The following is a 288,358-nucleotide window of genomic DNA, read 5'->3' as shown; positions in this document are numbered from 1 at the left end:
TCATCGAAGAACTATCTGTTTATTTAAATTAAGTCTTAAAATTGAAAGAAAAAATAATAATAATCGTATTCTTATTTGGTTTTCTTTCAATTTTAAGACTCACAAAATTTTTCCTCTCCATAGATGGCTGTGTGCGCAAAAATCAGGGGAGGCGCACTACCTTGTCGGGTCTATGAAAATGATATCAGGACCAACATAGAAATACACTTAATGTGCTATCCGCGATGTCTTCACTGAACTCATCAATCATATTGTCATATTCTTCGGAGACATTCTTTGTGCGTATCGTAATTAACGAACGGCAGCCATTTTCTTGTGTTGCGGGAAATAAAAAAGCAATAGAAACGAAATCATTTTTGTATACGGACATGTGTGATTAATTGCTTTAATGGTGTTGTGATTACAATTCAATATAGCTAACCTTCACCTACAACTAAGAAATAAAATTGTTTGGTAGTATGATGTTCTCTTGTTTGTTTTCAGTATGAAGAGATGCTGATTAAATTTTAGTAATTATCTCTTTAAGAAATTAATTTTGTGACGAATGTTCTTGTGAGAGAATGTTCACTCTACTTAAGTAGATCCGAAGAGATATAAGATCCGAATCTGTCAAAATATGGATCTAGAAAATTGCTAGATTATTCTACGAGATACTAAGACATCTAGTATGAAAATTACAATACAAATAGTTCTGCGAAACCACTTTTAAGTCTTTCTTTTCACTGAAAATTGACACCTACAAGCCTACAGCGATTAACTTCAGGTGCTGTCATTGTCTAGAGCTTACGTCACATAAACACAAGTAAACTTAGCATTTGAACCCACACCTGTTAAAAGCAAAGTCGATCATCGATCAATAACGAAACATGGAAGCGAGCTAGTCGCAGTGAGTAACGACCTGCCAATCAGGCCCTCACTTAATTGGAAATCCGTGTTTGCAACCGCTCCCCGTTTCTAAGGCTTTGTCAGTAAAAATTAAATTATTTCGGTTTAGGTGCTGGAATCTTGCTAGGCTGGTGGTATGAGATTATTTTTCAACCAGTAAGTATTTTTATCCGCGACAATTTTCCCTTACCCCTTTTCTATAGGCATAAACATTATGTTTCCTGCACCATCAACGCAATGATTGATATTATATTTCTAGTACTATTTCAGACAGTAAGTAGATTGCATCAAAATTTTGAAGTTCTGAAGTAGCGTTTAAGCATGAATCTTCAAATATAACTTCAAGTATTTTAATTCAATAAATTACACACTTTTACATTTAGAAGGATATTCTTAATTCGTAAGGTTAAATCTAATTTGGATAATCGTTTTGTAATATGAGTCTGGTTGCTTCTAAATATTCAAGTTTCAAAACAACTTTTTCAATGAAGTGCTTTAAATTTTGTCTGAATAGTCTTAACACCTCAGCTACGAGTATTTCCTATCTACAGTTTAAAAGCTTGTCCCCAACAATTAAACTCCATTCCCACTAAGGCCGCGTTCAGACAGAAACATGTTGTTATTGGCCGCAAGTGCGGCGTCAAGTGTATGCTAATTCCAGCCGACACATTGCCGCTGCCAAACTCCGCACTGTTAATGTCCTTTCTACAACGTTTTTGTGTGGACATACCCTAACTAGCTTCGTATTGAAAATAAAGAGCAAGTGAATAATTTTGTAATAGAAAGAAAAAGTTTTCAAGACTCATGATAGAGTCAATTATGTATGTAGAATTGTAGAGCAAACTCTTTGCACAAAAATATTGTGAGCACGCTAAAGGCTTCCTCCTCAACAAAGTTCACAATCATAAATTACTTATGGCTTAAATTTTACTAGCACTGTGCGTAAAAAGTTTCACTTTCAGTAGATAAAATCCGGAGACAACCATATTTTTTTATTAAAATTAAATTTTCTTTATTTCTTACTACATATTAAATGCACATTTATTAAAATTTACCACACAAGTGGGATTTTCTTAGGCACAAAATATCCACACTCTTCAAACGGCCGATCGTCTCGCCTTCCTTGTATGGGGATATTAAAAAATTGTTCCGGCTAGCGTGTCTAATCTCTGGCAGCCGGTGCTCACGCGGCAAACGAACGACGAATTTTGAATTAAGAACACGAAAGGAAAGAGGTGTTTAAATTCTTTTTTGTTTGAATGCTGGCTGAATAGAAATTTTAAATTTTATTGCGAATCACGATTGTTACTGGCCTATTTTCTTAATTAAAAAAATGCATGGTATTTAAATGTTTAAATTAGCCTTGAATATCAAGGGGCAAATAAAATAAAATGAAATTTTAATATCGCCATATAAAAGTAAGGACTATTCGCAATTTTTGTTAAGTTTGAGGGAAATAATTAACTCTTATACTGAGGTATTTTATTTGCATTTCTAAACAATACAATCTAGCACAAAAAAGCAAAAGTAAATACCACTACTAAAATTCATGTTTGTAGCCCAAGATCGAGTAACAAATGGCGGTATTTATCACTCAGCCTAGTAGCGCCATCTGTAGTTTACCCACCGAAACAAACTTTATGCGTGCTTCGAAAAACACGGACGTCAGCGTCATCTATCCGAGGAATGCGAACACAAATGCAACCCCTATTTGCTAAGGGTTGCAAAAGAAAATCTGCGAATTGGCGCCACTGTGTAGTCGTGCACCGGGAAATTGGCGCGAAATTAAAAAGAGATTCAGTACCACAGTTTTTTTTTTCGAATCACAATTTTTCATGTATGTAGATTGAAGATTACTTACAATTAATACATTTCTACACAGACTAAAAGTTCATAATAATTATTAGTAGGTAATAAAAAAAAATTGCATTAAATTGCGTAATTTTTAGTTTTCCCATAAAAATAGTAAACAAGTTTTCAAGAAACGCTTTGCTGACGAGAGTTACTTAGGCTTGGTTGCACCATCTTAATATTTTTTCTTCTCGGATTCAATTAATAAAATCGCATACATAATAGAGACAATGTAGGTATGTAAATCTTTGCTTCTATGAATGAAATCGTACATCTGACCATGAAAATAGCTCATAGATTATTACATTTACAGATGTCACAGTGCGTAGCTTGATGTACCTGCCTAATTACCAATCCGATTTCATAAATAGTGATTCCAGAGTCTAGACTCAAGAACGTATCATAAATAAATTTCCACCACAGACGTAAAAGTGTTCACACAAAGCCCGTTTTTCAGTCGGCCTTCGCCAGAACTCTTACACCACACTCCGAGACTTGAATTTAAATCTTGTGATGTAAGAAAACTTTCTGTTGAACCAAATGGCAAACGGAGTTAAGTTTTTGAGTTTTAATACGCCGTAATGTCTGAGATTTGTGGCGGTAACGAGCCATCATTAAGTGAAGACATAGCGCACGAACAAAGTCGGATTGTTTAAGAAAAAACACCAAACGTAATGGACCGATTTACCAAAGTTTTGAAGGTATTGTTAGGAAACAAAAGCCTGTGTATTGGCGTAGAGAGAATATGTTTTGGTAAAAGAAACATGTGCCAAGGTAACTTAAAGGTGACATGTGATTCAGATGGTGTTTTTAATAGGCACTCGTTAAGATAAGCTAATGTTTGAGTTGTGTTTATAGGCGAGGCGTTTTCTTTATGGGGGTTTTCGTTATTATAACCAAAGAGTAATAAACACATTCGAGCTGATCATATATCTTTGATCAGCTCGAATGTGTTTATTACTCTTTGGTTATAATAACCATGGTCCAATTTAGCTTTCCGTAAATAACCTAATCGCATTCTTATAAGACAAATAGTTTGACAGCTCTACAATCAATTAGAAAATGTGTATTAATGTCATATTTTATTTTGATTAAAAATGTAAAATCTGGAATGTATCCAAGCCCTTTGACTCACAGAAAATGCATTGGTAGAAATGTATACTGAATATGAATTATTATTGGTTAGTATGCGATTTTAGTGTTTCTAAAGTTCTTCTACATAATTATGTACTTCCTTAATGTAAAGGTTCTAGAGTGCCTAAGCAGCAATACCTAAGGTTCCTTAAAACCCTTTGCGGGTACACCAGATCCTTTCCTTCTCATCTGGCATCCATTATTCATGGACAGTTTCCACGTTTCTGATAGTCCTCATATTGCAAACTTGACCTTTTATGAGCTGGAGATTTTATTTGAATTATTATTAGGTATTGATTGTTATACTTGGTAGTGAGAAAGAAACCAGTAATTTGCTATGGGAAATTATAAGTTTTTGAAAGTTAAAACCCATTAGGATGTATTCATCAGATGATCAGATTCACCTCACGAAATAATAAATATTTAGAGTAAAAATAGTTTAGGCAAGGAATACTTGAAGAGCCTTTAAACAAAACAAGTTTGCTAGTCTTAAGTAGATTGCCATACGATAAAAAATCTGTATCAAAGCGTACAGACATCAACAGAGTGATCATGCCAAGATAATACCGATATCATACCTCTCAAAGATGCGTCAGCAAAACTTCTGCCAGCCACCATTAATCAGGGATCATAAAGTAACCCGTACCCAAGGTGTTTGAGGAATTAAAACCCTCGGAGAGCACGGTACACCACAAATCGTTTAGTGTTCCCGTCCGTCCTAATGGCACGCCAATTAAAACTTTGTGCGCGCTCCCTTGGCGCGGATTGTTACGCTGTAAAACTGAACTGAGCTGAGCAGCTGAACATCCGAGCGTAATGTAGTTTATTCTAGCACTTCGGTGATTAGCATTTTGATGCGACGATTGGTAGCGGTATTAGTTGTACGTGACCTGGGTTGATTTGCGAGTTGATTAACGGGTTAAGAAGGGATGATAAGAATTGACGTTGAATTCCATGTAAGAACTGTAGGAATTTCATATGAAAACAAACAGTCCCTAAGCAACAGCTGATTTATTTTCAAGATTTACCTAAATGAAATTAATTATGTAAACAGTGGACTGACGTAGGAAACTGTGTTAAAATATAATTTACTAGTCCTCGGCTCGATTTGACTCCTTTTTATTTGAAAATCTCATTGATTTCCTCTAAAAAGTCTAGTTTTCAGAGGGATGCTTACTTCAGGAATCTTTCTGTATACATTAAACTGGTCTACTACTGGGTAATTGGATGGTCTCATCATTTGAAAAAATTACCAGAATTGTTACCTTTGGGTCACACTAACTCTTGATTTTTGTAATTTGGTAAGTAATTAGTTAGAGACATAAATTCGTGACGAAATTTATGTTTTTAAAAGCAACTATTCCGACTCAAAAATATACGTTTTGATAACTTTATTTTTTCTTTTTTACATTAATTAACAAAACCCTGCCTAATTAAATAAACCCGTCTTCATATTACATGCAGCTCGTACCCCGCAGCAGGCTAAGTGGATTTTCGGGTCGTCCCGCATTTGGCTAACGGGCGCTCACTGTCGACTCGTTAGTGACAACCCTTGCTTTCTTGTTAGGGTTGCTACATAAAATAATAATGAAATTGTATTAACTCTATGTTTTATGGTTATATGTATAAGTTCCATTTCTGCTAAGCACGTTGATTGAAATACTATGCTTTATAACAGTCATTCAGTCTCAGTAGAGTCTCTCTCATCAAATGGATCTCAAAATTAACATGGACAAAATAAAAAATATTGTTTCCACGTGCACCAACTCCTTTGAAGGTTGGAGACTCTAGACTCGAAATGGTTGTATACCTACCTGGGACTAAGCAGTTCATTTAGGAAGGTCAAACTTTAAAACAAAGAGGTCAACTGTCGAATCCAAGTCAACTGGGAAGCGTCCGGAAATACTGCAGTGTCTGATTTTAGTTTCACGGTAAATAAATAAATACCCTGCTGATCAGACAACCTATGAAAAACTATCTTGGCGCCCTAGAACGAGGAAAGCCAACCTCAAATAAAATGCGAAAAAGTACAGAAGATGAAAGAAAAAGAAAACCCCCAAAAAAACTCAATAGAACTGAAAAGCAAAAATTAGGAACACTAAATGAAAAATTTCCTACATCCCAGCTTGACAACCCTAGCTTAAAAGTAAGTTCGCCGCAACTCTTTCGCACAATAATTATTACATGTCTTGTTGTCAGCCCTGAGATGAGGAACTCTCATCGCTGGCAGGCGGATCTCATTTTTCAGAGCATCAATCACTGGCAGACTGAGAGACAAAGCACACGATGCGATGCGGCGGCGGTGCGATGCCGAAATGGTGTCGCTCCGTCGTCTTACGTAGAAATATCTGCGACGAAATCTTTGCGGTGCGGCTCCGCAACGCATCGTGTACTTTGGCTCTGAGTCATACTTCGAGCTAGCATTCCTTTCTTGCCAAATGTGTCAGGATTGATATTGGACAGTTGGCATTTAACTGGCTGTACTCATTGCCGTGGCTCCGAAATAAGATCCTTGTGCAAGTACGAACCAACATTTTGAAATAAGCTTGAAATAATAATCGGCAGTAAACTAACTGCCGTTGTGGATATGCTTGGGGGAAACCTTTGTGAGCGCGATTTGACTGAAACGAAAAGCAAACTGCCCAACTCTACAACTGCCGGATAGGCCCGTTAGATCTCACTCCTATCTAGCATACATACTCAAAAACTGAACCAATAATATACTTAAACTGGAAACAAATGATTCAGAATGTGGAATGAACCTAATTAACTTACGTAATCAAATATAGTTAAGATTAGCAATAACGGTATTGATAGAAATCAACAATTGTTTTCGAAATAAAAGTATCTCGATTAATATTGTCTTGTCGGCCGTTTGGTGTAGTGGTTCAGAACGGACTACTATGCCGAGAGGTCCCGGGTTCGATTCCCGGCCGGGCAGAAATTGAAATGATGAATTTTAATTTCTGTGACGGGTCTGGGTGTGACTATGTATAATATGTATGTATTTAAATAAAAAAAAAGTATATAAGTAGTATATCCGTTAAGCTAGCACCCATAACACAAGCATTAAGTTGCTTACTTTGGGGCTGCTGGCGCTGTGTGAAATTGTCCAAAAGATTTATTATTTATTTATTATTAATATCTCTCAATATCCTGTTCTATCATACTTTGGTTGACACAAAAAAGGTGATCATTTCGAATGACTGCGCAACAGTAAAAAATTCGTGGAACATTTAACTAGAACTAATCACCGTAGTTCAGTTACAGGAAACGTATTAGTTAAATGAGCATTGCATCGATTTCTAAACCGCACGCGGCTACTGACCGTCAGCGGTGTCGACAATATAACAATAATGCACTTTTCACGAGTGGTACAAGTCATGAGAGAAAAAAGCAGTCGGCATCGTATTCTGAAGTACTAACGCTTAATCCCTTGATCACACGTACCGATCAAACGGGCGAGACAGTGCTCTCGGCCGAGGACTCGGTGTGTATGAACATTACGCCGAGTGCTCGGCCGAGCGCTCGAGTATGTGACTCGCTCACCCAACTGTCTCGACCGAGTAAACATTTTACTGTCTCGCCCGTTTACTCGGTACGTGTGATCAAGGCTTTATTTCGGTTATGTGCTATTAGCTCAGTATTTAGTCCAGTTACAGTTCGTTTGTTGTTGCAGCCAAATGACGTCTACTGCTGGACAAAGGCCTTCCTTAAGGATTTCCGCAACGACTGGTCCTGCGCTGCTCGAACCCAGTTACAGGCTTGGCTAAATGGTTGACTCTACATTTGTTAAATATTCGAGTCTCGTTTTAGGATTTATCAGCATTTTCATTTTTATGAATAATAGCAGAATAATTTGCCGTCACCTTTCAGTCTGCGCTGCTTTTCCATCATTCATTCATATTGCTAACGATTTTCAATATTCTTCTGATCCATTTCTGGATTAAATGAAAATAATAAATGTTCTATGGTAAGTAAGTAAGTAAGTTCATTAATAAAAAGTCGATAGAAAAATACATAGGTAATATTGAACAAAAATGTACATTATCAATTTATATTGCAAATGAACGCCTTTTGATACCATCCCCGTTCTCGCTACCGCCTCTGCCTCAGCCCACATTTTCTTGCTTTCAGCGCACACCACAAAACGGTGCATTTCCACACCTCATTGAGAGCCGACACGGCTGTTACAAATCGCCCTATGATTATAAGGCATTACGGTAATGGAACCGCGTAATTAGAACAATTGAACGCAATATCGCCGCAAAAAGTCGTCCGGAGGCGCTCAATAAATGCTAGAAACTGGGAACAAAGATACGAATGCACGTTAAGTTAATAATCGAGAACAGATTTAATTAACGCGTTGGGGGTCTGTACTGAAAAGCTAGAATGAAGAGTCAGGGCTTAGCTTATGCTTGATAAACAAGGGATGATTTTTTACTATTTACATGTTGAACTCAAAATCAGTATTGTTAAATTATTTCGTTGAATATTTCATTTATTCAGTCATCACCAGCTAATCTTAACCCAAATGGCATTGTGGAATTACATTTGATTATGTTGTGAAAATGAGTGAGATATACATTCTATGTTGTAAAACTTAGCTGATTCTGATAGAGGTGATGTTCTCGAATGTTCGAAAAACTAGACTGAAAATGGCGCCATTAAACTTAAACATTACTTCATAGAACCTCTTTTATCTTCCTTCCACTATTAATCTACCTCAGTTAGATTGTCATTTGTTGTCATTTTATCGTTTCAAAACTCATTGAAATTCATAACTTTCCCAACTCATTAAGTTTTTGCGGAACGCATCAAATTGCTACACATCAAAGCTGGCATTAAATACTGTAATGCATATAAATTGTGATTAAAACACGCCCCTCTTAGACCTTATGAAAATGCGGATAAATTATGTTTTTAAAGCGTTATCAAAAGGAGCTCAATTTCGCAATCAGCCGCCGAGCGATCATCTGGAGTCGTACTAATAACAGAAAATTGGTTCTTTTACATAAATTATTATAATGGGAATGCTCGTCTCGTGGATGTTTATGTACATACAGAACCTCAAATTACGGTAAAAGTTGACGCTAATGACTTTTAGGTAACGACCATTGGTTGCTACTAATGACCTGCTGGGCCGGCCCACTTTTTCACCGTCAATCTTTTTTGTAATTTACGTTTTTCTACGCAACTACCGCACCGCGTAAAAACTAGACATTAGGTTTGGGCGGATTCAGGGATCGACGTATAAATTCTGCTTTTTATATAAGACACAAAGTGGTTAATTCACCGAAAAATTAAAGCTTGCTAAAATATGGGCTAATCAAGGGTTTTTAGATGACAGGAAATAAAAACCTTGGGTCATCAACGATTTCATGGTTTAAAACAGTTCATTATTATTATTATTTTTTAAATATCCTTGGACATTTTACTCTGCACCGCTAGTCCCAAACTAAGCAAAGCTTGTATTATGGGTACCTACTAGACAACGGATATAAACATAGTTAAATACTTTTGAATAACTTTTAATTAATATCACTTTAAATAAAATTATTTTATGATTTTACTCCTTAGCTAATCTTTTTCTGTGTGCTGCAATAAACCTGGAATCAGCTGTAACAATGACTGTGCGTCATTCATTTTTAACTTCAACAAAAACAAATGAATTACTAGAATTTCATTGACAATATAATACGGTTTTCAGACGACTGAAAAGACTGGAGAGGGTTATTCAGTCACCACTGCAGGACCACAACCTTTCTTATTTACCAGAGGCAAATGGAGAATTCGGCCTACACTCCCTGCACTATAGCTAAATTTTCTTCATTATATCTACGGAACCCACCCCAGAATCTACCTCTCATCAAGCCTACCTTCCTACCCGCGATTGTTTCACGTCATTTCAATTTGACGCGCATGCGCAGCAATTGGTCACAGTCACCCATCACCCGCTACCGCCAACTAATATCTGTTAAACTTCAAATGTAAATCGGTACATTTGTCTGTATCACGCTACTTTACGAGTATATGACGGTTAAAAAACCGTTATATCGAATCGGTGTGCACGTTTCTTTAAATCACTGCTACTTCACCTACATCACTACTATAGGGTCTGCATTGGAAAGATAGTCAACAATGCTTTACTTTGGATTGAAATGATTTAGTTTTGTTTTATCTACACACGATTGGATAGTTGACATCAACAACCAGTAATTCCAAGACAAATATAATTTCAAAAAACACTTCACTACAGCCCTGAAAGACCTGAAAACTAACTTATGATTTTCGTTAAAATTTGATTTTTACTGGCTTTGAAGTCAATAAATATCAGTCAATCAACTTTACTGCCTGATGACGTCACAGTTTTGACACAAAAATCCTTAGAGAGCTTCAGATTTACTTCGACCACTTTTTAATCAATAATTTTTGATCACTTTTGAAAGTACTTATAGTAAAAAGTGTCAAGATACCTACTTCTTTCTGGAAGATAATTGTAAAATAATTACAAGTAGGTACCGCAAGCTGCCGTAAACTCTTTTATAACACCACACATGATGTAACCCTCTCTGTAATCTGTAATGCACGTTACAGCAGATTCCATTTCCCTGTAATTTGTTTCTTGCGTGGCTTGAACTTTAGTGGGGCTTAAAACCTAACACTGAACGCCCATTTACGATTTAGCCAACTCTTTCTGACACAGAGGTGCTCATATTTACGCCATAGAATAAGTAAAATTTAACGACATTGCAGAAGTTTCAGTTCGTTGACTTGATATTAAAGTAATTGAGCTTCAATGTGTGAAGCCATGCATCACCAACCATAGGCGGGTTCATAAAGTTTAACCACTAGAGTTTGCTTCATTGCAATGGCAACCCTTAATAACTTTGAATTTCACGACGTCAAGGTAAATTCAGTTTATCATAAGAGTAAGTTGCACCACCTTACTTTAACCGTAACTATAACCATACTTCCGAAGTTTGTTAAAGTTAAACAATGCCCAACCTAAATGGGTTTATAAAAGTTGTAAGCATTATGATTGAACATGGCGGAACATAGCAAAAAATAAAGCTAGTCATCCTTTTCTAGTTACAGTTGAAAATTGGTAAGATCTTAAACCATTGCTTTAGCTAGGTGCCATAAACGCCCGTATTCACAAATGATGCTTGCTTAAGTGAAGCAGCAAATAGAACGCACAGCGTTGAATAGTGCTCTATGATTGGTTCATGTGTCACCCTGTGCGTCCACGCACACTGTGAGACCTCATAGTAATGTAATATTCTACACCATGTAGAGCAAAACTAAAACTTTTCCCATGCACTGGGCAGTCACCCAGCGTCTTGCCTCTCATAGGCACAAAACCCTACTTCAAATCTCAAACTTCTTTGCCCCCGTACCCTCCAGCTCGACTCCTATACATCAACGCGTACCCACGCTCTGATGAGAAGATGATGACGGTAATTTACGTCGCACCAAGACGTCTATGTCTGGTGTTTTTTCACTGAGCTCAGGTATCACCCGAGTACAAAATTACAAGTAATTTATCCCTCGTACACAGGATAACATAGCGGTCTCGGTGTAAATATTTTAAAAAATATAGCACGGCTATTACTCTTTGTTTGGGTAAGTACCACCAGCTGAAAATTATTTTAAAAAATATTTACGCCTCTTAAGAAATTAAATGTAAAATTTTTAGAAAATTAGATACGTAGAGCTTTTTTTTCATAGCAATCGAATCGTGAAACTTTAGATATAAGTCTTACTGGTGTAAGCAGTATATTTACTTTTATTGATTGGCATAACTATAACGTGTCATCGAGTCATGTTCATTATACAATTCCCGAAAAAATCCAAAAAGATTTCCCAAAATTCGTGTTAATGTAAAATAAGCCGTGAGAAAAATATTTTCACACAGGTGGGCCGACGCATAAAAAGGTCGATAAATATCCGCCATACATATAGTCTAAGATCCCGCTATACAACGACCTTCACCGAGATGCTTATTTGATGAAACATATTTTATATTCAATTTAACATGTCAATAATTATATTGCTTAAGGGTTGCCTAATAAATTTCAGTCCAGGATATGATTAATTAATCATTAAAAAAAGTTTTATTTTTAAATATTTCATCGGTTTGATTATTAAACAAACTCCATACCAATCGAAAGTATGAAGCCCATAGAATATGCAAACGTTAGGTTGCCTATTCTTTTCCAGTCATAACTCTCGTGTTGCCAGGTATAAACAGGTAAATTGATAGAGCATTTTGCATCGGTCTGATAATTTAATCAAATATAAATGAAAATAAAGATTATTTCATTATGAACACGGTGGTATAGGGTTGCCTGCGAAAAATCAGTCCTGAATGACGGTTGTCGAATTTTGTAAAGTGAAATTAAAACTGAAAGGTGACATTTTTCGAGTAGTTGGCAACATTTGGGAAAGACGAGTTGTATGAGGCGTTTGTGTGTCTTGTCAAGAGGTGTCGCTTGGGTGAAGAAAGGACAGTGCCAATCCATGTATGGAAGTTGGACCAAGTGCTGCCCAGAATGAAACGATAGTGCATTTTGTTCCTCAGACCAATACTAATTTGTAAACCGAAGCGCACTGAAATCTATCCCTGGAGTTAAGAGAAAAAAAGAGTTTTGTTTTGAATTATTTACATACAAAATATCATCGATGTATACGTACTACGCATAAGATTTCGCGATTGTGGCATTAAATAACACTTGCTACGTTGAACTTAACCATACTGCATCCGTACACCTTACTTTAGTACGACTTCGACATTCTTTATAAGCGACTAGCGGCCACCCGCGACTTCGTACGCGTGGATCCTGTTTTACCCCCTTCATCAATCTTACGCGGTTTAGATTTTTTCATACAAATGTTTTTTCCCGCTAACTCCCGTTCCCGTGGGAATTTTGCAATATCCTGTTGTAACTAAGCTTTAAGTTTACTAAGGTACCTGCATGCCATATTTCAAGCGTCTATCTTACGTGGTTTAGATTTTTTCATACAAATGTTTTTTCCCGCTAATTCCCGTTTCCGTAGGAATTTCGGGAATTCCTTTCTTAGTGCACCTCTACGGTACCTAAGCTACGTCCCTTCCAAATTTCAAGTGCCTACGTTTAGCCGTTTAGGCTGTGCGTTGATCTGTCAGTCAGTCAGTCAGTTTCTCCTTTTATATATCGACGGCAGAAAGCGGAAATGTCGTATCTCAAAAATTGGCTAAAATGACTTTTAATTGTATTGTATTAAGAAAAAAAAGCCGCGTCGAATGGTGTATGTATCGTCTTTCTACGATGAAAAAAAATATAGATACGTCATAGAATTTTTTCCAGTTTTTTTACAATTTACTTGACCAATTGCTGTAACTGGTCAAAAAAACGCAACTTTCGAAAATAAAATAGATACGACCACACTACTAGTATGTTAAACAGTTACAGCACTCTTTTTCTGAGTCGAACATTGATTTTTAAGGAGATACAGCATTTCAGCCGCCCTAAAATCTTACGATGTCGAACATACAGCAAATGAGCCGAACTGACGTGAGTACTTATAAAATAGTTACTGCATTTCAAACGTATCATCTAATAGCGAAAATCTTACTAACATCATTAGAATAGAGTCTTGTTTTGTGTACAGCAAGTAATACGTCACTCTAGCAAAACAAACCCCCTCCACCCGCTGCGTCATACGCCATTCTGATCGCGCGGCAGTTGTGCGTTAGCGCCGATAGTGAGAACGCAGAATTGTAAATTCTTAAAATAAATATTATTTTACACTAGCTTTCCGCCCGCGGCTTCGCCCGCGTGGAATTTTGTCTGTCACAGAAAAACTTTATCGCGCGCGTCCCTGTTTCAAAAACCGGGATAAAAACTATCCTATGTTCTTTCCCGGGACTCAAACTATCTCTATGCCAAATTTCATCAAAATCGGTTGCGAGGTTTAAGCGGGAAAGCGTAACAGACAGACAGACAGACAGACAGACAGACAGAGTTACTTTCGCATTTATAATATTATATTAGTTGGGATTTTTATTTGTTGTTTCGTTTCAGCCGAAAGACGTCCACTGCTGGACAAAGGCCTCCCCCAAGGATTTCCACAAAGACCGGTCCTGCGCCGCTCGCATCCAGGCCACGCATTTTGTCTTGTCCATGTTCATTTTAAGACCCACTTGTTGAGAGGCTCTACTGAGGCCATCGAGCATTGTGTTTAGGTCCTCCACGGTCTCAGCTATGACTACGATATCGTCCGCGAAACGAAGGTGGGTGATATACTCGCCGTTGATATTTATGCCGAATCCGCTCCAGTCCAGAAGCTTGAAAACATCTTCCAGGGCGGTGGTGAACAGTTTCGGAGATATGACATCTCCCTGTCTCACTCCTCGCTGCAACTGGATAAGTTTCGAGTTCTGATCCTGGAGGCGGACCGACATTGTAGCGTTTTCGTACAAGCCCTTCAGCACTTCGATGTATCTATAGTCAATTTGGCACCGTTGGAGAGACTGTAGCACTGCCCAGGTCAGTCGAAGGCTTTTTCATAATCCACAAACGCCTAAGTGGCTGATTATAATCTGCCGTAGCGTATGTATGTGGTATATGGTACTAAAGCCTTTTCGGAAACCGGCTTGTTCGGGAGGCTGGAAGTCGTCGAGCCTGCGTGCGAGACGATTCGTGATGACTCTCGAAAACAGCTTGTAGACATGGCTCAGAAGTGAGATAGGTCTATAAATTTTTCAACAAGGTTTTGTCGCCTTTTTTGAAGAAAAGTTTCACCACACTTCTGTGCCATGCCGTAGGCGTTTTTCCCTCAAGTATGACGGAATCGAACAGCCTCTGAAGAGCCTTTAGTACCGGCGTTCCACCTGCTTTCAGAAGCTCAGCCGTGATTACATCATCACCCGGTGCCTTGTTGTTTTTCAGCAGTTTGAGAGCCATTCTAATCTCGTACAGACTGACGTCCGGGATATCTTCGGTGTAGTGTCGGGTGAATCTAGCTTTTGGGTCTTCAGCTAGATTTGGGAAGTACACTCGTGTATAATTGTCCGTAGAACTTCTCAACTTCTTCCAATAACTCAGGCCCCGACGAGATGTCTCTGCCATCCTCGGTCTTCAGCTTGGTCAGTTGACTTTGGCCAACAGACAGATCCCTTGCGAACACTTTAGAGCCTTTGTTACGCTCAATCGCCTCTTTAATACGATCTGTATTAAATTGGCGTAGGTCGCGAGTCAAAGACTTGGAGATCTGTCTGTTAAGACGCCGATACTGAGCAGCATCTTTAGAGGACTGCAGAACCAAGTTTCGTCTCTCTTCTATAAGTTTATTGGTGAGGTTAGAGATCTTTTTGGTTTCTTTTGAACGACGGGTTTTAAAGAACTTAGACCCAGTCGTTTGGACAATTTCCACGAACCTGTCATTGTATTCGTCCACAATTTCGCAGTCTCCCAAGAATCCCAGGCATTCGAAACGATTTTGCAACTCGAGCTGAAAGCTTTCGGGGTTTTGGAGTTGGATGGGCGCTGGGCGGAGCGTAGACTTCATCAGTCGACGCCTCTCGAGCTTCACAACGGTAAAATGGGACCGGGAGCTATGTATGTATGGCTCTGGAAATATCCTCATATACATATAGTCTCCACTTCGTCGTCGGGGTGTTCCGTGGTCGGTGCGTATACCTGTATGACCTTCAGCGAATACCGTTTGGTGATTCTGAGTATAAGGTATGCTACCCTCGCCGAAATACTCTCGATCTGGACCACGTTGTTGACAAGGGACTTGTGGATGATAAACCCGACACCACCCTGGGACTGTTGGTCGCCCTCCCGGAAATAGAGCAGGTTGCCGGATTTCAGGATTATGGTGTCCTCCCCCTCTCTTCGGACTTCGCATAATCCTACGATATCCCACCGCAACCTGCTCAGTTCTTCCTCGAATTCGGCGAGCCTCACGTCAGGCCGCAGCGTGCGAGTGTTAAATGTTGCCAGGGCCAGAGGTCGTCGGGGTTGGTAGCCTGTCGGTACCCGGTGATTCTTAGCACCTCTCGCCCCAACGTTACCGTGACCGCTACCGTGGCCCGGGATAGTAGGGCCGCCGGGGACTAGGGGCCGTGTTTTTTTGTGTCTCTTCATGAGGGGATTTTGCCTTAATCGCCACGCTTGGCAGGCGGGTTAGCGATCACAGTTTTTTTTTGTGAGGTTTCGCACGCAGACGCTGCTGCCCGTCCGGTGGTGCAGGGATTTTGTCGCCTATTACGACACGCCTCCTGTTGGCGGTGGGGAAGAGTATTCTTTATGGCCGTCCCCCCCACACGGCACTTGTTGTTTACGTGTTTAAAAATAATAAGTGGCAAACCTCAGGACAAAGTATAAGTAAGTGATTGTTGCAAGCAATAAAGAGAAAGTATAGCAGACTGATTTATGTAACTAATGAACAAAGAAGGAAAAGTAACATGATGATTATTTTTATTTAGTTTAAAAACTAATACTGAATTTAGCAGATCGATTGTTGAAACTAATGAAGAAGAAAAACTATGGCAGGCTGATTGTTAAACTTTTAAAGAGAAAGTGTATGCTTCTTAAAATTAATGAAGAAGAGAGATAAACTAATAAAGAAGAATATTTTTGTCGGACTGATTATTATAATTAAAAAACAGACTGATTTTTTTGTGCCATTACATTCTTAAAATTTAAATAAAACAGTTAAGAAAAAGATACAGTATTTTATTGTTTTCACATCTCTGACTCTTATTGTAGATAAAACATTTCAAATGTAGAAAGTTATTTCATTATAAGGTCCATACAGCTAAATAGCCCTGTACAGTTTATCGTTTCTTTGAGATACAGCAGATCCGCTGCCTGGGAATTGAAGTCAACTTAAATAAGCCATACATTTTACCTTCCTGATACAACATTTCTGCAGCTCGACATTAAAAAATCAATTGCTGTAACTAGTCAAAAGTCAATGAAGTAGTAACTCTAGATTATTCCAATCACCTTTATTAAATAAAGTTTAATTAGTAGACAAAACATGTAAAATTTCAGCTTTCTAACTTTCTTAATTTAAGATTTATGAATTTTTGAAATAGTTTTTTTGCTCTGGTGTAAAATCGGACTTTTTGAGATACGACAAAATCGCTTTCTGCCGTCGATATTTAGATCAAGCGCTGTTGCAGTAGTTTGGTTACTTGACAAAAATTAATTATTTCCAAAATGGAGCAAGAAGTTTTAGCTTACACTAACTTCAATAATCGATTGTAATACACCAATAAATTGATTTTTTGCAAGTATAGAAAACTAAAACTTCTTGGTCCATTTTGGAAATAAATGAATTTTTTCAACTTACCAAACAATTAAAACAGCGCTAGATCGTTTATAAAGAATGTCTAAATCGCACTAAAGTAACGTGTACGGATGCATTATGGTTAAGTTAACATAGCGAGTGTTATTTAATGCCACAATCGCGAAATCTAATGCGTAGTACGTATACATCGATGATATTTTGTATGTAAATAATTCAAAACAAAACTCTTTTTTTCTCTTAACTCCAGGGATAGATTTCAGTGCGCTTCGGTTTACACATTAGTATAGGCCTGAGGAATAAAATGCACTATGGGTTGATTCTGGGCAACACTTGGTCCAGACCCTGGCACTATCCTTTCTCCAGTGTTGCCATGCTTTCGGAGATTTGGTCCAAAAATGTCGAAAGTGGAAATAACGACTTCCGGTAAAAAATTTGGATGACGCCTCCTGCAAAAGGGTCGTACAAATGACATTTGACCATTTTCATCTCGATCACCTGGCAACACTTGCAGCTATGGGGAAAAGTATTTTTTTTCGACATGGGTGTCTTTAAAGTTAAGGACGGACAGAAGGAGATATGGCAGAAAAAATCCAAAAATGGGGTTTGGTCGGTTATACGACCCAGATTATGGGAAAAATCCGAAAATTCAGAAAATCAAGATGGCGACCGAGTGAGCGGTCATTTTGTAAAAAGTTTCAGATTTCTGATTTTTCAAATGCATTTTTTGGTCAGTTGGCAACATTTGGGAAACTCGAGTTGTATAGAGCGATTACGTAGTTTGTTAAGGAGTATCGTTTGGAAAAACAACATTTTCCAGTGTTGCCATACTTTGAAAGATTTGGTCAAAACATGTAAAAAATGGAAATAACGACTTTTGGTCCAAAATTTGGATGACGCCTCCTGCAAATAGGTCAAACTAATGACATTTGACTATTTTTATCTCGATTACCTGGCAACACTGGCAGTTACGGGGCCACAAAATTTTGGGACTTGGGTGGTTTTAAGGAATTGTTTCACGGGATTGGTTTAAGTTAGAAAAAAAGTAAAAATGGGTTTCGGCGCGGAAAATGGTCTAGATTAAGCGAAAAGTGCAATAAGTATGGCAACACTGGAAAATGTTGTTTTTCCAAACGATACTCCTTAGCAAACTACGTAATCGCTCTATACAACTCGAGTTTCCCAAATGTTGCCAACTGCCCAAAAAATGCATTTGAAAAATCAGAAATTTGAAACTTTTCACAAAATGGCCGCTCACTCGGTCGCCATCTTGATTTTCTGAATTTTCGGATTTTTCCCATAATCTGGGTCGTATAACCGACCAAACCCCATTTTTGGATTTTTTCTGCCATATCTCCTTCTGTCCGTCCTTAACTTTAAAGACACCCATGTCGAAAAAAAATACTTTTCCCCATAGCTGCAAGTGTTGCCAGGTGATCGAGATGAAAATGGTCAAATGTCATTTGTACGACCCTTTTGCAGGAGGCGTCATCCAAATTTTTGACCGGAAGTCGTTATTTCCACTTTCGACATTTTTGGACCAAATCTCCGAAAGCATGGCAACACTGGAGAAATTTCTTCACCCAAGCGACACCTCTTGACAAGACACACAAACGCCTCATACAACTCGTCTTTCCCAAATGTTGCCAACTACTCGAAAAATGTCACCTTTCAGTTTTAATTTCACTTTACAAAATTCGACAACCGTCATTCAGGACTGATTTTTCGCAGGCAACCCTATACCACCGTGTTCATAATGAAATAATCTTTATTTTCATTTATATTTGATTAAATTATCAGACCGATGCAAAATGCTCTATCAATTTACCTGTTTATATCTGGCAACCCGAGAGTTATGACTGGAAAAGAATAGGCAACCTAACGTTTGCATATTCTATGGGCTTCATACTTTCGATTGGTATGGAGTTTGTTTAATAATCAAACCGATGAAATATTTAAAAATAAAACTTTTTTTAATGATTAATTAATCATATCCTGGACTGAAATTTATTAGGCAACCCTTAAGCAATATAATTATTGACATGTTAAATTGAATATAAAATATGTTTCATCAAATAAGCATCTCGGTGAAGGTCGTTGTATAGCGGGATCTTATACTAATAGCGCCGAATAAGGTAGTTGTACATTTAAGGCTTTAGTAGGCTCGCGGTCCACAGGGCCTGATATTTTTATAATGACCGTTTTATTTTATTTAAACGTCAGGCGCGGTTTTACGAACTGTTTATTTTACCTTTATGCCGATTCCGACACGGCGATTTCGTGGTTTTATACTATACTACATTTACCATAATGACCATTGCAAGGTAAAAAGTGTAAAACGTAAAAATGCACCATAAGGTTGATCAAAATAAGGTTGTTTTTCGAATAGTTTTGAAACATTAACGATATTTTAATTGAGTCGATCCTGACATAGAGTAATGATTGGATGTAACACCGATTTATTTCGAGTTCTCGTTTCTGATTGGCGGTCGCGATAAGTTTGTATCTATCAGGTAATGCTGTTATAATCGTGCTCCGACGGATTTCGTTTTGTACTAGATTGCGATATGATTACAGCTGAAGTTTCCATGAAATGATCATCAAGGAATGTCAGTAAAAAATGCAGAGAATGAAGAAAAGAAAAAATCTCGATAATGATGAATGAATGATGCTTGTGTTACTGAAACAGTTCTATTTTTGTATGAGAAAGTTTTGACTTAACCAACCAGTCTACTAGACTATTTAGAAATTTCAGATGAATAGGTACGAGTAGCTATTAATTTTCAGAGAGAGCGTTTGACTCTTAGCAGTTTTCATTATTACTGTACTTCCTAGGTTAAATGAAAGAGATGAACCTGATGAGGTGGCCCTTCGACCTAAATTGTGCAGTTACAATTTGTATAGTATCTTGTAAATTGACAGTTTTATGTGGTGTACCATTATAAGATCTATCAATTCAACCTATTAATAACAAAAATTAACTACAATTTTAAAAACTTGACAACGCTGCATCCAGATCTAGACTGCCGGCCAATCCCCCGGAGTCCAAAGCCGTAGCCTGACAAACGAGCGCCCCGCCCTCTATCGGCGATCGGCGAACTATCGCGCGGTTGATAGTCTTCGTGACTCTGGACGAAAGATAAACAAACCGTTTTTGTATCTGTGCTCTGATCTAAATAGCGGGGTAAGGTTAGGGCATGTTTTTTTTAAGTGCAAAATTGCATCTTTGGCGTAGAGTTTAGATGTTTTGAGTCGTTTGCGAAATCTTTATGCACCTATTTAATTCATCATCATCATCATCATCATCATTTCAGCCATAGGACGTCTACTGCTGAACATAGGCCTACCCTGATGCTTTCCACGTTGATCGATGGTAGCGGTTTTTATTTAAATAAAGACTACGAGCTAATGATTTAATTACAGAAAGAAATGAATATTTAGAAAAAAGATAAGTTTTGCCAATAAATAGATAATTAGACAATTGACCGTAGGAAGAACAAACAAAGAGCTATTCGGCTTTTTTGTTTAGATACTGAAAGATTTCACTGAAAAACTTTCTGGGTAGTTTTTAATGAGCGATACATCCCATCATGTCCCATCACTAAGTAAGTTTATTAAGATCAAAATCGCCGATTTAAATTTTTAACAAACACGTCTCTGTCGCCTCAAAAATTCCTCGACAGTTGATACCGCGACTCGTCACTTAACTCAAACTCAAGTTAAATTGCCGGCATCCGTTTCCACGTGAGAGCTGCGAAAATCTTAATTAACAGATAGGCGCGAGTCGTTTGTCTTGTCTCTGGGTGATAAGGTGTAAGGGGCAGGTAACGATACGGTGATGACGGATGGGAGTGATTGATCGGGATTTAATGATGGTGATGGATTCATTTCCAGATGATCATTTTTACTAATTAAAAAAATAACTTAGGTCTAGAAAGTTGGACAGTTTAGGAAAAGATCTGGAAAAACCTTAATTAACAGATAGGCGCGAGTCCTTTGTCTTGTCTCTGGGTGATAAGGTGTAAGGGGCAGGTAACGGTGACGACGGATGGGAGTGATTGATCGGGATTTAATTATGGTGATAGATTCATTTTCATCATCATCATCATCATGTCAGCCATAGAACGTCCACTGCTGAACATAGGCCTCCCCTAATGCTTTCCACATTGATCGATTGGTAGCGGCCTGCATCCAGCGCTTCCCTGCTACCTTCACGATGTCGTCGGTCCACCTTGTAGGTGGACGTCCCACGCTGCGCCTTCCGGTACGCGGCCTCCATTCCAGAACCTTGCTGCCCCATCGGCCGTCAGTTCTGCGCACTATGTGCCCTGCCCATTGCCACTTCAGCTTGCTAATCCGTCGGGCTATGTCAGCGACTTTAGTTCGTTTACGGATTTCCTCATTTCTGATTCGATCTCGCAAAGAAACACCAAGCATAGCCCTCTCCATAGCACGCTGTGCAACTTTGAGCTTCTGTATAAGGCCTATAGTGAGAGGCCACGTTTCCGAGCCATTTCCAGATGCCGCCGATTCATTTTCAGATGATCATTTTCTGAATGAAACTGGGTTAGATCAAGAAAATTGGAGAGTTTAGGATTTAGTGACAGATCTGGAAAAGTCTTAATCAACAGATAGGCGCGAGTCGTTTGTCTTGTCTCTGGGTGATAAGGTGTAAATGGCAGGTAACGATACGGTGATGACGGATGGGAGTGATTGATCGGGATTTAATGATGGTGATGGTAATTCATTTTCAGATGATCATTTTCTGAATGAAACTGGGTTAGATCAAGAAAATTGGAGAGTTTAGGATTCAGTGATAGATCTGGAAAAGTCTTAATCAACAGATGGGCGCGAGTCGTTTGTCTTGTCTCTGGGTGATAAGGTGTAAGGGGCAGGTACCGATACGGTGATGACGGACGGGAGTGAGTGATCAGGATTTAATGAAGGTGATGGATTAATTTTCAGATAATCATTTTCTGAATGAAACTGGGTTAGGTCAAGAAAGTTGGACAATTTAGGAAAAGATCGGAGAAATCTTAATTAACACATAGGCGCGAGTCGTTTGTTTTGTCTCTGGGTGATAAGGTGTAAGGGGCAGGTAACGATACGATGATGATAGATGGGAGTGATTGATCGGGATTTAATTATGGTGATGGATTAATTTTAAGATGATCATTTTTATTGAATGAAACTGGGTTAGGTGAAATAAGTTGGGCGGTTTAGGATTTAGTGGGAGAGTTAGAAATTATTGAGGAAATTTTAAATTTAATTCGGAATGAGCATTTAATTTTGTTTTGATGAAGATTTTAGTTTTAAGATAGTGGCTCTAAGAAAAAAGTGGGAGATCTTGCTTTGTAGTGCTTCTTGTTCTTTGAAGGCTTACTTACGTCAAGCAGTAAAAATAACGACGACCATCAATGGTAAAGAGTAAGACAAATCAGCCAGGGTGCGGCATCGTTTCCAAAACTCTATAATAAACCCAACAAAAATAAGCATCACACAAATAGCTTACTTGAAATAGTTTCCACATCAAAGCGCAATGAAAAATTACAACGAAAACATTACGCGCCAAAATTAGGAGATTTTACATTAGGGGCTCTATAATTAAACATCAATACCGCTACAAAAAGTAAATAAACAGGGTATATAGGAGGTCGGGAGAGCGGGGGAGTCCCGACTATGACTAATGTGCCGCGATCCGTCAGTGTCACTCGCGGGCAGGGGGCGCCACTCGCACAGGGCCGGGCTAGGTCGGTATCCTTTCAGAATAACATTTTCCCTATTCGGTTTTAGATACGTATCTATATGTAAATCGGCGTTTTGAAGCTAGTGGGGAATGTTTGATTTTATACGTGCCAGATAAAGTCATCGGAGAGTGGATTTTTAATTTGTCACATGATGAATTTCGGGTTGTAATCAGATTTTAGATACACGATTTTTTGGTTGTTAAGTAAGGAACACAACGAATAATTGGGAAGGAGTTTCGTTGATTTCAGCAGTAACAAAACAAAGACACGAGTACACTAGATGACATAATGACTGACTGAATCTATTTGATGATGCAACGCTGTCCATTACTCTGCCCCATATACCTACGTAGAAGATACAGGCGGCCTTTTCTTAAATCAAAAGTAATCGCTGCTTAGCTATGCCATAATTACTCAAATGATGATTATTAATTTCAGTTCTAGTTACAAGATATTAATATTAAACTCTCTATTTCTTTCTGCTACATTAGAGATGAAGTGCTCATACAGTGGAGACCATGATGATGACAAAATAAAGTTTTATCCATCAAAGCTACTAACCGATTAAAAAAAGAATAAGAACATATCTATTCGAAGCGTATGTTTATCCACACAGCCACATTTCCACCGTCAATTGTTTTTCTTAACCTCAAAAAACCGTCATCAACCCGTCTCTGTCCCTTTTCTGGGTCTTTTGAAATTGGTTTCCGCGTGGGCCAGCCAGCCTCGCGACACATCACCCCATCTCTGGGGCATCGCGGGCACAATTAGGTGAAATAAAAAAGAAACAGCTAATCCCCGGGCCCGACTAGATTGCTTTGGCGAACGGGGCAGCGGCGAAAAGTTTTTTAATCGTCGAACGCCGCAAAGGATTTTGGCTATTAAGTCAAAAGTTGGGGTTATTTGAGATTTGATTTTTTAATTTTACAATTTTATATTTTTTAAGATTCTGACTACACTACACAGCAGTACACTGATTAGTACTTTAAACAATCTTTAAATAAACAAAATTAATTCTATTTATTTTTGTGAAAAATAATACATATAAGCTAGTTAACTACCTTTTTCTATAGATCGCTATTCGTAGTTTAGTTTGTTCTAATACTGCACCATGCTTTAATGCTATTTGGCCATATTTTCAATCACTTTTAGTCGGCCGTTTGGTGTAGTGGTTCAGAACGGACTACTATGCCGAGAGGTCCCGGGTTCGATTCCCGGCCGGACAGAAATTGAAATGATGAATTTTAATTTCTGTGACGGGTCTGGGTGTTTTCTATGTATATTATGTATGTATTTACAAAAAAAAAAAACAAGTATTTAAGTATGTTTATATCCGTTGTCTAGTACCCATAGTACAAGCTTTGCTTAGTTTGGGACTAGAAGCGCAGTGTAAAATATCCAAGGGTATTTATTATTTATTATTTACTTTTCCATCACTTATTACGCCCCTTCTACGAAAATGCCTTCAAATTCAATTATCATTAGGTGTGAATTGACGTAGCGCTACGTGTTCTTGACCGTAGTCGTACACTCATACGTAGCAAAATTCGTAGCATTGGTAGCAAAAATCGAATGTTTTAACTTTGATTGCATTTGAGTCGAACGGAAAATCGATAGATTTGAACATAATCGATGAAGAAGTGAAGAACTATTAAGATCGTGTTTTGTTTTATGAATTCGTAGCAAAATTAAAAACACATTGAATATTCACAATAAACGTATTTTGAATTTGAATTTGAATTTGAATTTGAATTTGAATTGATGCATCATTATTTTTATGAATATTAGGTACTTTTAGAAGGATAATAAGTTATATAACTCGTCAATATTTTAAATATTCTCGCGTACATTATATACGTTAATATCCTTACACACAACGAACAGCGAGGTTGCGCGAGCATCATTATTCATACTGTTTTTTCGCTTTAATTTCATCAAATTTATTTCACTTGAACAAATGGGCGATCATTAATACAGCATTTTACTCCGGAATCCTATTATTTTAACCTGCGCTGGCCTGCGTGTAACTTCCATGTATGGCACTTTTATTCATCAAAGAAAAATTACATATTTTTCATAGGTTAATAATATTTCATGATTTGTTTGTCTACCATGACTTGATGAACAGCTTAGGTATTAAGATGTTCACGTACCAGCCTATACTGAAATGTATTGTATTACCTAATAATGGTAGGTATATCTCCAGTTCGTTCGAATGTTTGTCTCGAAGAAAGATGCGCATGCGATCTGCTAGAATACTCTTTCTTTAAAAGGTTAAAATATTACTTATAATGTTCAAGATATTGGCTTGTTATTGACAATAATGTTTATAATTATCAGGATATGAATATGTTTTAGGCCAGTAGAATTTAACACAAAAATTGATTAAATCGGAAATAATTCCTACAAAAGATTTTTTTGCTTTAATGGCTTCATTGGTTGCCCATTAAGATTCTCCTAAGTTTTCGACTTCGACGGAGTTGTGCTTAAGTGGTGGGGGCCCCCGAAAGGGGCGTTTTTTCGGTTTTCCGGTTATACCGCGTAAAGGACTTACCCTATCGAAAAGTGGTCTTCATGACGGTTAAAGGGCACTTAATCCTGCATTGAATAAGACCAAATTCATATGTTTTGGACAAACCGTTCTCGCGCTAAAGTTCGGCAAAGTAGAAAATATACGTATAATTAATGACCCTCTCCACGTCCAATGGCTTGTTACCCACATGCTTCCAAGCCTTGTAAAGGGTCGCCTTAACCAGTGTAACCCTAACAAGGCTCACGAGTTTAATTCGCTTATCCTTGTTCGTCCCAGCCGTTACTTAACTGCGGTTGCTGCACCTCTTCCTGGCACTCTCCTGAACGACTCTGTGTTACCTAATGTAGCTTCCCCTCTTCCTTGTACCCTCCTGTACGATTTCATTGCTTAGCCATATGCCTGGTCCAAGGTTCGACGCCACAAAATCAACTTCGTACGAGTGAAAATAGTTTAAATACTATTTCCCGTGCTTGCAACATTTTTCTTTACTGCTTCGCCTCTATTAGTCGTAGAGTGATTGTATATATCCTATAGCCTTCCTCAATATATGAGCTATTCAACACAAAAATAATGATTTCAATCAAACTAGTGATTCTTAAGATTAGCGCGTTCAAACAAACAAACAAAAAACTCTTCAGCGTTTTAATATGAACTTGTTGTTGTTGATTTTTGGCGTCGAACCTTAGACCAGGCATACGGCTAGGCAACGTAGTCATGCAGGAGGATACAAGGAAGAGGGGCAGCCACAGTAGGTAACACAGAGTCGTTCAGGAGAGTGCCAGGAAGAGGTGCAGCAACCGCAGTTAAGGAACGGCTGGGACGAGCAAGGATAAGCGAATCAAACTCGTGAGCCTTGTTAGGGTTACACTGGTTTAGGCGACCCTTTACAAGGCTTGGAAGCCTGTGGGTAACAAACCATTGGACGTGGAGAGGGTCATTAATTATACGTATATTTTCTACTTTGCCGAACTTTAGCGCGAGAACGGTTTGTCCAAAACATATGAATTTGGTCTTATTCAATGCAGGATTAAGTGCCCTTCAACCGTCATGAAGACCACTTTTTGATAGGGTAAGTCCTTTACGCGGTATAACCGGAAAACCGAAAAAATGCCCCTTTCGGGGGCCCCCACCACTTAAGCACAACTCCGTCGAAGTCGAAAACTTAGGAGAGTCTTAATGGGCAACCAATGAAGCCATTAAAACAATAAAATCTTTTGTAGGAATTATTTCCGATTTAAAAGCTAATTCTACTGGACTATTTCATATTTTTCAGAAAGATAATAATAAAATAATATAAATTGTGAGACGTACCTACAACAAAAACTATTAATGTTTATTTTGTTTTCGCTGTGTATTGAATAAACGTGCTCACAATGAGATAAATAATTAAATTAATTAGTAACGTAGCACAAATACGGTAAGTTTTAATTCAATAGTCATTGAAAGGGAAGTTTGACGATCAAAAACCGACCGAGGCACATACTTTTTAAGTATCATTTTTCATTGTGAAAATGTTTTCGGAAGCTCACAAAATGAGATTCCGCGGATGCAAGCCCAAATAAACTTTTTCTCCTGAAGATAGAGACTCATGTTGCGTGCCGTGACGACAACAGAAGTTTTTGGAATCTGATCTGAGAGGTTTGAAGTGAATTGTATCTTATTATTTTGTGGATAAAAGCTACTTTTGGTGTTGTGTTGTGGAGGTTTACCCTCCCCGCGCCGCGTTTCATTCCCTTAGACAAATGACGTAGCATTTGTCCAAATGATGGCGCGGGCGGCGGAGAGAATGAATTTAAATTATCATTCAGTGGTTCCAACATACTGCAACAGTGCCCAAAATTGGGATTGTGTGGGTGCTCGTCACAGGACTGCCACGTTAGACACTCAAAGATTATGCAAGTGCACAATTTAATGGACGTTCATTAATCGTCTTATCCATTACACGAAGAAATAAATCTTAAAATTAAACTTTTAATATGCAATGCTTTTTATTTTCATTATTTTTATATTTATTAGATTTGAATTTTACTAAAATTAATAAACTGAATTCCCAATTACTATTTTCATTTTTGACGGTACCTACCTATGAATGATACATAATTATATCTGACTCTACATGGAGTCGGACACACATAATTCATCCCAAAAGTCATTAATTGCAGTAGTTTACTAATCTAATTACATTGCCAATGGAAAAAAAAGTTGAATTAGAAATTGAAAAGAAGATTTTTCTTTTTCTTTTTTTAGGCAAAGGAATAAAACAGAACCGCCTCATCCAGCCAATTAAAATTATAATCGAATCCGAAGCGTTCGAATTTCAAAAATAACATCGTAAAACGTCACAGAGCATCTTTATTTGGAGTTGTTCAATCCTGAACGCTTGTTTGAATTTGTTCCTCGAATTCTTTTTAGCCGCTCTTTTGGCGGGAAAGGAAATTGAGTAATGGCGGCGTCACAGATGGCATCATGGTAGATTGATAACGGGAATGGAGAGCGCCATTCTATTGTGACGCTTTTTGTGTGGGTATAATGTACGCTCGCAGGTGGATTAGGTGGAAATGTATGAGTTTGTTTATCTACCCTTTAAAGATTGAACTTAGATCCGTACCTATTTCAGGTGTATCTTAGATTTACACTTTTTATTCTGAAAACAAGATACAATAATTTCTATAGAATCTGTATCTAAGTAACATAATGTTTTAACAGTTTAGAAAGATGTACTTATTCGATCGTTTTTGTGAACAATCAAAGACAATTCTCAAGAAGTAGAATATTTCAAACGAAGCTTGATTGATAGCGAAAGTACCTACTCATATACTTATAGGAAAGGTTATTAACCACACTAGTTAAACCCAACACAAACTATCGAATAATCCAATAACGGATGTAGCAAAGGCAAAGATTAAGAGTACTCTTACCTCCACACCATCGAAGCGCCTGACAAATGGGCACAGAGACAAAGACACGTTTCCCAACTCTCGCGCAAGAAAACAATCCCGCGTGTGGTGCTTAAGAAAAAAAACAATAGGCCCATGATGAAGACGTAGTCATTGTGAGCGAGGAACGAGCCATATTTCACGGCTTTGTGCGCGCTGGAGCCGATTAATTCTAGATATCTCCATTTGCCTATGCGTGATGAAACCTTTTTGATGGCGGCAACAACGGGCGTGGGTTGCCGTTGTTCAATTGAGTTCGCGCACTTAGATGTTAATGACCCTTTGACGAGCGGGCTCGTCCTTCCCGCGTTCTTAATTCGAAAATAAAGTTTTTTTTTCATATTTTATAGTCAAAGGCATAAAATTGCATTAGGCAAATGGGTAGAGCCTAATTGGCCAACAAATATTCCGAAATGAACGCCATGAACGGTTAAGATTTCTGAGTACCTACTCTTGATTTCTAATCAAGCTAATGCCCGTAACTGTTCTTGGCATACCATTTGTTAGTTGATTGAAAACAAAAGATTTCTCAAATCCGTTAATATGTTGGAATATAATATTTGATAGAATAAGAGAGAATAAATCTCTCTTTTATTTGCATTACCTAAAAAGCAAATGTTACCTAGAATGACATAAATTATCTTGAAAATAATAAACCCTGCAGCCTAAAAAGAATCGTGGGCAAAACAAAAACACCGCTCTATCATTCGTAGAGCAAAAAAACAGCATCGACGTAGCCCAAAAAATTACCGTACTCACCTACATCAGAAAGCAAGACATTATGCAAATAAAGTAAATTGAATTACGGAGTTAAATGTCGTATAAGATAAAAACGAGGACGCAATCTACAACCCAATGAGGAGACGTTGTATTAACATATTCAAACGCCATTGAATATTTATATATTTATATTATGTAGGATACTCCCCGACAACTGGTGTCGGCTCCTTAGTCACTCTTGTATCACTAATGGCCTCCACTATCGCCGTTGGTATCTATCAAAATAAAGGCAAAAAACAGAATTGGACCCGTGGTCTGATTACGGGGTATATAGGGATACTTGTTCCAACTAGTGGATAAGAAATATCAACAGCATCGTGAGTTTGGACACCTCGCTTCCCGTGCAGTCTTCATTAAGTGAAGAATCGGCCCCCTCGATTTTATTATGAGATGCATTTGACACCGCGCTGGTCGACTTATTAGAATGTTGTTACAGTGAAGTTGAACTTATTTGAATTGCCCTAATTCAAAAAAACTGCCTATGATAAATCCATTTAAAAATGATACCTTAATTTTCCTTTATGTTTCAAATAAGTTTGAAATAAGAAAGGAGTCTTATTAGAAACGATTAAGAATACTCTTTGTCAAAAATAAAATGCTCTTCCACATCTCGCACGTGAAATTAATAAAACATTGGTAAATTCGACCTCTACGTAGGTATAACGGGATCTATCCGAATGGAGTCATTTATTTTATAAAAAAAAACTTACTACATAAATGCTGCTTCTCGAACACAGTCAAAGAAAATAAATCTTGCTCTAGACTCCATCATTCCATTTTCGAGGGTTGATCGTGACAAATCTGTAAATAAAACAAAATATGAGTCTTGCACGACCCCTCTTAAATTGATAACCCTTCAACTACCGATGGGTGATTCACGAGCGTTCCATTTTTAAAAATCATAATAACATCATTCGTGTTACAAAATTTGAATTTCGAATACGTATTCATAATACCCAGAAGTATTCGCTGCAAACTGGCTGGCAAGTTATAACGCCCGAGGTGAAATGCAATCGTTCAGTATTCATGCTCTTGTTTTTGCTCTCCGATATCGTATTTATTAAATTTGATTTTAATTAAAATTGTGCCGCGCGTACATTTTTTCCATCTTTATATTCCGCAAAAAATAGCTATCACTTATCTATAGAATTAAGTAACTTTACATGATTAGTATAATTTGCGACGTCCATTTTATGTGCTTTTTTTGTTATTTAACCATCACATTACGGATGGATTTATTCAACAATAAAAAGTTTTTTCTAAGAATCGCTCTGGTGTTTCGGTAAAAAATAAACTCATAAATTGAGTAATTTATCATTGAATAATTATGTCAGATAGTATCGACATAATTGGCAGCAATTATTTTTCTTTGCTCCTACACACTAACTAAAATAGTAGACACGGTAGCGTATGGGCCAAGTTTGTAGAGTCAATAAGGACAGCGATTAGTAAGTTTTTGTTACGTTTTTGTCAAGTAAAGTAAAAATTATTTTAGAAGTATAAATTTTTGCGTCGCATAAATTTCTAATAACTACACCTCTGGACTCATTATTTTTCATCTGTTATTAAAAACAGCAATGGCACTTGATGTCCATCAGATCTAACTCTTTTATTGATACGCAAATTTTAACCAAACTTGGCGCTTTTTCACGTGTATGTTTTATTGCGATTGAGTTAACATAAAACATTTTACTAGTTACGTGACGCGTGACTCTATAATAAATATACTAACCGGTTACTTGCACCTAGTCGTAACTCAAAACGCTTCGAAGCAATTAAAATCAGAACTCCCTACCGAATCCGAACAAAGCTCACATAGGCTCATGAATAAATAAGCAAGTGTTTATGTAATGCGCAGGATTAAAATTCAAATATTCCGACAAGTCAATCTACCGGGTCCCGGGCGGTCCTGCCCCCGCGTGGACCATCCTGGCTGCAGTATATGGGAAAGACTAAGATGCTTGTTTAGAGACATATTTTACTGCGTGTTTTTTGCTATAGTAGTAGGTGAAAGAGAATTTTTAACTTTTAATTTTGTTTTGGACTCTACAATAAGAGTTGTAATTTTCTCTTTAGTTCTTCTGAACTGTAGATACAACAGTGTCTACTACTGTTTTAAAACTTGAAAATTAAGAAATGTAAGAGTTCGAACGCTAACCAGTACTCTCGTAATAATTGAAAATAGAGCAAGGATTTTTTTAAGAAAAAATGTGTAAAAGAGTTTTCATTTTGTTTATTTATACTTATTGCAGTAATTATCTAGCAAGCCGTTTAGAAAACGCAAATTAAACATTAACTTCTAAATTAAGCGTCTGGCAAATAATATTGTACTTAATACATAAAAATGTAACTATAGAACATTCGTAGTGATCGAAACGTAAACGGACGGAGCGAACAAGAGAGCAATTTTCATTGTCTTTTTCAGTGATTTATTTAACTGTCAGTAAAATGGGTAAACGAGTATAAAAAGAGACAAAATACAGAACAAGTTTTACAATCAAAATAAAAAATATTAAGTAAACCTTAGTCAGATTATCATAAAATGTAGTCTTCATTCGCTATGTCAAAACTTTGCATATTCTACAGACGTTAAGCACATTCAATGCATTTGCATACGTTCCTGAACTGGGTACCTATGAGAGTAGATTAATGTGGTGTGATCCGTCCTTTAATATTACGCCTTGATAGAAATCGTAATGATTTACGCCCTACATCGTACTAACTTAATTCTCTTATTGACAACACCGCTTAATATCGTATTGGAAAACGATCTCTGTGACTCAGACAATTTTATACGTACCTAAACATTTGCTCAAAATCACGCAATGGACAACGTATGTAAATTACAAATGCCTCGCAACTAAAAGGCCGAACACTTTATTAACAAAATTAAAACGTCAAAATCAAATACAAAAGACGCCATATTTGGTCGGCAGGCACGTAGTGGAGCACGCACCGCTAACAGAAAATAAGGGACACACAGAAAGACAGGAAGGGCCGGTGCGAACGGGACGGCGACAAAACAGGCCCTTGACGAAAAGGGAGGGCGATAGTGACGCGATGATTGAGAGCGCCACAAGAAAAATGATCACCCGTCAAGCGGCGACTGAGAGAAACTACCCCTAGCGGGTGCGAGCGGGAGAGCGATACCCCCGCTCGGTACGCGCGCGTGAGACGGCCTATGCCAAAATAGGGGTGACGTACGGTGATGGATTATGCTTTTCTCTCTAAAGAAGGGAGGGGCTCACAGGTCGTTATGGAAAAAGCTGAGGGAAGTGGGGCCGACATGTGTCAGAGACGTAACCAAACCGATGGTGGCCCTAATTGATTTCTGTATAAAACAAGAAATTAAGTTCTCACTTTAATTACATTTCGTAGTCGAGCCGTGGGAGACTGACAGAAATTAATTGTGTCAAGTATGGAATAGGGTCAAATATTTTTTACTTATTTGAATAATGATAACAAAACAACATAAAATACATTAAAAATGTAGGTATCATTGACTGACATAAAAAACCCTTTAGCTGCAAAAACGGCCGTTAATTTGTTTTATTTAAAAAAACGCCTTTACTCAACGACATAACAACCGTAATTTTAAACACTACATTACAAATCTGAGCGTTTACTCACGCCGAGTATCGCGGCAAATCAGGACATATCACAATCACTACAGGCGGCGCAAACATAAACCTTGCACCAAACAAGCTATAAATATCCACGCACTGACTGGCAATGTCAAGAATGCCGTAAGTATTAAGCTAAGCACGTGTTAATGCGTGTAGTTGGGAGAAGCGGCCGGAGTCGGACCCTCGAATTAAAAACACCAAGGGAACCAAAACGCCGCCCGCAGATATTCCTTTGTCCACTTTGAAGAGTATTGTTTTATGCCTTTGTTGTATGAAAATTTAAATCCTTAATTATTCACAGGATTGTTTTGCCCGACAATATTTTCACAATAGGCCGGGTTTGCAGGGGTGGTAATCGGTTTGATTAATAAATTGTCAAGTTGAATCCAGTGTTAGAATATAAATTGTTACCACAGATATTTCATCCCATTATTAAGGGAGATCCCGTTCATTGTTTTACGAAACGTCATATCTCATGCTGTCACCTGATTGTTTGGGCCAGGTTTCAATGGCGGTGTCCTCAGAGCTGGAATTGTGCGGATTATGTGAGATGGAAAATCTTGTTTACGGCAAAACTGTTTACGCTAGTGTTTGTGACAAGACATTTGTTTGTTGGGATTCGTTCAGACTAGTTCTAGCTGGGATAGCTTAAAAACGTCAGGCGTATTTACAAAGTCTATACTACTTACATAGATACTTAAGTTTACATCATTATAACAACATAACTAAATGTAATCAAACTCGATAGTTTGTAAGAATAGATGATGTTGTGACTCTTTCATTCAAAAACTAATTGATGGATTTTGATAAAGCTTTTAATATAGAGCGTCTCTAGAATTTTACAGTTTTTTCAGGTAATGGTTATTCATAAGGTTTTGTCATGATCATGAGATCTAAACAAGTAGATTGAAATATATGTGAGTATGAAGCTATCATTCACTTTAAAGTTAGATTTAATGAAGTCTTAATTACTGTTGCACAATCAATCAACATTAACAATTTTCCCACCGAAACACCGATCGCAATCCGCGTGGGCATCGCTTACAATCCGTTCCCGAACAAATTAGTTTAGACAAGAAGAAGATGTAAAAAGTTCAAAACAACGATTACGTTTTATTGCCTGCCATTATATTAATCATCGGCGAAATTAATTTTTCATTTGGACAAATCGCTCGGAGGTTGCAACAAATGTCTTTGAGCTTGATTGATAACTTGATTTTGATACGGATGGGTCCAACATCTGGTTGTTTGCCTATCTAATGTAGGGCATGAGTGACGTATGTCATATGGATTCTTATATCTTAGAATTTATTTTCAATAAGGAGCTGTTTTAAATATTACTGATATGAGAAAATATTTGCATTATTGGAAAAAACTGAAAGAATAGAAGAAGAGCGTGTAGTTACGTTAGAGCTTAGCTTTATTGAAATACTTTTAAAACCTTAGGTAATACTTAGGTATTAAACGTATTTCAATTCATCAATCTCTCTTGTTTGTCTCAGAAAATTGCGCCTAGCATGGACACCAGAACTTTTTATTACTCAAATTAATTCATCAATGTGTTATGTGTAATTGTGTGTCAAATAAGAGTAAACAAATTTAAGTTTTTAACATGCGGCTAACGTACAACTCATACAAAAGCTATCAAATAAACTACGGATAGTAAAACAGTGCAACTCATTTTTACATTCACACATCGTCCTGCACGGTGCTCAAACCGTAAAATCGCTGAACATATTGTAAAATTGATTTACCACATTATTGTTTCAGCCCACAACCGTCTCATTAACGATTCACGAGAGCAAATTGTGCTACCTAATTATAACTGAATGAGCAAAGACAATGCTGTATTTATGTTCTCCAATTTATCAAACAAAGCCACGATGTTTCGGACGACCGGAGTACAAAACTAACAAAAGCACACTTTTAAAATCAAGCACAGAAAAACTATTTGTGAATCGTGACAAATGACGGCGCGACAAAACTATGACATAGCCTCGCAGGCCACACAGTAAAACAAAAGAAGCACTTAAAATATAAAGAAACAATTGCCTTTTATGTGTGTGGTAATGTAACGCGTGAATATTCATGGAGCATCTAGTATTGAAGTAGAAATTCAATATCTATGTACTCGTAGATCCAAGTGCAGGAATATTTCTTGAAATAAGAAGGATGTTTTCTCGGGTTTGTGGATTTCATTTTGTAAATCACATAATTAAGGTTTTGCGCTCTACATTTTGCTTAAGTTTTTTACTGACTCTACAATAAGGCATTTTAATCAAACTATATGCCTAAGTATATTATTTACGTAGATCCGGCAAATATTTTCAGAATTAATTAGCTAATTGACTACGTTTTCACAAATGTATACTTACATCACTCGCGACGTAGAACGACAAGATTGATCTGTTTACCTGTTTAGGTATTATAAGTGGAAACAGATATTTCATGCCGTTTTGATTCAGACGGTAGTTTATCACACGAAACTTTGTTGACACCAGAATCCATTATACATGAGCATGCGATTATTTTGATGGATTCCCTGAGAATCCTGCCATCAGTACTCCCCTAAAATCTCCAAATCGAACAAAGGGAACACGTGAGTCTCCCTACGCACCCGGGCCTAATGCTCACCCCACGGAGAAAGGAGATGTAGAGAAAAATGCGTATTTATAGCAAATACTCGTACTCAAACAGTCCTACATTGTGTACGAGTCAAATAAATGAGTCTCATTTTTCGTGCTGTCAAAAAAATCTGAATCGAAAAGAAAACGCTCCGGCGAAAAAACGCAGGCTGCGGGGTTTTTATTTGGTTTTTAATGTAAAACTGATTCGGGATGTTACAGATTAATTGCGTCTTACCTGTGAGTGGCAAGGGTGTCTGAAAGAGTTCGCGGACGCTGATCGATCGCCCCGAGCAGATTGAAAGGAGAAACGTGAAAGGTAATTATTCATTTGGCGACTAGAATAGAACACTTTTGTACCTTTATCTTGGGTTCTTTTTTCTCGAGTTTTGCGCGAAATTTGCAAGTAAATGGATGGAGTGACACGGTGATTTGTCCGGACGGACGCGTTCGACTTCCCACGAATTCGGTTTAGTGTTGTGATGCAATTTAAGGATATGGTAATGAGATTTTCATAATCAAATTGTATTATAATTATGATAAAACTTAATGATTTTACTGCATAATTATGTAAATAAACAATTTTGAATAGGAGTCACGTAATGTATGAGGTGTAGAGATTTTGTTTTTAAAGTTATATACGCAGAACAATGATACGTAAGTTTTGGGTGTACTAATATGACAAATGAAATTCAAATCACATTAAGGTTAATTTGAAAAGTTAACATTTGAAGCTGATATTAATGAACATAAAATAATTATTATTTTATACTCAGACAAAAGACCTAGCTTTAAAGCAAGTTACGTAGGCGTAACAAAAACGCTCAAGGGCCTGACGACAAAAACAGAACAATGTCGTCGTCTTTTCGAAAACAACGGGCCAAAAAAATTTGCATAGCTAATAACACAATAGCGCCGCGAAACCCGGAAGATTGCACAATAAGGCGCAGGAGCACATGTGATCCTGACCTTATTATGTCTTCGGACTACTGCAGGAGCTTTTGTCTATACGCCTTTATGATTTATATGACATTTCTTTGACGTTTATGAGTCATGCCTCATTTGGATGCCACGACTTATGCTTTGCACATTTCGACCGCTCGCCCATAGTGATTTTTTAAAGCCATCGCAATAGTTTTGCATTTGAATAAACATTTGGTTACCAGATTAGGTTTGAATGTAGAATAAACAGCCCAAACATTGTCTTATTTACATGTGAATGTGTGGTTACGTAAGCGAAGGCCGATGATTGCGGGTTGAAAAGGGCAAAAAGTTTAAATCATAATGAAGTCTTCAAGCGAGGTTGTGAAATTGCAGCTAGGCGGCGAAAACTGGCAAATTACAGTGTTGGCCGCGGTCGGCGGTTACGAGCGATCGGCGATTGTACGACTATTGTAAAAAACCAGCCATTACACGACGGACCTTAAGTTTCAGAATTAAATTGGCCGGGATGAGGAAGTAACTATTTATAATAACTACCTTATCAATATTTTATGTACTTTAGTTTTATAAGAGCTCAATTAATTGATTTGTCTGGCAGACAGACTATGGAACAGTGGGCTAACTCCGGAAAATCTACAAAAATTATCACAGTTTTTAATTTTGTTTGAATTTTAAATAGTCTACTGTATCTATTTAAAGACTCTAATTTGATTAAAAAGACACTGATTTAAGAAATTAAGTATAGTGAGAGAAACCTAGGTGAATTAGCTTATATCCAACAGCTTATATAAATAAATAATAAATTAATAAATAAATAAAACTTTTATTGCCAGTAAAACCAAATACATAAAGTCCTTATATCTAGCGGATACCGCACTAAGCGAAGCTTGTGTCGCGGTAACCTTTAAAACTTGTTACACAAAAGAATCTTTACAAATGGTCTGGGAACATTCAGATCAGACTATTACTAACAGTTTCAGAGTGTTATTAATCAGGTAAATGAAATTACTTACAATATTTTAATGTTACTACTTAGTCTCTATAAGTATAATAGTCATCTTAATAAACTATTGTAGGAAACTACATATGTTTAAGAATTAAACAAAATATATAAAAGAAAACAGAGTGTAGGTATAATATGTGAGTGATGTATGTGTGATGTGTGTGTGAAGTGTGATGTGTGTGAAGTGTGATATGAGTGTGAAGTGTTTGTGTGCATGATGTAGTGTGCGTGGTAGAGGTTTCCTTATAAAACTGATATGTTATGGATAATAGAGATGCGCAAACATTAAAACAAAGAAAGAGTTGGAACCTTTGTATATCCAATAAGGCACCCTGTCTCTTATTAAAAGTCAGTATATTGGTCGTAAGGCCGGGGATACCAACACGTCTTACCAGTTAAACGTGTTTGTGGCCGGTGCGTGATTGGCCGACTTGGGCCAAATAATGGTCTAGCGGGACAAAGTAAAAGACTAGTAAGGTAATTTTAAAACGTGAAAAATCCAAAGGTGATATTATCTGTGATATGCGGCCAATTGGCCTTGACTCGTGGCTGTAATTTAAAGAATGACAGATGTCAATCTTGGATTATATCAGTCAGTCACAAGTGCGCCAGTTTGCGTTGTCGCATGAAGTTTAAATGATGTAGATGATGATATTATCCTAAAATAAATAATAATCAGGAATACTTTCTTATTTATAAGCTTACTGAAACACCATTGTTACACAATAAATTATTATTTTTAACATTTAAAATATCGAATGCATTGTAAGTTGATCAACGAATCATAAATAAAGTTTTTTTAACATTAAAATTTTAAAATGCTACCTCCCAGAATTTTTTAACTAAAAAATATGAGAAGATTTTTCAGAAAATTAAGACCTCATCGAAAAAGTGCTGTTCCCGACATGAAAAATATTAGCCCAAAATGTTTTACCGGACCAAAACTCCGTTACTGATGAGCCGATTTGGCTCAAAATTCAGCTACCAATATTACCTTTGGCGAAACATGGCGTGTTTATTTTCAAAAGTTCGATGACTCCCAATCATCGGGTCCAAACGTCTCAATACCCAAGTAACGAGTTGGCCATTAATTCGGGGATGTATCGAGAGATAACTTTATTCTGGTAGCCGGCTGCTTTGTATGCGGCCGTCCAGGCGTCCGTCATTACCCGATACCCAACTTATTCCTTCGCCGTCATCTTCTAAAACGACCCGTAAAGCAGTATCCTTAGAGTTGACTACAACTGCAAGCTAAGATTGGCACGCGTAGCCCTCTCGCTTTTATCTTATTGGTCAACCATTACGCCTAAATTTAAACTCTTCATTATAATGCCACAGTGAGAAAACTCGCGATAACAGATGAGCGCGTGAATAAAATATAGGTAATGAATTTTGATAAAGGTGAGCGAAGTGCTCGACTAGATAAATTAAATACACCGCAAAGTGGGAAACGAGTTCTGATAGCAGTTGATAATGGACACGTTGACAAAGACATAGTTCATGACACTTATGGTAATCGTGGTATTTATTATTTTCTAGCTAACGAAGATACGGGCGGTGATATTGAATGTGCTAAATGTAGCATGCCATCGATGTAAAGCTACTGGTGAGTAATAGTGAAGTTATATGAGCTCGTCTAAGTGTTTTGCTTTTAATTATAACAATTACAATACTGTTAAAGCTTTCAATCAATTTTCATTCGTTAGATAACTTCTAACCTTGTCACTTTGACATAATAATATTTTCCATACTGAAACTGTCAATATGCCAAACTTATTCTTCAGTTAAAATTTATCTGACGATTTAAAAATCAGTCCTAAGTCTGACATTTGTATTATCGGCATTTTTAAAGTTGTATTTGGTTTATTTAAAATTATATTTCTCTCTGGTTTTTCCATAGATACTATCGTAAGATCAAACGCTTGTACCACTGTATTTAACTTAATTCGCTTTAGATACTAGAATATAAAATCTGTTTGCCCGTACCTGGCGCACTGCAATCATCTACGTCACCATATTGTAACGTCTTTATAGCGTCTAAGGTTTAGCCCTCAACCACAGTAATTTTCTGCTGTCCATGCTGAGGCTATTATGGCGACTGTCCGATAATGCTGTACCTCAGCCGTGCTTTTAGCTTGATCGTTGGTTGTGACCTCGTGGTATAGCGACGTGGCGGGCAATTGCTTTAAAAACTTATACCTATGTAAAACGAACGAACGAACGAACCTACGTTCAAAAACCTGGCACAAAACTCTTTCAATTTTACGGATAATATTGAAAGAAGTAAAAAACAATTGAATAAAGTTTTTGCCAAAGCGACAATATTTAGAATCTTTCGATCATGTTCCAAATATGAATTTGAATCTGGTGGTTTTCTTTTTTCAGAGGATGTAACTAAGTTTCTGGCTGGTTAGAAATAGTAGCCAAGGAATGGACTCGAGTGTGTTTTGTGTTGATTGAAGTCATGTTTAGAGGTAGACAGTTGTTCTAGCACATTTTCACGGGAGTCTTCGCGGAAGAACTCGCGGGGAAAATCTACTAAATGAAAGATGATATTACTAGGTATGATTTAATACCGATCCACGGATTGCCTTGACCTAATTTCTCATAACTACTTAACAAAAGGACACTAACAATAGCTAGCGAGAAGTTGCGTGCATTAGCTCTATAAGATAGAGACATGAATGTTCATCAGATATTTCTGGAAAAAAATTCCTCAATATTATTTGCTATCAAAAAGTTAATTCCTAACCCCAAAACAGTGCTAATCTACCTCCACAATTACAACAATCGATACTTTTCACCGAGCAACCATAATCGATACGGGAGGAGGCAGGGGAACGGTGTCTCTGCAGAAGGCGTTGACTAATCGAGGCGCGTCCACGCGGAGGAAGACTGATTGCAGCGAACTCGCCTATGCCTGCCTGCTATGTGCTGAGGTGCCCAGCGGTTCGGGAATGGGAGGATAAACCGGGATTCGGGGTTGGATGAACATGGACAAGACAAAAATCATGTCTAATGTTCGTGTTGCACCCACTCCTCTGAAGGTTGGAGACTCTACACTCGAAGTTGTTGACAATTATTTATACCTGGGACAAACAGTCCAGTTAGGTAGATCCAACTTCGAAAAAGAGGTCAATCGTCGAATCCAACTCGGGGTTGGAGTTTGTCCAAAATTTTAGCCTCTACTGAATGACAAGTACAATATACAATATACAATCAATAAAATTAATAATCAAACAAATACTGAAAATGCTCAATGATCTTGAATCTATTCTCAAATTCCAGGGGATTGTATTTTTTATCGGTCATACCTAGCAGTCGGAACAATTTTTAGGGGATCAGTTTACAAAAAATGTAACGTTACAACAAGTAATTTGAAGGATCACGTAGAGTTCCTGCATTTAGCAACCTAAAGGTATCTGAGTACAAGATTAGTATTAAATTACTTGCATTTATTTTAATAAATCTAAAGATTATTTTATTGTTTTTGACTATGTTATTTTCAAAACAAAGTCAAAGTATAAAAATAAATCTGTTAAAACTAGCTTTTAAAATTACATCACCTCATCGCATCGTCTTCGTGAAACTTATTCTGAGTATTTTTCAAGCTAGTTTTGTCCAACTTATCCGAAATATGAGTGACTCAATGGTGTCCCTATATGTGGCCGGAACCCTCCTACCTACACAAACCAACATTATTTAAGAAATCAGCTCGCCCGAGCGGCAACAAAGGGAGTTTTTGCCGACGCTACGTGCGTTTGAAAGCCGCACTGAACTAGGCTTTGTACTGAAAAAAATACTAGTGTTCGTACCTACGTACCTACACACTTACATAGGCAGCTGAAGTGTTTGTACGGACTAAGCGAGTAGCGACAGCAAAACCTTGTTTTATTATTCAGTCTCTTTCATTCCACGTTATAAAAAGTATTAATAAGTCTGTATTTCAGTCAATACTTCTACTTCTTCATTAATTTTGTTAGCCGCGTGTAGACTAAACTCTAATTAAGATGGCGGGTTTGTCTCCCATGGAAGTCAAATGTTAGTGTGAGGAACTAGTTCATAATTGTAGTAGGTAAAATGACCTATTTGTTTATTAGTTCTCCACGTATTGTTAAGACATTATTATGTAAACTGTTTCACCTTAAAAACTCCGCTTTCGAGTTTACTGAAACTCAAATTATAGACGCAATATTTCCTCACTTCATGAAGTTATTATACGCAATTAACTTATTATCCGCAAAAACACTTAATGAGTTGATTAAAAGCGTTTAATTTGTATCGATCACGCAATCAGAAGTATGGTGTAGTACGAGTAAGTATAGTTGATGGAAATGATTGACGCTGTAAATGTATAATTTCCACTCAATGAGTGTTCAGTTACGCCCATTCTCCTTAATCACGTGAAAGAATGTAGTTTTTGTGGGCATAATTATTGTTTGTGAAAAATACATTTTCATAATATTTCATAGGTAATTCATTTATTCATTGCATCATGTATTACATAGCGGATGAAAAGGATGAATGAAAGATAAAATTCGGAAAAATAATAAAACATCATAATAGAACGACTGAAAACTCCATTCATATTCGCAGCCTGTGATTGGTTAAATTTCATTATTGATAGATAATACACAATTTTCAGTAACAGTCAGTTGAAGCATCTTTTCTTAATCAGGGTCTTAGAATTAGGTACTTTCTTATATTAGTTAAATAAAGATGTTAAAATTGCAAGCAATACATACGAGTAGGTTATGTAATTTTTCCTGTTTCTTTCAGCTTTCTACCAAATTTTATGAAATTTCAGCTCACCGACGGTCGTAGAGCTCTCAAGACTGCACCCATAAAGTACTACTAGCAACCGGATATTGCACCATGTTCCAATTTAATAATACAATATTACAGTGCCTACCAATAAAAGCTACCCAGTATTTAAATATCGATAAGTCGATTTAATCACAATTCTCCGACAATCATATTGGGCAAAAGTAATTTACGCTCACACGAGTAAAACAGTAATTTGGCGTTATCACCTCACCATCGAATTTCATGTTATTTGCAACACCAATAAGTAGTGGTATCGGCGTTTAATTTCAGATATTTTGCGAATTTAAGCTTGATTTAAAAGGAAAACTGATAAACGTTCGAGAGCTGTAATTCTATAGTCGCCCCTCCCGTAATTTGCAACTTTTACCCGTAAGTGTAAGTGTACTGAGACTATGACAGACTTACAAATTCAAAGATTAATACACCCATCATTCATACACCGCATGCTCGTCTAAATTAGTTCATATCAGTCGCTCTAATTGGTCGGATGTTATTTTTGTGCGCATCTATCAAACTTTCGCCTTGCGCGAGCAAAACAAGTGCGCATCGCGTCTGGCCGGCTCGACGGACTGATGGCAAATGGGACCGATGGTGACAAATCGTTGTCAACACATGCACGGATTGTACAAGCAGTCGGTATTCCAACGGGCGTACGTTGCGTGCCGTAGTACATGGTTCGGATGCCCGCATGCCTGAGGGTGGAGCCCCCTATTATTGGACGGTATTATGCAGTCCTCCAGTTGATGATAATATCTGACTTCCAGTGGCCGACGTTGTACGCGTGTTAAGATTAGCATTCTGTCACTATTGTAGTATTAATCTTATACAAACGATGCATTGTGATAGAAACATTCCAGTGTGTTCATACGCGTTCATATTAAATAATCTTCAAATTATGATAAAAAACAACGAATTGAGAACCTCCTTCTCTTTGTTAAAGTCGTTTAAAAAGCCTGAATTTATTGGTAAAATTATTGTCTTTATCAATTGACAAGAAAAATACTGGGCCTAAATCTGTATTAAGTAACCTTACGTTTACTACAGTGGTATGAATCACATAATATGATACACACAAAACTAATATACAAGAAATCAATATTCAAGCAGAGCTAGAAACCAGATCACAACCTAAAAATACCCACTTATGTAAGGTCAAGCGTCTATCCAACACTTATTTGTTAACTATAAAACGCTTAAAGCACATCAAAGCAGCTTGAAGCATTCTTTTTGCCCCATCCGCCAAGACGTTGCTCGAATCACCAGCAGATTGATGATGCGACCGAATGTATCGGATACCTATCAGTTTTATGTACTGGCACTTACTTCTAATGCCTTCGGAAATGCACTGCATTAGTTTGTAAGGGCGTTTACACAAGAAAACGGTAGCGTGGTTTTGGAAAATACTTTTTTCCGTACTTTACCTAAAAACATCTTTTTCGGTAAGTGTGAATTACTTTAGACTATATAATTTTCAAAGTATTTTTGATGTAAAATCTCAATATTTTTAGGCATTAGTAGAGTTTTGAATGAAATAAATATAAAAGAATAGAGGTAAGATAGCCAGTTCCTCAGTGGTTGAGGATTCCGGGTATCTCACTTACCATCAAGTGAGATACAGGTTAAGATCTTCCTCGTTGTGGATAAAAAAGAAATTGTCTATAGTATACTTCACTACATCTTTCATAGTTTTCTACCAAATAACAACTATAACTAAAATATTACCTTCTTTATAATAATTTGTTTCACAAATCTAGGAAATTTAGTGTGAACGCTCCGTTACAAATAAATACTCAACAGACTTTACTCAAGAGCTGCCAACGTGTTCACGTCGAAAAGTAGCTGTTGAATAATGTGTTTAAATATCGTATACCTTATTTTGTACATTAATATCATAAATCAATTTATTTAAGGATTTAGTAAACCGTTAACTGTATGCAAAAGTTAAGGAAGTTATCTTGTGTATTTTTATGGTTATATCCTGATCCTTATTCAAGCTAATCTAATACTGGACGATGGTCTTCTGGATGAGGCACAAAGCAATTTAACCGACTCTACTTTACTAGAGACAACAAGATGGCTTCCAATCATATTCAGTTTCCAGCACAACTAATAAGTACTATAGAATAATTTTTAGTACCTACCTACATATACAAATAATATTTCAAGCTCTCTGTGATACTGAGTTGTAAAAATAGTACTATTGGATCATCTCTAGTATTTACCTATCTAAATAATACTTCAAGCTTCTAGCGTGGTACTTAGCTTTAGAACTAAAATGAACTAACCTTAAGCTACCAGTCAGTTGCAGCTGCCGACAGGCAAATTGTTTTTGGATTAGTTACTTAAACGATCATTCGAATGATTAATACATCGATCGCGCTAATATATCGAGATATCGGCAAATTCATAACGGCCATCCGTTATGTATTGTGCGCGATTCTCTCTAAACCTTTCCTTTTCTATGCGAGCAAATCGTACAGTGGTGAACGAAATTGCCTTTTGTAGACATTGTACGAGAAGGTTAGGCAAAACAATCAAAATGTAACTCTATATAAATAAGTATAAAACAATATTGCTTAGTGACATCGTAAAGTTCTATTTAAATCAACTATAGCTAGGACTTTATATTGATTTTAAAAATTATGAGACATTATTTCTAACATTTATTTGTGTTACATTTTATAAATTACCAACAGAGGGTTTTCCTAAAACTTCACATAGCATTGCTTAAAGTCTGATCCCCGTCTGAACTTTATCAGTCATCTTTTGAGAACAGAATACATTTATGGAGTAAAAAGTAGCTAAATCAGATGGAAGCTAAATTGCTCTATCAGCTACTCACTTTTAAGCAAGATTTAGACATTATTTACTAAATAACTTGAAATACATGATAAGTTATACTTAAAATAAATGCTGCATTAACATCTAAACTTGATTTTTTCAGAAAAAGAATTTCACACCTTGTATAAGTATCCAAAAACGTAAACTCGTACCAGCAACAAAAAACCCACAATATCGCCGTAATATTTATAGATTCTGATTAATGACATGGAAGTGGGGACGAGGTCCGTTCGACTGTGTGATGGATGGTGCATCCAGTTATTAGATAATGGTGTTTCAATAGAATTAGGAGCTTTGTTCTTGGTGCCCTTCGGGTCAGAGGCGGCGTGTGCGCCGGTGAAAATAAAAAAACGGTTCACGCTACGGTTATTACTTGAGCGTGGCGAGTTTGTGGTGCGGTTTTTAGTCAAATGGTTTTCAGTCAAGCAGTTTTAAATTTTAAGGAGTGATCGTCAACATACAAGACAAGTATATTGCAGTCCCCAACACTTCAATCTTCATAACTTCATATTATGGCTCTACATAATAAAACTTTCATGGCATTGATGTGATGAGATATCGGAAACCCAATAGTGAAAAGATAATTTCTTGATATCATTGTTTGTAACAATCTTACAAAACGTTGAACTTACAATGCAAAATACCTACATCTCATGATGTAACATCTATATTTGTGGTAAGATATTTTGTTGATCCATTTTAGTGATTCGCGCACTGAATTCCTAAATTCCTAAGCAATGCGGGTTAGAATTAAAAAAAGAATTTGAGCATTTAGTAGTTATACCATCTATCACTATTAATAGGTGTCTGTAAGTGTCACATTTCTCTAAAACCATCTTTTAAGCCTACTGCTAGTAAGTTATTGAGGATCGTACATCATTTTAATTCACACCAAAAACATGTTTTGACATAATTAAACGTTACAGAATTCTTACACAATGTTTCAAAAAAAGTCTACAAGTAGCCGAACGCTATTCCGTAATATCGACTAATGTCCGACATGGTTTACTATAAATAGCTAATTATCGTATTAATAACTGCATGAACATCTGTTATTGCAGGCGTGGCGTGATAATGAGTTGCAGAAATGCCTGTGCACACGTTGAGATATGCTATGAAATACTAAATACGATACTTTTCATCACTGGAAAGTTTAGACAATGAATTTGTGCATAATGTACACTCTAAACCTATCCTATGGCTGAAATGATGATGATGATGATGACACTAAACATTCTCGTTGTGAGTTTAACTTCAAGGTATGTACAAGTACTTCACATATTATAAAAGTAAAGTTTTTTTTTTATAGTGGGCTCTACTTTATGCTCTACGACTCCCATAGTCGTGCGGTCTTTTAATGTTGAAGTAAAATGATCAAATATTGTAAATAAATCATTTAATTTTGTCTACTTCGCTGGCTCTACATAAATGTAAAAAAGCAGAAATTCTTAAAGTCACACTTTGGTTTGCTGTCAGTGGTGTTTTTAATATTTCTCTTTGGGACTGCGTTTTTAAAGCATATAGCTTCGCTTTTACTACACTTAAGCTTTCGTAGCAGATGCGAGCAATATTAAAGAGGTATTATCACAAATGAAAACAAAAACAGAGAAAATTTCAAATTATCTTCTTCTATTCATAGTCAACAGTCTAAACATAGAAAAAAAGTTCATACATTGCCAAAATATTAATGGTCGGTTAGAGATAAAGTTTATTCAGCATTCCTGTTAATTTATGTTAAATAATATTAGTAGGATTATTGGTAATAAAAATTATACTGAAGTTGATACTGAAAAAATAAATATTATGTAAGTTTGATTTTATAAATTCTACAAATATAGAACTAACAATCAAGAGACAAAATAATTTGGATATAAACACTTCAAGACGGTCTTTGATATTTCAAAAACATGACCAAAAACAATAACAAACCCTTTGCTTTGTGCTAATCAAAACCATTTTTAAATAACCATCCAAATACTATAAAGAGCGAAAACGCCATAAATTACTTCTACAGCCTCGTACAAATTCCTAAAAACTCTATTCAAGCTCAAACTGTGCTAAATGGCAACAGGTACTTTCATTTATTAGTCCAAAGAAAGTGCACACTGATTTATTACCGCGTTACGGCCGCAGACATCAAAACACTTTGAAAGCTTTTAAAATTAAAAGTAAAGGTGTACTAAATTCGCACGAAGAGCGAAAGTGACCACCGGAGAACAAAGCATGAATAGAATTTTGCGTGTGTCAAGAAACAATGTATTGGTTCCTTTATGACAATGACCACCTGCCGATTTTGCAGTCCATTTGAATATTCGCAAGTTTCGATTTCGTTTCGTTCAGTTCTCTTGTATGTGTTGCAATGCCAAGTTTGGTCATGCGATATGCGCAGTGACAGAGTAAAGGTAGCTTTATAGATTGGTCTGTTGAAAGTCTGTGTTTTATCAAGTTTGAAAATGAGAAATGTGTGTACTAAGTGGTTGTCATGTTTGGTTGTGAAGAGAATAAGTTTATTTTAAGGTAAGCAGTAAGATACTTTTATGTTTTAAGCGAAATTTATTTTATACTAAAACACTATTACACTGCCTAATTGTTTACTTGCTCCACGCCCCCACAGGCCTATGTTTTGAGCAAATATACATCTTTAAAACTGTTAAAACATCAAACTTTAAACGATAAAAATTAAAGCTAAAATATAATAAATAACCATTAACATACACTTGTGCTATAAATGAATTCAAAATATAATAGTTTATCAAACTGTCAATTAAAATAAAACTAAATTCGGAACACAAAAACAAAATGTCGCCTTTTAAGCATAAAAAGTGTAGAAAAAAACTAATAAAAAGAGAAAGGGTATAAAACCTGTGGTATAAACTTAAAAAATACATTATCTACGTATCGACAGTTTGACATATGGCTCGGAGAAAGATGTCAACAAGGTATGCCTACTTTTAAATCCCAGGTAACAGATAGCCCACATAAGATTTTATTTATAAGGTGTTTGTAATAATAAAGAATGCGTCTGGGCTGTGGTTGGCCGAATGGCGGGAGGGGTACCTTATTATATAGGGTGTTGGGCAGAGAGAGTTCTTCGCTAGCTGATGTGTTGAAGTAAAGCACAAAGATGGTCACTCTTTTAAAGTGTGATACTTAGACTCTTTTAAAGAAGGCAGTTTTCTAAACAAACTTGATCAGGTTTTCATGAAATTAAAGCTGTTAAACAAAGATAAAATGAGTTTTCTTTCGGTATTTAAAGCTTTGAAACAGAAGGAAAAATGCGCCAACTAAGTACTTCGGGCAGCTTCGATCTAAACGTTAGCGTTTTGTCTGCTTACTCACCACGGATGAGTATTTGAAAGATCATTTTTTAATACGATATTAATATTAATATCCAATGACTAATCTAGCGGAATGTTAATAAAATAAAAATTTCACTCACCTGACTCGCTGACGATAAATTACAACAATCGAGACAGCACCCCGTAGCCGAGTATGATATCAAGGTTAGGCTTAGCGCACTCCACATGTGGTCAACCTTAATAAAGCGAACGGCACTATAAAGCCCCTACGTGCGACAGAGACGAACACACAGCTTAGCGGCCATGTTGTTATGGATACCTATCATATTTTGGACCCGCTCTCGACCGGATTATTCTTTTTTCTTTTGCGCCTTCGTCTCAAACCGGTCTCTCACTGAGGACCATTTATTGTAGATTAAGAGGCTTGTTGTCTTAATTTTAAGCCACACTCAAATTTATTGCCACGTATTAATGTGGAGTCTCCGCCATTTTTTCCGAGATAGATACGTCATTCGTTTCTTTATTTGTACACGTTTATTAATTCCGACGCTAGTGTCGACTAATAATTTTGTACTTAACTTAATGATTTGGCAGTTAAATTAAATGGTCGTTTTGGTAGCTAAATTAAAATTTACAGCGATGATTTGAGCGGTATAGTGCGGCGGCGCGGTGCATTTGTTATTTTAACGGCCACGAAATTTGCTTAGGCTACGTTCAGACTGCGAATGAATTTTTTTTAAATAGAAAATACAAACTGGAATAAAGCTCTATAAAGTATGTCTGTCTAGATAGATTTTTTACTTCAGCTTTGATTCTAAATTAAAAACACTTATAATGCTTGTAAGTTATTTGAAAAATACTTTTATGTATTTTGTTGTCCTTTTTTGGACTATGATGCGAAAGTTATAAAAGTTTACGACTACTAAAAATGATAGGTATTTCTAATTGATAGATACCGTTATGCGTTATAATCATTTCCTATTTTCAGTAGAAAAAGCCTTAAAATCTGAAATGATGATAACGACGCGATAAATTCTGCAAATAAAATATTTCATGAAACAACTTAATGAAGTATTATGTATACACACAGCACAGTAACGCTCATTATTCATAATGTACCTAATTACTTAATGAAATAAGCGTACTGTGATCGCATCTTAATCGGCGTTCGTAATTAAAATAATTGCGCTTTTCACACTGAATTATTTACACGCAATTACTAAAATAGTTCCTTGAATTCAAAAGGTAATGGTTTCAATGAGATACAGGTATTTTGCCCTAATGATATTTTAAACAAATAATATAATGTTGTTACAAAAATACTTTCACAATGCTGTAAATACTTGCAATGCTTTCTACGAAGTTATTATGTTTCGTTTAGTTATTGAATTGAGGCCATGTCACTTATCTCTAAACAGCTTAGAGACCCAAATTAGTTGATTTTAAAGTCCCGTTCTTTTAGGCTGGGTTGCACCATCTTACTTTAAGCTATGCTTTAACTTTAACAAACGTCGAAAGTCTATTTTTTTATTATTATCTATCAAACTTCGTACAAAAACACTGGTTAAAGTTATAGTTACCGTTAAAGTTAAGGTGGTGCAACTGAGACTTAGGCTGAGTCGCACCACCTTATTTTAATCGTGGCTATGACCATAACCCGTGATTTGTATGGAGTTTAACAGATTTTTGATGTTTGTTGAGATAAGATGGTGTAACTCAGTCTTAAAAGTATTTAATACTTCTTTACTAAATGGCTATAAGGAAAACATCAGCACAGTGGTTGGTCAACCATCACCCGCGGGTGATTAATCTCGAATATTCTGTACAAAACAAAAGAGAATCAAGCGCAAACTCCCCGTGTCCGAGTGAAAAAATGACAGTACGCCTGGGTTCACCGAAGGACGCACAGTGCGCTGTGTCATGAAATGTAGAGAAAAAGTTTTTAAATAAGCTATAATGTAATATTACACTTAGCTATTTTCTAGATTATATAATTTGCCTCTTAGCTCCAAGTTAAACAATAGAAAGTTAAAAATTACCAATTAATCTTTACTATGTGAATATAAGTTAACAGCAAAATATTTTTAAATATGTAGACCTGTCTAAAGTAAGTACATTTTCCTTTGAAAAATAAATAAGTGGAAAATTTAATACAATAATTCGATTTTGAAGTTGATTTCTGTCATTGCCAAAATCACCTGAAATGATAATATAAATGTTCAGGCAGCTCATAGTAACAATTATGTCCCGAGTAATTTGTTGTGTATCAAAGATCGTGATAAATCAAAACAAATAGAAATGGCTTTCTGGCAAAAATACTTAAAAGGAGTGATTACAATTAAAACTGAAAAACATAAATACTCCACAAACTAATATTACTTCTGATTTTTTCCACACAGCAATGCGAAGGCCGCACAGTGGGCAAACCGGCAAAAAGCGCTGCCGGTGAAAAAATATGATTTATCGCCTGAAAAATGTGGAAACACGCGCAAAAAGGGAGAAACGGTGAAAGCGTGGCGTTTCCACTAGACAAATTTATTAATCCTATCGGCCGAAGCTTTTATTTGTGCATTGTATCGTTCCACTTTTTGTATTGCGAAATAGAATATCTGTGAAAGGCGACGTATATTGTTGTCACCTGAAAATGTAGCGTGATAGTTTTTGCAATATTTATTGTAACTATTTTCATAGTTCGTATTAGTAACTAAGTAGGCAGATGTTAATAAAACTTCATAGAACTCAAGTTTAATCAGTGTCACGGTGGCAAACTTAATTATTTAGCACCTTTCTGTACCTACTTAAAAATGTAAGTACTACAATTGTAATTACAGCCTGTTGGTGCTATTTTGACCACTAGGCTAATTATAATACCTACCAACTAGTTTTAATAAGTTAAGATTTACAAACAATTTTCACCGCTAGACTAGTTTTTATAGGGCCAGCATTCTATCTCTATTTCACTGTCATAGCTAAACACACTGAAAATTCACGCAAAGCAACTTCACCATCTATAAACATTATCTATTTAATTGAAGAGCGCAAACTCGATGCAGCATAGAAAAGGAATACTTCACTCTTATCCCACAATCTCTGCAGCCGCATATTAACACATACTCATTATTCCCCGTATCAGCGATCGTCTGCAAGTTGCAGTCTGGGACTGCTAAACCAACAGGCTCGCCCGGTGGCGATGGGCAGTATGTTATTACGCCTCCATTCAGTAATAAGCGGTGCTGTCTTAATAGAGTGCTAAGAATGCAAGCACAATGGCCAAGTATTGTGTTTGTGATCGATTTGCGAGTTAATGCTGAGTTACGATGTATAGTCGATTTGCACGGCGTGCCCCTTCCGTGTCAGACGTATGGCAGACAAACCTTACATTGTTTTACCAATTTAAAACCTCGTTATTTATAATATTAGTAGATATCACTGTATATCTTAACACCTACGAGTATATTTACTACGTATTTATTTATACATAGTAAAGCAGTCTTGAAGTAAGTTTTTAAATATTCCTATGAATAAAACTATTTGTTTAATAATTAACTGCTGAAAAGTACGGCTATGTGTTAAGGGAACGAAAATTTGATCTTAAGTATAGTATAGACTATAGAGTATAGAGGTAGATGATTAAATATAACACTGTAAGTTGTTCCACTATGTAACTTTAAAATGCACGGAAATAACACTGGTAACGCTTTAAACCTCAATAATAGAACTGTGGTAGAGTGAAGCTCACCAGTTCAAATCTTGAATAAGTATAACAGTACTATGGCTGGGTTGCACCATCTTACTTTAACTTTAATAAACATCAAAAATCTGTCAAACTCCATACAATAAACAAAGTTAGGCGGTGCAACTCAGCCTATGTGTATTGAATTTAAAATCTGAAATAGGCTGAACAATCAACCTTATTTATTTAATAATGTGTTCAGCGCTGGTTTCTATTATCTCACATTAATTAACACTCAATTCCAAACTGATTAGGATTCCATACTCCGAAGTTATCCACCATAGGAAGCAGTCTCAAGACTGGTTGCTCCATAAATCGGCGTCGAGCGGTCGCGCGGAAACTTTTTGAATTATTAGTTTTAATTTCCGCCTAAGATCCGCCGTCCTCGTATCTGTCAGCGGACATGTGCGGATGCGAGCGGAGCGGAGAGGTGGTGGGTGCGAGGATTTAATTTTGAGCAGAAATTAGTAGAGATGTTATGTGAGGGTTACTATGTTTGCTCTCAGATAAGAGTTTATTTATACTGTTGTTATGATATTAATAACAATCACAATAGCGAGCTAATAGTACCTAAAATATGTAACGTTATTGTAAATATCGTGAATCACTATCGTGATTCCCTGTGAAGCTGAATTTTTTTAAAGTTTAAACCTTTATTTTCCTCGTATTTGCATAAAATATGACATCGCTGAAGTGATCGTTAACCTCGTATATTAAATAATAATTTCAATACTACATCTTTATTTCATTGATATCATTGTGTGTAGGGAAGTAGGAAAAAGTAATCTCTACATTCAGTCAAATAAAAAATGCTTTTTAAATATTTTTAGAAACTAAATTGGGTCAAAAAAAATCAACTAATTCCCAAAACAAACCCCTCCGCAATCCGTCTCCATGTGCGATTCTAACAAATAAAACTACGGACATAGACGGACGGCACCGAACCGGATCGCAATGACATTAGATGCATAACGATTGCAATACGTCGCTCGTCGCGGAGGCATCAATCGAGGCCCCTGGCGCAGCGCGAATGCATCAATGCACTGCTCCCATCACTAGCCACCCTCGACTCACCCAAAAATGTTTAACACTACACATACATTGCTGCTTTCCCTTGAAACTGAAAAACGAACTGAAGATATAAACCAGCAGTGGACAGGGTAAAGGAAAGAGAATCGCGTGGAAGTTCAAGGGGATGTTAGAATAGCATTTGTCGTAAGGTCAACAGAAGAAAATTCAGTTCGTAGCGCTTGACCATTTATTGTAGGAAGTTCGGCGACTTTTGTTAAGGGAGCTAATGTTTAAATATGTTTGTACGTTAAACAAATGGCTAAAATGTATAATTTATACCTAAGTACCAATTTAGACCTGGAAAACTTATGCCAACGGAAGCTGAAATTTTCTCGCGCAGCAAGATTAACGCAAGAAAAGACGCTTGTCGCGCTGCCATCTTGCGTTTCTTACTAATTTGTGTGTCCACTGTGAATGTGAGTATGTTCGCCCCAAGTTTATTTGCACGACCTTTACCTAACAATCGTAATGTTGTACCTACATTAGTATTTGCCAACGAAACATCAAAGTCCACCCAAAAATCTTCAAATCTCAACCCAAAAGACATCTGAGATCACCTCAGACGTGTCAGTAATGGCTGAGGCGCAGACCAGAGGCGGGCAGATATTGAAATTCAAATGGCCGCCCATGATTTTGTATTCATTTGACGTGATAGAAGATTTTCTACTTTTAGAGATTATAAAGCTGTACCTATAGGTCACGCTACAATCCATCATGTGTTAGCCTCAACTTCAGTTGCGCGACCTATACCTAACTAGTGTTGTACCTACATTACTATTTGCCAACGAAACATCAAATTCCACCCAAAAATCTTCAAATCTCAACCCAAAAACATCTGAGATCACCTCAGACGTGTCAGTAATGGCTGAGGCGCAGACCAGAGGCGGGCAGATATTGAAATTCAAATGGCCGCCCATGATTTGGTATTCATTTGACGTGATAGAATATTTTCTACTTTTAGAGGTTATTAAGCTGTATAGGTCGCGCAACAAGAGTTAAGGCGATTAACGCAACCAATATTTGTATGTGTATACGCTTATCACTTAACGTTGTGCGTTTTCTTACTAATTTGTATGTCCACTGTGAGTGTGAGTTGTGTTCGCCTAAACCTCAGTTGAGTGACCTTTACCTAACAATCGTAGTGTTATACCTACATTACGTTTTGTCAACCGAACATCAAAGTCCACCCAAAAATCTTCAAATCTCAACCCAAAGACATCTGAGATCACCTCAGACGTGTCAGTAATGGCTGAGGCGCAGACCAGAGGCGGGCAGATATTGAAATTCAAATGGCCGCCCATGATTTAGTATTCATTTGACGTGATAGAGGCTTTACTTCGGTTTAGGTTTCACCGGGCGTCGTCTTCTCGTACATCATAGCGCGCCTCGCTTGAGGTGGTAAGGGTCGGGTGTACTGAGAGGAAGGCATTAGATATTATTTATTAATGTTTATTTAATTTTAACATAAAAACCTTTATCTTAGCAACACTTAAGTACGTATGGCTTACATTATTTACTTCTTACACCAATTTACCAATCAGTGAATTAAGCTGAGTTCATAATTTATGGTTAGTTACCGTAACGTGTAGATAGTTCTCATTTTTCTTCTACATAAATCCAATTTTCCCTTTTCTACTTACACCATTTAATTTTTGTCTATTTTTTGTTTAGCCGATTGAGTCCCAGACGGCATTAATTAATGTCATAACAATTGATTATCTATTGTGTCTAGATTCGCGGAGCTTGAAGGATTAATTATTACTGATTGAAATTACCTTAAAAATAGATGGCTTAACTATTCTAACTACACACTTGAGAATTTTAATAACTCTACATTTACGTATCAATTTGTCGACCCAGTACAGTACGTCTAATTGTACAGCCCATTCAAGTTCCGCTTATACATACTATTCTAGTTTTTTGTTGATTTTTGCTTGATATTTTCTATCTACTTACCATTATCTGACAAATAAAATAAATAAATCTTATTATCCTGCTCCCACTGCATCCCCAGCCGGATCCAGTTGACGGCGGCGTAATCCCAAAAGATTTCCACTTGGAGCGCGCATCAACTCGCGTCTCCGCTACACATTCTAAATAATAAACAGGGGCCGCTACCTACAGCCAGTGCGAAAATAGCCCCTCGGACTTAGGTGCTTCACTTTAGTAGAACAGATTACAAGATGAGAAAAATATAAATACCAGGGGTATTTTTCTTTGCGTTTTCTCACTAGGAACCTTCTGTCTAAGTAAAAAGTATTTTTCCAAATATCAATATGTGGTATCGAAATAAATGTTAATTCTTTTAGGTAAGTGTAAGTTTTTATAAGCGGCACCGGTTGTTTCGTGCAAATATTTCTAAAAGAATGAGATTAAAAGAGATGTCTTTTTTATTTCCATGGTGTTACTTGTAAAATGTTTCAATTTTGAGAACCTTTACTTCCTCGTAAAGATATTCTTAAGATCTGGATCTAGTAGTCTAAAAAGTATGTAAAAATGACAACACATTTTGTCCAGGTGTATCCACATTTTAATCCTGAAAATATTCAGCATCCAAGGTAAAATGAATGACCCTTTTATCGCTTACAGAAATGTAACCAAAACCCAAGTGAAAAAGGTTCATCATAAATAAACCGAGGAAAACTGTTTCATCAAGCGACAGAATATACATGAATAGAACCTTTACTCATCTCATTAGTCCTTATCCATCTCACCTGCCTGTTCACAGACACTGAAAAAATTGTCGGAGGCACTTAATGAAACAAAGGATCCGAACTACTCCAAATTGCTGGATACATATTCCGAGAACATTTATCAGTGGAAAAACGCGGAGCAGAATCGGCAAATATTTTTTCTGGACGATTAACGGAAACTCTCTCAAAATACCTATAGCTTCACCACTTGATACTTACACTCCGGAAAATGAAACAGGATTTATCAGCACTCCTAAGTGTACCACCTTAGGGGTGGAATTTGATTATGTTAAAGTTTTCGTAGCAGCAAATGAAAGTTTGTTCATCTTAGAAGATTCGGCGTGGGAACCGCCGAGTCGCATTGACCCTCCAATGCTTAGACAAATGATTTCTAAGAGGAGTATTTTCTTCAAAATGTTTTTGCGTTTCTTGAGAAGTTGCTACCTAAGAAATGGATTAGGGAAGTTTCTGGATCTAGGTTACGAGACATGCCTACTTCCAATCAAGTTGATTAGGTACTTCGGTAATGTAAGCTTTCAGAACAAATGGGTTGCTTCGAAAATATTTTATTTTGCATTGTTTTGTTCATCTTCTAATTTCTATGTCATCTTCAAGCTGATTGTTATTAATGTTCCAAACTACATTAACAAATCAACATTTAAGTATTTTAAACAACATTGATTTCCTACTGTATAAGTCAACAAAATATCTCTGAAACTATTACTGACTACACTATTTTTCTCATCTTTTTCAAGCCTACATTTTTCATCCTCAAACTATAATTGGATGCATTACTTACATATTAATATTCCGATAGTCTTTCCATTAAACGCAAGTGTTTGTCGAGGGGAGGCAGGGCTCATCCCGGTGATTTTTCTGGAACTACTATTGACTACACTATATTTCTCATCCTTTTCAAGCCAAAATTTCTTATTCTCTAAATGACTATAATCGGATGCATTACTTATTAATATTCCGATACTCTTTCCATTAAACGCAAGTGTTTGCCGAGGTGAGGCTGGGCTCATCTCGATGATTTTTCTGAAACTACTATTGACTACACCATATAATTCTCATCCTTTTCAAGCCTAAATTTCTCATCCTCAAAATAACTATCATCGGATGCATTACTTATTAATATTCCGATACTCTTTCCATTAAACGCAAGTGTTTGCCGAGGGGAGGCTGGGCTCATCCCGACGATTTTTCTCATAAACCGAACATGACAGGCCAGAGCATTGATTGATCGGGCGCGGTGATCTAGGGTGCCGAATTATAATGCGGGGGTTGGGTGTACTATGTATGCTTTGGATACGGTTAGGCAACTGTTGGTATTGATGTTTGGGTTCTTTTTAGTTTTTGCGGTAAGATGTTCAGTATTCAGTTGCTTGGTAGTAAGATTTTGTTTTGTTTTATTTCGTTAAGCCGTCAGGTACGGTCTACTTGAAAAATATTGTGGTATGGCGGCTCATAACAGTGTAAAGAACTTTTATAATGGACAATTAATTTGACTACTGGTGAATGATTTTCTAGTTGCTTACCTTCTTGAACATTTCATAGTAGCAAGCTCTAGGTGTCTTATAACATCATATTTTTATACAGAGCAAAATTTCAAGAAGAGTGACGTTATATAAAAAGTTTAGACTTAAGTCCTTTACTATTTACTCACATCACACTTACTCATGGGTGTGTGTGTTTCAAATCGTTAAAAATAGAGCATTGAACTTCATAATTGAGCTAGTTAAGAGTAAGCAGATAATGAGAGTTCCTGTTTAAGGTTGACCCTGGAATCAGTATAAAAGGAAATTATTCATTGACTATTACGTATTTTGGAAAAATATTTACATACATAAACTAAACTAACATTTTTGAATGAAGGTAAAGTATAAATATTAACATGTAGGATATTCAATTTGATTGATGGGTAGATGGGTACCTACTAAAATACAACAAACAACAATAGAAATTGGTGTTGATATCAGATCTCGGAGTATTGCTACTGAAATAGGGTTGTGTTGTTAAAAATAAAACCATCTTATATTCCAAAGACGGCGCATTTTTTAAATCTGTCCCATTTTCTAATTGGGTGCGCATTAAAGAGTTTAGTCAAACAAATTGCATTTTAAGCTTCTTCCAATTTTTCCCCCGCATTCAGATGAAAATCTTCATTCGTCGGGGGCGAACTACCCTTGAAAAAAAAATAAAAAGTATTATTAAAGAAGAAGACAGTTCGGGCCACATTTGTAACTGTCGCGGACCCTATGATGAAAAATTAGTTCAGTCCTCTTGACAATTGCGAGCTAAGCCTGCTAATGTATAGTTGTCCCTGTCTGTCATACGAGCCATGAGATTTTAGAGGGAGAAGACGCGCTCCTGCGTTACCAATGGCAAATGACACAGATAGCTTAGGGATGACCGTAGGAGCGAACAGCAAGTTTTTGACAGCGCCCATTTATTGTGTATTGAATATCAATATAATTTCCGTGAGAGTCGATTTTTGTCGCATAGTGTGTGTCCCTCAAGGGCGAAGTTGGGGTCCACAGATTACACCAATAGCAAATATTGTCTGTGATTGATGAGGGCGCGACGCGGCCCTATTCGACGTGTCTTGTGATTCATTCTTTTGTTTTTCTTACTTATTGTACTTACATACATTGTTGCACAATATTATTTTTGAACGAATAGGGTTGAGTAGTGTAATGTTTCTCACGTGTAATGTATGTTTAGATTAATTAAATTGTATTATTACTTACCTTCCTCTGTAAAGACTTACAGGTATTGGGTGAGAGCATCGTCAGATTCGACTTCCAATTCTTAATTTCTATTCTGTGTACCCCTAGCTTGTTTAAGAACTTTTCTGGTCACTTATATTGTTTAATTATTATCTTATAGCCATACATTTTATTCCAAGAAACTTTTTACTCAGTTCTATATATTCTAGGGATGCCCTAGGTATGCTCTACAAGAACAATTTCTGTTAATTTTAAGAAAAATATAGCGAACATTGAGCTAAGCTAAACTGTCTATAAAAGCATCTACCAATGATTTCTTGTTTCGTAATCATTCGATTACTATTCTATCTAGTGTAAACTTTATACTATGTTTATACATTCCAAAACCTATACGACAGGAGCCACAGTCAAATGGGCAGGATTATACGGTAATGGTCTCGCCATTTGACTAACTGCGCGTCCGATACGTGGCCTACCGTGTATAATCGATTATGGCCGCCATCGTCTTATAGTGTCGTGTACAGTTATATTCCGAAATATAAAGCGTTTACTGAGATATAGAACTTAGTACGGTACTATTAATTCAGACGAAAAGTGAATCAACAGAATCAATCAAGTTTTTCAGCTGTGGGCAATAATATTTCCCTTAAACCACTTTCAATACGACTCGTGCATTTAAAGGCATCTAATCTCTAGCATGCACTATTTGTACACTAATACTGAAGAAGAAGAAGAAGAAGAACTCGCTGATTTTGTTATGTACATCATCATCATCATTCTGAAATTGTCGTCCTGTGGTCAATGATGAACATAGGCCTCAATGATTCGATATTGACCGGTTGGTAGCGACCTGCATCCTATCTTTTGATACATGATTTAACTTAATAAGCTGGTAAAAACATGCACAAAACCCTTTTGTGCCTAAAGGGAAACTTATGATAATGCCATTAAATGCCACACATAACTAACTGCAAGTTTGTATGCTTCTCTCAACGTGGTTTATTAAGATTGAATTCGATTCCCTCCTGAAACGAGTTTATGTCTAGTCGATGTAGGATACTCTACAAGACCTACCTATTGTACAGTCGACAGCCCATCATACTACACATTTTTATTGCAAAATAGTCTGTATTACAACGAGAGAAGACTCCACCATGCTCAACTTGATCTCCGTACTTATTATATTTCAGGATTAATACGTCACAATATTTCCACCGTGACTGTACTAGTGTGAAAGGAATGTAACTACGGGGACTCAATTTGAATGTGGTTTTTGTCTTGTCCAGATTACGTTGGCTTAATGTATATTTACGTATGCTTGGATTAAGTTTTTGTAAGGTCATCAAAGGTCAAAGGTTATTTCACTCACGAAGAGTATGGCAGTTGACCTGACCTTTAAGAGAATGTTTACATTCCAAAACAAAAGTAACTTTTTCTTCTTGTGAATAAACTTTTGCGTTGATGAAATTATATCGTGAAGAATGGGTGCTAACATAAGAAGGTAGACAAAACATCGATAGTGACAAAAGACAGCAATTGATGTCGTATTCTTAGCAGAATATTTTCTTTAAGCTCTTCTTACTAACTCTATTTACAAACATTACTATGTGATCTCACAGTGCGCGTAGATGCACAGGGTCACACACGAACCAATCACAGAGGTCTACCTATTCAATGCTGTACGTTCGATTTACTGCTTCACTTAAGCAAGTATCGTTTGTGAATACGAGTGTTATTCTTGATAAAAAAGATTGTATAACGGGAAAGAAAAGAATAATTTTGTGCTATTTATTTATCTAATAACAAAGTCTTCTTCATTCAAAAGCTCCCGGAACTGATATACACAAGGAAATGTACAGTCGAACAAATGTCTTCGCTCAAGCACCTGCATGTAATGACTATAACAACATTTCAACTGCTAGTCCAACTCAAGTTACGTCTCTAGGTACTGATCTGAGTTTACATAGACGGTATAGTACCTAACGGTCAGGGGTGGTGAACATTTCAACTCGACAACTTAGAGAAATATGTCAGGAAATAAAATAATTGTCCTTAAATCGACTGAAATATTGATGGTATTCGTCGACTGAAATATCTACGTGAAAATTCATGTTGCTGAAGATACAGTGAAGGAGACATGAGATCCTAAATCTTCTATTTGCTCTTTGCAAGGCAAAGCCAGACTGAAATTCAGTAATAGGTAGATGACAATACATTAGATATTCAGTAATCTGAAAAGTACAGGCACAGCTGCCTGATGTAACAATCAATTTCAATCTAGCTATTTCAAAAAGTCGTTTTCTATTTTGTCTCTTCAATCTGTTAAAGCCAAAATTTAGTAAAAATAGTACAAACCTCTAGCCACTGGAACAAATAGAGGGGAAAGGAGAACTACTCGTATGTAGTAAATCCCGTGAAGTGATAATTTTATAGTAAAAAAAAAAATGCAACATAATAGTTTAAAATATTATGTAGTAAGTTAGTTTTGGAATATAAACACCAAAGGTTTTTCTCCCCTGACCAGTCTCCGAATCTCAGTACATAGCGAGTACACAATCGGTTGACCGTCGCACAGTGGCCGCAGGCAAATGACAAGGAATTAGTCGGTAATGGCGAGACCATTCCACTAACAGCCTGGTGGCCTCACCTAGCCATACATAATTGATTATCCCGCTCAACCCTTCTGCGTCTTGCTTTATTTTGGAATTTAGAGCGATCTTCAGGCTTTCGAGATTAAAAGGGTTATGTTCAATCAAGTCTACTCGTTCAATGTCTAGAGGTTCAGCGTTTTTGCGAAATACTACATCGATGTTGAAAGATCTAAGGAGAGATCTTCTTCCATACATTTTGTCCTCATTGGTGTAACGTATTTACACTTAACAAAAAAAGAAACAATACCCTAACATTAAATATCTTATAACGTCTCATTTTCCTTTTTATTTGAACTAAGCAAACCATTGTAACAGGACGGATAATTTATTTTGTGTTCAATTCAGATGCAATTTTTCTATAAGTCAAGTCTAGCAAATCTAGGCTAAATCTATCACAACTAATGACTATCTCAAATTCCATCTCGAACTCGTAGGCACTAACGCCTTGTGTTTATAATGATACTGGGTTTCTTCCGCTAATTCTCAGCGCCAGCCCATAATGTTGTCCCGAAGTGTTGGAGCTAGAGTGTAGAGCAAGCTAGAATATTTGGGACGTGTATAAGTAGGGCCTGCCTACATACAAATAAATATTTTGATTCTCACTTTGATATGCCAACTCACACAGTCTTAAACAAGAACCTGTAGATAATTCATTAGGCTCTTAAAACAACAGAAATCAAACTAGATAAACATCGATGCACATTGTGAGAATTCAGGTAATTAAACCGACAAAACTTCAAGGTTGAAAAATGTCTGAATGATATTATTTATCTGTACGGCCGCGGCTTTTTTGTAAGACGGATCTGTCACAGATTATCTCCACGCATTATTCATTCCTTTGCTGGAGGACCAATCTGACAGCTGAGTTAACCCTTTTTAACCAATGACTATGTCATAGGCTCACGATACACGGAGTTTTTAACCTACCTTTTTTAGTCTGCATTGTATTTTACTTTTTATTGCATTTTGATATCTGCTTCGAATATTAAACAGTTTTGTCATTGATGGTAGGCAAAGAATAATGTACTCCATATTTTGCAAAGGTATTCTATGAAGATAAAGTTTCGTAATTGCATAATAATAGATACAATGTACAAAGAGTTTAAACTGCCGAAGAGTTCCGAAGCCGTATCAATAGATTCCTAATTCAATTCAACCTCTTAATCACCATAATAAAATTTAATTCCAAACAAACATCCGTTGAAACGAACGAAGAAAATAAACGAGCTCAATAATAAATCATTTGTGTAGCTATCAATAAAGCGGCGAAATCTTTACATCTCCCAACATCTCAATTTCTTGTATTGGAAACAACAATAATATTTCCTGAAACAGGATATTTATTTAAAACAAGGCGTTGATAAAGTAATTTTCTTTTAACCTTAACCATGTCTTTATGGAGTGGTCATTACTTAGCAATGGTACACAGCCCGCTCTGAGCAATGGCTACGTATTAATCAAAATGCCATATTTTTGTCTCGCTCCTTTATGCGGCCGTCCCGCTCTCACTAGTCACGGATATACCGTTTTTCAATGTCTGAATTACACATCACTACTCTTTGTCGGTAGCGACGAAGATCGAGTCGTATTTGTAATGGAATAGAAGCGATAATGCTTTGAGTTTAGTTTTATTTTATCACGTTTCGTTATAGGGGAGTACACTCAGGTTCTGCAGTCTTACTCTCCTGAGACGAAATTCGGTCTTTTTTCTCGTCTTCCTTCACGGAGGGTTTTTTCGCTTTTTCAGAATAGACGTAGGCAAGCATTTCTCCTTCGTCCATTTCTTACGCATTATCTCGTAATCATTAGTTCCACCATTTCCTTGATGGAGCGGAAGGCTTTGGAACGGCTCAATTAAGTAAATAAATTAAGTGTTTTTTGGACACGTATCGGGATTAGGTGTTGGCGTAATGGATAATGCTTAATTTGGGTAATTTTATTTGATTAATTGATTTTATAAATGTATCAATTATTATTTAAATGTCTCAGATATTAATTAAGAAGGAATTCGCTTAACTTCTTGTTTCAGGAATATTGTTATCAAAATGTGAATAAAAATAAAAATTTTGTACAATGATAATCAAAGTCGATTTATGCCTTTCTTGTGATCGTTGTCACTTTCAGTTGCAACCCTCATTACGCGAGACAGACTGTCACAAAATGTCTGCCATTACAAAGTTCCAACTTTCCAAAACATAACGCACCCAACTGTACATTGTTAAAAATGTGCATGCTTCGGTATGTGCCATACACGTGAGATAGCGCGGCGCTTCCCGTCGCCGGCTGATACTAAACACGCCGGGTGATGTGACACCCACACCACGGTATTGGTTTTGTGTGTATGGCATGTATAAGCCTATGTAGTAGAAAGAGCATTCACGTAGGTACCTACATAGAAAGTCGTTGGAGGTGCACAAATAGTTGATATTCAAAATAGAAAGGAGTTTTGTGGCATGATTCCCAGAAGTTAAGTTGCTTCGTAGCACTCTTCATGTAACTTGCCCGCCAATGTAAATAAACCAGTGAAGGTTGAGTTAGTGTGTAAAAAATATTTTTCGACCTTATCCATCCGGATGAAAACTCGTTTATACTCTTTGTTTTCTAAAATAGTTTTTTTTTTAAATAGGTACTTACTAGTGGGTTGTATCGGGCAGTACTACCTCTGCTGCTTCAATAAAATTAATATTGTAAAATACAATTAAAAAGAGTTTCATCACTGTTCTTTTTGATCTCCTCAATTTATGCTACAAATACTTACTTAAACTTTGTTTGTCCTCAGGATCCACTCTCGCCTCAGCTGTTTCGGTTGTGTCAAATCCTTCAGCACGTTCTGGTTACAAACCACTACTTGAGTTATCAGATGTGGATGTTAATGGTAAAAATATGATTTAAACTCCTTCACAAAGTTTTAGATGATATTATTCATTAATAGTTAAAGATTTCATGGCAATCAAGTTGCGTAGACTTATTTCATTACCAAGTTGAGGTCATGTAGGAAAAGCTCGCAGGCATTATTCTGATTTGACTCTAGTTTTTCTTCTTTAAGTAAAGCATCATAATGTGCACACGTGGAGCTTAAATCAGGGCAAGAAGCTTATTTTGTCGCTTATTTTGAACAATCGCTCAAAACATTATGGATTCAGCGACGTTTGTGCTAATACATACCTACTCTTTTAAAAATGGTATGGAAAACAGGTTATATTCAGACTTTTCCATACCTTTGACCCGCAGCATTACCTAGGCTCTAATATCAAAATGCAATACCAAATCATTATTTTATCATGAAAGAATATGCCTCAAATGCCTCACTATATCAGACACTATCTGCACCTATAGACAATGAAACGCTTGTCATAGATTCCATATCATGATCACCTGGCTATGTCCCTAATTTGATTACAAAATCGTAGATAGATTCTTATACATTGTGCACAGGCATGATAATGATTTATTAAACCACAATTATTATAATTACCAGTATATACCATATTATAATTATCATAAATTTAAGCTCTTCGCCTGCATCTCACTTGATGAAGAGTAATAATGAAACTTCCACCTTCAGGAAGAGAAGATATTATTAGCTAATGTAACTTTGTTTCTCTTCAGGCTACAACTGTCAACCCCATGTGTGTCGTGTCAACTCACCGCCATGAGTGGAGGTGTCGTCGAGTCATACGATGTCGACGAGTAGAACTGTCATCGCAAGTTGGAGCTTACAATGAATTCCAAGTACAACAAAGTAGCGGATTTGCCAGCCGACTGGAGCCTAGGGCGGCAGATTTCAGGGGCGGCAAAACAGATTATTTCAGATTCATCAAAGTTATTAACTATTCAGTAATAATTTAGAGTTACGCTAATCCTAGCTTAATGAGTTGTTGGCGTTGTTGCTCAAGAGATTCAGGGAGATAAAAATGTTAATACAGAGATGTTCCAATGCGTGTAACTATCACTACCTCACAACTTCATCATAGCTAGTTATCGTTCCAATTACGATCGTCAATCGATACCTCAGAACTGTCGTAGTAACCAACCGGATGATGAAGTGATAGTATTGATTGTCGTTAGGAATGTCACTGTTAGGAGCTCGTAACACTGTTGATTGTCGTTTGCTGTCGTTGTTGGGAACTCGTAGCACTGACGGTCGTCCGTCTCCGTAGATCAACAGGAGCGACGCGAGAGCCCGATGATTTGCATAGAATGGGACGATGCTATCGTTTGTCAAAACTGTTTGGGGATACAGGAGGATTGCTGTTGGGTGGTCATAGATTTATTGTGACTCAATGCCAAGGGCCACAAAACATATCTGAAGACTCATTTGAAGGTAAATACTATTAAAACTATTACTAAAAAGATCACAACCACTAATAAGAGCTCCTTTCAATAATTTTTAGAGTCTTCCTCTATAGAGTTTTCTTCTTTCTGTCATTTTTAAATAAAAGTCTAATAAATATATCCCAAATATCATCGCTACCTGTGGCCTATTCCAGTTACAGATTCTAGAAAATTTGGAGGTTTTATTCTGCAGAACGGTAAATGAGATGGGTGATGTGATTGGTCGGGCATGTTTTCAATATCGCGATTCATCTAGCATTGTTGTAAGAAAAGATTAAAACACCATTTGATATTTTTATCATTGAAATTCACGATGATGCTCCACCATCATTGTCAGAGAACCCCACACAGCACCTGTAAATGAAAAATGAGAAAGTTAATTACATCTATTGTCATTCATCCGGGGGTAAATAAAGAGCACCATGTGAATAAAATTGAAGGAAGGGTAAATAAAACCCATGGGCATAACGCATTAAGGCATTCGGGTAAAGACGCCATTGTTGTCATATCGGTAGATAAACTACAACATTAATCAATGGAGGATGACAATAGACCCGCTCACCTCAAGCCGAACTGTCTTCACCATTCTAAAGAGACCCTTGTGCATACCACATTCCCCCTTTTAAGTTCCGATTTAGAGCCAGCGGGAGAGGTGAGGCAGGTTTATGTAAACTGGTAGCAATATTTCGATGTATATCGAGTGAACACCTACGTAATGCTAACACTTTACGTCGCATAACGGTTGTCTGACGACACCGATGCTGCCCACGTGGTCATTTACATAAACATTAGATAAAATGTGATATTTTTTTGTCGAGTTTACTCACTAATATAAATGAAGTACAAGTTAAAAAAGCTTGGGACTAAAAATTTGCGGTGAATAAGTGTGTAAGGAAGTCTCTCTTGGCTTTTTTTTTTAGTTTTTCCGGTTACTAGCACCTGTTCTACTTAATATTATTGACATGAGCCATTTTTTCTTCATCAAAAAATCATAATACAATCTCAGCAAAATATTGTTGTACAATATTGTATTTCCTTTCCATGAAAACGTTTTCTCATGTTGCGTATAATGCAACTTTGGATTTAAACCGTTTTAACTGGTCATCATCTCTCTACAACCTCCAAAATCTGTCAAAAATAATAATGACGTAACTTAAAAAAAGCAAAATCAACATCAGACAATCGTAAAAGTAACAAAGCAACATCGCAACTATAGGTTTGCATTCAAATTAATTTCGAACCCCTGTGGACTTACAAAATTTAATCCTCTACGCGACAGGCTCCATTAGGTAAGACGTGGATAATTTCATTAGCTCACTCCACATCCGCATCTACGTCCGTGTTACGGGTGATACGCGAAAACTGACAAAATTCATTATAGCCGGGGTAGGTTGCTTTTTACCCGACTGCGCCAGAAGGAGGGTTATGTTTTTGGATAGTGTAACGCTATTGCTCATAGGAAGCTTTCTACTGTCCATGGGCAAAATAGATGTTAATAAACAACATAATTATTCTCTAATGCAATTTTATTGTGCTCATAATACTTTTCTCGTTTTCTAATCCCCACCACACTCCAAAAATCTTACTTGGATGAAGAAAGTCCAAACTTTAACAAAAATAACAATATAAAAATCATATTACCTTTATGTCAGATTTTAGCTAAACAGTGTAGCCTAAAATATTACATGTCGATTCCAGTTTCTCGTTCTCTCCTAACTCCTGTATACCCAGGTTCTACAACTTGACTTTCAAGGAATATTCAACCAATGCAGTCCAAATATACTTCCATTTTTTCTTAATCTCCGGCTGCAAATTCCGGAGGCAATGGTTTTTTAAAAGATGGCAAGAGTTTGCATGCTCAGACAATAATATTAATTTCGAGAGAGTGCAGTAACCTTTTCGCTACTTTTAAGTATACTTACACTAGTATACTTACATTAGAAAGTCTAGTTCAGCCTATCACCCGTGACATCCGCTGTAGCGTACCAGATCCGCGGAAACTCCGCATTTATCATACATCTGCCCCTTTGTGAGACACGGCGGCTCCAGATTATGGCTACGGGCGGAACATCATTAATACACGTTATGATTCGATACTGTTGTAAATAAATTAATATTGATTGGGAGAATGTTATGAGATTCTTTTGTTGACAGTTACAACTAGTACGCTTTTCAATTTACTTACATGGTTTTCTTTAGTTATGTTAAGCATTGTATAGTTTGTGTTTCTCCTAGTTCTCCTAGTGTTTTTGTGTGAGGTTGTCTAAAGAATAAATGATTGAAAACCGTATTAAAGTACGGACTTTGATAATACACTTTTAGGATCTCATCTGGTACGGATAAGATCCTAAAAATGTACGGATATGTAGGTAATGTTAAATGATCAATATCCGAAAAACATGATTGACTTTACTACTCGGGCTTTGATACAGTATAGTTTTAGGATCTGGTACGGACAAGATCATCATCATTTCAGCCATAGGACGTCCACTGCTGAACATAGGCCTCCCCCAATGATTTCCACAATGGCCGGTTGGTGGCAGCCTGCATCAAGCGCCTTCCTGCTACCTTTATGAGGTTGTCGGTCCACCTTGCGGGTGGACGTCCTACGCTGTGCTTTCCGGTACGTGGCTTCCACTCCAGAACCTTGCTGCCCCATCGGCCGTCACTGCGTACTATGTGCCCTGCCCGGATATCTAAGTAAGATTATGATCAAAATACTAATATCATGATTGACGTTACTACAATTTCCACACCTGTGAATATTTTATAAGCCTACATTCTCATCCACCTACACGATTATCTGATATTCTCTTGAGGCCACAATATTATAGATAGGTATAGAGATTGCCTATCGCAAGATTATCTTCATTGAATTACCACACGCTGCTCCCAGCACGGCGCGGGATTTCTTAGCAACCAAATATGATTTTGTTTTGTACGTAAGTTATATTATATTAAAAAATTCTTTCAGTAGAATTAGTTAATATCAATACTGCTTCCATTTAATTTTTGAACGCTGTTGTCACGACACCTTTACTAGCCTATTTTTGATAAAATAAAAACAATGTTATCTCTGTACTTACTTACCTATGTTTAAAGGTGATAATTTAATTAGAAGTAATTACTGTTACCGAAAATGCGCATTAGACACCTTTCCTTATCACTAAGTGACTACCTATGTCTAACACTTGAATTACTTTGAATGTTAAGTGTGCATAGTATAAAAGGACTTATTATTATTGAGAGTTAAGAAAACGCTTAATCGTAAGTTTGTGAAAAGATATTTTTGTCTAGTTTAAATGAAATAAAATATGCGCAATCACTATGTAACTGGCCATATTTTATTTATTTATTCAATTTCGTAATGTTGCAAAAGTAAGGCTTACTAAATCTTTTGTCTCATGATTTTTTGTCATAAAATTATTCAGGCGTAAGTAATGCAAACTGCGTAAGAGCATCTTGAAATTCGTGCATCCAAATTGCAGATAGCAATACAAATTAGAAAGCAAAATCATTTGAGCAATAGTAAATGACATTAAAAAATCGTGACTGCACACTTTGGTGTCACGAAATGTCTATGCAAATGGTGAGAACAGACCTTCGAGTTTGAGACACACAGCCTGTCAATTGTTTTCCAGCTGCAATTCGAACTCATGTTCCAAGTCAAAATTTTGAAATTAAAACTTCGAATTTAGAATTTAGTGACGTGCATTCAATCAAAGAACATAAAGCTTGCAACAGGTGATTTAAAAACAAAAATATTAATGTTCTTATTACAAAATTTGAAGCACAAAGAACACTGTGTTTGTTGTGTGCTGCGTTTGAGTCGGTAACATTAATCATCGAATGAATACCGTAAAATAACATCACATTACATTTAAAGGTAATTTGTATCTGTAATCCGGCGCTGGCGCAGATTATTTGCATCGAAAGATTTTGCATTTGTTTTTTATTAATAACGAGGACACTTTGATATAAGGTCACCTAATTTTGAACTGGTCTAAGTGTTTTGTAACAGTTCTTGTATTAGTCACATTTTATTCAGAATTGTCATATTCTTTTTAATGTTGTTTTTATTATTGTGTTATTTTATAAATGTAAGTTAAGTTACAAAATATTTATAAGTGTTTGTTACAAATTAGGTCGATATTATGTTGCGTGTGTTACTATTTATTGATGTTTTTTGCAAATTATTTATTATATTTTTATTTATTTATTAAGTATACCTACTGTAACTTCTTTCACTTCAGTTTTTGTTTTTACTCGTATGTAAAAAAAAATACATTTCGCCTAGTTCCTGTAAATAAAACAAGACAGTGACTGCTCTGTTTGCTTTCCGTCGGCTATTTTAGGAGCCGTCGGGCCCGTCCAAATATTTAGACTGGCACAGTCAAAACATGGTCGAAACGCCATAATAACGCAGCCAATAAACACCTATGCTGTTTCTTTTATTTTTTTAAACACATGCCACACTCCACTTATGTATTTATTACAGGAAAATAAAAAAAAGTTAAGATAAAGCTGTAGTGTTCCAGGTTATGTTGCCACCTTTTTGTGACTCCTTCGAACTTTTTAATTTGATCTTAAAAGCTTTTATTGAAATTGTATTAGATCACTATGCTTTTAAACTCATCAATAATATACGAGTACCTACATAATAATTCCTATTTTTAAACCACCTTGAAAAACTTTGAATAGATGCGAAAAACGCGATGTGATATTTTTGAATAAAATGTTGTGTGTTATTGTTAACAATAAAGTGTTTTATTGATGTTGTGTATTGTGTGTTTTAATTGTAAATCCAACTCATTAATAGGTATAACTTAAGAGTATAAAGCATTCCATTCGTTTAAGAACTTGAAGTTATCTACATGTGTTATTTGAAAACACATTTCAGAATTCAATTTATTATTAAGTACTAGCGGCCGCCCGCGACTTCGTACGCGTGGATCTCGTTTTACCCCCACTTCATCTATCTAACGCGGTTCAGATTTTTTCATACAAATGTTTTTTCCCGCTAACTCCCGTTCCCGTGGGAATTTTGCAATATCCTGTTGTAACTAAGCTTTAAGTTTACCAAGGTACCTGCATGCCAAATTTCAAGCGTCTATCTTACGCGGTTTAGATTTTTCAGACAAATGTTTTTTCCCGCTAACTCCCGTTCCCGTGCGAATTTTGCAATATCCTGTTGTAACTAAGCTTTAAGTTTACTAAGGTACCTGCATGCCAAAATTCAAGCGTTAACTTAAGCGGTTTAGATTTTTCATACAAATGTTTTTTCCCGCTAACTCCCGTTCCCGTGGGAATTTTGCAATATCCTGTTGTAACTAAGCTTTAAGTTTACTGAGGTACCTGCATGCCAAATTTCAAGCGTCTAACTTAAGCGGTTTAGATTTTTCATACAAAAGGATTTTCCCGCTGATTCCCGTTCCCGTGGGAATTCCTAAGTATCCTATAACCTGCCCAGGAGTATGAAGAATAATTGTACCAAGTTTCGTTAAAATCCGTAGAGTAGTTTTTGTTTCTATAAGGAACATACAGACAGACAGACAGACAGACAGACAGACAGACAGACAGACAAAAATTTTACTGATTGCATTTTTAGCATCAGTATCGATCACTAATCACCCCCTGATAGTTATTTTGAAAATATATTTCATGTACAGAATTGACCTCTCTACAGATTTATTATAAGTATAGATATAGATTAAAACTTTAAGGTTTAAGCCATTATGGTAGAAGCCTTTTAAATATATTAGTTTGAAAATTAATATGTTTCAAATTCAAAAAAGGCATTAGGAATTACAGTTTTTCTTATATCATACAAAAATAGATTACATAAACTGCAGTACATAATAACCTGTACAAAATGAAAAGTGGAACACTAATCTGCACCAACACTCATGTAGGTAACTCCGCCAACAAATCGGTTTTTAATAGTCAAGTAATTCATTGCTGGATATCATAACCTCATCATGAGATAGCTCGTAAACGTACATAAGTACTAATAATTATATAGAAATTACTGTAACTGGTCCTGATCATTACGAATGATGAATGCTATAGTAATTAGGGAAACTGGACAGTTTATTTGATATTGCGATATCGAACTGAGAGCATTTTTGTAGTGTAAAGTAGAGAAATGATTCACAAACGATGCTTGCTTAAGTGAAGCAGAGAATCGAACGCACAGCTCTGTTTTTGATTCGTGTGTCACCCTGTGCGTCCACGCGCACTGTGAGACCTCATTTAGTAATGTTTGTGAATACGGGCGTGAGACCTTTCCTATCAAATCCAAATAAAAAAAAGACTTCCGATTTTTTTCATTTTCATTAGTTGCCTTCTTCGTTTTAAGAGCGCTTATGATAGTTAACCATCAAGGTTTAATAAACAATAGTTCTATACCTCAAACATCTTCTACCATTAAGTGTCCTATGAACTGGGATCATACCCATTTTTGGATGATAGAGTTTACAAAACGCTTTATGTGTTGAAATAAGTATGAAAGTCACTACTTATGAAAACTCGTAAAGTAGGGCTCTAATGTAAATTCTTAGAAACCTGAGGAAATAATGTCATGACCAAATACAGGTGTCATAAAAAAGGTCTAACCACACATTTAGACAATTTACAATAATAACAAATAACAAATAATTTATTGAATTTGATAGTATACTTAATAGGTAACTTTTCAGAACATCATTTTGAACTCTAGCTGAGTTCTGTACAGTTTGAAATCTTATTATGCTAGTGATAGAATTAGTTAGTTAGTGATGTTATTTCTTTTAAAGAAACACCCTTATAAGGCTATTTATTATTCCAGACCTTATCTAAGAAAGGCAACTTTGTTCTACCGTGAGTCAGAATTTAGAAGCACTAATCTATACATGAATATTATATCTCTATAGATCTCATACTATGTCATATAGTTGTGTTATGTTTGTACTTACTCGTACGTGTGCTTTCCGATTCTGTGACGTAACACTCCCTCAGCACCAGACCGTTTGATTTCGAGGCGAAAGGTGAAAAAGTGTTTGACAGGGACAGCACTATACAACTTACCATGCATAAAAAGGAGACGTCCATAGCTCAATTCGCGTCATCTTCAAATGCATTGCTTGACGTGTACAACGAGGTATGAAGTTTCGGTCGAGGAAGGTTTTGATTTTATTAAAATTGTTTGGTTATAATGTTAATAACTTATAAAAAACGTTTTTGTGGTCATATGCGCATACGCATGGGGTACATTAATGCTTGGAAAATGTGTGATTTCAGGATTTTTCTTTTTAAAATCAATATTGCCAATGTTATTGTTGTTTAACCTTGTGTCATCTGTCACCAAACATTGAAATATCCACTTACTTATCAACCATTTCACACAGATCCCAACCTAATGAAAATTCAGTTTTTAATTTGGGTTGTATGTTGCCGCCACTTATGATAATTGAACATTTACAACATTTTTTTATCTGTATCAACTGTTTTGCATCTAATTTATTTAATTTTAAATAATTAAAACATAAGTTTGTTAAAAAAAACCTTGTGAAATCAAAATAAATAGACTAATTTCAATTTCAAAGATTCACAATTATGTAGTGTGAAAAAAAAAGAATGTATCATAGCTTAAATATCATTTTTCAGTACAATTAATTTTCTTAGATAAATTGTTTCATACATTAGCCAACGCAGGAGTTTCGGCCATCGTCAAATTACTTCTAACAAAATAAATACAGACCGTCCCACCTCAGGTAGAAACCTGTTTGGTAGACTGTACACTATAACAAATGAGTTGGGCTGCGTCCGAGTGGCTCGAGCGTGGGAGTGGTCGGCGGGGGGCGGGGCAAGCGGGGGCACCGCCCAGAACAAAATGGCGGCAGCTAGCGCGCCAAAATTTGAATTCCGAAATTCGGTAGAGTCAGATTTTTGAGATTTTTTAACAAATTATTGAGATATTTTACATCTGCATAGACAGTACTACTGCTATAGATTGACACGTGGGTAATAGCATAAAAAGTAGTGACAGTTAAATATTTAAACATTATTCTTAAAATTAAAGACAGATTGTTTTTAACTAATAAACAAATAACACAGGCCTAAATAACTATATTTTGATTAAAATCTGAGTCTATTTGACAGACTGAAAGGATTACGCTTCTTTTCAAAAATCTACAATCTATTTGCAGTATATTAATTTTGATTAATTAAATGTAGAGTTGTTTAAAAGATACATTTATGAACATTTTAATTACACATAATTCTTAATTAATGAAAGGAATTAAAACCCCATAAATCCATCCAATCCAATCCTTTAAAGCCCAATTATGTCTTTACAACTCAATTACAACCACTAAACAGCACATTTGTTAAGTGATAAAATATCAAATCGCCATAAACACAATAATAGGTGTCATAAATTAACACATCTTCCCACAAAGGCTCCGCTATAAACAAATTGTTATTGCGATTTAAGGAACCATTTAAAAGCTATAAAACCCTACCCAATCATAACCGACCATAACTCAAAGAGCACAAGGTTGACAATCGCACGGCAAGTTACAGTCTTCAGATCTCATAAACTATTTCCAGTTCCACCTAAATGAAGACCACGCGACGTTCTCGCTTCCCCTAGCGCGTTTTTCTGCGAGTGTGATAAGGAGGGGTGATATTTACGAGGTGTTTACATCGATACAGCGGCGCTGATTTAACCATTGCCTTAGTTTATTGCAGTCAATAAAATTGAATGTTATAAGGCAAGGACGCAGGTGAAAAATTGCTGATGATTTAAGTCTTTATCACGGGACAGCGAATCTTGGGAGATGTTCATTTGTTTTTAAGAAATCTTGGGAGACGTTCATTTGTTTTGGAATCCAAAGTGGGATATATTTAAATGCCAGTTGATCGATCGCGTGTTTACAATGTTACGAGCGAGTTTGTAAACTTTGGGAAGAATTTTAATTGATAGTAAATTTATTATCATAGGATATTTTTAAAAGATTTTATAGTGATATTTTTTGCTTTAGAAATTCAGCTTGTAAATTAAGATACTTTCACAAATCTTTAAAGGAGTCAGAAAACAAAAATTCAGGAATATCATGAAAATTTACATAATTTGACCTAACTTATAAATATTGAGTTTAGAGTAAAACTCTTTTATTATTCGCCGATAATATTCCTGTAGGTACGCTTTCCAATTAGAAAAGAAGAGCAATAACCACAATAATATTACCAGGTACATTCGTTCAGCAATTAATATTTATCTATTATGAAATTGCGTCATTATATTTTTATTAGTTTCTTATTTATATTTTTCAAACTAAATCTAAAAACAAACAGTTACATAAAAACATCAAATAAATACAATGTAGTAGTAATTATTTATTTACTAAATTGGTTGGAAAATCAATAAATTGCTTAACTTTTAATATTCCTACACTGCCTAGTTCATAAACAATTATGGACTTTAAAAAGAACAATTTCTCAAATAAATAAATGAGTTCACACCTTCTAATAATGGCATTATTTTGTTACCGACAATTTCGTTTTATATTTAGAATTAACATACATTTTATCAGCGTCGTGACCATGAACTCTAAGGCAAGTGCAATGCCATATGGTCATATGACATCAATCACACTTATCAGACGTCGAGGATGACGACCAATTCGCCTGACCCACTTCTGGCGACAATCTCATACGCAATAGGGGTCAAGATACGACGGATGATAAATTGAAAGAAATTGGATTGTTTGTATCCGTTCGAATTGTACCCGTGTGCTTTTTATTGTGGTTTTGTTATCATTATTATCAGCAATAACATGATGTTCTTCACAAAGAACAAAAAATTAAATAGGAATTAAAATGGCCTAGCATGAAAAAATTATAAATTATAGGATAACGTCCTTGCCATATACGAAATTAGCGCCAAACTTCCTGCAGCGAAACAGACACGCCATTTAAAGTGCGTAATGGCGCCAATTTCGAACTTGTCAAATTCGCATTAGTTCTGACGAATAATGGCCGCCTTCAGCGCTGGTAGGGGATTATTAAAAACGCATTACTGGCTGGCCACACCTAGTATCGTGTTGGAACAGAAAAAAAACAAAAGTAATTTCGAGATTTGGACTAGGGTGGGGGCAATCACCCGTGTCTGACACGGAAGGAACCGCGCCTATCACGCGAATCATTATTTTGTCGTTAGGAACGTATTATAATAACGTTGTCTTGAGCCCGGCATGGAACGTTCTATTTATAGTACGTATCAAAGTTGTATTTGAAATGTCTTAACGTAAATATAAATGCAGATATCTTTGATTTTCACATTACAGCTTGTAGTTGTGTTTTCCTACTTACTTATAGCTAACAATCTTGATATTCAAAGCTTTAAGTAGTTTTACTTAGTTTTGTATGGGAGGCAAAATGAAAAATATCTCTAAATACAATCATTATGCTTTATTAATTTCATGTATTTATATATTTATGACAATATCGTCTCGCCTAACCTTATTAAGTTACTAATTATAGTTATATTTCATAAATTTTGAATCGATAGGACATAAATGGTAAATAAAATAATTCAAATTAGGTTTCCCATTTGTTTCTACAAACCTAATTTCAAAAATTCGAGGACAGTTCAGTAGACCTAACGATCGAAACTTAAATTTAATAATTTCGACATAAACCTAATCTGAATTTATAAGTCAAAAGTCGAGTTCCTATCTGGCAAGGGATCGTTTAGAATTTAGTTCACAAATTGCACTTGGTGTCAGCAAAACATATACAATGCGTGTACAAACTATACATCTTGGAACGCACATTACTCTTGACGGTTACATGACAAAACAATCCTTACTGCTATAAAAATATACAACACAAATATGTGATATTTGAGCAAAGTTAAAAATAATTAATCAATAATTAACAAAAATGCATCCCAGCCAGACAGCGATCGAGTAAACCACTTACCCAATGAAAGACAAGAAACAAATACACGTAAGCGAACGTAAATTAAGCGAATCAATAAATAAATATTGAATATTATCGACAATATACAATTATTACAATTTACATTTACTTAACGAACACAGCACAAAATTAAAAAGAAAAATATTTATAAAATGAAACCGGCTCACTGAGTTCTTAGAAAACATTCACTAGTTACAATCTAGTTGAAAAAATAATAATTTACAAATAGTTTACATTATTAAGAAAAACGTATAACGTGAATCCTGAAAATGTTCACCAACCTCACAATTTCACTCTTCAATTTAATAATATTCGTAATACTATCGTGTTACGAGTAAATATATTCAATGTACGATATCTCTTTTACGTATTTGGGTTCCATAGGCAATGATTTTATAAAAATACCTTTAGTAAACGGTGTCTGGTAGGACGACATTGGTGACGCGTCGTCTGCACCTTTACATAACTCTTTATTAAGTAAACATTAACAACCAGCAGTTTATCTCCTAGCTTTGGTATACTGTGTACATATAACCTCATACGTTCCGTAAAAGACTCAAATAAAGTATCAACTATTAAGATTCTCTGCACCTACAAAATTGAAGGTAACCTTTGTTTCATTACTATACATAGTCGTGAACGACTTATCCGACTACCGTCCCTTATGATTCCAAGTCCATGTTGTCTTTTAGATTTTCATCCCATTGAATGGCACTACATTCATTTTGTTCAAGATATAGAATTTTTATCAAAGATCATCGAAAACCACGACAATCATTTGTATCTAAATTATATGTTTCAATCTCGTAACATTTTACAATAATAATAATAGATTTCCTATGACGTTATTATCAGTATTAATTACGTATATGTGTCATCGAAAAATCGTATACATTGCACTTGTATAACTGGCCTTTCCAAAACTACAAATTATGTAGAATCATAATAGTAAAAATCAGATAAGTTTCACAAAATAAACACTCGTTATTCAGAATTTGAAACGCGAAAAATCGTTGTTTCACAAATTAATCTCAATTATATTATTCACACTAAAACAATTGTACATTACAAATTCTAAAATTATCATGTATGTACAGAATAGTATCTCGATAGCTTAATTAGAAATAAAACATCAAATATATTAAATAATAACAATATGGATACTAATTGCCTTCTTATCAATGGTTAATTATAAGAGGTCCTTATGGTTTTGTGAATCAAAATAATGAGAAATAAAAAAACTTTGTAGATTTTTGTACAAAGTGCTCAATAGAATTGAAACCATACTCTATTTGCATCATAATAAACAATACGACAAAAGGAACACAGATTTGGTAAAAAATATGTACTAAAAGTAAGTGAACGAATTTACATCAAGGGGCAAAGTGTGAAAGGAAAATTTATGTTAAGCACTTTGTCAAAAAAATTACATCATGGTTACCAATCATAAATTTCATAATCCAGAAGTTATCCAGCTATATAATCACATAAATGTTCATGCAGTTTACTAATTATTATATACTGCGTTTTTGGTAATTATTGGTATTGAGATTGTTCTATAAATTAATTTATACTTAACAACTGTAAAAATCTCTTCATCACACTATCATTACTCTTTATTCGTAATCACTAGGTTACGTATTAGTTATAATGTAATATTATCATGAAAAGTCCAACATACAATTTATACAAATTAAACTGTTCTAGTAACTCCGGTCTGATCGTTAGTTTCAGATTCACCATGACGCCGAAGCAACGCAACATCAACGATACGACGAAACTAAAATGGACACGGGAACGATTCGTTGAGGATTTGGATCGGTTCCTTTGCGGACCGCGGAGCTGGCCGGTTACTGCGGCGACGTCGGCGGGCTCATGTTGTCGGGCTCGTCTCCGGAGCCGGGCTCTCCTTTGGTCTTGTTCTCTTTCTTCCACTTCATGCGGCGGTTCTGGAACCAGATCTTGATCTGCCGCTCGGTGAGGCACAGCGCGTGCGCGATCTCGATCCGTCTCCTCCGCGTCAGGTACCGGTTGAAGTGGAACTCCTTTTCTAACTCCAGCGTCTGGTACCGCGTGTACGTCTGCCGGCCCCGCTTCCTCTCTGGAATGACATGAAAACAAATGTGAATAAACGAAAATAGAAAAACAAAACTTGTTCATTTCGTGAGGCAACCCTACGGGCCAGACGTTAAAAACTGCATAGGCATTTCTGATAAATGGTGGTTATTTGTAAACGGCGAACACTCCCGGCGGAGTTAATTGAAAATTGTTTTGAGCTTATCAATTTGTTAATTGTTTTTGCTTGTTGGGCATTTCTCTCGACTGTCGGTAGTTGCGATGTTTATGTAAAGCAGGGGTAGTAGTCAACTTAGTAATAAAAGAACTGTAATTGTTGAAAAATTGCTGTCGCTGTATAACTCGTTTAGTTCGGTCATAATGAAAAAGAACATTATAAGATGTATAACGACAGTTTAATAACAAATATCAACAGATAAAAGTAGCATCCCTGAATTATTCTTAGCTTCAAACTGCCCTTTAATGAGATGATCTTCGAGACGCAGAAGCTGATTGCTATGTTTATCTGGACGATGTTATTCCGAATGCACACGTATGAGGATATGTCATAAGCCGCGTCCGTACCCGTGCCCGAGCTGAGACGCGATTCGAACAGCTACCGGAGCCAATTAAAATAATTTAAGACGCCGCGGGCCTTTTTCATTTTGTAATCATTATTCTTCGGGGAAGATGCGAAGCCTATTATACACGGTTTAGAAGATGCTCTGAACTGTAATTTATTTGAATTAAAAAAAGACAAATTCGAAGTTGAAACTGCACGTCTCTTACGACTTGACTTAAGGAAATTAATCGATTATCGTGAGATGTCTGGACAAATATCGCAGAAGCTTAATTTGTAAGACTTTAAGTATTGCAATTATCTACAATCAACGGGAGTTAACGGTAGTGACAGTTGATAGAAATATTTGGACATTTTAATTGATTGATAGATTAAAGTGCGTTGATCTTCAATCTTTGCTAAATACGCAGAGGAATGGCTCAATTTGCTGTCATTTATATTGGAGTTAATCAGACTGGCTTCATTAACATTGTATGGAAGACATTAATAGACATGTCTACTCTGAATCTGTCTCACTGTTTCTTTTCGAACTTCGATTGGATTAAACAAACAAATATAAAGACTGCTTATACAAAAGCAAGTTTATACAGTCAACATTACGTAGAGTGTACTCCAATAGAAATAGAACAGTTGAAAATGAACTTTTGCAAGCAACAAAGCCAAAGTTAGTTGATTATTTTCAACTGAAACACGCAAAACGACTTGCCGTACAAGATAAACACGCAAACTTCGAAGAAATACAAACACGGAGTGGGGATTACATTGCGAATAACGCTGTTTCTTCGAACGGCAATATTCATAAGCTCGAAAAAAGGAAAAAAGTTGTGGCCGATGACAAACTGAACGTTTTGTTGCCGTTTGTGATTGTAACAAATGCGGTGGTGAATGTAACGTCATTGACGTAGATAGCCTTTGACCGGTTGGGATCGTTTCTTTTTTCTGGAAGAAACGTGAAATAGGAGTCCATTGGGTACAGCGGGCTTGGCTGTTGCAACGGATTCAAAATTATTGGCCACTTGTTGCTCGCGAAATTGATAACAGCCTCATCGCCTGCGCTCGGTTTTGGGACGCATTCAAGAATGCAGACGGCATTGTTCAATGAACATTCGGTACGGATTCGGATGTTATGAATCATAATATTGTTCGGTGTTCCCATGTTTGGAGAGACACCCCTAAAGTTTGTTTTCGATAGCAATAGTTGGGTGAAGCACTGCTTATGACGCTTCTATGTTGTATTAAAAGCCACTGTAGATTATTAATATACCTCTAACACTCTTATCGACATTGGTTCCTGAATTTAGCTAATTACTCTAAAAATTAGATCTGTCTGAACTTCAGGTCTACATTGGCTCAATAAAAATCATTTCGGGTATAATTTGGTCGTGCAGGACTGAAGCATGTCATTGAAAAGGAATCTCACTTTACCCAAATGTTCTTCAAAAATCTTCCATAACACCGAAAATTTTGAAATAAACTCAGCTAGCCATCTCATAAAATCCCCTTCTGAGGCTTTATATATTACACTGGCGTATATATTACGCTGGCGGTTTCATCGCGCTCTCAGATGCATAAAACATGATCCCGCCGTCAGATTTAAACGTACGTAATAAGAGCATTAAGGGGACAACGTTGGAGACGCTCGCATCTTAGGTTAGGTATTGCTATTAAATGTTTTTAGGTCAGATATAAATATGTACGGCGTTTATTAGCCCCGGACAAACGGGCGGGCGCTCTGCTTTCGCTTGTTTTAATTAGGTTGATGAGTTTTGCTTAATCACTTTCTTGGGAGGAAATAGCTGTAGGTGCTCTTTTGTATTGTTTCTGAGAGCTAGCTAGATTGTTAAGACATTAAATTCCAATAAGTTTTGTAAATTCGAAGATTAGCTATTGAAAATAAAATAAATCATCCATAAAAATCAAATCAAAACTTTTTAGGTAACTTTTTCCAAAATATTATCATAATCAAATCCAAATATGTAGTAAATATGAAACTATTGTTTTACCACCTAAAACAATGTGTGATAATTCTAGTACTTAATAGCTTAGATTACTATATTTAGTCTAATCCCTAATCACGCGATCGCAGCCCTATCCGTCTCTACCAAGGTCAAACCAGACCGGCGTCCGAACCGCGTCGTTCGCCCGCCCGTCTACAATCCCGGATCTTCAACCAAAATCGCAGCTTTAGTAGCGTCGGGCGCAGCGCTGCATGTGTCGGCGGGGCCGCCATAAATCATCGGGGGAGGGCACAGAATCGGGCCCGGCTTACTTTCGCGGGACGCGGTGTGGACACGCGCGCTATCGCGTTTTGTTATTGGAACGTTTTTTGCATCAGTGTTAAGCTGGATAGGAACTAATCCATGTATCTCATCTAGATTTTTTATAATAAAGATTAAGAAACTTGTGGCATTTGTTTTATTTAAAACTTTCAATAAGATGTCACTTACGTATGTACGTTTCAATTGCTAATCTCTAGAGAAAAACTTTAGATTATGTTAAATACATTGCTTTTAAGAACTTTTCATTGCACGAGAAATTTCTCCTTTAGTGTTATTCTGCAGATGACGACTCATGCATGAGGCTAATACTGTAGTATCTTAAGAATAGGGTCTATTTTTCATTAAAAATTAATAGTCTGGTGTACTGTCGACTGTACACAGAAGCTATCCGATGACTTTAAGAGACTCGAATTTGTAACAAGACCGTATGTTACACCTCATTATAAATATCGTCAGCATCAGCCACGTGTATTGAGCAACAACTGGGAGCATTCAACAATCGTCGAAACTAATCTTCTTAGACCTAAAGGTCGGACTACATTTATCTGGATAGAAGGCGTGCTAAAATATTGAGCAAGCTCCGAGCTACTATCTTGGATCGCATTTGTACTGATTACCAACGCGATAGGGCCCATGCACACGGCTGAAAGGGTCCCGGACACGAGTCTGTTTGCACACCGCACCGTGTGAACGTGGCTTAAGTTTTGTTTAGTCACCTTCGAGCACGACTACAAATAATCCGAGGCAGGTAAGTAATCTGTAACTGTCCTAATGTAGCAAATATGATACATTGGTGTATGTTAGTTTAGAAAGTGAATCGATTTGAAGCAAATAATAAGCAATGTGTTGTAATAATAAGTTTGTAACGTTGTAAATATACTTCTGAGGATGTGGTGATGGTCATGGGTTCGAGTCTCACCTGAGGCATTCTTTTTCAAGTCAAATGTCAAACGCCTATGGCGGGTCATAAAGTAAGATACCAAGGTTGTGACCTCTGTTATTATTATCCAAAAACTATCTTAAACTCATGTCAGTGCACTATGCTAACTTCGTAGTTCAAGTAACCTGAGCCTTATTCTTTGAACCGAAGAAGTTGATTAAGAAACGAGGTCATGGAAAGAGCTAAACCCGATCTTTACAAAGTATTGATTACTGATTCAACTACTCAGCAGCTCACTTTGATTTTCTACTTAGGTAGGCATTAAGGTTCTTAAGATCCACGTCTCTATCAAAACCATTCAGCAACGGAATTACAACTTACGATGTTCATAAATATTCCAAACATCAACCAAAAAAGGCAATATTACAAAATTCGAACGCCAAAAAGTCCGATCTACACACGCGTTAAAATGTAATAACCGTCAGCGTCCGCGCACGCCTAAATACCGAATTCATCAACGGATGACAAGTGAAAAGAGCTTTTAATTTAATTCGTTGCGGTATCGCGCGGTACACGAAAAAATACTGCAACAGCTTGAAGCGATATCGACAATCCATAATTCATGTCCTACAATTTCATACATTTCAACGCGGGCGTACCCACATATTCTCTCGCTCACCTCCAAACGAAACGTGACCTTATCATTGGGGTGCAAAAGCCCTTTTTAGCTTACATTGGGTGTTTATTTAAGTTTTTTTGATTCGAACCGGCCACTCAGTGTATTGCAACATCGTACACGATATCAAACGGGTATTCATATTAATGCAATTTCTCTTAAACGCTTGCACGTCGTAAATAAAATTGGTGGTTTCCGACGGTCTCGTACCAAAGCTAAAGGTCGGTCCATCGTAATGAGTTTAATTGATATTTAAATTACGGAATAATAAATATACCTCAAGTGTTTGATAGCTTTATTTATGTACCACGATTTAATATGCTTGCTTTTTGCTGTAGAAATTAATAAAATATTTGTAAGGCGCCAGATAAAATCGAGAATAAGAAGTCGTAATACATAATATCTAGGTGTAAATATGGACTTAAATCTACTGAAAATTAAAGCATCGATCATGCAATTCGTAAAAAAGCACACATACGTACGTCATTTCAAAGCTAATATTAAAGAAGCATTGTCAAAGAAGAAGACCGTATTGTGTGACATTTTAATCTCAATGACCATGTTATATGTCTTATCTCTATCGTTACATAACATAACTATAAGAACGAAACCACAAAAACGCTGCTGGAAAACTGATGACAATGTAATGGCCGCAAGGGCCAGCACAATTTAAAGACCCGAAGGGCCACAGTATAAATACGTCACAGTATGACTAAACCAGATTCCTTATAGTAAGTGAAAACTATACTGAGTAATGAAAATATGGGTTAAGGAGGCTTTGCGACTCATTTTATAGAGGAAAAACGAAATTCAATTTTTAATATTCGAACCAATCGAGGGATTAAATTAAAACTTTTCTTGAGTGGGACGTCGGACGATAGCAATCACTGGCATCTTATCTACTTGTATTAAGTGCCATTTTGCAATGTAGAGTTTTGTGTCATACGGGTCTAGATCTGTCTAATTAAAAATATTTTGTTTGTTTTTCTTTTTATTTTTTCCCAGTCAGGTTATTGTATAAAGAAGATGGGTCACGTCTTGAGTGAGTAAAAAAAGTAAATCAATCTTAGACTCTAATTAATTATTGGGCGATTTCGTGGAAGTAGTTATACTGGTTTAAGTTCCACATACTGTGGTGCGTCACATAGTAATTTGTTGGCATTGATAACATAAAGAACTGCGATGGATGACACACGCGAACCCATAATTACGGCCACCATACATGATTAATGTAAATATGCTCATTACAAGACCATGTGTGTGAACTGTTATGTTTTCGTTCATATATTTTTAGACTATGTTTAATTTTTATTTTGTGGAATTGATACATACCTATCCAGTCGAAGGCAATTTTTTGTTTGTACGCGGAAAAACACCTATGTTTTTAGCGGGGCGTTGGAAGTTTGTATGAAAATTAGGACTTTCATACAAAATTCCAACTGATGTCTAAACCCTATAAGGAACTTGTTGTAGTTTCTGAGGTTTGTATGAGTGGTATTTATTTTATTTCAGTTTAAAAAGTTATTATAATTTATAGTTCAATACCAGACAGTATTCATAAAAACAACTTTTCATATTACTAATTAGTGTACACCTCTTTGTCCAAATGGCATTCGCAGAATATATCATGTTTAATGGACCTAAAATAAATGTAGCTAAAGATAACCACTCGCTTTCGCAACCACGCATCTTACAAATTAGGTGCCAAGTACTTATTAATTATGTTTAATAAATTTCCCGTCCGAAACGTACGTAAACGTTATTCCGAATCCATTTCGAATTCGTCGGGCAGCGATTGTTGTTCGATGCTTATCAAATAATTACACTTCAGATCGATCAAACACAGAAAAGGAAACCAGGGAGCGGAACTAAACGGAAAACAAAAAAAACACGAAAAAACATGGCCGGCTTTCATGCTCTGATATACCATTAATCATTCCAGTGGTCTGGGCGGGCTCGCTATATGTAACTATTACAACATAGCCATATGCCTAATGACTTTTTCCGTACACATACCATTATATAAAACACTTTACTAACCCAATTTTCGACACAATTTCTGATAGAGACATTGGGAGAAAGCTGTTTTCTTTAGCGCTCTGATTTAGTTCCTAGTCTTGGAAGAGTACCAAAAAAATACACGCCAGTTACAACCTCGACTTTACGACCTAAGGCATGGGATTGCTAATATCTTTAACAAACATTTGCTAGTTGAAATACTGCCAGAAACAAAGTCGACAAATCATACAACACGAAATAACCATATTGCGAAACCGTCGTTCTTTTGTTTCATATTTCGGTCTCATGACCGTAACATTTACGCGGACGGACAGAACGTTTCTCTTTTCATTTCCAGTTGATGAAAAGGCCGTGTAAGCATTCGCATTATTACTCACATAGGAATTATATCATTCAAATCCGGCCGGATCTCAAAAAGAATTTATATCGTGAACCAACGCCATCAGTCAGTGTTGTGTCGACGCTGATACGCGTCGTGTTTCGCATCCAAATGGAATGTTATTCACAAAACTCCGCTTTGGTGTACGCCAAAAATTACGCGGCCCGACCGGGATTGAACGAAATTCCGCCCGCAAAAAAGGTGTCAAATGAAATATTCAAATATATTTTAATATAATTCATGCGGCGGGCGTTTCATTTCTCTCCCTCGTAATGGAATGCTAAATTTTCGGGCGAACAAAAAATATATATTAATGCGCGTACCTAATAGCTTATACAAACTCGTTTGTTGGGTATTGTTGTGCACAATGGGTGCCATAACTCCGCGTCGCAGTCAGCCGCTCGGTGACGTCTTTGTTAGGCGCAGCTTTGTGCGCCGCGCGGCTCCGCCTGTCGACACGGCCCTATCGCTACTCCTGCTGAGCCGCCACCGATCTCCCAGTACAATACCTACACGACCTGGCAACGAATACTGCCCCAGGTTCACAAATTCGCAACTTAGTACGCCATTACAACATCGATATCAATAGCACCATTAACGAAATTAAAACTTCCAATTAAAGCCATCATTTCTGAAATATTAAAACACAAACAGGCATTGCTTTTACAGAAATGAAAGCCCTCCCTACACGGAGGCTAATTACCAGTTTTGTTCGGGCCATTACTATAATTTGCAGCAGGAAAAGCACGAATGAATATTTGAGAAGGCGATAGAAAGTGAGTAATTGCGTCGGATCACGAAGTGAAAAGTTATGAAAGGTGCCGGGCGGGCGATTTTTCAACGCCACGGCGAAAATCTTAATGAAAATATTCAATCACGGGGTACGCTGTGACCTAACATACTGGGAGGGCAATCAGAAAAATAAAAGTTGTGGGTAAAAATTCATCTCGACATAATACCGGGCGCGGATCGCATTAGAGCGCCAAGATGAGTCTCGCCGCGGGACGCGAGCCCCAGGGGGCGCCCCCCAAAAGCCGAGAGGGGCGGTCTCCGCTCCAGAGAATATTTGACATGGGTCTGGCAGATAGACAGGCCGGTCATGTGTGATCCCGGCCAGGAAACGGGGGCTTTTTTCCGCTTCTCTATCGACGAGGCTACTCCCTACGCATAAGTAGATATAAAGATACGTTATGATTTATGTCCCACTCGCACATGTGTACGCGTCATGCGACGCCTTTGTGCCGAAATAATGATACGAGGTTTAATCATTAATGACTGAATGATTGTACCGCTTCAATATGCGCCCATTTTGGCCGTAATTGTAATGTAGAGTAGCGCTTCCGAGGGCACGGTAATTCGGTTGACCAATTAGTGGTTATTACATTAATGTTATGGATCCATTTCAATTTGGGATACAAAAATGGAATTTTAATACCACATAATAAGTGCGGCTCCATCGGCTTAGCGGTCAAAGTTTGATTGGCGTTCTATCCTGGCATTTAATTAATGTGGGGCAAGCTAACGTAACCTCGGGTGAGAAAGGAAAGGGGAATAAGCGCGAAAGGGATATAAGATCTCGGAGAATGTTGCCAGTTAATTGGACGCAACTTACTTTCAAAGTAAAAGTACGTAGTTCGGGAAATTATTGGTCTGAACTTATAGCGACTTGAGGGTTGAGACGAGCAACTCCCTTTGGGGTAATTGATAAGACTAATTTAATTGAGATAGGCTGTTTCGATATCATTAGTGGATAGCTCAGAAAATCGTATCAAGTTAAATTACCTTATGATAGAATATTACTCGTATTGGTTAGGACTAATATCTTGTATGCCCCATTTTTCATTCACTGTCCAATCCTCTGTAAACTTCTTGGTAAATTAAAAAGACACTCGTATAATCTTCATACAAAGTACCAAGATGCATGAAACAAAATAATTATTTTCGATGTAGAGCTTGTTACTTTTTGTGTAATTAATTAATAATTTCGATTGCTAAAAAAAATATTAAAGTATTTTTACACTCATTCAGTGTGCCATTGTGACCTGCCCTAAAAAGGGTCTACATAGGTAGGCATTAGTAGGTACCTACTAATAAAGAATTTGAATTTGTAATTATTTTACACCAAATAAAAAATCTGCCAATTTCAAGGTAAAAAACATAGGTAGTGTGGGCAACCCCAAAACACACTCAAAACTACGATCACGTCTGCACACAGTGTCGATGTGTGCGTCCAATGACTGAGCGATCGCGCGTGAGTTGGTGTGCGTGACTCAATGCCAGACAAATATTAATGGGATTGGTCTTTTGGATGTGGGTGTATGTAATTATAACATGGTAATGGTTTTTTAATAAGCTCCCAACTTTTTGTTGCCCTTATTTTTTTTTTGTCGTAATCTACTCCGGATTGTGGTTTAGATTATATTGTATCCTAGTTTTTTGGATGAACATGAGTTTTTTGCATAACTTTTTATTATAACGAATGCTAAATATAGATCTTTTGCTTGTTTATGATACTCGTAATCTTCTTTACAATTTCGTAGGTGTTATGAATGAAGTACCTGATTATGATAATGAAGTTAATATTTTAGCATACTTAAAATATAAATCAGTCCAACTAAATCTATTTAAGAATACAATAATTATAAGTAAACTAGATAAGTAATAACTTGATGAATATTAGACTACAATAACGTTAAGTAAACTAGATAATAAAAATAGATAATGTAATTATAAACCAGAAATTTTACTTATCCACACACATAACATTAGTCTATTTAAGACACTATTTAAATTGTCTCTACATTCAAAGATTTAGTCATTACGATGTATTCTCCATAAACAGTACACAAAAAGACTCCTAAAATAATATCAGCCGAGCAAAAACATTCGTCAAAGTCAATCCGAGGGGCGAACAGGAAGCCACTACGGAATTAGAAATTTTATTTTTGTACCACCCCCCAAAGAAATGTTTATGCAAATAATAAACGTGTAAATAGGGGAAGTTGGTATCTGTAACACAATGAAAACGATCGCTTTTTGTCGGTAACGGAAAATTAATGTTTTCTTTTTAAATAACCTTTTTATAGGCGGCCAGTATTTTTAAAAACTCAATTAAGTGATAATTTTCTTATAATGATTATTTTTAGATGGCCAGTGCTTTTTAAAAGTACTTATGAGTGATAGAAAAACAAAATAAAAAGTTTAATTTTCTTTTTTCAGGTGGCCAGTAGGTACCTTACACGTGTAGGTGAACGTGTACTTACTTAAATATTTTGTCTCAATTAATTGTACACAAATGATATAAAGCTGCTTTTTCCTATGTTTCTTACGTCACATATGACGTAAGATGCTATGAGAAAATTGCTAAAGTTGAGTTCTCAATCCCAGTTCAACCTGATAATCGAAACAGTCCGTAAAGTCAAAAAGTAATAGCAATAAAGCTTTACACAAGTCTTCCTTGCTACCAAATTCATTACACACATTGCAAATGACGTAAACAATCACCGGAGAAAAATCGCCACGTTATTAATTGTAACGGAAAATTCTATAGGGAAAAGTAGATGAGTACCCTGAATGATCGGAACCCTAATCTAGTGATGCATTCGCGCCTTTGTCCCGCCTCGATATCGGCAATCGAGCATCGATCAAGCGCCGACTCGACACGCAACAAAAGAACTTATCGGCGAAGCCAGTAATCACTACATTTTATCGAGAAAGGTGAAAAAATCGAATCCCAGAGCGTTTTATTCGAATGAAAGGAGTGTTTACAGTTTTAGGTTGCGGAAAAGACAGAGTAAGTTCAAAACATAGTAAGATTTTCTAATAAAAAAAATACATAAAGTTGTAAGCTACTAAGTATAAACCAACAACAGGGGGGGCATTAGCTCGATCTCCAATAAGGAAAATGAATATTTTGTAAAAACTTTTTTTGAAAAAAAAAACTGCAATAATCAAAATATTTTTTCGTAGCTACGACGTAGTTGCTACGAATATTAACTTATTGCAAAGCATTAAAGTAGGACGTAAAGTGCAGTAACTGATGTAAATAATCATAATTATCACGTTTTACACATATTTACGTTGATTTACATTCTTAAACCCCACAATATTACTGATAATCAATCTGAAACAGGATTTTTACAATCTTGGGCCTATTTTGCATCAATTTCTTAAGAGCTTTAGAGATAAACTCCGAAGGTAACAAGTAAACTCTAGCAGTAATTGACGAAATTATCATAATTATCCGTCTTACACGTGTGTTGATTTACATATTTGTACCTCACAGCTAGAGCAGTATAAGGACGGCTCTACAATAGGCTAGTTTCCTAAAAAAAAACTTTGAGTCCGTCAATGACATTAAAAAAAAATGTTGGACACCTATATTTTTGTCAATCCAACAAGTAATTACAAAGTTGTGATGCGTTGAAGTTCCGCGTGACGTCACAAAGTGCTACACTTTTAAGCACGCCTTAACTTCACGGGCCTCTTCCTTTGAAATTTGGCGCGCTTTATCTCTTTCAATTTTCATTAGTTTGAAAAATTGAAAAAATACGTGTCGAGTATTTTTGGATAAGTTAATTACTGACGGACTAAATTGAAACTCTTGCTTTATATCCAAAAAATATCCCTAGCATTTTCATCTCATCTCAAACATCCAAACCTGCAATTTCCCTCCAAAGAAACTAAACCACGAAAAACAAAATCGTTTACCGCTGACTTATTTCACGTCCCTTTCAGCGAATCAGTGGCTGGCGCTTACAAATATACCTATTCAATCATCGGGCCAACAAAAGCCTCCGCGATATCTGTACAATGAAACGTAACCTAGCGCATTGTGCGAGGGGCGGCATTATATTCCCGTTCCCACCTCTATCGAGCCTACCTCGGACCTGCCAGGTCTATCTTTCTGTGTCGTTAGACAAGCTATATCAAAGGTAAATGAATTTGAACGCGGATTAATGTGACGTCATGTTGGGGAATAGTCTGTTTTGGTTAATTCAGGTTAGAGTTTAAGAGTGGATTTAAGAGCAGAGTGTCTAAAGAGAATGAATCTTTTCAGAAGTGTTTTGTGGTAAATAAACTCTACATGATTCCAGTTATAGGCTGTTTCAGCTGCCGTAATCTTTAGACAAATTGATGAACAGAAACACAAAGACACTAATAAGTATGTATGAGAGAGTTCGGTATATTGTACCGCCGGATAAATTGTACCACCCTCATATTTCGTAAAGTATTTATTGAATGTCTGTAATTGCAACACTCAGCGATACACAACTAAAATCAATTAATATCGGCCATGTGGTTTTTGTCGTGACAACAAACACGTGTGTTTTATTTTGAAAAGTATTTTTTCATTGTTTTCAAGTAACTTTTGACAATACATGTTTAGTTTGTAATTTTGTTAAATTTAATCACAGGGTTTTTCTAATATATTATTTAGAAGCGTAAATTAGTGTGGATTACAATTATTTGAAACATTTTTCGGTATTTATAAGCTATATTTTTTACCGATTTTTTAAAAGCACTATCACCTAGTCGGCTAAATTGTACCACATCAAGTTGTATGGAACTTTACCAAAGGATTTTGATTTTTTTTTAGTAAATCATATTTTGAAGTTAAAATAGCGTAGTTATGTTTGACTAACAATAAATGAAAGCAAAAGACTGGCAAAGTAGATTAGGTACAAGTGTGCGTTACGATAATTGGAATTACAAAATTTGTACTCAAAATCGTGATAACGTGTAAAACAATATCGATTGTCTGTGTTATTAACTACTGTTCCTTTTCGTTTCCTAATTTGTTAAGAATGTATCGTATAATATTTTGCCATAGTTTTTTTATAGGCTTGAAATTTATTGAAATCCAATTTAGTAACCCTGTGGTACAAATTATCGAACCGGTTGGCTAAATTGGACCGAAGCTCTGAACTCGTACTTTGTTGATTTGTGCTAAATATACAACAATCATGTTAATTAATACTTATGAAATAGTAAGTTGAATAATGTAGCTTTTATTATATACCATGGACATTAGCAAAAACAAAAGAAAACTATGTGTAAAATGGGATTGAAAAAAACTGGTCCAAATTAGCGGACTCTCCCTTAAATAATATTATGAAATCTGTCATTAAGTAGATATCTTAGGTCTCGCTTAGACTCATCTTCCAACTGGTCTTGTTCCACCATACCTTTGAACCATATTGGTTCGAATGTTGAGTATATATTTTTTAGTTTTTCTGACACGAGTTTTAAAATACTCATAACTTCCTATCAACAATACCTAGGACACATTAGTCATGGCGGAGTGGTGAGTTAACTAATGATGAAGATTTAATTAAATAATGAAGAATATTTCTAAATCAAATTACACAGGTACACAGATCATAAATATCAAAAGTAATGGTCTACGCATCATCACGATTCTTTCAGAAACAATATTCAGATTTAATTGGCTGAATAAACATGTAATCAACTAGACTGATGGTGAAACGTGGCACCGTCTATTTCTCTTGGCAAAATGTTTTGTCTATCTGCATAGCTTTGACTGGTAATGATGTCATTATTATTAAAAAACAAGTGCAAAGATAATAATTTAAAAAAATCTTTATCTTACATAATGTATTTCTTGTAATTTATCACTTTTTACAGCGTTTTTTTTACGTAAAATAGACCTTGAACAAATGACTCAAGATTCCACGTGAAATGGATCAAACGAATTGGAACAACCAAAATATATTTATAGTCTACTCGTAAGAATCTTGTATATGCCTTAAAACTGACCCATCGACGCTCATTAAAGTAATCTATAATACATTCATTATGTCTATAAATGATTGTGACGAACTCTAGACTAATTTTTCTCAATTAATAAGTAACTTTAGTAAAGAAAACACGATACCTAGTGAGTAGCTAGCTTAACTTATCGTAGTTTTAAACTACGACGTAAGCTCTTTAATACACTTACGACGTATAGCTCATATACATACACAATAAACATATAACACCATGTATTTACCTACTTCATCCCAGCATTACATGTGGTGAGTAGGTGTAAGTTTACAGTGATTAATGATTCGTCTGTTCAAACAGGCGTTCTATTTTCAAACAAAACACAAGCGAAGCTGCCATTGGTCGATTTTTTCAATATGGCAACCGATTTTCGAAGATTAATGAAAGATCGACTTGAAGATACCATGAGAGGAGCTCGAGTATAGCTACTGCTCGGATGAAGTGGCCAGCATTTTTCATACGCTAACAACGTATTTAGGAGTATTTAGTCAAGTGATTGCCTCGTCTTTTATGAAAGCACTTGAAAGGGTGTACTGGCTGCTAAACGTCTATCAGCATAGTTAACTAGCGTAGTTCATGAAGAACTGTTTCAATTCTTTGATTTACGAATTAAATGGTATGAATAATCTTACTTAAATTTATTAATTTCTGTTATTAGAATCTTTAAATTATAAAGAGCTTTCTTTGTGAGTCGTTATTTGTGTAAACAAGCGTTTTATTATGTTAAGCGACTAGAGAATAGGTAAACATGATACATTTTTTTATCTACAACGCGGAAGCTCTTGGCCTGTATTTCACCTGATGGTAAGTGACGATCAGGCCGAAGGTGGAAGCGAGCTTCACCCGGAATCCTCAACCACGGAGACTGGCTATCTTACCTCTAACTGCCGGAACACAACAATGCTGTTAACATTGTTGTTATGGCGACAAACTTATGTAAGATGGTGGTAGCTAGCCAGGCGGACTTGGAACATTTCTTTTCATTAGTCCGTCATAAATGCTCATGACTCTGGATATTACCTAATGGTCATGCTCATCACACTAAAATGTCATCAACAAGATTCAAACCTGCTATCACAGCTAGCCTTTTGTAGCTTACTCGTGATGGTACGGTACGGACGATGTCACGTTGACTGGTGTCTATACCATCAAAGAAATCGCAAATCTGCTAACAAACTACAGTCATAGTACCAGTATGTATTCTGCTATAGTCATAAACTGAAATAAACACACTAACTACATCACACGACCACCCAGCCTCGATATTAATTAACTGGCAGTCGGTGCAGCTAAGTCAAATTTGGCACATCTTATCGTCTGGCAGATAAGGGTTATGACACGGGTTCATCGTCGCCAGAACTTGGTAGGCGGATTGGCTGCCCTATGTACCGATAGCAGAGAAATTGCAAACGATTTATGAATACCTATTTCTTTTGACCTTTTCAGCCTTTAGCTCAGCTCAGCTCTACGACTAACCACTAAAAGCCAAAGCAGGACATTCGTAAAAAAGTTTTAATTTCGAAATCATTTCGCTCCGATATTTTTTGTTTAAGTATAGTTACTTTGCTCGGTAGGCCAAATCCTCCATTTGCCTCTGGTAAATTAGAGAGAGTCGCGTTGTGCTCCTGCAGTGGAGACTAATAAATGACTGATGATGATGATGATGACTATCCTCTGTGAAACGAGCTCGTACGTATGCCTGGCTGCAACAAGGTAACTACGACACAACTTTACTGAAAGCCCGAAAATTCGGTTGCGCTGATAACATTGAGTAGCATTTGCTAACATGTTCTGCCTGTATTGCCAATAATAAATCACTGGTTATTCGCTATCACCGCATACCAATAAACACCAGATACTAAATCTGTTATTGCAAATTAAGTTTTATGACCTGAATGCCGGATGTGATGTTTCAAAACATTTTAAAATATCATAACTTTATTACATTTATTTTGTCATCCAGTATATCTAATATTTGCAAGTGTTTATCGCATTTATAATCTAATTTGTCAAAATACCGAAGACACGTTTATTGGTTGTCAAAAGTTCTAACGTCGAATTAGCATTCTCTGACAGCCTAGTCCATAATTTTTGTTTAAATTTTATAGCTGACTGATAATTTTATTGGTTTAAATTATTCAATTTATTTGAAATTTTGTCGCTGACGCTACCAATCTACTTGTCAGTGGAGTTTCCGTTATCTGCGACAGCAGTTAATGAATAAAGGCCCGTTCATCTTAACTTCTGAGTATTCAATTTTGCTTCGTTGAACTTAGTTTAAATATTAATTATTTAATGATTTTCGAGTAGCTCTTATTTATGATATTTTGAACTTATTATCATGAATGATAATACTTTTTACCGTTTTGTAGATTTCATGTGTGGCACAGAAAGTGTAGATGGGATTGGTCGAGTTGTGTGGAGGATTATGATAATTTGGCATATTAAATAAAACCCTACAAATTGATTCATCAATGAAAATCCTGAGCTTTTGGGTTATATTTTCTTAATTTACATAATAAAAACTGTAGAACAATTAATAAGATAAAATTATCACCTTCTTTCGCGAAGATTTCTTGTGAATATTACCTACTCGCGTTCAACTAACACTGCGATAGAACTAACTTACTCGAAAAGTGAGTTCAAAGAGAACCGACGTAAAAATCACTAAAGCGAAGCGCAACCACAAACTAAACTTAAACTTGGAAATTCCAGCGTTTGAATGATCTCAATTACAATGGAATCCTTAAATCAGGCAAGACCCCATAAATTAGATCTCAGACAAATTCAAAAACAGTAGGAGACGGTAGCCGAGTAGAGGGCGCTTTGTTCGCGGGAGCGTCAGCAAAACAGAAGGTGAGCGCTTTTGTGCTGGAGTTGTAAATTTTATGAAAAGTGAAATTCCTTTTGAATGCCTCTTCGGCCCATAAATAATACCCGAATAGAAGGAAGCCTATTGTTTCCAGCGTATTGTTTCATCAATGAGCACGTGGGGCGAAAGTGTTTTTGCGAATGACCTTTTTGCTACCTGTACTTGTAACATTGTGCATTATTCTATCAAAAACACGGTTTTACTTTCAATTTTCAAAGAATACTTCGAATTCTTCGCTGATTTTCAACAAAGACACTTTTTTCTAGGTCTTTGCAAATTAACTGTCAGCAATTCTATTACTTTGGGAATTTTAAAAGGCTCTTCGAATTTACTCTTAATGGAATTTGAGAATAGCATACATAATTATTTAAAAAGTCTTATTTATTATTTGATGCAATCTTCTAGTCATTTTGGTTTTGGGGTTACATTAATAGGTACTTATTCTTACAAAATATCTCTTCACTAATCATAAAACCTACATAATGACAGGGCAATCGGGATATTAAGAAGTTTTTAATATCAAAAGGTTAACTTATTGTACCTAACATGCAATTTTAATATCGTTATGTTTTCGCTATATGCCCATGTTACAAAGAAATGTCTTTGGGTGAATTCTTCAGCATCTAACAGGTCCATGTCTTATTGGAAATAATCGTAAAAGAGATAAGTTACGACCTTTTGTAGTTACGACTGAATGTCACAAATAATAAACCACTAGGCTAGTAATAAGTAATAGAAAATGATCCTTACCGAATTGACTTCTCATCCAGGGGTATAGTGGACTGGGCAGCGACGCGTTGGTGTTGGGCGGCGGCTGCTGCGGGGGCGGCTGCTGCGCGTGCATGGACTGCTGATGCATGGGCGGCATCTGCGTCTGGTGCTGCATGTCGTCCACCGGGTACATGAGGTGCTGCTGATGCGGCACGTGCGGCACCATGTGCTGCTGCGCGTGCATATGGTGCGGCATCTGCTGCGCCTGCTCCAGCGGCGGGCTGCCCGGCACCCCACCAGCCGTCGCCGCCGCCGCCTGCAGCTTACACGACGTATACACCGCCGGCGCCGGCGGCTGGTGCCCGTTCGGCCCGTACCCGTCCGACTTCGGACCCATGTGACCCATCTGCGACGGACTGTCAGGCCGGTACCCGTTCTGCTCCATCTGCTGGTAGTAGCCCAGCCGGTCGTAGGGCGGGAACCGCGGGTAGGGCATGCCCGGCGCCGGCTGCGCGGGGTAGTGGTGCTGCGCCGGCCGCAGCTGCTGCTCGCAGCCGTCCATCTCGTGGCCCTGCTGCGGCACGGCGCCGTAGTGCGCGTGCGCCTGCTGGTGCTCGTGCCCGCCGTTGCGCATGTCCGGCATGTAGGCGTTGGAGAAGTACGTCATGTTATCGCAGCTGTTGGCGCTCATCGCGGGCCCGCAGCCCGCGCGGCTCGCGTCCGTATCTTCCGTCGCAGCTTCTCGGCCCGAGGGCCGACACTATCACTGTTCAGTTCACAACACGGACACTTGGGATTCCATTCACTACACGGCGGCGCTTGAACTCACTGGACGCTCACGCGGTGCCAAGGGACGGTATCTTCTCATCGGTTCCTCGGTGAATCTGAAAAGAAAGGTTATTGCACTTAGTCGGGCTATAATTAAATTATTTATCAATCACGTATACGTGGCCCTCATCGATCGAATGTTTGTTTTGGCCGGCCTGCGGATTGTTGCGCCAGAGTCATCGCGCGCCGCCGACCTGACGGCCGACACAGAATGACATGTGTCCTGGAGCCGGGACACACACGTAGTCATAAAGTTCATATGTTCTGAGTAAACCGCCTATTAGCGACAACCTGTCTGCGATAGGGCCCGTCGCCGCAGATAACTAAGCGGCACATTCTTCAGTTCGGAATCCGTCTTTGTCTGACAGGAGGACGGAGGTCTTCAGAAGCGAGACGGGGAGATAAAATAGCGGCACGTATCGCCCGACATGTGGCTGACCCGGTGTCATACCCTTGACGTTTCCCAGCAGTTGATGGAGCATGAGTGACAACCGCGGCCGGCCGGTATGACTTTGCGCGGACGTTAATTTGTGCGCGGAGAGACGAGTGCCACGGAGCCGAGGTGTTATCGTCAGATCTCGGTGTATAAGTTTTAAAGTAGACAATTTATTGCGTACTTAATGCGACAGCTACTAGAATTCACGAAACAAAGTAGCGGTGAGCTGAGAAAAAATAATGGTGTAAAAAAATAGGACTTTAGCATTTTGACAACATCTAAACGTTTGTTGCTTACGATTCTAGTCTACTGCGTAGTTTCCTCGAGGATCGAATGAGGGAGTCTGGAGACGTTTGTTCAAAGTCACGTCGATGTGTATTCGCCATGGTCTATTAAATTCATATTTAGAGTAAAAAATCTGTACGGCTGTACATGCCCGCCCCTCGGTGCTATTTACAGCCAAAAGGCAAGCTTCATTAGCGACAGTTAATGATGGCGGCGTTTCTGGAGACAATATGCCCTTACAGATGCTACTGTTTGTTGAGACGAGCTTTATGTGGGAAAATATTTCGACTACCAAATCATAAAAGCAACATTTTCTATTTAAATTATTAGTCACTTACAAGTAACTATGCTTAATGCATTATTGTCATTGCTATGAAAATTGTACGAAAACAAAAGTGAAATGAATAAAATACCGATCGAGATTGGTGTGAACATTTCACAAGTCTAAACATTCATTGCGAATGTAATTAAATCGGAAGCAAGCGGCCAGAACTCAATGCGTATTACCAGCATTACGTTAGATTGATATGCAAAACGTCCGCTCTTATGTGTTGGCAGTAAGAGCGAGAATGCAACGGCATCAAACATTTATTAATACGACCCATACTTACTGGATACAATTGAAAGGCACGCTTGGAAAATTTGCATGTTGAGGGATGGACAATTTAAATTTACGATTCCGTTTCCCCTCTACGTGGTGCGACCCTCGCATTTTTTTAATTTTCAATTTCCATTTGCATTCCACCAACTAGTACAATAGGTATGGAGATGAACAGTAATTTATTAGATTTGTTTACATTTGATTTTCTGTGTTGGGTATCTGTTCAAGATTTTCAAGTTGTATTAAAAGTTAGGATTTTAATAGCACGGTAGCATTAAACTAATTCAATTTTCTCCAAGTGTGGCATGACTCCAAGTGAGACGGTTCATCCGGAACATCTTTGCTTTTAAAGTTTTAAACTAAAGTTCGTAAAAAGAGACCTGATCAACCGATTTTCTTCTAGACATAGCGCTGGCTTACAATGGCTCGCTCTCGATGTAATATCATAGTTACAGTTTTAATTTGTGATCCACGTAACCGGCCGTGTTCTAAGCGGCAATTAAGGCGATACGATCTATTCGGACGGTTCAAGGAACATGTCTTTAACTGACCGCTGTTGAAATTAACAGCCTCACGTGCTTTTGATAATTTGATAACAGTACGCACGTTTGATTTATATCCCGTGAGTCACCTTTATTCTCATGCCCTTGCCACGGAAATTCTGTGTAAAGTCAAGTAATTAACTGGACAAAAAAGAGGTTAACCGAGCTGGACAGATTAATCTTACGAAAGCGGTGGACGTGTTATATGAATTCTTAGAAGCAGTGTAAAAGGTTTTCTATGAGAATCAAGCCTTGATGAGGAAACTTCATTACTTAAATTTTCTAACCAGTTTAAATAAATCCAACAACAAAGCTATTTATACGTCTCACAAACGTGTCTCGTGAACAATTTTTAAAGTGACTCAGACTAAACTGAAATAATCTAGTTGTGATTTTTACAGAATCTAAGATTTTCTATCAAACACGTCTGAATGAAAACATAAAGATGTCACTTGACGACTGATTTATCTCTCAAATTCTCGAACACACAGCTTAGACTCTCCATTGACTGTTACATATGTAAATCATTCGTAATCGTTACTATTAGGTGAAAACGCCGCGAAAAATAGTCCACAACACGGTGGGGACCAAAATAAATCAAACAAGAAGACTCTAATAGATTTAAGGACTAAATTAAAAAGAAAATTAATAATATTCCGCAAGCTACAGTCGGTAGCTGTTAATCAAAATGATGATCAAAGAACTTATTTTGGGAATTTCCCAGCGTGTGAATTTATCATTTCTACTATTTGTCAATTAGAGTTCTATTGTGGGATCGCAAAGTAGTTCTGATTTATTCCCACTGTATCGTTTTGGTGAGATATTAAAAGATACTTCTCTAATACAAACGCTTTTCATATGTTCCACGCTTTTACATTGTGTCTTAATAAATTTTCATAGGTGCAATAAATTTTGGGACGCTGAATACTGTTTCGAGATTATGTGGATACTAAATAATCATATTATTTTCTGTTAATTTTGTATACTATATCTTGCACTTCACTATCTTTTCATTCTTTTTGTGAGGTCAATGATTCCTAGCACGTGTTTGAAATTTTTTTCTTGAGCTTTTGCAGTTCTATTTTTTTTAACGTTTGGGCATTCCTACTTATATTTTTGATTAATAATAATGTAATTTTCTTCTTTTACAGTAAATTCAGAAGTAGAGCATCTGGCTTTACAGCGGAAGACATCAAAGGATAATTACGAGGTGACATCACACAAAGACCGCCAGGACTCTACGTAAGTCACCTTCATCTTGTGTCAAGTTTCAAAACAGTGCATAATTAATCTTTGCTTGATTTATTTTATTTAATTTATAAAGGATTGAAGTATATTTTCATAGTAAATTCTCTTCGACTGTGGTCTAAGAAAGACAGATATTATTTTATTTTTTATAACAACGAACGATAATAGAGTTTATAATTTTAAATTACATATTTTGTTCTTTAGGTATTAATAGAATTATACATAGAGCTTTATCAGTCATGCTGACCTGTGTAATTACGAGTAGTCTTTTACATTTACATTTAATAAATCTATATTTTTTATCATCATCATCATCATCATCATCACAGCCACAGGACGTCCACCGCTTAACATAGGCCTCCCCCGATGTATTTTTTTATAATTTTCATAAAATATCAACTAACAGTTAAAGTTCTGTAATAAATAAGAAGTTGGCACTTGTAAGCGATTAATTTATATTTTTGATTAATTTGATCATTTCAAATGAATAAATAAATGACACAATGCTTTGGTACCGAGATAATTCATCTAAAAAGCGCAAAAAGTTTTCACTTCTCTTGATCTACCTCTAGAAAAAAACATAGAAAGATACCGTCATAGATGCCGCCGTGGGTTCGACTCCCAGTGCATCCATTATAGCGGGCAACTCATTAATATGATCGCGCGGTTCTTAGATCTGTCCTGTCCGTTCGCATTAATTAGGCAGGCACCTTGTATTAATTTTATAAGTCTGTCGCGGAACAATGTAGTGTAATTTAGCTGTGTCATGTATTCGAGTTTTAAAATGTAATTAGTTTTCATTAGTTATTAGATAATCACAATCTTTATTTGTCTAAGCTTAGAATCGTTTCATAGCGAATTCATTTTTCATTTTAAAATTCAAAAATAACTGTGAACTTATGAAGTAGGTAAGTAAAAGGTTGTTATTTTTACTTAGATTGTGGGGTATTTCGCCAAAAATGGTCAACTTTGCCTAATTTCCTTGGTACGAAATATATTTTTGTTTTTAACTATTTTTAGTTTCCCATTGTATTAAGTAGCAAAAACTAAGCTAATATATCTAAAAGGGGTGTCATAATTCCTTTTAGAAACAAAGTTATAAGGTCATGAATTTTTGGTAGCCAAGGAAATTATTATAAATTTTTTTTTTCTCTAAGTTTTCTTCCGTGGTTTGCTTTTTTTTGTCCGACCCATTTTTGTGTACCTTCGCAGGCAAACATACCAATGAATATTGTATCATTACGACCTTTTTACACAACTAAGGAAGATAAATTCAGTAGATTGAGTTAAGAGTTAAAAACAAGTTGTTCTAAATCTATTCTGATACCCATTTCTTAAAATGTAAATTTTAAACTTATTCCAATAAAGAAATACTCAAAATTTGACTCTACGCCGAATTAAAAATGGTCTTTTATAATTTCCTAGGCCATTTTATGCCACGGAAAACAAGGAAATTAGGGCCAAAGAAATTAGATTTATGCCTAAAATACACCACAGACAAAAACCTATTTACCCTATGCATTTACTATTTAAATCGTGGCTTTACTGTGTAAATAAACAATAAAATTGATCCATTGTTAAGCTGCAAAAAACCGTCCAAAGAAATTGACTTTTTGGTCGAAAAGAAGACCCAGGGAAATTATACTTTTGACTCGGACAAGAACTTAACTTCACTTTATTTCCTTCCTTTAAGTATTTGACATTTAAATTTTTTATTTTCCGATAGCCAAACGTTTCTCAAATATAAAGAGAGTGCTATAAGAATGAAATTACGCTTCAATTTGTTATAATGTGCTTTCATTTTGGCAAACAACAGTAATGGACATAACAAGGAAATTAGAAAAACGACTTTTGATTAAGTTTTTCTACGGTATTATTTGTAGTTTCTGCTATTGTAATAGCAAAAACAAATAAAACTTTTGATTAACTTTCCCATAAAAATAATTTTATACATATAAATATAAAAAAACATGTGTTCGCCTGCCTGGACACAGAAAATTTACTGTTTCGGCGAAATACCCTGTGCTGGTTTAATTTTTTGACAATATTTTAACGGTATTTTGGCAATGAAGTATCAACTCTTTAGTTTTTTTTTAAATAAAAATGTAATCAAAGCGTTTTTTTTACATTTAACAGGTTTGAGTCTATTTAAATCTCAAAAAATCTCATATCAACTCGTTTCGTGCATAATTTACCCACCTCTATCGAATTCCCCGCATTTTTGCGTCATCAAAATGTGCTAACGGCCCTCCAGGGCAAATCCTGGCCTAACAGCGCCCTGAGTGAAATGCTATGTTTCTCTAATTACGCAGCCCAACTTCTAAATTTAATCAGACAACTTCTCTCATTTTCGCGGAGTTCATAATTTTTGTGACGTCATTTTCGAGGGCTGCGGCTTAGTGGGTCGGTGTTTTTGTCACGTTCATTTGTTTTTGTTTTCGTCGGGTAAGTCTCATGTAACAAGTAAGAATTATGTTCAAGCTGCGTCATAATATGAGGAACATGTCTACAAATTCTCTTTAGGTGCCATTTTGGAGCTCTCAAGTCCAAATAAGTATACTCAACATCAAATAAATCGCACCTTCCGCGACGCTAACTTTAGAGATTATCTTCTGACACAATCACAAAGCTTAAAGAAAAACTTAAAGAAAAACTCATTTAATTTTTTTATAAATAATTAACAGGTACCATTAATGTGACTTGAAAAAAGGCCTCACTTGGGGCTCACCTCTGGGACCAAGTAGATCAATTTTTGTGGTTATAAAACCAAAAAATGATCGTACGTATCCTTTTTAACAGATGTATAGCAATTAATCCCAATTTAACAGTTTTATAGCCATAAAAGTTGGCTCAAGCGTAACTACCTATTTTTTGAAGAGTTATACCTTTCCTTTAATGAAATGAAGTTTAGAACTAGGCTTTCAAATAAAACCAATGTTGGTGGGAAGTGGGGATGCATACATTTGATAAGTGCTTATCGCGGGAGGTTCGATTTATTTGATGCCGAGTGTATTTCTAAAAATTTGGATGACATTTTAAAGCTCTCAAGTCAAATTTCTTACATAAACTTAGATTAGGCTAGACTTGTAGACAGTTATTAAAATCAGAATGGAACATTAAATTGGCATTTAATAATTTGTGCCAACCAAACGAGCATACGACCTGGTACCCAAAGAGATTTACCGTCATAATGACTAGTGTTGTTAGGGATGTGGGGACGGTGTTCGGATATTTCTGTCTAGCTAAATAAGATCTTCGAAAGTTTCATGCGCAGATATTAAAAAAATGCTTAATTTTGGAAGAAGAGAGGGAGACTCTGAACTAAACTTTTGGAACTATTCTTCTAAGTTACTAATTAAAAAGGGTTATCCCACTAAAAACACTCTAACACTCTTAACTTACCTAAGTAGTTTTAGTGTAAATTACATAGTTAAAATCCTTCTAACCAAAACATCAAGTGTAATTTCCTACTTTGTTGTTACATTTGGAAACTAGAATCTGCGTGTCTTGCCGCCTTAATCACTAGACCACGCAAATGATTAACATTTCCAGACTTATTTTTTGAAATCAGGCTTTTAAAAAGCGCTTTTACACGCCCCATTCCAACTCTACCACTACTTCAGGGCAATAACATGGGCTAGTGAATTGTTCCAGGGTAATCTTTCAAGGTAATGTATTCTCAATCGGATATCCGGTAGGATAACTACTATCCGTTGGTTGACCAGTGACATCCCGAGTAATGATATAATAAATCGATTGGTACTCCAGAACATCGCTGCTGACAGGTAAACATTATATTCTCGATCGGATATCCGACAGTATCCGTTGGCTGTCCAGCGACATCCCTAATAATGACTCCCGGATAGTGTCCTACCTGTCCATGTAATTACAATTAATCGATTGGTAATCCAGAACATCGTCTGCTGACAGGTAATGTATTCTCAATCGGATATCCGATAGTATCCGTTGGGTGTCCAGCGACGTCCCTAATAATGACTGCCGGGCAGAGTCCAGAGCATCCTTTGATGGCGGATCGGGAATGCCGGCCATTTTGATTGCAGCCGGTAATTGATTGCGTTCGCTTTGATTAACAGATTCCTGTGTTACTGCACTGTTGTGGTAAAGGATATGTTTGTAGGTGTAGGATAGCAGGAATATTGATGTTAATAGAGAAAGGTAGAGACAGAGAAAGCGTCTTTTAAGTACATACTTATGTACACGTTAAATGTGTAGCAGCATCATAGAGTCAAAAATATTTCAGTACCTTACGCCCGTACTCATTTACGATTCACAAACATTACTACGAGGTCTCACAGTGCGCGTGGACGCACAGGGTGACACATGAACCAATCATGGAGCTCTATTCAACGCTGTGCGTTGGATTTGCTGCTTCACTTAAGCAAGCATCGTTTGTGTATACGGGCGTTAGAATAATTCAAATAGGAATTAAAGAAAAAGAATATCACATTCAAAACCAGTTTTAATAGAATCTATTAAAAGAAACGAGTAGAGCACTCAACGCCCTCACATAAATAATACTAAGCCGGTACACGTATTAGTACCTACTTATTAAGTTATGACATTATCACTAAACGAACATGCAACTACAGCAATTAGACTGCCATGAATATAGTTACCAGCACGTTAGGTACTTGACGTTAATAAAGGCTAATTTCCTAACTAATTGCATTCAACACCCGCCGTAATTAAAAAACGACGCAAAAAATTCATTACTTTTCAATACTAGCAGCTTAGTTCCGAAATTCGTCGCGTGGCGCCACTGTCAAGATATAGCCGTTTAATTAACATTGCTATCATAGCGACTAATTGTTATATCGCGCAGAGCTGATTTATAGCGAAATACAAACGCCGACACCTTTGTAATTGCTCCACGTGATTCAAACATTGTATGCATACACTCGAACAATAGAGCGGGGGTGAAATATGACAATAGATAAGTAGGCGGCCATTACAAATCTTTAGTTCAGCCTATAATTTTCTTGTTAGATAAATTTCAACATTACCTCATTAAATACTATTACAACAAGCACATACTTAAAACTAATAAATAAAATTTTATTACGGTCAGCGGGCCTAAAAAGGCCAAATCACGCAACATTGCTAAAAGGAATTCATTTCCAGAATTCATAGCAGATCATAAGCAATTCCTCTAATTTTCATAAAATGGTCTTACATTTTGGCAGAATTGCCGCAATTCAATTCATCCGCAGATTCATATTCGGCGTCTATGTTGCCACATGTGAATAATAAAAACCGTACTTTACCGGTTATCATTTCTACGACTTTTTTTACATTTTAAACTGAAAATCTTGAACAATTACCTCATAACTTGTTTTAAATTAATAAAAGTAATTTAATAACATCAAATTATTTGAGTTTAGAAGCCAAAAATGAGAAATGAAAAATCATTCACTATTTTATTTACGACTGGCAACAAGTTAGGTGTCAACAATAATGAAGGTCAAGTTAATGTAAACAATACCATTGTATAAACACGGAATATTATGCTTGAACTAAACTCTTATGATTTAGGCGATAAATCAAGGTTTTAAGTGATTGACATACATTCCAAACGTTATTTTATGTTATTGACAAAAGAAACAATATTCGCTTAGTGTGGTAGGGAGGGATTGTGCAAGGTTTCGTTTATGCATTTTGTTGTGGAAACTCAGTGTCCTTCAAAAAATTATGCACTTATTTATCTTAAAATAGAACTCAAACATAAAAGAAAATACTTATATCCTCTTAATATTGAATAGTGATCCAGCTAATTATATTTTTTTAACCGAATTCAAAAAAGGAGGAGGTTATAATATGTTCGACTGTATGTTTTTTTTTTCTATGTATGTTCACCGATTACTCCGTCAATTGTGGACCGATTTTCAAAATTCTTTTTTTGTTCGATAGAGTACACTTCTGAGGTAGTCCCATTGTCACCAAGTCAGGATCTGATGATGGGATCCTAGGGAAATCGAGGGCAACCCTCAAATTTTATAGGCACGTATATCGTTTTTCAAACTTTTTCTTAAGTTATTCAAGTATTTGCTCCTGGAAATCATCATCATCATCAGCTGATGATAGAAGGTAAAACTCCTTAATGCTTAGGAGTTGGAGGATAATTCTTTTAATTTTATAGATAAGTATAGTTTCTAAAGTTATTCAAGTGTTTGCATCAGATAGTCATTAGGTACAACTCCATAATGCTTAGGAGTTGGAGGATTTATTCTTTAATGTAGGTACAAATAGACCAACAGTTGTTTTCTTTTATGTTTTTAAGCTGGGCTGACGGTTTAAGGTCTTTTTAGGTTGCCGATATGGAATATTGGAAGGAATATTATTTTACACTAGACATGAAGAATATGGTCTCAATGTACTGTCTACCTTCAGTGGTAACATCAAGGTAATAATTAGTTTTTAACAAGAAATAGGTAAAATTTTATAAAAAAAAATTAAACCGACTATTATTAATTATATTTTCATTTTTTTTTGCTTTTAAATAGCTACCCTCTCCCTACCCTCCTCAATCCTGCCCCTAAATCGTGGACTCATACCTAGATAGTTATTTACTATAGGATTTAAATTAGGTAGGTAAATACTTGTAAGAATCGATTGAGGTATAGGTACACATTTTTCAACAAATAGGTATTTTGAAGTTTTATAATGCATTTCTATTTCTAATTATATTACTCAATTCTAAGTCCAAAGCACCCTTTGCGAACACCCCATACTAGCCTAGACGATTTAAAACACTTTCCATAATACATAAATGCTCCCAAAAGTTTACATAAAGGCCTAAATATGCCATAATTAATTTATTTTTTAAAATTACAATCTAGCTGAATTGTAAAATGTTGCTCTCGAGTAACTTCTTATGATTCTGCTAATTGACACATTAGCAATTCCTATTTTGTGGACCATTTTATGATTTCTCATACAAAACTGTCAAATAAATGAATTGCCGAATATGAATTGTATCCGAATCATAATATGAATTGCCGACAAGTGGCCATTTTTTGTTTTTAAATCTGAATCATATTATGAATCTAATAAGAATTGCTCAAAGCGGCCTTTTTAGGCCCGCAGATCACGACAAAATTAAATGTTAATTTAGCGCCATCTCTTTACAAACTTTCGAACTTTTACAACTTAAGAACGCCATCTATACAAATGTATACAAACTACGTACGCTGGCAGTTTAAGTTCCTACAAGATTAAAAGCAAGCGTGTTTGATACAAGTTGGCAAGAATTAGGGATGGGCCATTCCAATAAGAAAAATCATGTTGTGGTTTTATTGGAATTTTATAAACAGGAACTTTCGTTTTCTCTACATTATTATGAGGATAGCAGCGTGAAAATGGGAAAGCGTTGTATCTGTAAATCCGATTAAAATTCCCAACACAATCGTGCTCCGGTACATTGAATAATTGAGACACACTATGAATACGCACAATTTTCCTTTCTCTAGACTTCTTGATTGTTGTAGACGTAGATTGTTTGAGCCCTACATTTTTACAATAAAATAAGTTAGTAAGGTTTATATTATTTATTGTGCTTTTGTGAGGTTTGTAGATCAATTTATAAGGAGCTTAATCATATAATCCGGTCTTATTAGAAAATCGAGGTGTACCTAGTAATGAGAAATTCTAATAAGAAATAATCATGTTAATTTAATTCAATGAAGTTATGACAGAAATACCTGAACCTGTTATTATTGTTGATAAGTATTTTGCTCAAATAATTTAGATTTTTATCCTTTTCAAATAACGTGGCATGTCAATATTACCAACTTTTTATAACGTCAACAAAAAAATCGTATATTCCTATAATTTTAAGAATTTATTGTTCTTTGATCTTCAGCGTTTATAATCCAGAGTTTGTTACACACTTCGTAAAAGGTTTATTGGAGGCGGCGTGTTGGACCGAAGTTTGATGAACGACTCTTCGCCACCGACCGGAAACGCTCAGATACCGCCGCCATGCTGCACGTAAATTAACCCGCCCGACATGTCGCACTTCCGGTCACAATACCACAATATCTATAAGGTTTTAAATAAACTAGAGCTTGCGGCGTTATGGCAAAACTTTTTAAAAAGAGAGTCGTAACAAGAAATTCATTTTTGTAGCTGGAAAACTAGTGACAATAATTTCTGTTAGTCACTAAAGTTTTCCTACTATTAGTTATACTTAGTAGTTAGCAACTATATTTTTCAGTCAATAAATTAAGACAAATAATTATGGAAATCCCAATCCTATTTTTTTTCATTTTGTATCAGAAATATTTTATGCTACAAAGCAAAAAACTAGGTTAAGTTACAGAATGGTAATTTAAACCTTGTACTTTGCAAAGGGTTGCTAGATTTTATGGGAAAACATAATTGCTCGCAATTAGTACAGTCAACACTCTGCAATTAGTATGTAAATGTTGGCAAAATTATTTGAAAGATTTAGCAAGGAAATGCAACCAATTAATCTTATAGGAAACAACTAGGTTCATATAATGTTTAGTTGATTGCATATTCTAGAAAATAATACGTTTGCTATTGTATTTCATTTTAAAGTATCGATAAAGTATCAACATAAAAACTAAAATAAAAATTAAAAGTTACCAATATCTATTTAAATAAATGGTTGGCATTTTGTTCAAAGCTAACATGGATTAAGCAGCAAATCTTTTAGCAAGCCATCCTAGAGCCTAGAGGTCATATTTTGCTAAATACCTTCACGAACTATTAATTTAGAGGTTGTCAAATTTGATAAGGGTAAAATCCTTACGATTATGGAATTTCAAGGTTTAGGGTACATAAATATTTAAATTAATATTGGATAATATTTACAATAGTATGATAATCTAGAATTGAAAATTTTTGAACTTGCCAATTTTGATTTATATTCACTTCAAAGAATAAAAATAAACCTGAAGCACAAATAGGTTTAAATAAAAATATTCGATTCGTTTATTTAAATACTACTTATTTATCTATAAAAAATCCAAAACATCCCTAGTAAAATTTCAAAGTTGAGTTAAGCACCATCTGTTAAAAACTTATGGAACTAAGTTTTAAATATAAGCGCGTCATCAAAAAGTTCCAAAACTGGTTTACTAGTGACCTCTGTCGGTGAGTAGTTAAACTGAAATGACTCCGTTGACTTGATGCTTGACGCGCGCTTCTACTCGTTGATAGATGGCATCTTGAGTGAAAACGTTTAGAAAATTTTTAAGTAATATTTTCTGTTTTGTTAGTTACCTTGATTTTTAAATCATTTTGAAAAAAAAAGCTGTTCGTACGCTGTTAATGTTGTTAAATACAAGTAATTTTGAATTCGAATTTATCATACTATGATACTATGTAGATCTTTTAATAATTATACACACATGATCAATGTCCTATTAACTTTAAATATGGCTAATAGCTCTACGTGTACGATTAACTGACAATTACATTGTTAATATTTTCGAAATGTTTAACATTAACCGGCAGAAGGTCGAGTGGTCACAGGTGTTGGAAAAGCAAACACTTTTGTTGGAATATGGCTACAATATTGGTTCAACTTTCACAATATTATCTGATAATGGCAGATTTTATGAAACTTTTACACTTGAAAAAATAAACTTTGACAACGGAAAATTCCGTTAATAGTAACTTAATAAAAATTAATCACCCAGTAACATTAATATTATTATAAGTTGATAATAAACTAAAACAATTATTCTTAAAAAACCAGGCTGAAAATACATTTTTACCACAAAAGTTCCAAATTCAAATTTCGAATCAGACAAGAATCGAAAAGGTCCACACCGCTAGGGATGGGACGAGCGCGTCTGTCGAGATTTTTTGCGCGATTTTTTCGACGTTATTATTATGAGAAAAAAATGCAGAGTCAGTAAAGCGGAACGCGGGGTGGGGGCATGACGAGGGTTCCCCGGTTTGATTGAAGCGAGGAGGAGGGGGGCGGGGCGGTGACGTCACGCTCTCATAATAGGCCGTGGCGTGCAGTGATGGCGGCCGTTTATCAAGAACGAGCGTTAGTTCTGCACTTGGACTATTTCTAACCTGTGTTTGTGGGATTGTTTCTTTTATGGAGTTTATTTTTAATTACAGCTCGGTTACAGTATTGCGTGTAACGACTGTGTATGTATGGAGGTATGAGTTTTTTAGTTGTGATATTAAAATAGGTAGATTACTTTTTTATGTTGATTTATTTCGGAACTAATAAAACGTTTAATTTTGTAAATGGTAACATCATTTATTTATTTTCAGATTAATAAATATTTATAAATACAGGTCAATTACGATAAATCAATAATGAAAATAAAAAATAATAATAAATAACTGCTTAGTTAAACTTTTTTTTGTTGTACTATTTCGTTTCTTTTTTCTTTTGTTAGGTAATAATGACATCAATTGCTAAGTCCTTAAGCAAACAGAGCTGGTTACAGCGACTAGACTTAACTAGATACGAATAAATATTCATACATGGCAAATAAACGCCAGGCTTCACGCTAACTTTTGCCTCCAGCGATATTGGAACCTACAACCGCAGCTGGCATTGTGAGTTGTACCCAGCAAGGCCAGACGGCCAATATCCTATTTATGACCCTTAACTGAGACATGTTATTCCATAATTTTAAAAAATCCGTTTTCTACTACCCATAGTACAAGCTTTGCGTAGTTTTGGATTAGAAGCGCAGTGTAAAATGTCCAAGGATTTTTACTATTTATTTATTAATTTTTCCATCGAGTTACCGTCTATCGATATAGTCCCTACCTCACATGACGCATAACTACGCCTATGTAACAATCAAGAGCCCGCCAAATATGAGTATCGAAAAAATAATTTACATACAAAACAGAGTAGTGCGTGCCGCTGGGCGGAGATCGCGTGACGGAGCGCAGTTAGGTACAGAGGGAACTCCTCGCTGCGCAGCGACGCCTATTGTTGGCAGCGCTGGCGATTGCTGACGTGACGGCAATGACGGCTTATTTATCTTTAAACTGCGGAGTAGCGGTTTCTAAGGTTGGGCCAAGAGATTGGTACTTAAGACTGGGCCACACATTGGGTAGATTGGCTCCAAGTCTTGGATCCAACACACCAATGTGTAAGGCCAAGACAGATTTACACATTGCACAGCACAGTAGTCCCGGTTCCTAAGAATACCGCCCATCTTACCACTTTCGGTGCTTAAAAAAAATTTGTTCCATGTAATTATGTTATTGCATTATTGTCGGCCGTTTGGTGTAGTGGTTCGAAACGGGCTACTATTCCGAAGGTAGCGGGTTCGATTCCCGCACAGTACAAACATTTGTGTGCATGAACATATTTGTTTGTATTGGACTGGGTGTTTTCTATGAATAATAAGTATGTATTTACAAAAAAAAAAGTATTTAAGTATGTTTATATCCGTTTCTAGTACCCATAGTACAAGCTTTGCTTAGTTTGGGACAAGAAGCGCAGTGTAAAATGTACAAGGATATTTATTTATATTTACATTTATTTTACTATACTTGGGGGTAGTCTTGTCATTAGTGCACCCTGTAAACAATAAATGACATCATAATTCGACCATCGATTTTCAGCCCTATGACCTAATGGCGGGACCACTGTGCATTGGTTCATCAGTGCATTTAAAGTTCACACCTAGTTCTGCTATTAGGTACAATAAAAGAAAATAGCATCAATAGGCATGTTTATAAGTAAGTACAAGTAGTCTTCAATAATGCAGGGCACTAAGTTTGGGTTTGGAAGACTTTATTAATGAAATACTGTCAGCCAAGATAAGAACTCTGAAAGCATGCTCGTTCTTTGATGATATACAGATGGCATGAAACAAAGAATCGAATTCGGAGCAGGTACAAAAATATTTAAGTCTGCCTTATATCTGTCAAATTATATTTTGGGCAATCAAAACTCCCCATATTATGTCGTTTAGGTAATGATGTTAACTGCATGGGATATGTTATTTGATGTTTAAAAAGTAGGCAGTCTAAAAGCACTCTATTTTCCATTTGCTATTAGTATTTTTCTTCGTTGGTGGACTGACAACCCCATAAAGGCGCTAGATGCAGGCCACTACCAATTGGTCATTATGGAAATCATTGAGGGAGACCTATGTCCAGCAGTGGACGTCCTATGACTGAAATAATGATGTTGATTGGTATTTTTCTTGAAATGGATTAGCCACAAACACAAAATTTGCAAAGTATGTACTTAGCAACAATATCAATATCAAAGGTAATTACAATAAAATTGCTTTAAGTGATAATAAAGTATTATTAGATAATAACATAATTTCGAATTAACCATGTGCAGACTTAAACGTGCTACAGAATAATCAAAAGACTGAGACGTCTGTTTGTTCAGCTGCGGCATAGAATAAGATAATGGAATAATGGCCAATGTGCCTTATTTAAGGTTATCAATTTCTTTTAAAATCATTTTGGGAAACGTGACTCCATTTGTTAATTCTTTTTACCTATAACTTGTTGTTGTAGACTGAACAAATGTTATGCCTTGACCTATTAGAATATGTATAGATTTCTCAGAACAAAGGTTTCGTTGAGTTCTTTTAATGAATTCTTCTTCCTTAACTGTGTGGGTTGTCACAACTATAGTCAAAAGTTCTGGTGTCAGACTTTATGTGCTACCTTAGGCGTACGTGATTCAATTTCATTGAATCGAATCGCTTAACGTGAATCTTCATACCTTTTCGGACTATCAGATTCAAAATCCATATTAAAATTATCTTTATTTGCATATACTTATTGAAATACTTCTTTCAAATCGTCAAATTTTTATGCTCTTAAGGAGCTTTTACATGTCTCATTCTTTTTTTGCCCTACCTTTTGATTGATTCAAGCCTGCAATATTTCAACCAAGTTTAACTAACATGTTCTTGGGAATCGAACCCAGGACCTTCGAGGCTTTACACTCTTCACCCTTATAAACGTAAGTACAAGATTGATCAATTTGACGAGCCTTGAGTCAGATTTATAGATATTTATGACACATGTAGTTGCACAATGCAGGATGCGAACCTGTTACTTTAAAAGTCATGGCAACTAACACCAGTAAAATTTTATGATGTACCATAATTATTTTTATGATTGAACAACAATCTAAGTTCATACTCGTAGTACTGAAAACTTCTTATTGATTTTCTGTAGAGTAACAGATACATTTAAATAAAGAAAGAAAGAAAGAAAATTGTTTATTTGGTTCAAACATAGTAATGTTACACAATTTGGTTTATAATTATAGATAAATTGTTGAACCAAAATGGCTCCTACTCAGCTTATATCATATTCCGTAAAGAACATGATGCTGGTATACTTTAGTTTATATAATTTAGTTTATATTGGTTAATTTAAATGCTATAAATAAATTCTCTAATCTACTAGACCTTTCAACTAAACATGAATTCACAGATCAAACAGATAAAAAATAGATTACATGTTTGGATCACGTTTTAATGAGAGGGTTCTCTACAATTTAATCTTTACATTTTTGAAACTACGCAACGGATTTTAAAACAGTTTTCAATACACTTTATTTATTATTATTTATTTATGTCAGTTAGATATTGATTTAAGCAAGACTTTCTAATTCAGAGTTAAGTCATATTACAAGAATTAAAATTAAGCTAGGTTAATGTATATGAAACACGATTCTCTTCACGATTGTCTACTAACAAAATTCACGATGTAAGAAAATCTAAGAAGAAGAACAAATATCATACAACGGAACCCCGAAAAAGAAAAAGCAAGGCCAAAATTATAGACAACCAATCGCTGCCGGCAAGCATCGGTATATCCAGTATTTATTACGGAGCAGTCTTCGAACGTGTTAACCATTAATTAACTAAAAGCACAAGCAAGACAACGCCGACATTAAGCAACAATTTAAATGTATTTGTTGTTCCATTAGAACTTACAAAACAGTTCCGACTCTATCTTTAGTAGAACAGCAGTTTTTCCAAGTTGCGAATCCTTGGGGATTATCAGACTTCTAGCAACTAACTAAATAATACCGTGGGTGTTTTGAATCTAAGGTTAATTTTAAATTAAGTTAACTTTAGCTAAAGTTCGTTTAAGGTTTTGAAAAATATTAATGTTTTCGCTTTACAAAATTAATCAGCTTATTATTGTAAGCCAAAAAGTAAAGGATGTAAATTAATATAATAAGTACTTAATTAGGTTTATTACAGTTACAATTCCACTTGCTCTACCGTGTTTTATTTCACATTTACTGCGTTCGAAATACGTGAATTGTTCAAACTGCATTTATTTTATATTATTGATCCAAATAAGTAATTGAATTAAAGAACACAGAAAAATATAATCTGTTTCGATATTTTTTGTCTTCCAATTGCTACGGCTAGATAATTCTCGACACATTTCTATGTAATTACAAGACCGTTAATTAAAATCACCAGTTAGGTTTACGGTTTGTAACACTTATAATTGCATTTGTTTTTTTGTCATATTATGTACTGGGTCAAGTTGTCTAATATCGGTACATGCCGGGTTCTTTTTTAATCGAACGTTGTTATTGATTCCAATTTATAGTGAAAGTGCATTTACATCTGTCATTAATTAAAAATGTAAGATTTTTTTGTAGAAGCGCCGAACTAACGGCCGATGAGGTAGCAAGGTTCTGGAGTGGAGGCCACGTACCGGAAAACGCAGCGTGGGACGTCCACTCACAAGGTGGAGACCTCTTAAAGGTAGCAGAAAAGCGCTGGGTGCAGGCCACTACCAACCGGGCGATGTGGAAATCATTAGGGGAGGCTTAAGTTCAGCAGTGGACGTCTTATGGCTGAAATGATGATGATGATGATTGTAGAAGCGGCTCATTTATTAACTACTATGCTATGACATTAATTCTATTTATATTATTAATTTATTAGTGGTCATTTTTTGTATTTAATTATTATTAATTCTGCAATTGAGTATTATTAATTGACATGTAATGAATATTATAAATTTTATTATTCTTAGAGCAAAATATTGGGCTGGAAGCTCTTTGAAAATGCTAATTGGAATTATTTGACCAGGTCACTATCCCATAGACCACAATATGTGTAAGTATCGTAAGTAACCCTGTATTTAACCATTAGATTATATTGATTTTAATATTTTACTTGGCAGTCGCATATAAATCAAGGCTGCATAAAAAAATTAAAATTTATGGTCCATGCCGCTTAAACCTAGCGTTAAATCGAGTTTCCCAAAACCAATAATTGGTTTGGCTTCCTGGATAGCATATATATCTTATAAGCTAGAGAACAATTACAGTATCGCACTATCAATCATCCCATCAATCAGATCATTAATCCTGAGAGTAATTAATTACAATCATCACACATTCACTCAACGAAATTATTAACAACAAAAATATACCGGCTGACTGACGCGGCCCGACTATATTAATCCTACTAATATTATAAATGCGAGAGTTTGTATATTTGTTACTCTTTCACGCAAAAACTACTGAACAGATTTTGGTGAAACTATACAGTATTATACTTTATACATCAGAATAACATATAAGCTATAATTGAGTGACAAATCTAAATTCACGCGGGCGCAGCCGTGGGCAATAGCTAGTTTATACAATTCACCTGTACGTTTTTAATCTGAATTACTGCAAGTGTTTGCCGACAGATGCTTCTGGGTAGAGTCTCGCTCTTACAGTCTCCCACGCCTCTCCTCACGTATCAACATTGGAAATAAACACTCTATGTAACGTCGAATCGATTTGCCTTTTGCTTGAGAAAATGAATTACCTACCTATGAACGTTAGTTACGAGAAAAATAAAAATGAGGGAATTATAAAATTGAACGTTTTCTGAAATTATTATTTGAGATTTTTGAGGAAAAATCTCAGTATTTTTTTAAACAAAAAAACCTGCGTATTTTTCATAAGTGGGAACTGGTGAAGTGCAATTTAACCAGTTACCACTTATGACAAAAATAAATTAATCAAGAAGTAATAAAGTATCGACCAATTTGTCGATCACGACACGTCACTAGCATGAGAGATTAATAAAAGACGATTATATTTTAAAGACTACAATGTAATATGTAAAACCTTTCCACGTTCTGTTATAAACTGCTGTAATTTTATTCGACGTATTACCAGCTTAATAATAGTGGTTTATGAAGGCTCTTTTAGTAGGCTATTATGACTATGATAATAAGTTTCTCAATTCAATTTGTTCAGCAACATTACTTTTGTTCATTAATAGCCATTCAATTTATAAACTTTCGTTGATCAGTTGCGTTAACAGTAAGAGTTAACTAAAGCTCAATCAAACAAATCATTTATTAGTACTTTGGTCCTTTCCAGGGCCCTTGTACACTAATGTACACGTCCCAAATATAGCTTGCTCTACCACCACTTCATAACAACATATTGGCTGATGCTGAGAAGTGGCGAAATTTTAAAATGTATGAAAGATTGGCTAAACTTGATTTTTATATTTACTTGATGTTTTGCCTTTACTTGCTGTTTTAGTTCACACAATGTTGTTTGGTTGATAAGATGTATCATATCCTCAAAAGCGGTCAAAGTACATTTTCCTTAAAAGGATAGAACGAGGATAAAAATCTTAAAAAAGCAGACCATACAAAATGGAGTGAATCATAGTTATTTTTCTCGAACATTTCCGGCCCAAACATCCAGACAACATCACATCAGACTATACATTTTTGTGCCAAAATAGCCCTTTTTACGTCTACTTAAGATGCTATAGAGTTAAAATTGTACTAAAGACAAAGGATATAAAACCACCAAGATTCGAGAGCAATCAAACTCGAGGCTGCGCTCGCGTCCCATGATTAATATTCAAATCGCCCGCCCGATAATTTCACAAATTCGCTCGCAAACGATCCGGTGTTTTGCCCCTATAATACACATCAATTTCCCGACTCCACATGTCAAACCACCAATTGCGGTACGATTATCTTTATTTAGCACTAATTTATCAAGGAACCTCTCATAACACGTGTAAAGGGTTTTTTCGTGTTATTTAATTATGTACGTGTTCTCCTTATCAGTACAAGCTGTTTGTTTAATTTCTGCTCTTATTAAGGGCCTTTTATGTCAAGAATCGATTACAACTTACTCTTGACAATTTACGACGTATTAAACGATTATATCACTTAATATTTTATTGAATAAAATTCCCTGCTGAGTTCGAGTTTGTTCAGGTTTGTCTCAGAAACACTACATAGCTTTTCATGTGGATTTATTCAATACTCGTAATTAGATTAAACATAATAATATAAAACGATGACGAATTACAATTACGATGCCAAAGTTAGCTTTAACTTGAATATGGTCATATGGACGGGATATAAAGATAAATATATTTTTGTTTATCAATATCTTTATATCTGTTCAGTTCACAATTTTTATGAAGTATACTTATATCTTTAATATTATTATCTTCTACTGCAATAGCCTCTTAGTAAAAACATAAGTGTAGAACTGTAGATGCCTTGAAACGAAAAATAAAACCTTTATTTATAAATGGATCGTAACCTCAATAACAATGATAAATAGATTGTGCTGGATTAGATAACTCATATCTTCTGTTAATTTTTCTATTTTGACACACAACACACAAACCATCCGAAGTTAATTAAAATATTTAATGACACGCCAGATCTTTTAGTGGACCTGATGACACGAATAAATGATATAATATTAACTACTGAGGTGGGCGTAATCATTCTGTTCAGCGAATTACATGTTTTAATGATTTAGAGCAAACTAAATAGCAGTCATTTGTTATTTGTAACCTTTTCTGTGGTTGACTTTTAAATGCATTGTGTATGCAAAATCATTAGATAAAAAGATAACGATAATCGATTCAATTGAAAAAGCTGATTCTATTTATCACTTGTCCTTTGAAGATACAAAAGTTTTCTAATGAGGGTTTTCGCGATTGAAAAATCCGCCAGATGGCAATACGTAGACGGGAGGTCCAAATGCTGCATGATTGGTGGATTTTGACATAGGTACTTATCTGTCAATGTCATGTCAAAAATTAATTCATTTTCAAGGCATGTGCGAGTGAATTACCTACACTGGAAAAGTGGATAGCTGAAACTATTTGTATTATTTAAAAATATTTCCACATTTGGTTAATGAGAAGGTAATAATCTAAATATAATCTATTTAAGAGCTAAAGTTATTTTTTCATCTAGAGTTAATTTGTGTAACGAGAAGTTAGCAAGTCACTTTCAGGTGTAAAACAAAAGCTTAAAGTTGCTTTTTATTCAGTGCTTATTTTTATGTATTTGTGGTCAAACTTCAATGGTAAGGTAAGATGGTCAGACATTTTTACATTCCATATACCACATACGCATTCGTATACATCACAAAAGCCGTATAAAACTCTTTAAAAAAGGGCGACCGTAGCAAATGCAAGCCATTTCCCTCATAGAAAGTCGTGCGCGGTCACGGAGCATTATCGCTCCAACCGAATCTTGCGCATTAAAATCTTATGTTGCCCGCTTTATTAAGGCAGTTTAGAAAAAGCAGTTCATCTGATGGTCATCAGATAGCGGTGAAAGGACCGTTAGTATAATAGCAGGCCAGCTCCGAATGTATGATCGTGCATTGAAATTTACGATGCTCTTGTCTGACATATCAATTTTTATCGGACATTGCGTAAGTAATAGGATAATTGCTCGAGTTTAATGGGGCATTAAATATTTTTATTGTGAATATAAATCTGGAGAATGACAGCTTTAGTATTGATGGTTAAGCTGATGATGCAGTGGTTACATTTTAAACCAAATCCATATGTTAAGCAATTGATAACTTTGGTTTTTAGCAAATCAAAACTGCTACAAAATTTTTTGAAACAATACAACATTACATAATAAATTTTCCTTTTATATTTATATCAGTTACAATTTGAGATTACCATCTAAACTATTTAAAAAGGCAAATTAATTTCCTAGATACACCGAAACCGAATAGTTTGAAACAATGGCGTTCGTATTATTTGATTCCACAATAAAACAAATACAAGTACAGTCAACCGCGCATCGGACTTTACATATTTGTTGAAAAACAGCACCAATTACAACTGTATAAGATTCCCCAGTGCTATACATATTATGTGGATAGATAAACATAGTTGATTCCCATCGGCTTAAATGAGACAATTACTATTTTGTACAATGGCGTCGAATTCGTGCGGAGTGACGTCAGATCATTATAATAGTATTCATAGTTAAGTTCATAATAGATGGACTACAGAAATGGTATCATGCTTGTACTAATTTTAATATGGACTAAAACCGTGTAAGTTTTAAGCTTTGAAGCTTTGAGAAATTAATTTTAAAGTTGTTGACGGTTTTACAAGATAAGATTAAGTCTGGCTTTAGAATTATTTAATTTACATGGTCACTAACAATTAAACGAATTACAGTGAGATTAAGGCTGAGTTGCACCATCTTACTTTAATGATGACAAACGTCAAAAATCTGTCAAACTCCATACAAAAAGCACCGGTTATTGTCAAAGTTACGGTCAAAGTAAGTTAGTGCAATTCAGCCTTAGACTATATTAAGATTTAAATTTGATTTTCAATGTAGAGTCACGTTATCGATCAAAGAAAGTCTAGTTATTAAAAGTCTAAGAACTAGTTAGTATTTACAAAAATAAACAAACAAAACATTAGGTGTAAAGGACAAAATAAACATGGATGTGAACTTTACCTACGTTCTAACTAAAAAGCTGTCCTAGTTTTTCAAGTTCATAACGCTACGGGACTACTAGCTACGGGTTCGAATCCCCCTGGGAGCAAATTTTAGTCTATTAAGCACGCCTATTTATACCCGGAGTGATGGACGTTCATTTCATAGTTTGAACTATATTAAGCATCTATCGACAATGTTTATCCGTTATGTACTCGATATATTCCGGTTTTCTATATTCAATTCTAATCCAAATCCGTCCGTCAACTGTCGAATTTCCATAAAACATCTACGGTTTGATGTTTTTATATTTTAATATTGCTTAACTATAAGACTATTTAAACAATGTTAAAGTGTAAACGCATCGAAATTGTGGATATTAAATCTAAAACTAAATGACAGTTGAAGGACGCATTTGGATTAGAATTGAATACGAAAACCGGCTATAGTCAAGACCTGCTTAGTTTGCTAGAAGTTACCTAATTGGTGTGGTTAAAAACAAAAGAAAAAAACGTCTTGCACAATCAAGCAAAAATGATAGCAAACTAGACATTAATAATTGTTTACATTTAATTCTTTAAACCTTTCCTATTTAGTAAGACACAAACTAGCAAGCTTAACGATCCAATAAGTTAAATAAATTGAGTGTTAATGTTGCCACATTAATAATATATGCAAATCTCGCGAGCACGTTAAACGTTTATGTCCTCATTAAAGTATTACTTACGTAAAAGGGTATAGCTTTCAATCATCTCCAGTTTAGTTTTATGAAATATTTGTTGACTTTTTAATGAGTGTTTTATTTTTAAAGACAATTTTTATTGAGTACTAGCTTTTGCCCACGTGGAATTCAATTTGTCACAGATCGTTATAAATTAACGTGTTAATCTGATGTACAATATTTTCTGTAAAGATTCATCAAAATCCGTTCGGCAGTTTTTGCGTGAAAGATTAACAAACTTCCATACAAACTTTCACATTTATATTATTATTAGGATTTCATTATAGGAATAAATTTTGATAAGGAAACAAAATAAAAGAAAACCAATAAAATGGATTAGTCAGATAAAGGTTACCCAGTTGAATTGAACAAAAAACTTACAAATGATCTAAGCTCTACATGCTACGAGTATAATAATATGCAAGACGAATTAAGACTGTCAACTATTCTAACTTCAAGGATACACAGACACTGTCGTCATTTATTTGGAAAGAGTCGGATTTAAAACTAATTAATAACTCTCACTTTTACATAAGCAAATCGCATCTCAAATGGTCCGTTTCCAAAAAAAAAGATAAATGATCCGCTTAAGGCGGAGTCTCGTAGTCCAACAGTCCAACAAACGTCTCTATTTCGCTTTCGTCGACTCATTTAAGGGATACAGAAAGATTTTGATTAATGACAAACCCTGGGTCGGTACCTGCCCGCCTACAAAGGGCCGGGCTCGGTTATGTATAAAATAAAAATTATGCACGTCTGTGTTAATGTCTCTATTAATTTTGTTGACGTGTGCACCTTAGTTTTTACGGTTCTAAGATTAAAACAGGTGTTTGTTTTGCATATTTTTTAAAGAAATCGAATTCCAATGCATTTTCAAATTGGTTATTTGACTTTATTGATGTATTTTTACTAAGTTTTTGTCTCAAATTGTATTCAGCAAAGACGAATTAGTTTCAAGTATAAACTTTTATATGTCTAAAGAACTCATTTTATACACAAAATTAAGATGTACCTAGTTATTTTTATAAGACATAAGATAAAAGAACTACAATGTATTTTCTCAATGTAAACAACAACTTGTTTTCACGTACCTACTATGATTACTTTAATTTGTTTGATAAGTAGCAATAAAATTATAGCAAATTGGGCATACAAAGTTTTGGATTATCAGTTTTAATGGCATATAAATACTTTTCACCAATTCATATTAACATTATATCATTTTTTTTTTGTATAATGTAGAGTCAGATGTGATTAAACAAGTAAACAGCTATAAACTATGTTTTGATTAAAACAAATGCAATAGGTTTCTTATTGTATAGTGATAAGAACCATAATAAACTCAATTGTAGGCATATTGACTACGAGACTACGACTCTACCATTTATTTTCGAATCAATTTTATCGAATAAAAGTAACTCACATTGATAAATTATCACTCACCATTAAGATCCATCAAATAATCCACAGTAAATTGTCCAAAAACATTCTCATATAAAAATATAGAGCACTTATTACGCGCTGAAATATTCACTATGTAAATGATCACTTGTTTTTCTTACAAAAATATTCGCGAAGCCTCTAGATTATTATCAAAAATAATATTTCGCTTCTAAAATCAAAAAGTTTTTAAAATATATCACCTCTTTTTAGGCATAATTTATTGTAGCGTTACACGGCGCGGATTTAACGAGTTTATTTATTTATGTTTCCTATAACGTGGCGCATGTTTTCGTTCCGTCTAGTTGATACCACAAAACCGCGAGAGATTTTTTATTTATGTCTAAGCACCCCAGCGATACAACCGGCGGGCCGTGACTAATTGCGAACATCGTAAGATCCTCAGGCGGGACATATCACAAATCAATATCACAAGTTCAAGTTCGCGCGAAAATTAAAATATCACTGTCACTGTCATAAAAACTCGACCATGTCACTGCGTCCGCGCGTACACAACATGTCAAGTGGTTCACGAAAATTACATCGGTCGCGGTATAATGAACGTCTGAACCCGCATTGAGCTAGCTGTCAAATCTACGAGCCGTCATAGTCGGCTGCCATGAGTGGGCCCTCGCACACACGTATACTTGTGATCGCGGGCACTAACACACTGACAGTCTCCAGCGGAGCGGACACGCTCGCACACAGGGGCGCGCGTGATTCATACGCGTCCGCATGTGTGAGTCGGGTGGGAGTGCGAACATGTAGCGTGCTTTTAACGCGGCCGCTCGAAATGACGGGTATCTGCGAAAGGGAGCCGGGATTGTGTATGTTTTTCAAAATGGCCGGTTATTGCGAGCGTACACGCGGCCGGACTATTGTCGATCACTCGGGAGATTAGCGGAATGCCTGCGAATGCACGCGGCCGCGCCACGGATGGGCGGGAAACGCACTCGCAGACGTTCCAGCATATTTGCACATGTTAATCGTTATCTCGATGAAGTGTTAATTCATTTCCTTGTTGCCTGGAGACATTTTCTATCTTTTATACATCGTAGAGCTGACCTATTCCCATAATTATTAGCTTGCTAGCTAGATATAGAGTTCGAAGTAGGCATTTACAACTCAATTTTCATATTTAATATTTATGGAACAAGAATTTTACAAGAAGGGTAAAATCCTTCGTTCTTCCTTTCCATTTGACCTTGTAAATACAACTTGCTCCAATTACCGACTCTATAAATACGTATTTATCGATTACATTCGTCAAAAGTAAATAATCGCCGTATTTTTGTTATTGAATAAAAATATAGAGCAATGACCTAATTAAGATTTACCTTATAATCTTATTGTTTACTTTAACGAGGAATACCTGCTGCTGTGCACTCACTGTTATCCACAATCTACATGCGGGCAATATCAATTTGCGTACGTAATGTAATGACATTGAGCGAAATTATTTGCTCATTTTACTGTAGTCCAATTATATTTTTTACGCTTTTAGAAAACAGCTGTTATCGTTTAAGCACCTTCATTTCATCCTCGAAAAAACTTCGCGAATTTAATGAATTTTGTATTAATTCGCAGCAATATTAAAACATTAACAACCAATTCAAATTCGAATTCTTACTAAAACAAGTCAATGGTCTTATATCGTTTCGTATTCATGAATTCGTTTTAACACAGCAAAACGAGATAGAAGGCTTCCCTCTGATTTTCAGCTGTCGCTTTATCCGCACACATGCACCGCTCCGAGCGTGGGGGCCGCGCGAAATTGAAATACGACTTTATGTAAATCACGATTGAACTGTTAATCGCGTGGCGGGCACGTGACAAAACACAGTCGGTCGCACACAGACGGAATTCGAATTTCGAACTCATTTCCGCGGACTCCGTAATGGCGGGAACTTACCTGGAACAAAAGATAATCGAATTTTAAAATCTAAATTAGAACTGCATTACGTTCGGGAAATCTTATAAAGAACAGACAAGACAATTTTAAATACCCACATTGTAAGACAAATGCAATAATTCATCTCTCGTTAACAATTAATTAAGCTTGTAAGATCATTAAAAATGTGCATTGCTCAGATAAATCTAGAAGAAATATTTTCAAAAGTCGTTGGCTCTTGTATGTGTGACCCGCGCTATCTGCTCGTTGATACGACAGGGTCAGGAAATGTTCTACTGCGCTGATAACTGGGTCAGTGCAGTGAATGAAGACTGCCTATTCTGGTCAAGTTCATATCAATCGTAAAATAACTGTAGGTAAATGTGTCAACTACCATACAAAGAACTCGCACACAAACGTTTTTCTTCCGTTGAAAGACGCAAAATGTCGTTTGTTATGATTAAAGGGGCCATATTCGTTTACGACGCTACCTTAAAGATTAAAACACTCGTAAATCAAACTCATTTCACTTAACGATACTTTTTAATTGACTATTTTTGCAACAAAGTAATTAATTATTTTAATCAAAATATTGAACTTTTCCAGGGCTGTGGAGATAGCGCGCGCAATAAATTATTGAAAAAATATACAAATCATGCGGGATTATTAACGGAGCACATTAAATAAGACGATAAAGAAGGAAAAATAGGTGCGGACCTAGCTGATTTTGTAAACAAAAGTTGAATAGAATAATTAATAAAAATTAATTTATTGCATTCGCTATCGGGAGCGCGCGCAAGTTATAAATATTATTTAGATAAAAATCCGTCCGTAAACAAGGAGGTGAATGATTTCTGTTGAGTGATAGTGTTGACTGCCTAGCGGAAAAAATAAAGGATCTTTATTATTAAAAATACCAAGACAATGTACTTCTGTGTTGCTAAACTTAGGTATTCCATGGTGCAACCGTGCAAGGAGCCTAATGGTACGATAAAATTGAAACACACATGGGATGTCTCAATTTTACTGTACCGTTAGGCTCCTAAACTCGTGTGACAATTGGGCAAAACCACTTCGTTAGCTTTCAGAGCCCAATCATTGTAAGCCGGCCGCATGTTTACAAAACACTCACTAATGAAGACGTTAACATTTCCACCGGAACATGATGTATTTACCGTGAAATTTTAGAAAATATCACCCGACTCTCGAAACGCCCTCAGAGAATTATTACATTAATATATTTACCAAACACGCTCCTATTATTACTCTTTCATGTACTCTTTTGCGCATAAATTAAAAAGTTGTCAGTTTTTCTTTTGTCCCAACCCTTATTTGGTATTCATATTTGATATTTTGATAATACAAAGGGACCGGGCGCTTTGAAAACACAAAACTGAGTTCGTAACTTACACAAGAAAAACCTGTTTCACGAGTGGAGTATGCTAAAGATACAAATTGTGAAAGAGGCAATCGTTCATGCGATGTTTCTTATCTCGCGCATCAGCGAACTATTATCGACCCTTCCGCTACGGGAATAAGCATTTTATTCTAATGAAGCCCAACCTATCGCTTCAATTATGGTCATATTGAATGAAATATGAGTTAAGTGAGGGATATCAAAGGGCAACGCGGGGTTGTTTATGAAATGTGAACTTTGAGTTATGTACTGCAGCAGAGCACCCTTTTTAATTTGTACCAAACTATGGACCGCAGCGAATAGGGGTCTAAAAATTGAACCCAGTTTTGGATCGATTGGGAGTCTCGCCTGCATATTACTATATATTATTGGCTAATTTCGGTCGGAATTTTCGTGTTTCTTATTGCTTCCGCAACGAATTTCGTGCGACCCAAAAGTCGAAATGATTGAACCTATCGGGCATTCGCCGGCAGCGGCCGACTCCAATTTAGTTTTTCGGATTAGATACGGCGAACATAATAACATAATTGCTCTAATAACAGACCGAGCGGCGGGGCCCGCCGTGCCTTACAATTCACTTTCCAAATTGGTTTTTTTACCTCTGCTCTGTCTAAAACTATTATGATTTATTATCAAATTTTCGTGCAGGCAAATTACGGGCTCGTTTTTCGTGACTGCTATACACGTTTTCTCTGTCTAACGCTTAGCCAAATTTAGCATTAGAGAAGGACGCAGATACAACCATTGTTTCCTCAAAAGCCTGAGGCGTCAGATTCGAAGAGTAGATCGAATGATTTAGATGTTTTTATAATTAACTCGTAGGTACAATAATTAGATGGATTAACATGTTTAATGCGGATGTATTTTTCCACGTCCCGTGGCATAAGCTTATTATGATTTTAATTATAAATTAGAGCTACTCAGGGAGCCTCGCGATAGAACAAAGCGTTAATAAATTACCCTATGTTGTATGTAGGGCTACGCTTTGGGCTACATTTTGGGTTTAACAGAAGCATTTTCTTTGGAGTGCGTTTGGTCTTCATAAAACAAGAATATCAATGATCAACAACGCTTCATTGATTGCTATTCTACCCGCCTACTCAGGCAATAGTTTTCTGGTTGAAAATACAGCAAGAAGTGGGAAAGTTTGAAATAGTGCCACCGACAAATGTTCGAGACAAACGTATGCATTATTCATTAGATCTGCCACTGTATTTACTACAGTTGCCGCGAATACTCGCTATTATTCGGTATTCGGCATTACTCGACATTTTTTTGATATTCGTCGAATACCGAATAATAGCTAGTATTATTCGGCATTCGGCGAATAGTCGTTTAAAATAAACTTTTAGTGAACAAAAAAAGTAATGAGTTAAAAATAATCATATTTTTATTATTTTCCCTAATAAAACAATACACAATATCAATTATTATTTGTAATAGTTATGTACCTGTGCCTATCATATTCATGAAATTAACCCTCCGTGTACCAGGTGACTAAAAGTTACGTCCCGTACCAGGTGGGGGTATGACATACCCTAATAAACAAAGTAAAAAAAAAATTCATAGAATTTTTTTAGGTGGAATTTAATATTGATTATTTACGTATGCTTATTAGGTTTAAGAAAATATCTGAGCTGAAAATAAGTATTTTAACATTTTTATCATAAAAAAAACAAAAAGACACAATTTCCGTTGTTCTTGTAATTTAGGAATCAGTTTCTTATGTATAATTTATAATTAGTGCCTCTAATTATGACAACCGTTTTTATTTAACAAAGTACAAGATATTAATGTACTTATAATTTAAAAGTAAATTAGAAACGACGACATCGTAAAGGTAGCAGGCTAGCAATCTATCAACATGGAAAGCATTGGGGGAGGCCTATGTTCAGCAGTGGACGTCCTATGTCTGAAATGATGATGATGATGATGATGAAATTAAAAACTGGAATTACATTTATTTTAATCATCGGTTTTCAATTTACCACAATATTCTGATGAAAGAAAATGAGTATGCTCAATGCATAAAATGGGAGCGTAACAATTTCATAAGTAGGTATATGTAGGTATAACATGAAACAGATTTCTTTAACTTTATTGTTTTCCTTTCTCACAACCTTAGAAGAAATTAGAAATAATTTTATTTTTTATGTCGAATAGTAATGTCGAGTTATTCGACTATTCGCCAAAGTGAATGGCGAATAATCGGTATTCGACTATTCGCTATAACCACTATTCGCGGCAACTCTAGTATTTACATATAAAACCATAACTAGGCGGCGAATGCTGCTGCCTTAAATGGAGTGACCGTTGCATCGTTAGATGTGTGTTTGGTGACAGCGATGGTTAGAAAGTTATGATTTACTTTGAAGTGGAAATTAGTAAAAAAGTTTCAGATTTGCGATTTGCTTGCGAGTATTTTTATGACAAGGTAATCTACGAAACTAATAAACTACGATAAGAAAGAAACTGCGAAACCGAATTTGAAAATTATTTCGTCTAAAAAAACCTACATTTTTCCGAGTGAGATAGCTTTCTGTGACAGGCTGAAAACACTGATGAAGCCGCGATCAAAAGCTAGTAATTAATAACGATAACTTAAAAGTTTCATTATGGTGTCTGGCATTCAAATCTTGCAATGAAAATAACTTTTTTCTCTTGCATTTTCTCTCGACTGAAAACAAAATACTTTCAGCAATACCCAGGAAAGATTCGATACTAACTAAAGTAAAGTGTTTTATCACCTTTTAATAATGAACATAAACTGCGTAATCAGACTGAAAGTAAATACCTAACGCGAATACAAAGCTCATGAATATTCGGCTAGAGGAGGCTTCACCTCGGCAGATATCAGGCGGCGGAAGCCCTCACAAAGGGCTGTGACAATGAGCTGGCTCAGGGCTGGCACAAACAAGTCCTGACTTTTCAAAGTTGTATATTTTTAGTTAAAACATTTTGCTGAAGCTTTTAGTTTACAACATTTTGGAAAAGCTTTGACAAAGTCAGCTGATTTACTGGTCCAAAGCTCTTCTGAAACTTGCTGAAAGTAAGGTCGCCCGGCAGGCGAAAGCTCGTGGGTTCGATTCCTATTCTCAATTTTTTCAAGTTATTACTTACTGAAAGTGTGTAAAATTAGTCCAACCTGAATATTTCAGTAGCTAAAATAATCTAACGACAGCTAAAATACACGACTGTTTTATTTTGATGAAAAGTTTAAAACGTAGGCTTTTGGAATTTACGTAAATAAAGCAGCAGTGGACGTCTCTCGATAAAAAAGAAAATAATATAAGATTTACAAACCAAGTGAACCCTAAGCAATTCATTTTACTTCAATCAATTGAACTCTACCAAAAACCCTAATAAAAATCAGTTAGGGTTGTCCCTCCTACAAACTTATTATTACTAATACTCTGTTACATAGCAACCTACCACTACTGATATGTAACATAGCTAACACAGCTAATAATGTAGGCATATTATGTCGGTATGTATGTATGTATGTATGTGTGTTACCTGCAAATGCCGCGCGTGTTGAAGCGGAAGAGACAAGGGACCGTCATAATGAGGCGTCCAGGGTTCCCACAATGAGCTACCATCAAAATTCGAGCTATAAAGGTGCTTTATAGCTGTTGTAAAACTACACGACCGTGTAGGATTTTTATTATATAGGTTTGGGCTTAATTACAATCTTATAAAGAAGTGTAAAGCTAGGAAAAGTTTTTTCGTGATCATATGACAACTTTTTTTAATGTTCAAATTAATACAGATAAAAAAATATTTTATATAGACACCCAAGGTTACATTATAAGGTCTGAAACTAGGGTTGTACAGTTGTTACACGGTAGTGAAGTAATATTTGAATAATTTCAAGGCTGCGACTAAACACCGAGATCATAAAGCTTAGGGTTGCTCAATCCAACTCAGAGCTGACTGTGAGAATATCACATTGAGTTTAAGTTCAAAACGGAAGAGTTCCCACAGAGGACAGTGACAATGAGCTTGCTAGCATTTAGGGTTGCCACTCTGATCTTGTAACACTGAATGTTACAAACTAAATTCAATCAGTAAATTATGTGGACAATGATGTTATTATTTTAATAATTAAAATAGTAAATAATTCTAAATTAAAAACTATATAAGTATAAGACTGTTTTCGTCCCAAATATATAGAAAAAAATTCAACTTGAATTATCATGCCCACAATGATAAAATTAATAAAAAGAATCATCATCGCTAAAATGTGCTTTAATTTTTTTCTACGCGAACTGAGAAATAGACAAGCAAAAAAGTAACAGCCAAAAAACCAATGTTTGCATAGATAAAACTATTAGCATTGTTATTTTATTTTTGTCACAAAACGAGCCTCATTGTTTACACGGTAATAAAAAATCATATTGTCACAATGGGCTTAGTTATGTTTCCTAGCGTATTACATTTTTGAGCTATGGGGTCGTATTCAAATAAAGGGGTACATAAATCGTAAGAACGTGTAGCTGAACCGTTTGATATTTGCCTAATACACGTGCATATAGCTTTGTAGCTTAGTAGATTACGATGTTAGGAAAATAAATAGCAATAAATATTCTATGTAGAGACGTTATTAAGAATTTATGTAACTTATTGATTTCGTTAGGTACATACGCCATGATTATGAATAAACTGATTATGTATGATCATGATTAAAGAAATTAATTTTCAATAATTTTAATAATCGTTAAATGCCTTATTAGGGATCGTGGTAGTCCTTTGAGATAGTTGCTGTCAATTACTAAATGTATTATAGTTCTAAACCACTTACTAAAATATTAGATAAAGTCACTTTATTCCAATCTACATCAACAATTAGCACTACCGCGTAGTTTGTATATCTTGTTCCAAAAATGTATCAGATAACAACGAATATTGTGTTTCTAAGCCAATCTTGTAACAAAATCCCGCGACGCGAGTAAATAAATAAACCGCGGACAACCCTGGCGCAGCCGTCCGAACACGTTTCAGGGCCATGAATTATGGCCCGGCCCGATGTGACTTTTCAATTTGAAATCATCAACCTGGAATTAATTTCATTTTTGAACCCCATTATTTCTGTTATCTACACGCGAAATCGCACAATATGCGGACTGAAATTATTGCCGCATCGACAAAAATATTTTGCGGCCGCGCGACGCGCGCGAAAATCAGTAATTTAATTCCGATTCGTTTTTGTTTCGATTACCAGTTATTGACTGCTAGTTCGAATGCGGACAGCGATTTAATGAGAATAAAATCAACAGATTACATTAAGGTTTACTCGTTCGGTGATTTATTACTCGCTGCCAGTTCAGTGCATATTCTTTGTTGTTATTTTCCGAAAAAAACTTTAATTTTACAGCAGATCAAAGAGAATCTAGTATAGCACATCTTTTTGACGACGTCCTTGAAGTTAATAAACTTTTAACATGTTTTTCGTTCTAATTCATGTGATGTGCGATTCATAAAAATCATCTGTCGTCTAATAGCTGGGAACTATGCTTAATTAATCTGTCACTGTATCAAAAAAACTTCCGGACCCAGTGCGTGCAGGACACAAATCTGTCATTGTGGATACCCAAAGCAAGTCCCGTTGGCACTATTCATAGTCCAAGAAGTCGGCGGTGTTGACGAGAAACCCGAAATAGATGTCGCACCAATAAATTTCATTCAAAATAACGCACCAACGTGTAGATTTTTATTTTTTTAAGCGGCTCGTATTGTGACTATCGAGGGTGACTGAATTTTTTTCTATTAGCCGCACCGCGTCTCGGGTCGACGAACCTAAATTCTTCTTCTAATTTACTGGCGTCCGTTTTATAATTCGGATAGTTGCGCGTGAGTCAAACGGCCAAATTGTGCGAATTTAGTTCTTTTTTTAACGGTGACAATACATTTCGTGGACCACACACAGATTTTCATTGAAAAGTTTCCATGCAAAGTGTGCTAGGAAGTAATTAGTCGCGAAAATAAACAGCCGTTGCATTTCCCAAAACGTTAACCAAACAAAACACTGCAAAAAGGCGTTCTCGATTCCCAACAGGGAAGACTTATAACAAAGCTAATATTAGACAATCATTTCCTGTCAAAAGGGTGGGGGCGGGTGGTTCGTCATCCCCACTCTCCACCCTCCATGGAAATAGCTCCTCGTCTTCAGATTTTGCCGTGTTCGAGTGTGAATCTGATTTTTTTGTGTTAGTGTGATGAATGGATTTTTAATATCCCCACAGACGGGTTTAAAAGGGACGCCGCTTGATGAAAAATGCTTTTCTAAATGCAATGCCTTTGTTGAAAGCGTTGGGTTTCAGTGATTAATACCTATTGTGTTGATGGAAAATGTAAATTATCGCCTGCTGCGTAAATGCTAGAATTGATGTCTCGAGCAATTATCATGATTTTAGTATCAATTTGCTAATGATCTTTAGCGACGTTGATTCGTATTGTACTGCGTATTTTATCCATAAGAAACTTTAGTTTCAACAAGTAAATAAATACGTCATAGTAAATTGTAATGTTTTTCTCACAATCATGGAAGTGAAAATGGCGTTACATACACATAAGGCATTGAAAAAGGTATGCGTTGTAATAACACAGGTCTGCAATGGTTTTCCCCTTTGAAATCTGAGTAACGTTTTCTATAGTTTCTGATGTGCTGATTACGAGAAAAATAATAAAAAAATTCCATTACGTCAGGAATTTTTAATATTGAATATTTAAGATTTTGCTGAAAATAGTCTGAGCGCCTACATTTTAAAATTTATAAAACGTCATTAAATTACTTCAGCTTAATTTTTATTCCATTTAATTAATGTAAGGGGACATAGAAATTAATGCAAATCAGTAATTTGTTAATTAGTACCTAATGAGTATATGTAATTCGCATTAAACATGTCAAAAAAGGGATATTTTGGCTTAATTTCATAATGAGCTCATTCATACATAATGAATAGGTAATATTACCTAATTATTGTAAATATTATTAGAAAAGGGTGTATTAAAGACAAAACAAAGGGTTTTTGTATAAGTGATTTAGCAAATTATGTTATTGAACTGCGGATCTTGCAACATAAACTTTAAAATGTCATCGCAAAGTTGTTTAAATTCTGCGATCAGTTTTTGTAATATTTGCGGGAAATTTATGGTTATAAAACAACGACACAGCATTACAGATTTTGTGAAAAATATTTACTAAAGTTATTTTGGATACGTTTTAAGTAACCAAGACAAAACTTGGACTCCTCATAAAATTTGCAAGGCTTGTTTATTAGAACTTTGCAAGTGGTCAAAAGGATAGAAAAATTGCTTCAAAATCGTTTCGCCTATGCTATGGATATGTCTATGCTCCGACTATAAAAAAATAGTGGCCAAAATGATTGCAAGTTTTGGTGTAATGGGTTGTAACATGAACATTAAACTTAATTTCCTTAATTCGCCCATTGATTACTTCCCAGAAAATCTAGGAGCCGTTAGCGAAGAACAAGGCGAAAGATTTCACCAAGATTTGAAAGAGCTTGAAGTCCGGTATCAAGGAAGATGTAATACTAGCATGATAACGGACTATTGTTGGTTATTGAAGCACGACTATCCAAACCGGAAATTTAAGCGAAAATCGAACAACCGAAGCTTCCAGGAAAAAAAAGGACCAGGTTTCACAAATAAAATTTACATGTAATTTAGACTAGTAAATAGTTATCATTATATTTTAGTAGTTTTTTAAGTTAAAAGTAATGTTCTTCTTTAAATATATATTTTTTTATGTGAAAACTTCTGATTTTTTCCTATTTTCTATCTGTACCTTTTTTTGAAAAATCTGGAGGTGATGGAGAAAAACTAAGTACATATTCGTAATCAGCGCACCAAAATACCTTAGAATCAGCTATCAAATTCTAGAGAGGAAGTTATGACCCTCATTTTGCAGGCCTGTGTAATATTACAAATTCCTTTCATCGTTTTCTATGATGTTCCTCTTTACACATTGTTTTAGTGTTTGTTGTACCGCCGCAAAAAACATTGCAAAATAAATGTAGCCGTCATGTCGAAAGTATAGTAAGGACAAGCAACAAGACATCAGCATCCAGAGACGTCTCAATACACGTCGGGCCTTACGTACGGCAAAAAACGTGCCGACCGCTCTCACGGCACGACTCTATTACGAGTCCGCCGCGAATAAATAAAACATGATGGCCCTTCTCACGTACATATAAATATAAAACATACAACCGCTAACATACCCCGATTCAGCCTCTGATTTGAGACACTTTCTCTAAAGAAATGTAGAGTTATATTATATTATGTTTGCATTTTTGATCGGTATCTATGAGCTTTCAAGTGGGCGGTATACGTTTTCATTTGTCAAGATTTCGATCAGTTTCGACCTCATGATACGACGGGGCCGGACAAAAAATAAAATAAAAGCCGGCGCAGATGTTGTGAAAAGATACACTTTGCAAGAGTTAGATAACATTATTTTAATAAGGATTTGCATTAAATCACTAATAATTGAATTGTTATTCAGAAATATTGCTGACAATCTAAGGATAAGTGAAAAGTACGTACATTTTCTAATGCTAACGGCTAGTGTTGGCACACCACATCGATGTAGCGTTACTTAGACGTCACTAGTTTATATCAGACACAGGTCAACCAAAATATTTAGTTTTACAGTTTCCTCGCACTGTGTGTGGCGCACGCATAGACGACCTAATAGACCGACTCTTGCGCATACAACAAAAAAAAAGCAAACGCGCGGGCATCGGCGATACATTAACGCGCCCGTCATACTTGGCACCGCTCAGACCCCGCCTTCTGGCAGCCGCACGCATCACGAAACATCGATAGTGATGGATAAAACACGACAATCAACTGTCGATAGAAAAGTATGCGATGACGCATTCAGAGCAATCACTCATCGCGAGCGCGCACGAAAAACTGAGTGTTGACGATACAATGTCAATACGACATAACGATAAATCAGAAATCTAACAATAAAATCAGTTTTGAAACACAATGTTTGATGTGAATACAAGCGTGAAGTTTTCTTCTCGTCAATGCGATTTTTTGTCTTGATCTCCCATAGCTATTATTGATGCATGATAAAGCTGAATACTCCAATCACACATTATAGTGACAAAGATGCATTCATGGCATTAATTAAGAATTATATACCCATTGCGCTACATCACATTTTTCAAAATAATTAATAACAAAAGTGTATCTTAATTAAAAGCTCATTAGCGCTTATCTTGAAATTATGCAAGAATAAGTCCGTCACTAGTTGAAGCAGTGTGAGCGATGCTTTTTATCGCTGTCCGAGTATTTTTCTATTGTTTTTCAAGATTCGGCAAGAAGACGGATGGCAACAGCGGCGGAGAATTCAAATCACAATAGCCAATGCAATCCCACCGTTGATCCCTGGCACGACGATAGGTGCCAGTCGCAACGGCTTTAATTCCCCGACTTAGTCCACTTGGCACTCAATAACTTTTGCTGGTAGCAAGTGGCATTATAATTTGTGAGCTCCCTCAGAAACAATGTTGATTAATTAATTGGATCTCGCCAGTGGATATCATCAAATCCCAATAGACGAAACAAACTCGACATTAAATGCTTTCAGAATAGTTTCTGTAGCTAAAAGTAGAAGGAATGGCTGAATTTCGGTTTCTAAAATGATCTTTGTTTAAGTTTGGTAGCTCTTCGGGTAAGGTGTTCGCTAGCCATTAAATTTCCAACGAAGGATCTGTTATGACAGGACCATACAAGTGGTGGCACATTGTGTCAGAGAGGATATAGTGTGCAGCGACGAATATTTATTTATTTATAACATTGAGGGGCAGTAAATTAGCAGTGAATTTACGGCGCGGCGGAGGAGTGATCGCGCGCAGTTTATTTTCGGCGCAGGCGCATGATTTAAACAGTTCCCAGCGCGGAGTCGTTAGAAATTGAAACCGAACGAAGATTTGTGGCCGAGGAAGTGTAATATAATATACTAACCGATATCTTGTCATAAGAGCCAATTATACATGAGCTATGGCAACTATTGTAATGATATCAAATGTTGCAAGCTTGAATTTGTGAGTCTATAACGAAATTTATTACCATGGCAGTCCTTGCAAGGTAAAGTTTCAACTATTGGTTTCGAAATCATCAGGGTTGTTTTAAATCGGTTAATATAGTCTTTCTGTCGCTCAAACGATGCCACCTGACCAGACTGGTGTACTGCCAACTGCCCGTCACCCTATTCTTAGCTTCCACTTAGTTACTGCCTTAGATCATTTGCTATAGCACCGTCTATAATACATATATCTAGACAAACACTTTCAAGAACTATTTGATTCGTTTATTCCATTTACTATAATTTACAAGAGTATTCTAAAAGCTTTTTATATTAACTGGGTATTTTTCCATACCACAATATCTATTGCGGCGTGTGTATGTCCAAGTCACGATCACCACATTCGTGTCCATTTTATATTATCCGAAATACGTGACCTTAATCCTTTTGATCTGCGAGGTTCAGATTGAGTGGTTTGTTGAAATAAAAGTGTAGGTGTTTCTTGATAGAGTTAAATGTTTTATATTAATGAAGGTTTATTTGATGATATTACTGTTCATGTTATTAAATGTACACCATTACTACATAATTAATATACATACACTATTCAAATAATATACCTAATACAAGATGCTACTGAGGAGTAAAAGAAAATGTATTACGATCTACTTAAAATTAAAACAACAATGTTGCAAAATTTGCAATGCAGTTAAGGCTTTAGACAAAAACGAAGTAATCGCCCATTGTTTCCTTAAGGTTTACAAAACAAGGTGATAATTCATGCTCCCTTCAGCAAGACTAATGTTAAAATATTCTGACATAGTAACAATGACAAATGGTTTAAAAATACGGCAAATTGGTCTGTAAACGTGCAAATTAATAGTAATGATGGTCGATTATGACGGACGACCTGTGGACTGTTGGCTGTGCGGATGAGCGTCAGCGGCGGTTTGAACGCTGGTGCATAATACACCACCTGTCATAGCAAATAAATGGGACAATGTTACCATTTAAACAGCACCATTGGAAATTATTGCATCGCTCACAACTGTCCGGACTATCTAATGATATTTTATTAGATTCTACCCACACATTCATAAAGGGCAAACTAGCTTCCATGGTGATTGCGAAGAATTTGCAGAATTTCTTATGGCGTGTAGTTGGAGTTTCTAAAGGTTTGCGCATTTTGAATTCCTTACAAAAAGTTCTGCTTATGATATAGTGTGAACTTTCACAACTGTTTTTTGTGCATAATTAATTAAAAAAGTTATTAATTACAACATATAACAAGGTGTAAAAAGTGTGCCAAAGATTAACGAGAATATGGCTAAACATGGTATTAAAAGCCTCCTGATTAGTGTATGCTGTATTTTCACGGATGAATTCCAACGGGAATAACAGCGCTACAAGAGGCAACTGGCAGAATAGGCTGTGATAATCGCTTCCATAGCACGAAAAGCGTTTATCAAAAGCAACAGAAGCGTTCAAAGCCATTGTACTTGTAAACACAAAAGAATATTCTAGCAAATTCTGGAGCGAGGCGCGAACACAGTGACACGCTATCGTCGGGCCACGTCCGTACGGCATAAATCACGCTGCGCCTTGTTTTACCAATAAAATTGATTCTTTCGCGACTCACGAGCGAACTTGAACGTTAGTTATTTCCAGCTGAGTTCTGGTAACGGAATTCTTGCTTCTTGTATTCGGTAAACTTGGAGAAAGTACGCGGCTATCTGATGCTAGAAACTACTTACGTCCTCCTAAACGTTTAATGCCTGATAATTTTCACGATAAAAACCCTACTAAGATCAACCATAACTCCTCGGGAAATTAAACGCCCCTTTGAAATGGCGAACACATAAACACCAAGAAACATTATTACTTTTTACAACAAAGTAGAATATAAACACGAATTCTTTAGCAGTTTTGTGTTTGCGGCTGTAACTCAAATAATTATGAATATTTATCAATTTTAAAAGTTAATATTCATTGCCAGCGTCGCTTGCAAAGGCAAAAAGTTAATACATCGCATGTTTGTATCTACATACGAGTATTTACACCAATTCGATCATACATCGATCGATAGTGATCCTGGCAGTCGATAATATTGACCTTCTCAATGTTATTTATTGCTTTGATATCTATAACCGATTTCAAACCGTTCACTTTTTTACTTTTCAGAAATAAATGTCTGCCATATTTCATCATCGGCTCATCGAATTAGATCATAAAGATGGATGATTAAAAAAAAGTTGTTTTGGAATTGCGAATTATACGGTCAAAACATAAATCAAGGCATTCAATGGTCTCGCCCTTGCACTGACTATATCGGATAAAAGTAAACGCGTGCCACTCGCTTCATCAATGAAATCGAATGACAGCATCGCCCTCCTATCCGATAGTGATTAATCGATTTGCTATATAATATTCAATCTGTAATTGTACATAATGGTTATAATGAACTATTAAAATGTAATATATCACAATGTCTGCATCATATCTGCATTCGTAATGAAAGTTGCGGGCATTGGTTTCACGGCTGTTTAGATTTTTTGAATATATGATGTAATTTCACTTTGAGCTTTGGGGAGAACTACATAAAAGCTCTTAGTGTGAAACGAAGCTCAAAATTCTATTTAAATTCCATTGATTGGTTGAATTCCAACACTACGCATAGAAACACAACATGCTTGCTCTGTAGTTTTTAGTCTAGATTCATTTCCAAAATACCTGGTGATGTTAAGTGAATACTGCGATCTTCCGTTTTTATTTGGCTTACCTTCCTGTTCAGTATTTGTACCTACATTTTCATGGAATGGGCTTTATTATTTATTATACGGAAAACAGAGCAAACTAACCAAAAGTGTCCGCAGTACGGAAGCAGCGGGACGCAACAAAACAGAGTGGAGCAAAGAAAATAGGACGATGTGTGTTCTGACAATAAAGCTATGGAGACGGCACTATTATTATTTATATTATCACATGAATACATTGTTTTTGGTTGCAGCTGATTATTTCCTTTAATTTGAGGGACGTGTCTTTCTTTGTCCCATTTCAAAAGCTTATATTTTAAACATGGAACAAAATATCGTTTAATAAATTATCCATCAGTTTGTTGACTACGGCAGTGGTAGACTTTACATAGGAAGTACCCACGTTTTTTCCATCACATGCGTCTCTATTTATTTTTTTCCGGCGACAGAGCAGGACAGAAACATCCGAAAAGGAAAGCGTGACAGGAAAAATGGGACAAAAAATGTGAGTGGCGCGTACTCGCATTCGAACTCCCGGGGGTTGCCGTGGCACCAAGTTCCCGGGTTAAATCATTTTGGATCTTATTCTTAGTGGAGTAAGAATCGAGTTCAGTTGCATTCCAAGTTCTGTTAATACATCTGCGCTTTGTAGGTAAAAGTTTCTAGTAGTACGTTTATCTATAAATGATAGAAACTCAGGTAGAGCTGCAATATTGTGTGCGGATTTTAGTGTTAATCTTTCTTTCTCTGTCTATAATTTAAAAATTAATGATTACAATGTTCACTGTTTTATGTATGTTTTATTATAATATCGACGCTCACCATATGGCCACAACCTTACTGCCTGTCATGTCAGTGCGCGTTGATAATATTGTCATAATAAGACGTTAATTTGTCAAGATAAAATGTATCATAATGACAATAATCATTAAATTCTCAGCGTATTATTATAGGCCCATTAAAATTAATAATCCATTTGATGGCCATAATAATAGGTAGTTAAGAAACTTGTTTAAAGATTGACACATTCATCATGTAAGACCGTATATGCAGATGTTGATGTAAAACGGATATTACGGGGAAGTGCATCTTAAACTTACTTATGTAATCTTAAAACTGGACTTGCTTAATTATAATTATTCCTTTTATTGTTATTGTTGTACTCGTAATCTTGTAGTTTACTACTTACAACTCATTGACCTTTATTATAATTAATTGTTTGCATATTACCAACAGGTTTAACTGTTATTTGTTTTTTTTTAGACAAACAAATGTAGAGTCTATTCATAACGCCACAGACTCTTAAATTGTGCTATGTGATCGTTTTTGCTTTTGGCTGAGTTTAAGCTCATTAAAATTTACGCATACCTATAACGATAACTAAAATAATCCTAAGTTAAGAACGGAAATTAAAAGAATGGAAAAAACATTAACACTTACAAACCGTCACCGGTCTGAAAGGCCAACGGTCATAAGCCAAAGTTTCTCGAGCCACATATGTAACTGTTTCACTCTTTTTGCCAGCATTTTCCATTTCCACTAAAGCGAAAGCGACTTTCCACGGCGACTTTTTTCAAACAGAAAAGCTGCGCGGAACTGTGGCAAAATAATAAAAAAACAATGAACGAAGAGAAATGGAAATAAAAATTTGCTTTGTCATAAATCATGAAATGCTTCCGGGTGGTTGCTTTATTACAAAGAAGTTGTATCAATGTTATGGAGGTTTTATTGTTCCTGGCAAATGAGAAGGACAACTAATTATTTAGTCAGCTATTGATCTTATAATAATAAGTTTGAAGGTTACGAAAGATTAATTTGAGTGAGATCCGTTTTTTGCGCTCGAGGAAAATATCCGCGAATTCAATAGAGACTTAGTAGAAAGAAAGTAAGGCTATACAAATCTGGAACTATGGGTATTGTGAGTAAACGGAAGAGCTTAACGCATCGCTCGACACAAATCCCAAACGGAAAGATTCCATTAAGAAAATCAAAAAAGGTCTTCTCAGTTCACAGCCCGCGACTATTTTCATTTAGCAAAAACAACCCATAAATTGTCATCTTAACGAGATTTCTGTTTTTGCAGTATTCGCACCCTCGAGTGTTCGGTGACTAGCAGTTCGCTAGTGGCCTTGTACACACAGAATACTTGTCAGCCGCATTTGTGGATTGGGAATTTCATCCCTTAATGTACTCTGAGCTAAGGCTCGTCTTCGGAAAAACAAAAGGTGTTTCGAAGTACATTGTGGTAAAAGATGTGTCAAAACTTTTTATACAAGTATCTTACTATGATTACTTTTACCGTATTGTCAATAAATAAGTAGTGTATTTTCAATGAAGGACTTCTAGTTCTCTTTTTTACTCTCAGCTAATTTTTATTCTGCGACGAAACCAAAAAGGAGATTAATCTTCCTGTTGATGAATACTATAAAAAGCTGCCTAAAGTTTATATTGCACCAATTGATTAAACATGTGAAATGACGCATTACCAAACTCTCTATACCTATTTGTACGAGTAGGATTTCTCCTCAAGGACTCGCCTGAGGTTTTTTCAAATAGTCGATGTAATTTTTGAGACTGGTCCTCTGCACTATATTGCACATCTTAAACTCCTTTTCACATCTATCGGATAGTCTGCGTAGACGCACGCGCTTTGGCACGCGAAGCGCGAGCGCGTCGAGACATCAGACGCTGCGCGCGAGTGCGTGCTACCGCAGTTATTTATTACCTCCAATGAGTTTACGAGTACTTCGCTTATAGCACCTTGCAGTTCAGGGTTAATTCCATAGAAAGCGCGTGAATATCTTACACTCACATTTCACTGTTTTTGCGGACGTATATCAATATGTTAATTTATGGTGCGTCGAACAGAAACTACTTCTTGGTACTCGGGCAGGTTGTTCAACTTCTTTTCGCTGCACTTTGGGTACAAATACAGTATTTATTAATAAAAAAGGTCTTACAGTTTAACGATACTACGAACGAAGTATGGTAATAGGAAATACTCTTTAATGAAGCCATTAAATACAGATAATTATCTATTATTATCAATTATAATTGAAACACCGAAACTTAGTTCCTAGTTACTAAACAACCAAACAAGAGTAACTGTCTGTTAACTACATAACCCTAACAAGGAAGCTGTTACTAGACTAGAACTTCAACTTCAAACGGAATAAACTCCGAGTATCATAATTAAAGTGCCGTTTCACAGTTCGGGTCCCGTCACGTGATACCGTTGCCCAAATTATCCGGGCCGCGTGTCATCTTGTCCCAATCCAATATGGCGCCATAAATCCTCGACGGAGGGGGCGGTGGTGGGGGTACGTCACTCAAACTTTCTCTGTACTCCGTCTTACGCTCTCTCGTCTCGGTCTAGGGGTGGGTACGGATAGACCAGGCGACATGCATTTTTCATTATGTATCGCCGCGCGGTGACGGGTTGTTCGTTGTTTAATTCATTTAGATTGTATTTAGCGGAGAAGTGATTTGGAAATTGATGGAAATTCTTTCGATTGTGGGTGATTGATTTTGATGCCATTGCCCGGTTTTCCAACGGAAGTTATTGAAAATGAATATTATTTATTTGCGCAATGTGGTATTAACGTCTTTTTACAATGTACCTACTAACGAAGTGGAGACACTTGGGAAAACTAGAGCTTACTACAGGAATTATAAATATGCTGTTTAAATACCCAAGTTATAAAAGCAATTTTTAATTTCGTTTATGGTCCATTATTAAATGTACCTACTAATTATAGTCACAAAATAAAGTTGTCAAAAATTTTATTTTATTTTTGTATTTTTTCTTGATAATAAATTTTCCACTACATCAATGTTAAGTAAATCTTGTGGTTTTTGTTTGTTTGTTTTATTTTATATAAAAATATTACCAATAATATTATCAAATAACGGTGTGTATGCTATCCCTACCTCCCCAAAGCGGCGCTTCAAGGAATCCTCAGATAGAGTTCGAGCGGTAGGATGAGTAATCTCCTTTGTTTTTCCGAGAACGGTGGCGCGCGATTATCGGCCTGTTTCTGCGCTTTTGGCGTTTGCAAACATTTGCATTGGAGGGTAATGTGTGAGACAACGTGGAGTAGTCAAATCAAAGTTTAGGTGCTGACTGATCCTGCTAATTGGACCAACCCTAAGAGAATAAGCAGAGGTTCGATGAAAAAAGCGGGAAAACTAGCTTTGTGATGCTCGTAGAGAGGCTCACGTACTGGCCAGATTATGACTGCCATAAATGATTTCAATTTGATTAACATTCCCTATAAAATTAAAATTAAAATATCATTATTTAACTAACTCAAAAGTAAAAAAAAAACTAGTAAGCAATCTAGCTAGAGAAATCACAAGCACCATAGTCAGTTAGTTTTTAAGCTCTGCTTAGTGTAGAGTCACGTAATTAAATAATAATAATAAAAAATGCATCAATATCAGAAAAACCATAGTTAAAGGCTTATTAGAATCTAAGATATGGGAATCAATCAAGTCTAAATTGGGCAGTCATTTTCTGTAATCTTAGATCACCAGACCCCTCGTCCTCATTGATGAATTACTAACAAGTACGAAACTGTGTCCCAAAAAAAAACAATTACCAGTAACTATCCATTACTGAAAATGCATGATCCCCTATCAATATCCACTGATCAAATCCACATAATCTTGTTAAAAATCGCGTGACCAGGCCGTATGTGGCTACTTGCGAGACTTCAATATACCGCCATCCATCTCCCTGTCTTGGCTCCGCGGGGGGTGACTATATTAGAAAACCTTTGTCTACCCACATAACGTGGTAAAGGTGATCCGGGCAAGGATTATGGTACTAGGGCGAGGCTTCAAAATTAAATTGGCTTGGAGTGGCCAGGTGTTGAAAACTTACGAAAGCAGGCTGGAACTTGAAGACTTTCTTAGGAGTTTCATTCGTGTTTTTCGAGAAAATATTACAGAAGCCTTGGTAGTTTCAGCTGTTTATGCATAAGGTGGTTAGTAATGGTAAAAGGAATTATCTTAAAATCTTGAAAAAATCGAACTGCCTAAGGTGGGAATCAAACCTACGTCCTTTTGCTTGCCGGTCGACTGCTCTTCCATCTGAGCTACTTAGACACTGAATGAACTCTTTGAAGTTTTTTTTTAATATTTAGATAGAGTGGCGACTCTTAACGCCAAAATTTTTTTAATAACTAAGTATCATCATTATTTTCTAATACACCATAACTCAATTCCTGTTTCCACCCATCAACTTTAGACTAATCTAAGAGAAATTTTAACATGAAGTTAAAAACATTTTCACGGTTTCCTTTTTAATTTTTCGCAAAAGAACTCACAGTCAACCTTATCCTGATTGACAGCATTTTTTTTATTATTTTAAAAATAATACACATAAAAGAAACCATACGGAGCAGGCTTCAGACATAGGAGCGCCTACCAATCAATAATATTTATTTATTTAATAGGACAACCAACAAGACATACACTGTTTTAATAATGAAAATCATTGGTTCCAAATGTACGTTCCTACTGGCTACCACTAAATAAAACCAATTTATTATTATATGCCACTTTATATTATTATTTAGTTCATTCCTCAAACTCTAGAGCTCTCTCTACTATCTACTTACATGCGTAATTTAATTACATAAATTGAAAATCGCTTGGAAAAACATAGCGCTACATTACTTAAACAATACTCAAAAAATCTAACAGCATTAAATTAGCTAGCAAAAGAACGAGCTTGTTATTTAAATTTTATCATAAAATAAACAATCTGCCCATGTAACTCTAATTATAAAGTAGCTAAATTATAAATTAGTATTTTTAACACAAACCGTGTAAGTAAGGAAGTCTGTAAAATTGTGCATAATTTTAATAGAATATTAAATCCCACGTAACTTTAACCTAAATATTAACTTATCGAGTAAATCTCGACAACCAAACGTTATGTTAATTAAAATTTTCTAGATAACAAAGACCAAACGCCAAATTCTAAAATACTGAACGGAACTCATAAAAATTAGAACCGCAAAAAATTACTGCATTGTAAAAATTAAATTATGAATTTTAACAAAACAAGAAATAATAACGTATACCTACGTAATTTTACTTGTAATTCATAATGAGCATTGTTTTGTCTATGAGAAAAAATTGAGTAGAATACAAATTCGTTAGGCTCTACCAGTGTCTTAAAAACTGGGTAGGCAAAATAAACTTTGTGGTGTTAGGGATAAGTGCTACAAAAACGAGCCAAATTTTTGTGTAAAATTTTAATGCAAGGTTGAACAGGCCTTTTGCATCACGATTTTCGACTTTAAAACTTATGAAATAAGTGCTATCAATCGTGCTTGTAATTTGGTTTACGCGTTCGTTTATGAGGGTAACGGGACGTACGGGGCTTCTAAGCGTTTGGTTCGGGAATTAATTATACAAACAAAAGACGAGCTATTGTTTCCTGTAAACCAGAGTTTGGACAGTTTGCGTAATTTCTAACAAAATACTCATAAAGACAATGTATTTTTTTTTCTTGGAAACATTGCTGGCCAGATGCTTGGATTTTCAGAAATGTCATTATGAGAGATAATGTACACACATTTCAACTATGAATGAAATGAAATAGTTAAACTTATTATTATGAATTTTATTGCGTCAGTGGCAATTTTTGCAATTGAAGTGATAATGCGTAGATAATAAATATAACTAGAAAGATTGATATTATTTATAATTCACTAAGAATGAAAAATAATATAAATCATTTGTGCTAGTTTAGTTAATCGATTAATATAAAATTAATAGATTTAATACTGGTTCCGTTTTTACGGACTATTCTTGCGAAACAAATAGAATAATGATATCATTTAAAATGACTTAAAAAAGACGATGACCAACAAAAAATAACCAAATGTGGTCAACTATGCGTGTCGCCTAATTTCCCATTGCGGACATCGCTTTTGTTCCTTTCGTAATTTATGTGGGCAGTAAAAATATGATTAGCGGCACCACCCGAGCTGTATTGAGACGTCACACAGCGGGACTTTTATGACCTCATTTGAGCAATTTGAACCCACTTCCTCAAACCATGACTGACCAGCATACTTAGATCTTAATAACAGAAAACATTATAAACAATGAAGGGTCACAACAAAATTGGCGTAGTAATCCGTAGACAGAACCGTTTGATTCCACATTTAAAATGGGCAACTACAGCTTGTTACGAACTTTATTGCAGCTGTAAACCCCGTGTGAATACACAAACGCATTTGAGAATCGAATCTCGACGAGCCGTCGTACGCTCTAATTAAAAGTAAATGTCGTCCCAAACGAATGATACCTAAAAGCGTACCGAGAAACAAGAGGTGGCGGCTTTATAGAAAAAAAGACCTAATATCTCAAATGTCAAAATGTGACACTGAGTGATTTGTAGCTAAGCTCCGCCTGTCCCGTGTTTCAAACATCACCGCTGCGAGCAGACAGCTGAGCTCTAAGCTTTGCAGGGCGCAACCGAGTGCATACGACTGTCCTGTTCGCACTCCTCAAAGTCGCGTATCTCCGTCTCAGACGGCGGATAAGACTCTATCCCATTCTATAAACGGCACCTACCGAGGTATACTTACCTGAGTGCTTTTGTGTAAAAGTTCAACGCTTTTTCTAGGTGCAGTTGGTGTCTATAAGGTTTTGTGAAAAACGCATTGCACAAAGATTTCTTACTCTTGTTCTGTGTTTATACAATTCCTGTTTTATTCAATTTTACAGGGAATATCTCACGGTGAGTTTGAATTTTGAATTGATTTCCGTTCTTTTATCATATTTGTCTATATAAAATACTTACATAATACTTTTTCATTCAATACGATTCGGTGACGATTGACAATTTATTACGTCATCATCATCATCATCATTTCAGCCACAGGACGTCCACTGCTGAACATAGGCCTCCCCCAATGCTTTCCATGTTGATCGATTGGCAGCGGCCTGCGTTTATTACGTACCTGAAACAAACATCAGAAGTTAATATTAAAACATGAAATACGAAATATCATTTCTTGTTATGCCTATTTTCAATTAAAAAGTAGTAGAGTGTATCAAATGGACTCATTTCTGTCTGCTACTAGTTAATTGCCTATTTGACATCTGGTTTCGATAAATGGGTGTCTATGCTCACAAGCCTTTTTAATTGCTTGTGCCACTAAATTATAACTTGACATTGATATGTTATACTCTTACACAGTTTTATGACAGTCCTACATAAGAGCAACATTCGATAGTAGTTCTAATAGCGTTATTATAATTACATTAGCTGATTGCTCGTTCGAAAATGGTAGAGCCTACTTACCAAAATTGAATGAGAATTAATTACATTATCGTGCTATCAAATTATTGATATGGATTCAATATAAGGTTACTCCCATTACTCACGCAGCATTCGCTACTAGTTATTAAAGTTGACTTTTTTGGTCAATTAAAGTCGAGCCAGACAGATGCTAAGCTTTGTTCGCCCGAATCAACGTCTCGAGGGTCCACCACCACATAGATATAAATAGCCCCACTTTAAGTGGCAAAACATGCCGACGTGGTCCCTTCTTCCGTCCCTCTGATAACATCGCATTAGGGAACTGAAGAAAGAATAACCGCCAGCTACTGGTTTGTGTCATATTAATGTATTTATTAGATAGAACCGTCGTAAACGTAAGTGGATAGAAAAACAACTAAATACTGTTTTTATTTAATTTTTGAACGAAACAAATGAATTTGATTTATTTTTTTAGCTATACCTACCAGTCTTATTCAAAAATAATGAAAAAAAAAGCAGCCCGCAAAATTGCATGACTCCTCAAAAAATCAGCGGAACAGCCTTGACAAACGGTATCGGATTAAGCTCGTATCGTAAGAAATGGAACGCAATTTAAAGGGATTGCCTCTTCAAATTGGTTGCTTACCACACCCAGTGACTAATGTAATGGCTGAACAAACAGTACAGTGATAAAGAAGTGGCCGACTCCGGGCAGCGCCGTGTGTGGCTAGAAATTATTAAGTGACTCGTTTGTAGAAGATAACGGGTTTCATGTAATTAGTTTGGTGTATAATGCTGCCCGCTGATACTTACTGTTGCATCATTTTATGATCGCTCATACATATTTAACTTATTTGTTACAAAAATATATTTTTATAAAGCAATTTTTTTTGTAAACTTTATTTCTGTATTTCTATAAAGATAAATGTGATCTAATGTGTAGCAATTACTAAGACACTACTGATGGTATCGTAGCAAATGATATCGCATCGTCTGATCAGCGCACACGTAATTCTGGGGAAGTTCGCAACTCCTTGCCGGGGAGATTTTTTACGTCAATTAGCATTGAATCCGAAATTCGTAGCGGGAGTTCACGTTTGGGTTAAATATGTAATATGGTTGAGAACTTACGAACTTTCTAGTTTTGAATCTTTCAAGAGCTAGGAAGATACCTATCCATAGTTAGGTACTATAATAGTTATGACAATATCATGTTGGTCTCGGTGGGTTTAGGTACCTATTTAGAACTGACGACATCGGGTGGGGACTGGGGCGTGGGCGGGAAATGAGAACCGAGCGTGCACTATGATATGATGCCTTACCGATGTAATACACAATTTAAACTGGGATAGCCAACGTGAAAAATGATTATGCAGACTTTGGTATCTCAATAGATGCTTATACATCGTGAATATTTCTCGGATATTCGCAATTTATTTGTCATTTTAAATTAGTTCAATATCCCTATAAATAGCGAAAGGATTTTGGCAAAATGTTCAGTGTTATATCGTAAAATAATTTCCTAGCTAATGCCCTGTTTTGTTGAACCAAAACACCTAATTCCTGCATAGTGCCTCTTAATTAAAGTTTACCAGCGTGTCTTACGAAATAGCTGGCTTACGAAACTAAGACAATATCCTTTCACTTATGAACATCATGGCAAAGGTTAAGTGAGGAGTACTTTGATGTATAGCTTCAAAAATCACAATATCCATAGAAGAACGTAAAGACTACAGGGAAAGTCAAAGGATCTGCACAGTTTTAGTCAGGGTCTCTATTGACCCAAAAGAAGTTGATACGAAAGAAGAAGAACTATCTAAGGAAGTGTAGACTGCTGAATGGGGAAGAAATCTGATTCAATGGAGACTACAAAAGGGTAAAATTAATGACTAATAACTTAATAAGTCCTGGTAAAAGTCGTCAGGATCACTTTATCGCTAATATTCGAGGCAGTCACGAATTATACATAACTATAAGTATTAGACAAAAACATGGACTACATTAAAAACACACTGTTCGTGCAAAATCGATGCACGGAGATCTGCGATCAACGACTTAGATAATAAAGCCGATAATATTATAATTTCAATCGACAAAAAAAGAACACGAATACTTACCTACATAATATTAACGGGTATCGGCAATTAATAATTCAGTGTTCAACACATTCAACAAGATTGTGAAATACGTATTATAATAGTTAGGCGCTTTTTTCCATACCCGCAGGAGGTCTTGGAAATCATTATAACTGTATCGTTAATTATAACAGTTGGTGTAATTAGTTTTGAAAATTTATGAAAGTAGATAACAATTTTGAAAAGTTTATGATTTGCATATTGATATTTGAAAAAAAGGCATTGATTAAAATTACTGTTTTAAATATGAAAATGGCTCACATTTACTCATATTTGACTCCTAGAATTCATTTAATAAGAATAAAATTACTTAATAACTTTTAGCTTAGACTTCAAAAATATTTTTATAAACGCAGTTTAAAACTATATAAAAGCGAAAGGTCACTGACTCACTCACTGACTCATCACGAAATCTCAGAAAACACGAGTGCTAGGAGTCTCAAATTTTGCATGGGGTTTCCTTTTAGAACGTAGGTGCTCACGAAGACGAAATTTTGAAGATGGAAACGCGTTCACTCGTACGATGTCGCGGGCGGCCGCTAGTACCTACATAAAGTTTTTCAGTACCTGTATTCAAAAGACTCATTACTTTTTACTGGTAAGTTCGGTAAACTTACTAAAGTAATTACATAGCCAAAAACATGGGCTATAATAAGTTCGCGGTTAGATCTTCCGTGGCGATAGCAGCGCCGCCCACGACCAACCTACATGTTTTTGAACCGCACTAGTCATTTTAGAGCAGGTGGGTAAAATTATGAAGTACCTACATAATGTTTAATAAGCGATTGTTTTTTTAATAAAGCGCAGCAGTATTAAAGTTTTGCCAGTAGTTGATAATAATTCTGTGTCATTTAACAATAAAAAAAAATCTATTAGCCCTAACTAAATATTGTAGAGCTCTATGACAACTTGGGTTTATTATGACGAATACGTAGATACTTAATATCTATGAATATCTTCTTATCAAAAGAGCTCATGTCTCTTAGTATAGGTACAATAATATGTTTTAGTTTCAATACAGAACATACATTTTTGAGACCCAATGACTCTACATTTGGTACATTATCTCTGGGTTGCACCCTGTTGCACCATCTTACTTTAAATATAACAAACGTCAAAAATCTGTCAAACTCCATACAAAAACACCGCTTAAAGTTATAGTTACGATTAAAGTTAAGGTTATGCAACTGAGCCTGACTATTGAAGTTTTCAGTCATTAATATTCTACAGAGACTAAAATTATGTTTATCTAAATAGAAATATGACTGTCTGTTTTGTATGAAGGCTTAATACGAGAACATTCGGGACTGGAAAAGGTAAAGTGGGATTAACACCGTCAATTCAACCTTTCATAAATTACCTAAAAATCCGCTCAGTGGGACAAAGTGATTACGTTCGGATATAGGTCAGTTACGGATTTAATGAAAAATCCGAAAGGCCATGCCTGATACGAATACAAACATGTCTAGACATAATAAATTAAAACAGTTCAGGCCTAATGCCTTAATTTGTACGATAACTGCTTTTAGCCTAGCTTTGTTTGTCTAGAATTAAGATCGTTGCGTAATAGTTTGTGCGTACATTTATACAGGGTGAAGAGTCGACCTTCTTGAGGAACTGATAAAAAAATAAAATGTAAGAACCGATACATACGTAATTATGACCATTAAAAGCTCCATGTAAAGTAAAGTTACAACATAAATAGATGAATCTATTTTTTTAAACAACTAATGCAGTGGCAGCCTTTAGTTAAGTTGAAACCATAGATTAAAGAAACTATAAATGTCGGGTTTTGTTGATTAACTTTAAATAAATAAAAAGTAGGTAAATATTCTTTTAAGCTACGACAGCCAATCCCAAAACTACGCTGTCCCCGGACCTAATAGCAAATTCTGGGCACACAGCGATCGAGGGCCCAATTCGGTAGGCGTTAAATCCACTAATACATTTCGCCCGCCGACACCGCGCAAAAATCAGGGCAGCCCGCGTCGCCCCGCATAGCAAGCAGGCAAACCCGCGATACACCCTGTATGTATTTATAAACAACGTTAGCTACACGGAATCTGTAGATTTATTTCTAGTTGAAGTAAAATAGGGCTTATGTCACATCCTGCCAAGGTAATGGCCTACATTGCTGTTATTTGATTAATAGGTACCTTTTAATGAAACAAATGACGAATACTAAAGTGCTGAGAAAATTGTTGTGTACAACAGTAAAGTGCTGAGAAAATTGAAGGTGAGGTCGTGAAGCACCTTATAAGGGTTTCGTCAGGCATTTAGAGTCGCAAAGAATTCTAAAAACTATAATTAATTTTGCATTCGACTAACTACATAATAATATCGCTTACTACTGAATATCTTAAAAAATAGCTTTATTGGTTTACATGACAGTTATTAATGCGTCTAGCAAGACTGAACATATGACAAATACGTCTTAAGCTTACCGCGAAAAAATGTCCATTCACAAGTCTGAGTGAGCTCGTTAAAATTTTCCTACTCTTTACGACTGACATAAAAATATTCGTAACGCTCGACAAATTGAGTGATGACTCAATAAAAATATCTTAAACGCAGCTGTATGCGTAAAACAAAAGCGGGCGGCACCTTATTAAAATGAATTTACAACGGCTATAAACGTATGGGCTTTTGAATAAATTGTGGCATCTTCATAGTTTCAATTTTGAATGCTGAATATGCAATTGAGTAACGGACTCGCGAACGGTAACGTTAAATGAAAAAAATAATATATATTTTACGCGTGCATGCGTGTGTAAATTAATTAATATTTAACTAAGATAGAGGCTGATATTTGCTATATCAATCAAAGAAAATATAGTTTTTACTCTTATTATTTTCTTCCGTGGTAACAATTAAAGATTTTAATCCAACTTACTGCTCATTTATAAAGCAAACGTAAGAAAGAGAGCTTTTTAAACGAAAATTATAAGTAAAAATTTCAGTGGTAAAAATAAATCTGGGTAAAAAAATATTTTTGAGAAACTTTTTAGTATGGAGAGCGGGGATTTTCTACCACAAGTATTTATTTACTTAAAAGAATTCCTCGAATCGCAATAAAGAAATTTAATTAAAAACACCTGGTTATAAATAAAGGAATTTGAATTTTCCAATTCACCATTGACAGTTAGTAAAACTTAACTATCAGCTTATACCAAACCACAAATGAAGAGTCAGTCAGTCAGTAAAAAGTTAAAGCCAGCATTCCCCTACAGTCACCTGGGCTATTACGCACTGTTTACGGCCACTTAGCCCCGCTCAGTATTCGACCTTCGGATACCTTTTGATGAGAGCTGTCATTAGACGTTTTTATTCGTTGATTAAGGATGTCGAATTTACCTCGTCGTAAAAATTTTATGGCATGAACTTGAAAGAAAGACATTTAGAAAAAATTTAAATACTATAACAGTACCTATCGATAAGTGTTCGTTTCAGCCACTGCTGGACAAAGGCCTAAAGGATTTCCACAACCACCAAATTGATAAATGTACCGCATTTTTTTTATCATAAAAAATGTACCTTTAACTTACCGCGATTTTTCCAGAAGACTCACTAAAATATTGTTATGCCGAAAGCTCTACCTCCGATTACACAAAAATAATGGGTAAAGTCACCGAACCTCAAATCTGTAGCGGTTGATAGTAAAAAAGTCGTAACTGGCTATAGCCGGGATTCCCTCGCAATCAGCTCTGTTTATGAGCCACTTAGGACCTCATAGTTTATATGAAAGTTATGTGTTTTTAAATGATTAGAATAAAGAAGAATTAAATCCATTTATGATCAATTTTTTTCAAAAAACTTAGGTACTGAAATGTTTATTAATCGACACGTATCCAAAACTTATATCTTCGATTACACAAAAACAAAGGGTAAAGTCACCGAACCTCAAATCTGTAGCGGTTGATAGTAAAAAAGTCGTAACTGGCCATAGCCGGGATTCCCTCGCAGTCAGCTGAGCCATTACGCTCTGTTTATGGGCCACTTAGGACCTCAAGCGTTCCCGACCTTCGTTCGCATATTTTTACCGCTCGTTTTGAGGGTTAGAATAAACCTGTTAATTGACTCACAAATATGATTTTTCTCGATACATTATTGCTTTTAAGTTTTTGGGTAATGGTTGGCGATCAGTTTTTTTTTTGTAAGAAAAATGCGCTAATCCTCAAAATTTTAGTAAAATAAAAATATGAAAGCTTGTCCAGCCAGGGACTTTGAAAAGGTTACTCTCCCACCGTACCTAAGGGACCAACCGTCCCATTTGAACTGTCAAAAGTTTTAACTGCAAGTACGATTTTCAGAATTCTCATTAAGCAGCTGATTATGGGGTGTTATTAAACAAAACATTTTACGTTTTACTTTTAAATGGCTTTTTTTGTATTTAATAGAATTTAATGACTTGCCGCTTTGATGATCGGCGTCCACTCGTAAAGCCCTCTTAATTGGCGTATTGAGATTAAAACATTTAATTGCCGGCATTATAGATTGTTTCAAAGGGAACTGTCCATTTTGACACCCAATTAGCGGTAGGCCAGTTTTTGTTTACATGCTTGTTAATTTGAATCGTGAGTCCATTTTAATTACTTCACACCTCGTTATTGTGATATATTAGGTTATAACGATCTTCATTATTGTTTTTAAATATAAAATCACTTATTATTTACGTACTTGCACTTTATTGACCTTTAGTTTGTAGCAAGAAATGAAGAAAAAAAGTTTTTAACACATCGGTCGGGTCGGTTTACTAAATAACATATTAGGATATACAAGGCGTACTCATTAAGCGTTAACCGTTAATTAATATTTTACCGCCATTTCAAAAAGGGACGATAAATTCGCGCAAATCGTCAGGAACGAAAATTATGTGCGCAGCTCAACATTTCCATATTTCGCCGCGAATCGGGATATCATTTCAGTTTGCGTCGTTGCGACTAAACAAAATATAACAGTTTACTCATTTAGATCTAAGCAAGTTCATAAGTATTATTATTGTATCACTAACATCGTGGAAATCATTGGGGGAGGCCTATGTTCAGCAGTGGACGTCCTATGGCTAAAATGATGATGATGATGATTATCACTACATAACCTAAAAAGATTTGAATCTTGTGTAATAAAACTATGTACAACATTGAAATTTAACACTTAAGGACTCGCTAATGGGTCTAACGGACCCAGTACTTCAATTTTTGTGTAATAACTTTTAAAGTTTGACGTTTGCGATGTTGTCGCTCTTAGTACCTTTCCACGACATTGTAGCACAGCTAATAGCGGTCATAATCGTCATATAGCCCACTGCATGTGATTGCTACAGACGAAAAATGTGTTTTTGAGTCCATTGGACCCGGTAAACAAAGTGAATTTTTTAATGTTTTTAAAGTAATTTCTCATTAATTGTCAATTGGTATAAGTAGACAAATCATAGTAGTTTACGAAAATGAACAAGGTATTTTTTTAAATAATTAATTACAGAAATTTTCAAAAATTACCTTCATTTTGCCAAAAAACCTTCAATTTTTTAAATAAGTTGTTATTTTAGAAAAAGGCAATAAATATGACTATTTGGTTTATTATTTTGTTTTTGTTTATATCATATTATCCTTCTAATAAAGTAGTTTTAAATTTTATTAAGAGTTTTTGAAAAATACATAGGATTTTATATACTGGGTCCAGCGCACCCGGTAGCGAGTATGAATGTTACAAATTAAGGCGCGAGTCCTCAAGTGTTAAATAAAGTTTTTTACCTAATATTAGTCGAACAACATGTTTTCAATATTGAGCCAAAAGGAAAAAACGTATGAGTCAACCAGTCCAATTATTTATTTATTAAGCTCTACATTTCTTGGCTTCCTCTATAAAGCTAAAAATACCCTTTTTTCTATTACAATTAAAAGGTCATTAAACTGTTTTAAAGAGTATTAGTAATTTAATAGTCATATATTAATATTAATTCGGTTACTATTGGACTTTGGACTGCCTTACGAGCTGTCGGTTCTCCGCGGCTTGGCAGCGATGGCGCGTCCGCGCGAATTCGAAACGCCTGATTCTGGCGCACACTATTTTAATTACTCGTTTCAGGAATGATTTATGCCGCGCCCCAGACGTGTGGCACTAGCCGTGTTGTGGTGGCTGTTGTTTTTTGCACAGAGCCGTTGCTATCTGCAATTGATTTTTGCATGCCAGTGGCATTATTTTTGGGGCTTTTGGAAAAGTTACATTTTATGGGGATGGAAAAGCTCTCTAATGGAAATGAATGGAAAAGCAAAAGACTTAGTAACCTTAACAACCTATGGAAACTTAATCATATGGTTCGTCAATCGAGGTTTAGCCGACACTCGCCTGCCTCTACTCATAAATTATAATATCTACTTTTCTATTGGTTGTCGGTTTTTCTAGTCTCTACCTTTGTCGACTACTTCAATTCTATGAATGCATTCATTTTGAACAGCTTTCTAAGTGAAGCTTTCTTATGGTTGTATAACAGTAATTTAGTTACTTTATGTCTAATGAAACGCACATCTACAATTTAAATAAAATATGATTAAATTAATCTGATTTCAGAAGTAAAAATATTCCATCAGATTTACAAGACATTAAGGTCAAAATCGCTCGATATTTCCGCTGCAATTTCCAAAACATGCTAACCGTGCATATTTAAAAACGGATTAGCATAACAAAAATCTAGCCCGATGTTTATCAAAACTACATCACGTCTGCATCAAAATTTGGAGCAATATTTCGTAAAAGCGTGCGAAATTGACCATTCCGAATGTGTTTCGAAATATGGAAGTCGTTAAGACTGAGTTTAGTTTCGGTCCGAAAGGAAATTGAACTAGAAAATAAAAATAAACGTCTCTATCGGGGTCACGGCTGCGTTCTCAGACTGAGCCTGCGTTACAAAACGTCTGAGCTTCGGAATACATAATGCGTTGACATTTCTGTGAGAACGATCTGTTTGCATATTATTAGAGAGGTCTAAATAGCTACTCTTATAGAGACAGGGCAAAAGAAAATCTACTAGGAAATTCGTTTGCTGACAGACGGATTAGAGGTGTTGATAAACATAATGAAATCTAAACTAAAACAGACTTTTCTGTGGAACCGTAAGCTAAGAAAGGGTTTTTCCAAATCCTTGAGGGGCTAAGGCAGAAAAGGCAGATTTATAACCAAAATAAATTTTATTGTTTTAATTTAGATGTAAGCAAAAATGTCATAGATGAAAAGATATGAACGCGCTTAAACGTATTTTTCATTTTTTTTAGCAAATGGGAAACTTGTTTTGAACTTTTAACATTCTTCTTTATTTTATTTAATTAGTGTGATATTAATTTACGCATTTCTTAAATCGCTATTAGTGTTGGTATTTACAGTCTTGATTTTACCACACCTGGATTTTGAACCAAATACATAAAAGTGTATCTATTAATTAAAATTTGTCGGTAAAATACGTTAATTTGTGATATGTTTAACATATTTACGACTTAGATTTTGTGATTCGGTCAATTTGTTTGCCATTAATTACATCAACTTTTATTTTTTTCTAAAGCTGGTTACCATTTTAGGTATACTTGTATGTACCTACTACCTACTCATATGAAAAGTTTTGTGCATAATTTATGAATGTTCTACGTGTTGAACTTATAAGCTGTATTACGCAGTAATTTCTTGGATAGTCTAAATAGCAATGTTTTATTTCCTTGAGCTAGTAACATGCACATTACATAAACATATTTCAAACATTGTAGATATCCTCTATCCTGACTTTACAAATCGTACAAAGCTACATAATGGGCTATTTATTTTTTATTGTAAAATACCCCTTATCACAACTGCAGAAGATGCCAGTGTTTAGCTTGAAGTCGTCTGTAAAAGTCGTCAAGTCAACTTTCACCGACCACCCTCGCAACATTGTCCAAGATCTCAAACAAATCGTTATACACGAAAAAACGTGGACAAAACAAAATAGGCGACTTGCGCAACATTCAAGCATTGTCGAGACCATTGTACAATGTTTTGGGCTTTCGAAACATACCATGTACCGTTAGAAACGATAAAAACTAGATCTTAGTTTCTTTGTACCTTCGAACAAAAGACCGAAATATGATTTAGTGGTTTTCGTAATTTTAAAAGATTTTAGCGAGCTTGCAAAAAGATTTGTATTTTTTTTATGATTTTTTTGTGAGTCGGTGACATGTTTATGGTTTTCAAGAATCGGAGTCAATGTTGTTACAAGATAATAGATATTAATGAGACAAGAGATTATGCAAACAGAACACAAAAATGAATTAGTAATAAATGTATCTAAAAGCTCTCGTGTCAAAAGTCATTGTTATTTTTTACGGTTTTTTTCTGGCGCCGACAATTCCCATGGGCGTTGAGCTAATGTTACATTAAGCTGCAAATTAGGTAATGTGTATGTGAGAATTCAAATTTGTATGCATTTTCCTAGTTCGGAATCATGTCGCTCGACGTCCGTTTTATTGTTAGAATAACGCTATCGTGCTTTATTTATTGCCGCTATATAAGAAAATACAGCTTCCGTCTGTCGTGGAAATCTACCAAGCATCGAAAACGAGTTGCACATGTAAATCGGTTGGGCGAAGAGTTCATAAAGCGATTTATAAACCGACACATTAGGCGTAACACGAAACGTAAACCCGAAAGCGAACAACGAGCGATGAATCAAACTTTCGACGCGGATAGGTACACAGCATTCATTGAATTCTGGTTAAGTTTCGCCCGCGTATTCAAAACAATTGCGTTCGATTTACGATCGGCATTTGTTCGTTCTAAATTTAAATTGTTCGAGACAAACAATTTGAGTATCGGTCGGAGGCCGGAGCTGTCCCGAGTCCCGACGTCGCTTCTGCCACCTATCGTGATTTAGGAGTTTGCCGCGAGACTTAAATCATAGCCGCGTCTACGGAGCTGGATGCGTGCACTTTTTGCATTCGCGATGCGGTACCAGCATCACTTAGCACTTTGTTGCAAGATAAATCGTTTGTTTTGGTTCTGTTTCGACGTTCGCTTTGCCGAATTGATGAAGTTGCTCGCATTGGTTTGAACCAACCATTTGTCATTCGATTAATCATCATCCGTTTATGTATTTGTAAATGTCGATGGAATATGGTTTAAGTTAGGGGTGATAGCTGTAAATAAACGTTCTCAAACAGTCATGATCAGGTAAACACTTACCTAAATATCAGTGTCGTTAATCTTACGTAAAGCGGTATGAACAGTAGCGACGATACGGCGACTTAAACTACAATCACATTGAATTCATACAAAACTGACCCTGTATTTATTCGTATGTACGTAAACTACTCCGCTACGGTGCCGCTATGTTACATTATTTTGTACTTTTAAAAAATACTAATTTAAAGATATACAATTTTGTACTAATGAAAAGAACAGAAAAGGTCACTAAACACGATTGTCTATGTAGTGGTCCAGGTAGGACGTGGACTTGTCGAACTTATTCAGTTTCGTGGTTCGTATTGTTATTAGCGAGCGCGTGTCGTGGCTCGCGTGGCGTGTCGCGGTGTCGCGGTCGGCGGCATGGCGCGCGTGTCGCGACTGACGGCGGCGGCGCCTGCCCTCGGCCGCGCGCGGCGCACTGACGCGCGGCGTCCCGACGCCGCCCCGCCGCCCCCGCACCCCCGAATTCTTCGCAAACTTTGCCTGAAGTTGAGATGAGGGATGCGAACCGCCTCTTTTTGATGACCGATTTTTGATCGGTTTTGGAAAATCGGAAAAAATCGCAAGTCTTTGTGTGAAAATCTGAAAATGCGTTTCAGGACGGAGCGCAATAACATATTACTTTTACCTTTATGCTTTATGTTATCCTATACATCTTTTTCCAGCTCTTATTAGGCCAGTGACGTACTTAACCTATATTGACCTAAGGAACGCGCTGAAGCGACCTTAAAATTCAATAGTGTGAAATTTTCAGGCCCAAGAGTATTCAACTCTGCGCGTGTGTTTACTTAAGTGAGTAGGTACATGCACATCTTTGTAAGTTTAACAGAGCTTTAGTTCTAACTTCCAATTAATATTTCAGCAGCTTTTGGCTCGCTTTATTTCAGTCAAACAAAAGACTACAAAGAAACATCTAGTTTCATACCTACAGCCTTGTTTCTCTGAACGTGTACACTGTAAAGCAAGCGCCAATATACATCCTGAAAAGCTTTTTGATTAAAAATTCTTCAGGAACTCTACCGGAGCGAGCGACGCCTGAACGATTACGTTTCCAGAAATGGGTTTTAAAGTATCTCCCGGTAGATGTTTAGAAGTTTTTCATAATTGGGAAACTTTTTGCTTAAATGTAAAAGCTTAAGCTGAAAGGTAGCTCGAAAAAATATTTTTCTCTCGGACAATCACGCCAGTTTACTTAAAACCCTTTAGAGTTGCAGATTGAGCATAGTTATATGAAGATAGAGTCACATTCTGACTCTGGTGAATCCTACAGTAGTCATTTCTTGTCACAATATGTGACCCTAAGCTTTATAGTTCGTTGCTATAGGTAGGTACCACTAGTTTAGTCACAAGTAAAAAGTTCTGTAAAGTAGATATTGGACTGGATTCAATATAACTGCTTTCATGTATTAACTGAAAAGACTATCCAATTAATCATATTATCAACCTAGAGATAATTTAAATTATAATAAATATAAAATACTTCGTATTTTCTTTTCAGGTTCTGGTGAGGTAGTGATGTAATATCATTGATTTTCTCCCAGATAAACAAACAGTCGTTAGTTTTATTGTTAACAGCATTTTCGGCATTCCCAGCGGGTTAGATAAGCTTTACATTTCCTCAAGACACAGTACAGTCTCTCAAATACTTCATGGCACCCAAAGTAGCCAAAACTTCTAAACACGTCTTTGTTACAATTGGAATAAGGTTGTGTTATCAACTTTTTGATCACTTTGGGTGTCATGGAGTATTTGACGCTGACTGTACATGCCGCACCATCTTGATAAGATAATGAATTCGTAGGCGGTCAAGTTTCGTGTCTGAAGCCAATCGAAGTGTGTAAAAACCTTGAAGTGATGAAATATAAGGACGTACTCGTACACACATTAGTTGGGAAAAGTCAGTGGTGACTAAGCTTAATCTCGCACGATGTATCAATCATGCTCTTGGTCTCTGGAATAAGATTAGTTTATAAACACATTGAGATTATCATTCTAAAAGAACTACGTAAATTATTTTATTACTGGCCAGTATTTTTCACGCAACTTCTTTTTATTACCAGCCAGCATGTTTTTATTGACATTTCTTTTTTATTTTCAAAAAGGTTTTTTCAACTCTGAGCAGAAAAATAGAAGAAGGCAGCCTGTTTTTTACAAAACTTTTTTATCACCAGCCAGCATTTTCAAAAAGGTATTTAACTACGCACAGCATATCAGAAGGAGATGAAATAATTGAATTGCAATGATTAGAAGAAACAAAGAATAAACCGTAAATTTACTTGTAGTAGGAAAACGAACTAAGCGTTTGAAACGCGTATACCGACCGATTGCCCCCACAACTTAAGTGCTGGCCGGATTAGGAGCGGTCAGTATTTATAAGCCGAGTCTGAAACTAGCAACCAAATTAATTTATAGATTTTGCTGACTCTGTAGGACTCATTTCAGGAACTATTAAGTTTGAGAAATACATATTTGGAATCTTAAAGCGCTAGAAAGAAATTTTGCTAAGGACCTTCTCCTTTTTTGAAGTTTAATAAAAAGTAGCTAGGTAGGTCTTCATTTGACATTAGACTAGGTAGGCACCTATTAGACTGAATATCTAAGTATTTTACATCTTTCATCTGTTAAGGATTATAGACCTAAGTTTTCTTTTACTACTTAGCAATTTTCTTGTCACTGCTCTCTGGGACTTCCTAAACGATGATTACCTAAAAATCACACAGAATATTTCCTATTTTAAAAACTAGGCTAGAGACAACTATCAATTTTAAAAAGGAAAATAGTCAATGCTTCCAAACATGAGTTGAGGGCCGGCTATGAATGAGGCCCACCCCACCCCCTCACGGGCCCCTCTAATCGCCCCCTGGAAAAGCGTGACGACCCACAAATATAATTTTAGGTAAAACTTTCCCCTATTGTTACGATGCCTACTGATTTTCGGGTACTCAATGTAGGGATGTTTGGTTGATGTGTGAATTTATTATGAGCTGTTGTACTGTTATCTAGTAGAATTGTTACAACATTGTTGTAAACGGTTTGTTTTGTATAAGAATGTGAATATACTTGCAGGTGTTTAGTAATAGTGAAATAAATAAAAAGTCTTTCAATCGCGTCAAGGCATTTTGAAATAATTAGGTAAAAACATTTGGTAGTTTGTAACGTCATTTCCAAATTCGAAAAATTAAAGTTGAATTAAGAATTCAGCAGCATTTCAAAGAAAGAAAAACTGCCAAGTTTCCGCGCCGTAACGTCCAAAAAGGAGTAAAAACCAAACTCATCCGCACTAAAAGCTGGTGGCTATCAAACACTACACCTAAATCATAAGAACGAGCCAAAACCCGCGACGCGACGCAACCAAATATGATAGTCGACAACGCGCAACCGTCACCACACACAATCGCGGCCCACTTTTAATTTATTTCGTCCACAAAAACCTTTTTGCTGTTTTATTTCCATTTCAACGGAGACTTGCGCTGTAGCGGCATCTCTATTTTTATTCTTTTTTCCTTTTTCAATTTCGAATCGACGAATCTCATTTTGAATTGAATTCTTTCTTTGAATTTTTCTTTCAATTCTAATTGGTCGTATTTGCATGTGATCCCCTATTGTGTAGTTGATTAGACCGTTGTTAGTACGATGGTGATCGATACGGTCGCGTGATACCGTCGTCTTGGAATAAAAAACCTTTTTGCAAATTAGAAGTTTTCTTTCCGTGTTGGCCGATGAGGTCAGGCTAGGTTGTTGCTTAGTGTTCTATAACAGCTGTTATGTATACCTTTTTCCGTATTAAGGTAACCTGGTTTGCTTACGAAAAGAAGACATTAGATTGGCTTTTGCAAGATTGCTCGCTGAAGTAACTTTAGCAAAAAGTTTTTATTGCTTTCGCAATAAAGACTCCAATAAAAAATACTGGCCAGCCAGACCAAAAAGGATTTAATAAAAGTTCAATTAAACGTTGCAAATGTCGTGCGTCCGAATTCGAATTTCGAATAGACTGTCATGTTGTCTGGTACGTCACACGGGACGCCAGTGACGGTACTGTGGCTATGTCAGGTAAGTACGGCCGGCAAAACAGTCGAATGCTGATTAAAATCAACCATAGCGTGAATAGTGATCCTTCGAACTTCGAATCAGAATTTCAAACGTTTATTACATTATCATAATATATGAATACTGAAATATCGCCGTCTCAAAATTATTGTTACCTACTGAAATGTAGAATAATTGGGTTTGACATTTAGAAGTATTTATTAAAAACATGTTTAAGTTCAACCCATAAAAGACTTCAGTAAAATAAAAACTAAAATCTTCAACGAAAAAAAAAAATAGAGCTTTTCACTTCCCAGTCAAATGCTCCAAGTTTGTTTTGAACCGAGTACCAATAAAAAAGGGAAACAAAATGCAATCGCAAATAAATGCCAATATTAAAATCGCCAACCACCTCCCCGGAACAGTCATTGATAGTGACTGCTCACCGATACTAATGAATATGTATCGGAGCAGGTGCGTACGACACATGATTAACTAGGTGCCGCCAACGATTTTTGTATCGATACATCGCCGATAGGTTATCACGGTGCACGTGCGATGGCTATCGATGGAAATACGAGCGATTCCGTTGAGATGTTCGTGTTTTTGAAATTAGAATCGGTATCGGGAAAATTTGTTATTTGTCATGGTAATTTTCAATAACGAACAAGTTTATATTTTTATGAGTGTTATCACGGAATGACTTTAATAATTTATTAAGGAATAAAAAAATATAAATATGTGAATACAATTGCGGAAAAATAATTTATTCATAAAGATTTAACAATATTAGTTTATGCCGCAGTGGTTTATGCCAATGCATTTAATTGTAATATGTTTAAGAACTTCCTTTGTAAAATGATAATAAATGAAAAAAATAATAATTTAAAAACGTATTTGGGAAATGTTTTAAGCTACAATTATTTACTTTACTTCGACTAACATGCTACAAAGACAATCGGTTTTAATTTGAATAAACATTTCTCAAACACATTTTGCACTTTAAGTAACTTTTTACTATTTAAATTAGTACCATATTTATTTCCCACGACCGACTAACTTTTCCTTTCTTTCTTGTGAGCATTCTAATTTATGCTAATATTCTAAGTTCTAATCAATTACGTCGAACGTTACGAATGAACAACCCCACACAACAATTTTATTGTATATGTAAAGGTTTATATTATGGTAACGTAAAAGATAAACCACAATAAACGAAAAGTTGTATTAATGGAAATTAATTCTTATCCACATTGATTTTAAGAACCTTCGATCACCACATGACACCTAATGTTAATTTCATGTTTTTTTTTATTTAGAAATTTACACCTTAATGTACCTAGATGTAGGTTTATTTTCCTTGATAAAACTTTTTTATTCAATCCTTATTTATTTTTCCTCCTGGCTTGCGTAAACCAACCAGTGACAATTTCCACACACTACTTTTTTGTTCAAGCCTGCCAGTACTTACATAACATTCAAATTTTCAAAAGGAGAACCAAAAGCATTCGTCGAATGTTTATAAACCTTCTTACTTGCGAAATAAGTGCTCTTCACTCGTTCTTATTCAAAGGTGTTAGAATTCAAAATTGCACAGGCTAAGTACATCGTTGCAACCGGTAATATGAGATTAATTAAAATGTATCGCAGGTTTTACTGACTAATTAGATCGGTCAGTCAACGCGTTAGCGGAGATAAGTGAAGACGAATTGAGCTTTGATAACGTCTAGTTCGCTTAATGTTTATGAGTTATCTTGTAATTGAAGGTGTTAAAGCCATGTTATGGGACACGATTGTTTTAATTAGGTGCGATGTCAGTTAGGTATCTCGGAACAAGATTTATAAGGTTTTCGCATGTAAATCTTCTTAGATAACAATGAAAACAAATACGATGGATGTACCAAGTTAATTGTAACGATTGTATTCTTTTTTTAATAGGCAACCAATTAACTACGTACATTCTTAGCCTATCATTGTAATGTGTGAAGAGAATTATTTATTAGAGTAAGTATTACTCTAATAGCATCTTGAACGTAAAGAAAAATTTATATAAAAAAGTGAAACTGGACTAAACATTTCGTAACAGGTAGAAAGTCGCAATATAATATCAATAAACTTAAAACTTCATTCCGTATCCAGCTGTTATCTCCCAAACATAAATTCAACTTTTAAGTCACAGAGCTTCTCAAATAAAATCAAAACAGGTTTATTTGCATTTTTTCGTCTATTATATTCCCACGGTTGACTATAAATGGTCGTTTGCCGCCAAAACATCCTAAATAGACGTTCCAAAACTCGTACCGTAAAATAATCTAGAGCACAGCAACAAGTCTAGTGGCAATGCGTTCAGAAACCCGCGCGGTTCCATAAATTTGCACAAATTAATTATTTTAACCCGATATCAAGCGCCGACGCTCGCATCGTGCTCGCATCGATCGTGACAACGATAAACTTTTTATAAAAAGTTTAGTTTTTGAACGTGCTTTGATTTATTGCATCGGTGTTCCATTTTCGAATGTGATTGGAGAGGATAATTTTTTCTATTTCTACAACTGGCTGAAAAAGAAAGGTTTTCTTTTTTTTTAAGTGAAAGTAGAATGCAAGGCGACGTGTTATGCGGCTTATTTCTGATTTTTCGTTTGAGATTGCTTAAATAGACCGGGATTTATGGACGGTCGGAGTGCTATTTCCGTCGGACGAGTTCAACTCAAGATTTATTCGAATTTGAAACAGGGCCCGGACAGAAGTCGAAGAAAATTTTAATTGGATTATTAACTCATTGTTGAGTGTGACTCAGCTTTATAGAAATGAGAATAGATGTCATAAATCATGATTAACTTTGTTGTTCGAGAGGAAATTTGCTGCGAATTTTCCTGACTATGACGGCGAAAGTGCGTATTTTCGTCCAAAATTAATGGATCTACTGAATTTAAGGGGACGTTTGAATTTAAGCGAAATCTCGTTAAAGCGTTACTTATTAAATATCCATTGTTTTCAGTTAACGAACTTGTCATTAAAAGTTTTTGAAATGATAAACAAATTCGAACTGCTGGTAGATAATTTGAATTCTATTCGATATTCAATTGTTCTTTACTATTTTAGATATGTTCTCGATGCTTCCGTAAGTTGAACACATGGCCAGACACAGCAGAAACATTATGGTTCTTATATCAATGCGATAAAGCTTAAAGTCTCTTACAGATATACTACCAAATCAAATGTGCTTTTAAAGAGTCGCCATCACACGGTGTCCCGACGTATCTTTTTACTTTTATTCAGTGGCGGGAAACGACAAAACTAACGGGTGGAGGTGGTGATTTCTGGTGCATTTTGTATCGGATAGCATTGCACGTGCTATAATGGAAAAGTGATGTTGATAATGGATTAAAAAATAACTCGTATATCGTAACTAAACGGAGAAAAAACTGCTTATGTGACATTCAATAAACAGTAAACTGCTTATGTGACATTCAATAAACAGTTTGAATTTGAAAACTCTACTTTTCTAAAATTGGTAGCAATTTCAGGAAAATAAAAAAGAATCAAGCCTTTTCAACCCGTCTGACTAGACCAAATCGTTTATTTACCTCTGGTAAATTGGAAAGAATTGTATTATATTCAGACCTATTTTGACGTAATAAAACAAGAAATTTTAATCACAAACGTTTTAATCATAAACTGTGAGGGTAAAGTACTTAGATCAGTTTAAAACAAAATAAATTAGCCGCACAAACCTTTCGACACTGACATTCCCAGAATCCGAGTCAACTCGCGTAAATCACGAGTTGGAAAAAAAGGAAAAAACGCCGAAATAAAGAGCTCACGTGAAAGTTCAAAAATATCAGCCGTGAATATAATTATGAGGCGAACACCCGCTGGCTTCCGGACTTCTAGTTTGGTACTATTGTATCTCGAATAGAAACTGGTTATGTGCGAGTTTTTAATGGATAATGCGCAGTGGGTAAAATTATAGTCATTTTTTTAGCTGCATTTATATGCTTAAAAGGTATAAGTGCTAATTTCGCTGCCTCATCACAGAAACAATATCCGAGTTTTCCACGATTACTTACTTGTACGATTAAAGTTGATAAAATGAGATCGATGGCCGCCTGGCCTAGCGGAATACAGCTACTGGTCTGAAATCTAGAGTTCATAATATTCTGTTGCATAATCGTACTTAAAAAAACTGTTCAACTTGATGCCTACTGTCGTCTATCTATGAACAGACAACTGTTACATTAGACTACATTTTTGTTGCAAACTCGCCTGTATTGCAACGAGATAAGATGTACTGCCGTAGTGGCCTCCATACGAGATGTCTGTCTATGTGCAAATCATAAGTTGTACTCCAAATCAGTTACCGAGAACAAGTGGTAGCGCATCTAAGAGGGACTTTACATAGTTATAAATAAAAGATAACTCCGAAGTCCTACCTGGAGCGACTTCTGTCTGTGAATTGCAAATACTGACTGTCTCTGAGAGGGAATATAAAGTATGAGTTCCGAATACTTTGGCGGCAAAACTTTTTATGGCTTTATGTATTTAGGTGCTATTTAATGAATAATATAGGATTTATTTGATTTAGTGTCCTTTTATGTAATTTAACCGGTCTTTATTTAGTTTATGTTTGGTTAATGTGTTATAAATGATGAAGTGCCATTATTACTTCTAAACTAACTTAATAGTTGATCGCCCGCGGCTCTACCAACTCGTTATGTCGCAGAAAAATGTTACGTCACACTACAGTTGCACGATATTAAATGACCAGTCGTAAATATTTACGACTGACAGACAAAATAGTCCATGTGTTGTGTCACTAAGTAAAAAAAAAAAACAAATAAAAAACGTAAAAACCTGGCCACTAACAAATTAGAACTTTTTTCTATTGAATTAAATTATGATAATCGGATTCTAAAAAACCTCGCTCGAAATAAAAACAGCGAATAACATGGCATTAACTAGAGCGGAGCTTTCTCTAATCCTGAGTTACTAACCACTGTAACCACAACACAAGTGATTTCCAAATTTATCGGATTAAGGTAATTACAAGTTTTTTCTTACGAAGCCCGAACAATAGTGTTTATAACGTTTCGATGGTAATCGGAGGTCGTATAGTAATTAAAAAGGCAATTAAAATTGTAGGAAGCGAGCGGAGCCGGCTGTAAACGTAGGCGAGCGAGTGCCGCTAGCCGCTACAACCATAAAATTGGTTATGCTCGCACAGAGTATGCAAGGATACAGAGGAAACAGAAATATTTATACACGATAAAACACGCATTTAAAAACATTAAACCTTGTCGTACCTTTAAAAACATAATATCAATTTTTTGGACCAGTGAGTTAAACTTATTTTATACAATGACATCTCAAATTAATAATGTTTCTTAATTATGTTTCGATCATAATATCAAATGTAATACGAGAAGATAAATTACTGTTATTAATTTTAATTTAAAATAGTGTCAGTCAATGTCAATTTAATTTAGACATCAATAAACACAATTGCCTTTGGCAAGATTTCATTATAATTATTTTTACGACACGGTAACTGCCAAAAGATAATTATAAAGCGTTGTAATAGTATGACATCATTAACAGAATGTAAACAAACAATAAATATGACTGAACAAAATAACAATAAAACTTCAGTGAATTTGTCTATTTTAATTAAAACAGATTTTACATAATAAATAATTGATCCTGATAGCAATAAAAATAATTATACCAAACGTTTACTTGAATATTCACTCGGACTTAGGTATATTGTAGGATATCATTCTCTGTATCGTAAACTAACCTATCACCATTTTGAAAGCAAAGTTGTTTCACAAATGAAGTTGCATCTATACATTTTTATAATAAAAAGCAACTTAAAAAACTACATTCTCATATTAGAATATTCAGATCATTTTCTCTCGGCTGGCCTTTCACTCCGCAATTATGTGTGTGGCAATTTTATTGTTTTAGGTTACATTAATAAATCAAGCTAGCTATCGTAAATTATTTTGTTGAAAAAATAGTTACTTAATCGTACATTAACTCTCGTAATACATCGAAAGTAATTTGATTCCCATGGGTGTGATTTTCATAATTAATATGTATAATACTCGTTCATTGCTCTTTATTAGAATTAATACATTATTTTATGAAGATAGAAGACAATTTAAAACAAAAGACAATCGTGGCTGTTTAGCTAAACATTCTATTTTCAAAATTTAACGGCTTCAATTTAATCCGACATTGGATTTAAAGTATCGCGAACCCTTGAGGATAGACCGAGAAACAAACAAAAGTCTGCAAGTTTTAAATGCGTTCGTGGAATCTGGAGTATTTTAAAACGCGCTAAAAGCCGGGAGTTTAAAAAAGGAACGGAGTACGAGTACGTACGATAGACTTTAGGTTCCTTGAGACTAAAGTTAAATATCCATTTAAATCTTCGCTGGGCGGAGTCGCTGGGAGTCTAGCGATGCAGCGGTCTAAAGCGCTTTTGCTTCTGTCCTCAGAAGTTTGCAGCTGAAATTGATTACAGGTGATTTATGGACTTTCTTGTATTTCAACCTTTCAAAGTAAAGCATAACCTGTTCTTGTTTTACTCAATATCTTCGTAGGTAAACCTCTAGGTAGTTTTGAAACATTTTTAAAGCAGTGAATTTTATTTTTACTATCCAAATTTACGTGATTATGATTGAACTATGTAATAAAAATGTCATATTGTGTTTTGATAAATATTCTAAAACATGTATTTGCAAAAAATGCACCTTCCGCAGCGCTTGCCGCTAGTTTGCCACAAAGAAAGCGCATCAAGCGACAAGCGATACTCACCTATAACAGTACATAGCTCCGTCGACGACGGCACTAAATCAATACGGCCATCACCCCCCTCACCCCCCAAGCCGCTTTCGCGCCGAAAGCACCACCACCCTTGAAAAGCTGAGCTCCTACTTCTGTTCGGCTTTGTAGAGGTGTAGCTCGCGCAAGCACCCTTGGGATTTGTCTCGATCGCTCCAATTGACAGTTCGAAATTTGAAATCGGATTGTTTTTTGGCAACAAGTTTAAAGTTAGCACTGGCAATGTCACGTAATAATTAAGATTGGAAAGAACGTGCGATATTTCTCAGAGGGGACATAAGAAGGTTTTGTTTGATTAAAAGTTGTGTCACTCTAAAATGGTCGTTAGGCAACTTTAATGATCACACAAAAAGCCAACTGAAGTAGAAAGTAATTAATTTAATGATTAAAATATTATTTCAGTTTTATAGCTATCAAGGTTAGTAATATGAAATGTTCTGGAATTTATATTATAGCCCCAACTTACACTAAATTTAACGGGCAAAATTATTTTTGGAAATACTTTAGTTTTTCACCTCAGAAAATTATAATAAAGCATTAAAACTCCCCGATCCTACTATAATTATCCGTAATGTTTCTACTAAGCGACTGTATAAATCAAACATGCGACGCTATTGTTCGATTCGTGTTAGATTGATAAGGTTATTCCCAAGTGTGAACGAGACAGATATCCATTCAATGCTTTCTATTCATAAGTGATTGTATATGGGAAAGTTTCAGATAAAAGTTGTTGGAGTTAATCTTACCTCTAATGTAGAGTAATTATTGTGACTTTTGTAGAGATCAAAGATTTTTACATTTTTTTAATTATTTTTCTTGAATTTTTGCGTATACTGCAATCACACTGGGAGCCCATCAAAAAGTTTTTGCGCGCTTTTACAGTTAGAAAACGATTTTCATTCTATTTACATAACGTTTTAACCCTCTCAAGTTCTTGTTTGAAAACATTCAATCCATTAACTCCAGTTCGCTTAACTGTTTGTTCCACAGAAATATTTTGAGGGGGAATTGACTCACTATGTTTTGCGGAAAACTTATGGGTAGGAAAATAGCAAACCAGTTTTGGCACGGCGTTGATCCCATGGATATTTACCTGAAATAAAAAAAAACTCTGGTTAGATACATTACATTGTTATCACCTGATCTAATAAAGAAAAATATTTGTTACCTACCTAAATTAGTATAATAAATAGTCAACAAGATTAAATAAACTGTCCAGCTTTGTTGAAATTAAAATGAATGGGCTGTATATTCAATGAAGCTAGAACAGGCCACTGATAAGAAAGTATTCCACCTAGGTCGCCGAAAAGCAAAACTATTCCAAATTCAAATTTTAATAGGCACGTTCGGAATCCGAGTGGCAATAATGAAATAAGCGCAGGACAAATATAATAAATCTTGCCGCGAGACGCGAGGGGGCGGCGCGGCGCGGACTTCCTCTTTCGATATTTGAATTTAATTTAACGTTTCGCATTGTCAATTCGAATTAAAATTTTGAATCTGGAATTCGCTTACTTTTTTCTGCATTTGTAGTGACTTCGCTGTGCATTTGTAATGGCCAGTACAGAGTTCGGTTTTAAGAAAGAATTTATTATACACTAGCTTTCCGCCCGCGGCTTCGCCCGCGTGGAATTTTGTCTGTCACAGAAAAACTTTATCGCGCGCGTCCCTGTTTCAAAAACCGGGATAAAAACTATCCTATGTTCTTTCCCGGGACTCAAACTATCTCTATGCCAAATTTCATCAAAATCGGTTGCGAGGTTTAAGCGGGAAAGCGTAACAGACAGACAGACAGACAGAGTTACTTTCGCATTTATAATATTAATAGTTGGGATACTCTACTACCTTTTTTGGTGCATCGATTACATTGAAATAAAATCAAAAGAGCCTTAATAATGACTATCAATTATTTTCATGTCACCCTAAGGCTATTATCACAGATTACCTCCCAGTTACCAATGACATAACTTGCAACTTTTACCTAATCTATGCACATGTAACTATAACGGTAAAGCTTAGAGGTTGTTAGTAACTAATATTGTATACTTTAAGGTCTGGGTGCTGGTGGCGGGCGGTCTCCGGGTGGCGATCGTGTTTCGCGTGTTTACATCGAGGATTATCAGCCGGTTCGCTCACGGCCTGAGACTGCTACGGGCACACCGAGAGCTGGGACACACGGTTTAATTTATGGTCTTTGAAGCCAAGTACGTAATAAGTTAGGCATAAGTATTGCTATTAATATTTGTGAGTAGGAGAAGTTACTTTTCTTTTTTCAATAAAAATTAAAAATCGCTAAGAATCCTACTAATATTATAAATGCGAAAGTTTGTGTGGACGTTTGTTACTCTTTCACACAAAAACTACTGAACGGATTTTGTTGAAACTTTACAGTATTTTGTTTATAACCCAGATTAACATATAGGTTATAATTTATGATGATCTGTGACAAACAAAATTTCACGCGAGTGAAGCCGCGGGCAAAAGCTAGTAATTCAATAATTGCAAGCCACAAATTGGCGATCCTTTAAATAGAGGCGTCGTAAATTTTACCTGTTTCCTTTTGCTAACCTGAAAAACAGCATTTTATTAACCAATTATATTTTTTTTATTGAAATACGGGGATTGGTGTATTTTCTTGAAAATGTTATTATAAAACTTATAGATTGGCAAAAATGATTATATTATTTTTAGGATTAGATAAGTCTATTATTTCTTTAAAGTATCATGTGTAAATATAGTGTAGTAGTGACGTTAATATAGTGTAGTATTCATAAACCTTCCAATATAGTCTGCTCAAACAGTGCAATATCTGCGCTCGCTACACCCCGTCCTTACTCTCAACTCTCAAGCGATGATCAGATTCCGGCGGTATCTATGCATCTACACACGTGCGAACTGCTCCGATAGAGCGCGTCGTGACCGCGCTAGCGGCCGCGTTATAATTACCCGATCAGGCAATGATACGCCACGGGGAATGTAGTTTCGTAACTAGCACAATGTAAAAAGTTTTGGGTCACATTTACAAAAAAAAAAGTATTTACCTAAGTATGTTCATACCCGTTATGTAGTACCCACCCATAGTATAAGATTTGCTTAGTTTTGGGATTAGGGACGTAGTATAAAATGTCCAAGGATTTTTATTTATTTATTACAAAATGTCACTCAAGACTCTAGTCAAACTCAAGCACGGTTTCTGGCTTGTGATTGGTGATGTTATTTGATCACGTACTTAAATGTAGATACGCGATTTTTGAGTTTCATACTTGAGTAACTTTGAAATAGACCTTCAAAGTAGATTCAAGATGAGTAGAGATCCGAGTATGGTAATATTATACGAATATCGCTTGAATATGGTGTACCATCCAATTAGAAAGCATTTTAATGGGGAAAAAACTTAAAAGATAATTTTGTTTGTTTCGTTTTTTTGCTAAAATTAATAATTGTACAAAATTTTGCGAGCAATAACACTCATAAATTAGTTTTACCTAAAATACAAAGTTTCAAAATTGCACACGTTTCATCTATCGTGACAAAACAAGACAAAAATCTCACGGCACCTCCATCAACGAAAAACCGCGCGAAACCTACGAAATCCGAATCAAGAATATCCGATCGCGCGGCAAAACCCGAACGGCATATCCTGGTCGGACAAAAAACGGACAAAAACGCGCCTAATGCGCGCCATGGCCGCCGCCCCACCACCCGGGGTGGGGGCAAAAAACTAATAATAACGGCGTGTGTCACCGTCACCCCATCACTGCAAGCTCGCCGACATTTTGAATTTTGTGACGACGTACAATGTCTATGGCGACACAATATTGGGCACTAGGATTTAGATAATCATCATAGAGCTTTTATTTACAATGCAATTTAAGTGTGGTTTTAATTCACCAGTTATTGTTTCAAGTGCAATGTTTAAAAGATAAAAAGAAATGAAAATAATTAATTATGTAAGTTAACACGGCATTTTTTTGTGTTCACAATAATATCATATAATTTTACAGGGCGCTCAAAAATAAATTAAAGCTAAAAGCTTTATTGACTGTTTTAATATGATGAGTTTCTAATAATTATGTATGTTAAAAACTGTAGTTATTGACAAAGTATTGTAATACTTTTAATCAAAGTATAGCTGATTTTTAATTAGCTACCAGAGAGATCACACCGACAATATTGACCAATCCCATCATAATTTAAATATTTCTCGCCTAATTAAGAAGCTATAATATTTATTATGATTGCTCATGAGCGGAAATTCAACGCAATATCACTTTCGAATTCCTCCAACATTTTATAGAGTCGTACCCACTAACTTATATTGACACCGAGTTGACAATCTCAGAATACACAGACTACCAACTTTTACTCTTCCATAAGGCCTGGATTCCACCAAAGCGGAGCGGTGCGGAGACGAGAGATGTGCGGTGAAGCTGGCAGGATATTTCAAGAGCGGAGCGGAGAAGAGCAGAGCGGTGCGGAGACGAGAGGAGATGTGTGAGCTGTGCGTAGCTGTTAGCTGTCAGTCTGGAAGTCTTTAAATAGACTTCGGACGCAGGTTGGCCGTAGTAAGGACAATCTGGTCAGGTGGGGATTCTTAGATGGCTTAAACATGGAGTGCAGGTGCGGTTTTGTTCCCCAGTCGATGAAGCACCTGATGTCATGCCCTGAGTGCCCAAGCAACTGCACTCAGGAGGATTTGATGAGTGCTACTGACAACGCCACTCTTGTGGCGGAGTTTTGGGCTGACACTGTGTAGGTTTGTTGTCGACACGAAAAGAAGAAGAAGCTGTTAGTCTATTGCTATCTATGAAAAACCGCACCGCTCCTCACGTCTCCGCACTGCTCTGCTCTTCTCCGCAACGCGCCGCGCCGTCGCCGTATAGAAAAACAAGCGCGCCCGACACTTCTCCGTTGTTCTCCGCTTGATCCATTTTCACCAAAGCGGAGCCGAGTGTGCAAATAATATTAATAAAAAACTCTGCTCCGCTCCACACCGCTCTACCTTGGTGGAAACCAGGCCTTACTCTTCCATAACTCATTGAGTCATTAACTGGGCCGTAAACGTCAAACACTCGTAAACTGACAGGATCGGTGGTCGTGAACTAAGACGCGATTATCGTCATTCACAAGCAATCAAGTTAACGACTTCATTGCCCCACTAAACGACATAAAACATACGTGAAGTGGTTATCAATTTTCATAATGAGACGACACTTAAAGTATGTCAAATAATGTCCATAATTTCGTCCTAATGAAGTACTAATGATGGGTGTTTTGGCATGAAGTGACTTTAAATGAAGTGGAATAAATTGAGAAATAAGAAACTCTACATGAAATTTATGAAGCTTTGAGTGTCACTTTATATTATTTAGAATGGTTGATAACTAGATACATACTTCAATAAAATCAAATTAAGACAATGTAATTTAGTACACGTAATAATAATAATATTTAGTTATTTTGATCAAAGATCATTTGTATTATTTAGTAAGATGTACGACTCTATCAAATCTAAATCATTCAAATACTTTATGTAGCACTTCACTGTGATATAAAAAAACAAATGACGGCTAATGACGTCATGACAACTGAGAATCGTAAATCAGAAAACGTGAAGCTAGTCCATTTGGTACGCACCTTTTGACGTTAACGACATTCGAAGGTGCAAAGGACCCTGAGCCTTGTTTGTATACAGATGTTATGCAAAAAGGTCGTAAAATCTGTCAAAAGGACGTTTATGACGGTATCACGTGCCTTGATCACGAGGACGCATTCTACTTTTATTTTTATTTTCTTTTTGCATTGATATAAAATTAATGCATAAAATTCAAATACTGATCAATTAAGGAAGGCTCTATCACGATTTTCTCTGGTCTTTCTCTATTTTGTTAATTATGAAGGCTTAATTTATGTTATTTTGGAAAAATAGTTTTGCTCTGAAAGCAAAAATAAGTCAAACTCAAATCGAAGTAAAACCCCCAAAAAAAAAAGAGAAATCTGTCACTCAAAGTTGCATTCTTTACGCATCTCAACGACAATCGAAGGTGCGTAGACCTTGACTCGTGTTTATAAACAAAGAACGTTATGCAATCCGCTCGTAAACGTTGAATGGGTGTCGGGAATGACGTTTACGGTCGCATTATGTGGAGGAGCGAGATAAAGCGTTTGTTTGCGCTCGTAAATAGCCCGCAACAGGTACCCTCGCAATCACACGTACTTTCGCTCTCGTATCTTTGTGCATCGCACTTTTCGGCTCCTGTCAAGGACGCTGTGACGCGACAATGAAAACAAAAGAAGCGCGGATAATGGGATTAGAAATCGAACGTCTTTTTGCGCTCCTGGGCTTTGTTAAAGGTGTTGTTATGAGCTTAACAATGACTTATTGATACTTTACAAATATTATATTTCAATTTTTTTATTTAGAAATAAAACCTTGAATTTTTTTCATTTAAAAATAGATTTATACTTACTTTACACTTTCAAGTAATTAATTATATTTATAGGGGTGAAAAAGTAAAACAATATTATTTCTCTAATAAGGATAATAAAAGTGAAGGAATAATAATAATTTCTTCCTACCTGGTAACTCGACACAACTTCAATGAGGTGATCCATCAGGTGAGATGCAGACCACGCGCTCGGTAGTAGACAAAAAACATAATAATCATAACCAACCAAAAAAGTCCCAACACTAGACCATACCTAATTGAGGAGAATATTCGGGCGTCGACGAATCGATTCGTAATTATAGTGAAAACGTACCCTACATTAATTTTGTATCCAAACGGGCGCGGCCGGAATTGCCCACGGCCGCTATTGTACGGATGACAGCACATCAAACTAATACAAAAGCATTTTAAGTAGTTATATTAAGTGCTATTTTGCGATAGAATGTATATTCTATGCTGTCGACTGTACCAGGTCTACCATATGATGACGTCACACGCCCTAAAAGTATGTCGATAAGAATCAGGCGACGTGGAAAGAACTATCTTGGTGCTTGCTTCGCAACATTGTAATATTCAAATTGTAAGCGTAGATAGAACTTGCGTTGCTTTCCTAATGAATTGCATCACTGCATGCAAGAGAATAGATATAAATGTAGCATAATAATTTTATTTCTGTCGCCTTCGGCATGCAAAGAGATTTTGTTTGGTACTTTGAATATGTATTACGGTTATTACTTCAACGGTGACGGAAGGCAAAGAAAATAGAATCACACTACTAAGAATGGGTTGCACCACCTGACTTTAACTTTAAGAAACGTTAAAATCTGTCAAATTCCATAATAAAAAGCACCGGTTATCGTTATATGTAGTTATGGTTAAAGGCTGAGTTGCACCACCTTACGTTAACCTTAACTTTAACCATAAACGGTGTTTTTTGTTAGAGTTTGACAGATGTTTGACATTTGCTAAAGTTAAAGTAAGATGGTGCAACCCAGCCTAGTAAACGTGGTGAAACTCAGCCTTAGACAGTATGCATAGTGATACCCACTATTGTTACTATTGCCACAGAATTTTCCTCTTTAACTCTACTGACATTTTAGTACCAACTGAATGAGACTAAAACACGACTAAAATATCCAACAGTAAATTAGTTCCTTGTTTAAAAGGAAATATTATTTTACAATAAGGCCAAAGGAACATTGCAATCACAAATATTAACTGTAACCAAACTTTTGTAACGTTTCCGCATTCAACAAACCTATCTAATTTGTCCGCTCGCATGCCGCTCGGCAGTTACAAGCGGTTTATATTAAACTAGTGCCAACTTCCACGAATCATTACAAAAATTGCCCGTGAAATTTCGCCCTCGCCACGGAAACGTAACTGGCCGAAAATTGAAAATAGAAGCTCACATATTGAATTTGAAAATGGAATAAACAATTCGAAATTTAAATTATAGGACTACAAAAAAAATAAGATGATTCAGCTAATCATTATTTTTCCAAATTGCGCGTTTTACGAAATTCGTTTACGAAATAGCTTTCATCTAATAAGATCCATTACGTATTACATAAAATATTTAAGTAATGGATATTTAAGAGCAAGGAATTCTAGGGAATTGCGTGTCCATAGGCCGTTAAAAGCGGTTTAGATTAAACCAGTGCCAACTTCCTCGAATCATTACAAAAATTGACCGTGAAATTTCGCCTTCGCCACGGGACTAACGTTTTGAGATCGTTAAAGTTCGTTTTCTACAATTTTAAGGTAGGTACAATAAATACTTTAAAAGCTTGGGCTTAATTCGATAATGGTGCGTAACGACTATCAAAAATAGAGGTACATAAACGAGATTGAAATAGGTCAACGCTTTTAACTTAGCTATGGTTTTGCTACAGTTTCGTTTGAAGTCACAAGAACACCAGTCGCAGAGCAAAAAAAGAAAGCACAATTATTGGCAATTACACGATCGCGATCTATAATAACGAAAGACAGCGAAACCAATTATCAAGTTATCTTGCCCGCATATCAAAGGGTCAAACCACTTAGGCGCGATATTGTTCAATATACGAGTCGCACAAAAACAAAGCATCCTCGAGTATAATCCATGGGGGTATTTAATAAACATCTGCTTGTAGGAATCCGACATGTCGCATCTGTTGCGCTGGCGACGGCGGTCGATTCTTTTTTCAAAATTTCAAATGCGCGTGAGCCGCTTCCATAGGCAGATGTTCCCTATGTAACTGGCAGCTAACAAAACCCAACCTTATTCAATACAACACAATGTAAAAAATTGAATAAGGAAACGCTATGAAAAACTTTCCACTTTTTTCTTTTTTTACTAGCCGTCCTCCAGAAGTTTGATTATGACATTCGAATTTTAAATTTGCCGGCGTTTTCGGTAGGCCGCGTGGTAGCGATTACCATAGATAACGGTAAACGGGGTCATTAGTACGACCCTACCCTAATTCAGAGGTATATTGTTGTAATGTGATCCATTCATCATGGAACTAGGGAGTTCCTTTTTAAATGTCTCGTCATTTGTTTTATTGCTTCCAATTACGTAATGATCCGAGGAGATCAATATGGAAGTTTAAAATACTTAAAGAAATTACAGTGACACGAAAAATGCGAACTTCACCCTCTGTTCTAAGCAAAAATGGGTGCAGAACAATTTAGAAATAGAACGGGGAACCCCCATGGGCTTTGCTAAGCTCCTTTCCCATAAATTCTGCATCGGTCACTTATGTGCGGAAAACCCCGAAACATCGCAAGTTAAATGAAAATGAAGCTTAGGCGATTTTCGCAAAGCTTCTTTTTGCTTAATTTATTAATGAGCTATCATTTATCTTTCTATGTGGATTTTGGATCAACAATTAAAATATCCTTGCAAAATCTTATTTCATTATATCTCATTACTAAAATCGTATGATAATTTTGTTTGCGAATAGGTGTTTTGGTAACTCAACTATCTAGAAAAGAATCTATCTAGAAAATTCGTCTACCCGTAGAGTGATATTCTAGTTCTCAATTTGATGCGTTTCTTTTTATCCCGGAAATTTGTTCAGGTCTCCGGGGATGTGCATTGTGCAATAATAATGTTTCTTTGCAATATAAAATACATATTTCAGACCCTCGAGCGAAGGTTTTAAAGTTCAATGAAGTATATTTTATGCAGCGAAATAAATACAGGTAGAGATGTAAAAAACTACAAAGTTTATAAATTGAGTATTCATAAATAATGACGTTATTGGATATTTTTGAGCCTTTACATTTGACTTTAAAAAAGTTACGAATATCTAAAAAATCGATCTACATTTTACATACATTCAGCAGTTATTACAATCATACTACGAGCTACAGTGCATACAATTAGGAAAAATTCTTATGTTGTGACTCTGTCATTGTTGTTTCAACGTCACAAGCGTCAAAAAGGCATGAATATTAAATCAATCGCATGTAGACGGGCGTGTCGTGTGTGTCTACGAAAGAATTATATCTTTGACCCTCAAATTCAGTAATTTAACTTTCCCCTCCGGATAGCATTTCATTTACCTCTTCAACCGATACGCTGCGTGGGATGAACTAATCTGAGACATGGGTGGCATGGAGTAGCCTTTAGTAGTTTATTAGTATAATAATAATTATTGTAATAATAAAAGTTTTCCACCCACAAGGTGGACCGACGACATCATAAAGGTAGCAGGAACTCAGGAAGGCGCTGGACGCAGGCCGCTACCAATCGGGCAACATGGAAAGCATTGGAGGAGGCCTATGTTCAGCAGTAGACGTCCTATGGCTGAGATGATGATGATGATGAAAAGTTTTTATTTTCGTAGGCCGGTGGCTATCTTGTGATGAATATCTATTAACTGATAGGCGATGATCCAAGTTACATATTTAGAAAAAATAAACTTTTATTCTACAACTAGCGGCCGCCCGCGACTTCGTACGCGTGGATCCCGTTTTACCCCCTTCATCTATCTTACGCGGTTTAGATTTTTTCATACAAATTTTTTTTCCCGCTAACTCCCGTTCCAGTGGGAATTTTGCAATATCCTGTTGCAACTAAGCTTTACGTTTACTAAGGTACCTGCATGCCAAATTTCAAGCGTCTAATTTAAGCGGTTTAGATTTTTCATACAAAAGGATTTTCCCGCTAATTCCCGTTCCCGTGGGAATTCCTAAGTATACTATAACCTGCCCAGGAGTATGAAGAATAATTGTACCAAGTTTCGTTAAAATCCGTCAAGTAGTTTTTGTTTCTATAAGGAACATACAGACAGACAGACAGACAGACAGACGGACAGACAGACAGACAAAAATTTTACTGATTGCATTTTTGGCATCAGTATCGATCACTAATCACCCCCTGATAGTTATTTTGAAAATATATTTCATGTACAGAATTGACCTCTCTACAGATTTATTATAAGTATAGATAAACATATTTATAATAACTTTATATTCCTGTACGAGCTATAAGTATAGACCTAGGTCCAACAAGATTTATAAAAATATTTTTTACTGTTAAACAATAAAATTTTAAGCTACTAACAAACTCGACCAAAGGGTGATGACTAGATAAAAGTAGCAAAGTGATATTAGCAGAAAGAATTATTCGTCCTTGGTGGAGTGGTGTACTTTCTCAAGTACAGTCATAAACGAGGTAAACACAAAATTGACACAATTAAACCCCTTTTAATATAAAAAAATATCATTCAAGGCTGTTAAATATTCACTATAATAAAACGTTCAGTCCGCGTAACATAGCATCATGTGGCCGCTCTACTCATTCCTCCCAAGTCTGAGTGATTGACGTCACTGCTCCAATTATTTCCCTGTCACTTTTTGCCAGCTAATTTATTCCCGTGATCTAATTCTTCGTTTTTTGTAATGCCGTATAAAATTTTTTTTTTACTACCTAAGGCTACTCTACGGAGTGCCTAGCGCCGATAATTCCCTCCATTGATTCGTAACGCCTCCCGCGCCACGCTACAATGCTCGCGAGTGAGCCCCGACATTTGCTATTGTGTCGTTGTCTATGCCCCGTTTTCCGTTATGTGCGGTTATTTATGTATGACTTTATTTGGGAGTATACATATAAACAAATATAATTAAAATCATATAATTTGTGGTTATAATTACAAGTCGATTAGAAATCCAAGCAATTTGAAATTATGGTTGGTAACATTTCCCAAAAAATATTTTTCCCTACTTGATTCCTACATTATAAAAAGTTTTTAGGGAGATTTTCCACACTTCGCAAGCAGATCGTTGTTACTTCTTGGGACTACTACATAGAGTAAGATTTTTTTCACACTAGTAGCGGCGTTGTAACAATAGAAGCTGCAAATGCATCCAATGCAATTATTTCTTTACAGTTCCCCAATGGTTTAATTACGAGTTCCTGATCCTAATGAATCTAAATAATCACTTAGGGTGACCGCTGACCACTCCTCTCCGCACTAGTCGTTAGTGCACAGCGGCGTAAGTGCGCTGTCAAAAATAAACAATTATTTCCCGCGCGGGGCGCCACAAGCAAGCTCGCGAACAGTAGGGTGCTTGGGATGTGGCGGAGACGGGCGAAAAGGGAAAACGGTGGTTGAAAATGTGGGAATTAGCCGATTGGAAATTAGTGTTCATGGATTTTTTTTTCAAGTGTGCTTGCTGATTATTCCTAGAAAAAAGCACTTCAAGTAGAGTTAGCTACTTATTAATTAATTATAACTGGTTTATTTTATTTTTCAAATGATTATTTTCATGTTTATTATAGTATTTTTCAGTGTTTTCAGGATAAAAAATGTGATAAAAAATCTCTCAAAAGTTTAAATTAGTACTAGGATTAATCTGTTTTCTTGTAGGTATTTATTAGACTGAAGACTCGACCCCGTTGGCATTTTCTTATGGGTTTTTTGTCTGATGATGTAGTTTGCCAATTTTTTTTTATCGAGATTTAACGTTAACAGTGCAAGGACTTAAAAATAAAAAAACCAGCTGACACTGACATCGAAGCTTTTGTAAAAATTAATCCCTCTTATTTACAGGATATTCATTTACCTCTATCCTCATCTGGCGCGCGCAGCGGCAGCACCGAACGAATCTGATCACTGACCCATGAAGCAAACAGAAAGGAAATTTTCTTTGGCCAAGGAAAATACGACAATATAAATAACTCCATCGGCCCCTCTCCTACATCACCCTATGACAAAAGAGTTATCGGTGCGTTGAAAACAAAAATGGCGAACTGATTTATGGCTAGCCGTATTAGTGAGAACTTCAGTTACACGGTTCTGCCGAATTAGAGCTTTAGATGTAGGTACATAAGGTACGAGTGAGTTTGGGAGAAAAACTTTTTCAGGCATGTTAGGTCTCAATTAGAGAGAGGTAGAATGAGAGTTGATACAAGTAAGTATTAAAAGGCTTTTAGATAATGTAATGGAAAATGTCATGCTTTATGATGCTTGCAAAAGTTAACAAGTGTATAAGTGAGTACTTAAATTAATTTCAAATACTTACAGTAGATAGAAATAAAATATAGAAAGACTTCATCATCATCATCGTCATCATTGCAGCCGTAGGACGTCCACTGCTGAACATAAACCTCCCCCAATGACTTCCACATTGACCGGTTGGTAGCGGCCTGCATCCAGCGCCTTCCTGCTTGTCTAAGAAAGGGTTACTTTTTCAATTGAGGCATTTAAAGGTATGAGCCTCCATTAATAAAAATCCTCGTACCTACAGTGCGTATTGTCATCCTATATCATTGTACTGTTAACGAGATCATTCAAACGCAAACAAAGATAGAGATTGCTTTGACAAGCTGACTCTACATTGGCTCTACAATGCTATCTAACAGATAGCGCGGACGCTATCAGGCGCATCGCGATAGCATTGTCGACACTATGGTTTTATTGAATACCACCGTGAACTCTATGGACAATGTCGGTAGAAAGAGACCGCAACATTGTTCGGACGTGGAATGGTAAGGTCACCGTTTTGGCCTCGGGATATCAGATTTGTGAGAATAAAAGCGGTTAATACGGCTATGTATAGTTAGTTACAATGTAATGTAAGCTGTCGGTATATTATGTAGCAAGTTCCTGTTTTGGTACTGATAATAATTGCTAAGTATTTTGGATGCAGGCCGCTACCAACCGAGCGATGTGGAAGTCATTGGGGGAGGCCTATGTTCAGCAGTGGACGTCCTGTGGCTGAAATGCTAATGATGATGAAGTATTTAAAACTGTAGGTACTCGATGCTCTGTCAAGTTTTTGCTTTTATAAAAAAAACAGAATAATATTGTTCCGTAAAATTGCTACAATTTAATGTACGAGTATGTAACCTACGAGTACATAATGTTTTTTCATACGAGACTGAAACTTTCTTGTTTATGTAACTTTTTTAGTCCACACCAACCGCAGCGTTTGAAAAACGCATCCAAACATATCACCGCCGCAACACGGAAAAACTAAAATGTCTACCACATAAATTTAGTTCGGCGAAAGCGAAGATTACAAGGTAGCAAGTGAAGCCAAAACTCGATATTGGGTGAATAATCGTCGCCACTACCGGCGTGGTCCCGGCCGGATGCGTCAGATTTATACCCGGGTACCCGGGCACCACCCGGGTAGCGTACCTACCCGGGTAGTCCGGGTAGCGTACCTACCCGGGTAGTCCGGGTACTGGTCGTGCACCATTTACCGGCTACGTCGGGCTCTTCATAAAGCACCCGATATGTCCTCATGACTTGAGGGGTGCGATTTATGGCCTGGAAACGTCATCGGGTCCGTATTTCGGAATAAATCATAGTGTTTGCTTAGTGCACGAGACGTCTATATCGCGGCTTCCCCTGGGACTGGGATAAGTTGCGGCTAAATGCATTGCGGGTTAACCAAACACTTGTCACAGTTAGGAAGAACTGAAATTGTAAATGACGTCATGTTCAAATTAGGAATAACTTAGGCTGATTTTCACTAACTTACTTTAACCGTAACTATAACAATAATAACCGGTGCTTTTTGTAAGGAGTTCAACAGATTTTTGACGTTTATTAAAGTTAAAGTAAGATGTTGCAACTCAACTATGAACATTTGAGTAACTGATTTTCATTTAATTAGTGACTGCAAAACTGACAGTAACTTGCACATATCATGGTCTTACTAACGCAGCACTTAATTATTTTAATGGAAGCCTATTTATTGAATGCCTCGTAAATAAACCCTTAAAAACCACAATAAACCATCAGCATTTCTTTGAATCAACCGAGTTATTGCAAATGTAGCTATTAATTAAGTACCTTTTTATCAATGGAGTTGATCAATGCATCCAATAATAAGTTGTTACATTACTTTATTAAACGCAATTCAGAGTTCAAAAAAACGAAATGCCAAGTGTTGCTTTCTTCGTAATGTATGTAATGAGTGACCACGAGGTTGGTTCAGGGTTGTGAGCAGTTTTGTTTCAAATTAGGCAGTAAAAAGATTAACAACGCAAAAGTAGGTGATCTATCTAATTTCAAACCGCGCATTTTCATCATCATCTACTTATTTTCAAACTATAATTACCGAGCTTTCAGAATTGCTGCAAATAAATACTATTTGAAATCGTGAATATCACAAATGGTTACTATTTCAAGCATATACATTTTATTAATTTATTTATTCCAGCTCATTAGCATCGTTACAGCATCGAGGCGAGGGACTTTTAATTCAACCACCATTATAAATCATGCAAAAACAGTTTTATTTTATCGAATTCAGTGGATGAGCCTACGTCCATACATGATGACTGAAACCATAAGTTCTAGAAAGTATACTGACAACCCTATGGCCACAAACCGCGTTATGGCAAGCTTAAGTACGCATTGTCATTGATAGTATCAAGAAAACCAAAGGTCATGTTTAATTATAAAACTTGTACGCACCTTGTTCTATAAATTATCTAAATAACGTCCCAGATCACTTAAAACGATCGATATTCAAAAAACTTCATTGTATGACGGCATATTTGGCTTCAGTAATAGTGTGCAACATTCTTAATCCTTTTATAGGGTTATAACTCGTGATAACTGCATGATAATGACGTTATCTTATACCACCGATGCATCATAAACTAAATTAACACGTTCATTGTCTTTGAAAATAATGTAGAGTCGTCTTTACTCCAACTATTTTTATCGTTGTTTAAGAAACAAGAAATAAATAAGAGTAATGGACCTATTTTACCACTGCTTGCTGACAACATGGTGTAATCAATAAGTCAAATTACTAGTTAGACTTAATCTAAAACTATCAATTTAAAATCTAATGCAAGAGCAATACTTTTAGTTAAACATCGCTAACATTTGTTAAAATGATAAAAATCATTTTAAATTAATTATAATTTAGCTTTTCATATTCTTCAGTAGCTGTTTGCATGGCATAGATTTATGATTTGCCTGATTACTTATTCAAAAATCTCCGCATATTACAGATTATAAAAGCAATAATCCCAAGAAACTTATACGTATACTGTATTAAGCTTCTCGGCGCAAAATGGCTTACAATTTAAAACCCTCACATACCCCATATCGGCTCAGTCAGCTTCATTAGATATCGCGGGCTCACTGGGCTTTGCGCTATCTTCACAGGAGAGCAGCTCCGGCCCGGACACGCAACACTATACGTGCACACTATACTTATCTACCACGTACACTTGCACACACAATAACGGTCCAGTATCTAGGTGAAACGAGAAAACAAGCGCCAATAAAGAAATATCAACAACTACAATCACTTTGTTATTTTAACTCGATTAATTTTGCAGCAATAAAACAGAATCAACGACTCTCAATCAAAATACAACACAGGTGTTAACAACCAATTTTAAGTGTTCGATACATTCGCCACTTCATAAAAACAAACTATTATTTTTATACCACAATTCACACCTAATATCAATTATCGGCCGGTTTAATTAACACTCTCTCTTTTACGGTTTCGTGATCGACCAATTTTATCGTTGAGATTAATGTTGAAATGATCTGATCTGAACAAGAATGCGACTGGCAGCAGACTGCGGAATCCCCTAATACCTCACAGGTAGGTAAAGCGAGAAACAATGAAAAACAATGTTCGGGCTACAACAAAAGTGCTAAGAATTGGGTCAAGATTGAGAATGAAGGTAGATTTACAACCGCCATTGTCAAATCTTATGCAATTGATAAACAATGAGGATCGGTAGCGAAATGTCAGGTATGTTTATGCGAATTTAAATTTGCGTGACTTTAGCTTTCACTTGTCATTGTTAAGGAATAAAGGTGTTTTAAGTTTAACTGCTTTGTTCCAAGCACAACCTGATGTGCTTTTGTTTTATTTTTTGCACTACTGAAAGTGACAATCGAATTAACGGACATTGTCTCTTATCTAAGTAAGAGCTTTTGTGAGTAAGCTTACTCGAACTTGAGGTTTGTTGGAAGCTAAAATTACTACTAGGAATTGTGTGAGCACATTGAGTTAGTGATATGAAAATGCATTCGTGCAAAATGGACTAGCCATGTTTTATGAAATAAACTTTGAATATAATTTAGGAATGCAAAAGATAATTATTAAAATAGCCGTTGAATAAGTTAGACGATTTATCGAAACAAAATTGATTAAAGTTTGCAGTTAAATTAAAAGAATATTTCAAAAGTGCAATAATCAACAGCGCACTTAAAATCTAAAAAAAGCTTTCTAAGCATAAACAAAACATTTCACCGAGAACCCCTGAACATTAAGGGTAGCGCCATCTATACAAAATTTCACCTAACATTTTGTACGACGCTAACCAACGAACGGTTGTTGTTTCAACCCCTAAAGCACCCCTAAACTCACCCTTGCACGAACCATTTCGCTCGGCGCTTTTAGCGCCATCTCTGGAATGGTGCACGAACCTCCAAAAAAGCTCGTAGTCTCCAAAAGTTCCGTAGCGGCGCCACCGTCACGGAAGCTTTTGAATGAAAATTTTCGTGTGCGCGAAACTCCATTTTTGGGCTTAGAGAATACGGTTGTGATTCGCTCGTCGAGGTGTTATTACCATCGAGTGGAGTATGCAAATTATCGTACCATTACATGGTAATTTATTTGAAACGAATGACCACTTTGTGGTATAGTGCATCGGGTTGAACGTTTGTACGGGACCATGACCTTATACTGCGTCAATTTATGGCTTTTGGCCGTTAAACGGTTTACGTAACTACTCTAACAACTGGTGTCTCGCGTGATACCTTAGCACAGTAACCTCATTTTGCATAGTACTTTCACCTGTTTCGAAAGTTGACTAGTTGCGTCCCTACTAGGCACATTTTAATACCTTTTCGGATGAACCCAACCTTAGCGTGATAGAGATAGCGCTATTTACATGAAACTTCGTAGCGCATCAAATCTCTTTCATATTCAGAGCTTTTTCATTTACACCACCTTATAATTCAACAAGAAGCAATTTTAAATTAAGTAAGTAAATATAGTACTAGCCAAAACTCCTCCTATCTGTACCACATAAACATAAATCTGAGAGCTTTATATTATAATAACACTAAGCTTTGTTAATAACAATTCGTTGATTTCTTCAAATGTAGAGTCAATACAGAATAAGCTTTTACTGCATAGTAGTCACTTAGAAAGTAGCAGAGAAAGTTGGGCAAGATCCTATCACTAAAATCTTAAGTTGGCGTTTTCTTATCAAGCAAATAAATACTCGTAATAATAAGAAACATGACTATTGAACAATCCACATAATATTGCAAAGCATTTTTAATCAAATAAATAAGTGTAATTTTGTCACTTCAGCCCGATTTCTGTGTAGTATATGGAGTCAATTAAGTAATTAATATCCAGTAACAAGAGTGGCATTATTTAGCGGCTTTTATTATTGTTTTGCAGAAAGTGAAATGTAGAGTCCTCTCCACAAAGGTAAAGTCATCAAGTATCTTAGAATTTTCTTGTCCTAAACTTTCACAGATTTTTGATATTTTATATAGGTAACTCTATGACCAGTATCTCAGAATCCTGCATTGCACTGAGAATCCATTAAATATCTCGTGCTATAGTTTTATCCCTTTGATTCATAATGCACTATTTATTCAATAATACAATTTCAAAGCTTACTTACAGCTGAAGAAACGTTCTCAAACATTGTCTCGATTGAAACATTGTATCAATGAAGACATGAGCATCGAGTATTTATGATTAAACAATATGTTTGGGCGGTGATTTATGTAGACAGTGGGAGTAGGTGTACGCCCAGTTTGAAGGAGCAAAGGAACTGCTGGCCATCGCAGATCAAGTTTTAATAATTTTGTATTAAATAGGTATGTCTTTATTATAAGTCGAACTGAGCTGGATATCTGTGACGAAATAATGTTTTAATGATGTTTTCTGCCTGGATTAATGATGAGAGGGCGCCTGATTATACTAAATTGGTCGTAGGTTAAAGTCATTATTGGTTTTTGTACGTTAACTTTTTCAAGTCAATATGAAGCTTTTTTGTAACATTTTAACCAACATTTATTTATTTATTTATTTATTTATTACCATTTATATTTATTTATTAACATGGAACAATAAAGAATTTAATGAATTTGAATTTGAAGAATACTCACTTTTCCTATTACGATTTACCCAGGTTTCAGTTAACTCAGTGCTAATTTGTTTTTGAATCAAAAGGTCACAATACGTGTACAATATTGTGTGAAAGCCAAAGTTCACATTAGTGTGTTGACTTTCCTATCATAAAATGATCAAAACTACAGTAAAATAGACATGTTTATAAATAAACTGGTGCATTATTACAGCTGCGAAAAAAATGTCTATGAAAAAAAAGATGATGCTTACAATGTCACCTACAGCAAAGCAACACTTACGCTAAATATAGGCGCTTACTCGTTAAACGCGCTAAGGTGTGATTTTATCAGCCCCCATATAAGGCACGTAATCATTTTAATTGGAAAAATTATATGAGAATACTATTTGAGTTTTTTGTGAGATTGTATAAGTTACGTGAAGACTCGATAATCGACTCGATTCATTTAAACGTGGTATAATACAATTAACTGCTGGTATAATTGCTTTAATCTTAATGTTTAATCTGGATAATGTTCAGTATGACTTTGGAGAAATGATAACATAGTGATCTTTCTTGTGAAAGACAAGCTTAGGCTTGCAGTTTTGATATGGAAGTTGGATTGTCATTGACACTAGTTTCTTCGGAAACTAATTACTAGGATAAAATGTGTAAGTTTAGTTTATGGTAGATTTTATTACACGCAGTTAAATAAATGTGTAAGTATTAGATTTGGTTATTTTACTTGACTTTGTTAGATTTAACTTTTTTAAGTATGCAAAGTTGTGGAAATCCTTGGGGGAAGCCTTTTTCCAGCAGTGGACGTCATTTGGCTCAAACGATGCAAATAAAAAGCCTGATGAAAACACTGTGTAACAGTTCTAAGGTATAGCGCTAAAAGAATATAATTTTCACGCACAACACCCGTATCAGTTACCGACGACAAACGGAATCACAATAAATCTGGACCGCTGATAGGTGTAATTACAGACAATGCTACAATTTTTTGCATCCAGAAACATTAACAATAGCGCTAGTGTTGTTCCAGTTAGGTGTTACTCGTATAATTATATCGATATTAATTTACGTGTGATGCGGGCGACTGGAGTACTTTACAATAACTGTCAAACGAGACTCCCATGGATTTTATAGGGCAATACTTACAAGCCAATGACTTCACTATTTTGCCAATTCAATTGACAAACTTTTTATCAATTGACAAGGTAAACAAAAATCTTAATTTAAAATTAATTTTCTATGAATTGGGTTTTAAGACCAGAATGAAGTGTGTTTTGTGCTTCATTTGTGAATGGTATGAAATACCCAATTACATAAAGACTTTAATTAAAAAAACATAACAACAGAAACCTAAGACTATTTTCACAAAAACCGGTATAACGTTTAATAACATTTAAAAGTTTGTTCTACAATCACCAATTTTTAACAACAACAATAGCTAGTGTTGTTTCAGTTGGGTGTTACAATAATGGTATCGATAATTTGCGTGCGATGCGGCGAGATACGGGCGTCGGGCGACACGTAAGAGACAGCGCGCGCAATCGCGTCGCGATCGGTGCGCGGGCGCACGTTACCACAATGCTATCGTGGCGCTGCCATCGCGGACCGTCTGCTCGCGCCATTACGACTTCTCCGGTCGACGGGAGCACACCTATTTGTGGTAGATGAGCTATTTTTAGTTCTGCTCTAGGTTTAATTAAGTTTTCCAAGCAAGACGCTAAAATTATAATTTAGTGCTAATATGACTTAGAGAATGTTGATCGAAAATTACAGACTGTATTATCCAATACATTACATCGTAAGACCAGTGAAGAGTCAATAAAACATTTGTTCAATTAATTTGCTCAACATTAGTTACAGCATTGATTTATTGAAGCCTCGTTCAGTAAATTCAACAAACAATGTAATTTTCTATTCAACCTTTCACACTCTATAAAATCACTGACAAAAAACCTAATCAACATATAGATTAGCTGCTATAACTCATCGAAACTTCACCACAATTGAAATCAGTTTTTCACACTGGCGTATTTAAATCGCTGTAAAAATATGCAAACGCCTGGGATAGTGCGCTGAGTGGAATCCTATTCCCATGGCTCATTTTCTACTTAACATTCGTAATTCAAAAGCTATAAAGTGAAGTTAACCGTTTGTTGGGGTACTGTGCAAGATGCGAGATGCAGCGATTTTTATTATGCTCTACATTTCAGGATATTTTTTTCCAAACAAGAGTGGTTTTTCATAAGCAATTTGAACCCGAAATGATTGTGATTATGTTTTTTAATTCAAAATAAACCAAGGTATTATAGTCTGGTATTACAGCTAAACTTGTTTCGCAATACCTATGTATTCAAGTGATACTAAGTAGAAATTCGTTGCCTGCTGCTGTCTTTCCCGAAGAATTTATTCCGGGCCTTTTCAAGGCGAGAGTGAATAGGCACTTACAGGGCAGATATGTACCATCCTAGACTGCATCCCACTTAACATCAGGTGCGATTGTGGTCAAATACCTGCCTTGTTATGCATACAAAAAAAAATACTTTCTTGTATTTAAGACTTTTTTACAAGAAAGTAACGAATTAACATTTCATTATTTCCGATATCATTGTAAAATTGACGTCACGTAACTTTTTGTAAATTAGCTTTTATTTCAAAATGTAAATATCAGTGAAAATGTTCAGTTATTCCCTTTCAAGGAACCATCAAACAGCTTTCCCACAAAAACGACTCCCGCTAAAGGCGTTTGCCCTTGTACACCCGACAGCAAAACTGTCTCTAGGCCGAAGAAGGCAGCAGTTATTAAACGCGGGCGCGTCAATAAAAGTCACTGTTCGGCCATACACATGTCCCTCCCTCGCCAGCAGGTGTACACCATCGGATGTGCTCGTAGGGCTGCTGCGAAAAATATGCGGATCATATTTTTTGGGTATTTTGAACTTTTGAAGATTGCGGTAGTAACTGTAGAGATTTTTCAGCTTCATATTATCTTTTTTTTTCGCTAAGTAATCATTTGTTAAAAATAATTACATTAATCAAAGATGTAGGTTCAGTCTAGTGTTCGGGGTGCGGTTATGTAAGTATTTTAACAAAATTGTTTTCTTAACAAATTGCTAAGCTATCTACTGCTGACTATTTTTTTATAAAACATAATATGAATGGTCATCACACAATGTACGTCTGTGTAAGCTCAAGAGTCAAAATGTTTTTATGAAAAAAATGCCCGACTTTTTTGTTTTCAAGTAAAAACTTCCTGTATAACGCGACCTGAATATTCGAGCTTCGTATAAATCAACCGCGAAAGCTTCACTAAAATACGACTTCGCTTCATACTTTGGTTGAGGAATCATAAAAAGTTCGTCTTGTGCCACCCCTAGCACGAACACGGTGTACTATGTAAATTTCTTACCGACAGATTCTGTTAAGTTTCATACCACATCACCCAGACTGTGACTACTTAAACACAAAACTTCGCTTCCTTTTAATGGTTAAGAATGATTAATTAAAAATACAAGATCAATTCAGTATTCAGCAAAAACTTCACAAGTTCATTGTAGCTGCGCAAAAAAGATTAAATAAATAAAAATGGCTTTTATTTAATTAAACGCGCCTTAAGTAAATAATTACTTTCACAGATGTATAGTTTATCATGTTAAAGTAATCAGATATTAATTAATATAAAGCCCAGGGCGCTTCACGTCCTTCAAAAGGTAGAAAAACTGACACGTTGTTTCTTGTTAATTCTTTTGTATTGGACTTGATTATTTATTAGCTGAATAGAATTAAAATTTGCTTTAGCTTTCATAGAAAAACTTTATCGAGACAAAAAAAACGCCGAGACTCTACTGTATAGTAGCTTTTATATATGTCACCGTAAAATTGTGAATTCTGTCAGATTATAATCTGACGGAGTTAAATTACAATCTAACCTAACCTAACCCACTGTTAGTTTACAATCTAACGCGTTATATTATAAACTGACAGAGTTCACAATTTCACGTTGAATACATAGCTCTATGTCTAAGAAATTGCGTATTTTCAAAACGTATAATCTAAATAGGGATGCTGCCGTCTCAAGACTAAACTTACAGGTCTGTGTAGCTCTTCAAGACAGAACCTTAACAATAATTGAACCGACTAACGCCAATCAAATGCATCCGGTGTTACGCGTTTACGTCAATCCGTCTTCTCGACCGCGGCCGGGTGTTTAACGATGCAACAATTTGCATAGGGGGCCACTGGACCCTACCTATTCTCACGTCTGTCCACAGCTTCCTTTTATAGCACCTTGCGTTTTCACTTGCGCTAAATATTCCAAGTGACATTCTAAACACCTAAATTGTCATCTTACCATAAACAAGCGCGGCTAACGGCAATAACGGTTACCTGAAAAAGGGAAAATTGCAACATTAATCGGCGGTCATGAATAAAAAGAGTGTTAATTGAAAATCGCACATAATCAATTAAGGATTGTGCGCAAAGTGTAAAATCGAGCGGCTCGACCCGCGCGGGCGCTCCGCCCGGCGCAATCTGACATTTATGAGTGCCATAAAAACGCTCAAGCAGTGACTTTTACTACTTGTTTAGTGAACATAAATGTCTTTGCCTTACCCGCGCTCAACGTCGTCCGTATTTAAAAGCGCACAGTTTCGTGCACAGTTTTGCTCCTTTTGCCCCTTTTTATTTACTGTTACTGTACTGTTATGCAACTGTATAATGCTTTGGTTACTTTTCAGCGACAATTTATGGGTGTCGTCTTTTGTCTTTATTTTACTGGCTCGAGAACATGTTTGTTCGAGTTTTGTTTTGTGAATATTTCTGAATTGCACTCCATGACAAATTGGCTTTTAAAATGCAGCATACTTTCATCTCAAGAATTGTACGCGCTGATTTGTTTTCGTACAGTAATTTTTGATGCGCTCGCGTATAAATGCATACTAATGTCGAAAAAAATCCTTTATTAAATCAAAGTAATCATACGATGTTACCTTAACGACCGCTGTTATGAATGTCGATTCATATCTTGATTAAGTTTACAACGGCTGTTAAATTAATTAGACACTTAAAAGCAGTTAGAGCATGTTCTTTATTCAGCAAAAGTTTGCGGTGATACAGTTTCTGTTCACCTCTTGACATAATTATTTATGGAAATGTAAGATTGCGATAAAGACCATAAATCTTGTTCCAAATGATTTATGGTATGTAAACAAAAAAATAAGAATATAAATAGGGTACTAACGCAGTTATGATTATGAGTTTCGAGCAAAATAATTACGAAAATTTTAAATATTAAAGAGAGACACTTATATTTGCAAATCAGTCAAGTATGTGACTGTTTTTCAAAAAGATATCGATCGAAATCTCGTAAAACCAAAGGAAGTTAATTTCGCAGTTATAAACCGGGTTAGCCGTTGATAAATATTCACGAATCGTTCTGTCTACGTTTGGGCTAGTACCAACAGGCCACCCACCAGCAGAGCCTTGCCTACATACCAGGTTTATTGTGAGTCTGTCGAAGAATAATAATGTTCCACCTATGAGCTCAAAGGCCACACGGACAATAGAAACTCTTATTGCTTTTTATCCTTTCTAGTATGTGACGTAATCGCGCTAAGATTTCTAGAAATTTTAAAAATAGCCCATGGCGTCAGCTCAACGCATGCGCTAGCGGATCGCGACTAAACGCGTTGCCTAGTATAGACAAAATCGCATTAATGCTATTAAAAACGCATAACAATTAAAGATGACCAAAGGAATAAATCGTTTGAACGGCCACTAGTTTAATTCAATCTGATGTAATAAACAAATGAGCAGTTAGTGTCATTTGTTTCGCGGTGCTAAAATAACATCGTTTATTAATATTTATGGTAGATGGGACTGCAGCATTAGTAATACAGGCAGGTGCTCCCTCGCATTACTATTGCCACTATTTGATCACTTCGTCAATACATCTTTCGCGGTCATTAATTTCGATCGAGCTTTGACAGCGCTGCCCATTTGTCAGCGGGGCATTCTTCAGTTCTTCATAGCAATAAGGTCCACATTTGTGTTTCGTACTGATAAAGGGTGTGTGCGATGTGACAGAGCCCATCTAAATATTTTGCAAGTGGATTTGACCTGTTTAACATAAGACCTAGTCTATCTGCTTGATATTCCCGACAGGCCGTGTTTATTTCCCGCTCCAAAAGAAAGTCCTTCTGCATACCATAGTAATATATTCGTCCGCCAAACGATACGTTGTTTTCGCTATAAATTAGACAATTAGGAGTCGGTGTGTGCTGCTAAATCTATTCAATTAAAGCTGAGTGTGCACTGGTCACCTACCGCGGCGATTTTTTAATCGTATGTATGCGGCGTGCGATCCGCGTAGGCATTTCGCATATTGATGCGTTCGACAAATTGATGAAAAAACATGGACGCGTGTCTGCACAGGAGCCGGCAGTGACGCTGCTTTTGAAATAATTGCGAAGCCCCATGAATAATTATTGCTGTTTTATTTGTACCAGTAAATTGTTGATGAGGGAACGAATTTCAAATTTGCTAATATGCCGTGCAAAAAATGAATTGCTTTAAAATTGCTCTCCGTTTAGTTCTGTTGTTATTGGATTATGTCACTGGAATTATTAATTAGTTATGAGTTTTTAGTGGTCGTTCAAATTGTTCGGTAGTTAATTGTAGTTTATTGGTGTTGATATTTTATTCATTTAATTTTAATTTAATGATTTACAATTACAAGGACTTTGGCAAAGGTATGTAAGCTAGCAGGTCGGCAAGCAATCTATAAACAGGCAATCCGTTTTATTTTCTACATCGTTGAATAGACTGTATCAAAAATTTAAAATAATCGAGAAATGTAATTCAGAGGTCACTTCTTCAAATCCGTGACACCCTCCAGCCATACGACGGTTTTTTGTAATGGCAACACCAATCCATATTAATCCGAGCTTTTTTTGTAACGGCAACATTGTAACGATGTAGAGCCACTCGTAGCTCGCTGCCAATAATAAACCCTGTGTGATTTAAGGTGTTTTGTCTATGGTCCGCGTCGGGCGCGCGGCGAAGCGCGAACCGCCGGCCGATTGACGCTGATCTATCGGACGGGGCACAATCTGGATTTATGGCACGTTTCTGTGCCATTTGGAACACGATAGAGACGTTTTTGAATTGGATATTGGTTGTGGGTACAAAATTAAGAGCAAAAAGTATACGAAGAAAAGGAAAATGTGTACTACTTACCTATTTATACATGGACTGTTTCAAATAGGTAATAGAAGCAGTGGTCAATAATAAAATATGTTGACCACTGAAGAGATCGGAGACTGAAAATACTTAGACATTTGTGGGAAACTAATGAAAGTAAAAACGTTTAAATTAGCTGTTTTATGCTGACGCGACTATCACTCGTAACTTTGCGTTATTATTTCTTCCTCGCACTCCTTCTATACAAATAAATTAGCGGTTCACTCGGCCGCTAAAAACTTGTTGTTTAATATTGCAAAGAAAATTACGTCAAAAAAGGATCATCCTATTTGGGAATTTCAACAGGACCTGTGTCACTTAATGCTTTTGTGGTTTTTGGTAGGTATATGCAGGTCCCATATAGTCGTGGACTAGAATTCCAGACAGTTTACTTTTTCAATTGAAAAATCTTGTTTTAGATGTTTAGCACTTAAATCCCAATAACCATAAATAAATTTGTATTTTTACATTCTATGCTCAAATTATGAGCCGAAGCAAAATAGATTGCGGATGCGTTATAAATCGCGAGCCCGTCCGATAGATCAACATCCATCGGCGCCCAATTCGCGCTTCGCCGCGCTTCTAACTTTAGACGTCTGAATATTAGAGGAAACAGTGCACACTGATCGATTTGATACTCACATGTAGGGCAAAAAAAGAATGAGACATGTATAGGCTCCTTAAGAGCATTTGACGATATGTGAGTACTAATTTAATTAGTCTACACAAATAAAGATAATTTTGATTTTGACCTCTTAACCGTTTAATTATCTTTTGAAATGGTATACGAGTACTAGACAGGATTATGCAGATAATGATGGAAATGCTTTTGGACAAAGACATGTAATTCGACCGAATGTCAAAAGAACTTTAGAGTATCCGAACTACTTAAAAATGACCCTGTGCTGGACTGATTTGAAAATGGGATGAGCATCATCATCATCATCATCATCATCGTTTCAGCCACAGGACGTCCACTGCTGAACTTAGGCCTCCCCCAATGACTTCCACATCCCACAGTTGGTAGCGGCCTGCATCCAGCGCTTTCCTGCTACCTTTATCAGGTCGTCGGTCCACCTGATCGGTCGGTTGGGATGAGCATTAGTGAAGATTATGACAAGAAAAATTTACCCATAGGCCAAGGTAAATTAAACTTTGAACGTGGAGAAGTCACTAAGTAGTCAAGCTAAAACAATTTTTTTGTACGATGAAAACCTAAAATAACTGAAAGTAGAGTTACCTTCTTCACCGTTTGAAAAGTAAAGAGTAGGAAAAGGATGAAACTCAATGATTTGACATTCTTATATAGGTCCCTCTTTCTAGATCAAAATAAAGCTTACACCCAAAAATTACCCCAAATGGGGACAAGAGAGTTAGCTCTCACTCAGGGATGACAAATGAATGATAACGCCAAGTCGTAACGACTTTTTCAGTGTCAACAGTCGCAATCTTAGACATAAATCGCGATATCTCTTATGTAATTACTCAGATAGTGCTATCAGTGGCAACCAGCTGACCAGGCGACTATTTATCAGGTATAATAGACACGGCTAATTGTGTACAGACAGATTAGCAATTCATGCGTTTCATTTACACGAAACGTCGAGGTGCGATTTATGTTTCTACTTACACTTGGTATGCCTAAGTTGATTTATATAATATGGTGTTTGAAAAAAATAGGATGTAATTAATTACATTTTAATTTTTATCATCAGTTCATTGAGTCTCCGCTGCAGAAGTACGAGCCAACAATAGGCGTCCAAGTTGCTGTCTTTAACTTTTACAAATAACGCGCTTTAATATTTTTTACGACTTAAAAGTTACAACAAAAGTTATTAATTATTGTTTGATTGTTTTTCCAACGGCTTTTCTGCTTTCTGGTACACAAATTTCTACAAAAAACTGTACCATGCAAGGAACATTTTATAGGCAGGTGTCGGAGATTATTTATTATACTTTCCATAAATAAGCAATGAAATGTGTTAAATAGTTCAGTCTTTGAACTTCAAGGGATAGAAATATCAGTGACTAGCTTTCCGCCCGCGGCTTCGCCCGCGTGGAATTTTGTCTGTCACAGAAAAACTTTATCGCGCGCGTCCCTGTTTCAAAAACCGGGATAAAAACTATCCTATGTTCTTTCCCGGGACTCAAACTATCTCTATGCCAAATTTCATCAAAATCGGTTGCGAGGTTTAAGCGGGAAAGCGTAACAGACAGACAGACAGACAGAGTTACTTTCGCATTTATAATATTAGTTGGGATTACAGAGTTATTCCACGAAATTATGGCTTTATTATTTTTATAGCCATGTATGTGGTTGTATGTCAGGACCATAAAATCGGCAGGTGGGATGTTATAGACCATTTACAAGTAACTAACGGCACTATGTGCTAATGGACCATAATATAATAAACATTGGTAAGTGGTGCAATTTAATTGTTAAGTACATATTAATAATAAAGGATTTTTTAAAACAATTGGCTCTTCTTTCAGTAACATTGAGAAAAGAAATATATTGTTTCATAGAAAATGTTGTTATAGAGTTAGGCCTGGTTTCCACTAAAGTAGAGCAGAGCGGAAATGTGTCGCGTGTACAAATTTTTCTATAGAATTTGGCGGCGGCGTGGCGCCGAGAGGAGAATCAAATCAAAACAAATCAAATCAAATTTCTTTATTTGCGTAATTCCAGATACATAAGAAGTGGAAATAATGAAATCTGATTACTTTAAAAACATTTCTCCGCTCCGCCTTAGTGGAAACGGGGCCTTAATCAAAATAAACTTTTCTGTACCACATTACATGTACAGAAAAGCTGTTTTATTCTCTAGAATTTTTTGCAAGGCTTTCCAACCACACTAACTTGTCCCAACTTCTAAGAAATGACGTCTCTCGCCCCTGGCATCAAACAATTTTGTTCCACGAAAATTCCCACAATGTGCACCCAGCCTTTCGATTTAGACCAATCCAACGCAGACTCCGGTTTAAATGTTAATCACCAAGTGGCGAAATTATTAATTGCACGCAGACGTCACGGGGACGTTACGTATGCAGATTGCTATGCTAACGAATGATTAAATATGGATGGCTGCGTGGTGCTATTGGGCGGGATTGGGCTTTGGATTGTTTGGATGGATTAAAATATATAAAAGGTATTGTGCCTTTATGAAGATACACCGATGGGCATGGGTATACAAGTTCGGCTATAACAAAAATCATAATTAGATATATTAGACTTAGAACTGACGGCCGATGGGGCAGCAAGTTTCGGGAGTGGAGGCCACGTATCTACTGGAAAAAGCAGCGTGGGTCATCCACCCACAAGATGGACCGACGACTTCATAAAGGTAGCAGGAAGGCGCAGGATGCAGGCCGCTACCAACCGGGCGATGTAGAAATCATTGGGGGAGGCCTACGTTCAGCAGTGGACGCCCTGTGACTGAAATTATGATGATTTCATCCTTATTTTAGACTTAAATAAAATATGTAGCCTGTCAACTATCTGAAATTGTTAAATCGCTAAATGTACCCGTTACGTTTTTAATAACAGAAGAGTTTTTAAATATTATGACTAACGATGAGAAATATAATAAAATATTTTCCATTTAAGCATGAATTAATTAATCATTAATCGAGTATGAAATGATATGTAATCTTGACAAGAATCAACTGTTTACACCTCTTATCTTTTACAAAGGTTTTGACTTGGTAATCTTTATTTTAATAAGGATTTTAGAATTTAAAAAGCCTTCATATAAAACCCGCAAAAATACAGAACGTAGGGGACAGGTGGCGAAAACAGACATAGTGACTTGTGACATTCATCAAAACAAATTGATACTTTTTGTTCTGTATAATTATCTTGTTGAACTAAAACAAAGCACTAAGTCTAGTCAAGCCATTTACTTTTTCAAGGTTGAAATGGTGGGCAGAAAAATAGGAACCAACTTTTAATTTACAATTCCGTGAAAAAAAAAAATTCAGGTTAGTTCTAAGTAGCCCTGTATATTTAAACCATAGCCACTAATACTTGCTGTTGCTTTCGAGAGTAAATTCAATAAAATAATTTCCATCTAACATTTACATAGCTACACGATTTGGAATACACGAAATCGTGACCTTTCTATACCAAGTTCCAATGATAATTGAAACAAAAGATAGAATGTAATGGAAGGAGCCTTTCGCTATATTAATGTTTTATTAGAAAAGCAAAATCTATAATTCAGTTTAATACGAGATTTAGGTGAATGAAACAAAATTTTAGAGTAGGTAAGTATTGAGTAAAATGAACATTTTTGTAGTCGTTTGCGAGCATCCGATGGTAAGTGGTATATTATAGTCTTGAACGCAATGGGCGCCAGATTTAACTCCTGGCTGTCCTTTCGGTGAAACGACTGCTTAATTTGCCTTAACTCATGCTCGATTACATCCTATAGAAACTGTTGTAAGTATTGAATTATTTATTGTAGAAAAGTGGTGTCACTAAATACTTACTTTTAAAATGACTGTATCTAAAAATTTGCTTGAGATAACACTACTATAAAAATACATACCAGCACATCACAAGTCTGCTTTCTTGTACTAGTATTATCTATTCTGTGCTTTCAATGAAAGCCCTTCATTTTAATTTTTTATAGCTTGTAGACACCAAACTCATAAAACCTAAACAATAAGAACACGTGCCCATACCATTTGAATTGGGCACACGTACGGATTCTGACATTTGGACATAATATGGGATTCAGGTGGGTTATTTATTGCTTGTCACTGTCAAAGTGGCCCGATCCGCTCGCGAGATAAATAAATAATTAAATAACTGTAAAGTTAACTTAAGGCTCATTATCTCGTACGACTACGATCCTTAAATACTAATCTATGCATAAAATTAAATTCGATATTTGGTTGGTTCAAATGTTAAAATGTAACTTCTTTTCCCTAACCTTTTTCCCATTATTTAAGGTCGGCCTCCTTAGTTCTGTTAAAATTTAACTAATCACAGATTAAGGCTGGATTGCAACATCTTACTTTGACTTCAACAAACGTCAAAAATCTGTTGTTAAATTCCATACAAAATACACCGGTTATCGTTATAGTTACGGTTAAAGTTAGGTAGAGCAACTCAGCATAAAACTATGCATCAGTTTCAGCTTCGTTTCACGTCCCTAAGTCAGTGTTTGTAGCAATGACTGTTAAAATTATGCGAGTCACGGCTGGAATTAGATGCAAAAATATTCTAAATGGAATATCAAATTAATTTCGCATTGTATTTTTAAGAGATCACTCTTACATTCTTGGAAATGTATATATGGATGAACCAAAGAAACTTTGTCCTTCAAAAGTAAAGCAATTAATATTTTTGGCAATATAGTGTGACTTCAAACGCGTATTCTTAACGCTTAAAAACACAAACGGCATCTGAATTATACATTATTCGGCCTGTAGTCTGCTTATTTATTGTCTTCTAACATTATAAATCATTTGTTTGCAGAAATCTCAAAAAATATAGGTATACAATAACCTTTACGACTTTCATTTTCTTTTGTCTCTGAAATCGCAGTCATCTACGTCAACGTTTTCTTTCTTCTCTAAGCCGAAGTTGCAGTCTTACCTTTATCGTAAATATAACCTTAACCGGTGTTTTTTGTATGGCTGTATGGGGTTCGACAGACTTTTGAATTGTTTTAGTTAATGTAAAATGGCACATCCGAGCCTTACGCCCGTATTCACAAACATTACTATGAGATCTCACAGTGCGCGTGGACGCACAGGGTAACACATGAACTAATTGTACCTAATTGTACCTTGTGTGTTCCTTTTCTTCTGTTATGTTATTTGTTTGGTGTGCAATAAAGTGTATTTATTATTATTCCTTTATTCATCTTACTTTCTTATTTTTAATTTTTTCTTTTTACAATGTAATTATTATCAAAAAAAAATACATTATAAAAACAAAAATCTTAAAAATAGTTAACCCGCTGGCAGCGGAGCAGGGCCCAGGCTACCGGTGGTCAGGGTCACAGGCTGAGGAACCTCCGGACAATGCGTGCCGTGCTGAGGATCACCGCCTTTTGAATCTGACCCTTGAGCCAACCATCTAGCGAGAGCTTCTTTAGATGTTGGTCGAAGCTCTTCGCTATTAGCCCGTTTGCCGAGACAACTATCGGGACAATGATCGTCGAGTCAACATCCCACATGGCGGTCACCTCGTGGGCCAAGTCAAGGTATTTGCTTTGTTTTTCCTTTTCGGCCTTCACGAGGTTTTCGTCATGCGGGATGGTGATGTCAACGAGCACTGCCCGACGTTGGGATCGATCAACCACCACAATATCAGGTTTATTACAGACAATAGTCCTGTCTGTGATGATAGACCGATCCCAATAGAGCAATGCATGACCATTTTCAAGAACTGGCACCGGCTGGTACTGGTAATATGGCGTCTCAGATTCAAGAAGGCCGTACTGAAGAGCAAGTTGCTGGTGGATGATTCTGGCTACTAGGTTATGCCTGTGCAAATACTCACCGTTAGCAAGATGCGAACAACCAGAAATTATATGCCTGAGTGACTCTCCGGGACGGTGGCATGCTCGACAAATGTCGACCGTACCGTCTTTCAGGATATATTTTCGATAGTTGTTCGTCATCATTACCTCGTCAGCAATTGCACATTATTATTATTATTATTATGAACCAATCACAGAGCTCTATTCAACGCTGTGCGTTTGATTTGCTTCTTCACTTAAGCAAGCACCGTTTGTGAATACGGGTGTTAGTATACATTTCTTCTGCGGAAGTCTGACGTTTACCATCGAATACAAATACATATTATAACCTGTTTCCATGCATTATTTTAGTACTCAATATGACCCCAGCAAAGGTCTAAAGCCCGAGAATGTCCATTCTTATACTTCCGGGAAGCTCATCGGTGTCGCCACCGTAGGGCCAGTATTAACATTCACCATTGATCCGTTTTATCACGTATCGAATAGAATAGAGTCATAATATTTTATGATCCCTTGTGCGCCATACTCGTCGGGTTCGGTGTTCGAATTCTAAATTAACACTATTGGTCTAATCGGGTGTCGATTCTAGTACTGATTTGGACTGTAAACAAACACTTTCGTATGGCGCGACGCGTATGTGACTCAGCTCTGCGTAATTTAGTAGAACGTTCTGAAAAGTGTTAAAATCATGACATGTAGTGATTATGAAGTATTAGACTTCAAGCTACTAGCAAATAGAAATAATAAGGGAATGAATGTTTGTAATATTTAAGTTGAGAACATTAATTCTCGCATCCTTCAAGGAGTGCCGAAGCCTGAACGTAGTTTCTGTGCTTACTTCAGTTTATTCTGCATTTGTATGCTTGTTCGTTCGTTTGTTCGTTTCAGCCAAATGACGTCCACTGCTGGACAAAGGCCCCCTCCAAGGTTTTCCACAATGAGCGGTCCTGCGCTGCCCGCGTTGCTTGTACTTTTCAGTTTTCTCAATATCTTCATTTGATCAACCGGATCTTATTTATTATAATCTATTATGTGTTTTTGGAATAACTTTAACTGCCTTTTGTCTTACAAAATAATAATAACATGATTTTAAACCTCCTATTGCGGGGCAGCGGTTTTAATTAAAACTTATCTGCCGATAGCTGCGCCCGCGCCGCCTCACCGATGCATAATGCTCGCGTGTTACACCAATTTAGGGTTGCCATCTTTAAAATTTGGCAACCAGGACAATACGGGGATATGTCAACAGGTTTTTATAAAACTTAGACGCATCGCCCGGCATTGGCCCAAGACTATGTTAACAGCATTGTTGTGTTCCGGCAGTTAGAGGTAATAGCCAGTTCCTCTGTGGTTGAGGATTCCGGGTGAAGCTCGCTTCCACCTTCGGCCTAATCATCACTTACCATCAGGTGAGATACAAGCCAAGAGCTTCCTCGTTGTAGATAAAAAGAAATCTTTTTTTTAACAAATAAAACCCCGCTCGGACTCTTCCCGGACGCCCTCTAAATAGAACTCGGACGGATGGCAACCCTACACCAAATGCTTATTTGCTGTATTGTTTATTGGGGTGGTCAGCAGAAAAACGTTTCAGGATATCTGTAATGTGTACGTCTTGTTAGGATTGATTGATGACAGTCGAAAATTGTGTATTGTTGAGTTGAGTTATTGTTTTATTATGGGCCACAATTACGCGCGCGTGAAAATCGTTTTTCAGTAGATCGTTCAGCCAACCAAGACCACGTTCAGTATAGAGGTCAAGAGCGTTCTAAGGATCAACATTTGATATGAACTTAAGTTATTATGTTTAAAATTAATGAATTTTAAAACAATGGGAATTAAAAAAACTATGACACTGAATACTAAGTTTCAAACAAGTTCCAAAGGTGAAAACTTTGTAGCAACAAACATAATGATATTCTGTACAAATAATTTACGTAACTAAATTTTATTGACTTTTTTACGTTTTTACCAGGTAGCGAATGCAGAAGCCACCGAGAGAAGAACTGGCGATCATTATAGGACCTTATTACAAAAAAGTTAAACCCGAGACGAACTCTGGTTTAAAATGACATTTCCATACAAAATGTCAATTTAAACCAGGGTTCAAACTGAGTCTAACTTTTTGTAATAAGGGGGCTGTGTTTACGCATGTCTTCTGTAATGGGCACTGCGATGATTAACACCTAAAAGGGACTCCTGGATCAGTTTAAGTGTATGAGGGTAGCAGAGGACCTAGCTTCTTCAGCGCCAATCAGCCGATTCCTCAGTTTTTCTGCCAACGCTACCCTGGATTAGAACGTCGCCAGGGAGCTGGCAGGCACTTGCATATGTTCAAGTGATTTTTCACGGGTACGGAACCGTGTACAAAGGGCACGCAGCCGGTGTCGCAATCACGATCCTCGATCACGACTGCTCCTCTAGTATTTATTTAACATTATCACCGCTCAAACAGCCACCATTCTCGACCTTACCACCTTCAACTTAAGACGTATTATCATGGCCAGAACTTACAACCCTATATTTGCCAGGACTCTACAGTTGTAATACCACAAAATGAACTCTATTTTAAAGGGAATAAGACGATGCTGCGTGAAAAGGTAAGCTTGCCTGATAGCAAAATGTCTCTAGACCGTGTCGCTACTAGCCTTAAATGCATTAAGTTTGTTCTAAAGATAATAATCGTTGCGAATGCTTTGTTTCAAAGATAGAGTTGTTGTCGGTGATTTATTTTTGGTCAACTTTTGTCGGACTTAATACTGGTTGGAACAATGCAAATTATTATTTATCTATGCGCCGTAATCGTTAACAATTCTAAATTATAATGTCTGAGACGTACACTGAATATTGATAGATATTATTTTAGAACACATCCTATTATTAGAAATAAGAAAACATGAACCCAAGCCAACTAACTTATTTACTTGTAATCATTCTAATTAGATTTACGCTTACCTACAAAGTAGGAAATAAAAAATTAACAAATAAATTAATATCGAAGAGCAATAAATTGCTGTTATCAGAGTATAACGGTAGTGTTGAAAAAGTGAAAATTACGACGTGGGGCCCCCGAATTCCGATGAAAATAGAAAAATAAACCAACCAACTTTCCCTTCAGTCGGAAAAATATCAGAAACATTCACCTAACCTGGTTTATTAAAATAATTTCGGAGAAGTGCGTGAGCCCCCTTAAACTGTCTTTAGACACGCAAAGCTCTGAAAACCAAACCAAGGTTACATCTGACCAAATCAAAAATTTCCTGACTTCGACTCTACAACTAACATAATAAGGGTCAGTTCAGTCATTGTGGTTTTTTTTCAGCAGCAAACGAATTTTGGTAAAAGCAGACGCATTTTGGGAACCTAATCAGTAGTTGAACCTGTCTCTCTGACTTATTGCTTCTCTACATTCATAAACATAGATTAGGATTACTTATGTTTAGGCAGCACGAAAAAACTAATTAAGCTTCGAAATAAATCAAGCGGTTGGAATTTGACGTTTTCGGGTTGAAAAGAAATGTCGAAACTCTACATTTATAATACTGAAAATCTATATCAGAGTTAGACACAAAAAAAACTTTTCGTATTGTGAACGGGATAAAATTATCTATCGCAAAAAGTTTTCATTTCACTCTACATTGGTATTTTATTATGAGAGTTAAATCTATTTTTATTTTCCTCTTTGCTATTTTCCAAAAAAAAACAAAAACATTTGTGTCCTTCCCAAAAAACAATGCGATACAACCCATAAATTTCGGCGGTCCCTGTTTTGACACATCGATTTATAGAGCAACATTGTCACTCGCACCCTTGCGTCTGAGATATTTCTCCTAGAGGGGAGGTCCTGGACATAGACAAACGACGTGCACCGCGCGCCCCGGCCGGCGAGCGAATGAACTATGGCCGCCAATCGAAAGCGCGCGCTCCGACGCCATTTTAATTTTTAGGGGACGCTGAGCACCCCTATTGTATTATTATTAAAAAGGCTGATCATCTCCATACTGCGGCATGAGATATGGCTAATGCACTCGGGATGGGATTGTTGATTGATTAAAGATAAGTTATTAAAGTGCTGTCATTTGTTTTTTATGTTATTCATTGATTAGAATAAAAAAGTATTTTAAGCTTATAGGGAAACTTACAGCTAATATAAAACATAAAAATAATATCACCAATAACAAAGAAAAAAAAACAGTATTTAATGACTCGTCTTCTGATTACACATAATGATTGACTATTAAATTCAATTAATTTAGTTGTAATAATACTTCGTATCGGCTATTACATTCATGAATGAATTTTAGTGTTAATTATGATGATAAGTGTTTGATATCATTTTATTATAATAGGCAGTTAGCTAATATGACATAATAAAATTCATATTACCCTAATAAGCTACCGTTCGACATGTAAACATTTGAGGAACTGCCCATTAAAATCAACTTTAATGCCTCATAAAAACTAATGCGCTCGTAATCGCCTATTCAACTAATTGTACCATAAACGTCCGACGTAAATCACGACCTCTGACGCCTTCACCGCGGTGTCACTATCATCTCAAATCTGCTCCGCATGACAAACGGCTTTACTGCACTCCATCCACCGCTTATTTACGACTTTATAATAGAATGTCAATAAACAACTCCGATAACTGCGCAATAAAATAATAATAAAAACTTTTATTGCGCGCCTACAGCGCTCGCGGCGGATTACGGAACTATTTTTCGGAGAGCGACATCTAGCGGCGCGTAGACGAACTTCAACGCAATGCCCAAATTCGGCACACGTTTGCCGTTTTGATTAATTTTGTTTGTTAATCAATCACGTTAGGTATTTAGGAGCGACGGTAAATAAAATGGAATCGGCATTCTGTGCGAGTGTAGATCATTTATCACGCGACGGCGCATCAATAATTCATCGCTAATAACATAGAGGGATTGACGTAATTAGTGCAATTACAGCCCACCCAGCATTTTCCGCCCCGTCCGTTGTAAGGTAGTAATTGAATTATTTATCGCCTAAGTTAGGTAATGGCAAGATAGCGCATTCTGCATCATTATACTAAGTATACGAGAGTTCAGCGTGTAATTAAATGAACTTTAATACGACAATAGACTGTGGCCTCTTAAAAGATGGTTGCCGAGATAAGGCATCTAATTCAATACAACTAACAGGCGGATGGCTCTAATATGAAAGTTTAATTTCAGTTTGAATTGGGTTAATTAATTAAATTGTATCTAATTTAAATATTCTAATGCTTATCTTCAAGTATTTCAAGATTTTAAAAGCAAAAAGGTGTTCGTTTTTTACATAGTAGTTATACTGCATTTGTTTGCATTCGATTTAGTCCCAAGGTTTAAGAGCAAATAGAAACTATATTTAACTATTGAATGATTGAAACACAACAGTAAATTATATTGTATCGCAAATAACATTTATCTGCCCTGATAATTACTCGACAATATCTCTCGATTCATAATAAATCATAACCTAAATAGGTTGTATAGGCCACTAGCCGGTGATAAGCTAAATATTAGGATAGAACTAGGCAATTTGATAAAATAGGCACGCAAATTATACAGAAGCACACTTATTTGGAAGAGGAATTGCTACAGGTCAAAGGTAGATACTAATTGTTGTTTTAGGGATCCATATAATAATTATTATTTTGTTCTATTTTTTATTACGACTCATTTATGCAGAATACTCACCAAACTATTCGACCTTCCGACAATTTTGACATGTTGTCAATAGTCATAGAGTCGTAATCGTAAGTGTGTAGAGTCCACTAGTGTGTGTCTCAACTACATAGTACTACCTATGTTTTTGAGAGAATATCTACGAAATTTTTGAAAAATAAATTATCATGTGGACTTAAGAAGATATGGACTTAGAAAAAAAAATTGTTATACTGAATTATCTATAACTAAGAAATGTCTACTAGCTAAATTATTGTTGTGTTTATGGGACAGGAGGCAAACGAGCAGAAAAATGATTGATAAAAAATTCTACTCCTCTTGCAAAACCGCAGTGAAGACTTAAAATCGAATTAAAATCACATAAATTCACCAAATGCTTTTTGTTGATAAAAAACCTTTTCTCAATTAAACAACAACACCGTATCTTGTCGGCATCACGGTTGACCGTCGCCGTATCTATTAGATAGTATATTATGTGGAACAATTACACATCCATTAATCACGCGAGTCCTCCGGCAGTTTATATTGCGTCTCCGGCCCTCCGGTGGTTACAACCCTTCCTTTGCCACAGCCTAAAGAGATCAGTATGTATTTACAGTTGAAAATAAAAAATAAGTTTAAAAAATATTTAATAAATATTGGTGACTTTGTGCTTTTCATAAACGCTTAGGGCCTTACCGCAAAAAAGTTGAACACGCGTTGAACACTAGTTTAAATTGACATCAAATATGGAAATGTGTGGAACCCCCAAGGAAAACGCAAACGTGGTAGTCACAAACAAACTTGGCGGCGCACTGTAGTAACCGAGGCGAAGAAAATCGACAAGACTTGGAGTGACATCAGACGCGAAGCACAAGACCGATCGCGATGGAGGACTGTTGTGGACGCCCTCTGCCCAATCTAGGGGACATAGGACATTAAGTCAAGTAAGTCGTTGAAATGTAAGAGGACTAGATTTCGATCTTGCTTGCCTATGTAAGAGTTGTTGTGGTGAAAACGAGAGGAAAAACAATCCCGTAATGTACCGATCATTAATTACTCTATGAAGAATTAAAAAGCGAAACATATTATTACGATTTTTAAAATGAATGTATTGTACTCGTAAGTGAATGTTACTGGAGAATGGTTAAGTATAAATTATGCTCATGAAATTCCTGATTAAATCCTATGATGTACGATCGATTTCAAATCAAGATCTGAGGCATTTTGTAAAAGATGCTATTTTGTTGAACTCGATCACACAGAGTCGGATATACGTTTTATGATTTTGAATACTTTAAAATTACTGTGCGGTGTCTGTTCTATTCCCTCTACGCCTCCACTTCACCCTTCCAGCCTCCTACTGAACTCGCTGCAAACTTAACACTTGATTAGCCACGAATTTTGTTTAAGCTCCACGAGTTTCAGAACAATGATTTATACACCCTTCTTGATATATTCCTCTGTGATTTATCACCGTTATTTATCACGTAGTTTTAATGTGATTTATTTGTGGTCACATCTCTAATATTAGACGAACGCCTCATTTGTCTACGATGCTAAATCATACGGTTGAATACTAGATAGTTAATAAATATTATTTAATTAGATAGATTGGTAGAAGTAAATAGCTTGTGAGTTATTTGACTAGACGCTTGTTAGTACTCTATATCTAATTAGCATTTACTTTGTTTTCAATAAATAAATTTAAATAACTAAAATCTAAATTTACATACACTTTCAAATTAGTAATTTCAAACTAGAATAAGGTGAGGTACCCAGGTAAATTATAATTAGCTAAATTACCTTTATTCTTTTATTTTAATGAACCTATTTACTCACAGGTTTTGGCGTCTATTTCCTATAAAATTAAACGATTTTTTTTTCTTATTTACAGCTTATTGTGGAAACTTGTTCTAGTTTCCAATTTGTCCTCTATCAAGGACAATTTTTTGGCAATTTATACCTTATCGCAAATGACGCAGTTCTAAATTATTTCTTACTTCGCAATCTTCCTTGTGTTATGTAACTCTAAATCGTAGTCCAGAGAGCACGGACGCGGGATTGTATCAACGGTATCAAGCTGAATACTAGCATCTTATGTAGTGGTATTAAGAGCTATTTTCCAACAAAAATGTAGACTCTAATATGCTGCACTGTGCATCATTCATCATCTGCGTCATTTGTTGCCGGCGACATTAATTGTCGCGCGGCGCTGCGCCTACGTCGCGTGTCGCCTCTTTAAAACGCCGTTACGGCCTTCTGTGCTACAAATATATTGTACTATGTTTAGGACAACTAACTAGTTAGAGATTAAGGTGTTAGTTAGGTTATTTTTTTATTTCACAAACAATAAAATAAGAAAGATAATATTATTATTTGTTCTTTTGAACATTTTAAAGGTAAGCAAATTAATCAGTAAGGGGAAACAAAAATACAAAATTGTCAGATTACCGAAACTTCTAGAATTCAGAAATGCAACTAAAATTATTGGAACTTCTTGTATGTAGGGTTATGTGTTTATACTGTGGTTTAAAACATAAATATGTATGTAGTTATATGCAATAATGCCATTCTTGTTAATAGTGTCCTCGGGCCATTTGTTTTTAAACGTTTTTCTTACAAAATTACGATTAATAATGCACGGTCACACTAACTTGAATGAGCGATTAATTATTATTTAAACAATTTTACAGCTCAGTTAATAATGATCTTAATAATTGAACCTAAAAGCATATCTATTATACTTTACTGGTAGGAAAACTTGATGTTTTGGTAAATGAGCAGCAATCCATCACAAAATTGATGATAATGGTTAGAAAGCTCTTGATAGAGTACGTGATTGGATATTTTTTAAGGCTAATTAGAGATTAATAAGAGCTATATCCAGCTATTCCGATGTTTGTTGCCATCACACTGTGTCGTGTAGTTGATATCATTAGTCAAGACTACATGGCTATTAATAACTACTAATTTACTCTGTAAAATGAGTTATTACTTTGTTCGCACATATCTTTCATTCAGATATAAAAGAATGTAATTGCTTAAGTGTATTAATATACGTAGATACCAAGCCAATCCGATATTATAGGTGACCAAAGGACACAAATCTGGTTATTTTCACAAACAACAAGCTACCCACAATAAGGGTTTCTTGTCAAGATACTCATAGTTACCGTTATAAGTAGTATTCCATTGATCTGACTTAAAGAGCCAAAGAAATGAAATGGTATTAAAAAAAACTTAGCTATGGTTCTAGCAGTTAACTAACTCTAGTCAGTGCCTGAGGTATGGAAGAGGCACAGTGGGTCTAGACAAAGTGCAAATTATAATCGCAAACCAGTCGAAAAGTGGTCGAAAAGCCCCTTTTTTGTATGGAGTTTTGACGGATTCGATTTTCGATTCGATCAAAAAGTGCGTTTTGTCTAAGGGGGCAGTGGGTCTAGACAAAGTGCAATAATAATCGCAAACCAGTCGAAAAGTGGTCGAAAAGCCCCTTTTTTGTATGGAATTTGACGGATTCGATTTTCGATTCGATCAAAAAGTGCGTTTTGTCTAGGGGGGCAGGTGTTTTTGGAACGTCAAATGTGCTTCAGATTTGTATGCTCTGTCACGTCATTAATGTCAGTCAATGTCATCACTCCCGTGCCACTCCCAATCCCCATACTGACTGAGTTAAGTGCTGGGCTAATAAATTAATTACCGTTTCATGTGCGCACATCTTTCATTCAGTTATAAAAGAATGTAATTGCTTAAGTATATTATACGTAGATATCCGATTAAAGGTAAACAAAAGCACATAAATTCGGTTATTTTTGCAAACAAAAAGCTACCACAATAGTTTTAAACGGCCATCGCTGTAATCCCGGCGTCATTAATAATTTCACCAGAAACAAATGACGCTGCTGATTAATGATTTACGTCCTCATCCAGCGTTCACGCCGTTGCAATATAGTATACAGGGTGTCCCGTAATGTAACGTCAAGCCGGAACTGGGTGTTGAGGCAAGTTGTGCTGGTTATCAGAAAAATATAAAAAAAAATCTATGTGGCATATTTTAAAAATAATAGGCATTTAAAAAAAATCAAAAAATTCTACTCCAGGTGACGGTCCTTTTGCTCGTGTTGCCACAAATCTTCACTTTTTCCAAATTTTTTTTTTGTTATGTAACCCTGAATAATGCTTCTCTAAATTGTTATCAAAATTACAAAACCAGCTGCTCCAGCTTGTGTGAAAAAAATACATTATTCCCAAAAAAAATATCAAAATAAAAATTTTGCCTAGTTTAAACTGACTGTACTGAAAAAAAAATGTACTACGCGAGTGTGGCAAGTGACGTCATAATTTGGCGCATTTAGTAAGGATTCCAAAATGGTATAACACTTGGTAAATTTTTGCTGTAATTGTCGACAATTTTTGGTTTTTTGGAAATAGTCCCGTTTTTAACTTTATCTACCTTGGTTAAAAATTATTATTCTAATGTGCCCAAAATTCAAGTTTCTGTGACTGACTACCGTACAGTCAGTCACAGAAACTTTTGTCACCATGACAGTAATTAGTAGTTGACATACTGTGACAAAAGTCACCCGTGCGCGCGCGCCTTTACTACCTGCTCTGCCTGCACTTGTACTTGGTAACAGGGATAATAAGGATATGAAGTTTCGGTTATGGATACGGTTACGGATATTAGAATAATATTATACCGGTTTCGGTTATGGTCACGGATATGAAATCATTTCAGATTATCCGAAAGTCTCGGATAATTTCGGTTACGGAATTATTAGTTTTCAAAAATGTAGGTATAATACAAATAGCAAGATGCTGCGTGAGCGTGACCCACATAGCTACTTTACGTACAAACTAAGACGACACCTATGTATGATAAAGGTAAAACAGGCTGGCATATTAGATGGTGCCAGCGAATGCCAGACAAGTTGGTAACAAATATTAAGATTTAAGGTACAATTCCAAGACGGGCCGCCGCAGACCGCAAACTGCAACCGCAAACTGCAAAACTATGAAATCGGCAGCGCGGCATTGCAGCTGCGGCGTGTATACTGCAGATTTCATAGAGTTTTGCAGTTTGGCCTTTATCCGAAACTATCCGTAACTTTTGAATCAGTTTCGGTTACGGTTATGGACATTTTTTTATTTCGGATATCCGATAGTTTCGGTTACGGTTACGGATATCCATAACATCCCTGCTTGGTAAGATGGCCCTCTCCGTCCCGCTCATACCTTTTAAAATGGCTTCTCCACCTCACTTAAGCCAGAAACTTGAATTTTGGGCACATTAGAATAATATTTTTAACCAAGGTAGATAAAGTTAAAAACGGGATTATTTCCAATAAACAAAAATTGTCGACAGTTACAGCAAGATTTTACAAAGTGTTATACTATTTTGGAATCCTTACTAAATGCGCCAAATTATGACGTCACTTGCCACACTCGCGTAGTACAATTTTTTTTCAGTACAGTCAGTTTAAACTAGGCAAAATTTTTATTTTGATATTTTTTTTGGGAATAATGTATTTTTTTCATCCAAGTTGGAGCAGCTGGTTTTGTAATTTTGATAACAATTTAGAGAAGCATTATTCAGGGTTACATAACAAAAAAAAAATTTGGAAAAAGTGAAGATTTGTGGCAACACCAGTAAAAGGACCGTCACCTGGAGAAGAATTTTTAGATTTTTTTTAAATGCCTATTATTTTTAAAATATGCCACATAGATTTTTTTTTATATTTTTCTGATAACCAGCACAACTTGCCTCAACACCCAGTTCCGGCTTGACGTTACATTACGGGACACCCTGTATACAGGGTGTATGGGGAAAGTTAGGTAAAAACTTTACATACAACTCAGATGCGTGGTAACGTAATTATAGATTAGGGTGAGCGATATTTTTTGTTTGGAGAAATTACAAATATTTCAATTTGGATTTTTTGGTAACATCATAACGGTATGCATTATTATAGTATTATAGGTACTTAACATAATTATTAAATTTTGATAATGAATCAAAACATTTTCATGTACAGTAACTCCAAGAAGAGTTAATTTTGCTTGCACTCTAAAAAAGTTATCATTACCTTCTTATGTAGAGCCAAACTTCTATCATGATAGCGTGCATCAGTTCAGCGTGAATCCTAGTCTTATATTCTCTAACTTATCTTCGTCACCATATTGTGTAGGTAACTTGGATGTTTCATTACTATAGAATCCCCGTTTCATTACGTAAGGAGAAGGACCAAGTACGCTTAGTCAGTGAATTTAATGCTTTTTGTTTACAAGCCCATAGGTGTGTCTACGTCACTCTTAATCAGCGTTAACTCCGCTTGAGATAGTGATGTGCATCAACGTTTCAGTTTTCAGACAACTTCACACCCTGTATGCATCATACTACGTGTGTATCAGTACGTCTGTCCGCGCATAAATAGATTAACGCTGACACGGCCACGTGATGTATCACGTATTCACGTGCCTAAATTGCAAAATTAGAAACGGGGGAAATTATGATTGTCATTTTGGAAATGCAACTGGATTTGAAGCGCTTATTGCTGTAGTTTTGCAATTATTGGTGGTTTTGATTATGATTACTGTTAAGCATTTTTTTCTAAGTAAATTGTAATTTTTTTTTTAATTGGAATTATTTTTCAAGAGAGTGTACCCAAATGTAAAAACACTTTTTATGCAACACTAAGACCTAAATCTTATACATAATCAATTCACCTTTGTGCCTATGATAGCCCAAAGTTCCACTACATATGCTATGCTGAACATTTGCATGATTTATCTTACACTTGGCCACCAAGAGCCATCGATATGCATCCAAACACAGCCTTTATATACAGGATGTCCCACGTTTCAGGCCATCGATATGCAGCCAAACACAACCCTATATATCTACACATACAGGGTGTCCCACGTATCAGCGGCAGGCAGGTCAGGTGTCCCCTAAAGGTCCACTTGAGAGGGTCGCATGCTAGGCATTCCCATGATTTACAACACCCTTATTGGTACCTAACCGTTTTAATTTCGTTCCGATACTTAGCTGCTTACATAGCATTGTTTTCATAGGCTTACATACTCATATGCCTACTCGAATATGTGGGAAAATATTTATGTATATTTTTTACAGAGAAAAGTTGCTAGATTTTGAAAAACATTTTACAGTTATTTGAAAAAAAAAAGGTTACTTTTTAGACTCTTATAGTTAACGTTATGGTATTTAATTAATCAATTAATTATAACTGACTCATGTAGAGCTAAAGAAATAAAATGTAAAAATATAATTTGGCTAATTAATTAATTTCACATGTGCGCAATAAATGTGTTATTGACACTTTAGTCTTTCTTATTTATATTGTATAAATAATGAAGAATTTACATCGCGAAGCACCTATCTTGTTAATTAATACATCGCTATTTTGGATGCATCGAAAAAAGAAAAATGTAATTATGTATCCATTGTTTTGACTTTTTACACGATAGCCTGTTATTTGTTAAAGACAATAATTTAATATTAAACAAACATGCAAATAAATGAGTTAATTATAAAGGTGTACGTAATTTAATAAAGCCCCGCGGTTATTCCAATGTAAATATAAACGGACTTTTCTAACCGTTCTTTAGAAGATTTAGTTGCGGTATAAAATTGGCTCCCATTTAGCATCTGAACCGATATCACAATACCGTGTGCCAGCCGATTTAAATTTATTTCGGACGTCGGTAACTTCCAATTTAAACCTCTTAATCCGGTATGATGTATGTCGGTATTCGGCTGGATTAAAAGTTCCACGGAAAATAACCGGGAAAACCTTTCCCGGGTCGGATGGACCCGGCAGGAGCGGGATTAGGCGCCCGGATTGGATATACATAAATCTCGGACAAGGCTTTAGGGGCGACGCAATTAAGCCTCTCGCTCTGATTCTGTCATTTTGACAAGGACAATATACTAATCTTGTGTAGGAAATGGCCGCGTAAATAATTTCAATATTAAAATTCAGCTGCCGCGTTCCGCGGCGCACAATGGTCGCTCTCGTGCTCGGTGCCATAAATAATTCAATTTCATAGTAATAAAATACGCGTGACCAGCGGTACGGCGTGAAAACTTTTCAGCAATTAAGGGTTGAATATAACAAAAAGCGTCGGTCGATCCGACACGGGGTCGAAGAGACCCGACACCCGTAATTCATGCATCAGCTTGCCGAGCTGTTGGCCGAGTGCACTGCGGATGACTTATAGTTTGTATTAATACGCTTCCAACACAGAAATCCAATTCGAATGGGTTTAATTAATTTATGCCGGGAAATGGATTGAGCTGATACGCTTAGTATAGTTAACGTTTCATTGAATATTGGCTTAATGGATATTGAATCTAACACGGAATGACAAATGCAGGATGATGGATAATGTGGCAGAGACTTTAGCCAATAACGATCGCCTTACAAGTGTTTCGAGTGAGACTTTCACGGCTCAAAGACACGTTGGTTAAGCTTTAAAACATTTTAAAAAGGCAAGGATAGACGGAAAGTGCTGACAGGTGAATAAAATCATCAATGACATTCTTGGAAAATTGGTAAGCAGTATTAAAAAATTGTACAAAAAAATTATGACACGTAAGTGTGCTATTAACCATTAATCTTAAACCAAAGATGTTTCTATCATCAAGGTCTTCAAGATCGTGACAGAACGTCTTTCACACAGCACGATGCGAGTGAGACAATGTCTTAACTAATATTTATGTCCGTCTTAACTTATTTCAAATTCTCAGTATTCTGTACCACATTATCTAACGACGTCTTAATTACCTGCTGTTTTGAGTTCAGTCCATAATCGTAAATTTAAAACGGAAAAGTGAAGAGCAATAAACACTGATTATGCAATAAATAATCATGATAAACTAACAATTACATTCTAGAAAACCAGTGGAACTTGAGAAATACGACGAATGGCTTGGATGCTTCAGAACAAAAAACTGAGGAATAAACAGTTGTTAATCTTAGTGTTAAAGATTTCATATTCGTATACGTTGAACGATTCGCAGTAGAATCATCAAGTAAGCAAAAACCAGTGAATAATAACACATGATGTGTGTTTGCCACATCAAACCAACCAATAAATGACTGATTTATAGCAGATTAATTAAGGCAATTAGATCCGCCTACTGGAAATGACGGGCAAACAATATAAAATTGCTATCATTCAATGCCTACTCACACTAACGACCTCGCTGATTGTTCTGTTTAATAAAAGAAGAATATTATTGTACTTTTAAAAAAAGAACCGTTTCTATTTTTAAATATTCAAACTTGAATCTATTCCATACTTTGTTATCCGGATGTGACGAGGTGAGCAGCCATTAAAATTAGGGTTGGGCCACGAAACTCGCGGCTAGGGCAGGGCCGCCGCGCCCCGGGCTCAGCGGACGAAAAAACGAAAGAAAAAACACACAATGAATAACTGCCGGGTACCGATACAGATGAGATGAAAGATTTCTCAATGTCCGACTGTTGTTCTTGTTACTTGTAACTCAATATTGAACTCGGGATTGCATTTAATATTAATGCTGATACAATATTTTGTAATGTTCAAGTTCATTGTTGGGGTTTTATTTCGGATGCGGTCGATTGTTATCTTTTGAGATCACTCGACATTTTAATATTGAAATTGAATAAGTATATTAAATTCATAGTTTATAATAAATATTGAAACGAATCGATGAAATATTTTAAAAGGAATGGATTAAAAACTAAGGCACAGGTGAACAAAAAAATGGAATGATAACACAAAGGGAAGAAAATCCGAGTTATTACCTAAACATGTTCTTAATAACGGGCACGAAATTAAAAGGCAATTTGGTAACCGTTACTAATTTAAAACGGTGCAGCGAGCTCTCAATTTGGGAGGGGAAGTGGGGGGGCGAGAGGGTGGGCCCTAATCTAAAAGCTGTCAGTTAACATGCCGGCAGCTGTGGCCGCACCGCTTGTGTATGCACGCGGCCTTATGTACTAAAATAATGTGTATTTTGTGATGAGACACTTTCTTCAAAGACGACCGACGACCAATATTTTCCGCTCAATTACAACGTAGAGACCTAATCAAATGTTGGTGGTATTATTTTTCCAAAATTTACAGCTATTATTATTATTAAGTAACCGCGTCGTTTTGATTGAGTGCACAGAGGAAGGAATCAAGTTGTAAAACCTCATTAGTTGATGAATTGGAGACCAGCGAAATATATTTTAAAAGAAAAAAATCTATAACTCACTGCCCACATCGGGACAGATTAAAATCTTTTACGCGTCTGTATCGTGCGCCTACGCGTCTCTAAATTCGAAATTCGAACGTCGAAAATATGAACACCTTTTTGTTGTTTAAAAAATAGAAGTTTTTTTCATAATTAGCATAAGATTTGAGTGAATTTGGTTTTTCCATTTACGGCGACACTAATCGGCGCGTCTACTTTACGATATGTATTCTGTTGTGTTCCGCTGTCTATTCGGTCATAACTCTATACATTTTATTACAAGGTGTGCGTATAACTTGTAACACGCCTTTGTCTGATAGCTAATTTGATACCTCAATAGACATTTTAACTTGACACTGATAAAAATGCACGTTTTATCTGTTTTGACGCGAAATGGGTATAAAACTTAATGAATGCACTTTGTATGCGCATTTTTTACATACCAATCGAACAGAAGTTCTGTTCGACGCCGAAATTCAATGAAAATACTAAATAAACAAACAGCAACAATTTTAAGACCATTATTTGTTCTTTATGAGGCAATAACAACAAATATTTATAAGTGCACGCTCTACTTACCAATTTTAATAAATGAACATTTAGTTATTTGAGTCACTAACAATAATGTTGTAAATAAACTTTCTTTTGATACATCCTGTATTTAATTCAAGATGAAGGCATTTGGAAATAACATGAAATGTATTAATTGAAATGATTGATAATTGCTGAAAATAGTAAATTGAATTGGTAGAGTCTATTACAATGTGAACAACATAATAGTAGAAATAAACAATTAAATTATACCGCCGCTATCATAACTTATAATACAGTACATAAGTAAGCAAACTTCAAAAGACTTCACCGGCATTTCTGTACATTAACATTTTAATAAAACCCTGAGAAAGCAACCAAACCTTATTGTGTGCTTTCAAACTCCACACACACCTAATTAGGGCCAAAAATAATAGGTAATTAATAAACAGACGTAATTTTCTTATCAGAAATTATACAGAGGCTTTCTATTAATTTATTTAAACTCTATCTACAACAGTTCTCGAGCCAAAACTGGTTCTCAACTGAATTTTAAGTTGAAAAAATTAATTAAAATGAAGCCGTGTGAGTCTATTGTCTAGTGGGCGGACTAAATTAACTTCAAGAACCGTAGAATTGTTTAATAGAATTAAATAATGCGTTATTTTAATTTGTAACGTGTAAAGTGTATGGAAGCAAAACAATTGCGGAAATAAACTTGTATTTTATTACATAGAATAGTAGAGCTCTAGTAAAACTATGACAAAATCATTAATGGTATGCTTAATTCTGAGCCTTTATGTCTACAGTCATACGAGTCATAATCAAGTTTATTTTTAACATGACAGTGACAACTTTATAGTTATTTACTAAGGGCCTAAATAAATGGGATTTAGATGTTAAATTCTCACCATCAAAATTCATTTTATCAATCAACCTGTTCCATACAATTTATAGTCTCTATTCATCGATTCAAATTAAATTTACGAGTGTTGATAGCTTCAGATTTGATATACGATAATCACGTTATAATCAACACGCATGTTAATTAAATTTCTCATTAACAAACGAACTCGATTTAATAAATTACGTTTTGTAATTTTGGAGCTAATTTGGATCTGATGGTTGAAATCTCAGTGGATTGAATTGGTTATTTCTTTATCTGGTAAAATGACTTTATGTGTTACTTCTTCACATGGAGCTAAAAATCAATTATTAGCAAAAGCAAATTATACCTATTACGTTTGAAAAGTTTATACCTCTGCACTAAACTCATAAGTATGTATCTCCAGAGAGAGACTCTAATATTACTGTGCCTGATTAATAACTCAAGATTATTGTTGTATTTATTAAGGAGTAAGTATGAATATTTGTAACTTCTCAGTTGAGATAGCTGTCAACAAAATAACGCAAAGTACACATTTGTAATGGAAATCTCAGACAAAAGTATACAATTTCTAACTATGTAAGTTAAATTCTTCAACTTTTTAAACTTTGGACTCATTAGTATTCCAATAATTCTTATTAGAAGAGAGTTTACATGGCTGTTCGGAACTAAAAATAAAAGATTTTAACCGGTTTGCGCCGCTCCCATGCGCGCGGGACTTACATCAAAACTTAGTTTTAGAAATGAGCGCATCTGAATCCTCGAACTAAGCTTCAAACTTAGTAAAATAAACATCTGTGTATGAAATAGATAAGGTTTTGTAGTTTTTTAGCAATTCCTAGTAGTGGAGAAAGTTCATTTAAAATCTCAAGCATTGTTGTCACTCGACGTTCGATCTAAAAAACAAACGACAACAGTATCAGTACGCACAAAGGGCATTTAAAAGGCGCAATTTCATTTCATTATCCCAGAAGCGTCTACTTTTTACGCCGTTGCTCAAATCTGCCCGACGACGTTTCAATAGAGGCCAAAAAATAAACAATAGAAATAAAAACCCGCAAGGCCGGACGAGACTAAATGAAAGAAGTTTGTAAAAAAGTTTGACACATTTTTAGAAGCATCAGGCACGCAGCGTCCCCGGCGCGGGAGTCGTAAATTTCGTTAAGCGTCAGAATGAAAAAGGGGACATCATTGTTGAAAATTTTAAGCTCTCTCTGTGATTTCTGATTGTAATCACTGTATTTTGTTTGGCGCACGGTAAGTGTATTAACGTATCTGATGTTTGTTGCCAAATGTTAGCCGGTTATGTTTTACAAACGTTTTACATGATTTTTATATCTGTGGCTTTAGCGGTCTCTTGATGGATTATGTCGTTAATCTTAATTATTTAAACTCTGATTTAGACTATCTTTTTCAGTGTCATCACCAGATTCTTGCTGAGAGGTTACCTTTTGATTTATTCATTATCTATTCGTATTCCAAGCATAATTTATTTTAACAGGAATGTCATATACCGCTTCTAATGCTGCTGAGGAAAGTCCCGCATCAAAGCAACCCCTCAATATTTCAGCAAGCACTATCTAAGTCAAACGCTTGATAGAATCACTTGAAGCCATCCGCACCCCAAAATTTCCCCGCATTTTTAGATCTAGAGATTTAGCTGATTCCGGGCAATCAGACGGTTATTGCAAGCGACTGTACCCCCATATATTTCTTTCGCGGATAACAGAAAGAAGTGTGCCTCGGTACACTGAGCCACGATAAGAATTTCATTTCCTCAAGCCTGAGAGAGCGCTATCTGAGGAAGTTGCACAAAAATACCTAAGTGATAAAAGCAGTGAATTCTGTACAGGTGCCGGCAGTATTGTTGCCTTTTATTTTATATGGCGACTTAGTGAGTGCCGCGAAGGGAATGCTCTTAGCGGTTTTGTATTTTATTTCACTCCGAATTTGAATCAAAACATTTTTAAAGGGAGTATTCTGAGTCGCCAATAAAAATTTCATGAATGCCAATGACATTTATTAGAGTTGAATTGAAAAAGTTTTACATTATCTAAAGGAATAAGCTTTAATATGTAATAGCTTTTCCAAATCAAATTAACAGTTAAGTTTTTAATTAGCCATTAAAATCTAAGGAAGAAAATGTTTCTGCCACAGTTTCAGATGCGAGAAAAAGTTAAAGGAGTAAGGTCAAATAATTTACAAACCTTAATATTTAAAAAATGAAGTCGGAATAATTCTAAAGGCGCATTTAAACATTCAATCGGATATCGGTCCGAATCGAACTCATATCGAAAAATGTTATGTAGCGACAAAAAAAAGCAAAATTGACTTCGAAGAATAACAAAGCGAGGACGCTTTGATTTTATGAATTCCCAAAGCTAGGTCAGAACTTGTGTCTCGTCTCGGCAAAAAAGGGCTAAATCGACCTTCGCGGTTCTGCAGTCGATAATGAACTTTGACTTCTGGGGGGTAAAGTCCACTATCGGGTCACGATCCGGCATTACATATGATTCGGTTTTGCATTTAGGACCGGCCATCCGGATGACATCCTTTATCGCGATACATTCCAACTCGGTCTTTAAAGAGTTTGAGATGGGCCGCTGAAGGTAAAATTTATTATTTTTAAACGTGCAGATTCGAATTTCGAACAATTTTGAAATAAATATTTCGAAATTAAGTAATAACTATGATGATGGTGAAATTTTTCAGGTGAAGTACGATGATATTAAAAAAGTTTTAAATGTTTCTCAAATGATTTTTGAAGGCAGAAATTCAACGGATAATATTTTGAAAACCTTAAAACCTGTTTTAAATTGTATTCAATAAAAACAGTCAACTAGACTAACAACAATTCAAATTAGGAACATCTTAATAAAATTTACTATTATGTTTAAAAGATGAGTCTAGATGGATACTTACAAGCAACAATAATCCTTTTAAAATCTTCAAATAAACCACTCAATTGAATATCTGACGACACTGATGCACTTCAAACAATTTTCAATAACACTAAATTCACTAAACCTGTAATAAAATTCTTCTAAGTTTCTTGTTGGATCACCGTAAATAACAATAAATTGTAATAATGTATTTAATACTCAATTAACTTCACATAAAATCATTACGGGTTGTAAAGTTCGGAGCGGATCCACTTCAGCGATACGTATGGTCTATACAAATCCTTATTTACAACTGACACTGTTGTCCATACTATAACAGAATCGTGCGGCGCACACCTAGCGGAGAAGGCATCTGCCCAATACATAAAAACCTATGCAATAACCGTATCAACGATCCAGAATTTTTTAACACAACTTCACGACCCCAGTTTAAAAGCTGAACTGTACAAAAAAAAGTCACGAGGCAGGGGAAAAATTTCGTAAGCCATTACCCGGCTCTATACAAAAGTTTTGACACGAACACTTTGCGCTTGGGCAGTCTATTTTAGTGGGGTGTGAGACGGCGATAGGCGGTCGGCGCCTAATCGCGTACGAGCGAGAGAGACGGATAGACGAATGTGTGTCGCATTTGAATAAAGTTTAGGGGACCGAGAACATGGTGAGCCGCGGGACGCCGAGTAGGTGGTGGTGATAAAGCATTCGTAGTGCGCGTTCCCAAATCGAACACGATGAGTAATAATATTTAAAAAGCAAGATTTGTTACCTGTCCGCCGCCGGGAGATAATGCCCGCGTTTTTTGGAGAAAAATACAATTAACTAGCCCTTGGCTGTAAATCATTTTGTTGTTCTGCCCTTTGCTCGGGCTCAGGTTGTACAATTACATCGAAAAAAAGAAAGGTGACGGTAATAGAAAATCGTTGCGGCGTTTTTTTGGTGGGCCGACTGAATGGAGCAGATAATTAGACATTAACCGCAGGTTTTTGAAGACGCAATTTTTGACCATCGGAAAGCTTTTTGTGCTACAATTATAGTTTCGATTGGCAGCATCCGCAGCAAAAGGCAGACCTTTCAGAGATATAATCTTCTTAATTCTATCAATTATATAGTCTTGAACATGATGAAACAGTAGGATAATGAATAAGTCGTAAAGGTTACTGGCAAACATTGTAAACCTAAACGCTCGAGTTGCGCCGACGCCGCAATAAGAGGTGAGCACTCAATCGAGGTAATTTTAAAATTGCGACCTGCCCCAAGCCTCAATTACGATGTGGGACTTGGGCACCTCGTCGCTCGATCGCACCAATCGAAAATTGCCCGACAAGACGTCTCGGAAATTGTCGGGCGAGCGTTTTCAGAATTGCGGCCCGCCGACAAATCGGGTCCCGACCAACGCAAATTATGCCCTCTACAACTCGAGCCGACTTGAAAATTGCACTGAACAGACCCGCAATCGGGAGGTCGTGCTCGGCCTAATGAAGACGTTAAGCTAAATCGTGTCGGTCTTTATAGAATGTTATGGTGTTTATATTGATTTTTATGAGAATATAATTTTATTACGGCCCGCACCTCGCTGTGGGCGTTACGAGCATTCGCTGCGAGTTGAACTTGTATCCATTGGTAACGGGGACAACAAAAAAGTGGAAGTAAATCTCACATAAAAGCGGTGTCACAATAATCAACAGCAGCAATTTAATTTAAGCGACATAAACACGGGGCTATCTGGCACTGGCATCGATATTAAGGGTGTGTTAAATGACAAACTGCGGCCCGGCGAGAAATGCTTTAAAACGGTGTAATTTTTACTGTTTATCTTGGGATCTGGACGGAGATTGTATTAAAAATACCTTCCGATGAGTGTTTTACATACCCCGAATGCTGCACGCGAATTAAGTGCATCTGCATATTAAAATAAGGGACGTAAGTATAACTCAGGTCGACTGGTTTGTGTTTGCTACATTGATTAAAAGCAGTATTTAGATACGCTCTGATTTGTTTAATTGATACTTTTCCTGTCAATTTTGACTTGGACTACAAAGTGAAAGACAAATTACACGTTAAGAATGATATATTCTGATTGATTACCATACGGTAAGTGAATTGCAAATTGAATTGTTTTTGTTTTTTGTTACTTAAATTACGGCCATAAACTTTCTAACGTGGTTTTCTAATTGTACTTACTGAATTTTGCTTGAAAACTAGAGTACTCATACATTTTATTTAAAATTATACACGAAATTCCAATCACTCGAAATCTCGATACCAATATCAAGATCTTAACAATAATTTTATTTCTCAATCAAAACACGAAGACAAGCGTGCTATAAATAAATGCCCGTCTTGCTATATGCAGGGGTATATAAATAAAGTATTAAAGCTGTATAATCGATTGAACACACCTCTTGATGAAGATATTACGGCGAACCCGCCCGGGTTATTCCTGGACCGGTACACACGCATGATCTGTATTTTAGGTACCTATACGATAGTGATATAGACTTTTAAAGATGCATCATAACTCAGGAGATAAGCTAAGAAGTGGTATTTGGCACAAAGTTGTGATATGGTAAACAATACACTTCTGGCTGTAGAATTATGTGCCAAAAAATTCATTTAAGTATGTATTTCCACCAAAATTTCTAGACTAGGCATGTACAAAGCTTTCATTTATTCTCAGTAATTTTCTTAGACATTTACACAGTTACTTGTTTCAAAATATAAAATTACAAGAGATCACAAATCTCAGTCTTAAATTCTTTAAATTAGTAATTTACAAATATGTAGCGGAAAAATACCATAAAATTAATGAGTTTACTGTTGAAATAGCACGTAAGTTAAAACAACATTTTACGACTGTCATAAACGCCAAGACATTTTAGTAAACTTGTAAATTTTGAAGAGCATACACAAAAAAGAATAGTAGTAACAACTAGTTGAAGGGATAATGAACATTTCGGCAGAAATTCCAATGTTATTCGAAAGCCATAATTCATAGTGAAGTGACATATCGATACTTCCCAAACTGCTATTAATTTCCCACCTAATATTTCCAAGGGCCAATAAGCCAGCCCTCCGACGCTTCTGTAATCTAAACGACCTTTTTTAAAACTAATAAAAGACCTCGTTAAAAATAGCCACCGAAAATCTCAAGTGCTCAACGCTGGCTTATCTTCGGGAAGGGCAGTAAAAACAGCTAGTTCATTTCCTATTGATCTAGTAAATTTAACTATGAAAAATTTTTGTGTTTAATAAAATAACAGTATTAATTTATTTTCGAAACTAAGTACTTGTGTAAAGAATTATCCATACACTTAATGTATGTGCGCTTCTTATTGACTGATGATGCTAAATTTGTTAACACGTATTCTATTAATTTACGTATTCTATTAATAATACTAGTATTATTATTAATTGATCACCTAATTTTTTATGTTCAATACCACACAGTGATGAATCGGTAAGCAGTGTCATATCGTAGACAACATAACGCTGTTTTAAAAAACTTACGATTTCAAATTATTTCTTGTTATGAAATGCTCATTCAATTATAAATGAATTAAAACTCTTGTTGTTGAGCCAGCAACAGCCTTGGCAGTAAATTAATGTACTAACTGAAATAACTGTACTCTCTGGGCTGTATCTTCGGTAAACAAGAACCATGCTCTGCGTCCGTTTAATGATCGACATCCATCAAGTTCCACAGTATAAATATATTGTAGAATAGATTTGTTTTACTACATTTTTACACCGCTTTTTTACTATTTTCCTGTGTTTTATGTTATTCTGATGTATTTGGGATTTGTTACTGTCATTGGCGCTGCCATCATAGGCTGTTCGAGTTTTTTATTTTATTTTTTGGCCTAAATGTTCGTCTTTTATAGTGTTTTATATGACTTTGTGGTCATTCGTGTTTATTACCAACAATTACTTAGTTATTTTTCACTGAATTACAAAAGTTATTTTTATACTATGCGACTCTTTTGTTAGTCACATAACCCGGAAATTTTATTAGCTAGCTGCTTTATTCAATAACATAAAAATATGTGTATATTACAAGATTGTATTGATCCAAATAAAGCACATAACGATGAAGCAATGCACAGTTAAAATGCTTAAACTAATAGCATTAATCCAATAATTAAAGACATAGACTAAGCCCGGGGAAAGCTCAGCAGTCGTAATTTACTTTTCGCAGGAAATCGATTAATCTCTCCGAGTATAAATCAAAAGGTCGCCACCTCATAGCTCGTATCGAGACCTTGCGGTGCTCCATTGAGATACTATTTGAGTTAGTACTTATTAGGCACGTAATGCACAATAATATCGATAAATTAACTGAGTCAAAAATCTGTAAAAGCTCTGTATGCGAAGGAGACATCAAATTAGGTATTTTTCTAACGGGATCTGATAGGTTCCTAAGCTAACTTCCTAAAAAAACAATCCGTCTGGTCTGCACCAACCTGTACATTTTTTAAAATACTTCCGCTTGTTGTTGTTATTGTTTAGGTTATTGTGGGTAAAAAACCTCTCTTTTAATACACACGTTACTACAAACGTTTTTGGTCAGTCCTTGTTCTTGTAAAACATTTTGACTAATAGTGGCACTCAAACTCCGTTTTATTGTATTCCCTGTCGATACTTTTTCCAAATACAACAATCTCTAAGTGAGCTATCGATATCGATTCATCGACACATCAGCAGCGCTACAGCCCAAACCCTGCGGTGTTGCAATGCCTTTATAATTCTGCACTGATTACAAAGGGTGCCGGCGGCCGCGATTTCGTCTTGTACCGATCGTGCGGTACATAAATTATCAGTTATTGATGAAGACATTAAGCTTACGTACCTTACAACAATTAAATATCACTTTTTACAGGGCTGCGTGGAAAACGCGCGGCGAAAAAACTCGTTGCCCACGTCCGGCTCCACAATCTCAATATTAATTAACCAAAGTTTTGGTACGTATTAAAATTAATAAGTGAAGTAATTCATCTTGCGCGCGCAAGAAACTTGACGTTACATTAAATTGGTAACAAGATTAAAAAAGAAACTGCTCTCAGCTGTTTCAATTATTGAATGCGGCGTTTCTATAATTGTTTTAACGAATCAGAGTGTGCCATTAAACCAACATTGCAATTTTGATAATAACACAATTATTTAGAAAACACACAGACCGAATTATCACAACGAATTCTTACATTTATTTTTCATTAGATTTTACTGGTCATATTTTTCGCAACTAGTTCCACGTTGTAAACTGAGAACTGAAGAACAAGATTTTCTGTGTTTACTTACTACATACTTTTTTTTATTTAATTTTTCTTTACTGTGATTTAACGAAGTTTTCCACTCGGAAGAGAGTGCAAAGTTTTATTACAACAACAGTATTTGTCATTCGTACTGAAAATCTTCAAATTACGAATTCAAATTCCGTTCGTAAAAAAATAGTCTTTACTATAATAGACTTTAAGAACATCAAATTGCATTCTTTCAAATGTCTAAAGGGGCCAACCCTGCAGTACTCGTTTGAGGACTTTGTCGAATACGTGCGACTAATGCACTATGAGGACAATTCCGTCGACACATGTTTTGTTCATTAAAAAGCGATTGTTTTCGCGTCAGCTTTTGCACTTCACTGAATCGCAATGAGGGCTGCTGTCAAAAACGAGACCATGTCAAGCAAACCAGTCCCACCTTAAATTCTATGGTAATAAAGACCGTGCAACGGACCGATCGAGTTCCTGACGCAATTAGCGAGCATTCGAAATTCTCGTGACGTCTTTATTTCAATGATTTTGAGTGTTTTTGTCGAAATTGGTAACGAGTGGAAAATACGGTTCTTGACCGGTGAAATCGCGAATAAACCTGAGTTTCTTACCAAGATACCTGGCCCTGAAGAAGAGAGAATAAATTAGGTTTCTAGAGCGGTCTAAAAGCACTATATGAAAACAACATTAGCACGAGAAAACATGTGGAAAATTCGCATTTTACAATCTGTAGCCAAACGAAAATGTAACGAAAAAAATCCCTCTGTGAAGAAGCTTAGGTCGAGAGGTTAACTCTCATGAAAATAGCTGAAAAGTGTCCATAGAATAGGTGGGTGATACGATTGAAAAACGCATTTTGTCCAGTCAAACGCGTGTGCATATCACCGATATTACCCGTAACATTGACACGGATTCCGGCAGCGTTGCAATTAGGGTCTTATTCTGCAACTCATTCTTTAAATAATCGAACAATCGCGTTGGGAGACAGCGAATGATTTAGTGCCCTCGCGCCTGCGCTCTAAATGAAACATCGCCGTAAGCTTTCAGCTCTTCTACGAATGAAAGTCACGAATGTAATTTTAAAATGTCGATACGGATGTTTGACGATTTTATTATTTGCCAGCATTATTTATTGTTATTAAGGGCGAGATGATAGCGAAATGTGAGAAAGTGCGTACAAGTGAAAAGTAATGAGGTGGTCTAAAAGATGTTCAATGAAAATGGAGATTGAATGGAAAGGGCAGAAGCATATTTGAAGTTATTAATCAAGTCACAATGTAAATTTAATCCCTTGGCGAGCAATATAGACGCATGTTTCAAATATGTATCTGTAGTCGTATGAGAGCGTAGTGCTGTTAAACCTCGACAATCTTAAAACGCTTCTGCCACGTTGTGTTTAATCACGTCACATAATTATTATATTTAAACCATAATACCATACCTTAAGGTGTCATTATACTGTCAATGCTATATTATCAACTGAGCACTATAACAGCCCATCAAGTTTCGCCATCAACCAGAAAAGCAGGTGTAGATAGCAGCTAATAATGAGTTCCATAACATTTGTTCCATTAAGTACTTGATAGCGTCAGTAAGTCGTTTTTAGACAGAATAAACGTCTGTTTCTACTTGTCCTCCTTGTCTAAGCGGGCTTTGGTTGAACTTCAAGTGGGCGACTTGTCGCAGCAGTCGCGATACGGTACATATGAATGAGCCGGTTCAGATCAGAGGACCGACAGATGTATTCGTTACTTCCCATGTAGAGGCGACCGCGGCATGCACTTAAATAACTTGATGGCATACAGACAGGACTGGGTACTTAGGAATTATAAATATTACAGTAGACCGAATCGATGTTTTTCATCAGATGTGGTAGTTTTAAGTTTAGCGAATGTCAGCTGTTGTATGCCTCTATGTAGTCAAAAATTCAGGATGACGGTTTAGCTGTTTATGTGTACCTTTGATCTTCATAATTATCGGACCATTTAGTCTCCACTGCAAGAGTAAGCAAGACCTTCTATAATTTAATTTAAAGTAAATTATTTACTTGTGATAAAGAGTGTGTAGACTCTACACAATTTGATATTTGGAAGGAACTATCATTATTATTATCATCTACTCTTTTGCTTCTAGTTTTCGGATTTAGGTTAAATTGTTCTAAAGCTTAAATTTGTGATCCTGCAAATATTATGCACAAGAGTGCCTTTCCAAAACTATTAAACAATACGTGTAGTAGAATTGAATTGAGTCTTAATTATGGAATAAGACGTAAAGTCAAAGGCCTTTAGGGTTCATATTCTAAACATAAACGTAAAATATACTTAGGCGGCAACTAACAGAGCTGAGAGCAAGTTATTGATTTTCAATGAGCGTCTATAAAGTATTAAGTGATTCACAATATAAACTAGGCACGGGAGCTTTATAGACTAGCGATTTTGAAAATAAACTAAGCATTAATTTTACTTATTTTGTCTTTCAGCAGCAGCAGGAATTTCCAGATGTAGAGCGGAGCTTTTCAGAGCTTATTCTGAAACTGATTGAAGTTCTTTTATTACGTAAATTATGATATATTAAAATATTAGGTACGTTTGAAGATTATAATGATAATGACTACAGATTGAGTATTTTTATCACAGATTTTCTAACCGTACACAAAACGGTCCGATTTAGTCGCCTCAAAACCGCGCTGTACCTATGTCGCAGCGTAAAATCTAAAAGCCGCCCGTCTGCCCGCCCCTAGATAGTTTACGAGCGTCATTGTTTGCTCCCGACTCAGCGTTCGTATTGTGGACCAGCGGATCCAGGGTTATTATTTTATTGACTTCCTACCAACTGGTAGGTTTATTGTGTTCATACAATTACACTATCGTTCTGAGCAAATTGTTGGCGAAATTTTACTTAGCATTAGTTTAGGTCCACGTGTAGTGACACAAATCACTCTATTGAGATTTTTACAGTAAAGCTTTTGGTCATATTTCTGCTTTAGAGATTTTGTTCCCCAGTCGATGAAGCACATGATGTCGTGGTCTGACTGCACGCAGGAGGAATTAATGAATGCTGCTGACAACGCCACTCTTTTAGCGGAGTTTGGGGCTGACACTGTGTAGGTTTGTTGTCGACACAATAAGAAGAAGATTGTGGTCAAATACCTGCCTTGTTATGCATAAAAAAAGAAAAAGAAGAGCTTTCGAGCTGTAGGGCTTGACCACCTATAAAGGATCTACATCCTGGTTACACAGGAGTTGCAGCGGGAACGAGAGGTGGGAATAGTCCCGTATTTCTGCTTTAAAACAGCTGTAAGATCCTGCATATAAGCTAGCATTAATATTATTATAATTATCATATAATTTACATAGCTTTGTTTTTGATGGTTATCGTTCCGATAAGACAAATAATGAAGTATGCTAAACAAAGATAGGAAAATTAATTACACTCTACAATCTTGGTTATTTATTTTTATTTTATTAATTTAATGAGATAAAATATTCGCATTTTTGTAATAAATAATAAACATAAAATAAGTAAATAGGTATGAAGCTTCTGATGCTATTATCGATATTATTTTACGAATTAAAAGCTCAATATTCAAATTATCCCAACGGTGTTGGCATCAGCCCTAATGATTTGAGATTGGAGAAATTCTACTTTGCTCCTCTTTGACACTGACATTTTGTGGTTCTTCTAAAACAAACATAGGCTCATTTTACTTACTGGGTGGTGTTAAAAGGTCTGTCAACTCCACAGCTTGTTATTGAGTGTCTTTTACTAGACCTCTATAAAAAAGGCAGTAAGGAGAAATATGATATAGTCTAAAATGTCACACACAGCATTCATTTCTTTGCAAAAAGTCTGAATTCATACTTGCAGTAAGGCAAGCTTTGATCAAGTCTAAAATTTACACTGGGACATTCCTACTGGCAGTAAGTAAAGATTTTCTCAAGTCTAAATTTATTTACACTTTTTCTTTAGACTGCAAAAAGTCCATACATTCCAACGAAGCATAGACAAAACCGAACCAGAGATATGGCGATCGCTTCCCACTTGTGCCGAATTCCTAGTAACCGTTAAACGTTCATCGACATCGGAAGACGATATCCACAAGCGTTTTGTCGCGAACGTTTTTGTGGTAGAGCGAAGAGAGCAGGCAGGTCAGTTTGAGTCTTACAACGAACAGTAGTTGCAAAGTTTGAGTGTAGTCTGTAGATAAAAGTTTAGCTTTGATTATGGTTAAATTCGCAAATGGCATTATTGAAAAAAAATTAAAATATGTATTCCCAATTTAAAGGATTAAGCACGCTTTTGAATAGACCTGAGTTTTTTGAAAAGAAATATGATTGTGAGATCTCGGAGCTCTTCAAAACATTTGAGCCATTTCAGGTGGCTATAGCAGTTACAAAAGCCTAATAACAGCGAAGACCAGAATCATAATGATGAATTCTTTAAAAAAAAATTGTTTATTTCAAAATTATTATTGGTCTATAATTGACCCATTAAATTGAAACCCATTATTGATGAATATTTTTTTATATATTATCGGCTGTATTTAATCAACCCTTGCAAGAAGCAACTGGAGTTGCTTTTCTAATCAGACTGTGTTTCATAGCCATCCCAAAACAGGTTTCTTGTCAAAACCTTATTACAATCGAGAGAATTTTCGACAGAATTCTCTACAGATTTATCGATCATTAAATCGATATTTAAAGCTTCCTCGTTTAACAGATTCGAGATAATAAAATTAACTTTATTTACATAACGTTTTATTAATACCTAAGTGAGGACAAATAATATGTTAATATTATCTATCCCTGTGTAAGCATGATCTGTCGTGATGGGCAATTTGCATTGAAATATTGCAATGATAAGCTTAAGGAAAACAACATAGCTAATTTTAGATACGAGATGCACTAAGAAGTCTAGCTAAAATTTGATATTCTTTAAATGGGCACTTTATTATTCTTGTGTAGTGAAAAGCGACAAAAAATTCCTTGTAGAGACGTTGATGACATAATTGGAAAAACACATTGTAATAAGAAGTAAATAAGGGTATATAACCTGCATGAATCGATCTGTATTTAAAACTAATCAACGTTGACCTTAACAGTTATCAGTTCTACCATGGTTTAGTCCATTACCTCAGCAGCTACCGATTGATTTAAAGCCTATTCTACTACTAATATTTTTCTACATAACTTTAATAGCATTTTAATCAATCTTTTATTATAGAACTTATTTATACCTATCTTCGACCTCATCGTTTAAGAATGTATTGACTTAATATTACGTCTATATTCCATCACTTTTTGCGTAATTATTCTGACATGTCTTGTCTGCTTTTTACAATACGAATGGTAATAAACGAGTAACGGAATGTATTTCAAAGTCAATGCAATAACTTGAGCTACTTCATGTGTTGGCTAAAAAGTCATTATGATGTGATGAAGTACTTAAAGTACATTATTATAAGGTAGCGTGATAATAGCCCGGTTTGTTCGTTTGTTTCTCACATTTTTGATTGTACAGTTTAACGGAAGCAGATGTATCTTTATTGGGCCTTCAAGATAGCAATGGATCATAACTCTACGAAATATGCTCTTTTCATGAGAACTGGTCAATTTTTATGATATTTTACGAATATGAAAGACAGACACGACCTTTTATTTTTACATATAATAAATATTAGATATGAATCTACCGTAAAAGAAAACAAAAGTTTAGTTGAATCTTGCTAACTGAAAAGACAATTTTATCGCAGATTTACTCGTTTTTGAAGCAAATTTTTCCAAAGCTTTACATAATATAGAGCGAAGACGTTTGTGCTATTATGCATAGCTATAAGTTTTGTATTATTTATTATCTCCGAAGTCTAGTACGAAATACACATCAAATAAACATTAGGCTGAGTCACTGGATGCATGGCAATAACAGTATTTTATGGGAGATTTGTTCGGTGTTTTGATACAGTCGGCTTTATGTTTTTAATAGAGGTAAATTAGAAGAAATATAAGACTATTGCGCCAGATTTATCTCTTTTTTAGACGATAAGTTTTATGCTGAATGTAAATACGGTATTTAATGTACGAGAAAGATAAAATATTGTAATACATTTCAGTAGCAGCGCATGACTTCTAGGAAAGTATGTACCACTCTAGAATATCTAGGTACTATTAGAAAGTTTATAGTTTAGAACTAGTGTTATTAAAAACAATCGAAGATCAGAGAACCCGACTGTCAATGTAAAATTTCGTGCTCTAGAACTAGGTCTCGGTATTACTGTAGGTAGTCAGTGTGTCTGTATCTTCTGAAATATATCCATGGGAGTGTAGAACGAATCCTCCATTTGTAAATTACATAGAGTCTATCGTATCGTATCGTATCGTATCGGAAATCTACATGGCCTTTTTCATTCTTACACTACATTTTCTAACAGGTACAACAAAATTAAAGAACTAGTGAGTAGTCATCATCATCGTCATCAGCAGATTATTTAGTCTCCACTGCAGGAGCACGACTCTATGTAATTTACAAATGGAGGATTCGTTCTACACTCCCCTCGGCCAGACGGGTTGGAGAAACCAGGCAAGTGACTATTGTGGTACCTACCTCTCTTGACCAGTCTAAACCAATTCACAAATCATATTATTGTAGTATATTATTATGATAGAAGAGAGACGTTTGTACTCTAAATTCCTTCCTTTGATGGAGTCGGTTAAAGAAAAACGAATGACAAAATTGCACTTTTAACTCGAGCAAAATGTCCATTACTAACACGTTTCTGATACACATATTTATGGAGAGTCGGCCTGCATTGTCACTTGTCACTGCAAGGGTACACGTGCTCGTGCTCGCAATTAAGGAATAAACCCATCCACACACTGCTCTGGATTCGGCGAACATAAACATGAGCTTTTATACAAGTTAACCCATTGGTGGGGAAACAAAAAGGAATGATTCTATTGCTCAAATGCAACAACTTTCACATAGGAACAATACTCAAATTCTCAAAAAAAAAGGAAGTTTCTACACTAGTTGGCTGATGAAAATTTGTATGAAAGGTAACTTTCTTTTGGAAGATTTGAACTTCCTTCTATTGAGGGAGTTGTTACATTTGAGCAGTAAAATCAATCCTTTTTATTTGATGAGTCTCCCTGTATAAAAATATTCAGTGAACATCCTTTCTTAAACGTTTACAATAAATCGACTCTATCTATCTCTCACAATTAAAGATAAACGTTGGCAGGAGTAAAGCAACGGAAAGATAGATCAAAATCATTTGCAGAAGACCCTCAGGCAGAAAGCAATAAGCGCAACAATGTATTGAAAATGTATGAAACTTTTATTTTAACGAAATTAACGACACCTATTTTACATATTCAGTGTCGGCTGATTTGCGGTAGAGATTTCATAATTGATTATTCACACAATTCGTCGCAACAACCTCCATGGAATACCTATAACTTTAGCTAAGAGTTCGACAATAATTACAAAAAGAAATGTGATAATTTAAAAACAAATGCCGCGCGATTGTGTGTTCCACGATTGTCATTTTTTCTCGCGTTCCGAAACTTTACGTAACAATAAATGCTGATAATTAAAAAAAACAAATGCTACGCAATTTTGTATTCCACAATAAATTGTTTTTTTTTTATCACAACGAAGAAGCTAGTGGCCTGCATCTCATCTGTCGGAAAGGTTGTATACGTCGAAGGTGGAAGCGCGCTTCACCCAGAATCCTCAACCACAGTGGAACTGTCAATTGTTTTCCCGTTTTCGCAACCATTTGGAGCGTTATTTTATAAGGTGTTAAAGACCAATACTTTGATTTGTCAAAACCTTTAAAAATTAACCTTTAGTGTGCGTCTGCTCTTATAATAGAAAGACTGCTTGCGGGAGAATTCCCCACATTGGGTATTCTTCACTGCGGGCGGCGACGGCGGTGAATGACAATGGAGTTGGCAATTTGCCGTAACTAGAGTGCCTCTAGTTCTCAGTTCTGGCAGGTGAGTGAATGATCTAGCGATAAGGCGTAATAAGAACTGAGTTATTTAGAAACTTAACAATATAATCTCGGTTGTACATAGAATTCTCTTTAGGTATAATGTGTAAAACTTATTCAATAATAAAGGTAAATTGAGTTAAATGTGGAATAACATACGGACCTTAAAAATTAGAAGAACAAGAACTTTTTGGTGAATTTTGATGAGGCACTAGGGGCCGCCCGTGACTTCGTACGCGTGGATCCCGTTTTACCCCCTTAGGGGTGGAGTTTCGTAAAATCCTTTCTTAGCGAATGCCTACGTCATTTCAGCCCGATCCGTCCAGTGGTTTGGGCTGTGCGTTGATAGATCACTATTTCAGTCAGTCAGTTACCTTTGAGTATTTAGATAGATAGTCATACAAAACCGTGTCTGAAATGTCAAATTTTTAAGAGACAATAAATTGGCCAACTCAATTCTTAAAGTGCAGGTTCAAAATATGGAATAAATGTTAATAATTTAATTTCTAAAAAATGTCAACCACGACCGGTTAGTTGTCAGTAAGACCGGTTGCGCAATTTACCCGCGACACGTACTTCTAATCGAGAGGCTGCGATATGGTCGGAATGCGAATAGACCTACGTGATTCACCGCAACAGAGCTCTATTATGTTGAAATTTACTGAGAACAGCTAATTCTATTATTCATTTAGTATTTATATGTTGAAATGAAACAAAACAAACTATTTGACACAAGTAGGCAGCCAATTTAAAATGTTTTTATGTTTTGCTTTTTTGTTTTATACTTTTTTGACTATTCATCTATGTACTTCAGTCTAAGCTTTAAGTAAATAAATATTGACACATCATATTTTAAAACCATAAAATTTTCATAAGTGTAACATGAATCTGAGTACCCTTATGTTTGTATTTCAAAATAACCCACTCCCATCTCAAAAAGAGACGCTTTTACAAAAACCACAAAGAATCACACGCTACCATTTACCACCCCCACTAATAACAGTCATTCGTACCGCTTTTCCAAGACCTTAATGATTGCATGGACACTGGTAATTTCTCCACGTTCCATTGAAGTTTCAGTTCCATAGAATCAATTCGTCCACCCTCCGGTGCGACCAGTAATTCACTGATGCGCCATACAATCACGTGGCCCCACGCGTGGGGTGGCCTCAAACACGTAAGTGGTAAGTGCGAGTCTGAAAATGTACGGGTACTTGGAATAATCGAGGAATGAGGATAGTATAGTTTATAGATATCATTCTTTTATTAAACCAATCATTTTTTAATCTGTTGCACGCCATGATGTCCCGTGAGATTTAAAAGCCTGTCAAATTTCCTTTTAATTTTGACAAATTAAGTATTTGCGGGAAACTCTTTGGATGACAAAATAATTGTAATTTAAATCACGATTACTCTACTTTACTTTTAATCAATATTTACTTTACAATCTTATAAGGAACCTCAATTTAATGAAGACATAAAATTATTACTCCAATTTATGTAAGGCGATCCCATATTTGGTGTTCAACCGAAATGTTTAACTGGTTGATTGTTAATTAGTTAATTGAAGCCACAGGACCGGGTTCCTGTTGTCCAGAGAACTCTAAAGACCGTTTAATGTACACAAATTACTCAATCCAGTTCGACAAACAGTAATTTCTCTTTTGGTCTTAAACGTGCGCAAGCACCGCTTATTTTTCATTCGAGACAGGTAATTTTAATGCATTTTAATGGCCGACTCTTGGCTTCAAATTCACTAAGATAAGGTATGGTCATAATGCATGCAGTATGCCGCCGTTTTATTTATCGCGCGATTTTTGGCAACTGTTGCTAGGCGTTGCTCCGCTTGGCTAGATGCGCAATCTTCATAATGCATGCTTTTTTGTAGGATATCACGTGAGCTTTGTTTTTGATGGGCTCGCTGCATTCGCGATGCAATTGGGGCTTGCGTTGCAGTCAAATGCGGGAATCGGACACTTGAAGAAGTGGCTAATTATATTTTTACTTATATAATGTGAAACTTTACTTACTTGTTGAGCAAATAATTGCGGTTCATAAAAACTTTTTATAGCTAGTTTTTACTTGTTTAATAGCAATATTTGCACGAACTTTGACTTGCCGCTGACATAAAAGATAATGATCGCTGAAACCTAATAACCGGAATATTTTAGACATGCTCGACAATAACCTTTTTTAAGTGAACATTACCTCAAAGAATGACGGAAAATTCATGTTAACTGGAGAAATAATTACACGTTATAATTACAAACATTACATACCTTCTAACGGTCGAAAATGCGTAAACTTTCTCTGGGTAAGCGACGTACCTGTAAGCAAGGGTTTTAATTAAGTCACATGGAAATTATCAAAAGGATTCTTTAACAAAAACACGCTCTATTTTTAAATAAACTATTTTTTTATCCATTACATTAAAATTGAATGTCATGACATTATTACATTAATCAAACCAATTTTCTTGACTCATTAAGGACCAATTTTCCAATTGCTTTTAGCAGTGGAATAATGTTCATATTTTTTTGAATTTTTTTATACGGAAAATATCGTCATCATCATTATCAATTAATTTAATGACCTTTACAGTTTAGTTAGTTACTTTTTCATCTAGCTACTACCAAATATATTTTTAAAGACGTCTTTATAGTTACAAAGCATCTTTCAATAGGTTTACCGAGATCTTAAAATCAACACAGAAAATTCAAAACAAACGTAACCGTTATTCTTCAATCAAAATCAGCTTAAAAACCGTTCCCAAGAAAACTAAATCATAATCATCAGTTTTAAATTTTTCGATGTCAACACAAGACATACATCTATCTTGTCATGTATTTAGGTAAGTACAAGACGTGATAGGATTTGATTAGAATTTTCGAGAATACCATTGGTACTACAGAGCCGGTACTACAGAACTCTGGCTTGTGATGTCCGACACGCGCTTCGCCGGTTTTTATAAATCATTGGTGACATGTCGTCTGGCCAGATCATGAATAATTCGTTCTTATGTCCGGTAAAGACGCTTAATTGAGAGAACATACTTGTCGAACGTGTGAACTTTTTACCGACATTAACCGAGATACAGTTTTAGAAACGAGTCGCCGCTTCTGTGAGAAATTCGTGTGCGTAGCGGTTTTCTTTAATGTACATAAATTATACCGGTTAATGAAAATACGCGCCCTTCAGTGGTTTAAAGCACAAAAATGTCATAACAAAACAATTGACGACTGCTCAAATGTAATGTAACAGTCGTTCCGAAATCTCACGTGGACCTTTCGCTGTAAGGTTTTACGAGATTGGCAGTATTTTTACACTTACAGTGGATGAATAAAATAATTTACTTCACTTTGAAAATACTTCAACTCCCAAATACGTTGTAAGAAGGTAAAACATAGATGCTATCAAAAAAGACAGAAACCAGTTTTGACGTTTCCTTATCGCAGTTTTATTTTAACGCGGCCATATTTTGGGAGTCGCACTCCACAAATCAACATAATAAAGAGGTGACATTTATTGTATTTATGCATTATGATTTATGCGTTTAAATCCGAAATACCGATCGGCTAAGCACGCCCACGCGGGGTCAAACAATAAATCATGTTGGGACATTTCAAAAATGCTAACTCGAAAAACATGTCCGCTCGTGGCCAGCGCCGATGGAAAGACAAGAAAAACAAACGTAAAAAATAAATTACTTTTGTATACCTCCTTTCTTTCCCGTTGCACGGCGAGCCATAAATCACAGAAAGATAAGCATAAAAAGATTGTATGAGGTGGGTACAGTGGAAGTTGAGTTTTCGTATTCGTTATCTCGCGTCAAACGGGCCTACAAAAAGTTCGCCGCCTACAGCTTTCTCCGAAATAGAGAATGGTAGCTACTCAGAAGTACTGGACGTAGGCTCTATTCTAACGAGCGATGAAACGGAACGCTGGCATTAATTATGTTTATAATAGCTTGATGGCGCGATATTATGTTATGAGCGTCGTCTAGGGAAAACTTTGTAAGACTAGTGAAGTTGTTTCTTAATTTTTTGAAAATATAATAATTGATACTTAGATTTAGTACCTAAATAGTACTTTCCCGTATTGCTACTTATAGGTATAAAAATTTACTGTATATCGTGATTGCACTAAGACAAAGTCGGTCGGTCAAATGCATTGAAAGTTTAATTATTTGTACCCTAAGAAATGTTTCTTTTTCGATACAAAATAGAGCCTGATTAATTTAACAAAAGAAATTAAAAGAATTTGAAAAAAAAAAGACAGTCACAATTTTGAACGTAACCCTATATTGCCCGCACCATCTAGATAACCCGGAAAAATCCCGACCGGACCTTAACTGAACTCAGGTGACCAGGTATAACAAATTGCTTTGGTACCACATGAGGCGCCATTACTCAGCCTACGAGCGCCTACCGAGCAATTAGATTTGTTACCGTGTACCCTTACTTTCATCACGCCCTCACAACAGATGCTTGGACTAATAACCTCTCGAAGTTTCCCCTCGCCCCACCCTAGCATGGCCCAGCCTCCCCCCAACCCAACTAAGATAGATTGCGCCACCATTCTTGCAATTTTCCTGTCGTATCTTACCTCGTAAATTCCTAGTGATATATTGGTTCGGATCTTTCTCGATGCGGCCAGGAGCATACTCGAAATATGATAACAGTTATTTATTATTGTTCTTATTGGTTCTCTATGGGGTGGCATGTTTGGTAGATACTTTTTATGTAACTGTTAGAATTTTCCATCGCTTTCACTTTTGAGCGGACGGTAACAGGTCTGTTTGTAAGAAAGTAAATTATGGACATGTTCTATGAATATGTGATATGCATGTTAAATGGTAAACAAACACGTGTATTTTAACATAACTACATAAATAACATACGCAAATACATAAAACGCTTTAATAATTTTATCTTTCAACATTATTTACTTCTAGTAAGTTATAATTAGAATGAATATTAAATTATATTTTTTAAATTTGAAGTAATTTTTAACTGAAAACTACTTATAAATAAAATATCGAAAGAATATTTTTAGCTATGTTAGACAGAACACACATTCTGATAGTTGTTCAAGATTAGGTTATAAAGATCAAGATGTTTAGATTCGAAGATAAGAGCTAATCAGCATACTTCTCTAATAACATAACTTAATAAAATTGCCTAATACTCATTAATTTCGATGAAATTAAAAGCAGCCGAGTACCCAGTGCAGCCGGCGGCGTATTTCCATATTCTAATGGCAATAAATCGTCATTGCCATCAGATGGCATAAATGGTGGGGGAGTGGAGATACCATAAAAATAGCATTTTTCGGTGACAATAACGCTCCATTTGCTCATAAATTTGTAGTTTTATCATCGTTAATTACTATTGGAATTAATTATCCAACTCTTATGTTGTTTGTTATGCACTAGTTATTCACCTGTTTCAGTAGTTTAGTTAGATATTTTACTTAATTATCAATTTATATTTCGATACTTGTTATAGTTTCCTTGCAAACAATACAATATTAACAAAAATAAAATAAATGTATCTACATAAAATATGAACCTATATATAATAGTCGGCCGTTTGGTGTAGTGGTTCGAAACGGACTACTATTCCGGAGGTAGCGGGTTCGATTCCCGCACAGTACAAACATTTGTGTGCCTGATCATATTTGTTTGTATTGGACTGGGTGTTTTCTATGTATAATAAGTATGTATTTACAAAAAAAAAGTATTTAAGTATGTTTATATCCGTTGTCTAGTACCCATAGTACAAGCTTTGCTTAGTTCGGGACTAGAAGCGCAGTGTAAAAATGTCTAAGGATATTTATTTTATTATTATTTAATTTTTAGCGTTAAGAGTTGCATCTCAAACTAATTTGAAAATTATAAATAACTTGAAAAAATCTAACTGCCTAAGGCGGGAATTGAACCCTCGACCTTCCGCTTGCCGGGCGAGTGCTCTTCCAACTGAGCTACTTAGACACTGGATGAACTTCGATCGAACACTTAGGCATTTCGATTTTTTCAAGTTATTTGGAATTTTCAAATGAACCTATTATTCAGCGTCCCTAGATCCGTCAGCGAATAGTTAGCGGTACCCAGAAACTTAGCAGCAGTTCCTCGTCGAATCGCTTTACTTACAAAATACAGTCCATAGAAAAAGGACCATGCAGAAAATTGTGTAAAATCGCCAAATCTATCAAATTGATCCACTTTAAAAATATAAAAAATCTTTTTTCAACCTCCCAAAAAATAGAGCAATAAAACAAATGAGCTCACTTGTCATTTGGTATTTGCCGAAGACATAAACAATTCGGAGGAAGTGCTCCCTCGCAGACGACGGAAGCGAGCCGAGTGTCGGCAGCGGAACTGTTATTGCCGGGACGACTACTTCCGCTCTTGTAGACTTCAAGTCTCCGAGGAGGTAGGTTTAGGTGTTGCGCGACTTAGGATAATGGCAAATTGGCAACCCAAAGAGAGCAAAGTCTTACAAAGATTCGTAAAGGCAAAAACGGTTTGATTCGCTACGAAAAGCACAATCTTTTTTCTTATATCCAATTGAACATACGATATAGTCAAAATTCTTAGTAGAAGAATCACTGGTCACACCAACTCCTATCAATGTCAAAAATCTCGTTTAGAAATTGACTATAATAGGTATCATAATTATAGCCACATTTTCAGTATCTACTTTCTGCTACCTCTGTTACTTATTGGTTTATCTTTTAAGATCCTATGACGACTTAGTTCCGCCCGTGTAGACTTCAAGTCTCCGAGGAGGTTAGGTTAGGTTAGGTTAGGTTTAGGTGTTACGCGTCTTAGGGTAGTGGCAACTCAAGGAGCCTTAGAACGATTCGTGAAGGCGAAACAGTTTGATTTTCTATGGCGATCAGACTTAAACGCATTGATCGCCATCGCCATCGCCGTCGCACACGCAGGCTGATCGCGATGCAGGTTTGGCTGAAATTTTAAGGTCTTATTTTACCTCTTTACTAAAGGTCTGCCACTGCGATACAATATTTATGTAAGTATCTATATCGGTTCTGTTAAATTCAAACAACTTAACCCAGATTTTTTTTATGATTAAGCATTATTTACCTTAACAATACATGTTTTGAGTAACTCGCCAAACAAACGCCTATTTCTTTTAATGCAACCTGTCACTGAATTATTACTTCTTCAAAAAATTTCAATAACAATAAATTAGTCGCAAACAATCCGATTATACATTCGTCGTGAAACATCATCCGTTATTTACGTCGGTTCCCTTTTATTTATTACATAAAAATTCACCCCGTTTCGCGGTCGAACTCACTAACGCTATAACCTCAAGAATGTAAAGGACGTGAAACGATTTTTAATACACTAAACCCCCTTTAATGGGGCTTTTCGCACCCCAGACTGCGGTGACATTTGAAACCCACCGCGGTGAAAAAACAAAGCGAAATATGCAAATGGCATTATGTTATTTTTGTGCGATTCCCCGAGTTTATGACGCGAGCAGTGAAAGGGTTAAGTGTTAAGACAATCAGACTATGAAAGTTGTGATTTAGTTCTGTTGTTCCAACCCTGTTTTGCTGATCAGAATGCATGTTGCGTTATGTAGAGAGAATTAATTGTTGTTTTGTGAGGGTTAAAAAAGAGATTTTGTTTTGTTGGTAGAAACAAAAGTTTATTTTTTGTGAAGGTAACAAATATTTTCAACTCGTGTGTATCGAGTTATTACTACATACGGCTCTATGAGTACATATATTTTTTTAGGTCAATTAACGTTGAAATCGATCTCATGTTCACTGATTTCAGTAATTTTAAAGTACTCGACATTTCTTGTTGTTTTTTTTTTAATTTATTGTACTGATATAGGTAATAAAAAATGGTTAATTACCAAAAAGGATCGTTAAATCTAGTCACAAATAAAAGTACCTACCTACGTGCTCACATAAAAGCGTTGCAACGTTACATAGAGAACATTGAGAGTGGGCTGCCTTCTCAAATGTTCACTTCCTTGACCTGGTTAAAGCTAGACTTGAACGGCCTAACAGGGGTCATAGTCTGTGGATGTTACAGTCAAAACTGTATACCGGTGAAAACTGGTACTAACCAGTAAAGGTAAGACAATTGGTAAAAGGTACTTCGCTTTATCGACTACCACTGCTGCATTTTTACAGACGAGGACGTCAAGCTACACTGTGGTTCTTATTTTATTGCATTATGGACGATTTTGTAACAAAATCATAGTCGGCTGTACAGACTGTTCACAGATCACATTTCTCGTGTGACTTTATCAAAACACATTTAACTAGATAGGTAAAACTATGAAAGCTCCTAAATGTATACTAACTACTACGGATTTAGTCACAGCAGCTTTCGACTGTTAAATAATTCTAGCTGTAACATAGACCGTGAATTATTTAAGCTTTGTCTCGCTCGCTCGAAGTATTGTCATCTGAAAGCGTTCAAAGTAACAAGCATTATTTTATGCACCTTTTTAGAACAAAAAGCACAAAAAATTTCAACAATGAATTTGCCAAAAAATCATCAATCCTCAATTTAACCAGTTAAGTTTAAAGACGGAATTTCCAAAAACACGTGTAACTCTCAGATAACTTATACAACTCGGAATTAAACCTGTTCAGGATAAGCGTTATCTAAACTTACTTACCCACCTATTAGGTACAATGTCTCAGTGCCGTATGATGTTTTTCTACTGTATAGGCCACTAGGTACTAAATTTTGCCCACGATTTCGTATGCGTGAAAATAGTTTGAATAAGATTTCCCGTTTTTGCAACATTTTTCTTTACTTCTCCGCTACTATTGGCTGTAAGTAGCGTGATGTTATTTAGCATAAAGCCTTCCTCTAAAAATGGGCTATAGGTACTACACAAAAATATTTTTTTCGAATCGGACCAATAGTTCTTGAGATTAGCGCGTTCAAGCAAACTCTTCAGCTTTATAATATTAGTAAGTATAGATTTCACGAAACTTTAATATAATCCAGCTGTAATCTAATACCACAATGAAACAAATGAAGTCTTATTTCGAGCAGTGATCGCATCAGCGTTTGACAGTTATCGTGAGCTAGATGTCATCAAAGATTCGTTGACAAGTGGATTCCTCAATTTGCTGGGTTTAGTAATGACATCAGTCTGTCTGGCTGTCGATCAATTTACCTACTTTAAGGGCAATCACCCGTGACACGACCTATCTTTTAGACCTACTCATGATATTGCCAACATTTTGTATCTATGTTACTGAAACTTAGTAACTGAAACCCGTAAATCTTAGGTAAATGTTAGGATTTACCAATTGGTAAAATATAAGAAATTAGATGGTTTTTCGAAGTTTTACCATAAGAGTTTGGGATATATGTTACTTTTTACCAATAAAAGTTGGTTAATGTTAATTTTACAATTTGGATATGTTACAGGAAATGTATGAATTCTAGGAATTGTATACTATTCCTAGGAAATGTATACAATTCCAAAGCTATTTAGGAAATGTATGAAATATTGCTTCAGAGATTTTTTAATACGCACATATCCTAGGACATGTATACTTTTCCTAGGAATTTTATAGAATTCCAATATTGTATTAGGAAATGTATAAAACTAAGCGGCACAAGCGCGGTCGTGTGATCGGGTGCCCCTCAGTACGCCTAAAATTTCATTTAGACAAACCACATTGACCGATAGGTACTTTTAACTCACAACTATTATTGTTTAGCCTGAAAGTTGTTTCCGCACTATTATACTTTGGCTGAAAAAAAATTTGCCTATTGGCATACCTTTCTTTCGGCATCACGCATATTACGCTGAAGTATTGGAAAACCCTAATTTTAACATCTCTTTTGTTAAGCTATTATTGACATGAAGGTTTTAGTACTCCTGTAGCTGGATAACAAAATCTCGGTTAGGTTAGGTTAGACTTGCGACCTTACACATACACAGCGGCCGCGGCGCGGTAGCACCATTTAAGTTTCGGAGAAAAAAAAGAAATCTTAATTACATTTCCGATTGCTGTTTAGGAAATGTGTAAATTTCCTAGGAAATGTGTCTAATATAATTTACATCACACATTTCCGGGTGATTTTAGGACTTATACACAAATCCTAGGAATTGTATACAATGACGGATTTCATACATTTCCTGTAACAGATACATTTTGTGACCTACTTATTTAGCAACATCAAACATAAGTCCATCTACTTTGTTTTTCACATGAAAAAATTGTTTACCTTATTGATTAGTTCGATAATGAATTCCAGTATTCAAATTACAAAAAGGAAACTATCCACAGACAACGAGTCTGTTATTTATTTACTTTAACATAATTTGCTATGCACATTACTTAAGTTACACTATTCTGGAACAATTATGTCATCGACGTATGTTTTATTCGTATTTTTTGCTATGCGTGCCACGGTCGATGTAGGCTCAGACTACACGTTTTTATTGCAAAATAATCTGTATTACAAGGAGTTAAGAGGCCACTATGTAAGCTTGATGTGCTTGCTGTACTTACCAACTAATGTCTCAAGCCCTACAACGTTAAACGTATCAAATACACGGCGTACTTTTGAGCTATTATCTGAGCTGACCTCATTCGGTACAGTGCCTTACCTTCAATTACTCAGTACAAGTGCACAGATATGAGATTCGCCCACTATACAGCCTTTACTTTGTTGTTGCCGATGCTGATAATCTATACTCTAACATGTTGGTAATTAAAGGAGAATTATAGTAGGTAATTGGAAATATAATTAAACTTTTAACGGTCAAAATCAGAGTTAATAAACGAAATGTAGTCAAATGCATCCTTTTTCCATAAAAATGTCGGTTTCAGTATCACGAAACTCTACCAACTTTATGACGAAATAATTGTTTGCATTTACAAATTACCGTAGCACGTCCAAAACAAAAACGGACACCAGTACAGTCGGCCTCATAAATCGAGAATGCACCGCGCATACGAGCGTAGGTACAATTCGCGCAATATTTTTCATGACGTGTCAACGCGGTCGTGTCGGATTCTAAAATCAAAATTATCATGCAATTTCAGTTAAACCAAAACGCATTTAGTTGACAGAATGACATATAACCGCCACATACGTTTGCCGGGCTCGCTAATGATTTTATATGTTGGATTTTAACGGATACAGAAATAGGCCGGGCACAATAGAGATGGGTGGATTAGGAATAGTAAGAATTCTTGGATTTGACTCTCGGTCAGGAATGTTAAGTGGTTGTAAAAATTATTGTTTGCTTCGTGAAAAAGACGATATTAGACCGCGACTTCCCATACATTATAGTTTGTCCGATCGAAAACACTTTTTCTTACCAAATCATTTTTAAATGGCGCATAGGAGCTTTTATTGCAGATAAGTACCTACCTAACTGGAGAGATTGTTTAGGATTGGTTTTTATGACAAAACTAATCAATTTACTAAAAACTGTTTTGTGTTTCATCGACTTCCAATATTCCAATTCAAAAGGTTATTGGGCCCAAAATATGTATTTGGAAATAACGTAGAGTGAGGTAACCGTAACCCAAGTTTAAGCTATGCACCTAATCAAACTAGGTATTGTTGGCCGAAACCCGATCCATGCGTCATTTGCATACGGGGCACATGTGGTCATAGACAAAGGGTCAAACAGACCCCGTATTTAATTTTCATAAAACGACTCCCATTTTAATACGTCTGCGGTGAATAATAACCAACCCTTTCTCTTATGAAATTGGCTTCGGATGCCCCGAGTAGTATTATTAGTTGTACATAAGCCTGTATTGTGTGCGCATATGTTACGGTGTCTATTGTTCAGAAATTAAAAGAATAATTAGGAATTAGACGTGGTTTATCATATAGGTATTAATTACCGGTGAACCAGTTGTGACAGCCAAAAAGTGATTTATTCGTTGCATTGGTCACGTTTGGAAATAATAGTGTAAGTCTTATATTTATTATCTTTTAATTGAAAGACCTTGTGAAGGCCTGAATGCGGGAAGTGGCAAGAACGGCCAATGTGGAAATCCACTCCAGCGGTGGAAATCTTTCAAAGGAAACTACAAGTAATTTGGCGAATAAACTGTGGGCTGAGTGTGAGTCATCAAACGTCCTCACTAGTGAGCGCGTTAAAAAAAATATGAAAATTTTAGTTCTTGAACGTTTCCGTTAATGTAATTTTGTGAGCGCGTTTGATGTAAATTCAGACTAGGCCCTCTGGATAAAGAAGTACCGGCTCCAATGCTTTTACTTGTGAAAATTCTTTACGTTTATTCAGATTAAGTTTTAAACAAATACAGAGATAACAGTTTATCGCGGCAGCTAGATTATCACTGGCGGCGGCTGATTTATGCACCGCACCGCATTATGATGCATTTGCATTTAGTCCGCGGGATGCATGCGCTGAGCTGAGCGAGCACAATAGCGCAACCACAGTGCATTTTGGAAAGCAGTATCTTTATTATAGCTGCGCCAATCGATAACACATTATATTGAGAAAATAGTACTGAAATTTTCTCAGTAATGACTCTTTGCTGTCAAAAACAGATTTGTACATTAGGTACTAAAGCCTGGTCCGTGAGCACGTAGAATTTTGTCCAATGACCCCAAGCTACCCATCCTTATCGCTCGCGCGTAATTATATTGCTGTCGCGACTGTGCGACAGGCGCCCGCAGTGAGTGTGCGAGTGCACACTCACTGCGGCTTTAGGCTTTAGAGAGTATTTTGTTAGTGAAATTCCCAAGTCACTAAATGTTCAACTTGCAGACAGAGTAGGCACAACCTTAACGCTACGTGTACGGTGGATGAAATACCAAGCTAAAACTGTAACATCTTATGTGTCATTATTGCAAAGAAAATGTTACAGTCTGTGATCTTACAGACGAAAGATCCAAAGCAAGTTAAATTACACGGATTTCCTTATCTGTGCATAAAGTAGGTAAATACAGTGAAGAGCAATATGAAAAATACAAAAATATACCAATAAGTATATGTTGGAAACTTCATTGCAAAGCTTAAGGGTTTTGAGATGTATAAAAGAGGATTATGTACCTATACATTATACATGATTCAATTGTAGAGTCGTTTTACTGCTATACTTTATGTACTATGTTCACAGGTTAGTGCCGACTCGAGTTCAGTTCACACTGAGATTAAAATCGCGCCATTTGTGATGCAAATACATCAGCTGTCGGTCTCTGAAGTGTGCTTTCTTGAAATACACAACGTTTGATCAAAGTTAATCAAAGGAACTTCAATGGCTGCCCTTGTTTTGCTATGAATTATACTCTACAAACGCTAGAGAATGAATGATACGTTACTTGTACCAATTGAGTAAGTACATAATATATTAGACACACTGATTCGTCGATTATTTAGTAACTGAGTACAATTAATTTGCAACAATATTATTACAATATGATTGTTTCATAAACAACTTAGCCTAGAGCTGGTCATAAAGTTAGTTGCTTCTACCTCCCACAAGATGGAAGCTTCAATATTTCTAGTTCTAACTAATAATTACTCATGTTATTTTGTAAATAAGATTATGTATAAGATTTGTTACTCAGGCTTGTTAATTTACAAGCTGGCTCAGATTTATTGTCAGAAATTATACGTATATTTTTTATGAAAATACTATTTACTTCAAGTTTTATAAATTAAATACACTTTCTGTATATTTGACTTTCACCCCAATAATCACAAAAAGCTATCCAGAATACAATCTACCCTTTCTTCTAGCAATTTTATTCCTTCTATCTATCAGGACTGAAACCGAGAAGGCTATATCTATCTGGTTATCTTGTAATATTGTAATTAAAAATGTAGAGTACTAGACCTTTCACACTAGCTCTTGTTCCGGTATAAATGACCAATGCCCGAAGGCTCTACCGACACGAGCGCCATTAGGTTTTTATTTCCATTCATTCAAGTCGATTATAGGCGAAGATGAGTTTAGCAATATAAAAAATTTAATTATGATTGCTTGTTAAGACTGCCGATAAGAAACCTTCATAATTATATTCTATGCGCGATAAATCTACTTAAAAACCCAGTATCTTATCTCAACGGCTCAAAGCTCACACTCCCTTAAGAACACTGCAAACATTTTTTGTACGGACCTCCAGTGGGCAAAACTGGTAGACTTTATTTATAAGACACTAAAGTTGACAGTTGCACGGATATTTTGTGCATAATGCCAGTCGCATCTTTATCAGGGTTGCCGATGCGTCCAGTGAATTTATTGACCGCGATACGCGTTTACTGTTGTGAGCTAAAAGGTGACTTAATGAATATTAATTATTGCCACACCTCTAATTAATGTAATTCAAAAGATAAGTGGCGTGTCAGTTGAAATTGACAATTGATATAGACTGAGTACGGTGACAAATTACGACAAATTGACGATTAAAGTTTTTGCAAAGAAATGAGCAATTGATTTTTTGTATTTCACTTTCTAGTATTGTTTCACTTGAAATATGGTGTTATAAAAGGTGTCTACTTTTTCATGATACATAACATATATCACAATATTTCAGCTTCAATTTTATTAATTAAGTACACGATAAGTACTTACACGAAGTGTGAACACTAATCGTATTCGTATGAAAGTAGAAAAATGAACCATGACAAATTCGTTCGAATGAGGGTTTTCGCGATTGAAAAATCGTATTACGTAGACGAGAGGTCCAAATGCTGCATGATTGGTTATTTTTAACATGACATTGACAGATATGTCAAAATCCACCAATCATGCAGCATTTGGACCTCCCGTCAACGTATTGCCATCTGGCGGATTTTTCAAACGCGAGAACCCTCATTGACGTTTGCTAACTTCAACAATACCAACTAGATATCGGGTCAGCGCAAAAATTACGGTTTTCGCGAAATAACACTTACCTACTTGAGAAGTGATTTCTTATGTAATTCTCAAGTGCGCTCTTATTTCCCTAGACGGAATTTTTGCGCTGACCCTATCTATCAATACATTATATCTAGTTGGTATTGTTGATCGAAGTTTACTAAAGAACAAATTTGTGTACGTCTCTGAGCGATTACATTATCTTATAACCTCAAAAATGTATTCCTTTTTCACTTCGCGTTCCAATTAGGCCAACAAGCGCCAGTCTAAAAACTGTTCCAGTTTCGAAACAACTATTCATCAGCGGCAACATATTCATCACGGGAACAGCTCATCGCGCGAGCAAGGATTAATCAGAGTTCAAAACAAACCCGTGTTGCGAAGCCGCGGCGGTGAGGTAACTGGTAAGGCGCGTGGAGGTATCTTTTGTGCTCTGTATGTACGAGTATGTAAGTATACTTTTGCTGGATATGACACGGTATTTTTGAAAAGAGAGCTGTAGTTATTGTGTAATTAATACACGGGAACAGCAGCGTTCAAGACAATCCCGTGTTGCAAAGCCGCATGGATGAGGTAACTGGTAAGGCACGCGTGGAGGTATCTTTTGCCTTATAAATTAACTTATAGTGTCACTTATTCAAAAATATCATGTTTAATTTATCACATGCATGAAACATTAAATATCGATATTTAATCGAACTGATTTTCCGAAACTAAATCAGAAAAGGCGCTACTCTTTTGTGCTTAAGGTTTCTCAGTATTTCTGTGATTTTTCATTAAATATCGAGGCATAAACAATAGCAATTTATTATGCTGCAATTTTAGTTTCGCAAGAATATTTCTTAAAACATAAACGTTAAGTTCCTTAATTACAGTTCTACAGGTACGAGTATTACGTGCTACTGTGTTTCTGGTAAAATAAATAAAATAGGCAGTATACGTGACTTGTTCTAGGAAATTTCGGTAATCTAGATAAAGTCGAGTCGAGAATCACTGCGTTAGTTTTTTATGATTAAACTAAAAATATTCTAAGAATATAAACTTGTTTTGAAACTTACTTATAAACCAGTCCTATGGCTATGGAAAAAGTGCAGTTTTTTTGATAACTTATTGTATTTTTGTTAACAGGGAAGTACAAAATGATAATAATAATAATCATTTATAATCATTTATTTGCCTTAAATAGGTGGTTACAGAGTAGTTCTTATTTGATTAGATATAATGTTACTTAAGACCTATTTAGTCATAGACTGTGACATGCAAATATACAGTGAAAGCACTTTTTGTGTCCATAAAAATGTAATAAAACGTAATAGAGTAAAGTAGTTTTACAATCAATATTATTATGTATAATAGAAATATTATCATCAATATTATAATAGCATAAAAAGTATAAGATAATAATGAACAATGTGCAGTGACTTTTACATTCTATTAGCCGATTACGCAAAGTCGAGGGGGAAGTCTTATGGTTTTTTTTAATTATCATTTCTATTAAAAACGTTAATTTCTTTGTCGTAGTTTTCTATAACATTCAAAGATCTTAAGATGCCTAAGGTTCGTTTTCTAAATTGAGATTTCCAGTTTGAGTGTGCTTTTCTACTCAAGGATGACTTTAATATGACATACTTGACTGAAAAAATATGAACATGCTCAAGCGTCTAAGTCGGTATAATTTTATTATTTTTACTTTACCAAAACCCTGAAGACAGAAAAAAAGAACAGGAGTAATGAAAACCGGGATTGTCTCATGAATACGGGCCAGGGATTAAAAGTCACACGAGTGTCGACGCGGAATGTAGAGAGGTAAAATTAGAACTTATTTAGTTTACAGAGATTATCCGCTTGAGAAACATCTGAGTCATCTGACGTGTATCTTGTTTGTAAAAACAATTAGGCTGGGTTGCACCATCTTACTTAAACTTTGACAAACGTCAAAAATCTTTCACACTCCATACTAAATAGGTACACCGGTTATCGACAAAGTTACGGTCAAAGTTAGGTGGTGCAACTCACCCTTAAAATGTACAAAACTTAGTAAATGTTCTCCGTAATATAAATCATATTGTGTTAATTAGGTAAACAGTGGAAGAAACGTGACTTTGGTGGTGTCTTTTATTTAATATCTGTTTCTTGAAACAATAACAAATTGATTGATACATAAAAGCTTAGCCTTTTTATAGAGAGAAGGACTTCAATCCAAATACTGCTCTACTTTTTGTTATTGAGTGTCTATTTAAATTAAATTTTCGTCCTTGCACTACATGATTAATTAATTAAAATGTCGCACAAAAAAGAATACAGTTCCTAAACCATACTGACTGCAACTGTGTTAAAAGTATAACTATCAATAACTATTCGATCATAAAATTTCCTTCATCTATAAGCATAGAAGATATGAATTTTCTCACTAATACGCAATTATTGCCATATAAATCCATGGTTCAACTCAAAGCCTTGTCATTATATTCCAGTACAAAAGAACGTCAAATGACTTAATCAAAGGCAGAACGAAAGTGCTATTTAAGGGAACCAGTTTGTCTCAGGTAGGCGCTTAGCCTACTCAAACTTCTTCTTCTCAAACTTTTTAGGACTGAACCAGGAGTTCCTTGAGGATAGTTAGTACCTACATTTAACACTCAATAGTACCTTTCGTAGAGAAGATTTAAGAAATCTACTTAATTAAGTCCTGCAACCCCATTATCAATTCATTTCTTTCTACTAATTGGTAAAATTTCTTGATCATAAATGAGCAACTATCACCCTTCCCGTGAATGTCGTAAGAGGTGAATAAGGGACAAAAATATGTAAAAATCAGGCTTTCCCAACCCGTATAGCCAATGTAGAGGATGTAGGAACCAATTCTACATGTTCCTGTTCCCGACACCGAATAACCTGATGATGGTAATGATACGAGAAATACCCAAATAACACAAATTCTCATTCAGATTCTAATAAATTAATAATTATTGGCAATACCTATTATCTCAAAATTCATATTTTCTTTTCACAATACTCTACATATTTAGAAACAAAGGCCTTCGAGGAGAGCTCAGTTTCAACCTAGGCGGGATTTTGTTACATTGTTACAAGACCTGTTATAAGGGAAGGTGTTTTAAAGGTATATAACTTCATTTTATTGTTTTAGAATAAGTAACCTTATTCGCTGACACTTTATTGTTTTAGGATAGGTTTACTTTATTCGCTCAAATGAAAATTTTAAGAGGTTTTGGGATATCGTTTTAATTATTCACGATTTTGCTTTTTACATTTCATTTGTTTACTTATTCTACTTTATGTTCTTAGACTAAATGTCTATTGGTACTCCCATAAGGCTCCCACAAGCCTGGCGGCTTAGTGTCGGCGGTTTTATTTCAAAAGAATCATGTCATCGACTTGCAGTTTGTATGACTTTTAACGACATGTCAAAGTCGCCGACTTATATCGGTGGGTTTGATGTGAGTCCATTAATGACCTAGAACTCCAACAAAACACCTTGCACTTATACATCATGCTTTCTTTGTTTTCAATGACAATAAAAACAGGTGTAGCCCAACACTCATCAGTATGTCCAATGCGATTCCTTTTGATCGGTCCCACAAATCAAGTCGGGCTGATACATACTTGGTGTTGGGCCAACACGACGCATTATTTGAAGTTAGCACGTGTGGTGGTGGGTGTACTGTTTTAGAGAAGAATTGGGATATTGCATCTTTAGGTTATGGGAATAGGGATTGGAATCGAAGAGCTAGTTGAAGGCTTTAATAGTTAACCAAAATTATACTGACAGATATGCCTACATAATATAAAAGAATTTTTGAATGAACAGAGCTTTATACTCGTACATAATACCTACTTCTTTACTAAATTCAACTAGGCTACGTAGCCAGCAGCATTGGCGAATCACATGTCCAATATTGGCCATTGGTTTTTGCCAAATTCAGCAACTTCATTCTCTCAACGCGTAATACGGCTGCAATGTTTATTGCTAAATTAGAGCCTAAATAAATATGAACGTATAAATAAACGAATACATCAAACGCAATGCCGCAAACTAATCGCATCTCACACGCTATACGCGCTGTAGTACCATATAGCTATAATAACGCAGCATAGCGGCTATAGTGCGTACCTAACGCTGCATAGCAGCTATAGTGCGTACCTAACGCTGTATAGCAGCTATAGTGCGTACCTAACGCGTACACAACACTCCGAAACAAAACAAATCGAACAAGTTCATAAAGGCGCGCTCACATTGCAACAACTGTATTAACATGTCGGTGTCGTGCGGTCTTATAAATTACTAGAGTTCTTGACACTGCTAGGTTGTGTTGGTCTTATTTAGCCGTATTTGAGTGGTATACATAGCTGAAAAATCTATAAAATCAGTAGATAAGTAATGAATACGAGTACATCTACGAGTATTTTATCATGATTATTGAAATAGAAAAATATATAGTGGCATAGTTGTAAATATTGTTAAGTAAATAAATGGAACTTTATTAATGTCATAAAATAGACGAAACAGATTTTTAATTTTTTTTTTCAAGTCTAGCTTTTAGGTAGCAAAACCCTAAAATAATATCCCACTAAAGAAGCTGCATCGTCTAAGTGCGTACCTAACGTGCTCTAAAAAGCAAACAAAACGAATCGAACAAGTTTATAAAGGCCCGCGCACACCGCGCATAAATACCACGCACTCGCTACGCTCAAATTTCGCCACCGTCTGCTTTATATTGATATATTGTATTGTTTATGGTGCGGCCGAATCAAAACGTTGATATATTGCACAACGCGCGCGGTGTTCGCGAGCAACTTTCATATTTGGAAGGGTTAAAGCGACAGGGCGGCTGGATGGGGCTGGTGGATGCGTAGTTTTGTAATAAAATGGTTTTACGCAGAACTGAAAATTATTATTTAATTCTTGAATATTTTGAGTTATTAAAGTTAAAGAAAAAAAATTTTCGTTATTTTCTATGCAACCAGGTCTGCATTTATTTTTTATTTACGTATTTCCGGACGCAACTAACGACCACAATAGCGAATAATTCAATTTAATTATCTACGAACCTTCATAAATATATAAATTAAGATTTTATATTATAATTGTCATTTCTTCAGAACATTTTGATTGCATAACTGACTCGTATATTATTTGCGAGATAATATTACGCTTTCAGTTTTCACTAACACATATTTGATAAAAAAATATGTCAATTAATTTAAAATCTCAATTTATTTTCACGTTCTAATATTTTATGTACGTCCTTATCTATAGGCTGTAGAAAATAAAGGCTCTTCCAGAAACTCTACGTAGCATGCGTTTAGATACATAGATGTATGTTTGAGCCGAGGGAATAGTTGGGATGAGGAGGGATAAGTTATTGCTTTCTACAACTATGTGTCTGCACCATGTGTTATGGTACACTGTTTTAACTTACGGCCCAAATTATTCTACGGATCTACGCACCTCGGGACACGGTGAAGTACCACGAAACCGCTAAACCGATCTTATCATAAATCAAAATGATTTACAGCGTGCAGCTTTACAATGATTTTTATTTATCAATTATCTTTCATCCAATTAAAAATTACGTACTTTTTTGTTTAGCAAATAATAATAATTCAAAGACGATGTCACGTCGGTTTACTCCGAAAAGCATTTTCACTGGCTATTTCTATTTGGAAATATAACTTTATGTTTAACGTCAATTTACACGGTTTGTAAGAAAACACTTTTTTTGCTAAGTTGTTAATAAGTAAACAAATTCCGACGTTTGTTATTTTCAGCGTCACATCAACATGACACATACAAACACTGCACAATTTAATTCAACATCTATGACTAATGTCTTCTGCCATTACGATAAACAGAAATACAGGGTGTAAAGAATTTGGGAAAGGAGCAATTTATATTATTTTATCTTTTTTTGACACTATCGGGCCCTCTTGCGGGTGCCAGGCAGGGGCGTATCGAGTCATTTAGGCTGTGCCCCCTCTGACCCTCGAGAAATATGGAGGCGGAAAATCGTGATCAGACCTTCTTGACACTTCAAGTGAAATAAATATCGTGTGCAAAATGGCGTCACACAAACTTATCTGTCAACTACTGAGCTTTTTCATTCCAATAATCCACTTACTCATTATACCGCCACTTAAATATTAAAGTATATTTAACTGGCATTTTTACTACATAATTAACTACATTACATTTTAATGAAAGCGTGTATTCATACACTTGTAAAAAGTAAATGAAATCGTACTCAAAACGAGACAGGTTGTAAATCATATAAGAAATTAATGTGATCCATATTTGGCCCTATAATATTTATGGCTCAATTCAGTCATTCGAGATATCATTCGGGATAATTCCGTGATAATCGATGCTGAATGCAGATGATAGTCAAACTTCGCGCTTTTTAAATATATTTTAAATATTGTGTGATTTCAGACCGATTTAAAAAAGTGTTCGGCTAAAAAAATTTTTAAAACACACAATTTCACACTACTTAATTAAGATGCCAAGTTTAATAATTTGCTAATACGTTGATTTAAAATAAACTAATAGCTTGTAATTTGATCTCTCAGGCGCGAGAATACACACATGAAATTGTCAGAAATATAAAGAGATATAGAAAAATATGTCTACGATTACGATAAATGCGACCACATTAAGTAATTTTCTCAATAAATGTCTTATAAATTAAATCACACATCAATATAAATCATTGAAAAAATCAATCATCACTCGTCAGTATCGGTTTAAGTAAGATCGATGTGACTTTTAAGTGTGACTGACTGTGCATGAAGTGTTTTTTTATTTAATCCAATTAGCGTTGTTTACCCTAACACAGCTGATCGTGCCGCAAATGGAACGGAAAATATTCGGATGTGTATGAAATTATTTTCGTCGCGACGCCTCCTATGGCGCAGACGTTTATTCGCCAGTGAATCAACGCCCTACTGATATACGGCCGTGATGTCAACGCGTGTTTTCTATTACATTTTTTGTGTTTTTTTTCCAGGAAATATTTTCCCTTTTTTACTCGTGATGAAAATTGGAATGCGGCGTGTATCCTTGGGAATTGCTCTTCTTGAAACGAATTGCCTATGTGTATAATTTAAATACTAATTAGATGTAAATTAAGAGATACATATTTATAAACAAAAGTGAATTTAAGTAACACCTAACGTGTTATCAATCTTCAAAAACTTGCCTCCATCTGCAGAAAGTCTATTATTAACGCTTCATAATAATATTATTTACTTTTAAATTAGCACAAACGAGTCAATAACACTAGCGTGCGTGTTTGTATTGTAATTATTGTGGATTTAACTACTTATGTCTCAGTTTCTAACGCACGGTTTAAAAATGAACGCAAAGATATTTATTTTAATAAAGCAATTAAAACTCGCTCGGACATCTCGGGAGCAGTTCTTAATAAGTTAAATTTGTTTCTTCATAAATAAAGAAGTTAATTAGGAGCATTTTTCCGTATAATGCGAATGCCATGTCCGGAGGGCCGGAGGGAACGTTGAACGAAGTTTTAATGCGTTGAGTACGAGCGCGTACCAGCTAACGAGCCATTGGCACGAATGTGGTACCTGATCCCAGACGCTTTGTGTGTAAGGGCCTTAATATGAGAGCAGGAGACTCCACCAAACGTCTTTTGTCATGTCATAATTGTAAGTTTTTAATTATTCATTATGGTTAATCATAACAATCAGACTATAATTTATTAGGTTCAATCTACATTAGTTTATTTGGGCAAACTTCACAGGCGCAAAATGGAAGTGATTTTTTTAAAGTTTTTTTTTTTCTAATTTGTTTTGCAGGTAGTGAGAAGTATCTTTCCTACCAGTAGTAGGTAAGTATTCCAATCAAAACTCTGCACGTCTATTTTTTAGAACTGAGATAGAATAATTTGTGATAATGACTATGTGTATGATTCGTTCTCTTTGAAATCTTTGAATATCCCATTGCTAAAAAAATTATTAACATGCGTTTGGTTGACTTACATTAAATAAGTTATGATGTAGACGATGTAGTAATAAAGTTCATACCTGAAACAAAAAAAATACAATTTATTATAAATTTGTCATTATACAATGATTTATAAATAAGGAATTAGCCGTTTTGGACCGCTAGAGCAACAGCAGCTTTACATACATAAAGCACTAAATAAAGCTGTTCGACTCCCAACTAGAACTCCAAAATAGCTCGTTAATAGACCCAAAAGGACTTCCACAACACCACATAGATACCGGTATCTTTATCACAAACAAATTGTTATTGCCATCCGATGACAACCAGCCGCATGCCAAGTCGTAATTGATTTTGTTCTCCATTATTTACGTATTGTCTTTGTATAGAACTAAGATAGAACTTGGAAGAAACGAAACAATAAGAGTAAGAGCAATGGAGCAAGACCGAACACTGTATAGGAATTTAGACCTTAAGAACTAAGGCAAAAGAACAATTTAGAGTTTATTTCCGTGTGAATTATGTGTGATGCTGCCTGCGTTCTAATCATATGATGAACAATACCCAAGTTCTAGGAACTAATCAAATACACGTACCTAAAGTTCATTAACTTTTTATGCTTTTTAGTTTTTTAAATTGAATCTATTTTGGGTGAATTAATTGAAAAATTGTATAAATAAATAGAGGTATTGCTAAACAATTAATTCCAAAGTAAATATCGATAAAAAGGGATTCAATAAACGTATGAGTTACTTACTCATACAATAAATTAATATCTTTTTTTGTTTATTTTTTTATTACATTACTAAATAATCAACGATCAAGATGATATCACAAAATAGTAACAGTGAATAGACAGATCATATACCCCCTTATTACAAAAAAGTTAAACCCGGAACGAACACTCAACTAAATTACTAAATATCAGTTTAAACCAGAGCGTTCAACAAGAGTAACTTTTTGTAATAAAGGGGAATTAAGTCTATAAGGTCACAATGATCCACGTGCCTAATGTTTTGTTGGTTTGGTAAGAAGCTTAGACGTCCCTAAACACTATACTGAGCCACACCTCTACTTTTATAAAATTCTATCAAACTTTTTAGGCCCAACAGCAACAATAAATCTGCGCTGTCAAACTTTAAGACCATTTCCTAATTTATAATATATTTTCCAGAAAATTCCAGCCCTTACCCTAACGCGCATTTTCGCCCAAGCCATCATCGCTATTAATCGCACGTAGTGAATTAGTGTAACACGTTTGTAGTGCGCGACACTTCATTACCGGGCCGGGCATAAATCAGGCCTTCTAATATTAAACGTGCCCTGCCCGGGCAAATTGCGGCTGTCTGGTGCGGTCAGGCCCTGCACTGATGACGATTAGGGATTTTGAGCCATCCGCTAGGTGTAGGAGTTACTACCACTAGCTTATGGCTGAGGCACTAATGGATCAAGACTGAGACATCGATCTCTCTCTATTAGGATTTAAGTACATATTTCATTATTTATGTTCTATGTGTATTTTATGTATTCAATAAACTCAGGGATAACTATTTAAAATATTTTTTTAAGTTTCGAAGTAATACTCGTGAATTGCATAAGTGCATACGGCGGATAATATTAAACATAAGCTATTTTTAATAGAATCTTATAAAAGTTAAAAAAAATAGAAAACTCATTATACAACTTACTTATCTATCAAAATGGTTTCATTATTATTTGTCTATTTTATTAATCCAAAGGTTTTTAACGTCTGCATTGTATAAAAAATGTCATGCGGGAAACTCGATACGTAACGTAATTAAAACGAGTAAACGATAAAACCATTTGTCGATAGGTTTTTTAATTTTGTGTAGTCTTCATGTAACAACATTTTTCTTTTTTTCTTCTTAATTTTCATCAACGACCTCTGTACTCGAATACAGAGCAATTTTAAAATGTTTGCAGACGATCTTAAACTGTACCGAATAATCTCGGATCAACATGACGTTACTATATTGCAAAACGATATAAATGTCATAATGGATTGGTGCGAAGCTAACGACATGCGTCTTAACCCTACCAAATGTTTCTTTTTAAGACTTACTAGAAGAAAAATACCGAAAATCGCGTCATACACAATTGGAAGTGTTCAACTAGAAGAGGTTTCGGTTATTCGAGATTTAGGTGTTATGGTTGATAGCTCGCTTAGTTTTCGAAATCATTTAGATCATATAATCGCCAAATCGTCTCGACTCTCTGGATTTGTCAATCGTCAGATGAAGTTGTTCAACCAGCCTTCTCTGACGATTAAGATATTCGTCGCCCTGATACGAGGTATTCTTGAATATTGCAGTGTTGTCTGGAGCCCCTGTTATCAAGTCCATATTGATCGATTGGAAAGAGTTCAAAGACGTTTTCTATACCACCTTGCGTATTCTGACAACAAATGCCGTAATTTAACGTCCTACACTCAACGCCTTTCGCACTATAAACTGGAGCCACTGTACATTCGACGTAAGAAGTCTGACGTAGTTTTTGCCTGCAAGTTGCTTTGTGGATCTTTGGAGTCTTCTTGCACCCTCGAGCGACTGTCACTCTCCGTCCCACGCCCAAGCAGCCGCCTACTGAATCGGAAAACTTTCGAAAATCCTCTATGCAAAACCAATCTCGGTCAGCATTCACCACTCTATCGCATTGCGTCGGGCTGTAATTCTGTTCGCACCGAAGTTGATATTTTTCACGGTTCTATCGCCTCTATCAAAAACAACCTAGGTAAATTTTATTGCTGCTCTAATGTTAAATGAAACTTTAAGTACATAGGCTAATAACTTTAACATTTTCTGTTTACACAATATTATTATATGCATGCGGTGTTTGCATCTAGGAGGTTTTACATTATTAATGCCAACTAAGTTAAGTTTATTTTATGTATGTAACTTTGTAAAACCAGTTTTGCAGACCTAATAAAAAAAAAAAAAAAAAAAAAAAAATGTAACATACTCATTACATTTTTGTAATAACGGAAACAGGAATCCATTACGTATAGGGGTAACGTGAAAGTTAATTACAATGTAACACAGAAATTAACTCAAAAGCAAAATTAGACTTGTTTTTTCCCTTTTCCTTTATAATGAAAAAGTACGTATCTATGTTTTAGGACTATCTTACACAAGACGTAGAACATACATTTACTACATGAAACGATTAGGTATAACTATATTTAAAAATATAAGCAATAAAAAACCGTATTGTGAGCATCATACAGCAAAATACTAAAATTATAAGTGATTTTAACTCGTGAAAATTATCCTACTCAAGCATATCTCATTTTTTAAACATTTTGGGTTGTGTTTTAGTTAAAATATTATAATCGCGATCGAATTGTCGTAAGAAAAAAACAAAATTTTCATCCGCAAATTTTTCTAATGTCGCGTGGATGGACTTATAATTATTATCGTTTTCATCCCTCAAAGGCTCATTATGTCCCCTCAACAGAAAAAAATACACTTAATCATATTTTATCACAACTTCCATACAATTTATTCTTTTTCTTCTAATGTATGTTTGTATTAATTTATTTTTTCAAACGTAGATAATTTTGCGGCCCCGCAGATCTTAATGTGATTTTAATGTACTTAAATGTCGTCTTCACCTATATTTGTTTGCATAATCGGTTTTGTTCATTTCTTTGCGGTGGTATTTTTTCGCGATATTTACCTTTCGCCCTTTTTTGAATTATTTTTAGGGGAATGACGTACATATTTTTAACACTTGAATGTTTCTCAATATTGCGTGTTTATTGATCACCATGATCGTTGTTTTCATAATAATTAAGATTGTCTTTTGCAAACCAAAGATTTCGATTTAGAAAATTTATTTAGATATAGTAATTTTATCAAAAATAAAATAATCCGAAAATATTGCATTTCATATTTGCTTACGTTTACGTTACCAACTAAAAACTTTTATAATTTTTAAAAAGCCTTACAATTTGTTCTACTCGTTTATCATTAAATGACTGCTATACATAATTTATTTTCATTTCAAGCGGTATACAGTCCACTGTAAGCAAAAAAGCAATAAGTACCAGTTTGCATTGTATATTTTTGAAATGGCTTCGCATTAAGTATCTTCCCAGTCAAATATTTTCTCGTATATTTCATTCATATCTTTCAAAACACTCTCAAACCATTTTCGCCAGCTCAAGACAAACGTTTACTTCAAAGCTAAGACAATGTCGTATATAATGCCTAATTTATGCCGACAGGGTGTCTCCACGTTAACTTAAGATGGGGACAAACAGACAAACAAACATTAATCTTGACACGAAGACGAAATACAAGTGTACCGTATAAATCCAATTAACTTAAGATCACATTAAATCAATTCGTTCAGTGGACAGTGACGTATGGGCTTCAACTGTGGCTGCCATCCAAACTATTTGTTATTAGCGAAAGGAAACTTTAGGTACAAGTTCGGAACATTTAAATGATTTGTTAAAAAGACGGTGTGAAAACATTTAAAGTATATCTTCATATTTTTTAGACGTTGACACCTAAATGAATTAACAAAATCAACTACGTCCCCATTTAGACGTTACTCTAACAATATTAGAAGTTTAAACCCGCAAAATACCTGAGCCATACTAATTGCTGCGCAAAACAGAACATGTTAATCCGTCCAGGAATATATTTCTCATTCCGTCCGATTCGATACAAAGGCCGCTAGCCACTGGAGGAGCAATAAATTAGAGAAAAGCTGCGCTCCAGGATTTCCCCTGGGTTTATTCTCACTCAAGAGCGCTACACCTAATCCAGAAAGCCTTATTATGCTACCCTTAATACACCGCTCAAGACTACTTGAAAATTTTCTCGGGAAGTAAACGGTTTAGTTTGGGATCCCGCCTTTTTCGAGACGGACTTTTTGTTTGTGACAAAAGAAAAAAGTTTCGGCTGAAGCCGTGTAGAGATTACGCCTTTGCGCGATATGGCCAGTATTAAACGCAGAGCATAAATTGACGTTTGTTGTTTTTCTTTTTTCATTTGTTTCTTTTTTGTAAATTTTTAAATATTCTAAAGTCATTCGAACTGTTCGAAGACTAATTTTGTATCTTTTGTTTTAAGACAATCAAAGTTTTTTTTTTAATAAGAAAAGAAAATTTCATATTTTCTAACAAATGCTAAGTTATTTATAAGTAAAATTTGCGCCGTTTTGTTGGTACAATGATTACCATACAAATGGAGAATCTTAAAAGCATTGCAACCTATCAACGAAGGTCACAATACGGTATTTTATCGCCGCTCGCGCTTATCGCGTTCGATATCAAATTGCTAAAGTGCATCGTGTGAGATTGACATTGTGCGCTCTAACGATTGCAAGATTTATAATGGTGATTTGTTATTTTGCGGTGGTTAGCAAATTCGCACATTTGACGGAGATAATTATAATGAAACATGATAGTTATTTAACGCGATGCTCTATGCGCTTATGTTGATAATAATAGAGACCGTAGTAATTTTTGTTCGTATGGATAGGTATAGTATTTAAAAGTATTAGGTACCTATCTCTTTTACTACTTAGTTCCATTTCAAAATACTTTTTTGATAAAAATACCTTTATTAATATGATATCTTATCAAAACCCGCTTTAGTACGAGTATTTTCAAAACTCATGAATATTAAAACAAATGAACTATCAGCGATCGTTATAAAACAAAATATTTTAAAACAATTGAAATCTACTGAACAGCAATTAAACGCCCATATTAATTACAAAAGTATGCTCGTTAAAATTTTATAACTCCATTATGTAACTCAACAAGTTATAAGAATATAAAGTCAGATTTAGGATCGCATTTGAATCAGAACAAATATAATCGGATTCTTTTTAGTTTTATTTCATGTTTATTATTATTTGAGTAGGTACTATAAATACATTCAAGGCGCTACTTTTCTTAATGTAAGCGCATATAATGGTAGAAACAGACAATTTATTACGGCGGCAACAACAATTGATCGATATCTACGTGCTAACTCCACATGCCCATTAAGTATGCCCGTTGAAATTTTATAACTCCATTACGTAACGGAACACGTAACGCGTATCTATTTATATCTAATTCTCTATATCAATTACAAATCGACAGGTTCCTGGCCTGCGCTATCGCAGCATCGGCCGTTATTACACTCAGCGTCGGAAAAATGTATTATAATAATTTTATTAACTTCACACACATTTTAGTAAAGGAAAAAAAAATTTTAACGCACTGTAAGAATTGCAAATTAAATTTTCCCTTATTTGAATATCTGAACTGTCATATTAGTTATCTCCACATACTTTAACTTAAAATCAGAGATTGCACAATTCACAATAGGTACTGTGGTTGTTTGTAAGAATAAAAAGTTAGAAGGAAAATGTGTATGGTCAACAAACCGAATAACAAGGTAAGGAAAATCATCGAAACATGTAGCAAGCGTAATACCTATCTTACAAGTTGCAATATCTTTTCAATATATTTTATTTATTTAGGCACAGATGTAGAGTTTTTGATACCGACTGTACCAGTTCCTTCGAAGCTACCAATTTCTCCAATTTAAATTGTCTATGAGCGCCACTCGACTGAACTCAGCTGGCACATTCCGCGGTTATCGACGCGGGCGCAGCCGACGCGAGAGCGAGACAGACACAAGCAACCTACCACGTGGGACAGAGGCGGAAGATATTCGTTTTTTAAATAATTGAGTCAAAGGAATGACGATAGGCACCCGACAATTCGAAGCATTTTCGAAGCCGACAACCCTAGCGCGGCCACTGGCCGTTTAATTTGTACAGTGAGTCATGTACGAAATGAAAATTCGTACAATTGCTCTGGGAGTTCCAAGTTTTATTAATTTTAGTTTTGGTCAAGGTTTTATAATGGAGTCGGGTGAAACATTCCCAAATTGTGTTACAGTTCCGGAACGAAATTAACCGAGTTCCCTCTCTCTGAAAGTTATCTTCTCTAGCTTTGTAAATTATGTATTAAACTTTTACCTATGTGTACTTATGATGTAAGTAAATAAGTATCCAGATTAAAATACATAAAGGCACAAGCACTGCGACTACGAGTATTGCCTAATAGGAAAACTGTTTTTCTCACTAATTAACCACAAGATCTTGTTGTACCTATAGGTAAGTGACATCATCAGCTAAATACCGACCCAGTTGAGGCCATAATGTGGAGAATCCCGTATTTTTATGCATAAAAATAAGTTAACCCATTTACAGGTAAAATAAATACGTAAGTGCAAAGTCTTAAATGCACTAAAAATGCCCTTATTAGGTTATTCATAAATAAAAGAGGCGTTTTAAATTATTAAAATGTAACAAACAGTATTTACTTAAATTTTAACTCCATTGTCTTTTCCCTAATGTCTTCATTATACACGCTAAAGGCCTAAAAATAATTCCCATTTAATTAGCACTTAACCGTCCAAAAGCGCTAAGCAATCACAGGCCGACAATGATTTCTGTACGATAAAATCAGCGGATTCTATTTTCAATTAGCTGCGCGCGCGCCGCACCTAATTTGAACGCAGCCTATAATTACGACGGCGACGATTGGCCGCGCAAACGCTTCCTTTAGCGGTCTTTTTGGGCTTAGACGCGGCCTTTTTAGTCTTAGACGGGGTTGTTTTAGTCTTGGAGTAAGTTGTTTTAATCTAATACCACAAGTACATACGCAGTAGTTCGTCGGAATACCGAAGTTAGCCGAGTAGTGTAGCGTTGCGTTCTAAACGCTTCGGGCCTTATGACTCGGGTACATACCGACAACTATTCGCCCGTATTCAAAAACATTACTATAAGGTCTCACAGTGCGCGTGGATGCACAGGGTGACACACGAACCAATCACAGAACTCTATTCAATGCTGTGCGTTCGATTTGCTGCTTCATTTAAGCAAGTAACGTTTGTGAATACGGGCAGAAAAAAGTCTAGCGAGGCGAGGCGAGGTTGCTCGAATCGAAGTGATGTGCGCCTTACTTCGATTAATTTCGCGAATAGTGTGACTGAGGTATTAGACTCGGTTGTTTTAGTCTTATAGATGGTTGTTTTAGTTTTAAGGTCGGTCTATTTTGTTATATGCGTAATGTCTTTTTGTCCGTTTCACTTTGTCGACCGTGATAGATGACTGTTTTGACAGTATAGAGACTGAGACCGATGCGGAAGCTCGTCTTAAACAATTATTAGTGCTCATTTCTGAAAATAGTTGAAACCTACGTCTTTAAAATGTAGATATATAAAGCTATGTAGAGTTTCTAGCGCATTAGAATAAATGACTGTCGCAAAATCACATTTTTCCACCTAAATAAAAGTTGTATCCGTAAAACTGTCACTGTTACTGTCTAATGTTCCTTACATACATCCAGAGCGACAATATTAAAATTACTTTAAGTTTAAAAAAAGGTTATTTAATAGTGATAGCCCAAAGTTATATATAATTATTGTTAGCTCTCTAAACATAGGTAGGTACTTGTTTAGTTTTTAGCGGTCGATTGATGGTTGTTCTAAACATGTGTGTACATTAACCGTGCGCCATAAATATTGAGCTACGTTATTAATCAAATTAGCATCACCATCATTCATACTTAAAATATCTTGAAGTATAGTTTTAATTATTTTGTTATTATTTATAGTCTAGCCAATTAATTCAATGTTCATTCATTTATTTATAGGGACCTCCAGGCATTAGAACAATAGGCTAGTTTCCTAAAAAAATTTTTTTAGTCCGTCATGTTTAATATAAAAAAATATTGGACACATATATTTTTATTTGTCAATCTAACAAATAATTACATAGTTATGGTGCGTTGAAGTTCCGCACGACGTCACAACGTGCGGCACTTTTAAGCACGCATTGACGTCACGGGCCTCTTCTTATGAACTTTGGTGCGCTTTATCTCTTTAAATTTTCATTAGTTTGAAAAAGTGAAAAATACGTGAAGAGTATTTTTTGATAAGTTAACTGACGGACTAATTAAAACTCTTGCTTTTTGACCCAGGAAACATCCCTCCGCCTTCCGCCAAACTATGTACCTACTCGTATAATTAATCAATCATAATAGGTATTAACTTTGTCATTCAGTGTGTTTTTATTTACATCGTATTTAAGGATAATCTGTTTTGCAACTGCCAGCATCTACAGCAAATGTTTGTGTTGCCAGACTCAAAATTAACTAAGTCCTACCAACACTGCTGAAAGCAAGTCTATCTTTAAAGTGAGCGACCGTGGCGACATCTTTTATCGCCTGTTTTTGTTTTGTTTCCAGCCATATTGCGCTGTGAGTTATTGCCGCAGATTTGTTTCTATAGTTCTGCGGCTGCGATGCATCAGCGGCCGGATGTTAGTTTATGCTGACATCGGCAGCCATTCCTGAACTGTCAAACTCGATGGAGACCTGACAGGCGTTATGTACGACGCACGTTTATATTAACACGCCCACTGCAAATCGGTTGATGTTAAAAATAAACAAAACACAATCGGTAAGAGAACGTCTATTTTTGAAAAAAGAACCAAAAAAAGTAAGTCGCCATAAAAAGCAAACTGATTGATGTTAAAATAAACAAAACATAATCGATAATGGAATATCCCTTTTTGAAAAAAGAACGTCTGTATGAAAAGTTCGAACGAAAATAAGTTCGTAGTCAAAAATTGCTAAGTGAAAAGATTGCGGAAAACTCTCTCAACTAAGTTATACAAATTGAATAGAACTTATTGGTAACTCTTTTATTCTCATGAGATCGTGGCATCTTTTACTGTTCGGCAGCGCTCACTAGATGATCCTAAACGGGCGCTAAAGGCGCTATATAGAGTGGTTAACACCGCAAATAAAATAAAAAATATTTTGACACATAACGCATGTCCCGGTGTAGCTTATTTATTACACACTTTGTTGTCGCTTCCCGTTCGTAAATTAATTTATTGGGTCAGCCCATAAATTAACTAAAGCAGGAAGAGGCAAATGCTCTCATATTTATGGCGTACACTGAATTATTGAATTCTGACCGGCTTGTAAATTGAATTAGAAAATATATTTGCAATTAAATTCGCATGGTACATGCTCCATTTTCACTCTACATTACATTCATTATATCTCTACCATTTCATATTGTGTAGTTAGTTCATTTGTTAGTTAAGATATGGCATTGTAATTAACGCCGATATAGCTATACTTCTTGTAAAAATGACAAACTACCTACTATTTGTGATGTGTTATTATAAAATTATGTGGTGAAATCTTAAACAACAATAAAAAATTATAAAAAATTGACACTGAAAGTATCCAACTTAAAAAATATTTGTCGTATTTTTTAATACGCCGTCGAATTAAACAGTTTAAAAATACATTTGGCGGGTATTGACAGCTCCGAGTGTTGCCGGGGTCGGCACGACTGCGTAATGTTTTACGGTATGGGGCGAGACAATAATGGCTTGCTCATAACATTACTCGTCCTCGGCACTCTACCACGACGCCGCCTCGCCGCCCCGCGATTCGGCTATCTCACGCGAACTCTACCCAACTAAAACGACAATTTCCAACAACCACATCGCGTAGTACCAGCCACTCAAGAGCAGTCTTTCGCCGCAGTGAACGTGCTGTTTATTTGGTTTTGAAAGAGTACTAAAATTACACCGAATTAATTTCTGTTTAGGACTTTGCTCTCTCACGTATCGCATAACTCAACTGCGTTGGTTTCATTGTGCCAGAAATGTGGCTTGATTTTTCGTCGCTTACATAGAGCGCTTTTTTAAAGCCACGCATTAAAGCGCTTTGAAAACTGTAGCCGCTGCGTTCATTATCTCTGATAGTTACCGAATGGAATGGTAAACATTTTTTTATTAGATAATTTATAATCTTAACATGGCTACTTCATCGTGACTCCGAAAATAGGCATAATTGTGGATTCGAATCACAGCGGGCTCATACGTTTATTGTTTGTGCCTACACAAATCAAGATTGCCGCTATGTGGATAATATCATTCATTCGGTGGGCCCGTCTCGAATTTACATAGAATGAGATGCGCGAGCGCCTAATTAGAGTGCGCTCGTGACGCATAAATCATCTAAGAGACGTCAGTCAACGCGCGCCGACCAAAATGGACGTTGTCATTTAATTCCTTAACTACATAATTACGTTTGCCCTTATAATATAATATAATGCCTCTTCGTTTTGGCAAATTTTTACATAATGTTAACAGACTCTGTCTGATCTGTAAAGTGACTCTACGTTCACATTTTTTACGTTCACGTTGTTACCTTTCACATTTAAAACCACTGAACCGATTTAGATGAATTTTTGGGTTATTCCGTATTCGACCCATGACAACTCAACCCATTTCTTCACTCATCCCAAATTAGTATTCCTAGCTCAACCCATTACAGAATTTCGTTATTCTACCCAAATGCATTCCTCACTCAACCCAAAGTAAATATACCAAAAACAAGTATGGATAGCAAAACAACGTTTACTATTTGTCCAGAAATTTAATTATGATAAATACATACTAGTACATTTATGTTTATTTAAAAAAAAAACATCACCTACATGTTTGATAAAATATAAAAACATACATATGGGAAAACTTGCACTTTCAACAAACCGTTTAAAGGTAAAAGTGTGAGTTATTATCTTTTTAACTGTTATCTATGCAAATGAGTAACCGATACCGCTTGCCAAGCGGCTTGTCCATCCATTGTTCACCCATAAACCGGTTTTAATTGTTTTGACAATGTTGCGAATCGGCCCTTATCAGTTATAACTTAAATATCGAAGATTTTATTCTATTTTAAGGTAATTAAGAAACTTTGGTCAAATCATACCGCTCAAAACTTATACCGCGGGATTAGTTGTCCGTCCACATGAATACTTTTATTAAGATTTATAGTGGATTTATAGTAGATTTATATTAGATTCAAATTATGTAAGTTAATGGTTCCTCTTTAATCTGTGATTTTTATTATAAGATTTTAAAAAATGTATCTACTTTTTGTTTTGTTATGAAAAGTTATAGTTCTAATTGCATGTAGTCATTATTTTATTTGTGTCCTTTTGTGAAAAACGTTTTTCAATTATATTATTGTATCAGAACTCCTGTAGTTTTATTTAATAGCACGATCTTAACACAAAAATTAACTGAGCTTACATTTCTAAAAAATATATTTTTATTCTAACCGTACATAAAAATCTTATATTTTTTAAGTGGTTTTAAAATGGGTTGAGCTAGGAATGTTTTTGGGGTGAATAAGGAACATAAAATTAAAAATTAGTTGTGGGTAGAGTAAGGAACAAAATTGGGTTGAGTAAGGAAAATAATGAGTGGGTTGAGTTTGTCGTGGGTCGAATACGGAATAACCCGAATTTTTTTATGAAGATAATTTGAGTACCGGAGAAAGACTAGCATGGTTTTTATAACAGTTTTTGGAAAGGGAAGGTGATTAATAAAGATTCTCTGACAGACTAAATTCACGCAGACAAAGCCACGGGCAAAATATAGATAGTAAACGCTAAAATTGTCTCACTATGAAACTAAATTACATTACATACATTTATTGGTTTTAACATCGTTAGATTCTTATCGGGACGTCCAAATAGTAATTTAAAGGACAATGGGCAAAATGGTACCCGGCTCCAATAGATATGCTTCTAGTGTCGTTTGAAAGGTCTTACCAAGACGAACAACTTTTACTATGGCCACCAGCCTCAGATCTGGTTGTGTTCGAAGATAAACATACTTTTTTGCAAAATGGTACCCGGCTCCAATAGTTATGTTTGTAGTGTCATTTGAAAGGTCTTACCAAGACGAACAACATTTACTATGGCCACCACCCTCAGATCTGGTTGCGTTCGAAGATAAACATACTTTTTGTGTAACCGAAGTATCATACGTGTCCATCTTGGTACTTTAGGTTATGCGAGGCATGAAGGGTTTACTGCTCCAGCATCCTTCCTTAATAACTCTATAAATATCGAGCCTTTACCGCCAAATTATCGTAAGCGACACTTTTGTCAAAAAACCGTTTTTTATCGACACTAGTATTTTAAACCGTAACGGACCAATCCCTGTTGGTGTTTCCCGCCAAAAAAAAACCGTTACAAAGTTACAGCAAGTGCTAAAATTATCGTGAATACACATTTTTTCTAAAACTTAACGTAAGCGACACATGCATTTTATCGCAAGCGACCGCACTTGTTATCGCAAGCGACATTAGCGCTTCACTGTGGGCGTTTACTAATAAACAAACCTGTTGTTTATATCAGCAAAAGTTCTGATGCAATTAGAGATTGCAATCGAATATTCGAATTTTTAATTTCAAATTAGTATTCGAATAGTAAATTAACATGTATTCGAATATTCGAATATTACAAAAATAAACAGAAAAGATAGAAAAAAGACGACTTAGTGTTTGCAAATGCAGTCGGAAGCATCAAATACATATCACCAACTAAAAAAACTAGTCATTGATGTTACCGACTGCATTTGTGAACACTAAGTTGTCTTGTTTCTTTCTACCTTTTCTGTTCATTTTTACGTAGGTAGTTGTGTTTCTTTCGCTACTTTGATACACATAGTATAAAAGGGGCGATAGAGCGAAACCAAGGTTCCAAATAACTTGAAAGAGACAACTCTATTGATCAAAGTCAGCTGACGATGCTGAAGACGGAGGACGGTAACGTCAACAAAAGCCGAGGTTCTGGGTGAGATCAAAAAGATCTATGGACACTTGGACAGCTATATACCTCCCAACCTATTAATAGCTCAGCAACAGACGCAAGAGATAGGTTAACGCGACACTATACCAAAGACATCCCGTATATTATTATCAGCCTATACGAGATTAGGAAGGCTCTCAAACAGCTAAAGAACAACAAGGCACCAGGTGATGACGGCATAACCTCGGAGCTTTTGAACGCAGGTGGAACACCGAAACTCGTTCAGAGACTCTTTAACTCCGTCTTACTTCAGGGAACAACGCCAGAGGCATGGGATAGAAGCGTGGTGGTGCTCTTCTTGGACTATGAGAAGGCCTTTGATTCGATCGAGACTTAAGCAGTGCTGCAGTCTCTCCGACTATTGGTATATCGAAGTGCTGAAATGCCTGTACAGAAACGTTACCATGTCGGTCCGAGTACAGGAGCAAAGCACAAGGGTGATTCCTCTGCGGCGAGGCGTGAGGTAGGGAGATGTTATATCTCCGAAACCGTTGACCTCTGAATTGGAAGACGCTTTCAAGCTCCTTGAATGGAAAGGATTCGGCATAAATACCTATTAATGGCAAATACATCACTCAGCTGCGGTTTGCTGACGATATTGTGGTCATGGCAGAATCGCTTGAAGACCTTGGCACAATGCTCGAAGACTTTAATCGAGTCTCCCAACAGGTAGGCCTTCGGATGATAATGGACAAAACGAAGCTTGTCCAACGTCCATGTTTCGGTTAGAACTCGATTCTCGAGACTGTTGACTGTTGACAAGTATGTTTACCTCTGACAAACGATTCGGCTAGGAAGATCAAATTTCGAGAAAAAGGTAAAGCGCTGGATACAGGCCGGTGCCAACCGGTCATTGTGAAAGTCATTGGGGGAGGCCTATGTTCAGCAGTGGAAGTCCTATGGCTGAAATTATGATGATGATGAGCATTTTATAACTGTTTTAAGAACTTTATTGTTAAATAGTTAAAACATAGTTCTTAAAGCAATAAAACCAGCAATAAAAACATTGATATTTTAAGTGCTTTTTATTTTTTGAAAGTATTCGAATAATATTCGAATATCACTGAAAATTTTTTCGAATATTCGAAATAGAAAACAATTGAATATTTGCAATCTCTAGATGCAATAAGTGGTTGAATAAGTGGTGTTAATTGATTTCTACAAGAAGAAATTTCTCATGAATAAATAATTTTTGATTATTATGTGGATATTTCATTTAAAAAACTTTTAAAATGCCTATTTTTTCAAAAATTTAATTTCTTGGACTTAGTAATTTTGATAGGTAATGTTATCGTAAACGCCCGAATATCTATAGACTGTGACAGCAAAAATATTGTATGCGCCATAAATGGCATAAATACTCATTATTTTTGTTTTATTTTCAGTCATATATTTAAATCTCTAAAAATCATTAACGTATGTCATTTTTCTTGTTATTAGCACACTTCTGATTAAAAATATTTAAAAAAAACCTTCTCCTGTAAAATTTGGTTTTTGTCGGTTGCGCTAAAATGGCGGTAAAGGCTCGATATTGGTAGAGATAATTGTGAAATTAATTTTTTTATTTGAAAAACTACTACCCCCTTATTTAAAAAAAGTTATACCTAGGATGAACCTTGGATTAAAATGACATTTCCATACCAAATGACAATTTAAATCAGAGTTCAACTAGGGTGTAACTTTTATTAATAAAGGGGTTGGAGTTTTATTATTTCTTAAGGGTTTTATTGTGGGTTGCTAAGGGCCGATTTTTCAATCGTCAGATAACTTTTAACTGAAGAATAAACATGTCATTTTGACGTATTTCCTATACTGAAACTGTCAATATGCCAAACTTATTCTTCAGTTAAAAGTTATTCAGCGATTGAAAAATCAGGCCTAAAGCGAATTTAACCCACAAGACCCAATAAGTCCACCCACAAAATGGACCGACGACCTTATAAACGTAGCGGGAAGGCGCTGTATACAGGCCGTCACCAACCGGCCATTGTGGAAATCATTGGGGGAGGCCTATGTTCAACTGGACGTCTTATGGCTAAAATGATCATGATGATGATGATGAAAGCGAATAAAGGGCTAATAGCTTGGGTAGTTCATCGTAGGTATAATCCTTTCCTTTTCAAGGCTTCTTTTAGTTATATTAATAGATTGTAGTCATAGTACATACTCGTATACATGGATGATTGTGTTATACTTTCATTATAATACTAAGTGGAATTACTGCTTTCAAAACGTGAATTAGAACTGGCCCCATAGCAAACATTTTCCCACATCTAAAGGCCTTTTGAAATATATATTGGTTATGGCTATTGGAGCGGGTACCACTTTCCATACATTTGTGCCCATCATCCTTTGTTTATTCAATAACTTTTGCGTATGTTGTCGCGACATAAGTTTATTTAATTTTTAAACTAGTTTTTGCATCTATTAATTAATTTGCATTATTTAATAACTTGTCAGATGCAGACTGCTTGGAACCAGTTTCTTTAAGAGTCTTAGGCTGAGTTGCACCACCAAACTTTGACCGTAACTATAACGATAACCGGTGACTTTTGTATGGAGTTTGACAGATTTTTGACGTTTGTTACAGTCAAAGTAAGATGGTGCAACCCAGCCTAAGGGTGAAGTTCATGTTCAGCAGTTGATTATGATGATGATGAGTTTAACCTATATTTTTCTGAGAAAACTGTATACATAAAAGACAACCGTTACTAACCGATCTATCAACATAGATCAAACAACTGAACGGATTGGCACGGAGATTAGTCAATCGCCCGTATTCACAAACATTTCTATGATGTCTCACAGTACGCGTGGACGCACAGAGTGACACATGAACCAATCAGAGAGCTCTATTCAACGCTGTGCATTCGGTTTGCTGCTTCACTTAAGCAAGCATCGTTTGTGAATACGGGCGAATATGACGTAGGCATTTGCTAAGAGAGATTTTTCCAAAATTCACACCTTAGCTAAGGGGATGAAACGGGGGTCCAAAATGTAACGCGAGCGAAACCGTGTGCTCCTTTAAAATTGAATCCTAAATTACCTACCGATAGATTAGATCCGGCTTAACTTACGCACTTCTAAAGTTATTGACAGCCACTTAATTTATAGGTTACATTAATTCATTAAACAAATGAAAATAAACGCGCTGCAACAGCCGATAGTTGACAAGTGAGAGGTACAGCGTCACATCAACCTTTACTGTGGCTTCTTATGTCTTTGCAATAAGGGTGAGTTTGCAATGAAAATGTATAGTCTGATATGCCGAGTGAACAGCGCAGGCGCCGCTATGTCCGCGGCTAACAACGATGCTTGTACAGTTACTCGCTTATTTTATTCTTAGTAAAGTAAAATGTCATTTGTAAATAAATAATAAGCCAATTTGTCTGTTAGTAAAGAAGACTTGTTTATACGCTTTTACGTTTTAATCAGAATTATAAGAAATAAAAGAAAATAAAATACGAGTAGTAATTAGGTGGGTACATAATATTTACTTTATCGTCAGGTACCTCAAAACTGTGCAAAGTATTAACTACATAGATAAAGAACAATATTTTTTGTAAATGCACAGTTATGCATTTAAACTTCCATGACCTCATATAAAAGCTCGTGCTCATCAAACCATAGTTTGCCCCCGGCGAGATTCGAACCCGTACAACTTTACAAGACTCTTTCAATTTATACCTACGTCACGCTTTCGTTTAGCTATCCTCGTGTCTGTTTCTACGTACTCAAATCTTTCAAGAAGTACTAAATAACGATTAGACATGATTCATTTAAGTGCAATAAGTATGAATCTGCACTTTTTTCTTCTTATATTATGTGATTGGTATTAAATGTGAAACCAATACTTTTTTTTAGCCAAACCAAGTTCAGTTTTAGATCTCTTTATTGATAGAACTACTAACTGTTAGAGAATGCCACACGACATTAAGTTAGCCTTTTGTACCTCAATTTTTGTGTGCATTAAAGATTTTAAATAAATAAATAATATACTTAGAACTCTCCATTTTATTAGTGTTCCTAACAATCAATTAAAATATGAGGGATATCTGAAATAGAGCTGTCTTCAGATCTCAACATTCTTACTTTTTTCACTTCCTACATAACTATATCACTGTTTTAACATACAAATTATGCTGTCCGTCAAAATTATTCACGCTCTTATGATCATAGCATTACGGGCTATGTATATTAATGGTTCATAAAGTTTCTAGAGTGATGCTATCTGAGACCACTCACTGGTTAGTAACAGAATGTATGACGGTTAAAATGTTAGCTACTGTTTTGCCTGAGCATATTTTTAAATGTATTTCTTTTGTTTTTTTGTATATTTATATTATGTTATAAATGATAATAATATGTTTAACATCATAATCATGTAACATGTCATGTAATTTATTTCCCAGTATTTAACTCAACTATTTTACGTATTTTTATGCGATAGTTTGTGCAATGTTTTAACATTTCTTAATTTTATGGAAACATTTTAATAGCCTTAGGTATACAATTTACTGTCTTTTTAACAAAGATAAATAAAAATATACAGCTTTTAGCTTTTCAACAGCTTTAATTCTCTGTTTATGATTACATTTAATTGTGCATTTTGTTTCATCGTCTCCGCCTCGGACGGGGTTTTTTAATTTGTGCCCGGTTCCTTTAAGCTATCAATCAAGTATGTAAGCTGGGATTACTCGAGCAGTGCCTACGTCGGCAATCCGTCGTTCTATAGTACTCACGTTATACATAAATAAATGTAGTAAGTAGGTACTACACATAAATGTAGGTAGAGCAATATTGAGCAAAGATAATAGCTAGATAATTGATAGTTGAAAGATAAATGATCGATCGTTATTGGGTAGTTATCGATTGAATGATACTAATTTTGAAATTGAAACGGTATGAAAAATAATTGTTTTCTTTCAAAAATAAAGTGAATTTACGCGAAAGGTCACCAGCCTTAAGTAATATAGTCATGAAGTTAGGGTAAAGTATGTGAGAGTATTTGTTACTCTTTCACGTAAAAACTACTAAGGGTGGATTCGACCAAACATGAGTAAATATTAATCTCAGAATAAGCTTGTCATTTTGACATATTTCCCATACTGAAACTGTCAATGTGCCAGTTATACCAGAAGTAACTCTTGGATAAAAGTTTGGTCGAATCGGCCCTAAAAGGACACCAGAATAACACATCTAAGGCTATAATTTATAATGATTGTGGACAAAAGCTAGTTTATAATAAAGTAAAAAAAAAACATTTTGCGATCAAATTCAATGCCTACGACCTTAACGTCAACGTTATCACAATTTTCTAGTTGATCCTGATTACTCATTGCGCTACTTACAAATGTATGCAGCGGGTAATTGTCTAGCCCGATGCCTAGATAGATAACCGTTGTTAGCCAGTCTGGATTATGGTAATCGACATTTTAAGCTCTATTATTATGTACTAGCTTCTGCCTGTGGCTCCGTCTGTTTCAATAAATTATAGCCATTAGCCATTGTACTTGTTAAAGTTGAAAAATTTCATAAATATGCCCGGTCTACTATAGGATGAAAGTTAAGAATTGTGATGGAATAATCCAGTATTTGATAATAGCAATATTCAGTTCTTTTTTTCTTCAAAAAAGTAATTCATTACAGAAAAGAGAATCGGCGCTGTGACACAGAAGTGACACGTATAAAAAAGTGTTAATATTTTTAGTAAAAAATATTGATCTGCTCTGAAGAACATACGTAGAGTTAGGGTAATTTAGGCTATGAACACATGAAAGTATTCATGATTAATTAGAATCAGCATGTCATTTATTGGACGCTTCTTTAGTATCAACTTCTGTCCTAAAATTTCTGGTATTTCTTTTTGAGTAGGTAATATGAAAAACTAATTCAGTAGGAAAGATACCAGTCTATAGGTTCGCAAATATTTATTCAACATAGTTCTATTTGGTGTACCGGCTTCTCTATTATGCATTGTTGATTGGGTTATGCATTATGTATGCATTAACAAGATCACTACTTCATTTACATTTCGTTAACCAATTACCAATGTCAGTCATAATTCAATACTAAAACTTATCTCTAAAACGATCTATCTTTATATTGAAAGTAAAATTTTATATTTTTACTTTTAGATATTTGATGTCATATTGCGATTTCTTTTCATCTGTCATATAAGTGAAATCAAGAACAACATCTCAGTCGAAAGTGCATCACTGTCACGAACTGGAAATGACATAAAAGGGGCAAAAATATATTCAGTTTCAACACCTGTATGAGTTTTGTTAGTCTGTCCGCGCCTTTACTGCGCTCGCCTGCTGCACCTTGCTCGGATAAAAACTTGAAACAATTAGCATCGCATAATGAAAGGTCCCAACTACCAATTGCATGCCAATAAAAATTTAACACTAATTCGTCTTGACAAAGCTTAAATTAGATCGTGATAATAACCGACATGTGATAAAGCTGCTCGAAGCATTCCCCGCCGGGTTTCTTCACACAAATGCATTTTCATGGAATTGTCCAAGTTTTTCCGACACCTTACAATTGCATGACTCGAATTCTAGAAAGCTATAGGCATCTGCATTTAAAAGGCAGATCTAGCTTATAATTTGCACTGGTGTAACACGATGCCACATACTTCTGTGACGCTATAGGTCACATAGTCATTTATCATATTTATGGGGGTGACATAAAAAAGGAGATCGCGCTTTGCTAATGTAATTTGGTTCTTTGCGTCATTCCTTTGATTAGGTATCTTTGTCGACACATTTTGGTTGGCACACTGGCACTTAGGGACAAAAAATTCTTCTCAAAATTTTTGGCTAGGACTTAATGAATCTTATAATAAGAGTTTCTACACAAATGCCAACACTGTTGTAGGTTCACATCACTATAGGCAATGCTAGTGTGATGATCACGCACGACCAACTACCTAGATGTAACTGTCATCGTTTAATGCTAATTAATTTTGGATAATCTTTTCAAGATATTCTTATTCGTGCGTAGTTTATAGCCTACGTAAGTGGTATACTCGTAATATCGAAAGGTTTTTTTCAAAAAAAAAGTTCTTCGCCTTTTGGCTAATGTGTGATGTGATTAACCATGTAGGTATTTTTATGTTGTTAGCCATTTCCCCATCAAGATAATTGCCGAATACCAAGAAATCTAAACACTACTTCAGTCGAAACCGCAAACGGTACAAGTAAGTGCATAAATAAGTCGCTTGCGGCGTCGCTAACGAGTCGCGAGCTCTACGGAACCCTAAAAGGTATACGGAACCCGGGAATTCTTCAACTTGCGAAGTTTCGTGTGTGCGGTCTGAGCTGAGTTCGAGTTTTCAATTTAGGCAATTATTGGGCTGAGTTAGGCAACTTTTAAATGAACGAGTAGGGATGATTTAGGGATGTTTACATTGTAGTCCACCTAATACTAGTAGGCGTACCTTGTGTGTAGAACCTAGACTATTTTGTATGGATACTTTTTATACAAGTCGTACATGTTGTTATATAAATATTGGCCGTCCATCACGCTGTAAATTTTCCAGTAAATCAACTAACAACTTAACGCCATTATGAAACTTTTAGCAGTCAATCAGTAACTCTACAATCGGCATAGCAAGTAGATAGGTCGTAAGTATACATATTTTAGAAAAAAAGGAGTTAATAGTTACTTAAAAATAATACGGTCATCTAAACTGATATGACGTAATCTACGATTGTATTACGAAACAAAAGTCACACGGATAATTCCCACAGAATAAAAAGAATATAAAATCGTACGGAATCCTTCATGAGACCAGTCGTTTAGAGGTTACTGGGGCCGCTGGAACCGGTCCGTCACATGGCAGCGACCACGTGTGGCCTACAGAGGAGGATGTGACATACTAGCTTTAACCGCCGGTGCCGGTTAAGAAAATATTTAAAGAAATAAACTTACCATATTCTAGTTTAAAAAATTAGCGTTCCAAAAACAGTGCTCAATCTATAGGTACGGACAAAAAAGATAAAGCCGTAACTGGTTTTTCCGAAAAAATCTTTCCCACATAAGTAAACGAGAGGTGAATTTTGCTGAAAAATAAAGTTACGTGCTTATCTTTTTCATGCGTCAATTTAGTTTTGGCTGTTGTCATGGAACAACGCCTGCAAAACCAGTTCCACGAGTTTTTTCTAAAGTATTTTTTAAACAAACGAATCTACAATAACACTTGGCTTTTTAGCGAAACAGAACCCGGTCTTACCATTTTTTGCCTTTATTCAAACAAACATGTCACCTACGAAGTATGTATGCAAAATCATAAGCAAATATAGCCCGTATATGTAGCGAGGGAGCGCTGTACAACGTCGTATTGTCAATGAAATCTTTATTGGTATGGAAAATACAGACTTTACTGCTTTTTAAACCGGCCGATTGTGTTCAGAAATACGATCAATTCGACGTTTATAATTGAATGGAGGAACATTTACATTCAACGAGCCTAGTAGACAATATTTCTGAAAGATGGGCTTGGTTTTGTTTTGTTTTACCGCCTTAGAATTTATGTTGGGTGGGGGTTTATTTTCACAAGTAACTAAACTTTGGATATCTAAAATACAAAACAGATACCTATCTTTTCACTCCGAAGAAAAAAATATTTTTTGAACATAATTTATTATTATTTTCGGGAGATAAATAAAGTATTATAAATAATAAATAAATAAATCTTTGGACAATTTCACACAGCGCCAGCTAGCCCCAAAGTAAGCAACTTAATGCTTGTGTTATGGGTGCTAGCTTAACGGATATACTACTTATATACTTTTTTTTTTTTTAAATACATAAATATTATACATAGTCACACCCAGACCCGTCACAGAAATTAAAATTCATCATTTCAATTTCTGCCCGGCCGGGAATCGAACCCGGGACCTCTCGGCATAGTAGTCCGTTCTGAACCACTACACCAAACGGCCGACCAAGTTTATGGACTACTACTACTGTTTGTCTGCCTGCCTAGCTAGCTACATACAGAGATATTTTATTAACTAATTGTACTCTTAATTTAGTAAGATCTACTTCTTCTGCTTCTGTTAACCTTCATCCAAACCAAACCTGACCAAAACTAACGCCCGCTCCCGACCACAAAGTAACTTCGACGTGTAGCTGCTACACGTCGTTGGATATCAGCTGCTGATATCCAAAATACAATAATTATTGTTTAGTTAAAAAAAATCTCGAATAACTTAACCTCTCCCAATCGGGCCATTACGTCCAAATGAAGCGGCCGGCATTAGTATATTTTGATCCGAGTCAAAAGCAGAAGTTCAAAAACAAGTCCCGGGTAAGGCACGCACGCCCACCCTGGGTGGAACACCCCTTAAAGTTATACCATTACTCAACCCGACGCGACTCTTGAGTAATTTTGAAATATTACAATTTTCGAGCCGCACCACCGCACCGCCTGTTCGACGGACGGACGAAGTTTATACGTATAAATACCATAGCTTTAATTTGGCTGCGTTAGAAGTTATTATCAAAATCGACTGTTTCAATAATTATTTGGAACCGAACTGAGTGAAACTTGTATGGAAAGAAGAAAGACCGTGTAAAGAAAGAGATGAAGTAAAATAAATCCGAAATCATTTACAAGAATTAAAAATGCAGAAACATTCACAAAAATTTAAAACCATGATACTGACTGAAAACGTACGTCGATATTGTGATGCTTTTCGACGTAGAATTTTCTACATGGATCGTTTAAGTATGAAGAAGAATTGGACACAGACCGAATGACTTTTCAATAAGTACATAATATACTTTCTGATCATCACTTTCCTTCAGGTGAGATGTAAGCTTAAAATTACCCTGTTGTAATTTTAACTCAAATAGTTTCCCAAGATTGTATGATTAAGTGCGTTAACGACAAACCTATCTTTATTTTATTGTAAGTATAGCTACGAGACCTGAATAATAAAAATGACTCTATCATTATATCTTAAGACGGATTTATACGTGTGTAAAGCGAAAATAAACATCATCTCGAAAGTACTAACTTATTGTTCATCTCATAATCCACTTGTTCGACGTCATCAGTCCCCTTCCAAGCCTCTTTTACGACTGGCCCATAAACATGAACGGCAACATTAACAGAGTGATTCCTCTATTAACACGTTATAAAATACTTTATACCTCTACATAACGTCTATTGATCATTCAACCGCAGTAAATGCACCCTAAGCAAATAAATTTGTCCTCCATATGAGGTACAAATGAATACATTTATTAGTTTATCGCATTCTACCACGTATGTCATAAATGTCAAATGGATGGCACTAGGGCAAGGAATTTCTAAATAACACCTAGCTATCACCTTCTTGGCAATACTAAGAACAAATTATGGTTTTTCTTACCATTTAGCCATATAAACTGTTTTAAGTCAGACAGCTTTTAAAGTTGGGACAGTTCTACTAATTTGAAATATGTAAATTGTAATGATATAGCGATTATAAAAACTTATTATTTAGTCCCAAAACAAGAAAAGTTAAACTGAGACTGTAGTGATAAAATAACGAATAAACTAACACAAATACATACTAAGAAAACCTCAGAGACAAAGAAATAAAGACACATCTAGAAACTCTAGAAAGTAACTTTAGAAAAAATCAAGTGTCAAAAAAGTAAGGAATTCAAGTTGCGAGTCATAAAACAGTAGCAATTATGAACAATGCCACAAAAGGCATCTTTGTTTCAAAGAATACAGAATTCAAAACAACGAGACATGTGTTAGAATATTAAAATAACAGTATCAAGAGCAAGCACTGGCCGTTAAGAATAAAGATCTACATCTCACAGTTAGTCCAAAAAAGCCTATTGTCGCCTATTGTGATGCTAAACAGTGAAAAGATGCAAATGCAAAATTCGCAGGCCCGTTATGTTTACAATATTCTTTTAAATTCCGTTAAGTCGTAAAAAAATTAAGAGACCCACTAAAATATGCAACAACATAAACTAAAGCGAGCACAATACACGTTGCACAAATTGACAATGGGAATTTAGACAAAAGCGCATTCTAACAATTCACCTGCTAAATAAGCAGGTAACCAATTATTATGCTAATGTTCCTGACAATGAATTCATGCTGCAATACTAATGTTTAGGCGAATTGTGGCCAAGAGGTTCAAATACTTATAACACCTTGCGGTAATTTATTGTTGTATTTGTGGGCTTTACAACAAAATTCGTTTCCGTGTTCTTTATCCAATTTCATTTATCATTTGACATGAATATTTACAACTTTACAGACTACAAAAGGACTCATAATTTTACCACCTCAGTCGATTTGTCCAAAAATATTGAAATTATTATTGCGACATAAATTCGTTGGTAATTAAAGAATCAATACAAACAGTTTGTACTCCGAAACGAGTTATTGACCAGATGCGGTGAAGTTTATGATGGCTAATAGAGTTTATGGCTTTTTTATTGACAATAATGTTCTCTTGACTCAGGCGTTTACGACCACCTCGTTCATTATCGAACTGCGGAGGTCGTAACATCTGTAAATCATAGATGAAAATATGGATAAGTAAATGCTGCCGGCTTCTCAGTCTAACTAACTCTGTACTTACGTTAATATTAACTATCATTAGACACTTTATTGATTACTTTTTGCCGCCGTGTAACCTTTGTGCGAGTGGTCGTTGCATTTATTTGCGTACAATGGTAGCCTGTAATTTAATACGTAAGATAATACAGAGTCATTAATTTTAAATTGTACAGTTTAGTAACACGGCAATTAGTTAATGCCTTATCTTAGGTGTCAAGTATCAAGAGTACGTAATCGACATTTCAATAATATCCCTTCATACGCAAGGTGTAACCATTTTGGTAAAAGCAAAGATATTTGATCCAGACAATGCGTTGTCCGTGCGAGGCAACAACACGCTGCGAACGTATCTATGTAAACAGACACTGCAGAATTTATAGCCTATACGATAATTATGCGGATTGAAGCCGGAGTGAGGTGCTTTACCGTGCCTGTGTTGTTTGTCGGCGTTTTACGCGAATGTATGTTTTGTTGCCGAATAGGTAAGATCGATTCATTGCATCGTGACTAAGGCCGAGACAATCAGCTGCTTGCTTATTCCGGGTAGTGTTCTCGCGTTGGAGTGACTGCAATTTGTCTTCGTGACGTATTTCAAGTAGATATGATCGTGTGTGCAATTCGCCAACAGATGTTAGTTTTTACGCAGCGCCGGAGGTGGCCAATTCACCTGTGGTCAAACGCAAATTTGCCGTCAACGGAATATCGATTTTTTGCTTAAATTAAGAGTTCAATGGCGTCCGATCGATACGACGTGTGGTGAATAGATACTAGTATCCTAAATTTATGTTATTGATCTAGAAAACTAGAATGACTTGAAGATTATCTTGTATTTTTGGAACCAATATCATGTTTCCAAGTTGTAAAATAATTCGACAGACTGTAAAATTGCAACATTGTAAATAATCTCATTTTTTGTTTTCGTCTAAAAGAATCATTAAAAACACATAAATAAATCCTAAAAAGTTTCCAGATATCCCGTTACCAAGTAGAATCCATTTGATTACTTTCAGATCAACAGAAAAGAGGCGATTCTCAACCAATATTTTTGTCAAGCCGTCTCTAAATGGCGAGGAAGGTCTACTTGTTTAAATAAATACACGATAAATAAACATGAAGTTTAATCAAATTCGATAAAGGCAGATGCGCAAGCGTTTATGGAAATAACGAGTGCGCGGTAGCATTGGCACTTGTGTCAGGCAAAAAACAAACTATTTCTGGAATCACTCATTAACTTATTAAGATGATAATTTATGACCGCGAGAAAGACAATTTCATGCTCGCAACAGTAGATATGAATATACGTGGGCAACTTTTTGTTGGAGTTGAAACAACCATCAGTAACCCCGTTGACAAAAAGATAGGGGACGGCAGAAATTTCTCGCCTAGGTTAAGTTATAAATTCAATGTGTGAAAGCCGACTGGCTGAGCAAGTTCCAAGGTTTTGTTGATTACATTAACATACTAATCACAGGAAGACAAGTGGAGTGAATCCATCAATCAGTCACTTGTAATGGGGTTTATAAACCAAACAACTTTATGGTTTATTACTCATGGATTTGTGCAAATTCACTTCGGTTGCTCCATATTTATCACATTTTAAAAGTAAGGTTAAAATTTTATCTTCAACTTTTTTATGTTTTCAAATCCAAACCAGAAACGAATTTGTCGAAGCCGCAAGATCAAGAAAAACTTTACTTGATCAAAACGCAACATCTCTCGCGACTGAGTCACTTTTGCCTACAAGGTGAGTTCAAAGTTACAAAAAGTAACTGGCAGCATCACTGAATAATAAGCAGAGATTGAGATCTAACCAGGGTGATGTGAAATAAGACAAATATGGCGACGCTCATGACTGGAATCTCAAATAGACGTGCGCCCGCGCCGGACTGGACAAGACACTGTTTGAACTACTTTTTTTTTTTGTTTCTTTTTCTGAAGGAAGTTGTAATTTAAAATAATGCTGACTTACAAGTTTTTGCTTGACTTGCGTTTGAAAAAAGTGCATAAGATTTCCCGGAATTAAACTCGCTCGCGTTACACCTTGTGGCGGAGAATAAGCAGTTGTTGAATTTCAACTAACATTTATAGATTGGTCTGAGGCTAGATTTGTGTTCAGGGTAGAACGGTATTAAGACTGATAACGTAAAGATATAAATCTCACTATGTCTAAATACCACTTGCCATTATTAATGGTAGGTCTCAGTGAGTTATTTTTGAATGCATTACGTGTAGGTTATGTATGGATCTGCATTATTAGTAATTTGTAGTCATGATTATGATTAAAGGTTGGCAGTGGAAGTTGATTAAAAGAACGATTGCTTGTTAACTTTAAAAAAACTTATTATTGGCGTAACTGTTTCGTTTGATTACATTTTTGAGTCAGGTTAAGTCATTCATGAGTATTAATTTGCCGTTCATTTTAATTTTATTACTGTATTTGTTGAGTTATGTGTTGCACTGTACATTTAAGGTCTTCGGCCAAAGATGTTATGGGAATGTTAATGGGTCCGCCTACGTCGTTCATAATTATGACACGTTTTCAATTACCCTGTCGTCTAAAAAGTCATTCAGCACTAATAACAGTTTTTACTTTTTGAACAATGATACGATAAATTATGGGTTTTTGTTGCAAATTCTTCAATTGTACGTTATACGTTTCCATTGAAATTGATATTTTGCTAAGTTGCAGAAACAGTTGCAATGAGTTAAATAAGTAGAGTAGTAGTTTTTTCCTGTGAGCATTTTTAGCTCTTATGGTTTTTAATATTAGAAGTGTTGTTGGTATTAATAGTTTTGGGTACGCTTTTGAGTAGTAATTTTTATCTCACTTCTACCGTACCATCTGTCTCATTAGGTACTAGTATCCTCTTTTTCTCTTTCAATGAAAGGACCTAAAGTATCATTTAATTAATCATCAATTTTATATTTATCAACTTTATCTTTTCACCATAAATTAATTGCAAAAAAATTATCATCAAAAACAAATAAACATTTGCAAATATAATAAAGTTTCAAATTTTAATACGTACATATTGCTATTTAAATGTAATACATTATTTAACCGACTGAAAACAAAAAGTTAAAGTAACAAGAAACGCTGCTTTATCAACAGAAATATTTAAATATCAATGATTATGTGAGATAAAAATAAAAAGAAGTAATACAAAATACAATTAGCAGTATCGCTATGAGGTATTATGTCCCGGTGTTTAAATATTAATTTATTATTAAATTAAAAATTCTTTAAAACGCCTAAGGCAACAATTATAGTTGTCTTACAGGTGTTATTTCGTAAGCCAGCCATGTGTGTACTCTACTTAACAATTAACTTCTAATGAACAAGTATTTATCTGGCATTAATTTAACAAAGGTGTTTTGTTATTCTGGGCGTAACGAATAAATCTCCCAATAACAGTAGGTTTATTATAATTTCCTATCCATTAAAAGACCGTAATAGATTCTAAGGGGAGGGATATAGAGTTCAAATTGGTCGGGGTTTTCAAAAAAATGTGCACCTAATCAACGCTGTATTGGCAATTAGACCATAAATTGTTACCGGGAACATGATACCCGGCTCGCAATATTTTTTTTAAAAGTTGGTTAAATTTAAAAAAAAACTAACACGCAACTTCCAAAGACTAAAGGAATAACTGAAATAATATTCAAATGGTCTCTAGACTGTGACTCATTAATTTCCACATGTTTAGATTCTACCAGTTTCCATTATTATAAAATAAATTCATTGTGTAATTAATTATGGTAAACCTATCTAGTTATGAGAAATAGAATTTTAACATTATAACAATGTGGTTTCATAGTAACAAAAATGTTAATTGCCTAATCTATCTTGTGATAAAATCTAAACAATGCGAAATGCCTTTTAATTTTTAATTTATATCGATATGATAACGCTACTCTTATTAAAATTTTAAATTATTATTATATCCGTTATTATCTTTTTTAATTTAAAAACAATATACATTTTTAATGGGTAAAATATTTACTTTTTACATCTTCTATCTTATATTTTTCTTAACACGGTATAAATTATACAAAAAGGATTTACTACACCAATAACAATGGCCTGAAAGAAACTAAACAATGGAATTATTAATAAATTTTTCTCTCCGCAAAAGAAAATTCATCTCACGGAGTCATTGACAATTTTCAAGATGATACTGAGCATTTACAAACTGCTCCGAGATTCAAATCTCTTACCTTACACTAAATTGTTTATGATCTGCCGAGACTTCTGACACACGGGGCGCGAGAGCGGCGAATATCACCCCACAGAAATAGGCCTTTTGGATTACTGCAATAAGACTCTTTTTTGCAAATCGATGAAACTGATTTTCAAAATCAACAACATTATCCGTGCCCACAAAGTTAATAATTCAATAATTTGGTCCGCTCAGCCGCTTGCGCGGTCGGTAGAGCTAAGATTTTGTTTGTGTATTGTACTCAGTGCTCGTTCCTAAAAACTATATTTTAATGACTGTCTCATTCTAAATGCGTATGATGATTTCCAATTAACGTCACACATTTTCAGTCCTATTTTCGTAGATTAAGATATTTGCGTTACAAAGTCGTACGCTCGAATTTGTTATCATTTGTAATGTTGTCGACGCTCTACCCGTTTGTTTAGGTTACTCGGCCTCAGCCAGCCGCTTATAAAGCGGTGTTCATCGCAAAAAGTTTGTTCGGCAAACAGCCGGGCCGCCCGAGACTCGTAAATCGGCAATAAACTCACCTTAAGCCTCGCCGGCTGCCGTCGGCGATCGCATCCCGCCAAGTTCACTTCACAGTTGCGTTTCACTCACGTGTCAGCGTTTAGGGCATGAGAGTAATACGTAATGTCGCAAGTCACACGTGGTTGCAGTTCGCGTTGTTTATACGTTACGCAACGCGTTCTCGCGATGGCGCGCGTCAGTTGAATGTGCGGCCGATGGTTTACGATCGAGGCGCACCCCCCCGGCCGACGCCGCACGCCGCGGCGCCGCACTAAATCTGCTACCAGAAAAGGACGCCACCCCCGCTAATCCGGAGATGTTGGACAACGTTAATCGGTCCGATTAATTGGAGGTGATCGCGAAGCGCCACGGCCGAGCCAGGCAGGCCGTCGTAAAGTTTCTTCGTGTATCGTTCGATGCACCAGACGTTGATACCAGAATGCGGGTGGTGAAAGCGGCTCTACTTCTATTGTTGGCGTTTTGAACGGGTTAGAGGGAAAAAACGATTTTTTGGATATTTTGATAAAATGTCAAGTTGGAGCTGTTTAGAACTTGTTTGCGCTACCACCCAATGTCGCATTTATTTTCTGTAATTACTTCAACCACAAATATTAACTTGCTATAATTCCAAGTTTTCAATATTTTCACTTTCTCACTGTGTATTTTCTCACTGTCACGAAAATCGTTCGTGTTGTTACTGAAAGACGGCCTGCGAATTTGGGTATATTTTTCACTGAATGTACGAGTATTCACAGTAGCACTATTGGAACCAAATTAGAACACAATATCCTAGTCAAATAAATAAGCCATGCTGTTGACTTTTGACGTTAATAACATTATTTTAATCTTTGTAAGCTAATGGGGGTTTGAGGGTAGGCACACATTTTTAGTTTCTTGCAAACTACAATAACTATTCGCAATATCAATTATATCCATAAAAACATTTCCAGTTA

General features: G+C 35.9%; 1 protein-coding gene across 4 annotated transcripts; it reads right to left on the bottom strand.

Moving 5' to 3' along the window:
- Positions 1 to 75,985: 75,985 nt before the first annotated feature.
- LOC135076927 (homeotic protein antennapedia-like) lies at positions 75,986 to 287,677 on the bottom strand. Of its 4 annotated transcripts, XM_063971445.1 has the most exons (4): positions 221,263 to 221,692; positions 191,615 to 191,649; positions 95,793 to 96,637; positions 75,986 to 78,614 (listed from the first exon to the last, which is right to left on the bottom strand). In XM_063971445.1, exons 3-4 carry the CDS (start codon positions 96,442 to 96,444, stop codon positions 78,364 to 78,366), a joined length of 903 nt encoding a protein of 300 aa, XP_063827515.1. In that variant the 5' UTR covers positions 96,445 to 96,637; positions 191,615 to 191,649; positions 221,263 to 221,692; the 3' UTR covers positions 75,986 to 78,363. The 4 variants fall into 4 exon arrangements, with proteins under 4 accessions (XP_063827515.1, XP_063827517.1, XP_063827516.1 ...); XM_063971447.1 differs by lacking the exons at positions 191,615 to 191,649; positions 221,263 to 221,692 and adding an exon at positions 287,426 to 287,677; XM_063971446.1 differs by lacking the exons at positions 191,615 to 191,649; positions 221,263 to 221,692 and adding an exon at positions 157,342 to 157,705.
- Between the last annotated feature and the right edge of the window lie 681 nt (positions 287,678 to 288,358).

The sequence above is a fragment of the Ostrinia nubilalis genome, chromosome 12, assembly GCF_963855985.1.
Source record: "Ostrinia nubilalis chromosome 12, ilOstNubi1.1, whole genome shotgun sequence".
NCBI lineage: Eukaryota > Metazoa > Arthropoda > Insecta > Lepidoptera > Crambidae > Ostrinia > Ostrinia nubilalis.
The sequence above is the reverse complement of the archived record's forward strand: the minus strand, read 5'-3'. Positions and strand labels throughout refer to the sequence as shown.

Bases quoted from the DNA above. Each gene is read 5' to 3' on its own strand.
- LOC135076927 (XM_063971447.1), bottom strand. From the start codon at position 96,444: ATGAGCGCCAACAGCTGCGATAACATGACGTACTTCTCCAACGCCTAC. The intron at 78,615-95,792 runs GTAAGGATCATT...ATGTCATTCCAG, and splicing joins CTGGATGAGAAGTCAATTCG to AGAGGAAGCGGGGCCGGCAG.